The 288,358-nt window shown below is 48.8% G+C and overlaps 2 protein-coding genes and 1 pseudogene across 3 annotated transcripts in view; all 3 read left to right on the top strand.

The window, feature by feature from the left end:
- Positions 1-15,385: 15,385 nt before the first annotated feature.
- LOC127697967 (uncharacterized) lies at positions 15,386-15,503 on the top strand (annotated as a pseudogene).
- Positions 15,504-84,006: 68,503 nt separating this feature from the next.
- On the top strand, positions 84,007-252,756 carry Nfasc (neurofascin). Its single transcript, XM_052200479.1, has 31 exons — positions 84,007-84,098; positions 159,682-159,790; positions 181,878-182,058; positions 187,924-188,029; positions 189,928-190,124; positions 190,474-190,596; positions 192,570-192,740; positions 202,924-203,035; positions 203,454-203,638; positions 204,795-204,926; positions 211,477-211,620; positions 212,218-212,329; positions 212,635-212,801; positions 213,227-213,374; positions 214,589-214,713; positions 215,532-215,576; positions 217,217-217,318; positions 217,653-217,850; positions 219,281-219,351; positions 220,834-221,056; positions 222,840-222,955; positions 225,056-225,260; positions 226,389-226,511; positions 227,425-227,598; positions 229,734-229,748; positions 234,465-234,701; positions 238,334-238,450; positions 239,669-239,821; positions 246,532-246,663; positions 249,069-249,138; positions 252,178-252,756. The coding sequence occupies exons 3-31, from the start codon at positions 181,968-181,970 to the stop codon at positions 252,407-252,409; spliced, it is 4,026 nt and encodes a 1,341-aa protein (XP_052056439.1). The 5' UTR covers positions 84,007-84,098; positions 159,682-159,790; positions 181,878-181,967; the 3' UTR covers positions 252,410-252,756.
- Positions 252,757-278,968: 26,212 nt separating this feature from the next.
- The window catches only part of Cntn2 (contactin 2), a 31,304-nt gene continuing 21,914 nt past the window's right edge, over positions 278,969-288,358 (top strand). The window contains exons 1-2 of one of the 2 annotated variants that reach the window (XM_052200946.1): positions 278,969-279,155; positions 287,708-287,868. In XM_052200946.1, coding sequence (XP_052056906.1) covers positions 287,793-287,868 — 76 coding nt within the window. In that variant the 5' untranslated portion in view covers positions 278,969-279,155; positions 287,708-287,792. Of the gene's footprint in view, positions 279,156-287,605; positions 287,869-288,358 lie in introns of those variants that run through there. The other variant, XM_052200947.1, reaches the window with a different exon arrangement.

The following is a 288,358-nucleotide window of genomic DNA, read 5'->3' as shown; positions in this document are numbered from 1 at the left end:
TACAGATGAGCGTGGGGAACCTGATAGTTACTCTATTCTTGATGCCCAGGGCCTCATCAGTTGTCCCGCCATGGCTGTTTCTTTCTTACTAGCGAGACTGAAGGCCAGTAGTTGCAGAGTGCACAAGGCTGGGTGCCCCAGCAGTTCCAAGCTGGCACCGGAAGCCTAGAAGGTCCCTAGAGAGCCACTGGTCCTTAGTCCCATAGGAAATCTTAGAAACCCTGATTCTGCTCGCACTGGAGGAAGCAGCAGCAGCAGCAGCAGCAACAACAGCGAAGTGGGTTGACTACCGCAAGAGCTAAACCAAGCCTGCCACAGGCACCATCATCTTCCCTGGCCACGCCCCTTTTAAAACCAGAGCTGCTACCTGAAGGTGCCGCCCACAATCCCATGTCAGTCAAGGGACACCTCAGGCCATGCTCCCTATACAGGTGATTCTAATTTGGAGTGAGTTGACATTCAAATCAAACTTTTCAAATGCCCCCTTTCTTGGTTTTAGTCTGCCATTTTTGAACAAGTCTGCAAGTGGTGTTTTGTAAAAAGATAAAAGTAGTTTACTTTTTGAAACCTGACATATCTGAAGACGTACATAAAACCCACAAAACCCATCCATTTGAAGCATATAGGGCGGCAGGTTTTAGTTATTCTGAGTTATGCAAACAACACAGTTTAATTTTAGGACACGCTCAGCTCCTCCCATGCCCGTCCACATTGCCAGTCTTCCACTATTACCGTGGCTCTTCTAGCTCGCTGTAGCCATCCCAGGTGACCACTGACTTCCTGTGTCTGTGGATTCACTGACTGAACACTTAAATGCAGTGATAGAACACAAGGTCCTTTGCCGCTGATTTTTTTTTTCACTTTAGCATAATCTTCTCTGTTCCTGTTGGACTGTGTTCTGTTAGTCGTTCTTTTACATTGTTGCATACTATTCTGGTGCATGGCTATACTGGGTTTGGTTATGGACATCATTGATGGCTGCTACCATTTCTTGGCTATTTTGAATACCATTGTTATAAGTAAAGGTTTTAAGATGAATACAAGTTTTTGTTTCTCTTTTATAGATATATAGCAGTTGCTAGCTATCCTAGCCAGTTTTCTATTCCTTTGACAACATAACTGAGTTAATCAGCTTGTAAGAGGTGGATTTTGATTGACATCAGGTTGGAGCCTATAATCCACTGGCCCTGCTACTCTGGGCCTGTGGTAAGGCTGAACCATGGTAGAAGCATGGAGAAGGGAGCCTCATAACTCCCAACAGCTGGGAATTAAAAAACCAAAAAGACAGGGAAGGTCTGAGGCCTAATCACCCTTTTAAGAGCATACACCTAATGACCTAATTTCTTCCTATGAAGCCCCACTGTTGTAGTCAGGGTTTCTATTGCTGTGATGAAACACCAGACAAAAGCAAGTTGGGGAGGAACGATGTCTTATACTCCCACATTGTAGTTTATTATTGAAGGAAGTTAGGGCAGGAACTCAAACAGGACAGGGACCTGAAATCAGGAGCTGTTGCAGAGGCCATGGAGGGGTGCTGCTTACTGGCTTGCTTCCCATGCCCTGCTTTCTTATAGAACCCAGGAGCACCAGCCCAGGGATGGCCCCATGTAGTGAGCCACCCTTTGTTCATCTCTATTACAAGATGGCGCTGGCCACATGCAGCTCCCTGGTAGTAAATCACTGTAGTACATGCGCAGTGTGCTGTATTCCTTATCACACTTACATGCTAATGAAGTACTCACTTAGTTGACCTATGAGGAAACGGCTGGCTATCTCCCTTGGCAGACGGGGCTGAGTAGGCTATATAATGTCAGGCTGGGAGAGAGCCCGGGGCCGCCAAAAGAAGAAATAAGTTTAATTCAATGTTTCCCGAATAAACCTTAGAAGGAAGAAACTCCCTGGTGTTGCGTTCTCTTTGCTGGCGAGGGTGGACGTGACAGCCCCACCCTCAGTGAGCTGGGCCCTCCTCTATCAATCCCTAGTTAAGGAAGGCATTTTTCTCAACTGAGGTTTCCTTCTCTCACATGACTCTACCTTGTGTCAAGCCAACATAGAATTACCCAACACGTCCATCGTTCAGGTTCCACTGGTGTCCAGTTCCATCGAGGGATGGCTATCAAGCCTTCAACGGTATCCACAGTATTCCTACCTGTACCTATTAGCTCTTTCATCTGTTGAGATGAATGGATGGCTTTTGTCTCTCTCTAGTTCTGATAATATGCATTCTGGTAGTGATTGCACTGAATCTGTAGACCAGTCTGAGGAGTGTTGTGACCTAGACAGGGTGCAGTCTTCCACCCCATGAACATGTGATGCTACACCGACCCCCACTTACTTAGGCATTTACTGTCTATCAGAAGACCCAGGGAGTGAAGGTTTGGCCCTCAGGGTGTCATGATTGGAAAGTGTTGGAGCCTTTGGTAGAAGGAGTGTTGAGAGGGCTTCCGGTCTTTGGAGTGGTGCTTTCACAGTGGATTTTGGGAGCCTGGCCCATCAGTTGTTCTCCCTTTGCTTCAGGCCAGGGGTGATCTGCTCACTCTCCTTTACAGTTCTCACCTCTGCCATCCCGAGTTCACACCAGAGGCCCTGAGAGATGTCTCTAACTTATCTTGGACAACCATCTCCAGAACCGCGCACTATGTAAGCATTCTGTCTTTATAAGTTAATTATCTTGGGTGTCTCATTATAGTGACAGAAAGCCGGTTAACACAATGCTATATTAAATTGACTTTAATATGTTAAATGCAACTCACATTTCCAGGATAAAACTCATTTAGTTACAGCGTCTGAGTCTTTTTATATGTTGCTGAATTTAGTTTGCTAGTATTTTTGTTGAATATTTTTACATTTTTAATCAAGAGATGTTTGTCTGCAGCTTTTGTGTGTGTTGTCTTGGTCTGGTTTTAATGTCAGTGTAATATTGGCCTCACAGATAAGGTTGGAAGTGCCTATGGATAGTTTGACCATTTGGCAAAAAATTTTGCTTTAGATGGACACCAGAAAACCTTTTCTTTAAGGAAGATAAATGCTACTTTTAGAACCTCAAGTGGTTTCTGTTCATCTTCTTCATCTCTTCATCCTCCAGTTTAGAATTTTCAGGTATTCCTTTTCTCCTAGTCTCTTACCTGGCTCACGTCTTAGTCAGGGTTTCTATTCCTGTACAAAACATCCTGACCAAGAGGCAAGATGGGGAGGAAAGGGTTTATTCAGCTTACACTTCTGCATTGCTGTTCATTACCAAAGGAAGTCAGGATTGGAGGAGCAGGGCAGGAAGCAGGAGCTGATGCAGAGGCCATGGAGGGATGTTTCTTACTGACTTGCTTCCCCTGGCTTGCTCAGCTTGCTTTCTAATAGAACCCAGGACTATCAGCCTAGGGTTGGCACCACCCACAATGGGCCCTTCCCCCTTGATCACTAATTGAGAAAATGACTTACAGCCAGATCTCATGGAGGTATTTCCTCAAGAGAGGCTTCTTTCTCTGTGATAACTCAGGCTTATTATAACTCAAGTTGACACACAAAACCAGTAGAAGCCAGGTGGTGGTGGCGCATGCCTGTAATTCCAGCACTCTGGGAGGCAGAGGCAGGTGGATTTCTGAGTTCAAGGCCAGCCTGGTCTACAGAGTGAGTTCCAGGACAGCCAGGGCTATGCAGAGAAACCCTGTCTTGGAAAAACCAAATCCAAAAAACAAAACAAACAAAAACAAAACCAGTAGAAATCATTTTGTTTTCTTCATTCTCTCTCCCCCCCCTTTCCCTCTCTCACTCTTCCTCTCCCTCTCCCCACTCATATTGCTTTGTTTCTTCTTTGGAAACTCTCAGATTGTTCTATTTCTGGAAACTTCTTCAAGATGTGTCCTACTGTGTGTGTGTGTGTGTGTGTGTGTGTGTGTGTGTTCATTATACTAGGAAATCTGCTTAATATGGAAACACTCAGCATGGTGGTCTATAGTCTGGACTCTGGAGACCACCAACATGGCGGTCCATAGCTTGGCCTTTGAAGGCACTGTTTATTTTTAACTATTGCTTATGCACTAATAGCTCCTGCTTGCTGTTGTCTCCTTCCTGAACTTCTGTTACCATGAAGTAGCTCTCAGATTTTCTTAACTCTTCTCCATTTTCCCCATCTGTTGTATTTTTATTCTGATGCCTAAGATATTTCCTCAACTTTATTTTTCAACCTGTTTTTGAAATTTCTGTCACATACACATTTAACTGCAAGAATTTCTTATTTTTACTTTTTTTTTTTTTTTTAGACAGGGTCACACAGTATAGTCTTGGCTATCCCGGAACTCACTCTGTAAACCAGGCTGGCTCGAACTCATAGATATCCTCCTGTTCTGCCTCTGCCTCTTGACTAGGGTTGAAGGTGTGTGCCATAACATTCAGCTCTGTTTTATTTTCTGAATGTTTTTCTTTATAGAATTCTATTTTGCTTTCCATAATGTACTTTCCTATGTGTCTAAAGATGTCATGATTTTTCAAAGTCTTCTTGCACTCATTGTGCATTTCCTCATTGTATCTTCCCTCATAATAGTTTGAGTGTGAAATATCTCTAACAAGCTGTGTGTGAGCCGCCATATGGGTGCTGGGAAATGAACCCAGGCTGTTCTCTAGAAGAACAGCCACTGCTCTTAACTGCTGAGCCATCTCTCCAACCCTAGAAATGCTTTTTAATAAAGACTTTCAGCCACTCTTACTTTAGCCCCACCCCACAAACTTCTACTTCAGGGAAAAAGAACAAATTACAAACATTAGTACTGAAACATAAAATACTTTGAGAAAAGAGTATATATCAAAAAGACAATAAGACTACTGCAAAGAAAACTTCTACACACAGAGACTGAATAACTTTGATGAAATGAACCACGTCTTAGTGAGTGGTAGGGCACTAAGTTGAAATATATAACTTGAATATCTTTATAACCATTAAGAAAATCAAATTCACAATTGAAATCATCCCTGAAAAAGATATTTTCAAGCTGTATATCTGTGCTGGTTTTCCAGTTGTTCTATCTGTGGTTGGAAAGAGCATTAGACCCATAGCTATAATTATGGATTATTTGCTATGCTTGGCTCTATGAACTCTTGCTTGACGGAGTTTAGAGCTTTGTTATTTGGTGCATATAGGTTTAGAGTTGCTATGTCATCTTGATGGGCTGACTCTTTCTCATTAAGTAGCATTTTTTGGTATCCTTGGCATTTTTATCTGAGATTAATATAATCATGTATACTATCCTTTGGTTAGAAGTTGGCCTCCCATTAACGACTGTCCCCTGCTTCTGCTACCTAAGCGCTGAGTTTATAGATATGTACCTCCATGCCCAGTTTCAATCTTGGACTTTTTTTTTTTTTTTTTTTTTTGGTTTTTTTGAGACAGGGTTTCTCTGTGTAGCCCTGGCTGTCCTGGAACTCACTCTGTAGACCAGGCTGGCCTCGAAATCAGAAATCTGCCTGCCTCCGCTTCCCAAATGCTGGGATTAAAGGCATGTGCCACCACTGCCTGGCCAATTTTGGCCTTTTAATTAGTGCATTTAGACCATTTGTATTCGATACAATTAATTGCTTATATGTTGATGCTTAAATCTGCCATTTTATCTTTATTTTCTACTTGGGTTCTTTTTTTTCCCCTCAATTCTGTTTTCCTTTTAGATTTTTTTTTATGAATTCCTTGAACAGTTTTTTCTTTTTTCTTTTTTTAAGAATGCCATTCTGAATGTTCTTGAATGTATCCTTCTGTGTACCTTTCCGTGGGTTTCTGTTTGGCATTGTATTACAAGTGACTCATCACAGCCTCCTGGGAGCTATCATTTTATCAGTTTGGATGTAGTATACACAATCTTACTGTATTTATATGTACCTTTCCTATTTAAAATACAATTTTCTTAAATACTTCTCAATATAGTAACATATAAAGAATATATAAGATCATGACATAATTTTTCTTTCAACAGCCTAATTCAGAAAACTCCAGAGGAGAAAACTGTGTCTGCCCATACCTTTATTCCTTTTGTTGTTTTTCTTCCCTTCTTGATGGTCCACTAGCCTTTCTTCTATCACTTCCTTTCTGTAGCAAATTATCCTGGCAACTCTTCTCCCGTGTGAATGTGCACCGTGTGTATGTTAATGCCAGGCCCCTGTGGAGGTCACAAGACAAACCCACGCAAATTGGTTCTCTCCACCGCGTGGGTCTCAATGATCAAACTCAGCTGTCAGGTATCACGAACCTTCACCTACTGAGCCATCATGCCTGTCTTCTGCAGCCATTAAAAACTAAAGCAAACAACAAACAAATAAAAAAACCACAGCATTTTATTTGTGTTTATTTATTTTTACGTGCATGAGTTATGTACGTATTGCCTTACTGGTAATAGAACTCAGGTCTTTGACAAAAGTAACTTGTGTTTTTGATCACTGAGCATCTTTCTAGCCCCGTAGCCACTTTTATCTTGGTTTCCCTTTGACTGGGGATGGGTTAATCTCTCTTTCTCATTCTGGATGGCTGTTCCCACTAAGCAGAGGGTAGCGAGTTGACAGTGTTGGGGGTGGGGGATGAACTCAAGCCTCCACTGCCGCTGCAGCAGAGTAAGCTATCATCCAGTTGCTTTTCCCATGGGTGAAGTGTCATTTTCTCTGAACCTTTTCAAGACTGCTTTGCTTTCCCGAGGTTTAATTGTGGTGTATCTTGGCACGGGGTTTTCCTCCTCCGTCCTGTTGGAGCTTGCTCTGATTTATGGGTCTTGTTCAGTTTGGAGGCTTCTGGCCATCACTTTTCCAGCAGTTTTTCAGCTCTGCCGCTTTTCCTTTCCTCTTGGGAACTCCAGTGGTATAGATTTAGACCTTTTGCTGTAGGCCCACAAGCCTCTGAGGCTCTGCCATTCCCCGCTCCCCCATTTTAATCTTTCTCCACTATTTAGATGTGGTCATTCTGGTTGTTTATCTCAAAGTCACAGATTCTTTCTTTCTTTCTTTCTTTCTTTCTTTCTTTCTTTCTTTCTTTCTTTCTTTCTTTCTTTTTCTCTCTCTCTCCTTCCTTCTTTCCTTTTTTCTTTCTTTCTGTCTATTTCTTATATTCTACCTTCAGCCCATTCATCAAGCCTTTTAATTTGGGAGCTGTATTGTTATCAAACTTCCTCCTTTTTCTTTCCATCTATTTCTTCACTGGGGCTTTGATTCTTGGCTGGAGTCAGGTGAGCTTATAATCGCTTACTGAAAGGTTTTATCAATGGCAGCTTTAGAATCTGTGCTGGGTCATTAGCAACTGGAGCATCTCAATACCAGCACCCACCAATTTTCTCTCCTCTCCCCCCCACCCCCTCCCCACCAATTTGGTTTCCTATCATTCTGATTTTTTGTATGGCAAATGACTTATTTAGACCTGAGCCTTTTCATATTCTGATCGGAGGTTCCTTGTCTTATGTACTTTATAGGGCTTTCGATGACACAGTTTCCACAGGGCAGTGGGTGGGGTGGGGCACTGTCACTGACAGGATAAGGTAGAAGGCTGGCTTTCTGCTCAGCTTCCATTGACAGCCAGAGAGGGTTCCTGATCTCTGCTAGCTAGGGTGACGGTTGCCTCCCTTACCACACTGCGGAGGTTTAGTTACCACCATGGTATGAGTCCTGACTGCCTGCTAGGCCTCCTCTGACACCAGCCGGCAAAGGAGAGGAGTAGTGCTTTGTTACTTGGGGTTGGAGAAGGAGGTAGCCAGGCTTGGCGGAGGTCTCATTGATTGACACCAGCTGTGGGTAGCTCGTTACTAAGTCACTCTCTTCATTGCCTCTCTTGGACTTACTTCTAGTGAGTATTTTGGGATAACTTAGACCAGCCGAGCAGAGACCAGGAATCTGAGCCTGTTTGAATCGAAATTCGATCTCTGAGTGGGGGGTGGAACCTCTTTTTGGTTTATGATTGAAGAAGAGCAGATATTAAGTCTGTTTCCTGACTTGCTGGGCCACTCCTTTGCTGATCATTTGACTTGGGGAGGCTTTTCACGGAGTGCCGCTCTTTCTGGTGACCTCCCAGCTTCAGCACCTGTTGGTGGCTCTGGGTGGCTAGCCTCTTTGGCCTAACCCACATGAATATATCAAACAGAGCACAGGGGACCTTGCCACCGTGCCATCCCTGGGACCCACCGCTCCAAACCAGTATTCCTTCTGCTCCTGCCTTTCAGAGCCTTCTTGAGCTTGTGTGATACACAGGAAGGAAGGAGAGAAGTCTGTGAATTCCATTGTCCCAGAAGTTTCCAATGCATTCTCCCCCCTGTTCTTTTAAGTGTAGAAACACTCATTTACATGTGCCTCAAATCACAGGCTTTGGAGCAGGATGCCTAACGATTACTGTGGAACTTTTCTTCCTGTTAGAAACCAGCAGGCCCGGAACCGGCAAGCATCACCCACAGCTGTGTGCCCCAAATCTCCCAGCAGAGCAGGAGCAGAACTGGAACACACTGTTTGGCTCGTGTGCTTCTGCAGCTGGCGAGCTCTCTCAGGCTTCTAGCCTGAGGTGCCTAGGCTCAAATACTAGAAGAGTGGTCTCGCACCTCTTATGGATCCAGATGACAGGGCTGTCTAGTTAGAGAGCAGGAACTGTCCAGCAGGGTCACCAGAGGTCTGGCCTCTGTACCATCTGTCTGCTACGTTAGGATTGCAGGGTCCTCCAGCCTGCCCTAGAAGGTATTACAGGAAAGGGGTGAGGGCTGTACCCTTTCAAGCTTTGTCATGGAGGGAGAGGAGGAGAGATTCATGATGGCCTGGCCCTCTTCAAAGTGCAGCAGGCTCCGTGATTCCCTTGAAGCAGCAGCCCCTGTTGCCCAGTATGAGAGACCACCGGGCCAGCTCCATCGTTTTCTGGGAATATTGGCTCAGTGAGGAAGGCCAATGCAGTTTTAGTTTACGGGAATATGCCTGAGCCGTGGGGGGTCAAGGAGCTTCCTCTAGGGGAAGCAAGATGGGAACAGGCTAGTTAGAAGCAGCAGACAGTGGAAGACTAATGGGATTAATGCTTGGGATTCATTAGCAGAAGACTCTGGAACCTTTCCAGCCCTCCCCAGCAAATGGCCCAAACTGCCCCCTTAATAGCATTAAGTGAAATTACAAATCAGAGAGGCTGGCTGATCGATCTCCTTGGGGCTTCTCTGAGGCTCTGAGTGGGGGTGGGGTAGCCCTTTATGGGAGCAGCTCCAGCATCACCCAATCTACTGGGTCAGTTTTCTCTCCCCTGCTAGGGAGGAACAGCGCCCAAACAAGCATCTTTGGCTCATAGTCAAAGCTATCCCTCACCAGCTTCCCACTCCACAGCATTGATACCCACCGTCAGAAGGAAGCCAGCAAAGAGAACGTTCCGGAGAGTTCAGACGTTCCCAAGAGTTCAGACGTTCCCATGGCTGCAAGTCTGAGGTTGGAGAGATGTCCTGAGAAGAAAGACCATGTGGAATTTGCTGGGGGCAGGGGGAGTGCGCTTTATTTTCTCGGCCAGAGGATATCTCTAAGTATCTCACAGGCATGAAATACCACTTGCTGGGTACCACTGCCTCCTGTGGCTAGGTTCTGCTAAGTTCTTGGAACTTCCCAGGAGAGACCCTGCAGCCTCAGGCCATTTTTTCAGGTTCTCCACTGCTATGATAATCCATCTCTTGTCTCCCCAACACAAGATGCATGACCTTATCACCCACACCCTACCCTCCTTTATAGCAAGACACTCTGAGCACAAACAGGCCACAGTTTTCCAGAGAAACCAAACCAAAAAGGTGGACACAGACTAGGACATTTGCTATGGGAACCAGCTCATCTGAGAAGTCCTGTGATAGCCCTATAAGTCAGAGCTACTGAGGAAGCTGGCATTTGATTAGGTCTGAGACACAGGACCTCCGGGGTCTAGAGGGAGGAAGAGATGGACCACCTTCCCCCCAGTCTCAGAGAGAAAGGGGCTTTTCCATTCCACTCTGTCATTCTGTCAGGACCTTCAGTTGTTTAGCTGATGCCTGCCCATATCAGGAAGGTAGCTCTTTGTATAGTTTGCTGTTGCAAAGGCAAATCTCTTCCCCAAGCACCCAGTAGACATGCCCAGAAAAAGATGTTTTCCCAACTAGCTGGGCATCCTTTAACCTATTCAAGTGGACACATGAAATTATCCATCACAGGATGACAACCAAGCTAAGTCCAGAAGCGAGAGCAGAAACATGGGCAGTGGGCTTCTCTGCAGAGATTCAGCAGCTGAGGGGAGACCTCGGTGCCCTGCACCTCACTGTGCCCAGTCAGCTGAGTTGACAACAGCAAGGCAGGCCCAAAGCAACTCCTTCATGACAGTTACAAAGGACAGGCCTGACTGAGCACACTATATTCCTTTGGTTTCATGAGAATCCAATATCATCAAACCCCATAGGTACACCTGGAGGCCCACGGAAGCTGTCCGTGAAGAGTTCTGCATCCGATAGTAAGCACAGGTGTCTCCATCTGCCCAGGAGAATCTTATCTCTGCTTCATCAAAATGGGAAATCAATTCTGGTGATTACCCTATTTCCTCAGTTTTAATATCCCACTGATTATGAGATGCTCCCTTGATTCAATAGCCGCCTCTCCCACCCCCAAAAGTGAAACTTCACAATAAATATTCACATCTATTTTAAGACCCATGCCTATTTCAGAAATGTTAAGATGTGTGCCAGGAAGGGGAAGGATGCATATTATAATTAAGAGAAAATGGTAATTGAGAGATAGTCGAGCCGATTGCCTGATTGAATTCATCAGTAAATGCAGTCGGCATGCATCATTGGTCTGTGCCGAGGCAGAAAAGGCTTTTTAGTGAGGGAGTTGTGTGTGCTGGTGAGCATCCTGGCCAGTGGCTCAGATCCTAGAGTTTCTTCTGCCCATAGGGTAATGACTGGGGGCTACAGTCACACCTGGCATCTCATTCCAGATAATGACAGGCAGAAAAGTTACAGACACAGGTCCTCCTGTCACTGCCCAAGGGTTCAGACCTCCTATGGTGTCACCAGCATGAGAGCCTCCTATTTCTGAACTTCGTTTTGGGACACCCTTGCTTCATTGCCCTCTCTCCCAGACACTCTACAGAGAAGCCTGCAGCCAGAGGTCTGGTGCCATGTCTCCAGGTCTACGTCTCCAGGTCTAACTCCTTCAGACCCCAGCCTTTGCTGATGTGGTCTTCCTAACCTTGGATTCCTATCTGTTCTATCAATCTGTTGTTCTGAGGAGAAAGCAAGGTAGTTATTAGACAAGTACTAGATCATGTGAGGGGACAAGAGCTGGTGATGAGTCAACAGAATGTCAAGAATGCCTAAGGTATAAGGTAGGGGCTGGTGGGAACGTTTTGTAAAGAAAAAGAAAAACTTCAATTTTGATTCATGCTGGGAAAGAAGAAGACCATGAGCAAACACCAAGAGGGACGGAGCTTTTGTAGGTGACAGACAACTCTGATAAAAGTAGAGCCCCTCTCACCTCTCACCTTTCACCTCTCACCTTTCACTTCATACCTTACTACAGCCCATCTTCTCCACATTTCTAAATTTTCTATTTTTCTCTATCTTTCATGCAGTAGTTTTCTGCCTAGAAGTTAGGGGACAACCTCTGCCTATTGGTGTTTGGAAATGTATGGTGGTCACAATGACGAGACTCCAATGCCATTAAATGGACGGTGTACTGGCTAGTTTCGTGTGTCAACTTGACACAGGCTGGAGTTATCACAGAGAAAGGAGCTTCAGTTGGGGAAGTGCCTCCATGAGATCCAGTTGTGGGGCATTTTCTCAATTAGTGATCAAGTGGGGAGGGCCCCTTGTGGGTGGTTCCACCTTTGGGCTGGTGCTCTTGGGTTCTATAAGAGAGCAAGCTGAGCAAGCCAGGGGAAGCAAGCCAGTAAGGAACATCCCTCCATGGCCTCTGCATCAGCTCCTGCTTCCTGACCTGCTTGAGTTCCAGTCCTGACTTCCTTTAGTGATGAACTGCAACGTGGAAGTGTAAGTTGAATAAACCCTTTCCTCCCCAACTTGCTTTTTGGTCCTGATGTTTGTGCAGGAACAGAAACCCTGACTAAGACGGGGTCAAGGATGCCAGGAATAGCTGAAGCTTTGGGGATAGTTTTGCCCAAGAAAGAATGGCCTCTTCCAAATGCCAGTGCCAGGCAGAGAATAAGCCTGGCATGCCCTTTGCCTGCTGTTAGCATACCCCTGTCTTGGACTGTGGCAGGACCTGTCCCTGCCATGGGCATGCCTCTGTTCAGGGCTGCGACAGGACCTGTCCTGTGCTGCTGTCTGTGCTGCTGGGCTGCTTTCCTTGGCCGTCACCCCATCACACATTTGGAATTTTCCATTGCCAGTGGAACTTTCTTACCAAGCTAAGGGAGACAGATGGGAAATTGTCAAAGAAAGCACAAAGCATAAAAACAGAAGAGCAGCGACAGATTTCTGAGTCTCAGCTCGCTAAAACCTATTCATTCTATCACACAGACACCTTTTTTTTTTAAACTCATGATTTTCCTAATTGAAGTGATATAATAGACAGAGTCTCACTTGTCTTCCCACACCAAGAAGCACCTCAGGTTCATCCTGGCCCTGATGTTGGTCTGGCAGACTGCTAAGACGGGCCAAAGGTCACATGCCTCCCTTAGCATGTGACTTAGAAAGAGCATGAGCTCAAACCCCTTGGTACCCCAAGCTGGGGTGGCCTCTGGCCTCTCCTGGCCTTTGATCTTCCATGATGACTTCAAACAGTAGGTGTCTGAGCAAGGTATAGTCCTCTGTCTGTGGAAATGCTATCATTGCAAAAGGGAGGACTCACAGACTTGGGAATTCATGCAGAAAAAGTTAACTGTTTGCTCCAAGTCTAAAACAAAGGCTACTGAGTCTCTGCTTCTTCTACTTGGTGGCCCTTCCCTCATTGGTTTCTAGGCCACTATGGCTGTCTGCCTCTAGCATGCAGGAGAGGAGAGAGGGTACCTGATCATGGTCTCCATGGGATGGGCCTTGCATGCTACATCTCTGATTCTGTTGAAAGGCATGAGATTTCATGGTGTCCTCTAGCTGCCAGGGGCTGGGAAATGCATACTGACTTATGTGTGAGAACATGAAGAGCTGGCTCAGTCCTCAGCATATGTCCTTATCTACCCAAATCTGGATTTCTCCAAGTCCCACAGTCCTTTTCTTTTTCATTATTGGCAATCTAAAACAGTTTTCTGGTTAGCAATTAAGTGGCTGGTTTCTCATAATGTTAGACATAGAATTATCACTTGACCCAGCAGTTCTATCCCTAGGAGTATATCCAGGACTGAAAGTATAGACAAAGTAATACCTGGGCACACACAGGCACAAGTAGCCCAAAGGAGAGAACAACCAAAAGTCCACCAGTGGAATCAGTATGGACATACAACAGAGTATTACTTATCCGTAGATAGCAATGAAGTATTGGCACATACTAAAGCCTAGATGAACCTCAAAAGGACTGCGCTAAATGAAAGAAGCCAGACACAAAAGGATGCATGCTACATAGTCCGTCCACACAAAATATCCAGAGTAGAAAACCCATACAGAGAGAAGACTGGTAGTCTCCCAAGGCCAGGGAGAAGCTGTCTATTGGGTCCGGTGCGTGTGCGTACGTGTGCGTGTGCGTGTGCGTGTGCGTGTGTGTGTGTGTGTGTGTGTGTGCTTTCTTCTGGGAGGAACGAAAAGACAGCTATAAATACTGCCATGTATAGATACCACTGAACTGTCTGTCCACTTGAGAATGGTTGACTTTAATTGTGTGAATCGCATGACATTAAAACTTGGGGTTAATCATTCTTAAATGCCTGCATTTGTCTTTCGTGAAGACTTTCTTTGATCTATCCTCTTTGTTAACTGTTTTGGTCCGCACCACATGAAAGGGACCATTCTGGCCTAGTCTTTTAACAACACTGGGGAATTAACTGACCATTTCCTCCCCAGCCTCTGGACTCCCTCCTAGCGTTCAGTTTCTGCTAATAGAAAATGCATTTCTAAGTCATGGAGTTTCCGTCAGAGAGTTTGCTAACTGACCACTGATGGTAGTCATCCCTCATGCATGCTGTTCTTTGCACTCACTTCTGTAGCTTCTCATCTTCTTTGCCGCCATGCCTGCCCTCCTTCCCCGCCATCTTGGATGCCATGGAGGAGGCTAAGAGCTACAGCATCCCTGGTTCTGATAATTTCTGTGTCAAATAGTCCTTTTGATAATGAAAACAATTCTACAGAGAAGTCATATATATCCTACTCATGCTTCAAATTCAGCATCACCTGCACAATGTTTTGTGCTGCCTTTCAGGAAGGGTTTCTGTTTAGACTGCAAAGCCTCTGAGGGTAAGAACCGTGCCCTAATCACCTTTCCATTCTTAGCACTTAACCTGGTGCCTGGATTATATATAGTAGCTCTTCAATAAAAAATGGATTAAGTGGATAAAAGACCCACATGTAATAGGATACGATAAGAGAGTCTGTTTTCTCATACGAATAAACAATCCAATCGAAGCCATTGTCTTGTAGAGAGAGCAGCTTTTACTTAAAATCAATGGATGTTCATTCCTGCGGACCAGCACAAAAGAGTCGTTATTCAAGGTGGGCAGGGATTATACACAGGCAGGCTCAAGGAAGGAGACAAGCTGTTTTAGAAACAGTAATATAGAGCTTAGTAAATAGGGGAGGGGCAGTGAGTAGGCAAAAAAACATGCTCACCGTGGGGTGGGAGCCTGCTGCAGGCAAAGGGAGCCTCTAGGCAGGGTGCCCCTAAGGTGTGCATTTGAGGCACAGTGATGCTGTAGGTAGTAGTCTCAGGCAAGCCCATCAGAGGGAAAGAGAGGATCCCAGGACTGTGAGAAGAGCTACTGGAGTAACAGGGCATGCTGGGTGCTGCAGAATACCATATACAGCTGGACGGCAGGTGATGGCCTTAGACTCTAGCTTTGAAGGGATCAACTTTTTTTGTGGCTGACTTCCCTGCCAGGGAAGGAGTGAGAACCTAGGTGCTCCAGAACTCCCTAGAAACAAGGCTCTCATACTAGCTCATGTGATCAGGGTGGAGCTGTGGGATCCGAACTCCTGAGCTTGGTGGGGCTGGGACCAAGGCCAGAGTGAGCGTACCGGGAGCAAGGTGCTGGCACGGGTTAGCTTGGAAACCAGAATCTCAGCCAAACTGATGATCAGGCTGTACCCATAAATCCGCAGGATTTAATGTATACACATTTCAAAGATTTTCTTTCCTGGTAGCAATGTAGATTTATAGTTTGGTTGGCTAAGCTTATTAATTCTAATAATTGTCTTTAGAATACAAGTCTATGAAAGACTGAAAAGAGCTATGACCCCTAAGGTTCAAGAAGAAAGGAAGGGGCTGGGGGGGTGGCTCAGCCTTCAAGAGTGTGTGTTGCCCTGTCCCTAGAGGCACTGCAGGTGTCACATGTGCAGCAGTGGGTGGCAGAGATGAGAAAAGCTGTGTCCGAGCTCTGTGTTCTGACCTATAAACATCTGAATGATTAGTAGCCCAGGATGACCCCTTCCTGGTGCCACAATGCACAAGTAGGGCATAGCAGTTCTGAGACCACTCCTGGGATGACCTCAGACACTCAGAGACCCTGGGTGCAACTAAGAGGAGCAAGTGATGGAGAAAGAGAGAGAAGCAGAAGAATGTAGGCACAATGAAGAGAGGAAGAGCGGGAAACTCGACGGTAGTGAGGAACAGCCCAATGTGAGTAGCCAGTGATGCCACCTGGGACCATGGTGGAGTCCTGGCATGTGCTGCCAACTGAGGCCAGGTCTGGGTCCATGGCCCTGCAATAGCAGGGGTCTATTATCACTAATGTCAAGTAGACTCCCTAGTCTGGGCCGCTGCCCACCAGGAGACTTTTTGTTGTCTGAGGGCTGTGCAGAACTGGTCTCACCCTGCACCTGGGCATCACGGAAGAACTGGCCCTGGGGAGAGTGGGTCTGCATATTGCAGGAGTTGTGGGTAAGCCGGCACAGGGAATATATAAATATGGGAGAGCTGGCCCTACCACTCATCTCCCAAGTGGTGGCATGGATGAGGGAGAGGTACCCCACTTCTTCCTCGCCCTCACCACATGCAGCAGATGGGAGACTTAGCCTTGGGGTCCGGAGAGCAGGGGAGCTGTCCCTGTCCCGTCTTCAGCTGCAGCACTCAGGAGAGCAGGCTCTGCACCTCACCCAGGGAGCACAGTAGAGGTGACCCTGGTGGTGGGGCCAGCTGGCCTAAGAGTGTGAGCATGGGAGAGCCGGCCTTGCTGCTTGTCTGCTGTGTAGTGACATGGGCAAGGGAGAGATGCCCCCACCCCACCCCTTGCCACCCATAGCAGCTAGGAGACCTGGCCCCTAGGTCATCAGAGTGGGAGAACTGTGTCTACCCTTCACCTACTGCAACTCTTGGAAGCACAGGTCTGCACCTGACTTGGACAGCATAGTAGAACTGGCATTGGATGTGGAGGGTTGCGGGTGAGCCGGATCTGAGGGTGTGAGTGTGGGAGAATTGGCCCCGCCTTTTGTCTGTTGTGTGTTGGCACAGGTGAGGGAGAGATCCCCGCTCCTTCTTTTTGGAGAACTAACTCTGACTGGATCATGAGAGCAGGAGTGCTGGTCCTACCCCTCACCTGTGGGCCCTGTACCTTGTCTGGACAGCATTGTATTGCTGGCTCTGGACATGGAAATGGCAGGTGAGCTGGCCCTGACGGCATGAGCACAGGAGAGCCAGCCCTGCCCCTCATCTGCCAGGCTCTCCATGACACAGGGCAACAACAGGATATCTGAGAGGAGCCTCAGTGAGTCCCAGTACCCACCTGATGGGTCACAACCATCCATAATTCCAGTTCTGGGGGCTGCCTTCTAAGAACAACTGTAAGTATGGTGGATATAAATAATTCAGACAAATACTCATACATAAAATAGAATGAATAAATCTAATATTTTTCGAAAGGAAGGAAAGAAAGAGAGGAAGGGGAGACCTGTTTCATTGCAGTGCAAATGGCCAGATGTGTGAATGTGGGTATCCCCGAAAGCTTTTAGTCTGCTTTTGGCCCCCTTGTCCAGATGACACCTGCTCCTTCCCTGAGGACAACAGACTACTAAGCTCTGCTCCCTTGTACAGGGATATGGCCGCCCATGGCTTCCTGGTGTACCCATACAAGTTCTCGGCAACACACGCTCTTGTCCAGGTCCTGGAGAGGTTTGGTGAGTCTTACATAGTCCCTGCTTGCCTGGGGCTGCCAGCCCTTTTCCTAGCCTTTTACATGAGTTCTTGTCTTCTCAGCTATTTTATGAGTTGGCCCCTTCCCCCACCCCATACATTCTCTTTCCAGAGTACATCAGTCTAAGTGAGTCCTGACGTTTGCAATACTGGATGGGAACAGATATAGAAATTGATGTCTTGGGTGGTGGCAGGAAATATACCCTTAGAGACAGGAGCAGGTGATGGGGCCTGTCATCTGCCTGGCTAGAGATGAAGACAGTGCAGATTCACCTTCTAGCTGTCTGAGGGTGAAGGAGAAAGCACTTTGCACCGGTGAACATTATTGAAGACCACTGCAGGCAAAGCTCTGCAGCGCTTCATGCTCTGACCCCTGGGCCCAGAGCATCTGTGGATTGTCATGTCCAAGTCTATACCAAGTCCTCTGCTTTCCTGTCTTGAGGCTTTATGCAGAGTCAGGGACAATAGCTAGCCTCCTCAAGAGAAGAAGTTACCATTCTTGAGGGGAATTATAGCTGGGTGCTAAATGTTCCCACTCCTTTCCTTTTGAGATGACTTCCATCCCTCTCACACCAATGGGAGTGAGACCACCCTGTTGGCTGGTTTCCCTTTCCTATCTCATCCTCAACGGTTCATTATCTACTTGCTGGGCAAACCTGCAGATGAACTTACCGTCAGTAGAACAATTTTGAAGAGGAGCTCTAGGACTGGAGCCAGCAGATTGCTTTTGCCAGGAAACCTAAGGAGAGTGTGGCACTCAAATTCATAGATTTCAGTTCAAGCTATGGGGACAAAGGTATGAGGACTTTCTGGTTCCCAGTGGCTGGGCTTATACTGCCCAAATGGAAAACACAGTCTGATCCTAAGATGGTTGCGCACAAACTTATTTAAAAACCATAGATTCTTCCAATTATCTAATGTAGAGCATTGGTCAAGAATAAGTAGGGTCCCAATAGTTAGAGCACAGCTGTCTAAGAAGATTGGATGTTGAACTTACTTCCACGGAACCATTCTTGCAGGACACAGCAGCTCCTCTTTGAAGACACTGATTCGTTCTTGCTTGGAAATTCTAGGCAGCTACCATGCCAGAGAGGAATCAGTGCCCTTCTTTATCTCTAGATTGAAACAAAGAACTCGAGGCAAATCCCACAGGCAGAAGGGGGTAAGAGGGGCAAATTACGGAGCTAAAGTGGAGGAGAAATACCCACACACATCAAAAATATTGTGTTGTGGATTAAGGTGCCGACCAGAAACCTGGGGCATTCACGCCGGCACGCATTAAGGAAGAGCATGCAGAGAACAGATTACAGAAGTAATGTGAAGACACAGGAGGGACTCGCTGGACATTCTGCACCAGGTGTCCCGGGATAACCCAGTCACCTGCTGTGCTCCTGGTTCTTTTTGACTGAGACATGAACTCCACCTGGATTCCAACTGAACAGAGCTGATGAAGCCAGTCTCTGGGACACAGGGAAGGGATGTGTAGAATTTGGGAGGGAGGAATGGGTTTCTATAAGCCCTATCCATTTACTCTGTAAGGAATCTGAAGATTGTATCCCTCCTGTTGCCAGGAGGGTCACATTCTGTCAACCTGGTCTCATGGTTAGAGGTCAAAGCTTAGAATGGAAGATATGAGTATCATCTGCTCTGGAACCAGCCCATCTCCATGAGGAACATACTGAGGGAAACCTAGCAGCATCCCATCTGCCCCAGTACTGTAGATGGATGCCTGAGAGACATGGGTGAGCCCCAGGTGGTGCTGTGCATACAATAGGATGAGGGCTTTCCCATCTGCCTCCACTCCTGGGAGAAAGAGGAAGGGCCCTGCCAAGGAGTCATCAGAAAGACAGAAGCAGAGATGGCTGCAACATTTTGTCCTGGTTGATTGTCTGACATAGCCAGAACCAATCACATAGCCCTACGGTTTGCCACGGTACAAATTTAGATTAAAGCCATAACTTCTTCCAATTTCTAATGTGGAGCATCAGACATTGATCTGGTCTAAGACGTGAGCAAAGCTACAGAAACAGGGTGTGTGTTGGATGTAGAGTATAAAGCTTCCCAGTAGTTGAGTAAACAAAATAGAAAGACCTGCTCTGGGTTCTCTGTCTACAGGGTTGACTCCCACCTTAGGATTCCAGCATCTGGAGTCCCAATGGTGACTGCATTTCGTGGAAGATGTTGGGAGTAGGGTTTTAGGCAATCCAGAGCCAAATCTCGAGGCAGGATCCACCCAAGAGTTCACATGTAGAATAGCAGCTGCCCAGCATTTGGTGCCCGCCCCACTGGGGGCTCAGCCACCAGCCATAGAAGCAGTAACATTGGACAACTCTGTGCCCCGGTTTCTGCATCAGTTCACAGACATGGGGCCTCTCTGCGAGGGGAGAGCCAAGAAACATTATGAGAAGGCACTGTAGACCAGGGCTCCCTGGAAATCTGTGCAGGCTAACCAGAGCCTCTAGTTTTATTAGAACCTGGCCCATAGAACATCAGTTCTTAGGGACCCAGAACAACACTTTATCCACTGTCACTGTGCTTTTGTGGGCTAGGTGATAAATGGATTTTTACCTGTTTGATGTAGGCTGGTGGGGACACTAATCCCACGGCACGTTCCCCCAGTTCTAGAACAGATTTCTTTGACCACTGGAGAACACCCACTATGGCTCCTGATCCACAAAATAAGGGCCTATTCCACAGGCTGCCTCTTGAGAGCTGGGAGTGCCCCCAGGATTCATGAAGATACTCAGTGGAACCATTAGCATTTGCTTCAAGTGGTGCCCAGAACAAAGAAAGCTCTGTTGTAGCCTGGTCATCACAAGTTGCTTGGTCCTGTATAGACTCTGTGAAGACCAACATCTGTGGAAGATCCATATGGAGCCATGGGAAGGCATTAAACAGAGATGTTCAGTGAGGTTTCTGGGCCTGGGGAGCAAAGTCATCCTCTTTACCCTTTGGCTGTTTGTGTTAGAGCTAGCTCTTGGCTTTCTACTATACCTCAGAGACTGGCTGTTGGAAACCAGATCACATAGTGATCTTTCAACCTTTCACTCTGTCCCTGGTACGATCTCAGTGCTCCCAGCAGGGTATGCTCAGCACCTTTGTGATGTGGAGGTTCAGGACATTTGGAACCAGGCCAGCAGGTCTGAACGGCATGGGCTAGTAACACACGGCTTGTGCTTCCAACATACATGTTCCTGCCATGCTGCCACATTCCCATCAGCTCATACCTGTGACCTCATGCAGAATAGCTCCCTAGGAACTGTCAACTGCAGAGGCAAATGGAGGCCTGGTTGAGAGATGGCTCTCCATGAGAGGCTGATGCCATCAACAGTGGACTGCTGAGGCATGGGAAGCCATTTTCAGGCCAACCTAGAAGGATGTCAAGAAGTCACAAGATCCTGGGGATGCGTCCAGCACTGTGTAGTGACCATTCTTCCCAAGAGATAGTCTGAGGGGTCTTACTACAGTGACTCATAATGAGTTATCCAGAAGGCCAGGACTCAGATGCAACAAGATGAGAAAATTAGGAACCAGAAGGTTTAAGGGAAGGGGTCATGATGAACCCACACCCGCAAATCATGAAAATGTCCATTCTCTCCTGCCCGATGCTCTGACCTCTGAGGCTGAACCAACTGTGCCCCTTTCTGACAATCCCAAAGACTCCAAGCAATAGCTTGGAGGAGAGCCCACATGTCCTCCACACAACCTGTATACTCCCTGCATCTTAGCCACTTCCCTCCCTGCCAGTCCAGCTTGCCGCCAGAAGCATGCCCTCTGCTTCAGCCTTTTATAGCTCCGTGAATTCCCCCTCTGCCCAGCACTGTGTCCTGTGCATCTTCCAGGTCTCAGCTCAAAGGCTACAGATGGTCCCAGGTAGATGTAGGCTGCATTCAATCTTGGCTCAGTCACTTACTGGTACATTACTAATGTTCTTATGCTTCAATTTCATCATTTGTAAATGAAGCAGGGTTGGTGTGAGGATTAATTAACAGACAATTAATAATAATGATTGAGCTTATAAATAATATAACAAGTATTTAACAAATAAAGTGTTATAGAATCTATAAGCAGAGAGGCAGGCCGGGTCTAGCATGGTGCATGCGATTAGTTGTACACATGCAGACAGGTAGGGGAGAACTCTGTCTTCCCTTCTCAGCAGAGTGTGGCTTAGTAGCAGGCTCTCAGCAGGAGCTCATGGGATGAAAGAATGATGTCTTGGGTCAGCATCAGAGACCCAGCCTCGGTTTTATGTTTACTGAGAACCCTGGGCAAACAATACCTGATTTTTGACAGTTTCCTTGTCTGCAAAAAGGATAAATCAGTGTCGGTTGGTCCACATCAAACACCATTTTTTCTCTTTGTAGATCATGCACTTATATGACTCTACACTGGTTTTTCCATTCTACCTCTGACTAAGGGATGCAGGAACGGGACTGAGGAATATTTAGAAGCCACAAAGGGCTATGCGGTGTCAGTGTTGATCACAGCCACATATACATGATAAACTATTGCTGGTATGATTAAGAGTCAAATCATCCTATTTCTGTAGTATGTAGCAAACTCGAGAAACAAACTTAAAATTTAAATTTAGGTGATGAATGTAATCAGAGTTGGGCTTGAACTTGGGGCTCTTGCCATAGAAGCTATGAGCTTATGTGTCTGCAGATAGCTGTGATGAAGAAAGAGGCAGCAGCCTGTGTCTGCCAACTGAATCTATCTCCAGGTTTGAAAACCCACCAAAATTCACCAATCTCTGAGCTTGAAGCCCTCTGATCCTTGAGCTTAAAAACACACCAATTCCTGAACCTGAAAACACACCAATCCCTGAACCTGAAAACACACCAATTTCTGAGCTCGAAATCCTATCAGTCTGTGGACTTGTCTTGAAATCCCACCAACCCCCAGCCTGGAAATTTCCACCTGCAAAAAAACCATATAAACCTGCCTCTTGCACAATTCTCTGTTGTTTCTCAAAGGAGTAGAGGCTGCCACCCTCTTGTGTTTCTCCCAATAAATCTCTTGTATGAGGTTTGTTGTGTGGTGTGGCTTTTGTGGTGTCCTTGGCTTCCGACTGTCAGGATACCTTTCCCTCCAGAGCATTAGGGAAACTTCCCCCTGCAGAGCTATAACACTTCCATTGGAGAAGCCTTTCTCCTCAGAGCTGTAATACACCAGCCAGCTTGTATTTAGGGCCATGTGGCTCTTGGGACACCCTCAAGGATTTTTCCAGATTTTGGTGATTTTTCCAGCATCCGGTTCCACCTCTTTCAAGGTAATAGCATCTCCAAAATTCCCAAGTTGGCATTTGCTGGTGAATATCAAAACTCAAAGAGCCATGGGGTCCAATCTAGGCAAATGTCCTGTTCCTGGAATCTCTGTGACAGACCTGTCTGTAGTCTAAGGCCTCTCCCGGCCAGCATCTGTTCTCTTCTTTCACCAACTCAGAAGGGCACCCATGCTGTACACAATCCAAAGAGAAGGTGGTAGGCCCTGACTGACTACGGAATTCCCCACAACCGAGAGGTGTTTCCAGAAGCTTCTACCGAGCTTGGCTGGCTAGCCCAAGCCTCTGCTCACTTCCTTTGAGCTTCTTTTGTTCACTTTCCTGGATAAGAAAGATCATCCATCTCTCATGTGTAGCTGAGAGGAAGACATAGGACCCACAGCACTCCTTGGGGAAGACTCCGCAGTAATCACCATGGGGGAACACACCACGGACAAACCAGAGCAGGGCTGGCTGGGTGTGAATCAGGCCCGTGGGGAGCCCAAGACAACGCAGTGTATTTTGAGCAGTGAACTGTTGATTCTAAGAACTGGGCTGTGTGGCACAGGGAAGTCCTGGGCTCTCCTGAGTCTGCTCCTCCAGTACCATGGCCACCTTGTCTTAAAAACCTCCCTTGTAGGGAACCAACCATACATAAAGTACCTGTGACACAGTGCCCACAGCACAGAGTGTACTTTAAAGAGAGTACATGTTACTTTTGATAAAAAAGGACTTTGTTGCAGGGTTTGAAAACAAAGCAGAGGACTGTGGGCAGACAGGCGGGGGAGGGCAGGAGAGGGGAACAGTGCACCTCAATATATGAGGCATTGAACTGTTTGGTCCCGTTTCGTTACAAGATTGGCATCCCACCACTCAGTCACATTCAGGGAACACCTATTGCATAGTTATTGTGTGCCAGGCCAGGTTAAGTTTTCTGGTTGGCGAAGCTAAGTCAGCGCTTCTCTGCCCTGGAAGGTGGTCTGCAGCTTGGGAGGCAACTTTCAGAGCCTGTGACTGCCAGGCTGCTGAGTTGTGAAGCAGAGGAGGATACAGGGAGAGGGTATTCTGGGCAGAAGGGGAGGTTTGAACAAGCGCCTGGAGGCATGAAATCAATTTGGAAACTGTGTCGGATAGGCATTAGCTGCGCAGCTGACAGCAAATAACTCAAAATAGCAATGGCTAGAGCAAGCTAGGGCTTCCTCCCTCTCTCTCTTTCACACACACACACACACACACACACACACACACACACACACAAAGGAAGGGCAGGGCTGGGTACACAGACCAGATGTAGAAGCCCCTCAGTTACCAGGAGCTGGGCAGAGGAAACTTCACAGAGCGTGGGAGCTTGGATTTCAGGGTCCCTGCGGGACTTTAATTCCCTCAGACTATGGGACCTTGAGGACTCTCCCAGTCTCTTGTTCCCGTGCCTGTAAAGTGAGAATCAAAATATCTGTCTATGGGAGTTGCTGAGGAGTAAACAGTTTACTACAGGAAATGTGTTTGGAACAGAACCCGGTGAGAGCGTACCTCAGCACTTGGCCCACATCACAGAAGGCCCCCGGACTCATCCCAGTGCAGAGAAAGAAAAGAAGAGAGAACAGAAAATAATGGTGGCAAATATTTTAACATTTTGCTTTTTGCTCTACCACCTTCAATGTATGGCTTTTATTCTCAAGGGCCTTCGAGTTTCAGTGGCTGCTGAAGCTCCAGCCCTCCCATCCCAATTCCAGGCAGCAGAGATTTAAACATGCAAGAACGAAGGCTCCTCCCTCCAGCAGAATCCGGTTCCTTTAGGACTGGCCACATATCAATGCCTGAATTTGATCACCGGGCCTCTTGCTGCAATGAGGAGGCTCCTTTTAGTTGGATTCTCTTGGGAAGACAGAAGATGAGCTTTGATCAGAGCATGCTGCAGGGTTTAGGAGTAAATGAGCCTCGCAGATTTAAGCTAAGCTGCAGGAAATCAAACTCTGGACAGCATTAACTGGCCTCTCACATGCACAGGCTTGAAGCATCCTATTGACCTGCACTTTATCGTATTGACCTGGACTTTATTACTTTCAAAAAGGAAATGTGCTGCTTTTCCAGAGTTCTCCTCCCTCAGCCCTCAGCCCTACAGCATCTCAGAGGTCTGTACTAGAGGAGCAGGCCACGGAGTGTTAGCCTGGAATTCTACCTACCCCCTGACTGAACAACCCTTGCATTCTACCAGCCCTGCATTTACTCTGTTCGGGCAGGGGTGCTTGAGCACAGGGCTGGCTCTCTAATGAACACAGAGATTAATGCAAGCATGCCCCCCTGCTCAAGGGAGATACTAGGGCAACATGCAACTGGAGACCCTTCTGCAAACCAGGCCTGCAGGGTTCCCTCCCTGGCACGCTTGGGGCCCAGGCCACTCCTGTGATGGATGAGTCAGATGGTGGCTTCTGTCCCCGAGGTGTTCTGTGGAGCTTTGCCTCACCGATGGAAATCCTTTCTTCCTGAGGCAACATTCATGCCTTCAGAGCACCATGCTCAAAGGAGAAGCAGGCAAGGGGGAGAGGGAGGGGTGGTAGGGGGAGGCAAGAAGGTAAGGCCAGGGTGGGGGTGGGTGGGGGAACAGCAGGTGGGGATCTGGTTTTAGTTCCCCTCAAGAAGATAATTGTACCTGTTGCTGCAGATCTGTTTTCCCCATCTGAGAAGCCTACCCCCAAAAAGCAGAGATAAGGAAGATGGTTTGAGGACCAGGAGGCCTGTGAGAAGTGTTGTTGGGTGGCTCTGGCCCAGGGCCTTTCAGACAATGACAGGGCACACTCAGGTCTGGTCTGCAGCCACCACCAAGTTGGATGGAGGCCGTGCAGCTATTCACCCATGCTCTGGCAAGGAGGGATGCCGTTGGCAGCAAGCCTCAGTGCCAGGACGCACCTTGAATGGCTTCTGTCAGAGCAAGAGAGCCTGAGGGGAGGAGGGCCAGGCAGCTTCCGTGTCTGAGGACAGAGGCTCAGGAGTCACAAGCCGCCTTCTGCCACATTCTGCTCTTTGGGGTTGAGTCTCATTAAGCAGCAACCAGGCAAGGGAGGGTGCAGCCTCCACCTTCGGAAGAAAAGAGTGCTATAAAAATATTTGTAGAAATATTGAAAATCCTAAGACAGGATTTGGAAAGCCTGAGATGAGGAGACCAGAGGCTGAATCAGAAGGGCGAGTAATGAAACCCACCTCAAGCCTTTAGAGATTTGAAGGCAACACAGAAAGTTATATTGACTTAGCTCTGAAGATCCTGTGATCCAGATCCAGAGATTTCCAAATGCCAGGAAGATTTGATGTCGGCCTAAGAGCCCCCCACCTCCGAACTGTAAATCCTCATTGCTGTCAAGGGATGCAAACATATCACCACTAAGGGCACTGTTCTAGAAAGGGAAACTGAGGCCATGAGAGGCTGAGCAGGCTGACCTCAGGTGCCTGTCACAAACCCACTGAGACAGTTATACCTATTCCCATTTTACTGATGAGGAAACAGAAACATAGGTATTAAAAATTAGGCATATATATATGTATGTATATATATTAATCATGGCATATATATACATGTATATATCACATATAAGGATATATGTGCATATTATATATTACATATATGGGCATACATGTATATTGTATATATCACATGCATGGGATATATATCCATATCCATATATATTTATGCCATATAAATAAATATTCAGTCATAAAAGGCAGGACCATGATTTTAACTCAGTTGGTCTGACTCCAAAGATGGTGCTCTGACCCTTCCACTCTCCGACTCCCCACCTAGCAAGTTCTGAAAGTCACCATCCTTCTGCAGTAAGCTCTCTAGTCTGCTGGGTGGGGTGCTAGGGTCCTCCGAGATGCAGGAGCTAGGTTCTCCTGAGGCAGGAGGCCATGTGCCCAGGCTCTCCCAGGACTTTCTAATTTTTTCAGAATCTGAGAACCTGGTGCCAGGCTAGGCCCTGCTGTTTACTCGGAACTCCTGTGTCATCAGCCTCCACAGTCCGTGCCTGGGTACTGGGGACACACAGACCACGGCTAGACCTGCAGTTTTAACAGCAGCTATGGTCAAGGTCAATAGCAGTGCTGGCGTCTGTCTCCTCCTCATCCCTCTAACTGCATCATCTCTCATTGCTCTTACTGCATCGGTCTACTCTCCACTCTGAGCAGGAGGGCTCTGCCGCTGTGCTGGCGCCCTCTACTGGTAGGTGTGGTTCCCTTGGCTGCAAACCTAAGGGGGGGGAGGAGATGGCAGGTGGGAGGAGGGTGGTGTCAGCCCTGGGTGGAGACACCTCGCCCAGAGGCCAGCCTGTAATAGGTCACACCTGAAAATGTGGCAACAAGGTATTCTAGACATTAACACTGCCAGTTTCTTCATGAGATGAAAGCAGACCCCGTAAACTCTTGTCCTTAGCAGACTCTTTTTTTTTTTTCTTCCGAGACAGGGTTTCTCTGTGTAGCCCTGGCTGTCCTGGAACTCACTCTGTAGACCAGGATGGCCTCGAACTCAGAAATCCACCTGCCTCTGCCTCCCAAGTGCTGGGATTACAGGCGTGCGCCACCACGCCCGGCTCCTTAGCAGACTCTTAGTTATTTCTATCAACACGTTGCCCATCAATGTAATTTACTTAAACAAGCAACTTTATATCTAGGTGCAGTTGAGTTGAGCGTTACAGAATTATGAGATTAAGGACTTCCGTGGGGATTGTGGAAACCCGGAGGAACAGTGCTTCAGGTTGTTTGGTAAAACAGAAATCAATCATAGCAGTTGTCTTATGAGCATGATTTATGAAAGAAAAACGGAGGGAAGAAAAGTGAATCCAGACTTACAAGAAAGGTCGTAGTCTTATATCAAAAATTAGCAAACACCCATCTATAATTTTCAAGGCAATGTCTAAGGTGGGTAATTTTTTGTCTCAGTCCACACTTGGTCAAGGGTTCGTCTTACATTGGTGACAGCCTGACTTTTTGGAGCCCAGCAAGGCAAGAGATCCCAGTACAACCAGAGGCTAATTGGAAATCAATGCACCCAGGCCTAATGACAAGGCTAATCATTGCTTTGAAGGACCACTGGAGCCTGTCGGTGAGAATCAGGCCTGAGGTTTGCACAAGGAAGGGGGTGTTTTGCTCGGCAGACATGGACCTGATCAATACTTTCAGTATGGTGACCCATGACCTCCTTCCTGCTTGGTAACAAACGCTTCCAAACTCTAATAGACTTCACACCCGCGAGCTTACGCATGGCTGTCCCCAGTGAGACCATCTTCTGCATGGCTTGCTCTTGGCTCCTGATCTGCTGAAGCTGCTAAGAGAAGCTCTCCCTGCTGAGCCTGTAAATTTCCTCCCTCCCCCTCAGGTTGGCACCCGCTGTGTTTGTTTTCTGGGGAAAACCTTAACCACTGCGAGCAGAGAATGTAAAACAGTCCTTCTCTCTAGCCCCTTGCATTTGTTTCTCACCACCCCGCCCCCGCCCCGCCCCTGCCCCACCCCCGCCCCATCCCTTACTTTGCAAGTCCTCTCTCACCTTACAAAATGTCTTCATTTTTCTCTTTTTTCCCTGTCCCTTATGACAATCAAGAAAAGGCCCCAAGAGCAGACAGAGACCATGCCTATCTAGCCCTTGACACACGGCACAGTGAATGACTGAATCTTCCAGCACCTTCAGATTTGTTGGGCCAACTTGTCATTGTCTAGAGATTCTGGGAAGAGATAATAAGTAAGAATGGATTGTGTTGCTGCCTTCATCCTTCAGGTGCCACATGCAGCTCATTTTCCCAGTGGCATCGGGTTCTATCTCACATATTATCTACCTGGTTTTTTTAAAGATTTATTTATTATATGTAAGTACACTGTAGCTGTCTTTAGGTACACCAGGAGAGAGCATCAGATCTCATTATGGATGGTTGTGAGCCACCATGTGGTTGCTGAAATTTGAACTCAGGACCTTCGGAAGAGTAGTCAATGCTCTTAACTGCTGAGCCATCTCTCCAGCCCCCATCTACCTGCTAATGCATGCACGTTTCTCCCAGTTGTCCTCTGCATCTCTGCATCCCTAACATGGAGCAGCACACGCTTGACACACAGGCGGAGCTCCAGTAACCCATGAGGAGAAGTCACGTGCCTCTAAACCTGGCAGTTACTCTGGGATCTTCCCTTCCCTGCTCCTTCTGCGTCCCATCAGCCTATTCCTTAGAAAATGTCTATCTTCACCTCAGCAAACTTTCTTCTCCCCACGAAGTGTCAAACAGGAAACAGTATAGCCGTGTGGGACACGTGGTCTCCACTGTAGCACTCAAGACTCTACCATCCTGTATGAGGCAGCCACAGACACTCCATAGAGAGTAGACATGGCTCTGTTCCAATGACGCTTTATGTACAAAACAGGGCTGAGCAGGATCTGGGAGATGCTCTCAAAGCTGTTGTTACTGAAAGAAAGCACTGCAGAGAGAAGGAGCTGTCCTTGGTACCGCCATCCTCTTCTGGAAGCACACAGGTTGGGATGCCACAGTGGGCGAGTGCCTGTGTGCACATGTGGAGGGCAGCCTCCCTCCGTGAGTCAGCGTCTTCACCTCGCTTTCCCATTTGGGTTGATGTATCACAGACACAAAATCTGGCACCACAGCCTGACCATTTATTAAGACTAGTGACCCTTCCTAAGTTACCTAACCATTAGGCCTCCCTCCCCCATGGCTACAAAAGTGATCAATACGACTGCTTTTCAAAAATGATTCATTTATTTTTTATCTTATGTACATCGGTGTTTTGCCTGCTTGTATGTGTGTGTAAGGGTGTCAGAAATCCTGGAACGGAAGTTATAGACAGTTGTGAGCTGTCATGAGGGTGCTGAGAATTGAACCCAGAGGCTCTGAACCTCTCCAGCCCCACTACTACTACTTTGGATGAACCAGCCTGCCTCTATCTTAGACTTAACAGCCATCTTATAATAAAGACAAGCTAGGTTCACTCCTGTTTAAGATTAAACCTCTGTTTCTCAAAGACTAGTCTATGACCTGCCTGAAACCTTAACTACAAATGGTATTATGGTTCCTATTTCAGGACTGACAATCATGTCTTCATTTCAGAGGGTTGTAATGACCGTCTTCCTTTGTTTCAAAAGGTTGTTATGGCCACCTTGTTCTGACTGCCTGTTGTTATGAGTACCTTATGATTACCTTGCAGTCATGACTTTGTTGTTATGACTGCAAGTCAGGGGGTTGTTATGACTAACTTGTTATGCTTACATTCTTTCTGCTCCTGTAACCTGTAGCAACTTGTATTGTCAGGTTAATTAGGTTCCCCAAAGACCTGTCTTCAGTGTCCCACACATAAGACTGAAGGACCCTGCCTACGGTTGGTTTTGATTAGTAGATAATTGACTGCATGTCTGAGTCTAAGGCAACAAAGATGGACTATAGATTTTAGTAAGTAATGACTCGGGAATATTGGGGGGTGGACTAGCTACGTGGAGGTTAAGAAGTGGCCCAGCTATTGACCTGTTTAAGGCATATCGAAATATAAAGGCTAAGTGTGTATTTCATTTGGGAACCCAGAGCATTGGGGCAGGTAGGGAGGAGCTCAGCCAATGCCGGGATCAACTTGAGTAGCGCTAATTGGGCACTGCTACAGTAACCCTGTTTCCTTTGCCTACCAAATCACCTATGTGGAAACCCCCTACCTCTGAACTATAAAAGCCTTGTCTTCCTCATATCCAGTGTTGATCCCTTGAACCCCGCTTTTAGGGCGAGACAGCTTATCTATATACGCAAATACAAAACCTTGTTTTAATTAATTTGGCATGATGATTTAGGTTGGGGGTCTTTCTCTTCCCATCTTTGGAATTAACACTTTCTCATGGAACTCTCCTAGGGGGCAGTGGTGCTGAGATTGTCCTTATCTACTGACATGTTTCTCCATTTATAAACACGACTAAGTCTGCAGTGATGATCGTGGGTACCTGAAGCCAAGACTTGGAAGGTAGCCCCACCTCTTACTGCTTGTGTGACTTGGGGAAATGACTTGTTTGGTCTACGCTTCAGTTTGATTAACTTGCAAAATTTTTTCTGAGGATGATATGAATTATTATATTAATTGTACGAATTATTATACACACAGTGCTTCAAAGTGTGTCTACAGAAGTGTTCACCATCACCAGCACCCGGTTGAGGAACGTATCCCTGGATCCCTTAACCTTCATCGGCCCAGGAGTCCTTGAGTCACACTCCTTGTTTACCATGGAGCCCCAACATAAAGATTTCCTCTGCCCACGCTGGTAGCTCTGAGCCGCCACTGTCTATGCAGCAGGATTCCCAAGTTCTTATATTCTCTTATCCACACTCAAGAAACCTGCATTCCCTTTCCTGCCTGCTTGGAGCCAGGGGGCAAGCCATCTTCTTTCCTGTGCTCTCTTCCCTCACCCCTAGTCTGGGATATTTGTGTCCCTGCTATTTATTTAGTGCTCCCAATCAGGCCACTTTGTGATGTAGTGATTGACATCCTACCAGCTGAACAAGAATAGAATTGAGTCTCCAGCTCCGTCCATGACCTCATTCCTGACTGCCACTCCTGGCCCCTGCAGGTGGGGAGGAGGGAAGGAAAGGGAATTGGGGCCTTTGCCCTTCCTAAAATCATCTAGTGTCTGCTGAAGTCACTTGAGCCTCTTAGTATTGGGCATTCAGAAACCTGACTATTTCTGAGGCACATTCCACTCCTCCTGACTTAAGTCTCCTCCCAAGAGCCCCCACAGCTCAGGGCAGCTGCTTATCTTGCAGAAGTCAGGGGATTCTTTACTTCCTATGGTCTTCCAGATACTGACCTGAAGGGATAAATGCTGCCTGATTTAGGTAAGTGCTGGAGGGTGGTGGGGCCACTCTGCAGAAGCAGAATAAAAGGGCTATTAACACTGGGAGCTGCCTCTCATTCCAGATTCATTCATGTAAGGACACAGAAAAGTCTTCTTTTAGAAGCCCCCGGGTGCTCCAGTCAGACAAGGGTTAAACAACACCAAATCTCCCCGGACCAGGTTGGATTTTTCTTCCTGGGACCATTTTTTGCTTATTTGTCTCCAGGCCACCTCCAGGCAGCCTGGGAAGAGGCCCAGGCCGAAGCTGCTCCTGCGCATTTCGATGGAGGCTGCTGATGTTGACTTATCTCCTGGGCCCCCTGGATCTGCTCAGAGCTTTCAGCCTCCTCAGAGGTTGGCTCCATTCCTGCTCGCCTCAAGTAGCTCTGAACTTCTTTCAAAGAAGTTCCCCTGTCAGCTTTTCTCTGGGCTCCCTGCCTTGCTCTCTGGGCTCCTTCCTTTCAACAAATGAAATCTTCATCTTATTATCTGACTTCTGAGGGAATTGGCCCTTTCTTCCCTCTGAACAGCCATCAAACAAAACAGAACACGAAATAAGTGAGTCTCTTCCAACACCAAAGCAACTGTGCTTTGTGAAAGTGGGGCCCGGACTTGTGGCCGGCCAGGCATGCTGAGCAGACTGGAAAGAGCTGTGCCTCCCAGCCTCACCCCAATCCAAATCTGGGAGCTGGGATGGCTGAACAAGAAGAACAAAAAGGAAATGAATAAACCACAGCTAAGCCCAAGGTTAAGAGAGAAGTCCTTATGCTAGATTGACAGAAGAAATTCTATGCCAAGGTGACATCATGGCAGCAGCAAAATGGCTTGTGACGCTGGGATCCTCCCAGTTGGGGCTGAGTGCTGATCGCAGCTGTTGGGAAGTCTTGGTTGCAGACTCTGTGCAGTAGATCGAAGCTGTCACTGACAGGATCACGGGGACTGGTACATCCATGATGTGGAAAGTCAGCAAACTTCACGCTTGTGTATTGATAAGGAAAGACTAGTGTTTGCTCCTCAAGAGACCAGCACCTTCAGCCCATGGGCAGGCTTGGATTCTCCTGTGCACAGGCACAAGCATCCAATGTAAGTAATTAACATAAAAACCTGCCATCACTGCTAAAACCTGGAAGAGCTGGCAGATGCCTTTGGAGAACGGGCACTCCCAGACAAAGGTGCAAGACAATGCTATGGTGAACAAGTCACAATCAGTGAACTCACACCACCATGGCTTCTTCTGAGAGGCCCTACCAGCAGCTGACTGAGACAGAAGTGATATTTACACTCAGCCATTGGACTGAAGTCAGGGATCCCTATGGTTGAATTAGGAGAAAGATTAAAGAAACTGAAGGGGAAGGCAACCCCATAGGAAGACCACCAGTCTCAACTAACTCAGCTATGCCAAGCTCCCATCTGTAAGCATATCATAGCATCTGTAACAGTGTCAGGCCTTGGTGTTCCCCCACCCCATGAGATGGATCCCAAGTTGGGCTGGTTATTGGACCACCTTTTCCTTCAGTTTCTTCTTCATTTTTGTCCTGACAGTTCTCTTAGACAGGAGAAATTCTGCTCAGATAATTTGACTGTTGGTTAGTAGCCCAGTTCCTCCACTTGAGGCCCCGTCAATCTACTAGAGGTGGACTCTTCGAGTTCCCTCTCTCCAATGTTGGGTATTTTGGCTAAGGTTACCCCCATTGAGTCCTTAGAGTCTCTTACCTCCTGGGCTTCTGGCACTTTCTAGAGGGACCCCCATCTCCCAACCCCAATGCTGCTTATCTTCATTCATTCATTTATTCATTCATTCATTCTCTTGGCCCTGTAGGCTTCTCTCCTGTTCTCCTCCATACCTGATCCTGTTCCTCTTTCCCATCCCCCTCCCCCCTCCTAACCATATCCCTCCCTCTGCCTCCCGTGATTATTTCCTTCCCCCATCTAAGTGAGACTGAAGCATCCTCACTTGGGGGTCTTTCTGCTTGTTACACTTCTTACAGTCTGTGGGTGGTATCCAAGGTATTTTGTGCTTTTTGGCTAATATGTACTTATCAGTGAGTACATACCTTTTATGTCCTTTTGGGTCTGAGTTACCTCACTCAGGATGATATTTTCTAGTTCCATCCAATTGCCTGCAAAACTCATGATATCCTTGTTTTTAATAGCAGAGTAGTATTTCATTGTGCAATGAACCACATTTTCTGTATCCATTCTTCAGTTGAGGGACATCTGGGTTATTTCCAGCTTCTGGTTATTACAAATAAGGCTGCTATGAACATGGTGGAGCATGTGTCGTTGTGGCATGGTGGGGCATCTTTTGGGTATATGCCCAAGAGTGGTATAGCTGGGTTTTCAGGTAGAACTATTTCCAGTTTTCTGAGGAATGGCCAAACTGATTTCTACAGTGGTTGTACCAGTTTGCAATCCCACGAGCAATGGGGGAGTGTTCCTATTTCTCCACATCCTCACCAGCATGTGCTGTCACTTGAGTTTTTGCTCTTAGTCATTCTGATTGGTGTGAGGTGGAATCAAAGTGTCATTTTGATTTGCATTTCTCTGATGACTAAAGACTTTGAACATTTCTTTAAGTGCTTCTTGGCCATTTGAAATTCTGTTGTGAATTCTCTGTTTAGCTCTGTACTCCATTTTTAAATTGGGTTATTTGGTTTTTTGGAAGCTAACTTCTTGAGTTCTTTATACATTTTGAATATTATCCCTCTGTTGGATGTGGGGGTTAGTGAATATTTTTCCCAATCTGTAGGTTGCTGATTTGTCTTATCAAATGTGTCCTTTTCAGTTTCATGAGATCCAATTTATCAATTGTTGATCTCAGAGCCTGAGCCATTGGAGTTATGTTCATGAAATTTCTCCCTGTGCCAATGAGTTGGAGGCTCTTTCCCACTTTCTCTTGTATTAGATCCAAATTAAATATAGAGAAACTAGAAGCAATCTTACTAAAATCCAGGACAAAACAAGGCTGCCCACTCTCTCCCTATCTATTTAATAAAGTACTTGAAGTTCTAACTAGAGCAATTAGACAATAAAAGGAGATCAAGGGGATAAAAATTGGAAAGGAAGAAGTCAAAGTGTTACTGGGAAAGTATTACTAGTGTTATTAAGTGTTACTAGGAAAGTATACATAAGCAACCCAAAAATTCCACCAGAGAACTCCGACAGCTGATAAACAACTTCAGCAAAGTGACTGGATATAAAATTAACTCAAAATAAATAGCCTTCCCTTAAACAGGCTGAGAAAAAATTATGGAAACAACACTCTTCACAATAGCCATAAATAGTATAAAATATCTTGGTGTAACTCTTAGCAATCAAGTAAAAGATCTGTATGACAAGAACTTCAAATCCTTGAAAAGAGAAATTCAAGAAGACCCCAGAAGATAGAAAGATCTCCCATGGTCATGGATTGATAGGATTAACGTAGTGAAAAATGACCATCTTACCAAGAGCAACTTACAAATTCAATGCAATCTCCATCAAAATTCTAACACAATTCTTCACAGACATGGAAAGAGCAATATGCAACTTCATATGGAAAAAACAAAAACCAGGATAGCCAAAATAATTCTCAACAATAAAAGAACCCCCAGGGGAATCACCATCCCTGACCTCAAGCTGTACTACAAAGCAATAGTGACAAAACTCGCATAGTATTGGGACAGAGACAGACAGGTTGATCAATCAATAGAAGACCCAGAAGTAAACTCACACATCTATGGACACTTGATCTTTGACAAAGAAGCCAAAAACATACAGTGGAAAAAGAAAGCATCTTCAATAAATAGTGCTGGTCTTGTTGGTGGTCTGTATGTAGAAGAGTGGAAATAGATCCATATTTATCACCTTGAACAAAGCTCAAGTCCAAGTGGATCAAGGACCTCAAAGGTAAGTCAGATACACAAGGTTTCTTTAGGGATCCAGGCTATTCATTGCACTGGGTCTCAGATCTCATAGCAGGCTTTAGGACTTGTCGGATAGAATGAACCAACCTGCCTCGATTTCTTCTTCTATTTGACAGACGTCAGGTGGAGACAAATGGGACTCTCTGTTTATTTACATCTAACAAGATATGATGTGTACCTCATATTAATATTGTGAGACCCAAGGCAAAAATGTAAGAGAGCAAGACAGGCACAAATAACTGGCAAAAATTTGGATCCAAAAGGAAACTCTGTTGTTGGTCACCTGCAAAATGGTTAGAGAGAAGGCCAGACACAGCTTGTCCACGCGCATCTCTGCATCTCCGTGTGTGCATGTGTGCCTGCAGCACACAGGATCTTCCTATACTCATAGAAAGCCTTATTTTGTTCTCTCTCTGCAGACCCCCCATGCAGGGAGTCCCTAGAGGCAGCTTGGTGGTTGTCTGCATTCCTTCTGTTACTGAACAGCACAGAATGTCTTTCTTGGCATACGGTCTTGTTTACTTGCAGAGTAGCCATGGAATTCAAAAACAATGGGTAGAATCCTGCCCCCCCCCCACACACGTGTGTGGGAAATGAGTTACGTTCAGAAAACCCGTTTGATTTGTCTGATGTTGTGTTCCAGGACTTCAAACCCAACATGTCATCTCCCCGCTCCTGGCTCTTTGCATCTCTGCTCACTGTGATTTAAGGACTGGTTTGTCAGCTTAGAAAATAGTTCTTTTCCCTTTGAGGGAGAACCAAGAAGCAAAGGCATACTCATGGGACAAGTCCTGGCTTTGTGTTCATGCAGAGTGATAAGAGCCCTGCCTGGGTCTGTTAGAGCAATGGTTAGAGACGGGTGCTGTAGGAGGGTAACAGATCTTTCTCCTGTTTCTGGATGCTGGATCATGAAACAGGAACATTTAACTTTTAGGCAATCTCTAGAATTCTCTTCCTTCTTTCTGGAACTTTTCCATTACAATGGAACCCTTGAAACTCCTCTCTCTCTCTCTCTCTCTCTCTCTCTCTCTCTCTCCCCCACTTCTCTCTTTCTCTCTCTTGTCTCGCTTCATCAGAACGTATTTCCTTCTCATTGTGTAGACCTGAGAGAGTACCCAGACCAGAAGCCAAACCAGCAACAATTCAGAGGCTTCCTCTTCCTACCGGATACACCAGTGGGTAGTGGAGTCTCAGGTCTACACGCTTACTTGCTCCAAATGCTCGATAGGAATAACAAAGCCTTCTCTGATCGGAGACTCAAATGAGAACACAGTCAGGAAAGAGGCAAGAAAATGTAGCCAGCCATCCAGCCTGGCAGCACAGGTTAACAGCCATTATCATTGTAATAAATCCAGAGTTCCCAGAAGCCTTCTGCTAACCAGACTCCTTTGGGACTCCTTCTTCCAAAGGCGAATGGTTTTGAATCAAGCTGGTATGGGGAATTTATCTTTTGATAAAGTAACGTCTGTCCTGGGCAATGCATTCAAGTCCCAGCACCTTCCCTTGCTTTATGGGTGTTATCACCTTGAGATGTGGTCTTCCGGAAACAATCATCTCGGGACTCGTTAACATCTCTGCTCATCAGAAAAAGTGTCCGCCAGGCTCAGCAGGCTGTGCTTACAGTGGGAAAAGAGCAGAGTCAGACCTTTCAGACAGATATTTAACAAGAGTTTTCAGAATAAAGCATAGTTACTTAGAAAGCTCAATTTACCAGAACAATTCATTCGTGGGCCTCCTGGTTGGTTGTGCTGCACTGTTACCCACAAATGCTTTCCAGTTAAAGTTGGTTGGATTGAATTGGATTCCATGAACCTCCTCTTCTCACTCAATAATCTGGAGAAGGATGCCAGATGGAACCCAGCCAGGGCCCACCAGCTTGTGCTGCTGTGAGCCAGCTACAGAGTCCCCTCTATCATTGGCAAGGTCACAGTGCAGGAATTCTAGAGCCATATGCTACAGGACCTTAAAATAGCCAGTAGCCTAGGGTCATAAAAGCAGTCTGATTTCCTCTTGACACTTTGGATCAATCACCTTAGCCAGACATGCAAGTCCCTGATTGAACCTTATTGGTCAGTCTACTAGAGGAGACCCTAATAGCTTGTGAGGGATGTCAACTTCCAGCTTAATGGAACAATGATTGGGACTCTTCATTTCTCCTGTGGGAGTTTTAGGATCTCCAGACTTACCAAGAAGAAACTGTGCACCAAGAAAGATTCACAGAGGTATTACTAGCTGTGATGGTGACAGGTGTTACATCTACTTCTTGGCTTTCAGACCTTTATCGTTTGGTAATGAGAGACATAGAACTATCATTTGTCATAGATTTAAAGCATATTGGGACCTTATGAAATAGCATCTTAATTTCTCAGGGCATTGTCACCCAGTTAGGGTCATAATTAAGCCTCTACTGGCCATTCCAGTTGTCTCTTAGGCCAGTTGCCCCAGAGAGTAAGATTTAGGAGAGATCTGTGGACATGAACCTGTCACTGCACTGTATTTGTATTAAAATGAATTCCTTATCAAAGGCTAGAAACCTTTGGTGTAAGACACCATCATAACTGGATCCTGTGAGTCCCCAATGACCATGTTTGCAGAGGGGATCCACTCAGGCAAAGATGGTGTTTTCATACAGAATAGGTGAGTGTTCCCAATAAGACACTGTCCTGTCCATTGCAAGGTGGAGGGAATTCAAAGATAGGTGATTGTCTGGTTCCCAAAGTGACTGTGCCCTTTCTAGGGCTCAACGTTGTCCTCTGTTGTTGGTAAGCTGGACACCCGGCTACTGTGATTGGCAGAGAAGCCTTGGTGAGACCATTTCTACACTATGGCTACTGTATACATGGACCCATAGATCAAGCAGCTGGTAACTCGGGAAAGAAGCCAACCAAGAGCTACAAGGTGGGTCATCTTGCCTGCTTTCGTTTTGGAAGCTTCCTCTGAAGAGGCTGTTCTCCACATTTCACTGGACTAGCAATAGTCTTCACCCATCTCAAGAGTTTCATCTATATATTCTCCCTGAGACTCCAACCATCATATCAATCTATTACTCTCACCTTTCCATGTTGTTGACCATTCAAGCTAAGTAAGCCACTACCAACAACTCCAAATAATCTGTGTGTAAGCTTAGCTTCCTTCCCAAGGAAAACACTTCTTTGTCCAGGTTGCCCCCACTCCCCTCACTGGGAGGCTCTTGTCTGTCACTAACTTTCAGGACCATTTCTGAGTAAAGTTATAACACATTGGCTGGCACCAGAATAGACTATTCCAGAAACAAGGGCTACAAGTTTTTCCGTTTTCAGTTGACTGATCCCAGTTTGGGGGTGGGGAATTCCCATGAGGGCTGAGGAAGAACTGGTGAGACAGGGAAAATAGAGTCCTGGTCAACTTGTCTGAGCTCCCCCCACCCCCACCCCCACCCCAGAACAGCACAGGCCTGGTTTCATATAGAAAGTCTCAGTTAACTATGAGCTGCTGCTGCATAGGCCCACAACATTAGGATTCAATATATGAGATAACACCTCATATATTGATATGAGTTCATAAAGGACATTGTAGGTCACAGAACCATTTGGACAAAGGTTCAGGAACTTTAAGTACTGTTAGATCTGCCCGGTTGTTAGTCTGAAGTTGCAGAGGAACCTGTACTGTATCCTGGGCTTGGTCTGGGAATCTGACTTGCTTTGATACTCTCATGTGATCCCTTCTTGGGTTACTAAGCAAATGGGCCAGGATGGAATGCCCAGATGTTTCTTCCAAAATTAAAGAGGTCAACAGACGATCAGCCTTTTCCCTTGTGATACTAGTACCAAGTAGACTGCTTTAACACTGGAAGGGCGATTAGTACTCTAGGCCACTGTATCTGCTGGAATGCTGTAAGTACCAATGCCACATTCCTACATTTTATAGGATTCTTCTTCTCCCTCTTTTTTATGCCTTTATCATACAAAGGCTTCAAGGAATCTTATTCACCAGGTTTATCTGTTAAAACGTGATCAATATAAGTGACTATCACGAAGTCCTGTGAAATACCAAGTTTCCTTTGAGCTATATTATGATAGCAAGTAGAGGAGCTGATGTAACCCTGAAGCCTGTGAGGATATACTCCTGTCCCAGCCAGGCAAAAAGCAAAGTGCTTCTGATTGCTCTTACTAATTAAGATGGAGAGAGAATTGTTTTCACAGTTCATAGTTTATACTAGTTAAAACAACTAAGCCAATAGTACCAACTACCAAGATTTGAATGTCCCTGGTCATTCTCTTTGACTTGTAAGTCTGGTTTTGGATTTTTAAGATGTAGTTTCTCTGTGTAGCTCTAGCTGTCCTGGAACTCACTCTGTAGATCAGGCTGACCTTGAACTCAGAGATTCACCTGCCTCTGCCTCCTGAGTGCTGGGATTAAAGGCATGTGCCAGTACTGCCCCACTATTATATGGCTATGGCTTTTCTCCTGACCAAGTAGGTGTTAAACAGGATGTACTTGTCTTCATCTTCCAAGGTCTTGGTGGTGACTCTACTTGTGGTTTCCTCTTTGGGCAAGTGGGGAAATAAATAACACTAGATTTCTAGAGGTCTTCTCTTGGCCTTTCTTACCCTGAGAGTTTTTGTTCCATGACAAGGATGGAAATCTTCCATTTGCCACTTATGACTTGTGAAGTTCCACTTTCAAGAATTGGGGAAGCAGACACAAGCTTGGTCCATGGTCTTGTCTGACTATTTCGAGACAGCCCCAGCAGGATACCATGTGGCTCCAGATCTTTGTAAGCCCTCACTCTGGCTGGTGGATTATACAGTTTTAGTTTTTTCTTCCCACCCACAGAAATTAGCATCAGCTCAGTTAGGATTCAATATCCTCTGTAGGCCAGGATATCTTTTTTCTTTATGTCCAGTCACTCTAGCAAATGACCTTTAGCTATTTCAGTTAAAGACTTAGAAGGAATTGACAGAATAAGTGTCACATTCCAGCATCTTCCTAAAAGGAATCTGGCTTCTCAGTCAAAGGATTCCAAGTTTTCAAAATAGTTGGACTCAGAGAACCCCTGAGAAGAATTACCCACAGTACCTATAGTTTTCCCAATTATATAGTCTGTGCTACCTAACAGGTAGTTACTAGTCACACCTACTGAACACCTGAATTGTGGCTAGTCCCAACAAGATGTGTTTACACAATGAATTTAAAGACAGAACAATGTCAAATATCTCAGTGTTGTGTATTAACTTCAACGTAAAACACGTTGGATGTAATAAGTCAAACATATTGCTAAAGTTATCACCACTTGCTTCTTTTTACTTTTCTAAGATGGCTTCTAGAACATTTAAATTTATTAATGCGGTTCAATTTATATTTCTATTGGACAGCTGGTATATCTGAGCCAGCTAAGAGAATAATCTTATATGTAATAAAACAACCTGATATTCCATCCTTCTGACTTAAACCCACTGACTCTGACAGCCAGTCACCTTCACTGTGGGCTTCTGTTTTCACCATTAGTATTAGCAGCTCCAATTCAATGGCTCCATCTCTCACTGTCATCTCTGGTCCAGAGAGGACAGCCAAGTGTATTGGAGTTTGTCCTGATACCTTTTTTAACTGCTTTTGTGGGGGAGGGGAGTGTTGTCTGGGTCATACTGGAGGCATTAAGCAAGTTACATGTATTAGATAATTGCCCATCACACTAAGCTCCTACAAAATACTAAGGAAGCTGTGGTGCACTCAAACCCCATTAAGATATAGAGTGCTTGCTTTTACAACAAGGGTTTAATTATTCAACCAGGCAAACTATTACAGTCGCTCCTGCTGACTTAAATGATTCTATTACATCATGGATCCCAGGTGAATCCACCCATGTGGACAAATTGGATTCTATCCAACTATGTATTTTATCTGTCTTGGGTTAATCTTAGTTAAGATTTATTCTCATTCATGTGTCAATAAAATGAAAAGGTGCTACAATTCTTTTGGAAGAAGAGGCATCTTCTTCTGGGAAGGGCTTACCGGGTTTCATCTCAGCTGGAACTCAATGTGAATCTGAAGGTAGCTAAAATAAAAGATCCTGGGCCTAGAGGGCAATGTGAGGTCCCCATGGACTGCGTGGTGTGGATGCTCTCTCGCTCTCTCTGAATGAGTGTGTGTGTGTGTGTGTACATGCACACACACGCATGCGCACCCATTGTCACATGTGTGGATAGAGAAGACAACTTGTAGGAGTTAAGTTCTCTCCTTCACACCACGTAGGTTCCAGAGACTGAATTCAAGTCATCTGGCCTTGATCTCCCTCTGGTGAGAGATTCAGGGGAAGGAGGGACTAGGGCTCTGAGCAGCTCAGTTTCCTTTGTGTCTCTCCAAAGGGAGTCATTAATTCCCATCTTCACAATCCTCATCTTAACATTAGTGTAGACTTGATGAGATGCCTTTAACCTGCACTGTGCATCGTTACCTGCTGTAACTCTGGGGCTCTTGTAAAGCATCCATGGAAACCTTCTGGTTCTACACCCCTGTCTTGAGTTGGACATGGGGGCTGGAAGGCTCAAAGCCCATTCATCTCCCTTCTTCCAGTACAATTGAAGGAACCAGTCCACTCTGCAGCTGCAATTACTGATTCTGCATTTACCACGGTTGCTACAGCAACCAACTGACCTAGTCACTTAAAATCTAGACTTCCACTCCATATCAACAGTGGTAATAATTTGAGCATAATCTTAATGTTACTTTATGCCACACCAGTGTCCCAATTCCCGCAGCAATTACGCCATTTATGTTTTGCGATGTGAGTAAGAAGAGACTTGGTGGCAGAATACCATTTTGAAGGTTGTTTCTTAGGACATCACTCCTGTCACCAGCTATTGTATTAAAATGAGTCTTAGCAAGGAACAGCATCTACGCTGAGTGGAGTAGAGAAAGACATCTTAATGATGAGCTAGGGCAGAGATGTGAGCAGAATCGGTGGCAAGAAATAATGTCTCCAAGGGAGGAAGGGAGAGAAGGAATTACGGAGGAGGGGTGTGGTGTGTAATGAGAGCTGCAGCATGGGAGGGTCACAGTCATTGGCAGGGGTGTGACCAGGGTGAAGAAGGGGTGGGGAGGAAATCTCCAACTCCACTGTCAAACTCAGTGGAAGCTAAGACACAGGTCCAACGCATGAGTGAATATCCCAGGCCTCATGCAGGGTGAATCAGATCTGAGATGAGGTTCAGGAGGACAGCGGGGGAAAATGGACAGCACTCTGGGCAGTGTGCTTGCATGCACAACCTCCCGCAAGCCTTGCGACCCCGTATCAATGTGGTATGCACCACCAACATCTTCGTATGCCTAACGAGGACAGGCACAGAAAACAGCCCACTCAAGATCGTAGAGCCGGACATATCAGGTCTGCAGTTTGGCCGGGCAAGTTTGGAATGGATTTCACACAGAGATTTGTTTAGCTTCAGTATAGGGCTCAGTTGGAGGATAGACTGGGGATTGGGGAGGTGGGAGCAGGCAGGGGAAGTTGGAGCCAAAGTCTGGAAGACAAGAGAGCTGGTTCAAGAAACTCATTAGCTCTCTTTCTCCAAGTGTGGGCAAGGATCATGTCTGTCCCTGCTTGCTTAAGGCCTGGCAGAATTCAGAAACCAAGGACGCAGGAGCTTGGGATACAGCCAGCCTTGAAGGACTTGCCTAGTGATTCTGAGTGTTGGGGACACAGTCTTTTATGTGGCATTCATGCCATACTGAGCTCCTCCCCTGTTATAGTTTATTTTCTGTATATGGATGTTTTGACTTCACGTGCATGCCCTTGACTGTGGAGAGCATCAGACCCCCCTGGAACTGAAATTACACATGATTTTGAGTCCTTGTGTGTGTGTGCTGAGAACTGAACTTGTGTCCTCCGAAAGAGCAACAAGTGCTCTTAACCCCCAAGCCACTTCTCCAGGGCTCTTTGACTCCTCACAACCCTGACTTCTGGGGAGAGCTCCTCAGCGAATCAGCAAATTGCATTTTACTAGTGACCAAAGTCAGGCCAAAAGGAACCAACAAGCCAACCCCTCAAATGTCATCAGGGGACTAAGAACCTGAGAAGGATTTAGGGCACAGCTTTTATTGGCTAGAGTTCTTCAAATGAAGTGGAGAATGAAGCCAGTGTCCAAGAAAGGCCGAGTAAGAGATAACTGCAATCCCAGCCTGACTGTGCTTGAGCCTGATCCAGCCATAGCCAGCCCGTGCTGTCCACTGGACTTTGTGTTATATAAGCCATAGATTTGCTTTCTTTGACTCAAACAGATTTCTGTCTTCTCTAATCACAACATCAAAATGTGAGAAAGAGAGAGACTGGCTCACCTTTCTCTCAAAGCCTTTACCCAAAGATTCAAAAGTCCAGAGCAAAGCCCCAAGGGAAGCAAGCCAGATGCACGCGGGCAGAGGGCGAGGAACAGCGAAGATGTCCCTGACATCAGAGAAAAGATAAACTCTAGAATCAACACACGCCCACTCAGAGGTATATTTAGTAAACTTTTTCCTCACAGGGCTTGAAGAATCAAAATTGCTTTTTAAAAATAATAAAAAGGAAACAGCCACTGTGGTTTCTCTTGACACAAGCCCAATTTCTTGGTTGTCACAATACTTCCAAATAACATGTATAAGACTTTGCTGGGCTGTCTCTTTTGCCTTAAAACTCAAGGAAAAAAGAAGAGGGAGGAAAAACCCCACAAGAGCCTGCAGCTATTGCTGCATAGTAATGTGTAGCTGAGAGGCTGCCGCACCTCTCTGATGGCTGGCTTAGGGGATGCTGCGTTGCACCCGCATCTCTGGGCAGATGGGATGGGGTCTCAGGAAAGGAGCCTGTCTTCACTGGGACATTGTTTCGTGTACTCAGTCCCCCTGGAATCTGCCCCAGTCCCAGAAGCTACTGCTGGGTACTGCAGACATACTTTGCTCATAGTTGGTTAGGTTATAATGGAACTTACACAAGTACAACTATATGGTATGTACTCTTTCATGCTTGGTTTCTTTCTCCTGCACGTCTTTGAAGTTCACTGCATTACAACTGTTCTATTGCACACCATTGTACAGATAGCTACAATTTCTGCTGGTTAACATTTGGGTTGAATATGTCCCTTAAGATCAGACAAAAAGATAAGCACTTGAAATGAATAGAATACATTTTTATGTGGTCATGTTTTCATTTCATCTGTTGCCTTGTTAACTGAAACTTCAGGCTGCATGGTAAATATATGTGCACTTTATGGAAATTGCCAAATTGTTTTCCAAAGCGGCTGGACATTTTGTTCTTATGCCAATGAGAGTTCTAGTTGCTTCGTATCTCTACCATGGTGTCGCCATGATTTTTTTACTCTTTGCCATTTTGATGGAGGCTGAATATGTCTCTTTGTGATGGATAGATTTTGATGGATGTTGGGTATGTCTCACTGAGATGAGTGAATTTTGGTGGATGTTGAGTGTGTCTTAATGTAATGAATAGATTTTGGTGGTAGTAAGTGTGTCTCACTGAGATAGATGTTGGGTCTTGTCAGAGATGGATTTTGAGAGATGTTGGGTGTGTCTCGTTGTGATGAATGGATTTTGATAGGGGTTAAGTATGTTTCCCTGTGATGAATGGATTTTCATGAATGTTGAGTGTGTCTCATTGAGACAGATGGATTTTGATGGAAGTTGGGTGTGTCTCATTCTGATGGATAGATTTTGACGGCTGTTGAGTGAACCGTATTGTGATGGATAGATTTTCATGGATGTTGAGTGTATCTCATTGTGATGGATGGAGTTTGAGTGTGTCTCATTGTGATGGATGGATTCTGATGGAAGTTGGGTGTGTCTCATCATGATGCATGGATTTTGATGACTGTTGAGTGAGCCTCTTCATGACAGATGGATTTTGATGGCCGTTAAATGTATATTATTGTGATGGATGGATTTTGATGGCTGTTGAATGTCTCACTGTGGTTTTATTCTTTTTTTCCTCTACTAATGATGTGAGAATTTTTTCATGAGCTTCCTGGTTGTTTAAATCTTCTTTTGTTTTCTGGCTGATCAAATCTTTTGCCCATATTTTGTTTGTTTTATTATGAGCTGTAGAAGTGCTTATAAATGTATAGTTGGTAATGTACATTCATCTAAATATACAGTTACATGAAAATATAATACGCAAATATGCTCGGTATATATCATAAACTTGTTTTCATTGTCTTAACAACTTTTTCTTTTCTTTTCTTTTCTTTTTCCTTTATTGTTGTTGGGTTGTTTGAGACAGGGTCTTGCTATGTCATTCTAGCTGGCCTGGGACTTTCAGTGAGCCTCCTGCCTCTTTGTCCCTGATGTCAGTGTTTTGAGAACATACTTAATTTACTTTTGCTGTGGTGTAATTCACCTCTTTTTAAGCTTCTTAGATGTTAACATCTGCTGGCTCCTTCCTGTCATATGCTCCAATTCCTCTAGTAACCTCTAAAACTTAACCAAATAAAAACACAATGAAAATTCCTTTATTGAACTCCACAACCCTCTCTCGTCATGTCCCTCCTCCTTACACAGTTAAGCAGGAAAACCCCAAATTCTACATCTAAAACCTAATTTCTTCTTTTATCCACTCCTACCACCCTATTGTGATATCTCTGAGAGAGTAATGGACCCAGATGCAAAACCAGGTCCTGACATCTAGGCGTCCAAGACTTTCTGCATGGTCAGTTCAAAGAGGCAGAGCTGGGAGTGAGGTGGACAGAGATAGGGCTGCACGGCTGAATGGCAGCGACTGAGGAAGCTCATTGACCTCCTTCTCCTTGCAATCCAGAGTCTTCCTTCCCCCAAGTATCTTCTCATCATTGTCTAAATAATCATCATGCGGACAATGTTACCTTACAAATGTCTGCTAAAGTACTGGTTGCTGGTGAACACATGCTGATGATGGGGACTGCCTCTGCCCTCTGCCCTGAGATGTGACTTTCTCTAAAATCTTCAGCTTCTCTACCACTCCACTCTCTTCTTCAACCATCTGTAACTCTGCTTCCAGCGTACCCACCCTCTGTTGGCCTGCTTGGGTACCAGACACACAGGCAGAGTACATATACACATTAAGTAAGTAAGTAAGTAAGTAAGTAAGTAAGTAAATAAATAAATAAAAGTTTAAAAGACATTCATGGTCTGGCTTGTGAATTGGTAAGCCACCCATCAACACATTTGATGAACAAGGGTACAGCAGAGTAGCCCCAAGTCAGCTGAAGGGAGCTGGGCTACAGAAGGACAGCCTCACTCTGGGGAACGCCATGGAATATACAAGTCAAGTGAAGTGGGATTAGGAGTCACTTTATCTCAGGTGGAGGCAGCTGGGGGAGCTTGTAGGAAGCCTCAAGGACTGAAGAACAGCATGGCCTTCATGGTGCATAAATGCATAAATATCTGGCCACACCCCTCTTCTCTTTTAACAGAAAGGGGATCACAGCCAACCACATAGCTGACCTACATTTTCCAGCCTCCTTTGTGAAGTGAAATCATATGACTAAGTTATCATAGCTGGTCTTTGTTACTCTATAGGTTCTTCTGTTTCCCACCCTTTATCCCCCTCCCCCCTGGTGTCGCCCCCTATCACTAGATAGGAGAGAAAGAAGGATAGAGGGTGTGTTGGTTTGAATAGGAATGGCCCCCATAGTCTCACGTATGTGAATGCTTGGCTTATAGGGAGTGGCACTATTAGGAGGTATAGCCTAATTGGAGTAGGTGTGGCCTTGGAGGAAGTGTGCCACTGTGGAGGTGGGTTTTGAAGTCTCATAGCTGCATTGGTCATGTTATCTCTTCGCAGCAATGGGAACCTCAACAAAGACAAAGGGAGAGAGAGAGAGAGAGAGAGAGAGAGAGAGAGAGAGAGAGAGAGAGAGAGAGAGAGAAAGAGAGAGAGAGAGAGAGAGAGAGCCCTGAATCTAATTTCTTCTTAGGTGATTCTTTGAGCATGACTACTAACAAACCACCACCAACCCTCTCAATGACCAACAATCACTGACCTGCCTATGGGGCCCTAGCATTTTATGCTCTCTGAAAAGTTTCCAGAATTCCAAAAATCACATAATCACAGAAACTATTTGCAGATGGCAAAGCCATGCCTCTGCTAGAGCACAAGGCAAATCATAGTCAGCTGCTTTACCTCTGATAGTCTGAAGTGGCCCCATATCCCTACACCTGGAATTAAAATGAAAGAACATTCTTATAACATTTCTGTGTTTTTTAAAGAAACCGAAATTACAAAATTGTCTCTACAAGTTATCCCAATGGAACATGAGCAGAGGGGCTGTGTGGCCCTTCCAAGCCGAAGGCTTCTCAAGAACTGAGCATGCCTCCTCTGTGCTGTTTCCTTTTTGATAACTGGTTAGAGACAATAACAAGATCCCAGGGAAGGATGGAGGCAGGAAATGCAAGGACATTGGGTTCCTGAGTGAGCCACTCTGCAAACCCAAACACCTGCCCTCCACTGATACAGGAGCAGCAAATGAACAGATGTGCTGAACCGTGGAAAACAGGGTCATTTTTATTCTTGTAGCATAACCTACAGTATGCAAATGCATCCAGATTATGGTAGATTTGTAGGAAGTTTATAAATTATACATATGTGTAGAGCAAAGAAAATGGAGTAAAATATACCAAGCTGTTAATAATGGCGGTTATCTGTGGGTGGTAAAATTATGGGTGAATTTAATTTTCTTTGAACATGTCTGCCTTTTCCGGGTTTGCTACAACGAGCTTGTGTTATTTTATATTCATGACAAATATAAATTCTCTAAATTCAGGTAGTTACACAGAGATAATGACAGGTTAAGAAAGAGCCTTATCACTAGGTGGTATGTAGAAAGTCTACTCACGTCGCAGACTTAAGAACAGAGAAAAGGGAAACAAGAAGACAGTTTTTCAGGGCTCATGGAGAGATCGGGCTAAGAGACAGCTGTGAGATGCTGGCATCACACGCCTGACTGGATTCTTGCTCTCCAGCCTAACCTGGGGCTCACTCTGCCTCATGATGTGTCCCGCCAATTTCCTTTGTCAGCTCCTGTTATGGCTTGGCACTTGGGTCCCTCACAGGCTGTTTTGATAGCTTGACTCCTAGTCTGTGACATTCTCTCTCTTCCTCTCCATGCCCTTCCCCCATCTCTTGTCGATGTGTGTGACATAGTACACTCCTATGGAGGTCAGAGGACAATCTGTGGGGAGTCACTTCTCCTTTCACTACAGGTGCTCTGGGGAATCAAACTCAGGTTTGTGTTATTTTATATTCATGACAAATATAAATTCTCTAAATTCAGGTAGTTACACAGAGATAATGACAGGTTAAGAAAGAGCCTTATCACTAGGTGCTACGTAGAAAGTCTACTCACATCGCAGACTTAAGAACAGAGAAAAGGGAAACAAGAAGACAGTTTTTCAGGGCTCCTTTACCCACCAAGCCATCTCACTGACCCTACAGGGATCAGCTATTTCCTATTCCATGTAGTAACCCTGTGGTACACTTTTGAAAGTGTATATGTATACTGCTCCAGATTGATCCATCCCTGCAGGCAATGTCCCCCACTGCCCACCCTCATGATGGACTAGTGACATCTGAAACCCTAAGTCAGATGAACCCTTTCTTCCCTCCTTTAGGCATCTGCCAGGCATTTATTTGTCCGAGACTAGAACAGTGCCAACGCCGCTTCTTTTGACATTTGGCGGCATGTGAGGTCCTCAGAAAACTTGGGGATCAGAAGAAGTAAAAGGCAGTCAGCTGCACAAAGGGGGAACCTTTGAGAGATGCTGCACTTGCTGTCCCTCCACTCCCTTCCTGAAGCTTACTTCCTCTCGGACTTTCTTCCATGGGAACATAAATTCCTCTCTACCCCTCTGACTGTGGGGTGCCATCACTACACATTTCTGAGCTCCTCCTGGGCTCCTCCTCAGGTTTCTTCTCATACCACACTCTTCTGAAACAGTCTTCTCCTTACCCACAGCTCCCTGTCTGTCCTTCAGTTTGGCTTTATAGGCAGACGGACAACTGTTCATGGACCTCACAGCAGAAGTTAGTTATTTATTCCCTATTCTGCCTAGCAACCCTGCCCCACCTCCACTATCCAGTTCTAAGCCCAAGGCCTTTCTTCCACTCCTCCCTCCCCAGCAGATTGCCAAGTGTGAAGGCACCCTTTGGAGGTAGCCCATGTCTTTCATGTCCACTGCCAAGGCATTTATCTATACCACCCCACCCTACCTATGGAAACTCCCATGATAGAGCCTTTTCCAGACCCCAAGGCCCCCTATTCTCCACATAGCCCCAAGAATGAGAACCTCTTTTACTTTTTTTTTTTAAAAGATGAGATTATGAACTAGTTCATACACAGAGAATGGGCACTGGAAATGAACCCAATAAATATCTGCCTATCTACCACAAGTGCAGAGAATTCACATCTATTTTCTATAAGTAAATATGTCCAAACACAGATTTTAAAGAGTCACTTTCTACATTGGAAAGCCTCAGTGAGCCAAGTGTGGTGGCTCACACCTGTAATACCAGCACTTGGGAGATAGAGACAGGAGTTTTACTGTGGGTTTGAGGACAGTCTAGGCTGCACAGTGAGTTCCAGGCAAGCCTAGGCTATATGGCAAAATCCTATCTCAAAACCACCACAAAAAGGTGAATCATGGTATGCACTCACTAATAAGTGGTTATTAACCTAGAAAACTGGAATACCCAAAACATAATCCACACATCAAATGAGATACAAGAAGAAAGCAGGAGTGGTCCCTGGTTCTGGAAATACTCAGTGAAACAGTATTTGGCAAAACCAGAACGGGGAACTGGGAAGGGGTGGGAGGGAGGACAGGGGAAGAGAAGAGGGCTTACGGGACTTTCGGGGAGTGGGGGGGCGGCTAGAAAAGGGGAAATCATTTGAAATGTAAATAAATTATATCGAATAAAAAAAAAGAGATATAAAAAAAAAAAACCACCACAAAAAGAGAGGGGTGCCGCTTCAGTGGGGCTGGGAGTGCAGCCCAGTGGCTGGGGCTAGACCACACCCTTACCACTGCACAGGTTTTCAGAGTTTCAGTGGTTCTAAATCTGCTTATGGTGACTTCCGTGGGTGTGAGGCGTCTACAATCCACACACTTTGCTGGTTCTCTGGTTGTCAGAGTCCTGCTTTTCTCACAAGTGTGAACAAATATCCAACAATAAGCAACATAACAGGAAGACAGATTCACTTGGGCTCTGGGATTGAAGAGCTGTCACAAGAAGGAAGACACCGCCGCGGCAGCCATGAGAGACAACTGCTCATGCTGGGTCTCCCGGTCAGCATCAGAGAGCAAATGGGAAGTGGAGATGGACTACAAATGGGATCCACTTCATCTAGTGAGAAGCCAACTCCTAAAGCAGCGGTTCTCAAACTATGGGTAGCGACCCCTTGAGTGTCACATACCAGATATTTGCATTATGATTCATAACAGTAGCGGAGTTGCAGTTATGAAGTAGCAATGAAAATAACTTTATGGTCGAGGGTCACCCCAACATGAGGAACTGTATTAAAGGGTCTCAGCATTAGGAAGGATGAGGACCACTGTCCTAATGGTTCCACAACCTTCCCAAACAGTGAGTGCCACCAGCTGGAGACAGAGTGTTCTAACTTATGCCCACGGGGCATTTCACATTCAAACTGTAACACTCAAGTTTCGTTGTCAGTAAAACGGTGATGATGTCACTAGTTACTGCTGGAGTGATTAATTGATTTCTTCCTTAATAGCCCTTTAAAAAGTTTATTTTTTGCAACTTCATTCATACCTACTTTAATATATTCCTTCCCATTTTCCCTGTATTGACCCCTTCCCCTTCCTCTGAATCCCCTTTTCCCATGAAGTCCCTCCCTCCTATTTTCACATATCCCCGCATTTAATTAGGTTTATTTATGAGAACAAGGTTGTGGGGTTATTTACCTGAGCACCAGCAAGCCTCCGCGTTTAGACCACTGTGGACCGCCCCTCTGCCTGTGACCATTAGTGGTTCATCTAAGTCCTCTGGAGAGCTGGCTCTATGAGCCTCTCCTGCCTCCTTGAGAGAATGCGGGTAAGTTCAGCATTGCTATAGCTGCTGGGTGCAGCAGCCACTGGAGAAGGCTGGAGTTCTAACTTCTATCTTCATTTCCAGGGTAGGAGAGAAGGAAAGGAGAAAGGGGGGGAGGGTCCTGGATGGGGGGACTTATAAAGGAAAGGGAGATACAGGAAAAGAAAATAATAGTAGAATTTAAGGAAAGAGACCACACTAGATGGAAAGAAGAGATGGGGGAAGTGAAAGAATTTTTAGATTGAGGGAAAGAAAAATCAGAATACCCAAGATACAATTCACAGACCACATGAAGCTCAAGAAGAAAGACAAAGTGTGGATACTTTGGTCCTTTTTAGAAGGGGGATCAAAATACCCATGGGAGGAGATACAGACAAAGTGTGGAGCAGAGACTGAAGGAAAGGCTATTTGGAGACTGTTCCACCTGGGGATCCATCCCATATACAGTTACCAAACCCAGACACTATTGTGAATGCCAACAAGTGCTTGCTGACAGGAGCCTGATATAGCTATCTCCTGAGAGGCTCTGCCAATGCCTGATAAATACAGAGGCGGATGCTCTCAGCCAACCATTGAACTGAGCACAGGGTTCACAAAGGAGGAGCTATAGAAAGGACTGAAGGAGCTGAAGGGGTTTGCAGCCCCCATAGAGGAAACAATATGAACCAACCAGCACACCCAGAGCTCCCAGGGACTAAACCACCAACCAAAGAGTACGCATGGAGGGACCCATGGCTCCAGATGCATATGTAGCAGAGGATGGCCTTGTCGGACATCAGTGAGAGGACAGGCCCTTGGTCCTGTGAAAGATGGATGCCTCAGTGTAGGGAAATGCCAGGACAGGGAAGTGGGAGTGGGAGGGTTGGTGAGCAAGGGGAGGGGGGATGGGATGGGATTTTCAGAGGGGAAACGAGGAAAGGGGATAGCATTTGAAATGTAAATAAATAAAATAATAATATAAAGAAAAGTCATAAAATGAAATGGAGGTGACTTCTTTTCCTAGGACAAAAGGTGTGTTGGACAGAGTAATGGTAATTAGGTCAGGGTTTGAATCCCAGGCTGGGCTGCGTTGGCACAGGACCAGCTCCACCAGGGGCCAGTGTGGAGCTCTTGCTCCCTCTACCTGTAATTCACTCCCTCCAGGTGTGAAGGCAACACTGAATGAGCTGATGTCATATCCCTTGATAGAGTCTGCTACTTGTTATTTGAAGGGTAAGACAGGCATTGAGCTTTTTGGAGATTAATTTTTGATTTATTGTCTGTAACAATGATTTATTCCAAAATACCCCCAGGGCAAAGAAGGGGCTGTAAATATTTTAAATGCTGTTAGCTGGTGACAAGAAGTGTTGCTGGCTGGGGAGTAGGGCAGATGGGAATTTCAAATGCCTTCCCTAAATTACTTAAAGGAAGACTGTGATCACTTGCTAGCCTGTTTAAGATCAAGGCTGGTGGGGAGGGAGAGAGAAACATTAAATTGTCTTATTAACTCCCACGAAGTGTGTTTTCCTTGATGAATCCATGGGTTCTCCCCAGGATGGGGACAGGATTGGATTTCTCAGACCATTCTCAGACTCCTGGGAGGTCCACTGCAGCAGATGCAGACAGATGAGGAAAAAGAATCAGCCACCGGTGTCCTCTGACCCTAAGAGCCCAGGACCAAGGTCAAAGCAGGATGTGGGGAACCCTCTGGACTGAGAAACTGACCGAGTCTCCCACCTGATAAGTGGAACGATCATCCTGGTCAAGTTGAACGTGTGAGCAGCTCTGGCAGGCCTTGCCTTTCTCCGGGATTCCCTTGGGTTTTTTGTGCTTTTTTTTTTGTTGTTGTTGTTGTTGTTGTTGCTGTTGTTGTTGTTGTTGTTGTTTGTTTTTTGTTTTGTTTTGTTTTCTGGATTTTTGGTTTTTTCGAGACAGGGTTTCTCTGTATGGCCCTGGCTGTCCTGGAACTCACTCTGTAGTCCAGGCTGGCCTCGAACTCAGAAATCTGCCTGCCTCTGCTTCCCAAAGTGCTGGGATTACAGACGTGCACCACCACAGCCCGGCTTAAAGATGATTTATTTATTATATTTATATGAGTACACTGTAGCTGTCTTCAGTTACCCCAGAAGAGGGCGGCAGATCTCATTACGGATGGTTGTGAGCCACCTTGTGGTTGCTGGGATTGAACTCAGGACCTTTGGAAGAGCATTCAGTGCTCTTAACCGCTGAGCCAACTCTCCAGCCCAGATTACATTCTTAAAGCAGCCACAACAGTCTGTTCCATTATCTGGCCACTTCCTCTGAGGTTCATCTATCAAAGTACTGAAGTCCCCTTTGACTCACCTAATTAGCATGCCGTATTAAAATTAAACACACGGGCTTTCCCCTTGTGACTTTATAAACTCTCATTTTCCTCTGGGCCACATCTGTCTCCTCTCTATCCAGAGACAGTCCTTTGTCCGTCTTCCCCTGGAACGAACACCCCTCCTCCTCCTCTCCCTGTCCCTTCTCTCCCCTCTCCTTTGCTCCCTTCCCCTTCTCCCTCGTCCTCTATCTCCTGTCTTTGTCCTGTATCCCTGCCCTCTGTCCTTCTGGGGAAAATAAATCTTTGTGCTGAGAACTTGGCCTTAGAACTGGTCTTGGGGTCTTGGGGGTCCTGAGGTCCTTGAGGGATACTTTTCCTTTCCATCCTGGTGCCGTGAGGTAGTGGTAGTTACAGAATAGTAATGGCTGAAGACTGAGGCAGTAAGTCTTCAAGTCTTCACTTGACATAGTCCAAGTGTCTCTGTCCCCTGCACCAGCCCCTGTCTCATCTGGTTCCATGCTGAGAAGAGACAATATGCCAGTTTCTCTGGCCTTCTCTCTCCCTGGTTCTTGTGCCAGCCCTGGTTTTTGGGAAGAGATGATGATGCCTTCCTGCATGATGGGAGAGCCATGGAGAAGCATTGCACCCCAGCCCACTTGGGAAGCCAGACATGTAGTGCATTGTGGGTAATGATCTTGCGTCAGGTCCCTGGGTGCTCACGTAGCCTGTATCCCTCCTCTCAGGACTGGAACCCAGCCCAGGAGAGCCCAGCACTTAGTGGATGCTCCCGAAATTTAAGAATCAAGGTAAAGAGTATTTTAATAAAGTATTTTTAAAAATCAAAAAGTGGGAGTTGGAGAAACTGCGTGAAGTGATTGCTGTGAATGCATGAGGGCCTGAATCTGGGTCCCCAGCACCCACCACACTCCAGCGTGAGTACTGGAGAAACAGCTGTGCAGGTACGAGCAGCTCTTCCAGAAGGACCTGAATCCAGTGTCCAGTACTGATCAGACAGGTCACAGCCCCCTGTGACTCCAACTCCTGGGGCTCTGACACCCCCATTTGCCAAACACACACCCTGCAGCATCACACAAATGGCAGATGCTCACACAGATACACACACACATGCATATAAATAAAAATAAAATAAGTCTGAAGACAAATGCACAAACAAACAAAACCAAGACACCTGTAACCCCAGCACAATGGAGACGGAGGTAAAGGATCTCTGCCGCTCACTGGCAAGCCAGCTTACTGAGAAAGGCATCTCAGTGTCGATCTCTGGCTGTGTCACATGGCCTTGCACCGGTGAGCAGACCTGTGCACATGAACACACACACACACACACACACACACAGAGAGAGAGAGAGGAGTGTGTTCTCCCCTTGGATGTGAGTTTCTAAAATAATTCTAAGTATGGCCTAGGCATTGCAATCAGACCTCCCCAAGAAAGACTCAAGGTTAGACCCCAAATTAGTCACAGTAAGAGCATTAATTCCAGCTGCACACTGCCTGCATCATGTGCTGTGACCCAGGGGCAAGGCGCCATCAGGTTATCAGAGGCAGATAACAGTGCGGCCGAGTCCCGAGGGTTAGAGCTCCCTGTAGCACAGTTGCTGGCCCTATGTCACTTTCTGAGTTGGATACCAAGGAGCCTAGAGAGCTAAGTGTGTGGTTCCTCTTTAGCACACAGAGCGCTGAATGTCACGTGTTTAGCACACGGGCTTCCATTTAAAATTTTTACTCTCTTTTTCCCTTTGGTCCATTTCTCTTATTTTAATTTAGCTGCCTTAAATACATTTTAGTACAAGGTGGAGAATAAATATGTCCCCCACCATCCACATTACAGCTTCCCATTGTGAACCTTCCCTAACAGTTCCTGCACACCAACACCTGAGAACGGCTGTATTTTTGTGTGCTAATTACACCACCGGTTGGGTTTAAAGTTGAGGGTTCTAATGCGTACTCAAGAAGAAAAGGCACTGGGTATCAAAGGCAAGAGTGTGTTCCAGTGTCTGCCTTGGGGAAAGGTGATACATGGCTAGGTAGATGATTAGTCTGTAAATTAGTGGACACAGTTGTGGAAACGGAGAGGTCATCCCATCTGCCCAGGCAAGCTGGAAACCTAAGAGAAAGACTGCTGTATGGTCTGACAGCCGGAGAGTCAGTCAGAGAGCCAATGGTGTAGACTCCAGCATGGAGGCCTGGGAATCAGGAAGAGGGATGGTGAATGATGACCCTCCGTCCATCCCGCAGAATTGGCAGTTTATCAATAGCGGGGTTTGTGGAAACTGGGGAGTCTCCATGCGCGATGCTGGAACCTAACAAGGAGTGTGACACAGAAAGAAAGGCACAGTCAAACTCAGCCCTTCCATCAGGGACTTGTTCCCACCATGACTGACTCCTAAGATGATGCATTGAACCGATACTGGGGTCAGAACCCCATGACCTAATTGACTCTTAAAGACCTTGGTCCCAAGAGCCTCTCCTTTGACAGGTAGCTTCCCACGTGGATTTCGGAGGCTATGTCACAGGTCAGCGAGCGGGCAGGCATTGAATTCAACCTTCCTCCACATCTTTGTTGTCTTAAGGCCCTCCTCTATGGAATGACATTCTCCCACACCTACAGCCATCTGCTCTTCACCGTCTACCACCACAGTGCTAATCTCTACTGGAAATTTCCTCTACATAGAAATTACATTTAACTGTATTATCTAACCATGCTTTGGTCTAGCCAAGTTAACACAGAGTTACCCTCAGATTTGCCTTTGTCTTTCTAAAGACTTTCCAGATTCTCTTCTAAGTTTCCATATTTGAGTGTGCCATGTGTTTCCTGCACGGGGTCTCAGACCACACTCATATACTTGTTTCTTATTCAGGCGTCTGCTGAACACTTACTATGGACTTAGACGCTGTTCTGGGTGTTCTGGGTGTTTGAGCAACATTGGTAAATGAAGCAAGGGTCCCTGGCCACTGTCTTCTTTGTCATCTGGCTGGTGCTATAGCACCTGTGAGCCTCTTATTTCTGCCTGATTAGAATAACAGTGTGCAGGCTTCATTTCCATGCCTGTGGTGTTCGTGTGGGTATCTCAACATACCCAGTGGTGCCAGCTGGCTAACCAAGCATCCTCTTAGGCAAACATATGCACACAGATCTCGATGCACCAGCAGGCAGAGCCTGCCTGAGGCAAATGAGTGTCCCAATACTTCTTGCCACATCCCTTGCCCCCCAGACTCACAGCACATTTTGTGCTCGGATTACCCTTTTAGGCCGAACCTCACAGCCTGTGCTCTGAAGCTCCGAGCAATCTCTCCAGCCCTCTAGCGACCTCACTTAAGAAAGCTGGCAGACATGGAAGGATAAAAATGTAGCTGGGTTACCTGCAGCTATCTGCAGCCTGCAGCGACCCTGAGGGCAGTGAGCAAGCCAGCCCTTGATGATTCTACCTGGCCATAGCACTGTGTAAAGACCATCTTCTCACCTCACAATTGTTCAGTGAAGTATGAGTTTGAGGCCAGCTTTGGTTACACAGCAAGGCCTTATCAAGAGGGAGATGTGGGGTGAGGGGTAGAGCTAAGAATGCCAGGTGTAGGCGGGACGCTTAGAAGAACAATCCGTGAAGGCCTACCACATAATATGTGGCCCTTGCCCTAGGGCTTTGCCCGCGGACTCAGACCCCTCCAAATGAGCTCTGGTTCCCAGCCAGGGTGTCAGACCTTGTGAAGCTTCCTGCACACGCAGGTTGCCGTACCCCGGCACCATCTTCAAAGTGCTCAGGTATCCAGGCTGAGAAACGGGCCTGGAAGACAGGCCTTGAAACCTTGTCAATATCTGTGATGTGTGGAGCCCAGGGGACCAGGAGCTGGAGTTTGAATCCCAGCTCACTTGTCTGTGGCTCTGGATCCACAGAAGGGCAGATCGCTCCTGTGTGGGATGGGGGAACAGTTGCTACCGGCTCCCGTGGTGAAGGCTGACACTCGACTTTTACACAGCTACGGACAAGCTCCAGCCTTTCTTGGAGCTGGGCACACAGGCTGGAATCCTGGGCCTCTGTGTCAGATGACCGTAAACCACATGGCCATTTCTAGCTTCCGGAATCGCAGAACCCGGTTTTGGAGTGAGCTCAGGCAGCTACAAACTTCCTTTTCCCACCTACTCCACGGGTTCCAGTGCTGGCCACCCAGTTGCTGGACCAGCTAGAACTGGAGCTAACTGACCACACCCTGGAGTCTTCGTAGTACACAGGGTGCTGAAACCCTGCTTCTCCCTGCCTCAGAGCTGGCCTCTGTCCCTCAGCAGCCCCGCCCAGTGCTGGGGCACACACTCAACACATATCAGCAGGGCATAAATATTTATGACATGCAACTGATGCGGTGGCTTATAGGATTCCTGGAGCTTCAGGCAAGCGCTCTGCACAAGAAGCATTTTTATGTGAGGGGAGGGTCCTGGGCAGGAGAGCAGTGTATGCAAGCAGAGAGGGGGGCGCTTAGCCTCTTAGAGCGGTCTGGAAGCCTGCCCTTCACTGCGGCAGCTGAGTGTTTCCATTTGCGGGAGGCTTGGCTGGCAGCTGCCACCATGCACTCTGACAATCCATCAGCCTTTGAAGCGTGCTCTTCAGAAGCCCTGTCCCGATGCTACCACATGTACACCAACCAGAGAATGGAAAGAATTCCTTAGAATCCACTCACCCGCCTACCCATCTGGAAGCTGAGTCCTCAGGAGGTGGGTGGAGCAGAGGGCTCCTGTTCTCATTGCCACCAGCTTCTAGATGCCTCTCAGAGCCGAAACCAAGGATGGCTGCCTCTGCCCCCTACCAAAGCCCCCCCCCCCCAGGGTGATTCAACCACATTTCCAGCACCTAGCCCCCAAGGCAAGAAATGCAAATATCAAGCCAGTTGTGATAGTGGATATCTGTAATCCTAGCACCCAAGCCAGCTCTGGCTAAACTGAAGTTATATAGTAGGAACCTGTCTCATAAAACAAACAAACAAAAAAGGGACCACATATACCTCAGACTTCTAACAATAAACAAATATTCACGCGTATCTGAGTCAAACCCTACCCTTCTGGCCAGCCAGTATCCTTCCTGGGGTCATCTACTAACACCCTTTGACATGGCTTCTCATAGGTTCTGGGGGAGGAGGGAAGGGGAGGAGGGGTAAGCAAGGTCATGAGACAGGAGGCTTTCTGCAGAGCGGTCAGGCCTGGGCCTGCAGTGGAGAGTTCCTACCCTGTGGGCCTTTTCCTGGAGGCGTCAGCGGTGGCCAAACCTGACCTGGCCTTTGAGGACCATGCCCAGCCCAGGTTGGAGAGGAAAAATGCTCCTTTAGTGGAAGGAGGGCCTTTTAGCTGACCTCACATGCAGCAAGATTTAGCCACCTGTGAACTCCCACTTCTACCCCCCCCCCCAACTCCAGCTCCCAAGCCACTTCCAATCCCAGCACCTGTCTGACCCCGCACATCTGTTCCTCCAGAATCTAACCCCTTCCCACTTGCTTCTTTAGCTAAACCAGTCTCCTCTCCCCTAACCTTACACAGCTCCTCTGCTGGGGTGAGTGAGAAAGTGGTAGGGGTGTGGGTAGGGGTGAGGATGGGGGTGGAGATGGGGGTGGGGATGGGGGTGGGGGTGGAGATGGGGGTGGTGAGCGCAGAGCTAATCCTTCACTTCTCAGGGCCTCAAGGCCAGCATAAATCTCCCCTTCTTTCTCCTAACACCTGGCCAGCTCCTTGTCACTGTGCTAACAACATTGTATTGATCTACTCACGTGACCGTTTTTCCCCCAAAGACCATAAACTCCTTGAGAACAGAATCTATGCTCTGTTTGTGTTTTTGAACTCAACTACCCGCCAGTGTCCAATCCAGCACAGGCACTTCATAAGTACAGAGTGAAAGCCCCTCCACGCTTATAAATTCACAAAAGCAAGCTTCGGAAGCTCCAGTTGTTCATGCTGATCCCCAGCCAGGCCAGCGCTGACTGGAGAAAAGAGGCCTGCTTACAGCCTGCGGGGGTGGGGGTGGGGTGGGGTGGGGGGTGGGGGTGGGGAGGTTTCCAGAGGACTGCTGCGGCCCCAACTCCAAGCGCAAGATAGATACAAGGTCAGCTGCCTGCCACCTTTCCTGCTGGTGCGTCGTTTCCACAGGAGGAGAGGACCCCTGTTCATGTGACAGAACAAGTGAGCTACCCAGAACAAGTGTGGCATAAGGAGGCTGCCTAATGAAGATAATGCTGTCCCTCCCCCATGTTCATGGCATCCGTCAACAGAGAACGGAGACATTGCTCTGCCGGGCCCACCTTGCTTTAAGCACGAAGGTGAGAGTGTGGGTATGGGGGGGGGGAAGCCCAGCCCCCACCGTCTAGAGCCACCAGTGCAGCTGAAGCCGTGTGCCCTGCAGTGTTCTGCCAGGCAGCTCAGTCAGGGTGCAATTACAGACTGCACTGTGTGGTGTAGTCACTCCTGTGGGTGTCCTGGGGGTTGGGGCGAGAGGCTGGTGGCATTTTAGGTGACACACAGAACAATGAAGCAATGCTCAGGGTGGGTGTAGAAAAGCAACTGAGGCAAACAACAAGTTCCAGATCCCGCATGCTGCACAGCTAGCACAGGGTAGGGGAGATCAATTCCATGGGCTGAAGGGAAAGAGGCAGAGGCTGGAACGTGCTTTGAAGATAAGAAAACCCTCCATTGTTAGGACAAGGAGAATGGAAGCAACAGAATGCACCTCAAAATACTTCATTCTGGAAAAAAAACCTAATTTAACATTCGGGTTGTGGAGATGGCTCAGTGGATAGGGTGCTTGTCAGGCAATTGCGGAGAGCAGGGTTGACATTCTTAGAACCTCTGCAAAGCTAGGCAGACATGGTGGTATTCTGTACTCTTGGTACTCAGGGGATCCCTGTGTGGCTGTCTAGCTAGGCTAGGAGGAATCAGAGAGCTCCAGGTTCCATGAGAAACTGCCTCAAGAATCAAGGTACAGAGGACCACAGAAGGCCTTCAACATCAACACTGGCCCTCCATACACATGCACACAATGCACATGTGCACCCACACATAGGTGTGCCCTTAGACATGTAAACATGCATGCACATACACAATGCATGCATATGCATGCATTAATAATTTAATTGAAAGTTAACCCAGCCCGGTTTGACAAGCTAGCTTTAGAAAAGACCTTCGGCCCACAGTTCTGTTTTCAGCTCCCACTGGTAACTGTCTTCTCCAAGTCTCAAAGGCTTGGGCTGGAGACATGGCTCAGTGGTTAAGAGCACTCACTGCTCTTACAAAGATCCTGAGTTCAATTCCCATATGGCAGCTTGCAACCATCGGATGCCATCTTCTGGTGTGCAGATGTACATGCAGACAAAGGACTCACATAAGTAAGTAAATAAATAAATGTGAAGAGCTTTTGGGGCCACTTCTAGGAATTTGGCAAGAATTTGACATTGGGCAAGGACAAGAAAGTAGGCTCAAGATGAGCGCATCAGAGGAATGTATTGTATTCCTTGTATCTTGGTCATCCTGATAAACCCTAGATTCAGTGTCTTAGTCAGGGTTTCTATTCCTGCACAAACACCATGACCAAGAAGCAAGCTGAGAAGGAAATGGTTTATTCAGCTTGTGCTTCTACATTGCTGTTCATCACCAAAGGAAGTCAAGATGAACTCACACCGGGCAGAAACTTGGAGGCAGGAGCTGATGCAGAGGCCATGGAGGGATGTTCCTTACTGGCTTGCTTCCCCTGGCTTGCTCAGCCTGCTTTCTTATGGAATCCAAGAGCATCAGCCCAGGGATAGCACCACCCACAAGGGGCCCTCACCCTTGATCACTAATTGAGAAAATGCCCTACAGCTGGATCTCATGTAGGCACTTCCCCAACTGAAGCTCCTTTCTCTGTGATAACTCCAGCCTGTGTCAAGTTGACACACAGAACCAGCCAGTACATACAGTGACCACAGGACTTTGTTTCTTGCCTTGTACTACTTAGTATTACAAGGAATACAATACAAGTAGTATTCCTTGACTACTTTGTTTCTGAGCTACAACTGACCCTATTCTTTGCAAATACATAGAATGATATAAAAGCAGACTGGAAAAAATAAAGCTCCTTGAGCCTCAGCACTGGCTGGAGTTTTGTTATAATATTGTCTGTCTTTTCTTTCTTTAATCCTTACTCCCTCCCTCGAGACCCTGCTGACTGACCGAGCTGGCTTGGTCAAATAAATAAATAAGTAAATAATACGTAAATCTTAAAAAACAAAAAGCTTACATTTTCCACAAGTCGCAACATACTACATACATACAATGTTTTAGATTTTTTCAATTAAAATATACAAGTAATCATGGTTAATTTCAATTGTCAACTTGGTTGGATTAATAAATGCTTTAGGGTGCTGGGGAGGTGGGTCTGTGAATCAAGTGCTTGCTGCAGAAACATGAGCTCCACCAATCTCTCGCCCCAACTCCTGGGACACCCGCAGGAGTGACTGCACCACACAGTGCAGGGTGCAACTACAGACTGAGCTGCCTGGCAGAACACTGCAGGGCACACGGCTTCAGCTGCACTGGTGGCCCTAGGAGGTGGGGGCTGGGCTTCCCCTGTATCCACACACTTACCTTCGTGCTTAAAGCAAGATAGCCATGGCAGAGCAAAAACTCATGCAAATCTGGGTGTGGTGCAGGGTGCCCTGGGTCACAGTGCTCTTATGATGAGATTCGAGGCAGAGACAGAGAACCCTCAGACACCCCTGGGCCAGTTAGCCTGGCAGACCTAGCAGGGAAGCAACAGGTAGAAGGATCATGGACCAAATAAAGAAGAGAAAAAGATGCGTGGAAGATGACTCAACTGTTGAGAGCCTTTCTGCTCATTCAGAGAATCTGGTGGATCAGTGCCTAGTACCCACATCAGCTAGCTCACGGCCACCTGTAACTCCAGCTCCTAGGAGATCTGGTTTCCAAAGACAGCAAGCATACATGCCGTGCACATACATATATGCAGGCACTCACACAGTGAGTGATACGTAAAGTGAAAATTAAGGAAATATTTTATTTATTTATTTTTTTTTTTGCTTGCTTATTTTGAAAAGCAGCTCACTATGGTGCCACGGGTGCCTGGGCTGGAGTTTATTGTGTAAACTGGACCAGACTCAAACTCACAGAGATTCTCCTGCCTCTGCCTCCTGAGGGCTGGGATTAAAAGTGTGCTGATATCACCATACCTGCCTCATAAATAAATCTTTTTAAAAAATAATGTTTAAAGGAGAAAAGAAAAAGCCAACTGAACACTAGCTTTGCCTTTTCTCTGCATCCGATGTGAGCATCCCCACATGAGCCAGTCACCCCACACTCCTGATGCCCGCCTTCACTGCCACTCACGATGCATTCTGGCAAGGTCTCTGGTGGCATTCTCCCTATGCTCCGAGATCAAGAGGAAGGACGAGTTCAGAGGCGAGGGACTTTTGGAGGAGGAAGTTTTAGGATGGCATAATAGATAGGCTGTGCACGTTCCCAATTTACAGAGGGAAAGGCAGACAGCAGAGTAGAAAACAAATGTGTGGTTTGGCAGAGAAAAGCACATGAGCCCGGTTAAAGCTGCAGACCGAGGCTGGCCTGAATGTCAGGTCTAGAAAGTGACTAGTGTGACTGCTGCTCAAACGTTGTGATGTCATCGTCAGCGTGACCCGATTTGCCTGATTTGGAACCATCTAGGAGACATACCTTGAGGGTCTTTCCAGAGGAGTGTGACTGAGGAAGGAAGACCTCGAACTTTCCCATGCACACTTCAGCAAGAGTGCGAAAGTCAAGACCGAACAAAATACGAGAAAACAACGAATCCAGATGAGCCCTACCATGAAAGGGTGAGCCAGGGGAGGACTTCTCGTTGGTCCAAGCAAAGTATCTAATACAAGTTCCTATAAAGTGCTCTCTCTCTCTCTCCACCCTCCATTTTGTACTATTTGACCAATTTCTTTGTTATATATTAATTTAACCAGATCAATATTTCATGAACACTTAGGTTTTTTTAATTATTATAATTGGTGTTGAAATACTATTCTTGAACATCCATCCATGTACACATGCAAATCTACAGCAGCAGCCAGGCTCAGGTGCAGCAGGTGGTCTCAGTGATGCTCTATAGAAGTGTCTTTATATGAAAGAAAGGAGAAAGTTCCTGGTTCCTCCTCAACGGGATTAAACTTAACTGTTGCATCCTAATGACAGTGTGATCTCAGCACGGTACACATCTGTATTTAGGGTGAGTCCAGATTCTTTCCAGATGTTTAGAGGCCTTTGTTTTCCTTTCCTTTCTTATGGATTACGACCTTTGTCTGCTTCTATTAATTTGTTGGTATTTTCTTAATGATTGGCAGGAAATTTTTGTCTAAGTAACTTCTTTTTATACTATTGCATATATTTTCCAATCTGCCATTTGTGTTTTTATTTTATGCATTCATATATGTTTATCTGTGTGTGAATGTTTCTGAGTGTAGGGGCAGGTATGTGTGTGTGCACATGTGTACGTTCATGTGTACATATGTGTGCATATGTGCATGTGTGTACATGTGTGTGCATGTGTATGTGCATGTGTTCATATGTGTTCATGCATGTGTGCAAGCATGTGGTGTGTGCATGTGTATGTGCATGAGAGCATATGTGTGTGTATATGTGGGAGGTATGTGTGTGATTGTGCATGTGTGCATATGTGTATAGGTGTGTACACATGTGTATGTGCATGTGTGCATATGTGTACAGGTATGTGCACATGTGTATATGCATGTGTGCATATGTGTACATATGTGTACGTGTATGTGTACATGTGTGGTGTGTGCGTGGTTGTGTATGTGTGCATATGCGTGTGTGTGTGTGTGTGTGTGTGTGTGTGTGTGTGTGTGTGTGTAGAGGCCAGACAAGGGCATCAGGTGACCACATTTGTCATCCTCTGTCTATTCCTTTGAGGCAGGGAATCTCCCTGAACCTGGGGCTCATTTAGACTGGAGGCCAGCAATCCCAAGAGAATCTCCTATCTCCATCCCGCATAGACCTGGGATTTCAGGCGTACCCTTAGTGTGCAGCTTGTTGTATGTGGATGTGAACTTGGCTCCCCACGAGCGCCCACACATTGGGGCCATCTCTTCATCCCACCTTTACTTCTTCACTGGTAACTTTTGCTAGACAGCAGTCTGAGGCTTTTATGTGTATATGGTCTGAGCATATTAATCTTTCCTTTATGACTGTGGGTTTGCCCACACTTATGCAAGAGCGTATACTTCAAGAGTATAAAAATATACCTGCATGTTTTCCTTTGTATGGGTTCAATTTTATTTTCAATTACTTGGTTGGTTGATAACAAATTTTGTTTTTGGGAATGACTGTTTCTTTTCCTTAGCTCATATTTCATGTCTACCTGTTTCTAAAAGTCACCTCATTCTTTTTACTGTAGGGATAATAACCAGCTCCCTAAATATAGAGCATTTCTATACAGTTTGGCATTATAAATAATAATGTAAGAGGTGTCCATCTCAACGGCATCCAATGCAGTCTAATGCTTATGCAGTTAGTATTGTTTACATGCCACTGAGAGATCGGGTTAAAATTTCAGATTCCAGGGCTGGAGAGATGGCTCAGTGGTTAAGAGCACTGACTGCTTGTTCTTCCAGAGGTCCTGCTCCTCCAGAGGTCCTGAGTTCAATTCCCAGCAACCACATGGTGGCTCACAACCATCTGTAATGGGATCCAATGCCCTCTCCTGGTGTGTCTGAAGGCAGCTACAGTGTACTCACATATATGAGATAAGTAAATCTTAAAAGAAAATAAAAATCAGATTCCAGTTCAATACATTCAAGACCATGGGGTCTAGGATCTGTAACAGATTCCCATAGTCTTCGAAGCCCTGTGTGATTCTTCACCTCTCTATCATGTATCCAGGCACTTGGGGAGGAGGGAGCGTTCACAGAGCTGTCTAGGTCTGTGTTTGAAGGGCTTGAGTGGTGAGGATTTTCCATTAAGTTGAGTCTATTTCTAAGTCCTGGTTCTGCTGTTTGGGTGCAGGCCTCCTCGCTCCTGTGCCAATGCATTAGCATTTTGCTAGACAGTCTCCATGTTTTCCCTTTCTCCAGCTGTGCCACAGATGCCCGAGTCCTGGGAGGGCAAAGAGGAGCTTCTTCCTTTGGAAGAATCTCTAACCTAAGCTCCCCCTATGCTTGCCTGGCCAAGTAAGGTCATGAAGTGGTCTCAGCCAGGCCTCCAACTCCCATGTCTCTAAAGAAGACTCTCCTAGTCTAACAGGATGGGGGTGGCTGGTTGGATGGATGCAGAGAGGGAAGAATTGAGTAGAGGAATCAGACCCCAGTGGTGTGCTGGCAGATGCTTAGCCGGGTGGGCTCTCCTCTCCACGGCAGCAGCCGTGGTGGCCCTGATGTGTCTAGCCTCCCTCCACCACCAATTTCTAGCTGGCAGAGTCTCATCACAGCATGTGGTAACAGTTAGAGCAGTCCCAAGCAACAGAGAGAGTAAATGTAAAAATCCCCAGTGACAATAGATTGTAGCGTAATCATTAGAAAATTAGGAGTGCTAGTGCTTGCTGTATTTTTAATGTATTTAGTTGTACATTTTTAACGAAGGCTATATTTAGCAACACGTTTCTGAAATATAGCTATCTGCTCTCATGAGTCCGTTTGAGCCAGCTCCAGCTAGTCCTTTTGGGCCTTAGCTTTGAGAGTTGGAATCTATCTTCAAGGACAGACAAGCCTTGGAGGATCCTTATTGCCTGCCTTTGAGCCGCTCCCAGCGCTCAAAGCATCAGCTCCCAGCATCAGCGCTCTGCCACCCCCTATGGTCCACACCGGTGTCTGCAAGTACCAGGGAGCCTTACCTTCTGGGATAGATTTGTATACCCCAGTGCAGGTAGAGTAGTCCCCTTCCGCAGCCTTTTTGTGTAGTTCCTCATCTCTATTACGCACCCCATCACTTGGGGCGGGAGGAGGTAGCACTCACGCGACACCTCATTCTGACTTTGAAGGGCCCAATGAGGGTTTTCCTATTAAGTCAGTCTATTTCTAAGCCCCAGTTCTGTGCCCTGAGCACCGGCAGAGGAGGTCCGCTCTCTATCACCAGACAGCTACTCTCTCCAGGGCAATGGGTCCTCTGCGCTCAGCTGCTCCCGCCGGGAGGTGCAAGCGCCCGGCCTTACCTGGAGCTGTAGCGCCATCTAGTGCCTCTGCAGGGATATTGGCGCGTTCGCCGGCTCTTCAGCCCCCCCCCCCCCCCCCCCCCCCCCCCCCCCGGCACCCCAGGCAGAGCCTGCGTATGCTATGTAGATTTTGAGGTAGAAAGTCTCTCCAGACATCTATCTGCCAGGTTGGCTTCCTGGCACAGAGCGAGACCTTCCCGGAATGTACTTCTTACCACATCATTGTGGATCACAGCCGAGAGCCCCAGCCAGGGCAGCCCTGGGATTCCTCTCAGCCAGCAGCTATCAAGCCCAAGACCACCTGTGAGAAATAAATTTACAATAGACACAGCAGTCCAGGAAGGATATCCTGTGTAGAGAAGGTTCGAGAAACCATGTCTACCCTTGCTGTCTATAATGCACTTGGATCTTTCTGTTATTAGTCTTTTATTCCCATTAGGGCAAAAAGGAAAAAAAAGCCAGCCACAACTTCAGCAAAGAGAACAACTTATTCGCCGATTGGCTGTTGTTTGCAAAATACTAGCCTAGACTAACACATCAGTTTACCAAGAAACACGAAGAAATGTGCTTCCCTAGCGAATCAAAGGCAGCTCCATCAAGGTCCAGGTTTCTGCAGTCTAGCCCTGCATCCTTCTCCTGCAGTCGACGGCCTTTTCTGGGTTCTGATGGGTTCCCTTAGCATGGAAGCCCAGAGGCCCCACTGGCCTTGGTCTGGATGTGTGTGTGCGCGCAGGCATCCCAGAAACCCAGAGGTCAAGGCTCACCATCTTCTGTAAAGGAGCTTCAGTTTGTAGCATCAGGCAGGCTTCTAGTGGGGAGCACAAAGGCAGGCCAATAGGTGGTACCAGTATTCTTACTGCAAGTCACAGGACAAAAAGTAGCCTCTGGGATGTCCGTCCGTCCGTCTGTCTGTCTGTATTTTTATGTTTTAGATGGTGTCTCACCATTAGGTTGTCCTCAAATGGACATTTCACTTGTGGGACTGAATTATTTTCTTTTCAAAAAATAATTTATTTTTATGTTATGTACATTGGTGTTTTAACTGCATGCATATCTGTGTGAGGGTGTCAGATTCCCTGGAACAGGAGTTACATGTGTGCTGCCATATGGGTGCTGGGAATTGAACCTGGGTCCTAAGGAAGAACAGCCAGTGCTCATAACCACTGAGCCATCTCTCCAGCCTGACCTGAGACAGACATGTCTGTCTGTCTTTTTCCTTTTTCCTTCCTTCCTTCCTTCCTTCCTTCCTTCCTTCCTTCCTTCCTTCCTTCCTTCCTCCCTTCCTTCCTTTCTTCCTTCCTTCCTCCCTTCCTTCCTTCCTCCTTCCTTCCTTTCTTCCTTCCTTTCTTCCGTGTGTGTGTGTGTGTGTGTGTGTGTGTGAGAGGGGGGGGGTAGAATGTATGTGCAGGTATACACATCACAGCATTCGTGTAAAAATCAGAGGACCACTTCTGAGAGATTTTTCTTTCTGACATGGGCTCTGAGGTTGAAACAGATTGTCAGGTCTGTGCAGCCAGTACCCACTGAGCCATCTTGGTGGCTCTGGAACTCACTTCTAAAGTTTGAGTCTTTGCTGATCCCTCAAAACCCAATGATTCCTGGTGCAGTGTTACTGGGTGTGGAGGTTTGAATAGGTATGCCCCCCCCCCCTCCATGGGCTCCTGTGTTTGGAGGCTTAGCCCATAGGGAGTGACACTATTAGAAGGTGTGGCCTTATTGGAGTAGGTGTGGCCTTGTTGAAGGAAGTGTGTCACTGTGGAGGCAGGTTTTGAGGTCTTACGTGTGCTCAAGCTGTGCCCAGTGTGACACACAGTCTCCTCGCTGCTGCCTGTGGATCAAGGTATAGAACGCTCAGCTCCTTCCCAACACCATTTCTGCCCGGACAATTCTATGCTTCCCACCCTGATAACAGTGGACTAAACCTCTGAAAATGTGAGCCAGGCCAAATTCAACGTTATACTTTATAAAGTTGCCTTGGTTATGGTATATCAAGGAAACAAAACCCTAAAATAGTATGTGTTCACTAGGTGAACAGTAGTAGAAAGATACATCCACACGATTTTCCCAGAGGGTATGTTGGCATTTAAAAAAAATTAAAATTCTAAGTTGAATGTATCTGGGGCTGTAGCTCAGAGGGTGGAGAGGTTTTAGGGATCTGAATTCCATCTCCATCGCTGAATGAAGTGGGTGTGGTGGGGCACACCTCTAATCCCAGCACCTTGGGAGTTGGAGGCAGGGGTCAAAAGTTCAAGGTCATCTTTAGCTCTAGCAAGTTTGAAGTAGCCCTGGGATACTCACGACCCTATCTCAAAACATATAAAACAAAACAAAATAGCTTAAATGTTCAAGCCCACCAACCTAGACATTCTATTGGTAGGAATTTAACATAAGGTAGTAAATATTATACATTTAAAGGTAACCACCATAGCATCTTGCATTTCTAAAAATATTTTATTTTTAATGTACCTGGATGTTTTGCCTGCATGTATGTCTGTAGACCACACGTGTGCCTGATGCCCACAGAGGCCAGAGGTGTTGGAACTGGAGTTACTGACCATTGTGAACTCTATATATGGGTGCTGGGATTAAACTCAGGTCCTCCGGGAGGGCAGCTAATATGCTCTAACCCATTGAGCCATCTTACCAGCGCCCACATTTAGTATTTTTAGTGGGGAAAATATAAATAATATCAATATGGAGTTAGTTTTAACTTTCTGGTATTACTACCAAAAAATGTAATAGTATGGTGCCATGTTGTGTTCGAGTGTGAAGTGTGGAAATCTTACAGAAGAGCCGGTGATAACACCCTCTGTGAAGTGCCCACGTCCTAGTATTGGAGTGGATGTCATTTGCTTCCCTAAAGAAGGGGTCACCCAGAATCGCCCGGGAGCTCTATGCCGCACACTGCTCCCCAACCGCACAGCAAGAGCCTCTGCCGCGTGTGCTTCTCTGAGAATCATATGGGGGAGAAGGAAAAAAACTCTGGAAGTCCACGTTTATCTGTGCACAGGTGCACATGAGTTTTTAGTGGGATGCTCACCAGAGTAGCAGCTAGAGTAGCGTCTGGGTGGCGAGATTTTTCAGGTGTTTCAAAACAGTATTAATAAAATGTGGCTTGTGTAACATTGTCCTATGAAAGGGTGTCTCGTGTTAAGCTTCTGGCTGTTACAGACAAAGCTGGTGGCTTAGTTAGGGTTTTAATGCTGTGAAGAGACACCATGACCATGGCAGCTCTCATAAAGGAAAACACTTAATTGGGGCTGGATTACAGTTCAGAGGTTTAATCCATTATCCTCCCGGCAGGAAGCATGGTGGCACACAGGCAGACACGGTGCTGGAGAAGGAGCTGAGAGTCTACATCTGGATCCACTGGCAGCAAGGAGAATGAGAAACTGGGCCTGATTTGTGCTTCACACCTACTCCAACAAGGCCACACCCACTCCAACAAGGCCACACCCACTCCAACAAGGCCACACCCACTCCAACAAGGCCACACCTACTCCAACAAGGCCACACCCACTCCAACAAGGCCACCCCTCCAATAGTCCCACTCTAAGTCTATGGGGGGCATTTTCATACAAACTGCCACAGCTGCTATGAAAGCTTGTGGGCAGGTTTTTGTTTAAACGTAAGTTTACACTTTCTGACATAAATGCCCACGAGTGCAGTGGAGGCTTGTTTCCTGGCTTAGCAGAGAGTGGTCCTGGGAAATGCTCCACGATCATTTGAGAAAGAAAATGCTTCGTACATGTGTCTTATGTATGTATACCACTCTGTGTGTATAGTGTTGTTGCTGCTTACGTCTGCATCATTTTCTCTGGTCCTCTCCCTCCCCCTCCCCCTCCCCCTCCCCTCTCCCTCTCCCCCTCCCTCTCTTTCCTTCCCTCCCTCCCTCCCTCTCTCTCTCTCATACAGGGTATTGAAGTCTTAAACTGTTGCTGTCCAGCCTGACAATCTTTATCTTTGGAGCATCTAATCTACTTACACTTAATGTTTTATTGAGCTAATTGGGCTCCCACCTGCCGTATTACATTTCGTCCTCTGTGTGACTCATGTCTATCTCCTCCTCCACCTTTCCTTCCTTATAGTGTCCTTTGGGTTAAGTTCATCCATCTAACATAGCTTTCAGATGTACTAGGGATTCAATCCAAGGCCCGACACATGCAACACACACTCCACCACTGTGCTACATCCTAGTGTAAGAGTGTAGTTTCCTGGTGAGCTCTCTAACTTCTGAGCAGTTGTTTTAGTCTAGACCAGTGCTTCTCAACCTTCCTAATGCTGCAACACTTTGATAGAGTTCTTCATTTTATGGTGACCCCCACCACCATAATATTATCTCATTGCTACTTCATAACTGCAATTTTGCTACTGTTATGAATTGGAATGTAAATATCTGACAGGCAGAATATATGATACATGATCCCTAAGGGGGGGGTTGAGACCCACAGATTAAGAACCACTGGTATAGATCATTCTGTGTGCATCTTAATTCACTGGAGCCGCACCAGGCCTATACTGTGTACAGCTGTGCAGAGCTGTTTCTCCTCTCTAGTTGTCTCCTCCTTGCCTTTCCATGGGGTTTTGCTAGAGTGGGGACTTTTAAAAGGTCCAGGATTTCTGGACTGCCTCAGCTTTTTGACAAGAGAATCTGTACTTTTAAGAGCTCCCAGGTGATCTGATGACCAGCGGGTTGGAGAGCTCCCCTTTTTGAAGGCTGATGATTTGGGTGGTCAGGATGTGATGACAGCCGCACTCCCACAGCTGACAAGCTGACGCCATGTCTCTGCCTTGTGCCCACTCAGTTCTCTTCCCCACATGCTGTGCTGTGCACCCATATGTCTCCACGGTGACTTCTGTGTCAGCCACCTGCTTTGGGTTACTGTGTGCTCCTCAGAAAAGAAAAATGGTTTGGGAATGGAAGAGCCCTTCTGGATATTTGAGGGGAAGTTGTTCACAATGGCCAAGCAGTGTTCTATTGCTGTGAAGAGACACCATGACTGCATCAATTCTTTTTTTTTTAAGGCATGTAATTAGGGCTTGCCAGAAGTTTAGTCTATAATGGCAGGAAGCATGGTGGTGCATGTGCAGACATGGTGCAGGAGGAGCTGAGTGTTCTACATCTGGCTCTTAGGTAGAAGTGAGAGAAACCCCAAAGCCTGCCCCACAGTGATATACTTCCTCCAACAGGGCCACACCCACACCAAGGTCACACCTGTCGTCCCTCTCAAGTACCCCCTAATGACCAAACATTCAAATACATGAGCCTGTGGGGCCATTCTCATTCAAACCACCACACTGACTAGGACACCGATTGCCCTTGGGGAGAGGAATGCAGGACCCGAAGGGCATTAAGGCAGCGTGTGCTGAGGTTTAGCGTATGCCAGGAATTAGGGAGAGCATTAGAAGTAAATAAGTGAATGAGACACACATCGAGATGTAAGGAAATAATACATGGAAATATTCCATGTGCTGAGAAACTGGATACTTTGTGTAACTTGTAAGTGGTGGAGACGGAGCTGAGCTGAGCTGAGGAGTGAATGGGAGGGGACCTCAGCCTCCCTGCGAAGATGCACACATTTCACTGCAGACACATCTGACCCAAAGGATTGGTGCCCACATTTTCTTAAGTTTCTCTAGCCCTAGGAAGAAATGCAGAAGCCCGAGGCTCACAGCTTTGTTAGGAGCAGAGCCCTTAAAAAGCACCTGATTGGTCACAGAGATACAACAGTCTGCACTGAGATACAACACTCTCTGTACAGCATTTCTTTGTGGCTCACTGGAACCTCAGACCTTTGAACTTTTGCTCTTGCAGAGCATGGGATGAAACCTGGCTGGTGGACTCACCACAGCACTGTGACATAGCCTAGGATGCCATGACTGACTTTGACAGTGATGACCAAGAGGGATAAGGGAGCTCCTCTGCAGGTGCTGGGTAGGCAGAGAGAGGAACACTCACCACAGCTAAGGGCACTGTAGGAAGGGGGTGTCCAGGGGGCTTGCAGAGTCCAAACCAAGAGACAGTCGGCAAGGCTCAAACCCCTCAGTCCCAGAGACGGCAACAGCAAGTAGGGCGTTGATGTCGGAGACTCCCAGGGAAGAGCTAGCCTCTGGACAAGGCAGAGAAACCAGGTCCTGCCTGGGACTAAGGCAGGGTCCAACACTCAGAAATGGTGGGGGGACAGCCTGTTCCCTAACAAGGGTGCATAGGGAGACACACTATGCACCTAGGGCAGCCTCTGTCCTTCCTGAAGTCTACAGGTCCTGGAGACTAGACATGGACTGGATTTTAGAATAGATCTCTCAATAGCAGAGTCTAGACCTATGAAACAAAGGGCCACAAGGAAGCAAAACCCTGAATTTCTTCAGTCTAGAATATCCTGGTGACTGGACTGGCCCTTGTGAAGTATATAGATTAACTTCCCTAAAGACAGGATTAGGCCTTGACAACTCCCCAGGAGATGACCTCCAAATCATAGCAACATTCAGGTTGATAGGAATGTCCTTATTTATTTCAACGGTTTGGACCACACTGTGCATTCTGACATTCTAGCAGGGTGTTACACAGCAGATCCATGGATCAGATGATTTCAAATTGCCCTTTGGAGGGACTAGAGCCCAAGGTCAGTCAGCCATGCCTACATGTTTTGCCCCCAAGTAGGAAACCATGACATCAAGACTTGGGGGAGCCTCTCTGGCTGGCAGTGTTCTCTCTGGGGCTATATGTCATGACTCATGACTCAGGCGAAACACAGCCACATTGTCCTCACTGAGAGGACAGCTGGAGCACACATCTGTTTCTCCCAGGCATGATGCTACCAGTGTTAAGTACGTTTATAAGCAGCCCATGCAGACCGGTGTGCCTGGACTCCCAGTCTTGCTTGTCCCCAATCTTGGGTCAGCACAGCTGACGGAGTGTGTCATCCAACCGGAGTATCTCAGTTCCGTTTATGTGGTGGTTAGTTTTCATCATTAACTTGTCATAGCCTAGAGTGATCTGGGAAGGGAGTCTCAGCAAGAGATTGTCTACACTGAGTTGGACTATGGGGATATGGATTAGGAATTGCCTTAGCAAGGGTAATTGATGTTGGGAGACCCATCCCAGTGTGGGTGTGACATTCCCTAGGTAGAGGCTCCTGAACTGTAAAAGAATGGAGAAGTCACGCAAGCAAGCAAGCCAGCAAGCAAGCCAGCAAGCAAGTAAGCATGCATGCATTTGTTTCTGCCATTGACTGTGGATCTGAAGTGTGTAGGTGTTTTAAGTTCCTGCTGCATCCCTGCTATGTTGGACTGGAGCCTGGAACTATAAGCTGACATCAAAGCAAGCCCTTCCTTCCTCCCTGCTTTGCTTTTGTCCTTTCTCTCTCTCTCTCTCTCTCTCTCTCTCTCTCTCTCTCTCTCTCTCTCTCTCTCTTTCCCTCTCTCTCTCTCTCTCCCTCTCTCTCTCTCTCTCTCTTTCTTTCTTTCCTTCTTTCTTTTGTTTTTTGTTTTTGTTTTTGTTTTGTTGTTTTGTTTTGTTTTTGGTCACAGAAACAGAAATCAAATCGTGATAACCTGTGGCCATCCCCCAACCACAAAACCATTATTTACGGTTCTAAAAACAAACTTGGTTGTAATAGTTACTCATTAATAGTTACTTCATGGGACCCCAGATAAACAATTGCTCTAAACCCAGGCCACAGAGGCACAGCTCAGGGACTGTGAGGCTCTAGTAAACCCTATCTCAGCCCCAGGTATCAGTTTCCTCCCTACAAAATGGGAGCAGTAAACCACTCACTGCCTATTGGATAGCTTCTGAAGGGCTGATCAGGTGCCTCACAGCCCGGGCAGTGGTCTGCTGACTGCAGGCAAGGACCCCTAGAAGAGTGCAGCGCTGTCTGCCCTGAATAGCTTTGGGTGAGAGGAGCATGGGCCATTCCTGCAGCTCCACTTTCCTTAGAAGAGATTTCCTTTTATTGCTGGCAAACTAAAATAACCTCTGGAAACTTTCAAAGGCAGGATGTAGGGCAGGAGACAGCGAGCTCCCTGCCCTGGTTCCATTGGCCAGATCTCAGAGAAATGCTCCCTCCTGCATGTTCTCCCCCCAGCTCCTCTCTGTTCTCACCAAAGCAGGTTCACCAGGGCCATTGCTTATACTTTCGCTGTGACCTTTCTCTCGGGCCACTCCATCCTCAGGCCATTCCTTGGGTGACCCCTAAATGCCTTGTGCCATGGTAGAGGGTTTGTCTAGGCCCAGGTGTGGAGAGGCAGATCCCTCCTACATTTCCCAGGAAAAGGGACTTGGGAAGGTGCTGTTGGGTTCCCCAAGATCCACATCAGACTTCATCTCTCCGGTTTAAGATACCCTCACTCCTTCCATTTGCCTCCTATGTGGAGGGACAGAAAAGCCACTTACCAGCTACCCCCGGGGTCACTTCCCGCCACTGCTATGAAACCCAGGAAAAGAAACAATTTTTCAAATCCTCAAAGCACACAGTGTTCTCTCCCATGCACACATGCAGTCTGCACATGCTTGAGGACACACAATTGTGGTTGAAGACAAGACACTAGAACCCAGCCAAAGAGGTTTCAATCCTGCTTCTCAGCTTGCCAACTGGGAGAGCTCAGGCAAAGCTTTTCTCCCATCTTCTGTTCATGTGCTTTCATTATGGAACATTGTAGTGACTCCATGTTTCCCATGCATCCAGTTCTAGAACAAGAGACAGGCACACAGTAAGCTCTACCTTGTTAGCTGTTTGTTGTTGTTGTTGTTGTTATTATTGTTTCCCTGAGACAGGGTTTCTTTGTGTAGCCCTAGCTGTCCTGGAACTCACTCTGTAGACCAGGCTGGCCTTTCTTAACTCAGAGATCTGCCTTCCCCTGAAGTCCCTAGTGCTGGGTGGGACTAAAGCCCTGAACCACCATGCCCGGCTAGTTTTGGTTTTTTTTTTTATTTTAGTATACAAATATGTGATTACTCACAAATCAGATTATAAACATCCTTCCATGTCACTCCCGTCCCCAGTGAATATGATGACCCACAGACACATGTCATGTTTTCACAGCTCAGACAGTAGCACATTGGAAAGCCCAAAGGAAGAAGGCCTGGGTCTGCACACAACCCCAACCAGAAACCTGTTCCATCCTCTCCCATCACCCAAACCTCTGCTCGCAGCACAGCCCCCCCTCAAGCTCGCTCACCCCAGGCTTCCGTTGCTTTTTTTCTGTTGCTGCTAGACACAGGCAAACCAGCCTTGCAGCTGTCCTCTCCCTTCTGGAGAAGCAGGACGGCATGTCCTAGGAAGGGAAGCATGGGAGCTGGGTTGGAGAGGAAGCCGCCATGCAGACACAGGGCCACTGAGTCAGAAGGCTGCACAGGATGGTGACAAAGGAAGAGCCTGGGCAGGCACTGGGGACTCTGAGCTGTCACTGGCATCTGGAGGAGATGCTGGTGCTGGCATCCAGAGACTGTTCTAGAAAGGACAGCATCTGGGAGGTGACAACGGCAGCCACGATGTGGGTAGGTGTGAGTTGCCAACCATGTGTGATGTATCTGTTCCTCATTTTCCTAAGGCAAGCTCCTGCCTCGCTAAACTGGAAACGACAGTCACAGGGGCCGCACGTGTGAATGAGGGGCCGCTGGGCAAGTTTTGTGTGTGTGTGTGTGTGTGTGTATGTGTGGGAGCTAGCTCAAACCAGCGTACAGAGCCAGTCACTGAACACCAGGAGCTTTGAGAGGGCTCTAGAAACCGAGCCCTTAGTAGGAGTTAAAACACGGAACCTTACAATTGAACAAGTACAAATTAAAAAGTAGTAATGCTGGGGGAGGGGCAGGGGCAGTTCAGTGGCAGAGCCTTTGCCTAGCACGCACGAAGCTGCAAGTTAGAGTCCCAACACTTCAAAATAGCTACGCTCGCCATTTTCTAGTTACTTTACATTTTGCTCCTGGCTATAATCTCAAGGTTATTTCTGTTTCTGGAACCTGGCTGGTAGAAATGCAAAACATCAGTGTGACACAGATCTCCCCCATTGACATAGAGTGGCATTGTGGTAGGACTTTGAAACTGACCTCCGTGGCAAATTTTACACCACAGAAATGGGAAGGCAACGTAGAAAAAACAGGGCTTCTTTGCATCCAGAAAACCAGATATTAAATATTCACTACAGATAGCTTCTTATAACAAGCACATGCACACACACACACACACACACACACACACTCATACACACCTGCACACACACACACACATACAACCCAGGGGGGCGTGGGTGAGAAGTTCTTGGAGTTTTAAATCTGGTCATTGTCAGGCCCAGAGGAAACACTATCTGGGGCTCCATCCTCTCCTCAGAACCCTCCCCTTCGGCCGGGAGCTCCCACCTGCTCCTCGTACTTGATACTTCCATGAATGGCTCAGAAGCTTTGCGGATTCTCCTTAGCCTGTAGCTGTTCATCAATTCATTCAAAATGCTCTCCTGGCCGACAGGATGGGGCCAGCTTACTTTGGTCCGAGCTCCAATAAAAGCAACAGATGAACCTCAGTCCAAGCCTGGGTTGCTTAGCAGGCCAATAACTTTTCCCAGCTCTGGACTTCTGGGACTGATGAAGAGTGTGTTATTTACAAAGCCATGTTACTTGATAGAGAATTCTTTACTGCTAATTACATCTTGGAGGTCCCTTAAAGAGAAGCCTGAACAAACAGCTTGAAGTTGTGAAAAATCGACACATGCTTGAAGCACACACCAGCCCACCTGCAGGACGCAGCTGCTCTGGGGGTCCATGGAGAAGGAGAGGCCACCCACCTGCTCAGGCCACCGAGCTCAGCTTACACACCTGAAATTCAGTATTTCAAACATATGCCTTCTCCTGTCCCCCACCCTCAGGGGTTCTGTGCTGCTACATCAGCACTAACAATGTAACCACCCTGGCCCACAGTTGGCTTAGCTGCTGCCTCTGACTCCAGGACTTGCTCTCCAATCCCGGTAACCAGCAGGAATGGTGGGGGACAGGGTCATAGCAGAGCGGACTGGGGTCAGAGCTGGTTGGCCTGCAGGCTAGCACCATAAAGTGAAAGAAAGAGTTCCCTCCTCCCCTTCGCCCCTGCCCAGCATGTGGTGCCTGGAACAGGGCAGGAGGGACATTGACCATTGAGGGGAATCACAGCTACAGAAGAGGAAGTGGGACCCGAGACCAAGGTTTCGTCTGACAAGGTCGTCATCCTGGTGGTGTTGGCATGACACCTGTGGTGTGGTCACACACCGAATTTCTGTGGTTCCTGGAAGGCCATAGACAGCCTCACAAAGTTCACTTTCTGGAATATCATCAGCTGCTGTGTCTGACATGTCCCAGCTGCTCTGTGAATGCAGACACTCCATTTGCCTGTGTTTCTGTCCCAAGCAGGTCATTTCTGTCTGCAATGTTTATTTCTTGAGGAAATAATCCCAGCAAAGCAACACACATCTCCCGTGCAAGAGAAATGATCACAGTGATAAGAATTGAGAATAGTCAAATCTCTTTCTATCTACTTCCTTTGGTTTGTTTATCTAGTTCCTGATACCTAATCATCAACAGGAGAGACGGCTCAGAGGATAAGAGCACATACTGTACTGCTCTTGCAGGGGACCAAAGTTCAGTTGCCAGCAACTACGTTAGTGGTTCATAGCTGCCTCTACCTCCAGCCCCAGGGCATCTAACACTGTCTTCTGAATTCTGAGGGCATCATCACTCGTGTGTGTGTGTGTGTGTGTGTGTGTGTGTGTGTGTGTGTGTGTGACACACTGCCACACCTTTAAGAAAAACCCTTCATTCATTTGGAGGCCATGGTTAAATGATGTGGCTTTAGATATCTATCTTAGACTACAGGTGATGTAGTCTTTGACCAAGAACTATCTCATCACCAGACATAAGATCCGTCACCAGATCCTCTGTGAACAGCTGTGCAGGTTGGGCATTATAAACTCCAAGGGACGCTTGTCATAAAGTAGTCCAATGCTTTCTGTGGTGTTCTTCAGTCTGGGGTGTCCAGCATGATAACCAACAGTCATATATGGCTTCTGTGCACTTACAGTATGGCAGTTGTGGCTGTAGAACTAAGGGTATTTTGGTTTGTTTTGGTTTGCTTGTTTGTTTTAGTTAGTGTACATTTAAGCTGTGGTCACTCTTATGGTAGTAGCTTTGATCTCATTCACAGTTCCATTCATGACCCAGCCTGTTTGCTGAGCTCAGCCCTGTGGATACAGACAGGCTCCTGGAAACTCCTAACCAAGACACCCAGCATGCTAAATGCCAGGAAGAGGGTGCTGTGTTCCCTTTTTGCTGCAGCACAGAAGAGGGTGGGGCTAGCGGGGTAAGAGACTTTCTGCTAAGAGATGCTTGGGCTGTGTCTTAAAATAGGACGATGCCAGAAAGATGAGGTGGGCAAGAGATTCCAGAAGCTCTGCTGTTCTTTCACCACTTGCTTTTGACGCAATAGCTATCTTTGCGGTTGGCAGTGTGAAGTCCGCCAGTGTGGCCGAATGCCAGAGAGCTTCAGCAGGAGAACCCTCTCTCTGTCCTTTGAGCCAGAGACCTGCTCTAGAACCCAGGCTGGCCTCAGACACGCCATCTTCCTCCTTTAGCCGTCCTAGACTCAGCCGGAGGTTTACAGGGGAGCCCACGTGCCTGGAGAAGGAAAAAGCTCCTTCAATATGGGTTGATGCTGGGATTCTCAGCTAAGAAGAGATCGTGCTCAGCCTCTGACCAGAGTCAGATATGTGAGACAACCTGCCAAGATATCCACGCCCTGAAGCCTTCAGAAAGCCAGGCTTTAGGTACTTAGAGAGCGCACAGCCAGGCTTCTCACTGGAGGCTGCTGCTGATAGAGGTGCGCATGTCCTTGTGCAGAGAAACTCCCTCACATTCCGTGCCTTTATGCAGTTGTGAGGGCAGCCTCTCGCAGGGCCGCTATGCCCTCTCAGAGGTACAGGGCAGGTCCTCACAGGAACAGGGCCACAGGCCAGAGTCAGGGCAGGGAAGGCTGTTCCGAGTCTCCCTCTCATGTTCACTGCCTTCCCCTCTCTCCTCCCTTCCATTCCCCTTTCCTCCCACTTTGCCCACCTCCCTTACTGCCAGGCCCCAGCAGGAATGATAGTTCACCTACTCCACACGCTTGGAGAGGACTCTGCCTCTGGAAGGCTGAGGCATATGCTTGGCAAGTGACTCACAAGCCATGGAACACAGTTGCTCTTAGCAGTGGTAGTCTGGATATTCTAAAGCATATCTTGTTTTTTTTTGCTTTTTTTTTTAATTGTCCAAACAGAAAATAGGAAAGCAGGCAGTGCTTCTGACCTCTGACCTCCCTAGGATGAGGGCGGAGGAGTCAAAGCACCTCTGCAATATCTCAGTGAGAGAGGTGCCGAGGGTCTTATTAGGCCCTGCTTTCATGCTGCTGCTGCAGGTGTGAGGGAGGCTGGTGACAGGGCTGTAGTTGCCTGGCTAACTGGGAGAAATCTCAGAGCCCAATGCTGGTTTTACACCCATCTTCCCTGAGTTCCACACACAAGCTGAGTTGTGACGTTTTCCTCCTGGCTCAAGGTAGGAGATTCTGAGGAAGAGAGAAGAACAGAGGCTTGGAGATTCCAATCCAGGGGACGGGGAGGAATTCCACCATTGCCTTGAGATTCCCCATTGCTTTCCTGGGCCCTTCTCAGACCTGCACTTCTGTGCTCCCTCTGAACAAACTCGATTTGACTGGCTTCTCCGCACCCTCAGCAGTCACTGTGACAGCTCTGTGTGTCTGTTACTCTGTTCCTGTTCTTCCTTGTGATGCCACCTGGTCTGCTGTGGTCACCCCAGATGTGGGAATGAGGTTCTTGGTGGGCCTTGGGGACCCTGACTCCCCTCTTGCTTCCTTAGTGTGGGCTATATATTTAGGGGCCGCTCTATAAACCACACTCAGGTCGGCAGCTTGTGCAGGACTTACAGTGCTCACGAGAGCCAGTGGGTGGCTGTGGTCAAAGGACACAGAGAAGAAGACACACTCTGCCGTATCCAGAGAGCAGCAAGAGCTCCAGCCATCCTGTCTCCTTGGAGGTCGGGACAGCTCTGACTTGTCCCAGGACACTGTGTGGGGTGCAGGGGCCTCAGCAGCTGTGACGTCAGAGTTCTTGTGAGACTCTTTCACTCTGTTTGGTTGCCAGGGGCAGGGAGTGTGATGCCGCTGCGAGCCCACTGAAGGCAAAGCTGAACTCCTACCCACCAGGCTTCAATTACTAGCACACACCAGTCAGTATGGCTCACAGAGCCCGGGAGATGCCCATGGCCTATAAGGCAGGGAGGGCCCTCTGGTGGCCTAGAGGGCAGTACTCAGAAATCAAGAGCAAACAGGTCAATCCTCTGCCTCATCCTCCCCTGCAGCAACTCCCTAGATACATACGGGTCTCTTCCCTCATTACCGAGTGGGTAAAGCAATTGGTCACACCATAAGTGATAAAAGACTTGGTATATGAAGGCTTCAACAAAGGGTGGGACCCTCTGGGTCCCTGGTAACCCTGACCTAGTCTCCTAATATGGACCTGGCCACCATCTCCCCCTCCAGGCCCCATCCTTGTGCCAGTTTGCTTTTATTTTCTTCCAACAAGAGCAAACACTCTGCATGCTGTAACTGGGTGTTCCTTTGACAAGCTCAGCCTGTGGGCTCCCCTCCCTCTGCATGTGTTATCAGTGTTAAACACCTGTGTGGCCACACTCAGTGCCTCAGCATTCACACACCTCCGTAGCTTGTGCCCATGTTTTTGCAGCACGGGTTCTCTTTCTAAACATCTATTTGTATTATTTTAAATTATGTGTATATATGTGTGTGAGTGTGTGTATGTGTGTGTGGTGTGTGTATGTGTGTCTGTGTGTGGTATGACTATGTGTATGTGTGTATTTGTGTGTATATGAGTATATATGTGTGTATATATGTTTGAGTGTGTTTGTGTGCATACTTATGTGTATATGTGTATTTACGTGTGTGTTTGTGTGTATATAAGTATATATGTGTGTGTTTGATTGTGTGTTTGTGTGTATACTTGTGTGTATATGTGTATTTACGTGTGTGTTTATGTGTGTATGAGTATATATGTGTGTGTTTGACTGTGTGTTTGTGTGTATACTTGTGTATATCTGTGTATTTACGTGTGTTTGTCTGTATGTGAGTGTGTGTGTTGGCACTCACAAGTGCCCATAGATGCCAGAGGTGTCAGATATCTTAGGGCTGAAGTTGTAGGTGATTGTGAGACTCCTGGCAGAGGTGCTGGGAACTGAACTCTGGTCCTCTGGAAGAGCAGGAGGTGCTCTTAACTTCCGAGCCATCTCTCCAGCCACACTCTTAAGAATGGGACTGATGGCAGGGACACTTAGAGTCTCAGTGATCCTGCCAAATTGCTCTCCCAAAGGCCGTCCCAAGTTAATTCTCCATTAAGAATGGACAAATCTGCCTGTGTCCCCATTCCTCCTTGGAAGTCTGAGGAAGACGATTGCTTGTAGACAAGAGGGAGACACTGTTTTGGTTTCCTTGGGTACTGCATTCACCTGGTGCACAGCACATGCAGGTAAAACACCCATACACATGAAATAAAATAATCTTTACAAAAACAATAAAAAGTAAGCAATTGTTCATTTTTTCGGTCTGATACAGTGAGGATAACATTTGGAGCTCAGCAGGTGCGTCTAGAGTAGACACAATAGTCACTATGCATCATCAGAAGACAGCTGCCTCCTGCTGCTGTAAGGATCCATACAGTAAAATGCAGGGAACTGGCCTCTTAGGATAGGAGAAATTTTTATTCCACGGGCCAGCTTCCTCTGGATACTTTTAGTAAAGGGGGTTCAGGGAGCCCTGCCCTGCACACAGACCTCAGTGTTTGCAAGGGCCTTCCCCCAAGTTTTCTAAGAGTCTGTCAGGCGTCTGGGACCCACCAGGAGCCAGGAACAGTGTCCACAGTTCCCCCTTCTGAGTTTTCCAGACCTTGAGTCTCCTGCCCCTCTGGTTGGGTTGACTGGCTCCTTAGTGTCATCTGGTTCTGGTAGGGTGAAGTCTCATTCTTAGGACTAATACCAGGGTGATGCTGAAGCGGTGGATTTGAGTGACTTGAGTTGGATTTGAGTGGCTTTGTATATATATATATATATATATATATATATATATATATATATATATATATATATGTAAGAACCTTGAAAAAAATTGCCCAGGATTCTGACTCCTAGGGGCAATCTTGCTTCAAGGCTTTCAAAAGTGGCCTCCATCCCTACTTCCTGGTGTAGTCTTTGCCTCCATCTGCAGCTGTTGGGTTGGAAGCCCCTAGCTGAAGAGAGGGCATTTTGTCAGTGGGTGGATGAGCTTTTACTGAGCACAGGCTATGTGTGGGGCAGGAGGGTGATCTGTATCTTCTCCTTCCCTGAACCCTCAGACAGAGGTAGGGGGGAGGGGAAGTGTGAGGCGGGGCTGCCGAGACAGGTAGGTGGGTTCAGGTCTAAGTGGAGGTGCTACTTGGGTGTCATCACAGAAGGAGTCTCAGAATGGTGGTGTCTAGGGCGCTGTAGTTTTGGGCAGGGAGCCGAATGAGAAGCTTCTAAGGGCTCCTTCAAGGTGGTAGCTGGGCACAGGTCTCTGCCTGTGCACATTAGCTGAGGTCTACGAAGGGGAAGGGATCTCAGGGACGACGCAGCCCACTTTGCTCATACCTGTTCAGTCACTGAGGCAGGGCTAACATTTGGATGTGTGGTCTCCAAGTTCAAGGTTTTTCCACTCTAACTCAAGTCTGGGACAGTGCCCCGAGTCTTCTCCGGGCCGAACAATTCTTACAGTTTTAAAACAAGACCCGCCTGCAGGCCCCTCAAGTTTTTTCCCCTTGTCAGCCTCGGCTGGACAAACTCAGTGGAAGTTTTTGGAGGGTCGACCATAAGCATTACCGAGCTAGGCTCTCCAAAGCTGTGGGCAAATTTCTGCCCCTAAGAACTCAAAAAGGGGTTATTTGCAGGACAGACCGCACCAGTTCTGGCTCCAGGTCCTACGACACTGAGTGCCACTCTCCTGAAGAAGCATCCAAGATCAAGGGAGAAAACAGGGCTCCCAGCCTCTGGTTCTGCAACTTGATCCTTAGCGCATTGGGCGCACGGTGGCACCTGAGCATCCCTCGGTGCTGCTGGGTCCTGGTCCCAGCTCCGCGTACGCTGGGAGGGGTTCGGGGGCGCGCACGCAGGCCGCCGGGGACGCGCTGGCCGCCCGGGGGCGCGCACGGGCTAGTCTCTGCCCTAATGCGGCGGCTGGCAGCGAGAGGTGCTGCAGGGGACGCGAGGGAAGTGGCGGCGCCGGGAGCGGACATCTGGGACTGCACCCAGGGCTGGAGCCGGAGCTCCTGGAGGTAAGGTGAGCGCGGGCACCCGGTAGGATAGCAGAACCCGGTCGCGGAAGCCAAACCAGCAGCACCGCCTTCGATTCCGCTCTCCTCAGTCCATCTGCATCCCCCGACCTGTCCCATCCCCCTCCATCCACATCCCTGTGCCTTTTTCTCTCTATACTGCCACCTGCCCGGAACCCGCTGGATCCTGGCGGCGTCTCTCTCGCCAGCCCTCAGCCCTCTCCACCCCAATACCCTTTTAGACTCGGCTGGCAGCATCCCATATTCCATCCCTCTCCCGTGCTCTCTCTTTCCTCTCTGTCTCAGCCTCACCGTTTGAGACCGGCCAGCCCCTGTGTTTCCTCTCTGCACTCCTCACTTTTCAGTTCTCATTCCACCTATGTTTTCCTGCCTCACCCGCGGCCCCTCTGCTTGCCCTCCCTCACCCTGTTCTCTTTCTTGACCCTGCGGCTGGTCTCCGTTAGCGCCCTTCCAGTTTGTCCGTGGTCCCCATCTTCACACCCCGTCCCAACGCCTTCTCGGTGGCTTCCTTGTTTCCTCATCCCGCACACTCCCTCAGGAACAGCTCCCCTTCTCTCCTTGGTTCCTAGGCGGCCTGCTACCCATCACCTTCCCCCTCCTGCCCTTCGTGATGGTGTAGATCCGGGCTCAGACTCAGTCTACCTACCCATGCATCATCCTACTCTGCCACAGAGGCCTAGGGCTCTGCGGGCCAGGTGTTCACTGTTGTGGATTCAAACACCCCACCCCCCCAAAGCCCTTTGCTGTGTGTTTGAGCCTGTTCCTAGTTTTGGGAGAGAGATACTCCAGAGTTTGTAGGGCTCTGTGTGGCCCTCTCCTCTCCTGGAACTGTTCAGGTTTGTTTCCTAGATGGGATCGGGAAGGGCATGAGGCTGGAGGAAGAGGCAGGTCCAAGGGAATGGCCCTCCGGCTCCTGAGTCTTGTCCTGAGTCCTGGGCTGCAAAGGCCTGGCACAGAAACCTTGCTGGAAGGCCTGAGAGTTGGGGGTCTTAGCAAAGACTCCTCCTCAGCTTTCAAGCCAGTACTTGGGCATCAGGAGTGGTCATGAGTGTGGCCCACGAGAGGGCTAGGAGTGGTCAGAGTGCTGAATCACGGAGACTCTAGCCCCACAACAGCCCCCTCACTCCCTGAGCCAGGGTCTGCTTTTTCTTCCTCCCTTGGCTTACTGGCTGAGTTGTGTGTGCGTGCGCGTGCGCACATGTGTGTGTGCATGTGTGTGGTGTATGACTGTGTGTATGTGTGTTATGTATGAATGTGTGTTGTGTATGAGTGTGTTGTGTATGAATGTGTATTGTGTATGAGTGTGTGTTGTGTATGAGTGTGTGTTGTGTATGAACATGTATGTGTGTTTTGTGTTTGTGTTTGTGTATGTGTGTGTGTATGTGTGTGATTGGTTCTGGACAAAGATGCCTCCTCTAGCTCTAGAGGAGAGGGTGACAATATTCCTCTTCGTGCCTGTCTCTTTTCCTGAGAGGAGGGCCGTGGAGTGCCTCCTCTAACCTTGGAACTGAGGTGAGCCCTGCTGGGCCCAGATCCAATCTCCGGTAAGGCAAGGGCAGGCCATAGCCTTTGAGAACTGGGTGCGTAGGAGATGTGTGGTTTGAATAGGGCCAGAGACCAGCAGGTTCAGATCCCATAGAACTTAAGCCTAAGGAGAAGCTGCTCAGGGGAAAGGTGTAGAGCAAGGAAGACCCTGGGCACTAGGGCCTTACCAGATGAGGCTGTGGGCGGCCGGGGGAAGGGAGGCAGAGCTCAGTCCTCCCTTTGGCTGGATGCTGGATCAGTGGAACTGCACACAGGAGGCAAATGAGACAGAGGAGCGATCATCACCTTCCTGTCCAGTACAGTTTACCTTTTGTCTTGACTAAGCTGGTTCTTCAGAGAGACAATTTTTTACCCTTAGTCTTTGGATTAGGTTGAAGGTGTGTGTGTGTGTGTGTGTGTGTGTGTGTGTGTGTGTGAGAGAGAGAGAGAGAGAGAGAGAGAGAGAGAGAGAATATGATATTACTAAGAACAGAGATGAAACCCAAGAAATTATATATGCTTTTGTAAATAGGGACTGCCTTCCCAATCCCCTGTCTCAGAGACTCTTCTAAAATCCTAGGAGGTTAGGTACAAACTGCAGTCTGGCCCTGGCTGTTTCCCCAGAGGCTCTTGCTTTGGAATACTGAGGGGCTGGGTACAGCATCTTAGTGAAATGTGGGATGTGGTAATTCCGTGTGTCTATCCAGGGGACATGGTGTTGGGAGACTGGCTACACAGGCATTGTCACCCTTCTCTGTCCCCTCCCCGTCGCCTATGGGGGCAGGGCGGGAAGCTTCTTCTGGCATAAGGGCCGCTGGTCTGCCAGCTTTTCCTGGTATCAGAGAAGCATCACCTGCAGCTGTTGTCGGGAGCTGATTGGATCAAGGCTCTGACGTTGAAGTGCTTGATTGGGGCTCAGGTTAAATGGGGCCTCTGATAACAGCCTACATAGTTCCCAGTTTTTGTGCGACGAATCTCAGCCCTTGCTCCCTTGTTTGGCTTCACAAAAGCTACAGAGTTAAATCCAGGCACGCCAACGGCAGAGCCAGCTCCCCAGAGAGCAGGGGCAGGACCTGCCAATTGTGCTTCCCGGGCTGGCTCAGGTGGGACTGCATGCAGGAGTTGTTCCCTGCGGACTGAAGCAGGCTCTGCTTACAGCGGCTAGTCCTTTTATAGGCACAAGGAGGGGGTGGCTGAGATCTGAGTTTTGGGTTTGAGGTGGGGCAGATCTCAGGAGGATCCTGTTTTTGCAGTGACTCTCTGGGACAGGATTTCTCCAATCATCTGTCGCAACTCGCTCCTCACTTCTGGCACCACAATTCTCTCCCAGGCTGGTTTGCATGCCAGAGGTATGGAGATCTCTGAAGCCATCCAACAGCTGTGGCTGTGAGCATCTCCCTCTGTCTTTAGAAACAGAAATCCTTAGGGAGTCAGGAAGGAAGGGGCAGATTTGTCCTACTGTGCTTGGTTAGAGGGAGGCTGTGGAGGGTGAAGGAGAGTAGGTAGGATTGGGCTCATCTTTACTCCTGCCTTATTTGTTTATTAAGCCCTGCAATATGCCGCTACTGAAATCAGAGAGGGAAATCAAGGACAGAGCTGGGTCTTTTCAGAGCTCTAGTGTCATGGAAGAGGGAGACAGGTCATCAGACAAACCACACAGATACGTCTGAGCAAGGCTGGGCAGACAAAGATGCTGAACCACTCCATCCCAAATCCCGCTGGTAGCAGTCCTTCTTGCCCACAGCCATCTGGAATGGTAGCTCCGAGCTGATCTTGACACTGACTGCCTGGGAAAGGCTGGGGGCGGAGGTGAGGTTCAAGGTGCTGTCAGATCCCCAGCTTTAAGCAGCCAGAGCTTGGTTGCTCTGTGTGCAGCTGAACCCTGCAGTTGGATGGAGAACATAGGGGACTCTGGGACAAGGTGGAGACTACTTAGCTTTCCTAATCCCATCTCCTATGAATATTTATTCTAAGGGCAAAGTAAGGTCTGTAAGGGCTTGGAATGTCAAGACCACTCAGGGGCCAGACCTGGAGGTGCTTAGGGAGTCCCCAGTCTGTTGGAGGAACAATGAGTATCCCACACAGTGATGCTCAGAAGTAAGGCATGGAAACAGTGAGCGCTGATGCATGGGGAGGGTCTTAGGGGTATAAGGAGGCCAGAAGCAGGCAGGAGCCATCATATATGGAGAAGACTAACAGGGTTAACTCCTTAAAAGTTATGCAGTTGATCAGGTTATCTCCAGCCACCATAGATGCGTTGGTAAAAGAGCCAGAGCAGAGACACACATTCATCTATGTGGGTTGCCTCTCCTGTTCCCATACATCTGGTGCCCTGAGTTTTGAGCTGTGCCAGGACCTGTGCAAGACACTGTGTGATGCATCGGAGGGAAGTGAAATTATCCCCAAACGTCCCTTAAGAAATGCTGTAACAAAGGTCGAAGCGTCCCTGCTATTCTAGGTGCATGCCTGAGGGGTGACAGTAGACAGAGAACCTACAGTGATAGAAAAACTCTTTGGCTAGACAGTTTGCCTGCTTTGCCTAGAGGCGTTTGATGGCCAACCTTTGAGCGGTGGCCAGAGAACTCACTGACCAATGGCTGCCCTAAGAGCTTAAGTAGGCACTTTCTCAGTGTTGCTGATCCAGGGCATCTGTCAGATAGTCCAGCCAGTTTGAGAACTCTGGAGCCACTCCCTTGAGGCCAGCCAAGAAACGGAAGCAGCATAGTGGAGGACTCTTTGTAGTTGAATGCTTACTGTGTTTCAGGTGCCCTACTGTGTGCTTTATCTGAGCCCTCTCACTCGATCCTCATAGAAATGTGCAAAAGCAGGTATTTTTCGGGATTCAGTTTTATAGATAACAAGAGATTCCCCAGAGGTGGTTGCTGGTTGAAGATCATAGAATGGGTGAGTTTGCAGAGTTAGGATTTAGACCTAGTGTTTGACACTAAAGTCTATGCCTTTCTTTTACATATGAGACTGAGCTTCCAAGCTCTCCTAGAACAATAAAGAAACGGGAGGGGCACCAGAGTGGCTCAGTGCGTGTTGGGTACCCCCTGTTCCCTAAAAGACACAGAATGGGAGTGCACAAAAAACACCTTGTGAGCAGTACTGTGCACAGAACTTTGCTGCTCAGAAGTTAGACTGTCACGTCTCTCAGGGAAGTAGGAGCTGTCAGTCAGCTCAGGCTGAAGGGGCATCAGGGCATCTTAGGGAGGTGACATGGTACAATAGAAACTGCTCAGCCTTTGAAGTCACACAGGAGACCCATCAGAGGGAGAAGCAAATACTTGGCAGCTTCAGGGCCTCTGCCTCACCTTGCCTGCTCTCACCCTGCCCCATGGCTTTCTGACACATAGAAACGGGCAGGGAGGGGAGATATTTGGGCCTCTGGTCCCATTACTGACAGAACTTAGCTGTGTTTCTTTCTCTGTCAAATTGGAAGGTTTCTGTGAATCCTTGTCTCTGGGATTTATGTCATTGATTAATTTCTTGATGTCTTGACTCTCTCAAAAGAAAAGATCTGGAGTGCTGGGGGCACTGCGGGGTCATCCCCCTGCTCCTGCAGCTCCCTCCTCAGAGAAGCAGCTGTCTCTCTTCCTTCACCTGCTCCGGTCCCCCCCTCCCCCCAGCCCCACCCCTCCTCCCTGGCAGCCCCTCTCTCTCATCATTATTATGCTAATTGTGTTGTTATTTTTTTTTTCTGAGATGCAGAAAGAAAGCCCCAATCTGTTGTAATGAATTTAATTAGAGAGGGGCTTGAAGGACTTCAGAAGCTCTTACAGGATCACCATAAACAAAGTTAACGAGATAAAAGCCCCAGATTAGCTCTGGGGTTGGAAGGGAGGATTTCTCTGTTGGTCTAAGTCCTTGGCACCTGGAGTTGGAGGAAGTTCTGCACAGGGCTACTATGGTCCTCCTGACCCCACCCAGCACAAAACCCTTAGTTCTCTGCCTAGTTCTGCCCTTCAGTGATATTGTGGCCTTTCTCAGCAGCAGTGCCTGGCCTTTCTGAGACATTTGCTGTTTGGTCAGGGATACGCCATCTCCTACAGCAACAGTGAGGCTTTAAGACCCTGTCTGTGTCCTATGGGCTCAGATATAAGGGACATTTCCTGATTTCAGACAGTGAGTACTATACCAGTTAAGGACTGTGACTCAGGTCTTCATCATCTGGGAGGAAGTCCCTGTTATGGGTCTCAGGGTAGGAACCTGAAAATTCACTGACCAGAACTGTTAGGAGAAAAGCAAGTACCCCCAAATACAGGACTCTTTCTTCCTCTTCCCTGGTCATAGTGGGGTCTCTCTCTGAGCACTTTGCACGGCTATCTTGGGGGCAAACCTCTGGCAATGGCAAAATTCTGGCTTCGTGTGCTGAACAAACTTTGCTGAATGCAGATCAGGCCAGCTGGGAAGGACCGACCAGATGCTAAGTTTGGTCTTCAGATCTTGTGATTTTCTAGGATGGATGTGAATGGCTGGCAGTCCGATTCTGAGGACTTTCCCCAGTCAGGAGAATTCCCCATCTTTTACTTGATGCCTGCCAGTTGACTCCAGCAGCAATTAAAAAAAAAATATTTAATGGGAATTTCCAGTACTGAGTTCAGTGGGTTTTCGAGCTCATCTCATTTTTGTTACTTAAGTTCTATAAGGTTGTGGATGTGTTTGTGTGCGCACGTGTGTGCATGTACTGCTTATGTCGATGGAATTATTCCAGCTGGATTCTGCTTCTAGTTTAATCTTCATTTGCAGCGGAAATGCCATTAAAAATTCCTGGTAGCTTCTCTTTGTGCAAGTGGAAAACAATCACCCTGTATCTCACTCACTGTGTGTAGATAGAAAGGGTGGCCTCTTTGAGACTAGGCCGTAAATAAGAGGAGGTATTAGAACTCTCATTTTGACAGGGGCTAGACCATTGAGCCGAGGTCTGACGCTAGCTTCCCTCTCATTCTTGCAGTGCCTTGGCTTAGGAGACCAACCAGCTTTATTGGGGCAGCACCAAAATTTAGGCTTTGGGTTATTGTCCACAGTCTGTCTGGCTTCTGCACAGTCAGCAGTGAAGTCAGTACTGTGCTTCAGGCTGCCCGTTCACTTGGCTGAGGGGAGTCTGTGTTCCAGACATCGCTACCAGGCCACTGTTGAAGAACCCACTGTGTGAGGGTATCTTTCCGTGTTGGCGGTGACACGTTCTTTAGGAAAATGGCTCTGAGGATATAAGCAGTTTTCCTACCCTGGAATAAGAAAGGACAGAAACCAGATCTCTTTCCAGTTGTCACCACAGACTGAGTGGAACTGAAGCCTTTGAAACCCGAGTTGGGAATTTACTCAGTATTCTCTGGATAATCCAGCCCTGGTTGCCCTGCTTGTGGCATCTGACGTCTTCTTTGCAGCCCCGATTTCGTGCATGGCACTTGCACCAGCAGCTTGTTTTGAGAGAATGCTAGGCTCATGAGTGTTAGAAACGCCTCAGTCCAAGATCATTATTCTGCTGGTCAAGCAATGGAGGCTTAGAACTGTGTTGTGACTTCTGTGTGGCTGTACAGCTAGCTGCTGGCAAAGCTAGCTCTTCACATATGGGCTCACCTGGATCCTTAAAAGCTACATGTGAGCCTAGCACTTACACCTGGGGGTGTGTAATTAAGGCCCTAAAGCTCCAGGTAAATTAAGTTTGCTTTGGGATGTCAGAGAAGGGAGGAGATCGGTGCAGACTACAGCCCATTGGGGGAGGTTTTGAAGAGTGGTGTGGCTGGCATGGGTCCCTTGAGAGGCAGAGGTCTGGCAGTAGCTTTTCTAGGGAAAGAGGGGAAAGTCTTAATCCTGGGAGGACTCAGTTCTGTGGCTGTCATGATGAACTGGACCCCGGAGCAGTAGAATGTACAGCTGGGGCCACACGGGCATGAAAGTTCCCTTTTAGCTTGAGACCCTGTGGGGAATACTTTTTGAAGCTTCTTAACTGAACTGGCTCTTGCTTTCAAGAGAGTAAGGCTGTGGTGTGAGGACTGGGCAGGAAACACACACACAACACACACACACACACACACACACACACACACACACACACACACACACACACACACACACAGTGGTGTCTGGAGCAAACAGTGGAAAACAGTGGTTTTCCTCCCGCAAAGCTGTTGGGAGCAGTGCTGAAATTTTCTGGACTTTCCAGAGGAGCTTGTCGCTGTCCGCAGTGCTGACACGAGTTTCGTATTTTCTGCTCCTGTGTGAGGCCAGGTGGAAGTAAAGCCAGAGAAGGCTCAGAGCCGCCTAAAGCCTCCAGAAAGTGAGACTAACTAGAGCGAGGGGAGGGAGTGAGTCTTTTTGGTAGTCAGCTGGTCACAGCATCTAACCGCACAACCCTTGTGAGGAAGGCAGAAGGGTGGGTCCCTTGAAGAAAGCTGTGAGTGTGTAGGTGTGTGTGTGTTTATGTGTGTGCGTATGCACACATGCTTGTGCACGTGTGCTAAGGTCACCCAAATGGGAGCCTGCAAGGTTCACTTCAAAGTGTCTGTGTGAGAGACCCCTGGGAAAACCACCTTGCTCAATTTCTGCCCGAGCACCTGACGCCCCTCCTAAGATCATATGCAAATGCGTGCTGTAAGCAGAACTTTTTATTCCCACTTCCGCTAGAAGTGCCCTGTATCTGTACTACACAAAATAGTGGCTGTTGGTTCTGAATGGCTGCTAAGCGCATGAAAAATAGCTCATGTGACTAACGGTTTGAATAAAAAATTTTTTTAGCTGGGCAGTGGTGGTGCACGCCTTTAATCCCAGCACTTGGGAGGCAAGAGGCAGGCGGATTTCTGAGTTCGAGGACAGCCTGGTCTACAGAGTGAGTTCCAGGTCAGCCAGGGCTATACAGAGAGACCCTGTCTCGAAAAACCAAACAAAAATATTTTTTCTTTCAAGACAGGGTCTCATGTAGCCCAGCCAGCTTTGAACTTACGATCCTTTTCCTTATGTCTCTTAAACTCTGGATTTACAGGTGTGCTCAAGATTTAAATTTTGGAAATAGGCAAACTGGTTAAAGGCGCTTGCCTCCAAGTCTGAGGACCTGAGTTCAATCCCTGGGATCCACATGTCCTCTGACTGCCACACGGCCCAGGCATCTTCCCCAAAACGTGTAATTTAAAAATGTTGAAAGTTGACCTGAATTTTGAATCAGATCAGATTTGAGTAAACACATGTGGTAACAGCCATTGTTCTAGACATTACAGCTTTGTGTATAGTCAGAATCCTTGGTCAAGACCACCTATCCATGCTTTTTGGTCCCGTATACCAAAATCTCATTGGCACAGAGCAAAGCAGACATTTGGATGAAGATAAGTTTGGCGATACTGGAGAGGGCTTCATACTGAAGCCAACAGAAGTTTGTGTCTGCCTTGTCCTTCCGTCCCCAACATGTCTTGTTGTGCAGTGGGAGCAAGCTTACATCTGCTCAGAGGGACAGTACCTTAATTCTGACTAGATGTCCAAGGCCCAGTTCAAGATTTTTTCTGGAGCTTTGAATGGGCATGTGTGGCCGTGTGTACAGCCCTGGACGCCGGGCTCCAGGGAATGTGAGCACAGATGAGGGGCTGGAACCGATGATTCGAATTCTGAGACTCTTTATTTTCATCCTGTTCAGAGGCTGCAGTAGGCTTGGCCTGAGAGGTGGTGAGCGTGAATGGGAAAGTCACGTAAGGGGGATGCTAGCAAGTGCCAAGCAATAGGTAAGTCAGGGGATAAAGCAGAAACTTGCTTTGTGACGGCCTTCAGACTACCTGCCTTATCCGCAGGAAGATGTGCCTGATCTCCACGAGCCACTGGTCTTAGGCTTGCCTCGTGCTAGTGATTTCTCAAGCCAAGTGCACATCTTTTCAAAGGATACCTTATTGTTGTATATTTCGTCTACAGAACCCAGTGTGCTGTGAGCCATCCTTAATATATGCTGGAGAGCAGCTCTTTGTTAGCCTGGAACGAGGAATCCAAACCCTCGAAAGACTGTGCGTGTGAATACAAACGGTATTTACTAAGCCTCTGCCGGCTGTAAGTCTCCGTGCTCGGCACTGCGGGGCCGTGACAAAAGAGGAGCCGAGCACAGGGGGTCCCGGTCTCATGGGAATGCAAAGGCAGGCACGTGTGAGAAATGACACACTCACACACAGAGATAGAAACAAAGACAGAAATGCTAGCCTGGAGCTGCTGGGGGCTGGAGTGCAGGATGCAGGAGGGTGGATGATGTATGCGTCTCTGTCTGGCCATCTCAGAGGATTCCCTCCTTCACGAGCTTAGCTGGTACCAGCCGGCTCCATGCCTGAGTCCACAGTGCTGTCTTTGTGGCTGATCAGACAGCTTGGTCTCTCTTACTGGGGCGAAGCAAGGCGGTGCTATCCCGAGCTCCCCTCTTCCATGCAGAGAGCTTTTGAGGGAGCTTAGAGGGGACAGTGGGAAGGAGGACTGTGTGGAAGGGGGTGGGGGAGCTCCCTTTGCTTCTCATGCTAAAATGGTGACAGGATGGTGGATCCCTCTTAGCTTCAGAGGGCGTGTTGAAATTCGCAAAGTACACAGAGTTCCCAGATGCAGGTCCAGGTGCAGCGCTGGAGGAGACGGAGTTATAGTCCCTAAAGATCTCCCCAGGCCCCTTCTCTGGTTACTAAGGGGTGGGCTGCTTGGCCAGAAGGTAGGCTGAATGTCTCAGCTGCAACTGGGGAGGGGTTCTCTGTTGGCTGCTGGAGAGGGGTCTCCTCACTGATTCCCCACTGTGCTCCTCAGGCCTCCAGATAGGCATACTTGGAATCCTGTTAGAATACAGACTCAGAGACAGCAGATCTGGACTGGGCCTGAGGGTCTGTATGCCAATCAGTATCCTACCAAGATGTAAGAAAACATCTTCTGAGGGGGTGGGTGTGTCTTTAGAAGACATTGGCTCTGAGACCCACCCCACCTAGTCACTGCAGGTTCTGCAGTCTGGGCCAGCCATGCTCTGTCGTGTATGTAGGCCCCCCAGGATAGGGTAATATACAACTTTGCTGGTTGGTTTTCTTCTTCCTTTTGCATCTGCCTCGATCTTCCTTAACCCAGGGCACGGTGTCCTGCAGCATAGTGCTAGGGCTTGGACCACAGGAGTTCACAGTCAACCCGAGAGCCTGACTCAGCTGGTTACATGATACTTAAGCCCTGTCACTTAGTGCCACAGTCCACATGGACCAGTGGCTCTAGTGTTTGCTGCTGTGGCTACACTATCAGTCATGTGGAATCACAGAGTCTGGTTGTTTAGAGCAGGCTAATTCAGCTCTTTGAGACAGCAACTCACAGTGGTGTTCAGGGCCAGGAACTTAGTAAACCTCCTGTGGCGTTTACTAACTGTGAGCAGGGATGATTCCAGTGTAGAATGGCAGGAAAGCTACTGACTAGAGACCTGGCAGTCCAGGCTAACATGTAGGACAAACTATTTGATGCTCTCTGACTTTAATTCTCTCAGGTTAAGAGTGGAACGACTGGTGCCCACTTCAGAGACCCATTTAAATGTCACGTGTCATTTTACTGAGTGACAACCCTTGAATTAGACACTGTTTTCCCATTAGAAGGAGACATTACACACCTGTGTCAGAGTTGGGATGGATCTGGGTCTTTCCTATCTGAACATCCCTGTAGTCATAGCTCATCTCATGGGCCTACCCTGGTACCCCCTCGCCACATTATATTTCACAACAGTTGTCAACTCTGGACAACTGTCTCCTTCCTTGTCCAAGGGTCACTTGCAAGTGATGAGGTCTGGGGACCGCAGGAAGTCCAGCCTGCTGTTGAGAATGTGAGGGTCTGAGCATGGGCGTCATCTGAGGCTGATGGCATATGATCAAGCCAGTGTTCAGTCCTCAGCCCTTTTCAGTGTCTGAGACTGAGGCCGTGGTACCTTCTCAAAGGGTCGCCAGCTGCCCCAAGGACCCCTCTCTGCTTGACTGAACCACCAAACCTGTCTGGTGTGTTTTGTCTGCCTACTTTCACTTTTTTATTCGGGTAGTAAAAGAGAGTGGGGCAGACAAGAAGGGGAGACAGTCCCCAGGGCCTCCCTTGTCTGCCTTGCTTCCACGTGTGATGTCATCAGGCTGTTCCACCGTGTGTCACCAGTGCCTCACCCCGGATAGGAAGCAGCAGGTTGCCCACCTCCAGTATTGAGAGGAAGCCATAATGTCTGCTCTCCTGTGGCCTGCCCTCCTCGTTTCAGCTGCCACGCCGATGCCCAGGTCACAGAATACATCCTCGAAGAAGTTACCTTGGTTAAGCTGGTCAGTACCAGGCTCAGGAGGACCTGTTTGCACGGTCTGGTACAGGGAGGCACCGCCCAGTCCTGGTGCTGGTTCCTTCCTACCTTTCTAGGGACAGTTATCTAACAAGGACCTGATCAGGTTAGTGCCACATCCAGGCTAATTTAATCCCCCGACGTTCCTCAGTGACGGCCGATGAGCTGTATTTGTTCTCTGGCTATCTTCTAATTTGGCTGGCTCTTCTCTTGGGTATTCTGTGGCATTCTGTGCTGGGATATTGGTTCCTGTATCAGGATCTGGAGAATGACATCCGGGACTTCCGGAAGTTTTGGTTGTGAGTTGTTCCCTGTGGTTTTCAGCACAGAGGGTTATGCTTTTCGGGTAAAGCCTCAAGTCTGTGATGTCCCCAGAGTCTTTTGCTTCCTAGAGCTCTCTCTTTTCTGTCTCTGATTATATGTGGGCAGCAGAAGGAGGTCTCCTAGGGTACAAATGGATACCTGTTAACCTATGGCCTAGTCACCTATGAGTCATTCCATGCAAGACCACGAAGGCCAGTTTGTTGGAGGAGGTAAGGTTTAGGTGCTGACTTTTTCAGCTACTAATGTCCTGCAGTGTTCCTGTACCACCTACTCCAAGTATTGTAGGACACAGCATTGAGCCTACTGTATTCTGAGCTTGGGATGAGTTTGGCTGGTGACATCTGGGGCTGCTCCTTGTCATTTTCCATCTGGTTGTCCTTAAGTCTTAAGGCCATTGATGTGCCCTTGAGCTGCCCTGACATTTAGGGGTCCACACACGTGGAAGTGCCTACTGTCGGTCTGGAGGAGCTGGGGCTTCAGGAGATTTATCACACAGCGGTGAGTGCTGTGTTTGGGCCCTCCAGGAAAGGTCTGGAAGGCTGCTATGGGACTAGGTCAGGGCTGGGGCCAGGGCTGTCCTCATTCTGAATCTCGACTGGGATGATCATCTCTGAACAGGTCCTATGGTTCTTTTGTATTCCTGAAACTTTGGAAAACAAAGAGGGAGCTTTTAGATGACACCGGGAAAAGCTGAGGCCGGGGCTTCTAAACCTTAGGACGCTCGTCTCAACTGTTTGGCATCACCTGGGGTCTCCAGACGCTGGTATTTGGGGACAGACCAGAAGGTCAGTGACTCCTTGGTGATGAAAAGACACTCTGCTTGCTGGGACTGTGACTCTTTTATTATTAGTTTTATTATTGAAAGTTTTACTTAGATAATTAATCCCCATGCACTTGTAGGAAAGGAGCGCGTGAGATGAACACCTTCACGGTTCCCAATGTTCTCTTCCTGCAAACCCAGCGGACACACCCAGCCAGGATGTGGACACCGGCCCCGCCTCCCACACGCCAACCTGCCCATACTTCTAACTCCTTTCTCGGTGCATTTCTCAGCCTGACACGGTTCTCCATGGTTTCTCTGCTTCTCCCCTGATCTTCTCCCCCGGGTTTGTTTTTCCAAGCTCACAGTAGGGAAAGCTTGAGTGTCTGCAGTGTGGGAGCAGGGGCCTCGGCGTCAGATGGCCTGGTCCCCACCCAGGACTGTGTTACTAGTTGTGTGACCTTTGGAAAATGACCTCAGTCTCTTTCTTCCATCTGTAAACCTGCAAGTTGGTAGGATAAAGGTGCATAAGGGCCTCAAACTCTCCTGCACAGTGAAAGTTAGGTTTCCCCACTCTGCTTCCTGTCCGTAGCTTTAGGCCCCGCCTTACACGGGTACCAGGGTGGCATTGTCGGCAATCAAATCAACCTGGAGCCTGGGATAGGTGGTCAGTTGTATGTCAGGTACCATGAGAATTACAGAGGAGACAAAGAGGCAATTCTCACTTCAAAAAAAACCTTGTACCCTAGTCGAGGAAGCTCTCCCGGCTCTCACTTACAGTACAGATGGCTCCCTAGGCGAGATAATGAAATATAAATGCAAATGAGTGGTGCCCACCCAAGAACTCTCACAGCTTAGCAGCGATTGGGAACATTTTGATCTGTGGCAGTGTCTGGAAAGACTCTGATAGGCATTTGGAGTGGAACCTTAAAGGTGGTGCTCTGACTCCGCTCCCAATGAGACCACGAAAGTCAAGTCTTAATTTCCTCTCATGCTGGCCACACTCACGGGGTCCAAGGATGGAGAGGGAGACGGAATGGCTCTTCCAGTTTTAAACAGAGGTCAGTAGAGGATGAGGAAAATGACCCAAGAAAGACAGTTAACAAAACAGAAGTAGAAGTGAGGTGTGTTTCAGGACGTGGGTTTGGAGTCTACTTCCCACAGTAAGCCATTTCCTGTGACCTAAAGCTATCTTATTCCCAGGCCACGACAGCTTGGTACACCAAGCTGTGGTGTAATTGCTATCAAAGCCACAGCCCAGAGCACTGATCTTCTGCTCAGCATGAAGCATGTGAGGAGGCAAGCCCAGATCTTGCCAGTGGATGTCTGTCTGTCTGTCTAGTGTGAAGCAGGACCTGTGTTTCTAAGTGGGGGATGGAGAACAATCCAGTGACTAAGTCCCGGAACACCATGTGACCAGTACTGTACTCTCCCAGTGTTGGCAGGGTCCCAGGGCCTGGGCTCAGCAGCCACGGGATTTGGTAGCTAAGCCTAGGAAGAGCCCATTGTTTTCTTGCCTCGCTCCTGGCTGTGTGGCTCCTGGCTAGCTGGCTTGTTCATTGTTGCCTTTATGGAAGCTGCTGTGAGCCACAGCTGGGCAGCTGGCACTCCCTCAAGTTTTCCTATGGAATTTTCAGTGGTGTTTGTAAAAGGCTTCTCTCTCTGTCTCTGTCTCTGTCTCTCTGTCTGTCTGTCTGTCTGTCTGTCTCTCTCTTTGTGTGTGTGTTTGTGTGTGTGTGTGTGTGTGTAGAAGAGAGAGAAAGTCAGGCGTTAAACCTCCTGAAAAGATAAGTGTAGTCTTCAGCGGCGTGAGTTCTAGATTGAGAGAACTCACTGTAAACTGACCACGATTACTTAGTTGGATCACCAAGACTGGGGTCAGGGCCTTTATCTCTCCATCCCCGGATTTTGTCAAAGCAGCAGCAGCAGTAGCAATGGTGAGAGTGGAGATTGCCAGCCGCAGACATTCAGAGCCTCCCCTGTGCTAGGCAGTGAGCTATGTGCGAGGGTCCAGGCCGTCTCACCCCGCTCCACCTTTCATATGTGGTCCACAGCCCTGCCCGAGGGGCACATCACATACCTGCAGTGTGAGACTCGAGTGGCTTTCCCCTGGTGTCACTCAGCTAGGAAACGGCAACAGGGGCTTAAATTAAGATCTCCTCAGTCAGGGGCTGGAGAGATGGCTCAGCAGTTAAGAGCACTGACTGCTCTTCCAGAGGTCTTGGGTTCAAATCCCAGCAACCACATGGTGACTCACAACCATCCGTAATGAGATCTGATGCCCTCTTCTGGTGTGTCTGAACACAGCTACAGTCTACTCGTATACATAACAAATAAGTAAATTTTTAAAAAAAGATCTTCTTGATCAGAATGATTACGATATTTAGGCCCCTGAGAAGAACCTTCTTAGCCAAGAGGTCTACCCCACATTAGTTTCTTCCTGCTGAGTGTCAACAGAAGAAAGACCAGCCTTGCTGGAGGCTTGGGGACACTCTGAGATCAAGTCCCTCATTTTGCTTGGGGGAAGGGAGCACAAGGAAGGGACTTGCTGATACTGAGCAAAGCTGGGGCACCCCCAGCCTGCCCAGCTTACACACCAGTGTTCTTAGCCATGCTTTGCCGTGTTGCTTTGCTGTGTTTTACAGTGCCGGAACCCAGAGCCTGAGCATGCTCAGTTCACATTCTACCATACTCTTCAGCCCCCAAAACACTTGACTTCAGCATGCACTGTCATTACTGTGTCAGTGTGTCACAGCAGCAGCAAACTGCACTAGCCAGTACTGTGCAAAATATAAAGTCAGGTGTGACACGTGGAGATTAGAGTGTGGGACTGGCATCAGAGGTATCACTGGCCCCGGCAAATGCGTGCTTACATACGTCTGTGTTGACGTCATGTCTGTAGCTTGCCTTTGGGGTCTGCTTTTGCATTGAAGCTTACAGGGTGGGCATCCTAAGAGTGATGCTGCAGTCCACTCTCTGGTTGTTTCTGATGCTGATAATGGCTTCCTCAGGACCATTTCATTCTCCTACAAGATGTGCTAGCGTAAGAGCTCAGCACCTGGGAGAGCTGATGTGTCTTGTCACTGCTGATGCTGTTCATTGTCAAGGGCATCTCCCTCTCACTGTCCAGGCAGGGAAAGACGCCGTCAAAACTGTGCAAGAGATTCCTCAGCAGGCTGGGCTATGGCCCATAGCTTTAGCTTGCATCCAGGTCATCTGTGGGGTGTGTTGGGCACACATATGCCCACCCCGATCTCTAAGGGTTGGAGCCCAACACGAGACTGCATTCAGGTAGTGTTCCCAGGTGATACCACCTCTGCATGTCCAGAGTTAGGCCCAAGCTCAGGTCCCCTGACTCCCGGCTCTGTGCTCTGACCCTGTGATCCTATCTCTGGTCCTTTGCTCTTGGAAATGCCATCAGCAGAAGGTGCGGACCTCCTTCCCTGAAACTGAGACTGTCTCAATTCGGGGAATGTGGACGAGAACGGTCATGGCAGGATTCTGGGGCTGGGAGCTGGATCCTGCCCCTGATGAATTCTTTCCTGAGACTTGCTCACACATTCATTTATTTATCCAGGAAACCTTTACCAAGGGCTGTCTATGGGGAAAAGAGGTGTGCCTGCCCCTAGGCAGACAGGCAGTCCACTTTCCCTGCCTGACCTGGTGACACAGCCTCACTGGCCACCCCTGATGGGGAATGGGACCATTCTTTCCTTAAGGGACATCTTGAGAAGCAAGAACTTAGAGCCAGAAGACCCCATACTAATCCTGGCTGACTTACCAGGTGACTCCATCTCGATCACTGTCCTCTCTGGGCCTCAATTTCTTCTAGAAAGTTCAGTGAGTTACAAATGAAGCAGTAGTTAACAAGACTCCTTTCCTAGCTTGTGACGCTGGGACTGGGACATTCAAATTGACTGTGATGGGATTTGATTTTATTTCTGCTCTTAATCAATGAATACCTTAAAATTTGTTTGTTTTTGTTTTGCTTGCTTATTTATATGTGTGCAGCTGTTGTGTGTGTGTGTGTGTGTATGTATATGTCTGTGTACCATGTGTACTATGTGTATCATGTGCATCATGTGGTGCTGGGAATCAAAGCTGGTTCTAGAAGAGCATTTACTGCTCTTAGCCCCTGAGCCATCTCTTTCCTCATTCACCTGAGGAGACTCTGCACGCAGGGCGTAAGGGGTGTACAGAGCAGAGCCGTCCCTGGCACGTCCATCCCTGGGGGCATCTTGCCTGCTGCACCCTGCCGTGTGGAACTTCGTGGAGTTAAGGAGGAGCATGACACCAAAACTTTCACAAATGTGTTTGAACATGGTGGTTACCACACTGCACTCATTCAGCAGTAGTAATTACGTTAGCATCAGGCTGTTCCCAGTACTTTGAAAGGTGACAGTTACGTCCACAGTGGACTTTCATTTCTTGGAAGTAAATATCTTTATTAAAGATGTGCATGTTCATAACTCCAGTCAGTTTCAGAAATATGTCTGAAAATGCACACGGCTGCACATATGTGAATTTCCAGGTGTGGGTATGAGAGAAGCTTTAGATTATTTTCATCTATTAATATCTGATAAAAACCATTAGTATGAAGTTCAACCCCTGAGCCTGGTGTGATAAGACATCTAAAAATGTTTTGTTTTTTTAAATTTAGTTAACCTGAGGCATATTAAACAGCATTTGCTTTTACTAAATGGAAGAAAAGTTCAAATATGCTTTTATGGGTATAATTATTAATAAATACATTAAAATAATACTTCATGAAAATAAAAAACAAACTGATCTAAAACAATATATTTTAGATATGAAATAACCAAAGTTATCCAAATATTTACATTTTTAGATTTAGAAATGGCACATTAAGCTTGTAATGTCTGCTCTCAGGAAGGTGAAGCAGGAGAATTGTAAGTTTACGATTAGCCTGGGCTACCCAGTGAGACCCTGTTGGGCCTGGGCTACATAGTGAGACCCTATCTCAAAAACAAACAGGGCTGGCAAGATGGCTCCATGGTTAGGAGCGATTACTGCTCAGTCATGAAGATGGGTTTGATTCTTAGCACCCATGCAGAAATACTCACAAATGTTTGTGACTCTAGCACCAAAGGGCCCTCTCTGGCCTCCACGAGTACACATACACATGTGCACATATGCATACAGAGACACATGCACATATTAAATACGTTTTTAACAGACAAAACCCAAACAGATGCACAGTTTCCAAGGCGACTCAAAGGTGAAAAGGTGAGAAACATTGGAGAGAAATCTCTGGACCCTCCTGGCTCTGCCGTTCTGGGTTCTAAGGTCCTGGAAACCCTGGGGGTGTAATGGTTTGATCAGGGACAGGGACAAGGACAAGGACACACTGCTAGCTCTGAACTATTGTTGGGAATGAGACTGGACATGCTCTGTGGGAATTCATCTCTCAGAGAGCAACTTTCTCTCCAGGGTAACAGAGAACTTTCTAACTACTGGAACGCTGGATGTTTGAGCTGAGGGAACATTAGAGATCTTGAGATCTGATAGTGCTGACCCCAGACAGAAGGTGGAGAGAGAGCTGAAGTGGCTACTTCTTCATCTTGGGCAGGCTGAAGCTGGGGCTGTGGGCTTTGACCGTGGGGTGATGGCTGATCTGTTGGCTCCAATGTTGGAGCCGCCAGAGACTCAGAGTATAGCCCTCTCCCCCTGGCAACTAAAATTTCTTTAGTGAAATTTAGTCCTTAGACGGGTGAACGTGGGGCTTGGGCCTGGGTCTCCCAGGAATACTGGCGCGGCACCCTGGGGCTCTGACACTCTCCTGGGCATGCCTCCTCTCTCATGGCATAGAGGGACCAGCGAGTGTGAGGTCAGCCAGGCTGACAGTGAGGTCCAGGATAACTGGGGCTACACAGTTGGCTCTTGTCTCAAAACAAAACAAACAACAAACTAAAAGCAAACAGATTTTAGATACTTTTGGGGGTGGCAGTAGAGACCTCTGAATGAGTGGCAGGTAAGTCTGATGGTCAGGTCTGAGAATTTCCCATGGACTTGGTTTCAGGGCACACGTGGGTCTTTCCTAACCCCAGTGTCTTCGTTCCTGTGTGACTTTCTAGCCACCTGGCTTGAACTTTTTCATGGCCGCTGTAACGGCTGAGCAGCAGATGTTACCCGGGAAGCCCGCCCCGGATAATCTGTAGCTCACATTTGGTTTAGGAACAAATGACTCGGTACAATTTTTTAGATGTACCTAGATTATCCTTCCTAATTTCTCTGCGGTTAAGACTGAAAACAAATGCTTTTATGTAGCTGGGAATCCAGTCGAAAGTGGCCGGCTTAGAATACGCTTAGTCTCTGAGGGAAGCTGTCCTGGGCCTGCTATTTCCTGCAGATAATTGAGGATAGCTTTTAGTTTCCGTAATCACATTAGCTTGCGCTTTTATATATTAACCATCAATTTTGGCCATCCATCCCCCACCTGCCTTCTCTGAGGGAGAGAGGGAGGAAGGGAGGAAGAGACAAGGAGGGAGAGAAGGAGAGAGAGAGGCAAAGAGAGACAGACAGGGAGGAAGGAGAGAAAGAGAGAAAGACAGAGACGGAGACAGAGACAGGGAGGGAGGGAGGGAGAGAGAGAGAGAGAGAGAGAGAGAGAGAGAGAGAGAGAGACCCCCTCTAGACCTAGACCAGTCTCCGGCTTCCTGAGTATTTTGGGGTGTCTTCACGAAGCAGTGGAAGCTCAAGATTTCTGACCTTGAACAGGTTCGTTGTGCTCTGATCCTGTCTGTGGGAGACCTTTGCTGTGTGTGTGCTGAGCTCAGCTGTTCACACGGTTCTTGGTATCAGGTCAGGACTGTGCCAGACTTCCCTATGTTGTGACAAGTTGAGAGAAGTCTCTGGTGACCTTGGCTTCCTCACTTGGGGAAGGGAATCCCCATGGTGTGGGTGTGAATGAGTTTCTCTGCTGGGCTTCTCAGGATACTGCCTCTCCTTGGCTCCCACCCATTGGGCCAGCCCGGTATGGTGTTCTCCTGAGTCTCTTCTGGCAAATGAGAGCCTGTGGGGAGGAGAGGAGAGAGAAGACAGAGAGGACAGAGCCAGCTGTAGGTTTTCTGCATGGCTTTTCTCTTTTTCTTTTCCTGGGAAATTCTGGGTGAACTTTCTGACTTGTCTCACAAGCCTAGACTTGCCCATTAGCCTAACCAGGCTAACCTCAACCACCAAGCTAACCTCAGCTACCAGCCTAACCTTTGCAGCTGTCATTTGGCTGTCCTCTCTCACTCAGCTTCCTGATTGATCTTGAAGATTCAGTAGGATCAGAATTCCTGGACTAGTATCTCTCTGTCTCTCTCTGACTCTGTCTCTGTTACTCTGTCTCTGTCTGTCTGTCTGTCTGTCTGTCTGTCTGTCTGTCTCTCTCTCTCTCTCTCTCTCTCTCTCTCACACACACACACACACACACACACACACGTCCTCTCATTTGGCCTTGGGCTTATTGAGGGCATGTATTATAAGCAGGGCTGCATGTAGGTAGCCTTGCCTACCTCTGTTTGTGCCACGTGGGCTTCTTCGTTTGGGGCTGGCATTTAACCCAGCCAAAATGGGGAAGGGGCCAGCTCAACCCCTGGGAGCTTGGCTTGATAGAGCCTAGCTAGGCTACCTCCTCCAACCTCCTGACCCAGGAAATCCTCTAAGCTGTCCTAATTACCTGTGGCTTCCCAGCAGATGCTGCAGCAGAGGAGGGAGGGCACCCTTGCACACCCTGGGATTAACCCTCTGGTTGCTGCTTCCTTTCACTCCCATCCTTGTAGACACAAATCCTTCTCCCATCCTTCTGGGCTGTCTAGCCCTTCTCCAGGCATACGCCACAAGACAGGCAGGCAGCTCATCTTAGCACCAGTCCACTTGGACTGGAGTCTTTCTTGTTGTTCAGCATCAGGAGATGAGTCTTTAGCTAAGATCTTTTTCCAACCCTGCTCAGGCAGGAGCTACTCAGTCCCCTGGGAAGTCCTTGCTGAGTCTTCTCTGGGTCTCCAGGCAACTGATGTTCAGACCCACTACCTTCAAGGATGCTGAAGTACCAAGGATACCATGCAAGGCTCACTCACCAGTATGTGGAGTATCAGTGAGTGTGTACTTTCCCAATGTCATCTTATGTCTCCTAGTGTCTGACCGTGCCCAGTGTCCCTGCATGGAGACCTTCATCTCAGCCACCTAACAGTACTGCTAGGTGCTTTGACTGAGGGCCCTTAACCAGGATCCCGGGACTCAGGCTCAGTCACCTAAATAATCCATCCACATAACTCTAGCACAATGCTCTTTTCATTGTCCAGGCTATAGCATGGGTACAGCTGAGTCCATCAGGGGGGCTTTGACTTTCAGAATACTTTCAATTGGGGAAGTCCAACCTGCCTCCCTGCCTATATGAGGGAGGGCAAGGAGGTGTGCACGGAACCCCTTGATGCATAGGCAAAGGCAGAGGATGGCAACAATCTCTCCTTACACAGCACTTAACTTTAAAAGCTAATAGTTTGCCAAGGCTCAGTTCTCACACCACAAAACAACAATTTCATCCATGCCTAGGGGTGCAGGCCTGTAATCCCAGCTGCTGGGAGGCTGAGGAGGAGCATCTGAAGTTCAAGACCTGAATAAGCAGCATAAACTAAGGCTAGTCTTGAGACCCCCATCTCGGAAAGAAAAACCTGTGGCTATAGTGCAATGGTAAAAACTCGCCTCATGTGTATGAGGCCCTTGGTTCGATTCTCAGTACACTCCTCAAAAAAAGCTAACAAATTTGAAGTGAACAATTAACTGACTTAGATTTGCTGTCTTTTGAGGTCTCATCCTGTTGAAGTTTGGTCTTGCTGTCTATTATAATGCTAAGTGCAGCCCCTAAGACACTGGAGTCTGCATGTACACTCAAGTAACCCTGTCCCTAAGGTTTTTGTTTTTTGTCTTTTTTTTTCTTCTGGTTGGTAAATAAAGATGCCAATAGCCAATAGCTAGGCAGAAGAGGCATCGGTGGGGTTGAAGAGGGGAACCACAAGGAGAGGAAGAAGGTGGAGGAGGAAAGAGAGACCACCATAGGTTAGGTGCTCTATCAGAAAGACATGGCCCCGAGGGCTGGCCAATGTCTTAAGAGCAGCCCAGAAGAAACATAGGGAGGGAAGTACATTCTAACAACATAGAAGGTAGATCTCTGGCCAGCTCTCCTGCTGCTTAGGGCTTGTTGTAAATAATATAAGTAGTGCATCTTTTATCCAGGAACTGAATGATCAAAGGTGGGGTAGAAACTCCAGTTTGGGATTGAAACTTTCTACATCATCCCTTTCTAGTTTCAGAGGATATCTCCTCTGCAATGAGCACCATACCCACCCCTGTCCTCCTCAGTCCCTGGTGGCCATCTGAGTGCTTTCTCTGCATGGATTTAACAGGGATGGATATTTCCCATGAAAACACAGAGCACACAGTTTGCTGTGTCTATTCCCTCAGCTTTCACTAATACCCTGGATGTTCGTCCACGCTGCGGTGAGCTTCAGTAGTTCCCCGATGGCTGAGTTATTCTGTGTTGTATTTACACAGTTTCTCTCTCCATTCACCTGCTGGTGGACCTTCAGCTGCATAAAGGGTGCTGCTGAGCAGAGGCACAGTGCTTGTGTGAGAGGGCCAGGCCATGGTCCCTGCAATCCTGTAATCCACAGCAGCTGGATTACTTTATAGCTACAATGACACTGTGTGGGACTCTGACTTGTCTTGCAGGCTCATGCTTGCCTCTTGAGATAAGGTTCCCTCTTCCATCTCTGCCCACTGGACAGTAGGTACTCCATCTTCCTGAAAACAAGCCCGGATGCTGTTCCGTGTCTCACTCCTGCTCTGCCTTCAGCCTCCTGTCTTCCAAGGCTAGAGGGTGGGACCCCCAGAAACTACATGGTTCGAGATGTAGGACAGGTGCTAGCTCTTGTGCCGTCTGCCCCTGCCTACTTGCTGCCAGGGCTGTGGCTGGGTTCAGGGCTGGTTGTTCTGTCTTTCCTGTGGCCTCTGCCTTGCCCATGGCAGGAACACATGGCATCTCACTGTCCTCTGACCCCATGCGACTGTTTTCAGTCCTGCAGAGCTTCCGGGTGGCTTTCAGGGGTTCCTAATTAGGTGGCATACTGTTTTCTAGGGCTACCCAATACAAATACCATAGACCAGGTGGCTTTAATGACAGACATTCGTTTCCTCCCATTCGGAGCTAAAGTATGAGATGAGGATGTTCCCAGGGATATGCTCTGAGCTCTCCCTGTGGTTATAGGCGGCCACTTCCTCTGTGTCTTCACACTCTTTTCTCTCTGTGCCTGTCTACTCCCTGATGTCTTATCAGGCTATTATTGGACTAGAGCCCACCATAGTAACTGCATATTTCTTCACTTGCCCTGGGTTAACATTGCAGCAGGAGTCTGAAGACAATATATAACAGGTAGCTGGAAGAGCAAAGCTTTGTGATGACAAGGGACAGCCTGGGGACCGTAGAGGGGGCCTTGTGATTCTCTGGACTCTGGTTGGGTCCCAGAGTGACTCACTAAGGCAAATTCAGAGCAAGTGGAGTGGAAGGGAGAATAATGATGGTAGTGAAGAGGGCACCGGGGGCTTTGCAAAGGGGAGAGAACCACTATCCGATCAATAATGTATTCCCGGGTACCAGGCAGGAAGGTGTTGCCATGGTAACAGGCCTGCCTGACTCTTACCTCTCTGAGCATCCTCTCCTTACCCAGCTCCCCTCTCCCACTTCTCTCTCTCCTTGCTTTCTAGTTGACATTTTCCTACCCCCTCATTTTTCTTCTGTGTCTTCAGAGACTTCTTCTGAAGTAGAGACTGCCTGCCTGCACCTGGGCACACTCCGTCACATGTCATCTCACTGCAGGGACCTTTGGGTCCTCGATGGCTGTGGCCACTCTCTCCACCAGGTCCAGGACCTTCACTTCTGATTCTAAAACGTCAAAACTAAGGGGTCCCTCTCACGGGCTGACCCTTGCCTTGGCACAAGGACACTGGGTGGTTTTCATCCAACCTGTCTGGTGCCCCACCCCCAACTCAACAGCATGGATTTTAGCCACGCTCTGCACCCTGTAGCAGGTCCCCCTGGGCTCAGAGTGACACTCTGAGGGAAGCATCATCCCATCGCAGCCTGCAGCAGCCAGTCCTGGTCTCTATGGTAGGAAGATTCTAGAAGCATGCTGTTCACTGGAAAGTCTGTGTCCCATACTCTACCCTAGTAATTGCTGTGACAGGGACTTTATCTTGGAGTCCAGATTTCTGCATGGTTATGGAAGGAATGAACAGAAGGCCAGGGGCAGGCTCCTTCCCGAGCCTCTGTCTCAGTATTTCCCAGAGGCCCTCTTGGCTCCTACAGTTATACTAAATGAGATCATTGAAAATTTCAAGTTATTGTCTCACTTTAGAATTTGCTGCTCCCTTGATTCACTGGCTCTCATAACTAATACGAGACCTGGACCCATAATAATCATTTAGACCGTCACAGTGTTAGCCTTGTCATTGCTGTTAAGGGTCTTGCCTTTCTTTGCGTTGGTAAATCCTTTTGCATAAAGATTAGGGAGATGTACCTTTAGGCTAGAGGATGCCGTGGAGGCTGGCAGGCTGGTGGGTGGCCTCAGTGGCTGCATGATGGCGCATCTCTGATAAGGCCAGAGCTGGGATGCAGATACACACCAGGAACCTCTGCTGGGGCTCAGGACAGGAAGGGAAGCCAGCAGGAGGGTGAGGCTGGGGAGCTCTGGCGACCAGCTGCTGGTGGGAAGAATGGTATTACCGCCTCCAGCTCTCCCCTCACCCACTGCAGCCTGGGTACCACTGGGTAGGCTGACTGCCGTTTGTAATCTGACTGCCGTTTGTAATCTGACTGCCGTGGTGTGAGGCGGGTTCAGGGTGTGGGGATCCACAGCCGCTCTAAAGGCCCCCTCTCACTTTACTCAGAGTCTCCCTCTGCTCCTCCCCTGGGAATCTTTTCCACCCTGGCCCCATAATCCTCATCAAATTGTTCATGATAGGCCTGATATGTTGAGACTGTGAAGGGCCAGGGCGCTGGGTTGATGGTCGCTGGGTTGATGGTCGCTGGGCAGAGAGCTCTGTACTGTCCTGTCTGCTTCCTCACGCCTCAGGGTCTCAGCCCAGTCACCTGGGAGAGTTACTAATGGCTCCACAGCCACTGTTCTCCCATTCACAGACCTCTCCCTACTGGATCCAGCACAAGCCTTTCTCCTTTCTTTTTGTGGTAAAATGTTGGTATAAATAGTATTTGGGGGTTTCTACCCCACCTTTGATCATTGAGTTCCCAAATAAAAGACACAAAACCTTTACATGTATAATAAGCCTTCAAGCACTAGAGCTGAGCAGGTGTCACCCTCTGTGCAGTTTTGTCTGCTTTTTTGTCGATAACCCTGAGATATCGCTTGCGGTGTTCTGCCTAGGTCCCTCCTACTCCAACAGCTGGCCCTCACGGCCATGCTCTGAGGGTTCACCTACCCCATGATGACCTCCTTCCTCCTCATCTTCTCCTCCCTCGTGGTTCCTGTCTCAGATCCCCAAGCTTGGGAACTGAAGCCCCATCTGCCTCTCTTCTGCCCAGCTACAGGCTGTGGGCATATTTATTAACCAGTCAGGGATGACTTGAGGGGCAAGGGTTATACAACAAAAGCTGGTATACCCAAGCATCTGCTCCTCTTGGATCAACCAGATGTTGGGGTATAGAATTTAGCGTTTGAATACAAGCAGTATTAGACCAATCCACTACGGTAATATTAATATATGTGTGTATGTATATGTGTGTATACATATGTGTGTGAATACATGTACATATACATATATACTTTACATTTAAATATTTTTCCCCTAGTGCTGGAGTTGGAACCCAGGGCTTTCACATGCCAGCTTTCTTGTACCAAACTAAAGTGCACAGCTAATTGGCATCTAGGTCCAGGGATTTGGTTGCCCCCGGAGGAAACCCTCTGCCAATTAAGAAGTTATTTCCCTTTCTGGGTTCCCAGCCTCTGACAACCACTTGTTCTGTCTCTGGACATTTCACACAGCTGGAATCTCGTAACCTGCCTTGGGCTATCTGGTCTCTTCTGCTCGTCATGTGAGCAAGGCTTAAACTGTTGATCTGTCGAGCATTGGTACTTGATGCCTTGTCGGTAGACACATTTATCTAATCATCTGTTGGCAAGTTCTTTGGGTCCTTTGCACTTTCTGAGGTAAGAGGTCCTGCCGTGAACACTTCCATGTGTAAGTTTCTGTTTGAACACTGTTTTCAGTTCTCTGGGGGCACACACAGCCACGGTGGAATGGCCCGTCACGTGGTGACTTGGTGTTTAACTATTGGAGAACTGGCTGATCTGGGGTTACCTCATCACCTCTGCTTTTGGAGACCATCTGCTTCCTGTGCTGTCCTCGGGCTCATGACTCAGGTACACTTGAGAGAAGTTTCTGGTTCCCAGTACTGGCCAAGACCGAGTAGCGTGGTGATCACTGTGAGGGCGTGTCACAACAGCCGATGAATCCTTTCTCACCGTTGTGCTGTTGTTACCACTGCCCCAAGCTGCACCTTTGTTTCTTTAGGGAAGCTGATGCTCAGAATCCAACATCATCTTCCAGGACAGTAGCCCGAAGGCTCCTCTTTCTTTGCTTTTGACACCAAACTCTTCCCAGCTGCACTGCACCCTCCACATCTTTCCCAACCTTTGCTCCCTCTTTCAACCTAAGGAAGAAGAAGATGGCGGGTACTCTGATGGGATGCAATCACACCTCCGCGGGGGCCCTTTAAAAGGTGTGCGGCAGGCTTTGAAGCCAGTGCCATAGAGAGAGCTGCCAAACAATCGCTCTAAGCTTGAGCGGAGCATTGTGGGCTGTGTAGATAGGTTCCCAGGGGACCTCTTTGAAGACTGGCAACACTCATTTAAATGTATAAATTTCAATTCATTTGAAAGAAGATTCAGGCAGCTTTCTAGGCTTATAAAAAAAAGCTGCTGTGAATGGATATTGAATTATGTACGCCTTTAGGAAATTAAAGGAAGATGTACCTTTCAGGTGTTTTAAGGGGATGAAGCCTAAAATATAACTGGGCAGTTTGGTCGTTAGGGATGGACGCATTGAGGAACCCAGGCTTGGAACAGGTGACATCTTCATAAGGATGGAAGGATCCCTAGGGAGGCTGGCTGGGAAGGGACCAGACAGAGAACACTGCTGCACGTGTTGCTTTCCATGGGTGGTGGGGGGGTTGGGGTGCAATGTGAAGAGAAGCTAGCGTCCTTGGGGGGAGGCAGGTGAGACACAGGGGGTACCTTGGTGAGTTAAGTTTTGAATGTTTTAAATAAGATGTTTCCTACTATAACCTGGGCTGTCAGGGATGCCCTTTAAAAATGAAGTATTTTAATCAGCTTTAGAAGGTTCTGGAAAAGGAGCTTTGGGCACCGTACCAAGGCCAGGGATGTTTGGCTAGATGGGTAGAATGGGTCTCCTCCTTGTTCAAACCTCAAAGCTAGCAGAGAAGGAGAGAGGTCCAGGGACTAGCCCAGGGGGAGCATGATGGCTAAAGAGGCATTATCAGATTCTTAGGAAATTTCAGAGGTGGTGGAGACTGCTGACACTGTCCTCATTTGCAACCAAGACTGAAAGTATATGACAAGGTCAGAGGCGCTTCAGAGCCAAGTACAGGCACCTCGCCTCTCAGCACCACAGTCACTCCCAGGAATACTGCCCCGCCCCCAGGGAAGCACCTCCTCTGAAAAAAAACCCGCTTTCCCAGCCACTATTTCTTTGGGGTCATATATTTGGGGCTTGACGGCAAAGGGGGGCAGGGTGCTGCAGCTTATTTTTTTTTTAATTTTGAAATTGTAGATATATAGACATTTAAGTGATGAAACCCCATTTATCCTAACCCATCCCTTTCATTTCCTCTGTGCCACATCAAAGAACTCGTTTTCACGCTCAAGGGCACGAGAGCTGTGTTTTATTTCATCGTGAGAGTGTTCCAGCGCTAATTTCTGGGTCACTGATCCATTTCGACTTAATTTTTGTTTATAACTGAAACATATACTGAAGGGCTCAACTTTATTATTTATTTATTTATTTATTTATTTATTTATTTATTTATTTATTTGTGGTTTTTCGAGACAGGGTTTCTCTGCGTAGCCCTGGCTGTCCTGGAACTCACTCTGTAGACCAGGTTGGCCTCGAACTCAGAAATCCGCCTGCCTCTGCCTCCCAAGTGCTAGGATTAAAAACATGTGCCACCACTGCCGGGGCTATTTTTATTTTTCAATTTTCACATAACAGTGTGCCATTTGTTGAAGACACTCTTCCTCTCTCATCCAGTGGTAGCCTGGGGCTCTTATCACATACATTGTTCATAAACGTAAATATATACGTTGGTCTGTGGACTCTCCGTTCAGTTCCATAGTTCTGTCTCATTTAGCACACTGGTTTCATCACCGTGGCTGAGAGTGTGAAGTGTCATCTCTGACTTTGCTCTGTTTTAGGGTTGTCTTGGCTACTTGAACTTCCTGTGGGTTTTAGTTTTCATTAGTGCCCCTTTGTGGACACACGTACTGTTTTCTACTGGATGGAGGCAGAGCTTCCAGGCCTTGGGATATGGGCGTCTCGACTTGGTGCGCACTGCCACACTAGTTTCTGATCCGTGCCGCTCTCTTCTTCTAGCAGTTCCATGACAGACCTGCCCACTGGGCTGCATCTGCGCCAGTGCTTAGCAGGTCAGCCCTTCCAAGAGCCTCGGCTCCCAGAGTCCAACACTGCTGCTCCCTTTCATGGGCAGGATGAGTATCACGTCCCTTCTCCCAGCACCAGGCCCTAGAGAGTGCTTCCTGCCTCCCCTCTGTCAGTGCCTATGGGGTTTCTCCTCTCTGGACAGGAGATCTGGCTGTCATGGAGACTGACCAAGCCCATATTCACTGAGCTAAGGCTCTGTTCATTCAGGAGAGCTTTGGTCTTGGAGACTGTGTCTAATCAGGTAGCCATGTTCGTGTCAGGAGTGAGACATGCATTCTAGTGTGGATGGGACCGTGCGAGCCATGTCAAACCCTTGAGAGAGGCCAGTTCTTCGGTAGCCATGTTTCTTGAGAATGAAGAAGCTGCTTTCTCCTCATGCAGGACCTGAGTCCAGAGACATAAGAAGGCCCTTGGCAGCCAGTCCTGCAGTCATCAGGGCTGGTGGCTCTCTGACATCCATCTTGTCACTACCAGCTCTCCCAGCTTGAGACAGTGCTCACTCCTTCCCTCTCCAGCTTGCTGATGTCATAGGTCAGTAAATGTTCCCTGCACGCCTCTTTTGCAAGACATCAGATGAGGAGCCTGAGGAACTGCAAAGATGGGGTGGGCTTCCTGGTGGTACATTACCGTGGGATGCTGTTCTCATGGCAACGAGAATGGAGCCCGTGCTTAGGGAGGACTTTCGTGGCCTGCTTTGAGCACCAAGGGTGGGGCTGCTCACCTCCTGCTGAAGGCTGGGAAGACTTCGTGGAGGAGGGAGCATGGCACTAGAGCCTTCAGTCAGGGCTCAGTCAGGGCTTGCCAGGAAGAGATGAAGAGACTGAGGATCAGAAAAGGCCAACGTGGGCAGGTGGCCTTCCTTTGCATCTGGAGGACAGCAAGTGTATTAGATTACTGTGTGTTGACAGTGAGGCCACCTGATGTGCACTATGATCAAGTGGGTTGTGTTCTGAAGACCAGGTCACCCAGTGCTGCTCTGTCTTCAGCAGAAGAGCATTCTAGTAATAATAAGGGGACCATGAGCCTTTGATTCCTTTCTTCCCTAGCTTCTGCCTCTACAGACACCATGAACACACACATGCACACACACTATGCACACACAAACACCATGCACATATGGAGACAGAGCTATTATGCACAGATCAAGGTAGACGCTCATACCACAAGCACACATACAAGACCCAATTTTAAAACACAGGTTTATCTAGTGTATCTCACCACACACACACACACACACACATACACACACATATTCCACCATCCATAACAATGGCCCGTAAACCCAGTTGCATACACATGTACAGAGATGCCTGTGTACACCTGTACCCATGTATACTGAGTCATACTAAGACACATACTTACAACAAGACAGACAGGTATCTAGAACAGATATGCCCACGCACCAGGAGGGCACACTGAGATCACACTGTAATAAACACACTGGACCACACTTGCATATACTCACTGGAGCACACATGCATGCTCACAGAGACTGAAACCCTTCCCCAGAGACACACAAGCTCCCATAGACTCACAACTGCACACCGTCACACCTGCACACCTTCACGCCTGCACAACCACAGTCTGACCCAGAGAGCCACACCTGAGCAGAGACAGGGACAGGCCCATGAGGCCCTGACTTGGCCATGACTGCTCTTAGAGACTTGGATTAGTCAGACATTCACATGACCCTGACCAAATACTTTAGAGAAACAGCTTAAGAGAGAGAGGGATTGTTTGTTAGGCCCATGCTTCCAGACATTTCAGTCCAGCATGGAATGCAGATGTGGCCGAGCAGAACAGCTCACACCACAGCAGCCAGGAAGCAGAGACAATGGCTGAGGGAGCTTCCCCATCTCTCTTTGATTCCATCCAGGCGCATAGACTTTGGGAAGGTGCAGCTCTCGTTCGGAGCGGGTCTTCCGCTTAGCTGGTCCTCTCTGTAAACACCATCCATCACACACATTCCTAAAGCCGTGTGTTTCTTTAATCTCCTTTGCTCGATTCCTTTAACCTTTTCTCGGTCCTATCAAGTAGTCAGTCACGATAGCACATTTACCTCATTAACTTCAGTGCCTGACTTCTCCACAGCTGCTGCCAACCTGTGGACTCTGGGTTTCAGCCCTGAACACAGGGTTGGTTATAGCCCAACACCCTTCAGTGTGAGGCTTTTCTACAGCTCGGAGGGAGCTACCCAACCTCTGCTTAAGCTCTTCGGGAAGAATCTATCATGACTGCAAGTTCTAAAAACATTTGATTTCCAAACTGGACCAGAGTATGTACCCAGAGGTCAGCTGTTAGCTGACAGGCAAGGGTGGAAGGCTTTTGGCTTGCTCAGCCTACCCCTGTCCCCTCTGCCTAGCAGTCTTTGGCTACCAACACCAGCAATCCTTTAAGTCACGGCATTGCAGATCTGTCCCAACGTGAAAAAGCCAAAAGGTTGGACTTGATACGTGAGGTCACTTGGAGGGGAAGGGGCTATGGCCAGAAGGCGAGTGCCTGGGAGGGTGGAGGGCTGGACACACTCAACTCAGCGGCCTGGCCAGGGTGCCCTGAGTGCTCCTCCAGGCCTGCCAGCTGTCACTGCAGCCATTCTGAATTGGCACGCCTGCTGTCCTCTGGGAATGTGACCCACATTCAGGTGGGCTGGCAGCTCTCTTCTCTGCCCACATTCCTCTCCACTCCTGTTCTCCCCACCCCTGTTTCCATTCTGGGGAGTCAGCTTCCAGGGCTGGGAAAGGAGATGTACCTCCAGGAGGCTTGGAGAGATGGCTGGTGGGCTGCCTGGGGAAAAGGCAGGGAATGGCAAAATACGGTAGAAATATCGAGCTGAGTTCTTGCAGTGGGGAAGCAGAGAGACAGAGGCGCGGTAGCTGCCTTCTGGGTCTCCCCACTCCCCAGACACCAGGACGGTCACCTGAATGCCCACGCAGTGTCCTCGGAAGCAAATCTTCCCCTATCTGTTTCTCTTTAGCATGGGCTAACTCTGGGCTGAGCATCAACTCCTTCCCTCCCCTTATCTGGAAGAGGGGTTGCTTTTGCAGGGGACAGACTCAGCCCCTCCCCCCACTCCAGGACACCTGCTCTGTTTCAGCTCCAGCCCTAAGCCAACACCCCCACCCCACATACTCTTCTTCAACTCCCTGTTCCCCACAAATGTCACTCCTATGTTTGCTGTAGGCCGTGGCCCATCACCAGGCCTGGAGCGAAGCAGGGTTCTGGGTGGGTGTGGGTTTAGAAAAGGGCTCAAAAGCTGTTGAGTCTGTGATGCCTGGTGGGGTGGACAGACAGGCCACCTCAGATGAATATGTCCCAAGGGATGGCCATATACCAAGCTGAGGCCGCCATCTTCAGTGTGCTGTAACTGCCACACTCCTGTGGACAAATGTCGTTTATGTCTGTTCTGGAAACTTTAGAAAATACAAACATAAAGGAGAGAACACACATTTTCTATCATTTAACTCTCAGTGACAATCGTTCTATTTTCCACTTTATTAAGATATTATTTTGCAGTTGTCTTTCGTTGCTTGTGGTAATGAAAGTTTAATCTTTTACAATATTTGCCATACACCTCAGGCACTGTCATTTAGTGAATCTGTGTAATTTAACACGTTGATAAGGAAACGAAGGCCCAGAGTACCCTGCCCAGAGTAACACGGTCTGTAAAAAACAGAGCCAGATTTTGAACCCAGGCCCTTTGGTTTCAGAATTCATAATTTCTATTTTCTTTTAAACTGTGGATATACTGTGATCATTTGTCATTTTCCCCTAGTAATAGCTAATCTCTATTATAAAATTGCCTATATTATAAAATCTCTATAAAAAATGCCATTTTTCCCTTATGGAAATGTCCTTTCATGTATATGGGTTTGAAATTATGGGTCCAACTAATACTCAGAAAATAATCTCTGTGTGAACAGGTGTGGACTTTTTCTTGCCATTATTCCTTAAATAATGCAGAAGAAGAACAATGATTTACACATTGTTTAAATCATACCAGGAACTATATGTAGTGTGGGGAGAATTCAAAGCCTGTGCAGGTTCTGTGCAGTGTCCACAGGGCCTGGAACGCTGCTCCCACAGGTTCTGGTGGCGTCTGTATTCGCATGAGCTCTGACTGAAGCATTCTTGTTTCCTTGAGTTTTCATTTAACATCCACTTTCAGAAATGAACTTTATGGAACAGAGGGCATAAACATTTTTTTTTATTTTTAAGATTTATTTATTTCATTTATACGAGTACACTGCAGCTGTCTTCAGACACAGCAGAAGAGGGCATCGGATCCCATTACAGATGGTTGTGAGCCACCATGCAGTTGCTGGGAATTGAACTCAGGACCTCTGGAAGAGCAGTCAGTGCTCTTAACCGCTGAGCCATCTCCAGCACGGGGTGTAAACATTTTTTTTGTTTGTTTTTGTTTTTTTGGATTTGTTTTTTTTTGAGACAGGGTTTCTCTGTATAGCCCTGGCTATCCTGGAACTCACTCTGTAGACCAGGCTGGCCTCGAACTCAGAAATTCGCCTGCCTCTGCCTCCCAGAGTGCTGGGATTACAGGCGTGCGCCACCACTGCTCGGCTTGTGTAAACATTTTTAAGACCTTTAAATGTTCTAGACTTCCCGCTCTCCAGAGGAGGGTTTGGAGAAACCATGTCCCACCCCAGCTTGCCCAACAGAGGCAAAAACAGTGTGGCAGCCAGTCGGAACTTGGTTCTGAAGGGTCACTGTAGGGACTGGAGGTGTTTGGTCAGCAGAAGTGTTACAGAGTGTTGAATGGAAGAGACTTTTACACAGAAGTGGGCCAGTGGGCGGAGGCTGTGGAGAGCCTCGTCTGCCCCGGATAGAATAGGATTGGTGTTGGATAACCATGGCATGGGCTCACGTAGGACATGTGTATAGGACTGGTTCCAACACCGCCACACAGCACCCCCACCCTCACCCCCACCCGACATTACATCTTTGAGTTATAACGGGGGTCTGCTCCCCGCTGCCCCCACCTTAGGGAGCCTGGTCCAGGCTGGTACCTCTCCCCGTCTATCCCCTCAGCCTGAAGAGCACAGCCTGGCTTGTGTCACAGGCCACACAGTTCCTCCATTATGCATGGGGGGGGGGGTACACAGCGGTGAGTGAGTGAGCCAGGCTGAGGGAGGGGAGAGGCCGTTATTAATAAACAAGTTATTGTGTGGTGTTCCATTTACAGAACTCTCCGAGGACGTGGTGGGCTTGAGATAATAAAGCCCTGTTTATGTTACACGGGACTGGCGAGCGGCAAGTGGGAGCTGGCGGGGAGCAGGGGCACCAGGAATCATTTTGATTCCTCCTCGCTCGGGTGGGGCTGCTGTCTTCGCTCTATAGACCGCCAGCACTCAGGGGAGAGGATCTAGCTGGGAGTTTACTCAGGCTTTGCTCACCCGTACGGCCTAGGGCCTAAGAAAGGCCAGCTTTCTGCCTCAGCATGTTCCTGAGGAAGGCGCCGACCAGTGGAGACTCTGGACAGGCCAGGAGAGGCAGATGGTAAGCTCCCTTTGCTCTCCACCTCCTGCCCACCGCTCCCCCATTCGCTCTGACCTTCTGAGGCTCCCTGGAGGTGTGTGCCAGGACAGCCTAGCTCAGGGGTGGTTTGGTCCGTCAGGATTAGCAGCCAGGCTAGAAGGCAGAGAGCAGCAATGAGGGTCTTGTATTCTTAGCAGGCTAAAATTTTACAAGAAACGGGGCAAAGGACAAGTATCCAAAGCCCTGATGAGGGTGGGCAAGGTCGTTCTAGTCTGTGAATGAGGGATGTTTAGGAAAGAGAGACGCTGAGGGGCTCTTGGGGGACCGATTCGTGGGTGCACAGTAAGTCACAAGGACCGTGCTCACTCTGAGCTAGTTTTCTCCTGGGCAAGTATCTCTACTATTCTCCGCCCTTTGCCCTGGGCATCCGGATTCCAAGCTGCTTCTTCCTTCAGCAGAGGCTGTCTGGCTCAGTGTTGGGGCCTCTGGATGTCAGGGCAGAGATGCAGAGCTGCCTTTGGGAAGAGGTGGAATAGTCTTTGTCAATTGGCTTCTTGGGAAGAGAACATGGGCTGGTTCTGAGAGAGCTTAGTTCCTGTCAGCCCTGAATGAGAACAGGGAACCAGATCCTGGTCGGGTCTGGGTCACTTGGCTCTGCTGGACTCTGACGGCCCCCACCTGGCCCTTGTTGTTCAGGGGCTGCTCTTTCCTGGCACAGCTCTGAGGTAGAAAACCTCCTTCCAGGACGGCTCTGTGTAAGTGGAGGTATGCCAGTGGGAGGGAGGGAGAAGACGGAAGACAGTCTTCTGCCCTCAGGTTCCTTGAGGCAAAAGTTTGGATACAGTGACTTTAAAGTTGTTTAGATTGAGTCAGTGATTTTTTTTAAAGCCCAGAAAGACCACATTAGGTCCAGAAGGAACAGATCCCCAGTTCTGAAGGAGTACTGCGTTGCTTGCTGAACCTTGAGGGCACAGTCTTTTAAAGGCAGTCCAGTCCTCCCCCAAGGGCAGGGTCTGGAAATGGGAATGTCTAGGACGCTCCCTTACCATAGAGCACAAAAAAGAGCACAATACATTTTTACCCAGCCTCTTTGGGGGCCCGAGGAGGAGACATGGAACACAATCACAGAACCCCCACAGTCCAATGCAGCACTTCCCCCCCAGCCCCCAGTTCTTGGGAGCACTCCCCAACCCCCACCCCGTTCCTGGGGAGCATGCTGTTTCTGTGGTGTGCATCCCAGGCCACCTGCTTTTCTGCCTACAGAGGGTGTGGCCTGTCTTATCAAGAAACCGTAGGCTGCCTGGAGGACACCTGGCTCGGAGAAATGGCCTCTGACATGCCTTTGAGGGGCAAGAGTGGGGACTATTGGCTCTGTCCCATGCTTGTCAGTTGTTAAGAGTAGTTACTGGAAAGATTAGGAAGCAAAGAAGGTCTTCGCTAGAGGCCAAAGTAGGCCAAGCTGTTGGTCACAGTTCTTTCTCTGAGGTCAAGGCTCATGGTACATTGGAAGGAACTAGAAAGTTGGCTTCGCCCCATGTTGGTAACACAGTCATGACTTTAGCTTCTGTTCACTGAGGTCTTACCCCGTGACAGGCTGTTCCCTGAGCCCTGGATGCCTAACAGAGCCAAGTGACTCAGACACAGCCCTCAACAATTTTTACTGTCCTTGTGTTTCATAAAAAGAGAGAAGAAACCGGAGGTATGTTTGGTGGTGGTGTGGTAGGGTGTGGGGGAAGGGGAGCCTCTGCAGGCCCTTGCCGAGGCATGCTTTCCCGCTGAGGGACCAGCTACATGGATGAGGTATAGTATAGAATAGAGTTTATTCAGGGTGTGGGGAGGGGAGTTGAGGGAATAGAGACAGAGAAAGGCAGAGAGAGAGAAAGACACACACACACACACACACACACACACACACACAGAGAGAGAGAGAGAGAGAGAGAGAGAGAGAAGGCCAGCCATGAGCACATGGAGAGAGAGAAGAGGGGGAGGGGGAGAAGAGTAAGGGAGCAAGGGCAGGAGAGCAAGAGAGAGAGGAAGGGCAAGCAGCCCCTTTTATAGTGAGCCGGGCACACCTAGCTGTTGCCAGGTAACTGCAGGGCAGAGCCTAGACTAAATGCCAACAGTCCTGACCTTAGAATCAAAGAAACTGAGGCAAGAGAAGTTAGCATGCCGTCCAGTGTCACAACCAGTAGCAGGGTCCAAGGACATGTTCTAGAAGCTCTTATCCTGACTTCTGAGGAGTTGATGACAGAGAGGATTATTCTGGTAAAGAATACAATCTGACGCAAAGAGATACCTCCTGCCATCACGAGGCAGAGTGAGTGTTCGTTCCTCCTTAGAGAGCTTGGGGGTCCTGCTTCTTAAGCAGGGTGCTCTGCCGGCTGGACCCAGGGTTGATGGCCACCCAGCACTTCTCCTTCTGAGGACTGTGGCAGTTGTCTTCTGTACTTTAGACCTGCAGCTGCTTGCCTATATGAGATGCTAGACTGTGGATCTGTAAACTCTTAGAACCGTGCTGTGATGATGGTTCTAGGCAGAGGCCAGGGCTGCTTGACAATTCCCGGAGGAAGAAACGTCCCCAAGGAGCTGGGCTTGATGGAGATTTCTTTACACCCTTCAGTAGGGTGAGTTGATTATCTAGAAAGAAGCTCGAGGCTTCTGTTCCACTCCGTTCTCAAGATTCCTAGCGTGAAGTCAGGCTGTGCTTTACCTCTGTAAGGAGAACCCAGAATCTTACGCTTGTGCTGGAGGCGGCTGCCAAGGCCTGAGAAGTAAGGGGAAGGCCTTCAGTGGCACTAGTGAGGCGTCTGTCTGAGTGGGTCTGAAGCACCTCCTTCTTCTCTGCCATACAGTCTGTGGTAAGGCAGCTGCTCTGAGGAGAATGTCTTCCTCCTGAGGAGCTGTGAGGGGACGGACAGCCAGCACCCCAGGCGTCATGAAGCATCATGGTGGGGGGGCGTGCTTCCTGTTTAGTTCTGCCTCCTGTCTCTTCCCCTGTCAGGTGTGATATTCGTAGTACCTGCCTCTCAGTGATTGATAAACTGATGCTTGAAACCAGAAAGGAGCAGAGGAGGAGGAAGGAGGAGACCCCTGTCCATGTGCACGTGGTTTCCCTCAGCCCCAAGCCACTTTGTACTAGAGTACAGGCCGCGTGCAGATGTGCGTTTGCGTACCCACAAGTGCCCAGCTAAGTCTGACTCAGTTTCCGAGCCCCGCCCCCTCCACCCTGCTTCCGGCTGCATTCTGTAGTTACAGGAGCCAGCGCTGGGCCACATGCGCCCTGCTAGCTACTTCTGCCCAGCCTGTCTTTGGTCTTGTTTGGGGGTGGGGGTGGTTCTCTGGAGGTGAGCTCTCTTGCCTTTCGTGCCAGTTTCTTACTTCCTGTGTCTTCCTCACAGCTCAGCAGTATCCCCACTGCCTGGGGACCTGGCTTCATTCCACGCCCTCTTAGTGCTTCCGCAGGCTCCCTGGGGCCCCGCCTCCAGTTCTTGCATCTCCAGCAGTCATTCTGGATCCTCCACCCACCTCTCCACCGCCGGGCTCCTGTCCTGATTAGACCTGCCCCGCCTCCTGCCCTTCTCAGCCTCTTCCCTCCCTTTCTCCCACAGCCTCCCTGCTGGTTTGAACCTCACCTCTGTGTGTACTTCCCAGAGACACAAGCATGGTTTGCATTCCTCAAAGGAGCTTCTCTCTCTCTCTCTCAACTTTAAACTTTTTTGAGGACCCACATCTGCATGTTGACGTGAACTCGACCGACCTGGTATATTTCCAGTGTGAGTGTGGTATCCCTCACTCTGGTAAAGGAAACTTCCATTGCTATATTCTTTTGACCTGTATTCTCAAGGAGTCCCTTCAGTAGCCTGGTGAGGTAGAGACTGCAAGCCTTATTTTATAGATGGGGAGTCAGGCAGAGTAAGTGACTTGCTGACCAGGGACTGGGTGGCAGAGTGAGGACTTACACACGGGTCTTTGTATTTACCTTAGAGCCACTGTACCTCTAGAAGGTGCGTGGTTGCAGAGGATTGATAGCAGCACACAGAGCTTCTCTTATACAAGAGCTACTTTTCTGAGTGAGCAAACTCAAGCCTTTTGGCATGATCCTTCCTCCGGACTCCCATACTCTCCCCGCCCCACACCCAGAATAGCCTGAAGGGGAAGGGTTGGAGGGAAGGGTATAGCTTTCTGGGCTCCCTAGAAGTCTTCAGGTTAGACCAGGATGAGGAAACCAGAGATGGCTGGGGGAGGAGAAAGAACAGAGAAGGGAATCTGGAAGTGGCTAAGCAACACAGTATTGGCAGTTCTGTTTCTCATTATTTATTTATGAAATTATTTTATTTATTTACATTCCAAATGTTGCCCCCTTGCCAGTCCCCCCTGGCAAGTTCCAGAGTTCTTCACCCCATCCTCCCTCCCCTTTGCTTCTGAGAGGGTGCTGCCCCACCCACCCACCTCAGGTGTTTCTTAAAATCAGGCTGGGAGGGAGCATTCAGCAAAATGCTTGCAGATTATCCAAGAGGCTAAAGGGCCAGAGACTTGTGCAATCCCGAGTGGCTGTCAGCTTTGGCCTCCAGCAGGTCCTGAGTGCTAACTTACCTCTCTACACAGCCTTCAGCTCCCCCTATGGTGGCTTCTGTGGAGAAGCCATCATCGGTGACTGCTCAGGGGCTCGACTAAGCACAGACCAGTTGCAAATTTTGTTCTTGGTAGTTGGCGCCATGCTTGTGGTGTTGGAGCCTTACAGATGCTAAATGTTAATTCTTCCTCTGAGCTGTACCCCTCTCTTGACTTGGAATCAACTGTAGTTGGGTATAATATACACTCAGGAAAATGCGTATCTCTTAAGGTTAGTTTTGACAAATATATGTAACACACACATATATACACAACAATGTGGTGTGTGTGTGTGTGTGTGTGTGTGTGTGTGTGTATTTCAGGTGCCCTCTATCCCATGGATAATGGAGTATCTAGTTCCATCATCCCATGAGCAGTTGCCCTCCTTCCCACAGCCCCTGGCCCTAGGTAACCTCTGATGGCTGTGTGCCACTGAAGATTTGGCTTTTGTATAAATGGATTCAGTGTCCAATATATAAGTTGGTTTCTTTGTGTTACTTCTTCTCCCCTTTAGGGAGAGACTTTACCCTTCAGGTAAAGTCAGAAAGGCATCTGTACATAATTCCAGGATCCGTGTGTGGAGCAAGGTCAGTTTGTTGAGTAATTAGACAGAGATTCGAAGAAAATGTCAGTGCACACCCAGGGACATGGGTGTGGGCTTCTCCAGAGAGGGCTCTTGGGTTTTTTTCATGGTGTGTGTGTGTGGGTGTGTGGGTGGGGGTGTGTGATTCCATGGCCTCCTAAGTCACATTAATACTTAAAGGATATAACTTACAAGTTTTAAATATCAAAGTTTAGTATTAAAGTAGAGTTTTAAAAGTAAGTGAAAATGTATGTGAACTGCTATATCCATTTTTCTTTAGTGAATTCCTTTCGCCAATGACATTCATTATAAGGTGGTTTTTATGATGTGCATTGCTTAGGTGTAAGAGTGAGAGAGAAGTGTAAACTCAAGACCACAGACACTCACTAGACATAGTTTGTTATTATCAATATTCTTGAGATATGTCTCACACAGTCTAAGTAGTCCTAGCCTTATCGGTTATGTTGAAATTCTGGCTGCTCAGCCAGATCCAGCAGTAAGGTGGTCCTTCTTCTTCCTGAATCTTTTTATTTTCCCTGCCTCTGTATGCTGGCTCACTCCCAAGTCAAAAAGCATTCTCATTAGATATTAACTCTCCATTTTCCTTCCTTCTGTCCCCTGATAACCACCATGTCTCCTTTTGCCTCTGTGAGTTTAACTACATCAGGAACTCAGATAAATGCAGTCATTCAATATTTGCCTTTTGGTGTTTGGCTTATCTTGTTATAGAAATAATATTCCTTTCCAGTGAGAAATTACTCTGTACACTTACAGATTCATAAAGGAAAAGGCTCTTTAATAGCACGTGTCCAGCTCTGGTTAATGCTCAAGTGGGAGCTGGCCTTAAAAAGAAGATTTCAATAACTCATATACAACTTAGACTTATGCATTTTACATATTCCTTTATCCTTAAATCTGTTAGGTCGAAACTCGAAGCTAGGCTTTGAACAGTTTAAACAGATCAGGAGACTCCAAGTCTGGCCATTTGGCTAGATGGGAGATTTATACAGCAAAGATATTGTCAGGATTATTTTTTAAGTACACAAGTATTGTTCTTTTTGAATAACTTTTACCCAAGGTTATCATACCCATCTGACAAAATTATGTTTTCCTTAAGAAGAGAATTAGGAGCCTGTCTTAGTTAGGGTTTTACTGCTGTGAACAGACACCATGACCAAGGCAACTCTTACAAAGAAAACATTTAATTGGGGCTTGGTTACAGGTTCAGAGGTTCAGTCTATTATCAAGGCAGGAAGTATGTCAATGTACAGGCAGACATGGTACAGGAGGAGCTGAGAGTTCTATATCTTGTTCTGAAGGCAGACAGGAGAAGACTGGCTCCTGTGTGGTCAGGAGGAAGGTCTCATCGCCCACCCCCACAGTGACACACTTCCTCCAACAAGGCCACACCTCTTAATAATGCCACTCCCTGGGCCAAGCATTTTCAAACCACCACAGGGGTTTTATGACAGGCCAAGACTTGGCAGTAGCTGTACCCTTGTGCTGCTCCCTTAAGCTTCCTATTGTTCCTATATGTTCTTTGGGAATGGACCTAATGGCTGGTCAGTTCTGATGAGCAAATATTTACAAACTAGCATCACTTAATTTTGTTTTTCTCTAACAGGCTTAATTAGCATACCACATATGTCTGGGGTGTTTGGAGGCCCTCTCCCTTAGCTGAATCCTACTTGATGTGATTTAATGTCTCCTAAGCAATCCTATTAGTAAATCCTTTATAATGCCAGTTCTGTTACATTGTGTTTGTGCCACTTCCCACGGTATTCATCATGTTTCAGCAAGTGTCAGAATTTTCTTCCTTACAACTGCTAACATTAGACTGTGTCTACGTGTTCTTTCTGCTCTGACAACCCCCCCTCCCCCAGGAAAGCAACTCAAGGAAAGATGTCTTAGCTCCCATTTTCAGAGGTGTCAGTTCATCACAGCAGGCAAGGTATGGTAGGGCAGAGCCATCAAGAACACCATAGTAGCCAGGAAACCAGGGTGTGATAGGGAGAAGAACAGGTGCTAGTACAATCTTCAGAGGCACACTCCAATTATGTGCTTTCTCCAGTTCCCTAAATAATGCTACCATCTGAGGACAAAACACCTTCCATGTGTGCCTTTTGGGGGACATTTAATATCAGAGCACAACTATGTTCATATCACTTTTGGTCTTCCATCTATTAGTAGACAGAAGTCTGAGTTGCTTCTTCTGCCTTCTTGTGAACATTGGTGTACATGTATCTGTTCAGACCATTGCAACCTCCAATGGTCAGCATCCTCCTGGCAACTCGTGTTTGGCCTGTGGATACTCAAGGGACTTAAGTGCTGTGCATTCATGGCCCCTGGCCTGCTCCATGCCTCTAGTCAGTGCCTCCAGCAAGTAGATGATTGGCTGTAGGTATCTCAGCCTTGATGGATAATGGTCACACAGGTTTTTAGACAGTGGAGTTTTGTGACAACAAAGCTTTCTCCAAAAGCTCCCTTCTCAGGATGTCTTGGCCACCAGCTGACTTGTGGTTGTGTGGTTCCAGTGAGCCTTTTCATGCAAGAATGCAACAGAGTATCCTTATTTCATCATGAAAATAAATGAATGTCATCAAGCTTCCACTGCGACCATTCAAGGTGTCATCAAGGTGCCACAAATGCCATCTTTCACATGGCGGTTCTGTGAGGTAGGGTGAGGATCTGCGGAGAGTCTCAGCTCCAGCTCACACAGGCTGACACTCTTCCTGAGCAAACCTAAGTAACTTCTGGGGCTTCCAAGGCAAGTGAGCCAGGAAATTTCCTGGACTCCTTCTTTCTAATAGAAGCCTAGGCCTGGAGTTCCCTCTAAAAGAGAAATGTGTGGGGCTGCCTTGCCCTAGTTCTTGCAAAGTATAGAATTATAATTAAGAGTTTCTTTTGTTTTACAACATATAAAAAGTAGGTTGTGAATGAAGCCTCATGTGCCCACCGCCTAGTGCCAGCAGTGATCTCTGCCTGGCCCACCGACTTTCATCTCTCAGATTCTCCTCTTTGATCTGGGGTCCCAATTCATGGGGTAGCAGTTGGCGTTTTCTGGACAAGGACAGGAAAATGGACAAATCTGGGCATCCTGGAGCAAAATCCTCCCCAGCTGGCAGTGTTAATTGCCTGAGGCCAGAGTCACTGCATCTGTCCTCTGGTTCTTGACCACTGTCCAGGAGGCTAGGGAGGAGCGCGTCTGAGAGGACAGCAAGCCCTGCTGGGGAGGCTTGTAGAGAGATTTCCTTCTTTAGAGCATCGTCTTCCCATAGACAGATTTTATAGGAGAATCTTTTGAGTGGAACGAGGTCAAGTGACGACGACCTTCACCATAAGGGACCACAGTGGAGACGCTGGCGTTAGGGCAAAAGATGGTTGACCAGCGGGAAGCAACCATGTACCTTTTTGCTATAGGCAGTTAAATTCTATTTGTTTGTTTGTGAGATAGGACCTTGCTGTGTAACCCAGGCTGGTCTCAGATATGAAATCTTCTGCTTCCTGATTACAGATGTACCCCACCACACCTATCTGTACTAATTTTTATTAAAGTATCTGCAACGTGACAAGTACTGACTACAAGACGAGAATACAAGTTGGTATCCGTTCTCTGAAAATGTGTGGTCCACAGAAGGAACAATGCTTTTTGTGTAACACAGAATTTTATGGACATCTTTGCATTTATATTCACCCCACCCCAATCTTACAGGAGGAGGCTGAGTCGGGGTGCTCCAGGTACCTTTCAGAGAGAGCTGGGATAATGGCTTCATGTTACACTTACATGGTACAGGGCAGAGATACAGGGAAGGGGAGAGAGGGAAAGGAGAACAGAGGTGGCAGCCACTTCAAAGAAGCAGGAATGGGGTTGTGTAAGACCGCACCAGATGTGAATTCTTGCAGCATTGGGGCACAGACAAATGACACATATTTCTTGACAAGATAAAGGACCACTGGGCTTATTTTTACTTAGAAAACAGGGCAGTTCTTTTGGGACAGAAAAGGAATGGCAATCAAAACCTAAAATGGGAGGAAAGGGAACCCAACTGGATTTACTGGTTTTCTCTGTGTCTTAGTTAGGGTTTCTATTGCTGTGAAGAGACACCGTAACCATGGTAACTCTTATAAGGACAACATTTAATTGGGTATGGCTTACAGTTCAGAAGTATAGTGAGTTAGCATCATGGCAGGAAGCTTGCAGGCAGACGTGGTGCTGGAGAAGGAGCTGCGAGTTCTACATCTGGATCTGCAGGCAGCAGAAGTGACAATGACACACTGTCCTGGCTTGAGCACCTGAAACCTCAGAGTCCGCCCCCAGTGACACACCTCCTCCAACAAAGCCACACCTCCTAATAGGCCACTCCCTATGGTAGCCTATAGGGGCCATTTTTATTCAAACCACCATACTATGTTTGATATCAAAGAAGATTTTGCTTTTGTCCAGCATGAACAATAGGGATAGAGCAAGTGTGAGGGGTAAAGCAGAGGCAGTTTCTGTTCTGGCCTCACCTTGTGATCAGCTGGCGTGGGGCTGTGGTGGGTTGGGAAACGGGGGGGGGGGGGGGGGGGAACATGCCCAGTTTTTGCTTGAGACCTATTTTGTAAGTTTCTATGCATTTCCTAGGGACCAAAGACAGACCCAACTGCTCTGGCAATAACAGAAGTAAATGATCAAAACAAACCCTGTGGGCCTTCTTCTGAGTCCTCTTAGACAGCTATTTTCCTGTTCACATTTAAGCCTAAGCTTTTGAGGAGAAGAATACAGGGATAAACCTAGGTTGCTGCTGCAAGGCCTGGGGTGGGGCTGGACTGGAACCATAGCAATAGAGCAGTGTAGCCGAGCCCCAGGAATAGCTGGCATCTCCGAGCAGCAGAAGAATACGGTTTTTCTGGTTTTGCTTTTGTTTCTGTAGTATTTTCATTGGATTTGTCTTATTTTAATATTTTATTTACTTTTGAAAACAGAGGTTTGAGCTGTCTCGGTATGAGATGGGATGAACGTTCCTCTGGCTCTGTGGATCCTTTCCAGATCCTTCCAGCCGTGTTATTTGGGGTTCTGACGTTTTCCTAGTTGCCCTCCCATACCCAGAGTCTCCAAGCGTTGTACAAGCAATAGGCTCACTTCCAAAGAGAACTTAGGAGAGGTCTTGTGTTCGAATCAGCACATCTACCATGCCTATGTGCTCCTGGCTACTGAGAGAGGAAACAGATGGGGGAGTGGGGGGATGGGAGAGAAAAAGATGGAGACCAAAACCTAAAATGTTTGGAAAGAAGGGAATCCAATTGGATTTACTGGTTTTCTCCGTGTCTTCAGGTTTCTGTTACTGAAACATCAGAAACCCAAGCCACGGGTTTTCCCCAACTGGACAGAGAAATTATGTCTCCTCCCTGAAACAGTGACTTCTCACTGATTAAGCTAACTCAAGAGCAGCAAGCCCTTTTGCCCTCCCTCCTGGGGCTGTAGCTCACAAATGCTGGTTGCTATGGATACAGGCAACTGAGGCTCTCCTGGGGCTCTGGCTGCATGGTGGTGCAAGCAGGGCAAGCTGTTTATGGCGGGGATTACAGGCCTGGTGTTGGGGCTTTCCCAAGATGGTACCTCTTCACAGAGGCAGGGGATTAGCTTTGTCTGCACACCAGCTCAGCCCCCAGGACCCATGAGGGTGTGTACCTGAGTTCAGCCACACTGTGCAGAGCCATTGGACGGAGGACAGAGGGCACAGCCCAGGTAGGGAGGCCACTCTGCTTTTCTGGTTCTGGAGGCTGACAGAGCTAAATGAGACAGTCGCTCCCTGGAGTGTGTCCCTGGACAGGTGGTGACACAAGCTAGCTTTCTGTGAGTGGGACCCTGTCCTGGAAGCCGAGAAGAAGATATCAAAAGGTAGAGGAGGTGCAGATCATGTCATCTGGGAGCTTCCTGTCCCGTGGGATAACCAGGGGCACTGGAATACAGCACACGGGAGATTAGGCAGCCATCAGTGGAGAGACAGACGGCTTCTTTGTAGGTGACAAAGATTCTTCTCTTGATGGCTATTACAGCTTGTGTCTATAATTCTGGCACAGCAGGGGGCAGAGCAGAAGGATCAAGAACACAAGACCATCCTAGGCCACAGAACAGGGTTAGATCCCATCACAACTTCCCTCCCCAGCCCTCGAAAAATTTTTTGTTTGACCAGACCTTAGTCAGTTTCCTGGGCTTAGCTATGTACTTCTTGCAAACATCCAGTTTTAGCGTGGATTCTGCTGAGTCACTTGGCAAGAACCTTCCGTTTCAGAATCTGACCACTCTGACTTAGTATCCAACCAGGGTCCTCAACCTCCACATGTGTTAAGTGATGTCTGATCTCCCTGGTCTGTGTGGCAGGAATCTTGTTAGGCCAGCTTAGTTTAACCTTTCTCTTTGTTTCCCTGCGCAGCCCCACCCACCCTCTGCCTATCTCTATTGGGAATCAGGTCCAGCCTCTCCCCTGCTGTTGCAGTGGTCTCCTCCTCGCACTTCAGTGGTCTTGAGTAAGCCTAATCTTCTTTGATTTAACAAGTGCTGTGGAATCATTCTTCCCTCTGTTCCTGACCCCAGGGACCTCCCTTCGTGCCTATGGGGATGACCAGACCCATCCCCATGGCCGTTTGACGTGGACCACCCCACTCATCTTCCCCCATCTGCCACATTCTGCACAGCACACCAGTCTTTGGGTTGATCCCGGCCCCAGAGTTTTTCTCTGCTACTTTGCCTAGAGCTATTTTCCCACTGCCTCTCAGCTTATGCCTTCTCTTTAGTCAGGTGACTGTTTGGTTATCATTCCTGACCACTCCATATAAAGCCAGAACCTCCTTCTTCCCCTATTCCACTTCTCTCTCACCTTTATATTTATGTTACTGGTGTTATGTATGTATCTGATGTTTTATTGCCTATCCCATCCATTCAAAAGGTGAGTTCCCTGAGTTCTGAAATAATGTTTTGCGAGTTCTGAGATAATGTCTTGCTTACTCTTGAACCTCATTACCCAGGGCCTTGCTTGGTACACGTGAGCTACCCGATAAATAATGAATGAGTGACAAACTGTAGCTCGGGGCATGTCATTGAATGCCAGGAGAATGTTTGCAATATGTTTTCCTATTGTCTTCCCTATAATAAAGGCAACACTTCTCATTTGCAGTCCTAATCTGCAATTGGAAGACTTTTTTTTTCATGAAAGTAGGTTTAGGTTTAAGATAGTGTCTCTCACGTTGCCCTGGCGCTGGGGAAGGGGATCCCCTATGTGCTCACAGGAGCTCATGAAAGCCTTGTTCCTTCAGTGGGTGTCAGTCCACGTTGGAAACCGGCACATGTAAGGGCTTCACATAGGATGCACACTGGAGATGGTTAGCAGAGACTTTTCTGGAAAACAGACCTTGAGCAAATTTTAGTATAAGACGGAAAAATGTACAGTTTATGTGAATGTTGAGAAGCCACATGGACTGAGCGCTTGTGGGCACCGGGGAGTAGATCTGTGTAGACCAGATGGAGTCTGAGCTTAGACAGGCCAAGGTAAAGAGGCGGAGGGTCCCTGCATTTGAATGACAGGGCCTGGGACTGCACTAGAGCAGTGACCCATGAACTCTGTTTTCTGACCCCTTCCTGCTCACTTGTGTCTCTTTGAAGTTATGTTAGCATGATGGTGCCCCTGGGGAGCACCGATCCTCCTCCCACAGCCTGTACAGCTGGGGTGTGGGGCATCTGTGTATACGAGAGTCAGCTGGCAGGTGGAGGATGACCCAGCCCTCAGGAGGACGAGCCTCAGCTCGGCAGCTTGCCGTCCTTTGTTTAGTGAGGAACCTGTCAGGCCAGAGGTCAGCGTTTTCCCTGGAAGACATCAGAGCTTGACATGGCTGGCACGGGTAGGGGGTAAGGTCAGGTTTCTAGGGAGCTGACTGGGATAAGGTCCTATGTCCATTAATCCTCCATTGTGTTAAGTCTGTCCAGTGTCGGCAGCGAAGGTCTGGTATTGCAGCTTCTGCACCCTGGTTACAGGGCTGTAGATGTGTGCAGCTAAGAGGCCTATCCGAGGCCAAATGGGCCCTCATTCTAAGGATGAAACATCAGAAGTCCAGCTACTGGAAGAGCTGTGAACTGGACCTGGTGTCCTGACGTCTAGCTCCTTAAGGGGCCAGGAGGGCTGGGCAGTAGTGAGGAAGGACAACAGTAGCCCAGCATCTCAGACTCCTGTACTGCTTCCCTGGAAGTAGTAAGCTTGGTTTGGGTAGCAGAGTGGCATCTGTTCTTCTAAAGAGTGGTATTGATGTGGCTCCCTCATCATGTCACCTCCAGGTGCTTTCAAGGGTGGTAGATGGCAAGGGACCCCAATCAGCACTGTGTCCTAAGAACACTGAGGTCAGAGGGTAGCAGCCGTGTGTAGAATAGTCTGGGATGAATATACAGCTGGCCTTTGGATGAAGAAGGCCTGTGTGCTCAAGGCTCTACTTGCTTTACCTAACATCCATTCTTCAGACCCAGTGAGATAGTTGGTGCTTCTTAAAATCACATGTACACTTGTAAATTTTTGGTCTTGGTTGCTTGCTTGTTTGTTTGTTTTTAGGGAGTCTTTCTATGTGGTCCAGACTGGCTTAAAACTAACTCACAGTCTTCTTGCTTCCTCCTTCTAAATTTTGAGGTGACAGGCATACATTACCTTGCTAGCTATGCCTGCATATTGAATCCTATCCTATCTCCTCTCCCTCTGAGGATTTGGCAGGGAGGCAAGCAAGATGGCGCTGGGGGTGGAGAATAACTTCAAGAAGAAGCTAGGTACTGTTCTAGCCCTTGACTGTGGGAGCCAGGTAGGAAATGTTCAGGGTTTGCACCTCAGACGGGCTCTTCAACCTTTTGGAACCATGGTTTGAAAGGAGCGTTGGTCAGTTAGCTGAGATGTCACACTGAGTAGAGGAGTCATCTCTGTGCCCAGCACACAGTAGGTGTACACGACAGTATGGGCTTTGTCCTCTTTGTCAGCACCATGGTTAAATGTTGATGTCGTGTCTACCACTATGGAGAGTCAGATTCTAGTCCCTGACTGCCCAGGGTCTTTCTGTTCCATAGGAAAGGAGGACAGTGCTCAATTTACAGTGGTGAGCTGGTGTTGGAGTCACCTGTAAGGATGCTAGGGGAGGTGACTTTAAAGGCCTATAGAACAGTGATGGTAGGTAGGATTATAAAAAATGGCCTTATATGGTGCCAAATGAAGATCTTAGATACCATTGGGAAACAAGCAGGAAGCCCTCGAGCCAAGCAGAAGCTCTGGAACCTTCTCTCTCTCCTCTCTCCGTGAGCACCATCCACTGAGCGCCTCCTTCCCAAAGCCCAGAAAATCAGTATGGCTTGGTGGATAAAGAACCCTCCACCCTCTGTGCTCACTGGATTATGTGGGATGTTAGAAATATTTTTCAACCCACCAAAAGAGAAAGAATTGACCAAAGCTGTTGCCAAAATATTTAGTAAATTCAAAAGAGCCTTGTTTACAAAGAAAGTGGCTAGGCTGTAAGCTTGTCTTCTGATTTGACATCACAGCCTGGTGGGCATGGCCTTTGTCTGGTATGGTCCCCCTTCCCAGGTCCATAGGCAATTGGCCTGGGCAAGATTGTTTTTTTGTTTTTTAACTTTTTATTGTGTAGTCATGAGCTTTTATTATTATCTGACCTCTTTGTTCCCAGAATAGCAACTCTGAGACTTAATTATTTATGAATAAATGCCGAGGCCTTAAGCCTTGGCTTATTCTCTAATTTACATAGCCCATTACTCTAGTCTGTGTCTGCCACATGGCTAGCTAACGCTCCTCAGTTTCTTGTGCTGCTCTCCTCTGAGCCCAGGGCAAAACTCCCACTCTTGACTCTTTCTTAGAAGCCTATGCCGAATGTCCCACCTTCTGTTTCCTGCCTCAGCTAATAGGCCATTAGATTTTTATTGACAGGTAACGCTTCCACACAATACAGGAGATTCTCTCTACATTATTGCTTCTTTGTGAGTTTCCTATCATGCACCCTGCTCATCTCCCAGTCATCTCCTGCTCCCCTCATATCCACCCTTCACCCTTGCAACCTGTCCTCCACCAAAATAAAATACAAACAAACGACAACAACCAAATAAAGCATAGAAAACATCATGGAGCTGTGGTGTGTCACAGTGTGTCCCACAGTATACCCCTCTGTCCACACAACTTCACTTGCAAATGTTCATTGCAGTGAGTCATTGGTCTGGCTTGGGGTCTCTGGCTTCTGTGACACTGTCAACGTTGGATCCTCATCGGGACTCTTTAAGGCCAGCCAGCTGCTCTGGGCAGGATTTTCAAGGAAGTAAATTTCTCATTCCTCTTGTATGGTTAGACTAAGATGAACTCCTAAACCACCCTTGCCCTTGTGTCTTCTGTAAGATGGCCATTACCTTTAACTCTTCAGGAAGTGTCCTCGAGGGGGAATTTGAGCCACTAATCAAGTCAGTCTAGGATTAAGCTCACTGAAGAGACTTTTAGTTCCAATCAAATGAGGCTAAGTTTGCTCAGCTTCAAAACTGACTCAGAAATAGGTTGTAAGTAAAATTTCATAATGTTTTGAGCAATGGTCACAGGGTTAGAGCAGCAGGTGGCAGGCCAGTAACTTCAAAGGACAGCAATCATTTGGGCATATTAATTATGGTTTTTAGGTTATTTACTACTTTATATTTAAAGCTGATTTTTTAAAAAGGAAACCATTATCTTTATTCTTATTAATCTGGTAATGTGTTTGCTTAGTGTGTCTGTATTCTTTATTTTCTTAAAGTTTGTTTACCCGGCTCATTAGTTATAATATCTTATAAAATATCTTATCTCTATGGTCTGAAAACAGAGTACAGCTTATGGAGCCCAGATTGCTGTGCCCACACCCACACCAAGCTTCTGACTCAAAGTCTACACTGAGGTGTGCTGACTTGCATTTTAATGATCTCTCAGGTGCTGTTCCAAGATCTTGCTTTAGATCTCTGGGCCTGTCTAGAAGAGTCTTAGGTCATCTAATTCAGCCCCCTGAACAACCCCAGAAACTGAGACCAAGGGGAAGAATGACTGACTCTCTTGGTATCACATAAGTGGTTAGCTCAGCAGTAGAGCTGGGAACCCAGACAGTCCCTATGCTGAATCTCTTTCCTTCCTTCTTTCCTTCTTTCCTTCCTTCCTTCTTCCCTCCCTCCCTCCCTTCCTCCCTTTGTCCTTCCTTCCTTCCTTCCTTCCTTCCTTCCTTCCTTCCTTCCTTCCTTCCTTCCTTCCTTCTTCCCTCCCTCCCTCCCCTCCCTTTGTCCTTCCTTCCTTCCTTCCTTCCTTCCTTCCTTCCTTCCTTCCTTCCTTCCTTCCTTCCTTCCTTCCTTCTTTCTTTCTTTCTTTCTTTCTTTCTTTCTTTCTTTCTTTCTTTCTTTTTTTCTTTCTTTCTTTTTGGTTTTTCAAGACAGGGTTCTCTGTGTGGCCCTGGCTGTCCTGGAACTCACTCTGTAGACCAGGCTGACTTTGAACTCCACCTGCCTCTGCCTCCCAAGTGCTGGGATTAAAGGCATGCACCACCACTGCCCGGCCCTATGCTGATTCTAGGCCCTTGTGGGGCTTTTCCTTGGCTGGGGACTAGTTTACATGATGAGGGGTTGTTCCAATTTTGTGGGATGTTTTTGGTTTCAGACACCCTGGCCTCTTATTATCTGCTATTCTACAGCAATGCCAGGATCTTTACTTCATCAGGGCAAAGCCTGTGTTGATTTTCTAAAATTATGATGTCATATACATAAACATTTCCCAAACTTTGAGGCATGTGGCTGTGATGGGAAGTACATTCAATGTCTTTACAGCACCATCATCATCCATGAGTTCTGTTTATTTGGGTTTTTTTTTTGTTTTTGTTTTTGTTTTTAAGTGGTATCTTGCTATGTAGCCCATGATGACTGGAAACCTCCAATCCTCATGCTCTAGGCTCCAGAGGCTTCTCATCTTTCCAAACTGAAACTCTACCTACCATACCCTAATCTCCTGACCCCTCCCCCTTCACCCTTGGCAGTTCTGTTCCTTGTTTGATGAATGTGAGCACTCTAGGAAGCTCGTGGAAATGGAGCTTACGGTCCTTTCCCTCAGTGGTTTAATAGTAGTCTTGGCCGTTTATCCCTGTTGAGGCAAGCATCAGCACGTCACTCTTATAAATGTCTAGCATACTCCTTGGCATGAATGTGTTGCCTTGCCTTTACCCATCAATGCTCAGTGGACATCTGGGCTGTTTCCATTTTTTGAGCCTCATGGAAAATATTTCTATGGGGCTGAGGAGACGGCTCAGGCTGGTGAAGCAACTGGCTACATGAGTGTGGGATTAGAACTTAGATCCTCAAAACCTGTATAAATGCTGGTGGCTGCGGTGGTCAGCCCTTGGAAGCTGGAGGTAGGGATCCCCAGAGCAAGATGCCTAGCCAGATTAGTCCTATGAGCAAGCTCTGGGTTCAGTTAAGAGACCCTGCCTGATGCAGGGTGTGGTGGAACATGCCTTTAATACTGGCACTTGGGGAGGGGGGCAAAGGCTTGTAGATCTCTGTGACTTCCAGGCCAGTCTGGTCTCCCGCCAGGGATATACATGAGACCCTGACACATAAATGAACAAACAAACAAGAAAAAAGACCTTGCCTTAAGCAATGACATAGAAAGAAATCAGAGGGGACCTGCACATACCCCAAGCACACCCTTCTGTGAACAAGGCTGCATTGTGCCTCTCAGGGTCCTGCTTTCAATTCTTTAGGGTACAAAGATGGAAAAGGGCTTGCAGGATCATGGGAGTAAATCAGTGCTTAGATTTTGGAACAACCTAATTTGCTTTGGATTCTGGGAGTTTGAGGCTGGAAATAGGGATCTGCAATTAACAAATGAGTGGGTATGCAGCCTGAACAGACCCTGGCTCCTCCCCATCTGCTGCTGCTGTTAAGTGGTAATCGACCGCCCTGAGGCCTTGCAATAAAGTGACCTTGTTATTCACAGTTCACAACCCGGGTTTGCAAATGGCCTTAGGTTTTTGTTTTTTGTTTTTTTTTTTGTTTTTGTTTTTGGTTTTTTTTTTTTTTTTTTTTTTTTTGTTGTTTTTTCTGTTCTGTGCTTGGCTCGCTTCCTGCGATCAGTCTGGGTTCACATTTGTCTCTTCTGTGCCTTTGGGCGCTTATCTGTTGTATTTCTGTCCATTCTCTCCAACCAGTGCCTCAAACTGTCCTCACTGCAGAGTAAAACAGTGACAAGAGAGGAATTCAGTTTAAAAGCTTTGATTTGTGACTTTAAAGTCGGAAAGCCAAAAAAGAAGCCGGGACAGGGAGTGGAGAGATAGATAGCTCAGTGGTTACGAGCACTGACTGCTTTTCCAGAGGACTCAGGTTCAATTCCCAGTACCCACATGACAGGTCACAACTGTCTATAACGCCAGTCCAGGATCTAACACCATCTTTGGCCTCTGCAGGTGCCTCACAAACATGGTGCACAGGCATGCCTGCAGGCAAAATGTAAACATAGTGTCTATATTTTTAAAGCAGGGAACAGAGACAGGTCAGTTATTTCAATGTTACTATCCTCATAATGTTGGAGCACAGGGACTTTCTTATTACCGGGACTCAGGCTGACTGCGATGTTTTGGGCTGGCCTTCCTTCTGTGATAGAAAGACTAGAACGCATTGGGAAGCAACCCCCAAAAGACCTATTGTTTCCTCCTCATCGTTTCCAGATCAAGACAGACAGACATCTCCGTCAGTGTGCACAAGCCTTGTTTCTTTTCCTCAGGTTAAACTGGAGGCTCCAGGCAATTTCCGGATCCCTGGAATAATCAGGGAAGGCAAATGTACCCGGCGGTAATTGGTGATATTTATCTGGCGGCTGGGAGCTGTCATTGGGTCTTCAGACTACAAATTTGTAGAATCCATTAAGATCGGTGCGTGCTGCTAATTGTAACCAGACTCCACCTTATCTCAAAGCTGAGCTTGAAAGGGCAATTCCCCCACTGACAGCTGCCTTTCCTATCCGAGGATTCTCTGTGTGAAAGGGAGGGAGGCAAGTCTAACAACCTCAGGTGAGAAAAGAAAAGGTGTGGGTTCCCCAGGTCTGCTTAGGAGAAGGCAGAGCACATGCATAAACTGCCTGGCTTTCCTGGAGGACCCACAGGAAGAGTTAGTTATGCGTCACTTGAGATCCCTGGGAAGGCAGGAGGTGAGGTGTCTGTCTCCTTGGTAGCATTACTTCTTCCTCCATCCATGAGTTTAGAAACCGCTGCAGAGATGGGTGGGTGCTGGGAGCAGCCTGGGCTCTGAGCTATGTGAGCCCCCATGGTATGTCGTCCTCCGTGACTGCCATGTGACTAAGCAAATCCTCTTGGAAAAACAAGACACGCTTTAGGGTATCCAGGCACCCTAAAATATCATCCCATTTGATAGGATAAGAAAGCAAGCAGTGATTGCCACCCCCCAAGCCTCCATAAGGGTTTCTGGTATGAAGAAATACCAAAAGAGGCGGATAAGGGAGAAGTGTTTCAAGTTTAAATCAAGAAATAGGACAACCGATTCTTGTGTCCTTAGAAAGCAGAGGGCACTGTCCTCGGGGAAGTACAATGGGAGTGACAGTGGCATGTTTCCCCAGATGCTCGGCCTGGAGTCCTAGTGACGGACCAGGCCTTCTGGGCAAAGCTGGCAGGGCAGGTGGAGAAAGCATGACTGCATTGGAGACCCAGAGATTTGTATCTCCACTAAAGCACCTACGAGTGAGGTGCCCAACATCCCAGATGATGCAGAATGCAAAGATCGCTTTGGTGTTCCGAGTCACCTGGCATCCTATCTGGATCCCCTGGAAAGTAGAGCCTGCGGATCAGGCCTCTGCTGCATCTTGCTTAGGAAGTACAGTCCAAGAGAGCATAGTGAGAGAAAAAGGAGAGTCAGAGAGGGCAGGGTACACTGTTGATCTAACTCCTCTACCTACCAAGTCCAGCCAGTGACACACAAGTCTGTTGTGGTTTTAGAGCTGTAGAAATGGTGGTTCCTGTCGGGCGGTGGTGGCACACGCCTTTAATCCCAGCACTCTGGGAGGCAGAGGCAGGCGGATTTCTGAGTTTAAGGCCAGCCTGATCTACAGAGTGAGTTCCAGTACAGCCAGGGCTACACAGAGAAACCCTGTCTCAAAAAAACCAAAACCAACCAACCAAACAAACAAACAAACAAAACAAAACAAAAAAAGAGAAAGAAAGAAAAGAAAAGAAAAGGCGGTTGCTCACCTCAAAACAGTCTATGGAGAAGAGCCTTTCCCACTGGCCAGAGTCCTACCACCGGGCATCAGCTCTCCTGATCTTGGCTGCATAAGCCTGTGCTTCTTGTTGTCTTACCTTAATTGTCAGAACAAAACTCTGGGACTGGAAACAAGATGCGCAGATGTAAGCGTTAAGTCTAGGCAGTGTTGGGACGAGCTTATGGAAGCAGGAGGCTCCTTCAGAGCTGCGCACTAAGGCTGCACATAGGGCTGGGGATGTAGGCCACCCCTGGAGCCAGATGTTTCCAGGAGGAGCTCAAGCAGCATTTGACCCCAGACCTGCAGGACTGGGAATGGACTCTTCCATTGGCTACCATCAAACTTCTGGCCCGATTCAGTCTTCCAGGAAACCTGGGGCCATTTACTATCTCTACCCAGGCCTCCATGGCACCTTGTGTTGTGGTTCAGAAATACAGTGTCTCCCAGAGAGACCCCCGTGTTAAAATCTGGATCCTCAGCTGTTGGCACTGTAGAAGTAAATGGGTCAATGAAGGACACTAGTCTGTTTTATCAACAGGTTAATCTATACCTGGATCCACAGGTATTAGGAATTAGATCCTACTTGGAGAAAGTAGGTTATAGAGACATGTTACTAAAGAGTATATCTTGTGTCCAGATCCCTCTTTTCTCTTAAAGCTGCTGTAGCAGCTGCCACGTGCTATCATGATGTTTAACATCACCACCAGCCTTTAGCCAGTGGATGGAAACCTCAGAAATTGTCTATTTAGTCCAAAATAAATCTTTCTTCCTTTAAGTTGTTTATGTTTTATACTTTTTGCTGTTGAAGCATAGGAAGGCTAATGATGTATCCTGCATCCAACTGTTTCAGAGATGATTCTATGGGCATCTGTGTTCTCACTGGCAACTGGCAGGCCTTGTATGCCCTGGGCATTTCCCCTGCTGTGTGTGTGAGTACTCGAACGAGCCCTATAGAAAGCAACTTATACAGTTATAAACACGCAGGCTTAATATTTATAAGATGGGAGCAATTTGTAAACAATTAGTTCTCATATATGGACTGTCTGTTTGAAGGCTGTTTTGCTGTGTTAATATCACCCTTCTCGACCTACCTTAGATAGTTAACCCATCCGTTACTCAACTCTTAGCACTTCCACTTTAGCAGATATAAACACTGCCTGCTACTGACCTTTAGTGTAGGCTGTACATCAAACCTAAATTTTATGACTTAGCATGGTCATATTATTTATTCACAAAGTACAGAGCAACAACAAACCTAGGCTTAGCTTGGAAGACTCTTTGATGGTCATGGTAGGAATCACTAGTATACATACCTGTGGTCATCTTGTGTCCCAAATACTGCAGGATAACCAGTCACCACACCTGGCATGCACTGTTGTTAGCTGGTTGGTCTGGGACTGTGATGTCCAACATAGCAGTCACTGGCACATTTGAAGTGTGCCTGTCCCCTAATTAGGAGATGCTGTCAGTGTAAAACCCCCATCACATTTTGAAGATTTACTATGTCTGGTAGAAATTATCTCAAAAGTTCTTATGTGTTGACTACATGTTTAAAGATAAAACTTTGGATTACATTAAATAAATTAATTTCAACTTCTTTTCTTTTACTTTAGAAAGAGAATTAGAAAATACGAATTTGCTCTGTGGTCCATATGCTGTCGTATTTCTACTGGACAGTAACTAAGCTGGGACAAAGTGCGCCCCACCTTGCCTTTAATTCAGATGTTCAACATCCTAAGAATGTCTGCAGACATGGCTACAGCAAAGGATAACTATCTCGTAGAAGCAAAAAAAGGAGGAGGGATATTTTTAGAGAGTAAGAAAATGATGATCAGGATTTGTCATGATGTAGCTTGAACTAAAGCACCAATGGAAAGCAAGACTATTAGGAGCAGAGTATACTGACACTTAGGAGCCCACGTGGACCGCAGTTGGATGTGTGTGGTTAAGAGACAGGAGTCTGGCTGTCAGTACTAGTGGCTGAACTTGCTGCCTTGGGACAGACATAGGAAGAATGTGTTTGGTAGAGAAAAAAAAAATGAGTCCAGTTTAAAATATATAGTTTTGTAAGGTTCCCCAGGAGAGATCAAAGCACAGACATAATATAAAAAAGCTGCAAGTGTTGATCTAACTGTGGGAGAAGAAAGGGTAAGAAAAATCAGCGTGGGTAGGCAGTGGTTGAAATCATGGGTGGAGTTAAGAGCTTTCAGGGAGATGCAGAGTCCGAGAACGTTGCTGAGAGTCACAGGAAGCAGCCGTACTTGAATTGCATACAGCAGCATAACATTGGAAGAAGAGCAGGACATGAGCTAGCAACAGGGCCTGGTGCCCAATCCATAGCTGCTAAAGGAGAGGACGGAAAGGAGAGGACGGAAAGGAGAGGACGAAGAGGCTCGGTAGCCAGCCATCCGTTTACTGTGTTAGCTGCTTCTCTTGCTGTGTCAAAATGCCTGACAAAGCTGCTTTCAGAGGGAAGGCTTTGTTTTGGCTCACTGTTGAAGGGTACAGAGTGAGGGAAGTCAGGACTGCAGGAGCCAGAGACACCTGGTTACATTGTATCCTCCTCCCAGCAGAGAGTGAAAGTTTGCATAAGAGCTCATTTTCACTTTTTACTCAGCCCAGGATTCTAGTCATAGACTTGCCCTACCACATTTGACACTTCAGTTGACCTAATCTAAATAATTTCTCACAGACATTCTGAGAGGAGTTTCCATAGTGATTCTAAATCCTTTCAAGTTGACAATCAAGATTAGCTATCACAGCTGTACTGGATACATAGTGTTTAAGCCACAACTTCTCTCCTCCTTTCCTACAGGCTCATAGCAGTCTCATATGCAAATTCATCCAACAAAACTTCAAAAGCCCTCCTTAGTCCTTAATAATCCAAAACTGCTTCAAAGTCCAAAGACTTTTAACTCAGGGCAATCTCTTACTGTCGCCTATAAAAATCTAAGACAAATTACATAATTCCATTGTACAATAATACAAAATGAGCATTGTTCAATTAAGAATGAAAGAGTGCAGGCATACTAAGGAATGACTGGATGAAAGCAAGAGTGAAACTCAGCAGGGAAAATATTGAATCCCGCAGCTTCATATTCAGCACCAAGGGCTTGTGATGAAGTCATCTGGGATCCAAATGACTTGGGTAACCGTACTTCTTTCAGCTCTGCTTCTTTTAGAACCCATGGTCTCTACCCTGGGCCAGCTCCACTTTGTGGTTGAAGGTTTATTTGGCAAATGATCCACGGTCCTGGCATCTCCAGCATTCTGGGTTCCACGGCTTCATGCTGTGGCCTTGTAGGACCTCTCTTCAAGGACTTTGGCCCTGCCACACATTCCCCGGCCTTAGTTACCTTCTGGAATTGTGATGCAAAACTCAATGACTTCCTCTATCTTCCTCAGTCTTTATGCCTGCAAAAGCACCATGTATGGTGCTACCAAGTTCTGCTGCCAGCTTGGGATAGAGCCTGCCCCACCTTGGACCAAAGTTGTGTTGACCCTGAGCAAACACTTTCCTAGGATGCTGATTATGAGTAGGGAATCTAGCTTAGTTTTGTTTCCTGCTGTTGTTATAAAATACGTAAGTAACTTAAAGAGGAAAGAATTTATTTGGCTCATAATTCCAGGTTATAGTCCTCAGTGGGAGACGTCAAGGCGGCAGGAACCTGAAGCAGCAAATCACAGTGCTTCCATAGCCAGGGGCAGAGAGCAGCGAATGAACGCAGGCGTTCTAGTGCTCAGCTCACTTTTCCTACTTCAGTGAAATCCAGAATTCCCTACCCAGGGAATGGTGCTACCCACAGTGACAGGTCTCTTCACCTCAAATAACGTAATCAAGATTATTCTCTTCGGACATGCCCCAGGCCATCCTAATCTAGACAATCTATACAATCTTCTATGAGACCCAGGAGATTCTAGAGTGCATCAATTTGACAATTAAAACTAGCCATCGCAGAACCCCTTCAGTGGCATCCTAACTGTACCCTATCCTTATAATGAATCTGCATCTTCACAGATCCTTTGATTCATGGGACCTTGATCTCAGGACACCTTTCTCGCGTTCATCAAGGCAATGAAGTCATAATGGCATAAGTTTCACTGGGCAAGATGTACTGGGCAACTTGCATCCACTATCAGCAAACAGAATGATGGATACATTCACATTCTCATTTTATTCAGCCTGGCCCAAAGAATGCTACTACATATATGTGGGGTGGGTCTAACTAATGTTATCTAGGTAACCCCTCCAAGACATTTCAGAGATTTGCTTCCATAGTGATTCTAAGTCACATTGAGCTGAGAGTAAAGACACAGCTGTCTATCATTTTATTCTCCAAAGAGCCTTGTACATAGAAAGTGTGCAATTAATAGTCATTGGGTTAGATAGAGTAAGTCACATTGTGTTGTAGTGTTCTGAGTTACAGCTTCCTGCGCTGCCTTTGCAGGGTTAGGCTTTCCCTGGCTCTGCCGAGCTCCTTCTACTTACTTTGCTGTGTAAATTAAATATTTTAGAGTCTTAGGAAAAGCTGGTGAGGTTATTACAGCAGTTCTCACTTGCCTGCTTTACATGGGACTTAACAGACTGCCCAAGCAGCACGTGTTTAACAAGAGACCATTAATTACCTTTTGGTCCCAGGGGATCTGCTTTCCAGTTTGGAGTAAGTCTTAGGTTTTAAAGGAACCAGCCATTGTTTTTGCCCTTCTGCTTTGATATCTTTAGCTCCCACATTAATAACCTCATAGTAACAAAATGGCTGCCTTATTCCAAGCATACACCCTAAAACACTTAAGCTCCTGATAGAAGCCAAGGGCCAGGCTTCTGCTGCGTGCTCTAGGAGACCAAGAGTTTGTCAGTTGACTTCTTCATGACTCTTTGGCCAGCTTAGCCAGGCATCCGTCCCTAAGCCACCAAGCAGCAGAAGGAAACTGAGTCACCATTTGCTTGGCTTGGCCAAACCATTTACTTGGTTTTTGGAGTCAGGGGAGGAGAAGGGAGCCCTGTTTTCTGTTTGGTTTTGACGTTAGTCCTTTGAATTCAGAATGGAAACTTTTAGTGGCTAGCACGTGACTGTGTATGCACACTGAAAAGATAGCAGCCAACATACAGGCTTCCCCCCTCCCCTTGATGTAAGGTCTCACTGCGTTTCTCTGGCTGACTTCAGACTCCTGGGTAAGCACTGTCTGTGTGTCCGCTGTCTGTGTGTCCCATCTTCTGTGTAGCTGGGAATGCAGGCAGGTGCCATGCCACACAGCTTTCAGATTTCAAACTATGGAGTAGACATGGCTACCACCTCTTCTTGGTCATTTTTCTTCCTACATTTTTTTACTTGCTTGAGCTACTGAGGCAATTCTCCAGGTTCTGTTCAGTTCTGAACTGGTATTAATGCTGATTCTTTTGTGGATGCTAGAAATGGAACCCATGTCACCTTGTCTGGCAGACAAGTCCTCTACCACTGAGCTGTCCTGAGCCCAGGGGAGCATCCCCTCCCTATCTAAAACCCACCTTAGACGATCCTGTGTCTCACGGTCATCTGCATTCAGTTTATGGTAGAAGCCGTTCCTTGCCTCTGTCCTTGTAGACTCTCCTGCTCTTAACCTTTAAAATATGCCACCTTCAGTACGGTGGCACACACCTTTAATCCCAGCACTCGAGAGGCAGAGGCAGGTGAATCCCTGAATTGGAGGCCAGCCTGGTCTTCAGAGCACGTTCCAGGATAGGCGGGGCTTTATAGACAAACCCTATCTTGAAAAACAAAACAAAACAAAAACAAGCAAACAAAGCACAATGCCACCTTCTGTTCTTCTGTCTGTAAGCAACGCAGCCTCAGCACCCACCGGCCAGTTTGGTAGCACCCCAAGCTTATTTGTCTGCTTTCTCCTGCATTCTTCACATCTTCCATCTCATTCCCTCACTGCCATCTCATGTCCTGTTGCTCTTGCCTCTCAAGAGCTCTCAATAGTCATCATTTCTGCTGTCTGTTTCCTTCTCAAACGCCATCCGTGTTTCAGGGAGGGCCAGCAGGTCACGTGTCCTAGCATCGGGTCTTCTGCCTGCTTGCCATTAGGATGACCACTGAGCTAAAAACAATATCGGCTTGAGAGGGGACTCGGGTGAGAGAAGGGAGTGTGGAGGGAGCTTTAGCTTCGTTGGCATCGCCCAGGCCTTTCACTGTAGGAAAGTCCCACATGTTGTTCACACAATTGATAAAAGAGAGAGCTCCAGCCTGGCATTCAAAACCTCCCCACGCTCTCGCCAGCTCTCCCACCTCTCGGCCATGCAAATGCTCTTCTTCGCTCAAATCGATGTCCCTCTTGCCTTAGATCAGCTGAGCTATTTATTTCTCTCCCTCCTGGCCTCCCCCAATTCCTGCTTCTTCTTCAAGCATTTGGGACCTAAGCTGCCCAGCATACCCAATGGCCCGAATTGCCTGGAAACCTCGCCCAGTCTCTACCCCCTCTGGATGAGAATAGAGCGGTCCCTTTGTTTGTCGGTCATCCGGGATCTGGCATTGGACATGGCTGGCCCTTTGTATCATTCACCTCTGCTCTTTGGGAGCTACTTAGAGGGTACACATTCATTCTTGCTGCCTTTGTTCATTCAGTGATGACACTCAGTGTGGCCAGACTGAATGGAAAGACGGCAACAAAGGTATCAGCCTTCAAAAACAGCCCTTTAAAATTTGGTCTCTAAACTGGTGTGACACAGGACTGTAATCTCAGCTACCCAGTAGACTGAAGCGGGGGATCACAAGTTCAAAGCCTGCCCGGGCTAAGAGAGTTTAAGGCAAATCTGGTGACTTAGTGAGAAGCTGTCTCAAAATTAAAAATGCTAAAGGGGTTGAAGGTGCAGCTCAGTGGTAGAGTGCTTACCCAGAGTGCTTCATCTCCATAAAAGTATAGATGTGTCTTGCCTATTAGCCAGAACAGATGAACGAGTCATGTGGCCTTTACATGGAATACATGTATAGTGTATGATGATGAACCTGGAGCATGGATGTTCCCAACCTGCTTTGTATGAGTGGCTCTTCCAAGCCCACAGTCAGCTTGCAGGATCCTGACTCTCACTCAGATGCTCTCTCTAGGTTTTTGCCTTCTTCTCAGTCTCCTGGAGGTTGAGGATGAAGGGAATGAGTTAGATGTCCCGGAAGACCTCCAAAGAACTGGCTTCCTTGAGATGATTCTGTTCAGAAGCCCTACACTGCACACCCAACTCACCCACTAGCTCTCTTGGGAGAGGCAGCATGGGTAGGTCAAAGGGAACAGAAAAGAGGAGGGGACATGAGGCTGGAGCAATAGAAACACTGAAAGCAGAGAACTAAGTCTCACTACCCAAAGCTGCTGCAGAATGGGGGGGGGGCAGTGGGGGTTCAGCCCCCGCCCTCGGTGCATCGACTGCCTGTTTGCTTAATAATCGTGTTCTGAGCAGCATTTGAACTGGCATTTAGACGAGTCTAGAATGTGAATTCTCGCAGGGGAGGCAGCCAGAACAATCCTGCTTTGTTCCAGTTCTTTGAGGACTAGGGAAACAATTTTTAAAACAATAACCCTCCTTCCTGGATCTGTTGCTTGTTTGTTTGCTCTGGGGAATGCTTGGTAAGTCTCAGGACTCTGAGACTCATATTTAAATTCTGTGTTCTTGCCCCCTGGTAAAGGCCAGGTTTGGCCTGTAGGAAGAGACCGTGATGTGTTAACTGTGCTATGCTGTGTATGTTGCCTGCTCCTAAAGGACCATGGGCCAGAGTCTCTTAGAGGTTTGTTCTTTAGTCATCCACTCAACAAAAACGTTTCCAAGAACTTAGTTATAGGTCCAAGACATTCTAAGATTGATTCGGAGTAGAAAGTGGAAGATGTGGCCCTTGCTTTCAGAGCTGTTATTATGATTGAACATATTATGATTGATTCTCTTTGTCTCCAACCAGACACTAGGCTGCCTGTATTTACTATTGCTCCATTGAGTCATCAGACCTTTTTGGAAAGTTTCTTAGGCAGGCAGCAAAGGCTGAGCAGAGCAAAGGGCTGGCTACCCAAGGCCTGAGACAGTCAGGAAATACAAATAATATTAATGGGGCAGTTGTGGGTGTCTGAAGAGCCTTTCTGCTTCCAGGGGTTCTCTTCCTAGGAATCTCCTGGAACCTGTTGGAAATAGATAAGATAGGACCATGGCCTAACTTGCCAAGGATTATTGCCTGCTTATTTTGACAAGGTTACAGGAGTTACCTTGTCTTTGCTGACCTCTGGGGATCGCTGCTGGGAAGACTGGTATAGGTGAGGAGATGAAAGGAAGGACTCCCACAAAGTGCCTTCCTGGTTGCTCTGTAAGTGGAGGCCTGTAGGGATGATGCCAGGTGAAGGGAGGAGACACAAGTAGGTTGTGCCCTGGTTGGGACCACAGAGGCCAGCGTGGTCACAGCTGAGGCAAGGCCAGCTGGAAAAGGCTGTGTAAGACAAAGAATTTAAAGACCCTCCCTAATTTATACACCAGGAAACCAAAACACAAATATGTTGAATACTTTATCCAAAGTCACATAGCTGGTCGTTCACAGATGAATGGATATAAGCAGGAATTCATACCTTGATCTGTAAACAAAGCCCACTTTCAGAATCACCACACTAAGGCAATAAACAAGATATAAACATGATATTATTTTTTAATAAATTTTTATGTGCATGGGTATTTTACCTATGTATATGTCTATGTACCACATGCTTGCCCGGTGTCCTAAGAGGCCAGAAGAGGGTGTGGAATCCCCTGAATTTAGAGTTACAGAGAGTTGTGAGCTGCCACGTGAGTGCTGAGAATGGGCCCCAGGACCCTGAAAAGGGCAGCCAGTGCTTTAAGCAATGGACTCTCTCTCCAGCTCCACTGATTCATTTTTCTGTGTGTGCATCTTTATTGCTTAGCATTTGAAGAATTTTATAATAAGATAGCTTAAATAACACAAGATGGTTAAGATTGGAATAAAATAATAAGCCCCACAAACTAAGAAGAATCATAAGTTCTGTTTGTGGTATTAAAGAATAGTGCTTGCCACTCACAAGTACAAACTTCTTCCCAAGAAGAACCGCTTGTTGCTCTGTAAGCAGCCTAAGCCGACCCACTGTGAGGAGGACAAAGCACTTTGTGGCTTATTGGGACCTTTGCTTCTGTGTTGTTACTTGGGCCCGTCCTTCTGTCCTTCCTTTCTGTCTGTCTTGCCACAGCACCCATGGCAGGGATGCAGAGAAGGAGGGGGGACCCAGTGCAGCCTCACCCCTCTGCATCTCAATGCAATCATGTGAGCACCTGCTCAGACTCAGCCCGGGGCACCTTTTTGCATCCCAGTCTGGTACACTTACCAGGTCCCTCATGGTCAAACTGGCCATTGTGGTCTCTGCAGAGAGGGATGAAAGCACACGTGTCCTCGGTGGGACGGGAAGCTAAGAGATCAGACACGATATAGCTTAGGCGATTCTGAAGTTGCCCTTGATCATGGGAACTTCCAGTCTAATGGCAGAGGCCTTGCCCTGACCTTCAGACAACTCTAAGAGGGATTCAGGAAGAACAGTGTCCATGTCCATGATGTCTAGACTGCTCCAGGAGACTTCCAGACCAATGGAAGAAACAGAAAACAGAAATATAGGCAAAATGGGAACAAAGTTGGGGGGTCAAAGTTCCCAAAGTATGAAGACAATAAAATCAGAGAATGGATGGCTGGTGGGAAGATTCTGGAACACGAGCTGTGCCTCGCACTTCTTCCCACCAAGGCAGTCAGCGCATTGCATGCTGAGGAAGCCAGCAGAGACACTGGTGGCCCAGGTTGCATTGCGCTTAGTGATGAGGGGTTCTCTACCCAGGACTTAGTTTAGATTCCAACCCAACCAGAGCCAAGGGGCCTGCCTGAGACTAAGGTGGGTAGCTGGCAACACTAGGCCATCTTTCTTCTCGTCCATCTTACAGCCAAGGCTGGCAGTGGCAGTCTATGATGCAGCTGCCTGTTCCCACCTGTGGAGAACAGCTGGGCCCTCCAGAGCTCTGTCTAGCATGTGGTATATTTGTTGGCTTTGGCAAAATGTCATCCTTCTGGCTCTCCACCCTTCCTCCTCAACAGCTCTCCTTGAAGCCGAGGCTGCAGCTGTTGGGACAAGGAGGAGACCCTGAAGTCTCAGAGGGATGTTGGTTCAATCAGGCTCTTGCTTTTTCCCCATAAGTGACTCGTGTCACCTTGGGCAAGTCCCCCATTTCCCAGTCAGCATTAAAGTAAGAAGGATGGCAGAGAATGAAGGTCACATGACCTGAAGCTGGGGCATACTGGCTCCACCCTGTGTGATCTTGGGTAAGGCAATTCTGTTTTCCTCAGAGAAAAAGTTTTAAAACTCATCTGAGTTTCAGTATTATTGATGACACGGGAGCGATGCTTTATTAGATCGAGCTACTGTGAAAATGGTGAAATGCTTCAGAACGTTGGATCATTTAGTAGCTGATGCTACTGTTTGAAGAGGGGACAGATAGCCATCTTCGTCCTCAAGTGGTGTTATGCTGATACTAATGAAAATAAAAGGGTGAGGGGATTGGGCATAAAAAAGTACTTACTAAATATGAGATTCATACTAGCCAAAACAAATTGTCTGAACTTGGGCTGTAGGGACAGCGAACTTATGTGCTTGGGCTGAGGGAGCTAGAAAAATAAATAGGGCAGTGTGAGGGCTCATGGGGTAAAGACTTTGCCACTGAACCTGGTGGACTGAGGGTACTTTCTAGGACCCACATGGTGGAAGACAGAACTGACTCCTGAAAGTTGTTAAACACACACACACACAGAGGCAGGCAGGCAGGCAGACAGACAGACAGGTAAACTCAAGCAGTAAGGTTTGGAGAATTCAGAACCCAGCAGGAAAACAAGAGCTTAGCCTGGTACCCATCCCATGTGGTATTTAAAGCCATTGGAACTCAAAAAGCCTGAGTAGGGGAAGCCTTGTCTTTACTGATGGAGTGCGCTCATGCACTATTTACAACCGATGGGTTTGGACCACCGTATTAGTTACCTCATTCATTGAAAGGACACAGTGCCTGGTAAAAGCAGCTTAGGTGGATTTGGTTTGTCTTGCTTAGTGATACAGTCCATCATGGTGTGGAAGGTGTGGTAAGGGCGCAGAGCCTCCATGACCAGGAGTCAGGGAGGTGAATGCTGGGGCTCATGGGACTTCCTCTGTTTTATGAAGTCTGGACCCCAGTCTGTGACATCTACATTCAGGGTGAGTCTTCCTTCCTCAGTTGAGACTTTCTAGAAACACCCAGATATGCCCAGAGGTGTGGTCTCCTGGGTGATTCTAAGTCAAATTGAATCAAGTCGATAGTGAAGATCAATCATCACAACCACTTTCTAGTGTTAGCACTGTTGTAAATCTCAGAGATACCGACATGAACAGAACAGATAAAACCCCCTGTCTTTTTCAAGGATCTTATATTTTCATAGGAAAAGACACGGCAAATAAAAACACATAAAAGACCGACGTGTTAGTTGAGAGCTAAGGAATTAGTTATAAAATAAAGCAGGTGGGGGTTCTGGATTCGTGGGTGAAGGGTTGCAGGAGAGGAGGGTGGAGGAGAGCCGACAGCTCGGATTTGTTGTCATGTAAGGGCAGAGAGGTGGAGAGGAGACACGGGACTTTCAGGGTATCGCAGCACAGACTGTGTTGGCAGGGGACTAGAGAAGGAGAGTTTTAGATTTGCTGGCTCCAAGATACCCGTTAGAAACACCACCAAAGGTGTCGCATGGACAGGTGGCTGTGTGGGTCTGAAGATCAGGAGACCCGAGTTAGATTTAAAAGTCGAGATCTTCAACATAAGGATGGTGGGACTCAGGCTGTGAATGTATCGAGGACACCAGAGCAGGGTGTGTGTGGCAGAGAGGAGGTCAAGCTCTGCAGCCCAGATATTCAGCCTCAGGAAATCAAGAGGATGGGAGAGCCTGGTATAGGGGATAGAGAAAATAAAAGACTTAAAGGCAGTCCTTAGAGTCACACAGGAAGGGTATCAAAGATCACCCATGCTAGATTAAGAAAGATGGTGGCAGCTGGACCTAGGCCTCCCCGCACATACATGTAGAAGATGTGGGTTCTGAACAACTGGAGCAGGGGGCTATCCTAAAAGCTGTTGCCTGTCCATGGGATGTGTTCTTCTAGCTGGGCTGCCTTGTTTGACCTCAGTGGGAGAGGATGTGTATAGCCCGGCAGACTTGGTATCCCAAGGTAGAGGGATACCCAAGGGGGTTCCCCAACCACTCAGAAGAGAAGGGAAGGCAGGAGAGAGGAAAGATTGTGGAAGGAAGGGGGGCAATGAGCAGAATGCAAAGTGAGTAAGTTAAAAAAAAAGACTGGGGGGCTGGCCTTTGATCATCTCACCAAGCACACTGAGGTCACTGGTATTTGCCCCCTGGGGCTGAAATTTAACAGTATTAGGCGGAGGCACTAACACAAGGTGCACACATCACAATAACTCCATTTCATAAGCAGGTGGGGGAAACAGTTAGTTGTGCTGGGGGGTGTATCTTTTCCGTCTCTGTGTGCGCCCTCTGCTGCATCCTGTTGCATGTACCTCAAGGTACTTTTCTGCCAAGTTGGGTTTGTTGAGTTACCATTTATATAGAATGGTATTCATCTTCGTTGGGTCCACATTCCCAGGGATTTTGCCAAGTCGACATCATTTGGAAAGCACCACTACTATTAAGATACAGAACATGCTCATCATTTCAAAAGGATCCTCATGCTCCTCTACTTGTTAATCTTCCTAATCTGTTCCTTTGTCAGTCACTCATCATTTTTACTTCTGTGTCTGTACACTGAGTCTCTTATTGGATCGGTTGACTTCTGCTTCTTGTTCTTCTTCTTCCACATTGTTTTAGCTATTCGAGGTATTTTCTTTGTTCAGTGTAAGTTTTAGGATTATTTTGTCTATTGCCACCACAAATCATGTAGAGATTTTTTTTTTTTTTACTAAGAATTGCATAAAACCAATTGTGTCGGTTTGGGATTAATTTGTTTCTTTGCTGTGTTGAGTGAAATCCACGAATATGGTATTTCTATTTTCAGTTTTGCATATATTCTCTGAATATTCATGTACGTCTTATATATATATTGTTGTTGCTGTTATTGTTTATGACAAGGTCCTACTCTGTTGTTCATGCTGTCCTAGGGCTCACTAGGTAGCCCAAGCTAGCCTCACATCTGTGGTAACCTTCCTGCTTAAGTGTCTCAGGTTCTTACAGGCATGAGCCACGGTGCTCAGCTTGAGAATTTACAGGTTCTGTTTATTTTACACCTGAGGATGTTTGAGGGGTTGTAAATGATACTGTATGTTAAACTTTTATTTCCTTATGATGATGGCTTTCATGTGGAAATCCAATTAATTTTTTATGACTATCCTACATGACACAGTCTTGATGGATTCATTTATTAGTTCTAAAAATGTTTTAATAGATACCTTGGGACTGTCTGGGTAGATCATTATATAGTTTTATCATTATATATATATATATATATATATATATATATATATATATATATATATACACACATATACATATGTATATACTGTCCTAGCACTCACTATGTAGCCCAGGCTGGCCTCTTGTTTTGTCTGATATATATATATATCATATATATATCATGATCATTATATAAAATTAGAAATAGTCTCTTTAAGCCGGGCGTGGTGGCGCACGCCTGTAATCCCAGCACTTGGGAGGCAGAGGTAGGTGGATTTCTGAGTTCAAGGCCAGCCTGGTCTACAGAGTGAGTTCCTGGACAGCCAGGGCTATACAGCAAAATCCTGCCTCGAAAAACGAAAGAAAGAAAGAAAGAAAGAAAGAAAGAAAGAAAGAAAGAAAGAAAGAAAGAAAGAAAGAAAGAAAGAAAGAAAGAAAGAAAGAAGGAAGGAAGGAAGGAAGGAAGGAAGGAAGGAAGGAAGGAAGGAAGGAAGGAAGGAAAGAAAGAGAGAAAGAGAAGGAAAGAGAGAAAAGGAAAGAGAGAGAAGGAAAGAAACAAAGAAACAAAGAAGAAAAAACCAAGAATAAATAGAAAAATTCTAAAGGAGGATAAAACTAAAGTCAGCTTAGATGGAGTGCTGTCAGCATGAAGATACAAACCAACAGAATGTGAGGAAAGGCCCTACGCACATAGTGGGATTTCGCATTACAATAAAGATTTGTTTTTACTGTCTGATGATTTCTTACCTGTATGTAATGCTGGCCATTTTCACACCCCCATTACCCTCTCTCACGCCCTCCAACTCCCACTCAGTCCTGTCTGCTTTCTGGCAGGCCCTCCTACTCTGTTTATTTTGTGACCGCTGAGTTTAATTAAGATTGCTTCCATGAGCATGTGAACGGCCAGGATCGATATCACCAAAGAACACGAGCCCCCTCCTCCAGCAGCCATTAGCTCCCAGTAACTCCTCAGCTAGAGACGAGGCCTCAGGAGCCCGTCTGCCATCCATGATGGAATGATGACAGGCCCTATGCTGTGAGTGTGATGTGTTGACAACCGCAGCTTCTGTGGGTCTTCTGGGCAGCATCCGTATTAGGTCCGGAAGACCCCGTTTCATGACGTTTTCTCCATTCTCTGGCTCTTTACGTATGTTCTGTCCCCCTTTCTTCAGTGTTCCTTGAGGCCTGGGTGCAGGGTGATGCACGTTCCATTAAGCATTGAAGTGTGATTTATCCTCAGCACTTTGGCCAGTTGGGAGTCTCTGCATCAACCCGCACCCACTGCAACAGAGTTTTTTTGACCAGTGCCAAGAGCAGCACTGATTCATGAATCTAAACACTGATATTTAGAAGGCAGGTAAACAACATGACTGTATTAGCAAACAACAAAATTCAGCTCCCTGCCTCACCCCAGGGACCTATGGCCTCCCTGGCTATGAACTTTTGACTAAGTTTACTGTACCAGGCATGGAATTCCTTTCTATGGAGTAGGCCTCAACTCCACTCATAAGTAGTTGGTAAATCCTGCAATAGTCATGCACCTATCTGTACCATGAGCACGTCCTGACTGGCAGGTTAGTAGTGCAACTTGCAAGGCTCATAGCTGGAAAATATTCTTGATGGCTTTTCTCCCTAAGCAGCTTACACAGCTGCTTCTAGAACTAATAGGGGACAAGTACTGATTTCTCTATGTCCTGCAATTGCTGTATGATGTCTTCAGGCAGAGGGTCTTACCACGTCCTTGTGGGTAACCAAGAACGATGGAAATAGCCCGTGTTGTTTGGAGGCCTCTGGACCCCTTGACAAACGACTCATAGGAAGGGGTCTTACAGCTGCCACTGGGTTTCCATTTACTAACCTGTGGCTACATTATCCACCTCTGCAGGGTGCCTCCACCAATTTCCTCTTAAAAAGAATTATAGTTTTTCATTGGGTTTACAATGGCAGATTTCCAAATGGCTTTTCCCCTGTGTCCTTAATTTTAGTTCACCTTTCTGGCATCTTCTTTTCCCCCCATCCCTGCTGAATTCTTCTCATTCAGTATTCTGCCCCTCTGCTTTGTAAACATATGTGCACTACAATCTTCTCTCACTTAAGATTTCAAAGACAGTATTCTGTTTATCTATTGCTTTCTTTTTACCTGTGTGTGGATGTGTGAGATACATGTATGACTCCGTGTGTGTGTGTGTGTGTGTGTGTGTGTGTGTGTGTGTGCATGTATGTGCATGTGTTCATGCACGTGCGTGCGTGAGTGCATGCGTCTGTGTGTGTGTGTGTGATTATGGGTAGGCACACACACGAGGTCAGAGCACAGCCTCAGGTTGATCCTCACCTCACACCTTGTTTGAGACAGGGTCTCTCTTTCACTGCTGTATACACTAGGCTAGCTGGCCCATGACGTCAACAATTCTTCTGTCTTTTCCTCCTATTGATCTTGAAGAGTGCCCCAACTTTACATAGGTTTCAGGGATCTGAACTCAGACTTGAGTTCATATGTGAACTCTTGCACATATGGAAGAGAAGAACCTGTGGGATCTGGTTCTCTCCTTCCATTATGTAGACTCTGGATACCACACTCAGGTCATCAGGCTTGGTGGCAAGCACCTTTCCCTGCAGAGCCATTTCAGCAAGGGAAGGCACAGCAAGCACCTCCCACACATAAACCACACATAAACCAGCAAGGGAAGGCACAGCAAGCACCTCCACTCACTGAGCTGCCATCACCAACCCAAAGTCAATATTTAAACCAAAAGGTAAAAGATGAACTCTTTAATAACCAGACTTGATAACATTAGATTTCTTTTTCTCCTCACATGAGTTCGAAGGAAGTTTCAGGTGGATAAAAGATTAATCACAGAAAATGACAGGATCAAAATGCTAGTGAAAACACTGTTTAAAGCTAGCTTTTGGAAAAAGAAGACCCAGGTATGACACCAAATGGCAACAAAATAAAAGATCCATTGAGCTAGGAAGACATTTCCACACCAAAACATGGCAGATATAGTGATCTGCGTTTCCCCTACAGAGAGGGAATTTTCACAGTGAGATTCCTTTAAACCTATAAGAACAAACAGAACAGGAATAGTTCAGTGGAAATGGAGATGTGCAACCTATCTCATAATGGGAAGAAAACCATAAAAGAGATACCAAGTTCTGTGTGCCAAAAGGACAAAAGCTTACAATGCAGCCTGCTAGAATCAGGAACCCTGCCCGGAAGTTGCGGTGGGAGGCTGTTCCCCGTGCTTCAAGGAGACGAAGTCAGCCAAACTCTCTACTATTCAAAAGCTGGCATTTATAAATTGATTCCAAAGAACAGCTGAGACAGCTCAGTGGGTAGAGCTGCAAAGACTTAATTGAGTTTGATCCCAAGGTCTATGGTAGACGTGTCCTCTGACCTCCCCCCAATGACCACAGCACATATGTGCACATACTCACACATACCATGCACACACAGGGATGCAATAATAAATAGTAAAAACATCGCTTTAGTGAACTGATCCTAAATATGGCCTTGCAAAGGCAAGAAGTCGCATTTACCCAAAGACAAGCGTCAAAGCCATTTCCCATGTCAAATGAGTATAAGCCACCCAACTGTCCCTCAAGAAAGGACAGGGTAAGCTCGCTATACATTCATGCCTTGTACCACTAGAGTTCTGTTGTTGTGGCAGCTTTATGTGAACTAATACAGGATAATATCCAGTATATTTATTAACTGGTGTAGGGGAGCAAGGTAGGGAAACCATGAAAATATTTATATTATCTTCTAAAAACTATTATTTTGATTTTGTGTGTATGTGTATATATGTGTATCAGGTGCCTGAGCATGCCAGAAGAAGGTGCTAAGTCACCTGGAACTAGAGCTAAGGGCAGTGTGGGTGCTGGGAACCGAACCCAGGTCCTCTGCAATGCTCTTAAATGCTGAGCCGTATCCCCAGCCCCAATATTCAGTTTTTGAGACAAAATCTCATTGTGTAGCCAGCCCAAGGCAGGCCTCAAACTCACCATGTAGCTCAGGCTGGCCTTAAATTGTGGGTTCCTTCCTCCACCTCTTGAATGCTGGGATTGAAAGTGTACTGTAGCTGGGTGTGGTGTTCCCGTCTCTGTGTGTGCGTGGACTCACCCTGGTGACAGAGGTTGGGCAGGCACAGCTGAGTGAATTAGACTTAGGATGGAGGTAGGCTTGGAGGGACATTTACTAGTAGAAACTATTCTTACAATGTATTCCTTTGAATAAGAATGTGAATTTGTGAATAGCTACTCAAATAGTGAGTGCGGTAAAATCTTAAACTGTCTCTGAAAGGGAAAGAAAGAGATGCAGTGATCTTGGTTTCCTGAGCATGGACTGTGTATCCAGAGAGAGGACCAGCAAAAGTAAAAAGCCATGAAAATTAGGGGTTTGTCCATCCAGGAAGCGTGCTTTTATGACACCATGGAATTCCCAGGGGGGGTGGGGAGACTCTTTTGTGCCAGAGGGGCAAAACTATTCTGTGACAGAGGGAAAGGCAGTCAGGGCATAACAAACACTTGCTGAAGAGCGATGAGGAACCCCTGCAGACATTAAGAGGAGGGGGGAAGCCTGATTTGGAGCTGGCTCAACCTAGCATGCCTTCCTTCATTATCATATGACAGACCTGGTCTTCTTCCTGCTTCTGGGAGCATCTGCCCTACCTTCTGCACCCTCTCCTATGCCACAACCAGGCTAAACTTATCCCCAACTAGCTTGCAAATAAATAAGATTTAGACTATGGCTATTTTGTTTGGCATGACAATTACTGTGTACGTGTACGTGTGGATCACCCCTAATCTACTTTTCCAACTGCTGGCCTGGCTACCTCCCCATCATGTTGCCCAAATAATTGGCCTTGTGCTCAAAGTACATCCCCTCTCATGGCCATTCCTCCTTTCTCCTCCTCAACCTTCCTCTCTTCTCCACCCTTAACTAGGCAACTCAAAACCCACCCACCTCTAACCCCTCCCATCATTGGCTGTAGCATTTTTATTTAAGCAATAATTTTAAATTAAGGAACAAGGTTTGCACCTGGACCTAGACCTTCTTGAATGGAATTTAGCATTACGATGCATAGCAAATCTCAACCCTTCCCTGGCCCAGGCTGCCTGTGGAGCGGTGTGGACTAACTGCTCCAAGCCACTGGGGCCTTCCAGAATCTGAGGCGATGCTAGAACACACAGCAAACTCATCTTGCTCCCATCCTTTGAGGACTCACAGCTGCTCCTCTTGCTGTCCACACACTATCAGGTGTCTGTGTGGTCCCTGCACCCTGGGGATCAGGTGTCCTTCCTGGGAGCCTCCTGTCCCTGGGTCAGATGGTGAGCCTGTTCCCTGAGCTCAGACTCACTTCTTGTGTAGCCCCAAAGCCCCACGCATGATAAAAGTGCTGGTGGTGGGTGTAATCTTATTCCTCTCTAATGAGCATCTTGTCTGTCTGTCGTCTATCTGTCTGTCTGTCTGTCTTCAAATCACAGCTCTTGCTTGATCTCATGACTTTTCCATAAGGAAGAGTTGATCTCTAGTTTTGAACCAGCAGCAAAATATCTGTAGGAAGGTTTCTTTTCCCAAGTACTTTCCTATGCTCCATCTCTGGCCTTCACAGGCAGGGAAAGGTCAAACCCAGGTATACAGTCGTCCTCTCTAAAGAGGCAACTGTGGGACGCTGGCCTTTGGGATATAAACAAATGTGTCTGAATCCTTAACCAGTGGATTCTTTTGTTTTGTGTTTCTGGTTTCGCTGGTTTTATTGATACGTGGTTTGACTGTGCTGTCCAGGCTGGCCTGTAATTCTCTCTCTTTCTGAGAACTGGCATTACAGGCATGCACCACAATGCCTGACTTTAGTCAATGTTTTACACCATTTTGTCAGGCGTAGAGAGGATGGGGCATCCATAATGCAATGGATGGAAACCTGTTGGGATTTCTTGGGAGAAAAGGAGAGGTTCTTCACTTCCTAAAGACACATCTACCTGATACAATGCGGTCAGACTGCCTTGTTTGAATCACTCTATGTGTGGTGCTTTATTTTCATTTTTAGGGACATTAAATGTTTTGTTATGTTTTATAATTACATCACATATTTGCATATTCCAAAGCCACATGGAGAAGTGTATTAAAACCTGTCCCCATCCGCCCTCCACCTTCTCAGCCCCATTTCCTTCATGACCCTCCAACGTGTAGTTTGTCCTTTGTCCCTTAAGCATATGTAAAATTACAACCATATACATACTGACTTATGTGTTCCTTCCCCCTTCTGAAATAAACGGTAACATACTAAACATACTTTTTTTTTCTGTCACCTTTCTCTCCTTGACACTGGAAGTCACAACAGACATGTAAGGGTAAACTCTTGCTAAATCCAAGAGCATCTGCATCCTTAGGACTCTGGGCAGCCGTAGCTCATTCCTCTTACTACTCCAGTGTTACAGTTCCTGCAGTTACTATAATACCAGGCAGGTCTTTAGATGAGGTGGATTAGCCATACTAAGAAAGGTTAGGTGTTTGCTCGATGGGACAAGGGTCTGAGGTGCATCTTTTACATAGCAAAGCAGACCTGGCCGTCAGGTTCTCCTAGAATCCCTCTGTCCCTACCTGGCACATCCTGCCCCAACCCTGAACTTTCCAGCCCAGGAACTGACTGCCCTTCCCCCAGAGGCTCTTCCCTATATAATCCAGACAATCTCTTCTCTCTCTCTCTCTCTCTCTCTCTCTCTCTCTCTCTCTCTCTCTCTCTCTCTCTCTCTCTCTGTCTCTCTCTCTGTCCAAGAGCAACTGCTTCTCCTTCTAAGTTTACAGTTGAGTCTGACTATCTCAGGACTCGAACCTCTCGGATGCCAATCAGTGGCCCAGAGGCCTCCCTGCTTCACGCTACCATATCTTCTCCCATTTTACAAACGGAAAAACAAACTAATAATACACAAAGACTCACTCATGTTTGACAGTCATATCTCATGCTAGAACTTAAAACCCAAGGCTCCTGACCTCTAATAAAGTTAGAATTCTTCTCAATGTGCTATGGATATTTGTGATGAAATTGTTTTTTTTCTGTAGATAGTGGGGGGTGGGGAGGATTGGGGGGCATGGGATGGGAGAAGGGGAGTAATCACAGTGGCTTTTCTAAGGAGGTTAGAAATTAATGAGACATTTATGGGTAAATTCTCCCTTGAGTGTGGGAGATACTCTTCCATCTATAACTTAACTCCTTTAGGGTAGGAGAGAATCAGCAAATTGATTGTGGTGTCGGAACACTAAGATGCAGCTCCTGGGTGAGCGGGCTAGTCGCCAGTGCACTTAAGCACCTTGCATACACTCTGCCCATTTCGTGTAAAGTAAACGAAGATGACTTTACGTTCTGCAAAACTACAAATGTAGATGGACAGAGATGGAGATGTCATTTTCTGAGTGAACTAACAAGTTCAAAACCACAGAGTCTTCCCACACACAGACCTGGAGTAACCCTGGTGTTCTTTCCTGTGTTTGCGTTGAGACAGTTTGACTGACTTATGTGCGATTTGGGAGCCTGGAGTTTTCCTGCCCTCTGTCGACAGGAGCAGAGCCTCCGCTGGTGTTGTGAAAAGCAGGCCGAATGAGGCAGAGAAGGTATGCGTGGGCCCGGGGTGGAGGTGGATGGGGAGTAGGGTGGAGGTGGAAGCTGTTGTCCCCTCTCCCAGGCTTTTTATCTGGCCCCAGGAATTTTCAAGGACTTGACTTCTTCCTTCTCCCCACACATGAAGCCAGAGCCAGCTGCAGAGCCACAGCCCTGATGAGGCCTGTCCTCCGAGGAGGCTCTGCCGGGGCCACTCTGGCTCCTTCTGCGCTAGGAGGGGCATTCAAGTCAGCTGGCATTAGTGTCCATCATTGTCTCTCCTGTCCACCTTAATTGAAGAATTGAAAAGCAGCTTTGTTAATGATCCTAATCCCTTTGCCTGGCCTCCACACCCTGGGAACTTCCTGAGCGACAGCCCTGGCATATGGGGGGCAGTCTGAGAGCCTCTCCTCTCTGTGGGGCTCAGGGTCTCGGCAGATGGATAGCTATCCAGGGTGCAAAGAGCAGGGAGGCTCATGGCACTGAGGCCACACCCTGTATCCAGGGTGGGTGTTGTCTGTTCCGGCAGCACCTGCCTTCCCCAGAAAGAGTGGAGGCCAACACTGAACTGAGGGCTTTGTCTTTCTAAGAGAAGCTTATGGAAGATGACAAGCTACCACTGGGAGGCTGTGGGAGACAGTGGCCCAGCCACCTGGGCTGAGGAAGGTCCTTTTCTTTTTGAGTCTGGTTGTCTCTGACACACTGGCTCTAGCAGTCTCAAAGTCTCTGTCTTCCCGGAAGCTGAGGAGGCAAAGGGAGAGATGAACGAGAGATTGTGAAGGTGTCATGGCATGGGGATCCAAGTAGCCTCCTTGTGCCCCCTTGGGCCCCTGGGGAGATTCAGCTGACTCTGAGGGCTTTTTCAACCTACCGTTGTTACCTCCTTTTTCCTTTCTTTTGTTTTACTATACATGGAAGATAGATAGTAAAAGTGATGTGTTAGCCTCTTTCACTGGGTGTATAACACTGTAAGGGAACAGTTCTCCAACATTCAGCAGAGTCAGTTAGTCTGGCTGTGGTGCTTTGAATATGCTTGACCCAGGGCCAAGACACTACTAGGAGGTGTGGCCTTTTTTGGAGTACCTGTGGCCTTGTAGGAAGAAGTAAGTCACTGTGGGTGGGCTTTGAGACCCTCCTCCTAGCTGCCTGGAAGAGAGTCCCCTCTGGTTGCCTTTGGATCAAGATGTAGAGGACTCTCAGCTCATTTTCCTGCACCATGTCTGCCTGGACTCTGTCATCTTCCTGCCCTGATGATAATGGGTTGAACCTCTGAAACTGTAGGCCAGCTTCAATCAAATGTTGTTCCTTATAAAGGTTGCCTTGGTCATGGTGTCTCTTCACTGCAATGGAAATACGAACTAAGACAGAAGTTGATACCAGGGACTAGGGCATTGCTGTGAATTGCTTAAGGGTGTCTTTCTTTGGAGGAATGGGGATTTTGGGACTTTGGATTTGGAAAGCAATGGAATACTTTTAGTGGGACTTAATGGGCAATCCTAATAGGACTGTGGAAGACATCAGTGCTGAGGGTAGTTTGAACTGTACGGTCCTGGCTCTAGATGTTTCAGAGGAGAAGAAGTTTAGTATGTGGTCTAGAGACTCTTGTGATGCTTTGGTGAAGTATGTGGCTGTTCTTCCCGCCCTGGTCTGAAGAGTTTACCTGAGACTAAGGTAAAGAGATCATTGCATTGACAAAGGAAATAGACTTTGTCCTATGGTTTACTCTCATGAAGATCATTTTAATCAAGTGTAGCAAGCTTAGAAAGGAAAAATACAAAATGTGTGGTTCAAGAAATAAAGAGGCACCAGGAAGTGCAATGGAGTTAAATCCTGTGTTCAAGGAGATGGGCAGATTAAGGGAGTGGTGACCTCTGAGGAAGATCCCACCCAGTTAGGCTTATTGTTTATACATTTGCAATTGAACAAGGGATAGTTATAGCATGTTAGGCATTATTACCTGTTATTGCTTTCATTTGGGCTTTTAACTGAAATAAACTGCAATCCAGAAATGGAGAATACACCTGCAATCCAGATCTTAAGGCTAGAAGCCACAGGCTTTTGATTCAGATTTTGACTTGAGATGACACACATTTTTGATCTGGATCTTGAAGCACAGTGGCCATGAAAAGCTTAGGTCCAGGCATGATGGTACATGACTTTTAATACCAGGAGACAGAAGCAGATCTCTAGAGTTCAGAGCTAACTTGGAACACAGCAAGTTCTAGATAAAGAAAAGCTTAGGTCTAGACATGGTAGTACACACCTTTAATCACAGAACTCAGGAGACAGAAGCATGCAGATCTCTGAGTTCAAGGTCAGCCTGGTTTACAGAGCAAGTTCCAAGACTTCCAAGCTCAGGCAGTGAAGGAGTTGGAAAAAAGATAGCTGGTGATAATGTAATAGAAGAATATGGGGCGGGGGAGGAGGGCACATGTTCCAGATCTAGCAAGCAGTAGAACTTGGCAGCTTCAGCCATGTGGCTCTGGCTTTAGAGTCAAGAATAGAAAGGGTTACTGGGACGATTGGTGCTGATTAGATGAAGCTAAGAAATTAGTGGTGATTAAGAAGAGACCAGCATCACTGAGATGAAATCTTTTGGGAAGTGTTTTGTAAGAGCACAAAGAAGCTATGTTCCAGGGATAGCCAAGGTTGTACCTCATGCTACAGCTAACTTGGTAATGTGTAAGAATCACTCAGGTAGTGCTGGTTTTGAAGGCATAAAGGGGTCATGGAGAGCAGCTGAGGCTTAGCACTGTGAGAGGCTATGGAAGGCCATTGGTGAAGGTTCAGCCTAGGTTGCAGTTGACAGCCCAGGACTGAAGGGACCGTGTAAAGAAGCCGAGGCTTGGCCCCATGAAGAGAGCCTATGGGAGGCTATGGGTGAAGCCTAGTTGCAGCTGAAGATCCCAACATATTGGAGATGCCAGTGCCATGGGAAGACCACCAAGAACAGCAGCAGCAGTGGAGTGGAGTCAGCCAGAGCCTAGATTGCTACAGAGGGCAGAACTGGAGAAGTGACGCCAGCCCTTTTGAGAAGCTCAGTAGATTGTGTGTGGGTCCCAGATATTGGAACAAGAAGGTGTAAAATTAAAATTGCCTTGGAGACCCCAAGATGTGAGATGCCAGAACCATGGGATATCTTCTGAGGAAACCTGATAACAAGGAATGGAAGTTGTTGCAGTCAACAAAGATGAAGGGATCTGAAGAGTGCTTTGATATCAGACATGGAGGTACAGAGTTTGGAGTTTTCCCAGATGGTTTCCCATCTTGCCTTGGTCCAGTATTTCCTCCCTATGACATTTGGAATGGTAATGTGTATCCTGTGATGTTGGAAGTGTGTGATCAGTGTTTTGATTTTGATTTGATAGGGGATTACAGTTAAGAGATTGCATGAATTTCAGAGGAGACTTTGAACTTTGGACTTTCAATATTGTTGAGAATGTATAAACTATAGGGACTTTTGAGGTTGGACTAAATGTATTTTTCATTATGCTATGGCTAGGTAGGGCCCTGATAGACTCATGTGTTTGAACAAGCCTATGGGGGCCAGGGAGTTGAATGTGGTGGTTTGAATATACTTGGCCCAGGGAGTGGCACTGTTAGGAGGTGTGGCCTTGTTGGAGGAAGCATGTCACTGTGGGAATGGGCTTTGAGACTCTCCTCCTAGCTGCCTGAAAGAGAGCCTCCTCCTGGATGCCTTTGGATCAAGATGTAGAACTCTCAGCTTCTCCGGCACCATGTCTGTCTGCATGCTGCCATGCTTCCTGCCATGATGATAAATCTCTGAACCTGTAAGCCAGCCCCAGTGAAATGTTCGTATAAGAGTTGCCCGGTTGTGGTGTGTCACAGCAGTGGAAACCCCAGCTAAGACACCAGCTTTCAGCCTCCACAGCCCTCTTTGGGCACTTTGGTCATTACCATCCAGTCTCTAACCTACTCTCCTGGAGCTCACAGTATGCGATGCTGTCCAGGCACAGTTCTGGAAGTCCACAGCAAGGTGCCTGATCAGAACATGCTCAGTGTGGCTGTGTCTCAGATGTGTCAGCCTCGGCAGCAGTCCTCAGCACTGGCTCAGTTTCCACTCTCATCCCAATCACTGAGCCACTGAGGGCTGGGTTTCCTGCTGTGAAGAACCTGAAGGAATGCAGAGACTCCCTGCAAATGGACATGTGACTATTTTGAGAAGAGAGCATCCCTGGGTTCTTGGCCTGTGCCAGTGATCGTCCTTATCATACATAGTGTGTATTTGGGTGTTTCCACATGTGGGGCCCTATGTTCTACACACACACACACACACACACACACACACACACACACACACACAGACGTAGCTCCCGTGTTCTTCTCTCCCAGCCCTTCAAGATTTCAAGACCCCCTTGTGCTTACCTTTCCCTGATGACAGAATCCAAGCCATAAAGGTTAAGACCTTGACAACGCCTCACCAGAGATGGTGCCGTGCCTACATCTGGGTCCCCACAGCCGGACTCCAGGTTCTATGTGGCTTACTTTAGGTTTGGGGCTGAGGGTGTCTCCAGTGTGATTTGTTCAGGTTTCACAAGAACACTGCATGATGATTCTGAGCAAGTGTCCTCCTGGGTCCCAGATGTGATTCAGGACTTGGTGGCTCCAGCTGGGTAGCCTTCTCAGGAAGGAGCCCTGCCCTTCAGGTCACCTCTGTCCCTTCTCCCTTTGTTCTCAGCCCACTGCCATCTGGAGCTGCCCTAGTCATCTGCTCCTGAGCCCCTCCCTTTCCCTTCTCCTCCCACCCCAGCAGGAGGAACCTTCCTAAATCCAGTGCCTCAACTCCTTGTCAGCTGGGGTCCCTCAGAGCAGACACCTGTCCTCTGACTCATGCAGGGAAACCACCCAGCTTCCCCAGGCCTTCAATTTCACAAATGGATCCATTTGGTTAATTGCACTCCTACCCCCAAGCCCCTCTGCCTGTCAGCTAGAGACAGCCTCCTCCTCACCACAGGCCTTACAGAATCAGTGTGTGCTCAGGACCCGCAGCTGTGGATATGTGAGACCAGGGCACTTGATTGGAGGCCGTTTGACTGATTCCAGGCTATTTACATTTAGCCACCTTTGCCCATGGGTGCTGAGACAGGCAGGGGTAGGTGTGGGGCGTGGGTGGCAGCAAAGACAGCCGGTGCCTCGGAGCTCCTGATGCCCACCTCCTCTCAGCAATTTACAGTTGTTTTTTAGCTCCTTTCATAGTGTAGTCCAGGCTGGCTTTGACCTCACAGTCTTCTCTCCTCTCACTCTTAATTGCTGAGCGATCATCTCGCCTTGGCCCTTTCTGCTAACCCAAGCCCATCTCTCTGGAGACACTGTATCCCACCCTGAGTTCCGGCTTTTAATAAGACAACCAGGGGTTGTGCAAAGTTCTTTTTCTCCACCACCGGAGCTCCCAGTGTCTGGCGGCACACACAACCACCACCGTTTCTCACAACCAGACTCCTCGCCAAATGTCAGTACTTAAAACTGGAGGAAAATCTCCCCGTGTGTGGCCTCTCCCTTTTTGCAGCCCCCTCCCCACCTCCTGTTTCCACGTTCTTCCTGTCTGTGGGAGCTGCCTGCTGGGGTGGCAGTTGGATGTAGACTGCTGTCTGCCTGGGATGTAAATGCAGAAGGCAGTGAAGGAGGGGCTGGGGAGGGAGGAGGATGGGCGGTGGTAGCTCTCTCCTGCTGGCTTCATCCTTTTCTTCTGTGCCCCACTTATCACAGCAGACAGTAATTTTTTAAAATGCCATGGGGTGCCCTGTCTTTGGAATATCTGCAGCAAACCCACTATTGGCTCCCTAAGGAAGTCCTGTCAGAACTGCTCTCCCGATGGCCAAAGGGCTGGGTCCTGGTGGAGGAGCTGGTGGGAAGGGGAGTTCAGCTGCTTTTGAGGAGGGTGTGTCAGTACAGGAATGATGCATGCATAGGGACTGTGGCTGGTCTGGGATGTCGGGGACCTCCTGTTCTCACTGGGTGGAGGAAGATAACATCTATGCAGATAACCCTGTGTTGGTTCTGAGAGTGCCGGTGGCTCCTTGGGCATCAGGCAAGTGTGTCATGGTCTGCACAGGCATCGGCCCAGTTAGAGATTCATGAATAGATGTAAAGGCCCAGATGGTCCAAAACCAGGTAGCAAAGCAGTTGTGATTTAGTGGGAAGGAGAAAAGTCTGGAGGTTCTTAAAGGGCAGATGTTTTAGAGTTAAAGGCTTGGGTTAGAAGCTTGTAGGTTAACAAGACAATTGTCCCAGCAACCCTGCTGTAAATGAACCTGTATGCCCTTCTCCTGCAGGCAGGAAGATTCTGGCTCAGAGAGCGAGGACAACAGCTTGGGTGGGTTTGCGACTCTAAGGCAAGGCCCTTCATATGCCAGGGAGATCACAGATCTCTCTCTCTCTCTCTCTCTCTCTCTCTCTCTGTGTGTGTGTGTGTGTGTGTGTGTGTGTGAGAGAGAGAGAGAGAGAGAGAGAGAGAGAGAGAGATTTATTTAACTTGTATTTTATATGCATTGATGTGAGGGTGTCAGATCCCCTGGAACTGGAGATACACTTGTGAGCTGCCATGTAGGTGCTGGGAACTGAACCTGAGTCCTCTAGAGGAGCAGCCTGTGCTCTTGACCACTGAGCTGTCTCTCAGCCCCTCCCCGACCCCCATCACTTCTTAACATTAAATCTCCAGAGTGGGATCTGGCGTATTTCCCCTGCCTCAGCTGTCCTGGAACTCACTTGACCAGGCTGGCCTTGAAAACTAGCAGGAATCCTCCTGCCTCTGCCTCCTGGGTGCTGGGATTAAAGGACACGGGCCACCACCACCTAGTCATTTGTGAATTTAGTCATTCATTTTCTTTTATGAAATAACACAATTTTTTTCTAACAAAGCTAAGTTCTGTTTTGTTGTTGATGCTTTTAATAACTGCATTAATGAGATGTAATTCACGTATAATACAGTTTGAGGATGGTTCCCATATATATTTTTTGCTAGGCCTAGAGCGGACACTTACCAGCTACTGTAATTGTATCACCATTCGCACTACCTCCCCCACAAAAGTCCATCCCATTGGCGTCTGGACTCTGTCCTGCTCTCCCCCCAGCCCTAGGGCAGGCATTAGCCTACTTTCCACATCCTCGGAGCCACTCTGGAGGTGTCCTCCACGTGGAACCATGCAATAGGTGGTCTTCCTGTCTGGTCTCTTAGCGAGATGTTATGGAGGGTTATCCACACTGCAGGGCATAAGCAGGCTCGCCAGGGAGTGGCTGAGGAACCGCCCATTTCGAGGGTAGAGCATGTCTTGTGTGCACCATCACTTGATGGATGACTGACTGCATCCTGTGGGAACTCTGCACTTCTTTCTCGGAGCCCCCACGTCTCCTGATATTAATCCCAAGGGTCCCCTTCTGGCATGCCGCCTCCTGTCTCCGCCTTCCCTCCCATCTGGGTCCCCTTACTCAGTCCAACACTTGAGCCTGCTCACCCTTGGAGTCTGCCACACAGGATTATGATCACCGTCTCCCCCGGCCTTGCAACTCACTCCCTTTAACGGTGGCATGCTGGGGAGACAGCTGGAACGCTGCCTGATATCCGGGTCCCTGTTGCTGCCCCGCCCCCTGTGAAGAAAGACCAGAAGAGTGTCCAGTGCTGAGAAAGCTTTCTGTGGGATGGTAGACACCAGGGCAGGGAACCCAGGGAGAGAGAAGCCAGCCTGGGTGCTGTCGAGTCAGGGCTCCTGCTCTTTCCAGTTTGCAGCACTCCCCTGGAGCTGGGAGTCGTCGCTTCCTCTCGTTCCTTCCTGTGCGGCTCTGGCTGCAGCCTGTGCAATGCTAACCTTTCCAGTGGTTGTTGCTCTCTGAAAGCAGACGCCAAGAGTGCCCCTCACCCGCCACTTCCTCCTTCAGAGATCTGTCTCTCTGCCCCTCTCCTTGCTTGCTCTTCTCTCTCCCAGCGATAAGTCTCCTGTAATCCTAGGTTGTGGGTTGAGTGTGAAATGTTACACCAAGGACTTGTGCAGCACTCCAGCTGGTGATACTAGTCTATAAGGGTGTGGAACCTTGAGGATATAGGATCTAGGTGGCTAACATAGGCCACTAGGATGAATCCTGACTGTTATTACCATATGTGTTTTCTAGCTCCATCCCTAAAAGGACAAAAGAGGAAATCATATATATATATATATATATATATATATATACACACACCACACACACACACACACATACGTATATATGCACACACACATATGTGATATGTGTGTATGTATATATACATACACACATATATATTTTAGATAGTTATATATACATCTGCATATATAAGTATATATACATATGTATACATATATACATAATATGTATTGTTTTATATATACACATGTATACATCTATGTATATGCACATATAGGTGTGCATGTACATGTGTATATATGTGTATGTATGTGTACATACTATATATGTAATATATATACACACACACACACACACACACACACACGCATGCACACACACATATATAATGTATATATACAGTAAGGAACTCTTTTTTTTAAAGATCTATTTATTTATTTATTTTATGTAAGTGCACTGTAGCTGTCTTTAGAGACACCAGAAGAGGGCTTCAGATCTCCTTACGGATGGTTGTGAGTCACCATGTGATTGCTGGGACTTGAACTCGGTACCTTCGGAAGAGCAATCAGTGCTCTTAACCGCTGAGCCATCTCCAGCCCCACAGCAAGGAACTCTTGACAGCTGGCCGATCATAGCGTCTATGAGGCCTAGTGACTGCTGATTGGGTTGTGGGGCTAAGGAATGTATCCCTTGGCTACCTGTATCCCTTGGGCTTCCTTGAAATACCAGGCAGGGATGTGCTGGGCTCCAGCTGGCCTTGAGTCAGAACAACCGCATGAGGCAGCCTTCCACTTCCTGTGTGGATCAGGATAGAAATGTAAAGACGTCCCTCTTGCTGCTGTTGTGATGGGAGGAAGTGGAGAAAAATTGGTCTAAAGAGCCATGAAGATCAGAAAGTCCAAAGCAGACCCAGAAGGTGTAGTCACAGTATAGGACACACGTTCTATGTATGTCCCTTCAGGGAGGTGCAGGCCACCCCGACTCCAGAGAACCTGCTGCCTTCTGCAGGACTCTGGTCCTGCTGGTGGCCTGTGAGTAACACAGTGCCCTGGGGTGCTTTCCCACCGCAGGAAGTATGGTGTGACACTGGATGTTCCTAGGTCCTCCTAGTTGTCATCTAGAGGAAAAGGTCATGTCTCCTTTCCTTCCACCCTCTCTTTCCCCAGCTTAATAGCCGGTGATTCATCTGAAGATATCAGGTTTCAGCCTATAGATACCTTCTGGTCAGTGTGCAGCAAATGCTGTTTTTCAGCCAAATGGCTAATGCAAACCCAGCATTCTCTCTTGCCCCTCCCCAGAGAGAATGAATGAAGATTGCCTGGCACCTTCCCCTAGTCCAGAGGCCTCGGTGGCCTCAGCTAAGGCAACCTGCTTATATCTTTAGTGGGAAGGAACCCTGCTTTCCTCCCCATCCCCCTCCTGACAATGGCACGGAGCCAAGCACAAAGCACACCACGAGGCACCAGGGCAGCTAGAGCACACCCAAGAAGGCAGTCAGGGTGTCAGCCTTCTACCGGGTTTCCTTGGCTGTGTGAAAGTCCTAAATGACTGGTGGCCCACACACAGACCAGGAAGCTAGTAGTGTCTGTCCCCAGTGGGCAGGAGGAAGGCAGTGCAGTGCTCAAGCATCAAGCAAAAGAATGCTCACCCCCCTGCCCCCAACAAGAGGCGTCCCCGGTATGGTGCAATTCCTGAGTCTTCCAGTAGGAGGTGATCATGTGAACAGCTTGGCTTTCACAGAAGATGCAGAGCTGTGGGGACACTTTCAGATTCAGTGACATAGTGCCAGATGCTGCCACAGAAGGAAAGCCAGGCGCTCCTCCACACGGCTTCCTTGTCTGATAGCTTGTCTGCCTTTCTCCTCCTTGCTGGTGTCTTGTCTCCTTGGCACGTGGTGGTGGCTGTTCAGCTGGTATTGAGTTCCCGAGAACCCACATATTGGCCTTAGATGTCCGTGGGCTGGACAGAGATTCTTGTGCTTGGATGGTTGTCTGTCATTCCGTTCTTTGGCATGAGAGAGACGGCGTGGGAGTGGGTGTCACTGGGCCACTGGATCAACTGAGTGGGACCTTGGATGTCCCAGGCCAGCCACTGTGCTTCAGAACATTTCCAGAATCAGCATTTCTGATGCCTTGGGATGAACAGTGGGAGGCTGGAAAGGCACCTGCACAGCTGGATGCCGAGAGCCCTTAAGGATGGCACTGGGGGTGGCCCTGCCTGAGGTCAAGCAGAAAGAAAGCTGAGAGGAAATGGGGGAGCATTCTGGGAAATAAAGGCCTCTGGGGAGTATGCCGAGCAGTAAGAGGCTCTGCTTCCGAGGATGCCGAGTTAAGCGCACCCAGCAATGGCCACTGCCTTGCCGCCTGCTTCTGCATAACCACTAACAACAGATTCATCAGGCCTGTTATTAATTGAGGATCTATTAGGCAGATTTATTGATGAGCCAAAACTCCCGGTAGTGGAAAGTGTCTGATACAATGGCTGCTCATGAGGTTTTAGCACGCCATCTCACTGCAGAGGGAGACAAGATGCAGGCTCAGCACTGATCTGAGTAGGTACAGGACACTGACCCAGGACTCCTCCCACAAGGCAATGGCTACAAGGTGAGCATGGGATGTGCGGGGAGCAAGGGGAATTGTCCTGACATGGAGGAGTCAGCGAGGACCTCAGACACTGGAGCAAATCAGCACACTAAATAAGGGGAGAGGATTTGGGACTCAGGAAGGACAGGCTAGAGTCTGGGCTAGACAGGAGACCCAAGCTGTTGACTGTAAGTGAGAATATAGGCTCACCCCTTTCATCTTTCCCAGCAGACACAGCATGCAGGGCGCTCTGCCCTTCGAGGCGGGGGACTGGGGTTTGTTTTTATGTATAAACCAGTGGTTTTCAACCTTCCTAGTGCTGCAACCCATTAATATAGCTCCTCGTGTTGCGGTGACCCCAAACCATACGGTTATTCACGTTACTACTTCATACCTGTAATTTTGCTACTGTTATGAATCCAGCTGTAAATATCTGTCACACGACCCCTGTGAAGGGGTCACTCGACCCCAGGGTTTCAGCCCACAGGTTGAGAACCGCTGATGTAAACCATTTGTGAATGCCATGAGCTCCTATTAGTAGTGAATTATTTGCATCCTCTATTCCAGCGAGGGACAGCTTGCCTTTCCATGTAGGACTGTAGTCACACGAGATGAATCTGAGCCCTGGCGGATCTCCCACCCCATGCTCAGATGTGCCTCTGATCCCGTGATCCCAGGTCGTTTGGAGGCAGCTCTCCGGGATCAGCCTTGCCTCCTGTCTTTTTAATGGGAGTGGCTGGGGTTTGCGTTGGCTTCAGGGGCTTTTATTATCTCTCTGCTCCCCCACAATTTCCCGTGGCAGTGATGTGTGAATGTGTTCCTTAGTTGGTTCTTGTAGTACTATTCTAGTCACTGGGTTAGCTTTATTCCAAGAGCTAATTGCTGGCGTGTAGTCTCCGCTCTGCTCTGTTGGTGTGTCCCTAGGTATTAATTCACGCGCACAGCCTAGGAGAGCTACAAGTTATTCATGGCTCAGAGGCATTTCAAATGGAACTTACCCCATGCCAAGCCCAGCCTCCCTGAGCCCTGACCATGAGCCCACTCGCTCGCTCCTCCTTCTGTGTTCCCAGGGCCAGCAACAGATAGTCACCTTTCCAACCTGGAACTCTCCATGCCTTCCCCTGTCCACCCCCAGTCAGCCGTGAGAGCCTGCCAGTTGTGACCCAGGACTTCTCAAATCTCAGGAAGGCCTTGGAGATGGGATGGGTATCTTCCAGTGTGGCACCTCCCACCCTTCCCAGGTCACCTGTGAAGCTGGCAGAGGTGGAGGCAAAGGGAGAAGTCTCCAGGGAGTGTTCCTCCTGGGCTGCACCCAGAGCAGGGAGATGCCTTTGAGCAGAGCAGCCTGTCACTTAGCCCCACCCAGCCATGTCCCAGGGAGGTCATAGGTCACCCTGCACTAAGTTGCCTGATGTGCAGAGAAAATAGACATACCTTGCTTTCCTCAGAGCCTGCGAACTCACCAGGAGTTAGTCAGTGGCATGTGGCCTTGGCAGCTGTAGAAGTGCACTGGGGCTTGCCTCATGGCTAGCGGCAGGCACGTGAGCCTTGCTCTCACAGGCTCTTCACAATGGAGGCTGGAGATGCAGGTTAATCTTCAAGATTAAAGGACGGAAGTGGGAGAAAGGACAAGGACAGAGACCTTCCATTAGCGTTCAAGTGAGAACTGAGCCAGAAAGCGAACTGCAGCCCCTGGGCAGCTCCAGCCGGTTCCAGTGGGAGCGTTGCTGGAACACAGGCTTGTGCACACCGTGGCTGCTTTCGGACTCTTGTGGTAAAGGCAATAGCTTGGCAGTCACTGTTCATCTCACAGAGCTCAGTCACTTTCTTCTCCGGGCCTTTTCATAGCGGTCTACGTCCTTAGTGTGACACTGCTAAGCTCTTGCGGGCTCAGAGGATGGACAGTCAAGTGTGGTCATAAATTGGTGTGGGTGTCACTGGGCTGGGAGTAGTGGGGTCTGAGGAGAGAAAGAGAGGCCCCTCATGTCTGAGCTACTCTCAAAATTTGGATTTACACTCACAGATTAGCAGGGCAATGCGGAAAGTCGGGAGGGATTGATTAACCCATGTGCCCTATAATATAAATACAGGGAGCCGGCTGATGACCTGGCCGGCTCCAAGGCAATGCCGCTCATTCAGAGGAATGAGTCTCCAGCCTCCCTTTATTCTCTCTTAGACAGCGGAGGTGTTGTGTCTCAGAAGCCACTTGGAGACCCTCACTCCCCCCTAAGGCCTGAAGCCTACACCCCCACAAACCCCTGTAGGATCTCTCTCAAGAGAAAGGGACCTGGCCTACCCCAGCTGTCTCAATGAAAGTCCCCAAGGTCCAGCAGGTGTCCGTTGGTTCCTAAGTAGTTGTGTCAGGCTCAGACAGTGTTGGCTGTCTTAAGTTTGGAGCCCCACCCTGGAAGTGGGGTGGAGTGAGGTCACGCTTAGAAAGGGCGAGGGGGAGCTCTCCCAGGATGGGAGCAGCACTGTGAATGACGGGAAAGCCTGGCTGCTGAGTGAGCACCTTGTAAGCACCTGCTGGGCCCTGTGTGCTTGGGCATCCTGCTGGTTGAGGGAGATGCCACCTCGTGCCACAGTGAACTCAGGGTACAGCTAGGGAGATGGGTAGCTTGCTAACACCAAGAACTAGCACTTGTTAGGATATCCCAGATACTTTGAGAGCATGTAAAATGTGGACTTCCTTCCTCCAGACTCAATGAGAAGGAGTGGCATGGGAAACCCAAGGAAGGCTTCCTGGTGGAGGTGTTGCCCAGGGACCTAAGTCTGGGTGATGAGAGTCAGGTGAGAAGAAACACAGGTTCAGACAATCTTACAAGACAGATTTGTATAAGGAGAGTGTGGAACTAGCTGGGCGTGGTGGCGCACACCTGTAATCCCAGCACTTGGGAGGCAGAGGCAGGCGGATTTCTGAGTTCAAGGCCAACCTGGTCTACAGAGTGAGTTTCAGGACAGCCAGGACTATACAGAGAAACCCTGTCATAAAACCAAAGAGAGAAAGAGAGAAAGAGAGAGAGAGAGGAACTAACAGTGACCACCCAGAACGTGGGTGAGCAGCAGAACCTATTGAGCCCAAGATGCCCCAAAAAGGGAACCAGCCTCCATTGCAGGTCCCAGGTCCCAGGGCAGGGTAGGAGTGGGTGGGCATCATCAGGGAAAGAGCAAACTCTGAGCGTGTGGAAATTCTGGAGGACCTCCTGACAGCAGGGCATCTTAGCTGACAGGGGAACACACACAGCTCTACTTGGTCTTGAGATGGAAGCCGAGGTCTGAAAGGGGAAACTGGGGTCACTGGCTGTGTTGATCACTTTTCCATCCCTGTGACAAATACGGAGAAAGCTGACTTGAAGGAAGGGAGGAAGGAAGGAAGGAAGGAAGGAAGGAAGGAAGGAAGGAAGGAAGGAAGGAAGGAAGGTGCCTTTGGAGTCACTCTTTCAGAGAGTGATGCTTTCTGTAGTCACATGCTCTTGAGGAGCAGACCAGCATGGCCAAAGCTGTTGGTCTCTTAGTAAACTAGGCTTTGGGGACAAGATCCAGGCATTATGTGCCCATTGCAGTTCGCCCTGTGGAGTAGCTATGGGATCAGAGGATGCCCAGAAGATGTCTTCCTAGGCCTGCCTTGGAACAGGTTCCTGAAGCCCTTGGAGAGAATTCTCCACTCCTCTGCTGTGAGACATGGTGTCAAGGGGTTTGAGAAAGCGTCAGTTTCGTCCTCACCCTGAACACGGTGCAAGGTTCACCTTGCCCTTCTGGGAAGCGGGCTGCACCAGGTTCGGATAATATGAGGGTAGAAACTAAAGACTGGTCTCATGCAGAGGCTGCAGATCCAAAGAGGCACTGTGCTTCCGTCTGACCCTGCCACACTGTGGGGAAAGGGGCCTTTAACACCACATCATTCCTGCTGAAAATCTGGAATGCCTGTGATACAGTTTAAGCTCTGGCCATCAGCGGCCTCTGTGGGTAAGCCTTTGTCTCCCTGACAATACCACATCCCCCGTCCACGGGCACTCTTTCAATAGCCACACCGGCTTCTTTCGGGCCCTTGCATGAACAGATCCACTGGCTGCCACAGGGCCTTGGCACAAGCAGTTCTCCCTACCTAGGAAACTTGTTCTGTCCCATCTTTACAAGATTGGCCCTTCTTGCCTCTCAGGCCTTAGTCAGATGTCACCGAAGGCCTTCCTTAACCCATGCTCTCCCAAAAAACAAGTCATATTGGGACTTCTATTTTAATAAACTTAAATCTTAAAGAATGCTTTTAGGTTTGTGGCGGAACTGAGCTAGCACAGAGGACTCCCACACTGACCCCTGACCCCACTGCAGAGCCTTCCTATAATGCCGTCCTTTGCTGGATCCCACTGACAACCCCTGAGCCACACACCACTGTCACCAGAGCCCCCCAGTACAGATCCTCCTGATACAAATCACATTTGGCATTGTGTATTTCTTGGGTCTGAAAAACTTGCACTGTCCATAAGTAGGTGTGCCACAGAGTCGCACCTCCCCGCTCCTGCACCCTCTGATCTTACTAACTACTCTGCACCTTGCTTTTTCAGAATGCCAAGCAGTTGGGTCATTCTCTTTGTGATGTCTGTTTAAGCAGCTTCTCCTTCTCTTCATGGCTTCAGAATTCACTTCTGTTCCTCGTTAAACGATGCTCCGTCACCCTTATGTATATCACAGTCAAATGATGCATTTGCCTACAGGAGGGCACCATATACCTCTGCACCTTCTCAATAAGCTTCTATAGTGTGTGTGTGTGTGTGTGTGTGTGTGTGTGTGTGTCTTCATCCTTGCTCTTAAGCCTCCTGAATACTTCATTTTGGTCACTTCCAATTCATTTTCCATCATCCCTTGGAAAGGTGGGGTTCGTGCGAGTGGGTCAGCCTTGTTTCCTAGCTCAGTGCCTACACAGTGCGGCTGCAGCGTGAGTGACTGCAGTCTGCTGTCTGCTGCCTGAAAGTCTGTGGCAGCTACCGCTCAGGGGACCAGAGCCACCAGCTGAGCCATATCTCCGGGCTGCCTGTCTTTGTCAATTCAGACATATTGTGACCACTGTCACAGCCTGCCTGAGACTGGGCTGAGGGGGGCTCCTGAAGACGACAGCTTGAAGAAGGGAGCTGCGGGCACCTATTCCATCTGCCAGGGACAGCTTGTAGAATCAACACCGGGGGCTTCAATCTGCGGGGGTGGGGTAGGGGTGGGGGTTGGAGGGACAACCGGGGCCCAGAAAAACAAAAGGGAGAAATAGAAAAGCAGGCTGTGACAGTGAGTGGGTGATTCTCGTAACTGCTCACCCGTCCTGCATAGCCCCACAGGCTACCAGAGCATGCTCTCCCTTCCTTCTTGGGAGGGGAAATCCTGATCCGAAGCAGCAGCAAGCATGTGTGACGCGTTTGCTGTGTGCCCAGCACGTGCCGCGTGATTCCTGAAGGAAGTGCTTCTGCGGTAGAGGCTGGGATTATCTCCACGCTTCAGAAGAGAAGGGCAAAGGAAGCTCTGAGGCTGGGGACCTCCACCTTGTGAGTGGGATGACATTAAAGCAGGCAGTCTGAGGGTGTGGCTTGTGCCCTCGAACTGAGCCAAGAACTGTCGTGCCAGCATCTCCCCTGGCGGGATATCATGACCAAATTCACAAGTGTCCATCTGAGACATTTTGAATCTGAGTCTCTCGGGGGGCTCACAGAGGTCCAGGCAGGTCACTCAAGAGTTTAAGTTCAGAAGTCTGCATGTTCAAATGGTACGCAGCCATTCTGCTAGGGCTGGGTTTGTTTTTCATGGATGATGTATGGGGCTGTGGTTGTGGGTGGCTTCTCCCTGCAACTTAGGAAAGCACCTCTTCTCTGAAGCTTCCTGTTACTTAGTCCTAGTTTTACCTCTATGAGTTAAATGCTAACATTTCGTCTCTTCTTCCATCACTGAGATACCGGTGGCCGGTCTCCACCTGCCCTCACTCCTTCGCTTTCCTTGTAGGGAAAGAAGCTTCCCCCATCCCACCAAGGGGCTCTTACCAGAGCCACAGCCCCATCATGTCCCGTATGCACTAACCCCTTGTGATGCTTAATTTCTCGCCAACTGGACATAATCTAGAATAGCTTAGGAAGCGTCTAAATGATGGATCGTATCTGTGGGGGATTATCCTGATTACTTATGTAGGTGGGAAGACCCGCCCACTGTGGGTGGTACCATCCCTGGGCAGGGATCTTGAATTGCATTTGACTATGGATGTGACTAGTTCCTTTATGGTCCTGCTGCCTTGAATTTCCCTGGTAAAGGACTATAAAATGTAGAACTGTGGGCTTCAATAAACCCTTTATTCCCTAGGGAATAAACCCTTCCCTTTTGCCAGGGTGTTTATCACAGCAACACACACCCCTTATGTTATCAGAAAGGCCTGGAAAAGGACTAGGCCATGCAGTGATGGCCATGCCCCTGTGGTCGAACTTCAAGCAGGCAGTCTTTAGGGATGTAGACATCATTGCTGTAGGTCAGGAGCTCTGCCCCTCCGCACCATGCCCTTTTCGCCCTGGTTCTCAGACTGGGAAACTGTAGGCCTGGCTGATGTGAGGACCTTGGCAGGCCTCTCTGCCCTGTCTGTGCATGGGGTCTTCCATGCTCAGTGCCAGAGCTCTAGGCCCCGCCTCCACTCAAATGGAAATCCCCTCACAGTGTGTGGGGAGGGTTGCACACCATGTACCTGTCTTCTGCACTGGGAGGGCTCCGTGTCTACACTCCCAGTCATCTGTCTTCTGCCCCCTCTTCATCTCTGTGACGATGCTCCAGAGACCAATATTATACCTTTCTCCTCTTGGAGTGAAATTTATCTAAATCATTTTAAGTTCACATTTTAGTTACATTCACAGTGTGTGCATGAACTTCCACTTGTCTAGTTTCAAACCATCCTCATCTTCTCAGAGGAAACCCATTCCACTAGCTGTCACTCCCTGGGCCTCCCCCAGGGTCTGGCTGGCACCAATGGTGTTCTGTCTCTGCTATTTATATGAGATCTAAACATGGGACCGTTTGTATGTGACAGTATGGGTTCTTTCACTGATTGTGCTTGGGAATGGTTCTACATTCTGGCATCCGTCGGTATTTCATTCTTTTCCGTGGCTGGATGGTGGCATGCTATGCATAAACCTCTTCTCCATCTGCCCACAGATGGATGTCTGAGCTATCTCCACTGTTCAGCCACTGTAAGTGGCATAAGCTGTGCCCATGTACTTGTTTGGGAACCTGATTTAAATTCTTGGGGCATATACTTTAGAGTGAGATTAAAGGGTCACGGACAGTTCTCTGATTTAGTTTTGCAAAAACTGCCAGACTATTCACTGCCTTTTACAATAGCATCTTCCCTTTGAGACTTTTCTCTGTAACAAAGACAAGGAAACTGGGTAGAAAAATCCTGGTCTAGGCAGCAGGACGCCTTGCGCCAACCTTGCGCTGGGTGATCGTAAGCAAGTCACCTGCTCTTCTCGGCTCTTTATTCCTCCTCTGAAAAGTGAGGAGATTGGTTAAAATCAAATAGCTCCTATAACATTAAGTAACCTTTGCGCTTTCTGCTCAAGAATGAAGGAGGAGGGATTTATCAGGCAGCGGGATGCAGTTGATGTCTTGATGTCCTTTATCCACTGTGCTGTTAAACTGTGAATTTCAAACATCCCCAACAGCTGGCCTTTTCCCTGCCAGTGTGTTTCTAGTTAATGAACAGCTTCTGGCTTCCTGGCTCCATCAGGATTCCCAGAATGAATACCCTTCCCTTTCCCATCATCATTTCTGCTATTTGGCAGGTCCTGAACCAAACACGGCGGTCAGGGAGCCCAAACTGAGCCCCTACCATGCCTTCCCTGTTCCTTCCCTGGTGTAAGCTCTCTCCACGCTCAGCCTTGAGCTAGAGAGTTGGGCTGATCTCTGTAGCTGAAGCACCTCAAGTAGAAACTTAAGGGTTCTCTGGAAAGTTGGTTAGATGGTGTTTTGCTGGGGCAAACTCATGAAGGAACATTTAGCTGAAGCAGACACAGGAGAAAGAATGTTCTGCTAAAGCAAGCACATGAAAGGGCATGTGATAAAGGATTCTTTGCTAACGACACACCCACCTTATGTATTGGCCCACCTTACACTGTGTAGCTGAGCTCCATTTGTCGGGACGCCATAGAGACAAATGTACCAAAAACCATCTGGTGGTGCGCTACACTTTTCTTACCACTTCTGCAGGCCTGATTGGCAGAGTAATGTCAGCTGAGACAGACGAATGTGCAGAGGCAGGACCTGTGGAGGACACGGGATGTTCACAGGGTATAAATAGGACTCAATAGGATAGTGCAGGAGGCTGAACTAGGCTTGCTTACAGAGAGCTGGCTATGTAATGCTTGTGGGTCTCGCATCTTCACTGAGACGCACAGCTGAGAACTTCTGATGTTCCTCCTGGTCCCTCCTGCTGACTTGTGCCGAGGCTGAGGCCTGGCTGTCTGTGCTAGGTACTGCCACTGCTGCTGATTCCTGTTTGCTCTCCTGACTCTACCAGACTGAGTTGTTGGTATATTCGTGAAGTGTTTGCAAGTGGATTGAGCTGCTGTTGCTAACCTTTGAACTGAACTGCCGATTTCCAGATGACACAGACAGGAGTTGTTTCAAAGAACCTTTCTAAAGTGGTTCACTCCCCCACCCCTACCCCACATTCTTTCTTTCCCACTACCTCTGATGGGTGGTAGGCTAAAGGGAGGTTAAAGCCTTTAAGAAGGCTTTTCATTAAAATTATTTAATTAAAAATAGGTTTTGAAAAAAATTAAAGCATCAGTGGTCTCTCTGGAGGGCAGTATAAAGGCCATCTTGGTGACTTGACCCATGTTTTACCTCCTAGCCAAAGGGCTCTCTTGTCTTCTTCCCATTTGGCTTCCTGGCAGTGTCTGACCTATAGGGAAGAAGATTTTTCCCATGTTAGTTACTCACCAACTTGCGTTTTCTTATGCCACCTGGTGGATTTCTAGAGAAACAGATTAACACACACACACATACACACACACACACATACACACACACACACACATACCTCCCAGACTCCGGGATCTTCACAGAAGAGGGAATGGAAAGATTGTAAGAGCCAGAAGTGGTAGATAATATGATGGTAACTGTTTTCTGGACACAGCAGAGCACTTGCAAACATGAATACACAGTGACTGTGATTAACATGCACCAGACCTGTGCACACCAGACCTGTGCACACCAGATTTGGGCACCCCAGACCTGTGCACACCAGGCCTGTGCACCTCAGACCTGTGCACACCAGACCTGCGCATACCAGACCTGTGCAAGCTCCAGCCAGACAAAATCCCAGCATGGAGTGGGAGAAGGTGAGCACAAACTCCACCACTTATGAGGAGCTGTTGGCATTTAATGGCTGCTGGAAGAGAGAGAGTCAGTTTTCTCAAACGATGTGACCCTTAGTAGGGAGAGAGCCCCACTCCCAGGAGTAGCTGGGCAACACACACTGGACTGGATGGGACTGAAATAAAGATGAAAACTTTGGGTAGGTAAGGAGGAGAAGGGAGAGGAGGTGGGGGGGGGGAGAGGAGAGATATGGGGGAGGTGGGGAGGGGATGAATGTATTCAAATTATATTTTATGAAAATCTCGAAGAATTAATAAAATAATTTTGAAAACAATTCCATCTCTTATTTCATTTATTTTGCTCACTCATTCATTTCTTACCCATCCCCATATCTGACACACATTCTGAGGGGGTATTATATCTTTGGTACTGTGATAAATTCCTGAGGCTGGATAATAGACAAACTTTCCCACTTGTGGAGCTCTCATGTGACTTTTAGGATACCATCAAGGGAGTGGAAGTGGGAATGTAGAACAGCGAAGAAACACTTGGCAAATCCTAATGGAAGAGGCCGAGATCACAGGCTGTCCTGCACAGATGTCAGTCTTTCCTGGGTCAGTGGTCACGACATCCTGCGCCGAGGTCCTGGAGGAGCAGCATGCCAGGGGAGGCTGAGAAAGATCAGATAGGCATGTGGTTAGAAGCTTCAAGCCAGTAAAGGAGATTAGTTAGAACTTGGAGACAATAGTGAGAGTTGTTTGTATTTGTATTTTAGAAATGACGTCAGGGATGGGGGAGAGCAGAGATAGGGGCAGCTTAGGAAGCTGTTACAGCCACTCTAGCCTGGAACACTGGTGGTCAAAACCAAGGAGGTGTGCATGGGAAGGGAGGTAGGTAGATAGACACGCACAGATGCACACACAGAGATGCACGCACACACACAGAGAGGGGGTGGGAAATGGGGTTAGTGTTGCTTGCTGACATGAATGTGAGCATTTTGACATGAGGACGTGGTGATTAGAGATGGTTCCTGCTTCAGGACTCCATGTCGATGACTTCTTCTCCAAGGAGCTCTTGCCCGGGCGGGCCCTGTTCTCCACCTCCTTAGGATGTATGGATGTGTGTACGTGTGTGCGCAGTTGACTTTGGGTTTCAGGTGCCAGCCAGATAATGCAGGGGTAGAATTGTGTGTTCAGCTGATACAGATGTTTGCTAAGGGAAGCTGGGAGGGGGTCTGGAGATGTAACCTACTCCCTTGCTCTTTGGCTTAGCCCTGTATTGCTCGCTGGCAGGCTGGGACTTCAGACAGTATCAGAGTGCTGACTTCTCCTTGGACAGTCCTACCCTAACCCTAACCCTAACCCTAACCCTAACCCTAACCCTAACCCTAACCCTAACGCTAATCCTAACGTCCTAACGCTAACCCTAACCCCTTAACCCTAACCCTAACCACCTAACCCTAACACTAATCCTAACGCTAACCCTAACCCCTTAACCCTAACCCTAACCCTAATCCTAACCCTAACCCTTCTTCATGGGATCAAAGAACATCACTGAGGCCTTATTTCCGAGTCGTTACCCAAACACATTCTGCTCCAGGCACGCTCAGCAGAGGGCCCAAGAGAGGCTTTGAGCTTGGTACATCTTTCCCAGGCCTCTAGGCCAGTATGCCTTTTCGTGACTGCTCTACACAGGGCTGTTTTTCTAACACAGTGGGTCTTCATTCCTCGTGGACGAGCAGCAATGTCCAGAGCTGGTTTTGATTGGCAGCAGGGCCACCTGAGCCCTACTGGCATTGGATGGGTGGAGACCAGAGCTGCCTCTAACACTACCTTACACAGGGCAGTCATTGGATGGGTGGAGACCAGAGATGCCTCCAACACTACCTTACACAGGGCAGTTCCCATGCCAGAGACTGTTGGGTTCCAAGGTTAGACACTCCGGTCTAGAGGCTCCCCTGTTCTGTGGTCAAGAGGCCTCTTGAGTCTTCTGAGACCCTGGGGGTGAGCAGAGCAGAACATAAGTTTAAGAGAAACTAACTTCTGTTTTTTTTTTTTTCTTTCTCCAGCTGAACACTGTCTGGAAAGCCCACATAGAGCGGCACAAGGCATCAAGAGCCCCTGGGCCGGGCAGCGGGGAGCAGGGCCTGGTGCTGAGGATGGCCAGGCAGCAGGCGCCACCCTGGATCCATGTAGCCCTCATCCTCTTCCTCCTCAGCCTCGGAGGGGCCATTGAGATTCCGATGGATCGTGAGTTCTGTGCCCTCTCGTCCTGTTTTACTCCTGATATTAGAGGGATGGGTGTTGGGGAAAGAGGTCAGGGAGGTGAGGGGAGAGAGAGCAACGGCAGATTCCAGGCTTCGGAGCTGCGCTTTCCTCTGAAGACTTGATGTAGTGAGAACCTCTTCTTGGGACTGTAGTTAAGCCGGTTGGTGACTGTGTTGCCCGGAACCTGCTGAGCGGAACAAGGCTAACCCAGTGTGTGATTCCGAGAGCCACACCCACTACTACTCCCTCTACTCACACCCACACAGCCTTGGCCTTGATGTACCCTTTCTAAAGGCAGCTTCCAGGACCATGTGGCGGGCTGTCCTAATCAGTCTCTCTAACTCAATACACCAGAGCTGATGCCCAGTTGTGGTTGGGTAATAAGGAAGATGGCGAACAGCCTAGTAGAGGATTAGGAAGGGCATTCTCTTTGTAAAAAGATACAGCCAAATGAGACACTAAACCATCTTATGTTAACCATAGAAGAGCCGGACACGGGTTCTTTCTGTTACAGCATTCCCTGGGTACTATCAAAACAGGGGTAGGGAAGATTCATTTCTGCTCCGGTGCTCCAGCAGGCCTGTCTGAGCCTGGCATGCTGAGCCAACGTCCGGGTCTCTATCTATTGACTCTACTGCTATATTCACTGACGGCTGTTGATCAGCATCTGTTCCTTGGCCCTGTTTATAAGCTTGTGCCCCTTTGCCACAGTTTTGACACTAGCTGTAGATGTCTTTCTTAGCATCCTCATGCTAAGGTATAGGTCCAGCCCCTCTGCCTCAAGGAATTCATGGAGCCCATGTGATCCTAAGACAGACTTGGGCACTCTCCAGTTAACAGATGACTGAAGGAGGTGGGAGGTGAAGGTGGCCTCCAAGAAGGCCCCACGGGGCTCTAAAGCCAGACCCCTTCCACCACAGTAACAGTTATCTAAGAAGAATCTATTCTTCGGGAAGACAGAGACCAGTAATAACTATGAACTGATCCCAGAAGCAGGCTGGGCAAGAAGACTGCTGCCCGAGCGTGTACACACGGAAGGAGGAGGAGAGAGCTGTGAGACAGGCGTTCCCATGGTGACCGTCTGTGGTTGGCTCAAGGAGAGTTCTCATTAACAGACAGGCAGACGATCTAATAAGCATCGTGATAAGGGTGTGTCCCTGGAGAGGAGGGTACAGAGGAAATTGGGTTATTGAGAACACGATGAAAGCTCATTTCTCTTCTGCTGATTCTCACTCACCTGCCGTTAGATGCCCAGAGCTGGTGGGGGAGGGGTGCCTGCAGAGCCAACACAGAAACAGATGGTATGGACGTCTGTATTGAAAATATGGAGATTTCCAAGCTCTACTAGAGATGGAGATGCAACAGGAACCCACGTACTGCCTGAGGCAGAAGGCTGAGGGCCCTGACTTCCTTGCCACCCTCCCCTCACGCCAGTTTCCTGGTGGAGGTCAAGGAAGACCCATCGTTTTACATTGTACACACAGACCAGGCCCTTCCTTGCTTAGGGTCACACCTCTCACGGTGATGAAGTCAGAATGGAGCCTGCGTCCTTTGACTGTGCTATGGCACGCTGATCCTGCTTCTCTTTAGTCTTTGGACCTCAGTGGAACTGCAGTTGCCCAAGGCCAGACAGGGGACTCCGAGCTCTGCTGAGCTCACCACACACGCTTCTCACAGTGAATCCCATGTGGGCGCCATCCTTAGCTGGCCAAGGTTAGGAAGCAGGAAAGAGGCAGAGCCAGCACCTGGCAGTAGCTCCTCCCTGGGAGGAATCTGTCTCCACGTGGCTGTAGTTGGTCTGGGCTGTCAGGATGGACACCCCATAAAGCACTGCGCCTCCCTACTTGCCGCAGCCGATCTCAATGACTCTTCTGCAGAACTGAACTCAGAATGACACAGCAAGGGCAAGGACTTCCATGGCAGGTTTCTCTTCAGGCTTAGCCACAGCCCTTTCCACGTTCTCTGAGCTTACCTCCCATGAGGGATTGGGACAAGTCAGGTGTTCCTAGGGTACCCCCTTTGTTGATTGGGTGGGGCTGAGGGGACTGGGCAGGAGACTGGCCTGCCAGGTGTCTCCATCATTTGCCCCTTCAGGGCATTCTCTGCACCTCTGGAGCAGGGACACCGCTTCCACTCCGGAGCTTGGCACAGAAGCTTTCTGGAGCAGCACCCTGGGAGGCTGCACAATCCCTTATTGAAGTGCCCAGCCTCTGGCTCCAACTGCCTTGCCAGCAAAGTCACACGCCACCTCCCTTCCACTAGCCTGGAGGGGAACAGCGTGACCTTTGAAAAAAGCAGTAATGGGTCAGCTTGTCAGCCAACATGCGTTTCCTGCCAAAAAAGCGAGTTTCCTGGGAGCTTCCTGATACTTTCCCTCTGCCTTCCACTCAAGGGGATCTGGCATTTCCTCCTAGGAGCCCACAGAAGAGGGCAGCAGACAGGAGAGACCCTCCACCCCACCTCATGCAAACAGCGCTATGGAATGTAACACACCCAACCCTCCTCTTCCATCCTCTCAGGATGGAGCCCAGAAATCAACTACCAGAGCCCAGGAAGAAAAGGGCATGGAGGCAGAGCCCGGAGTCGGGGCAGGCACGGACTCACCCCAACAGAAATGGATGAGACTCTCTTCTTGGAAACCAAAGGAATAAATTCACTCTCTCCCTGACATCGCCAGACAGCAAGCTCGGTGAAAGGAAAGAGCAGCACGCAGTGGGGTGACAGAGAGAAGCACTGTTGTCCTTGTCCTCAGACAGGCTGTCACCGGCACCACCACAACTTGTCTTCCGGCTTGATTCTGTCCCAGCAATAAATCTCTTGGGAGCACAGTGGTGACTGAGATATCATTGTCCCATTAGGCAAGCAGACGCTGAGGAGGCCCTTAGTTGTCAGGTAGGCAGCAGGAGCTGGGGACAGCAATCAGCCAGTTCTTATCTGACTCGGGAATCTCCACTCAAAGAAGTACCTGCCTTCTCTCTTATCCACACCGTCAGGGACCACAGCATCACGAGGCCTGCACCCAGCTAACTCATTTCTAAGGATGGATTTCAAAATTTCTGCAGCAACCTCTGGGGAAACTAGTACCCATCTGTGTGTGAAGTCAGCGTGTCCACAGGACTAGAGCCATGTATCCCCCCCTCCTTGAATTCAACATGCTCTGGAAGGGAACCAGAGCCTGGGAATCATGTACATGAGGACCAGAGCATCACTGCATCCTGAAATGAAGCCAGAGCCCAGCTGGTAGTTAAAAGGAATGTATTTAAGTGCCAGTCCTGCCTGTCTGGAGACTGGCCCCCTCTCTCCCTCGTCCCCTCCTGTGCCAGCTGCACCGGCTTTGGTCTTTTTTAGAATTTCTGTTTTTGGCAGGAAAACCACATGCAGGTGAAAGGGCCAAAACAGGGAGCACTGCACGGCCTGTGTTCAGAGTAGGAGCACTGCAAAGCCTGTGTTCAGAGTGGGAGCACTGCAAAGCCTTTGTTCAGAGTGGGAGTACTGCAAAGCCTGTGTTCAGAGTGGGAGCACTGCACGGCCTGTGTTCAGAGTGGGAGCACTGCAGAGCCTATGTTCAGAGTGGGAGCATCGAAGAGCCAATGTTTAGAGTGGGAGCACCACAGAGCCTATGTTCAGAGCCTTGTTGACTTTCCTTTAGGGTTTTTCATTCCTTTGTTTCCAGTCCAGGCAGACCTGGACAGGTGAAAAGCAGAATGTCCCTTCGTTACTCTGAGAGCCACACCCCGTAGCCCATGAAACCGTTTTAAAAGCCATGCCATGAAGCCTTTCCTTTGCTGGCAGCCTGCAGTGGCCTGCTCATTCCTGTCATAATTCCCCCTTATTCATGTCCTTTTCTCTGCCCCTGTGACTCTCTTGGGCCTAGGTGAGCCCTGGCTCCCTGCAGGCTGCCCTTTCTGAGCCTGCACCTCCTCCTCCGAGTCTCTTCACTCGGGTGGGAAGGCATCAAGATCACCTGAGGCATGCCGCCTCCTGCTCTCCCCTACAGCACTCACTCTGAAAAGGGCAGCCCGAGGTCCCCATGCACCAGCATGACATGAGGGTGGCATGGTGTTCCCTCCCGAAGAGTCTTAGAAACATGTTTCTATCTTTTCTCCACATCTATTTGATCCAAGGCTTGCTTCCCACATCTAAAAACTTGCTACTAACAACATGGTCTGTAGGTCCGTAGGTCTCAGCACCACCAAGGCATTTGTCACCTATGTAGGACTTAGAGTGGATGCAGCCCCGTTGTTAGAGCACTTGCCTGATGTTGTTAAGGCCCTGGGTTCCATCCCCAGCACGGACAGAAACGAGATAGAATCCAGGCGCTACAGCAGACCTCCTGAGGCAGAGCCTGCATCTTCTCTAGCCGAGGGTGATTGATTCATCCGCTTGTTAGAGCGTAAGAAGCAAGAACACACCCGTACAGGGCTCATGAGATCAGACGGGGCTGGCGAGGACGTGGACAGCCTCCCTCTTTGTCCTGCTTGTGAGAGACACAAGAAGGAGCGGTGGACTTGGCCATATGCCAGGATTCTGTCATTCAGGACCAGGAGTTTTGTAAAATGGGCTTTTGTGCAAGAGAGAAGCAGTGTGGTGAGGGAGTGAGGTGTGGGGCCCTCAGAGCTTCTAGAGTTTGGGCCTTTGTCCCATAGAAGTAGCTCAAGTCCCTGCACCTCCATGCTGACCCTATGCACCAAGTCCCCCCCATGCCTCAACAGTGCGAAGTGCCAGGAAGCATCTGAAGAGTCTCTTTCAGGCAATGTTTTCATTTGGGGACATTTTGACTTGCCTGGTAACATCTCCCTTTGGTTACTGGTCCTGCCCCACTGTGTGGCTACAATACCTTTCCCCGCAAAGTATTTGTCTGCTGTGTCTGTTCTTCCGCTTTGCCTGGCTCTTCTGCCAGACTCTGCATCTGGGAGAAACCCCCATGCCCAGTGCTGTCCCCATGATGCTAGGGCGAGAGGACACCCGACAGACAGCTGATCAACTGTGTGCAATAACCCTGTTCTCCTTCTCTCCCCCTCCCAATGCTAACCCACTGGAACTAACAGCAAGCATTCAGAATGAGCGTAAGTGCCTGGTGTGCCTCTGTGCCCTTGAGCCTCTGGGAGGTGGGCGGTCGGGAAAAGGCCAGGGGAGAAGGCTGGACTGGAAACCAGTGGCCTCTTCACTGCCTGCTGGTGCCGATGCAGTCTAGAGCCCTACACTGAGTCCTTTACCAGTGGAAGAGAGCTTCCTCAGAAGGGGGCGGGAGGGCAGGTAGGTGGTCAGAAGAAGGACATGGTTGGCAGCTGAGATGCTCCTTAGCTACTGCAGCTACTTCATCTATGGGTGGCTGGCACTGCACCCTGGGCAGAACACCAGCCTGCTGGTACACAGGGAGGCCCCCCGGGAAACTCTGAGGGACTGAAGCCTCTTTTGGCTCTTGCCTCCGACAGTCTGGTCGTCTGCTGAGACTCGTGGCTCAGAACCCTCGCAGCCCTAAGTTCTACAGGCCTAGCTGGGTTTGTTCCTGTATCCATTCAGCACACAGTTAGCAGGAACCGTTGTGCCCTGGGCAGTGTGCTGGGCACTGGGATGTGAGCTTGGGTAAAAGAAAGCCTGGTTTTCGCTTGCTTAGAGGGATGCCGGATCTTCGTAAGGGGGTTCCTATGCTCAGACTCTGTCGTCCATCCCTGTCCTAGAACCCTGTTTAAGAAATCGCATGTTTAGAATAGGATACTTCTCATGCTTGCCGGCTTGCCCGCTTGCTCAGGTTGCTCCGGACGCTCTTGATTTTAGCCACTCCCTAAGCCAAGGTCAGGGCAGGTCTCCACGGTTCTGACCCTTGCCACATGTGTCCCGTTGCAGTGACCCAACCCCCAACTATCACCAAGCAGTCTGTGAAGGACCACATCGTGGATCCCCGCGATAACATTCTGATTGAATGTGAAGCTAAAGGCAACCCCGCCCCCAGGTGAGTGGAGGGGGAGGGGGCCTGAAAAGCCACACACACACACACACACACACACACACACACACACACACACATATGCACAAACATAAGTCTATGTACAACAGCTCTTTATTAAAATATTTGGTTCATTTATCCAAAGAATATGCATTGACACCCTCCAGGTCCCATACAGGAGGGCTCGCTTTTGATTAGCGGGTGTGAAGTGGCCACCTGGCTCAAACCAGCTGGGCAGAGGCTGCTATCACTGTGTGGTCAATGAGAAAGCTGCGTCCAAGCTCTGAGCCTCTCTTTCCTCTTCAGGAGGGGAAACAAACAAACCAGACCTGCCCTTATATTTGTGGGGGGTTTATCACTGTTTTCAAATTGGGAAGTTTATCTCATAAGGAAACTGGGCTCGAAGGTGTCGAACGGCTTGTTTCTGTTGCAGTGAATCCTGAAATCTCAGTGTGTATCCCAGGCTGGCCTGAAACTCATCATTCTCCTGCCTCAGTCTCCCCCTCCTAAGCAGTAGGGTTTCAGGTGTGTGTCACTAGACCCAGCCAGATGTTATTTTTCTGACTGTTCTGTGTGACCATCATCCACTCCATGTTCAGGTTATGGGAAGTCCCTATTCCTAGCTAACTCAAGGTTTTCATTCTGAGCTTGTCTTTGCTTGTTTCAACGAAGTCAGGAGAAGCCTGTCCTATCCAGACCGGTCTGATCTGCTACATGGTCTTATTTACTCGGCCCTCTTCCTCTGGGGCAGAGCCAGTGTCTTCCCAAGAAGAGGGGGAGATTTTAAATGCCTGCACCTCCAGTCACCAGCTTGATTGAACTAGGGGTAGAACAGGGTTTAGACTCTCACTCCCTCCCTACCAAGGCCAGCTCTGGTTCTGCCAAATGATACATTGTAGCAAAGTGGGGATGTTAAACAATATGTAACATTCTCAGAGGAGAGTGTGTCTCAGACCATGCAGTGGAGGAGGCTTGCTCTGGCCCTGGGTTCCGGTGATGCAGTCGAGCCAAGAATGATGAGAACAAGATTGGTCTTTTCCACCTGGATCCTCTGAGGAGGACAAGGATTCTGAGTATCCACCACCGTTCCTGCCTCTTGTTGTGTTTCTATCACATCAGCCCAGGGAGCCAAGAATGTATGCTGCTGGCTTTCAGTGTCAATCTGAGGGACACAATGATGATGATGATGATGATGATGATGCTGTCTCTTCCTCCCTCCTCCTCTTCCTCTTCCTCTTTCCCTCCTTCCCTTCCTCCCTTCTTTCCCTCCCCCTCCTCCTCTCTTCTCAAATGAAGGGTAGAACTTAGATCCCTGCATATACCAGGCAAGAGCACCCTCCCTTCAGCCTGTAGGAGCATTTTAGACTCTTTACAGCTCTGTTTCCTTAGCCTGCCTGTTCTTCAAAGCTACCCTTCGATGGGTCCCATGCCGCTATTCCAGGGTTATCATGAAGCTCTTGTCAAACAAGGAACAAGGCAGCCTGTGCCACTGATGTTGGCTTCAGAGAAAATTATGCTATTAAGGCTTGGCAGAGCAGACGAGGCAACCTTGCGTCCCTTAGGAAGAGAGTAGGAATGTCACAAGGGAAAGAAAGTTGCTAACGCTGGGTTTGACTGGTTTGTTTAAGAAACAACCCCTGAGTTCTGTGCTCACAGAACAGAACTGACCAGAGAAACTGGATGCCTACTGCCTGTAGCCAGCCTTAGCTAGCGATAACACTCCTAGTGTGTGCAGCCCCAGTAGACGTGACCTGGGCCTTTGCATTCTCCCAGGGTGATCAGGTGGCTCTGCCCAGCCAGGGCTGGGTCTGTTAACATGTAGGTAGAGTAGAAATCGAGTGGGGACTAGGAACCGACCCATTCCAGTCCTTACTTACAGTTGGCCTGGCCCCTGTCATCCACAGTTTTCACTGGACTCGCAACAGCAGATTCTTCAACATTGCCAAGGACCCTCGGGTGTCCATGAGGAGGAGGTCTGGGACCTTGGTGATCGACTTCCGCAGTGGCGGGCGGCCTGAGGAGTATGAAGGGGAGTACCAGTGCTTCGCCCGGAACAAATTCGGCACTGCGCTTAGCAACCGCATCCGCCTGCAGGTGTCCAGTGAGTGCCAGGGGCAGGGCTGCTGCTGGCTCCCCGGTGGGTGGGAGGCCCTGCCCGCCGCGGGTCTTGCCCACCTCCAAAAGAATCCTAGAAAGAAAACTTCCAGGCTGGTCAGTACAACCTTGAGAGATGATCTGAACCCTGGAGGAGGGGAGGGGACAGGGCAGCTGAAGATGAGCATCCACTGTCACAGAAAGTTTCTCCCTCCTGTCACGTGCCACTCCGTATGTCCTCTCTCTCTCTCTCTCTCTCTCTCTCTCTCCTCCCTCCACTCTCCCCTTTCCCCTTCTCTTGAGTCTGCCTGGCTCTTGCTGTCAGCTGCACCTCACCCTCTTCTGTTTCTCTCTAGAATCACCCCTGTGGCCCAAGGAAAACCTAGACCCCGTTGTGGTCCAAGAGGGCGCCCCTTTGACACTGCAGTGCAACCCCCCACCTGGCCTCCCGTCCCCCGTCATCTTCTGGATGAGCAGCTGTAAGTGTGGAAGTCTGGCCTCTCTGAGCACCCAGCTCTAGAGGATGCAGGGGGTGGGGGGTGATGGTTAATATTAATTGTGAACTTGTCAGGCTCTAGAATCAACGTGGAGATGAATCCCTGTCTATAAGGGATTTCTAGGTCGGTCAATCCAAGCGAGGAAACCCACCCTAAATAGCGATCCGAGCAGCAGCCTGTATCTCTGTTCCCTGACTGTGGATGCTGTGTGACCAGCTACCTCATATGTCTGCCACTGTGGTGGACTTCCTCTGGATTTTTAAGCAAAAACTAAATAAACAGACCACAAAACACCATTCCTTAAGTTGCCTTGGTTCAGAGATGCCGCAGCAGGATGGGAGCTGGCGGCAGGGCTCACTCTGAGTCTGGGGACGGGCTTGTGAGAGGCAGATGTGAAGCGACCACGTGGCTCAGACAGCTGTGTAGAGGTTGACATTACTGCGTGGTCAGGAGCAGGGGGCGTCAGAGCTCTGAGAAGATGGCTCTGTGCACCACCATCGCCCCTCTCTTCCTCCTCACACATGTGGGGGAGGGTGGCTGGCCGTCAGCTGGCCAGTTCCTCCCTTACCTGTTAGGTCACATTTATCTCTGAGTTAGGTCCATGACACCCCTGGAGTAGGTCTCACAGACCTCCTCTTCTGTCCGCCCTCACTAAGGGCTCCCCAGCCCACAATCTCATCCACAGTCTCCCTAGGCCTTAGGACCGGAATCAGGTAGCCTCGTTGCATGGTTTTACTGGCTCCTCTCGCTTCAGGACAAGCCTAGACTCCTATCCTGGGACAGTCACCTTTGTGACCTGCTCTTGGCTTCTCCAGCCCTTCCTCCTCAACCTTCAGCTCCAGGAAGGCTTCTGGTCCTTCCTGCCTTCAGACACACTCCCCTAGCTCCCCTAGCTCCTCAGGACCTTGGAGGTCTGTAGTTGTGCCTGACACAGACATGCAGACTTCAGGGTTCTTCTCAGGACCCCCTAGCGGACAAGGTCCCCTCTGCAGTCCTGCCCTTCCCCCAAGAACACGCTCCTCTCCACACCACATTACAATGACAACCTATTGCCCTTCTCTCCTACTGGACTGAGGGTTTGTCTTTCTTTTCCCAATCCCTGAAACACGTGACCTGGCACATAGTAGGCACTCAACAGGTCTCTAAGGAACGATTTGAAGAGTGGAGCACCTGCTGTGGGACAGCTGGCATCGCTGACACGAAAAAGAAGCTGTGAGGATAGGAAGTAGATCGGCCTGGAGTGTAGGTCGGCAGACCCGAGAGCTCAGAGAGCTCCTCCTTTGTTAGCACCAGGTCCTGAGACACAGCCACGGTGACATCCTCAGCCACATTGTGTGAGGCCACTCACCCTCTGGTCTGCAGTTCACTGTCTCTGAAACTGGAAGGCCTCCTAAAATCGACAGTGTGGATCATCAGCTGCCATACCTCTGACCATTACAATTAAAACTTGCATTTCTTTTCCTTAAGGGTAAACAAAATAAAAGTCCGCATTATAATTGATGACGGGCTCAATTTTTATTAAATGCAGCAAGACCGAGTTCAGATGGCCTTGGCGCACTAGTGAAAACCCTTGTGTGCTCTGGCATCCGCTGGGTGCTGAGGGATAAAGATGAAAGTGTGTCGCTTGTTGCCTGCACAATGCTCCCCATGGATTGTGTGCACTTGGTCCCTGACTCAAGGCCTCGAGGTCAGTCAGGCTGTGGCATGAGCGGGAATCGGAAGGCTGCAGCCACAGTACCTGGGCAAGTCGGGCATGTCCATCTGAGTCTGAATGCACCCCTGCATGCATGCAGTCCCCCACTTCCCTATAAGGAGGGGGCACACCCCTGCTGCAGCATCAGGAGGAGCTGACTAAAGGTAGGAAGTGCCAGATCCCACCTGGTCTCCTGAACCGTGGTGATGATTATCACCAAGTCCGCCTGCTAACCTCCTGTCACTCCTCTGCCTTCCCACAGCCATGGAGCCCATCACCCAGGACAAGCGTGTCTCCCAGGGTCATAACGGGGACCTGTACTTCTCCAACGTCATGCTGCAGGACATGCAGACCGACTACAGCTGCAACGCGCGCTTCCACTTCACCCACACCATTCAGCAGAAGAACCCCTTCACCCTCAAGGTCCTCACCAGTAAGTGGAGGCCCTGCTCGGGGCTGGGGCCACAGGGCACAGTCCCTAAGAGCACACGTAATGCCTACCTGAGGCTGGCCCAGAATCCTCTCTGGCTCACGGTGCCCGAGCCACTGCCGCTGCCACTGCCTTTGGCAGCATCAGAGGACGCAGGAACCTTGTGTCGACTGTAGTCCTAGGCTACGCCAGTGTTTGTGCCTTGGTAGGAATCACAGTCGCATACTGAGGTCCAGCCCTATCTTACCTCCACAGGCTTGGGCTCTCTGGGGCCCTCAGCACACACTCAAAAGTTGCTGGAGTTAGAGATGACTTTAGGTGACCGTCACGTCAGGAATCCCTATTGCTCGTGACTTTCACTTCTGGTCATTGGCTGCCTGTCTTTCCAGGAGAAAGCCAGTACACAAGGTAGCAGGATCAGTGGACACGCTGAATGAATTGCGTTTGGTTCTGTAATGTGTATTTGCTGAGCCACCTGGAGGTGCTGTGTCTATAAACTGCAGATTTACCTTTCACATTGTGGGGCTTAGTTTTATCCCCTTATTATTTCTATTTTTTTTAAATGTATTTATTTATTATATGTAAGTACACACACCAGAAGAAGGCATCAGATCCTATTACGGATGGTTGCGAGCCACCATGTGGTTGCTGGGATTTGAATTCAGAACCTCTGGAAGAGCAGCCAGTGCTCTTAACCACTGAGCCATCTCACCACCACCACCACCCTTATTATTTCTGACTAATACAAAAATAGTTTGAATTCCCTGACCCACTCCAGTGCTGGTGGCTCTCTACAGGCACATAAGGACAAGCCAGGCAGGAGCTTCGGCTACGCAGTCCTTAGCTTGTTCAGGATATTGCCTGGGTTCATTTATACCATGGACGTGTAACATGGCTTGGAGAGGACCTCCTGAAGAGTCTCTAATCTGTCTGACTCACGCTGTGAATGTCACTGTGGGTATTGTGCTGTGGATGGCGAGGATTGTAAGGATGCCAGGCGACAGGTACCACGGGTCAAAACGAGGCTGAGCCTCAGCTTCTCAAAGCCTGCGTCCAGGAGTTCATGCAGCCCTGGGGAGCCCCTTGGGGAAAAGCCTAGATGTCTTGTTCAGCACTGGGAGGCCTCTTTAGTCTGTGTCAGTGATGGGCATGAGCACAATGGCGTCCACACAGCCATATCCCTTCCCTCAGGGATGTGATGCCCGCCCGTAAGGACCATCAACCTCTGGTTTGCTTCTCATGGTTTCTACCTCTTTCGTCATTGTCTTCTTCCTCCTCCTCCTCTTCCTCCTCTTCCTCCTCTTCTTTCTTCTGTTCTCTCTCTCTCTCTCTTCCTTGTTTTCTTGCCATTCTTTCCCTCTGATCACCTGCCTCCTTGTCTGTGATCTGTCTTTACCAGTGGGTGTTGGCTGCCAAGGTGAGACAGGCAGCCCAGGGGATTCCTCAAAGCCCATCAAGGAGCCCTGCCGGATGCTGCAAAGTCCCTGGCTCTCTAACTCCTGGACCCATCCCCAGGAGACCCCTGGGAAAGGAAGTTGATTTGCCTGCGGCGCCTCCTCCGTGTACTTCAGGTGACTCTCTGCCAGCTGGCTGAGTGAAGGAGGACAGTGTGGTCAGCCCAGGACTTCTGAGTGGCCTCTGCCAGGACAGGGCTGGCAGTGAGGAGGAGCCAGCAGGAAGAACAGTGCTGTGGAGAGAAGGACGGTCCTGCCCAGCCTTCGTGTCCCCCTAGAAAGGCTGATGCTGGAAGGCTGCCGTAGCGGCAGGACATGAGCCAGGTGCCATGCAGTTCTGGGCAGAGCCTGGGAGCATATTCCGGTTAAACGACACTTAGCTATGGAACTTTCTGGAAGCATTCTTTTCTCTAGAGGAAGTCAGTAAGGGATACTTGTCTCTGCTTCACTTCAAGTCGCCTGTGCTGTTGGAAACGCTCCTCCAAATGACAGAACCCTTCTTGGTAACCTGAACAGAATGCTAGCAGCTTCCTGGAGTCCTCCCAAGAGCAGCTCTGACTGGAAACAAGTTCTGGGCATCTGAGCCAGCCTAGAATTGGGCACAGTTTCTTAAAATAGCACAGTTGGGCTCTGTTGACTTTCCTGTCTGGAAAGGGCACAGGCTTTCTTTACCTCCTTCAGAACCAGGTCTGGGTGGGAAGCCAAGCTATCTGCCTGGAGTTTGCCTTTGGGAACAAAACCAGTCTTATTACACTATTTTTATGAATTGCATCAAAGGAAGAGGAGAAAGATTTACACATATATTAACATGTACATGTATATATCAAAATGCTATACAACCTAAACATTATTTTTAATTTGTTTTATAATGAAGTAAAAGCAAACCAGGTTGAGTCAGACTGACAAAGACAGACGTGACTTTGTCCATACTGTGACAGGCCTAAGGGCTCTTACTGCTACAGTAGGAGGTATCCTGGTTAGAGAGGAGGTTATCTGCCGAGGCAGACATTGGAGTGTACGCTACACTTCCTTTGTGTTCAAATGGTATTCCTCAAGAACAGAGTCTCCCTAAATCTCTTACACAAGCTCCACAGCTGTAGCAAACTTGGCACCTTGCTCCTCTCCCGGAAGAGAGAGAGGCTGTGTTATACCTGAGAGCATGGGAGTGAAAGAGGAGGAACCCCCTTTTAGCTGAGCACACCACTGGGCTCCCCCAGAGGAAAAAGAGAACCTTCTCTCCCAAGCCCTGCCTCAGCCCCACTACCTGGTACCACCAGCCCCTTCATTCCACTGCGAACCAGTTCCCACCTTCCAGCCCACATCCATCCAAACTGACTTCCAAAGCAGCCAGGTCTTTCTCAACCAGCCACATTATCAGCAATGGTTCTGATCGTGAATCGCTGGCTGTAAAGCAGCCTGGGGGTGCAATTCAATGCCAGGCCCAGAAAAGAACTCCCTTGCCCTTTTACAATGGCTCGAGATGGGATTTGATCTGTCTTCAAATATGCAAATGTTCTAACACAGCCCCTGGCCTCCCCTAGGAACTTGGACTGTGTCCTGGCTTCTCAGGCTGTCTGCTTGACTTCCAGTCAGTCAGCTGCACACTCCCTCCCCTTGTGGGTACTGTCAGAACCTGAATCCTCGAACGGGGCAGCTAGAGAGTGAAAAAGCCACTTAGGGGCAGAGGTACATTTATGTGTCCTGTTCTAAAATGTCTTCGTCGAAGACTGAAGGACCAAAGCCTCTCTTTAGTCACTTACATTGGAGTGGCAGCCACTGATATTACTTTTTAGAGAAAGTTCCTGCCACTGGGTTTTCCAGAGAGCTCCGGGTCTCAGGCAGAGGACTCATTCTCTTATTTTGCCATCCTTACCCAAACTCTTCTTCAGAAACCTCCACCAGGGTCTCCCAGCAGAGGTCTATCAGGCTTTCCAGTGATGGCCACCTGATCGCGTGCATGGATGTATGAGTGTGTGTGCGCGCGCACACACAGGCATGCACGCACACATACCTATCCCCTGCAGTCTAGCTGCTGCCAGGCAGGTTTCTCTGTCCCCCGCAGGTCTCACTAACACTCCTTTTTCTCTAGCTGGTCTCACGCGGAGTCCTGGGGGGTGTGGGGGGAGAAGCTGGTTCAGAGCCAGCTACAAGATGCTACAAGACACTAATTCTTACCTCATTTGTTCAAAGTATAGATGGACCAGCCAAGCAGAGTTCAAGCCTAATAATCTTTACTTTCAAAATAATCTCGTTTTATTACTGCTTTCTTTTGCAGGATTTAACCACTTTGTTTTCTTTGAACTCCTTTGCGTTGATCGTTCGCTGCCAAGTGCATCCCTTTTCCAGCTGTGTCGTTTTCTTTTGCAAACCCCACTGGCGCTCTCCTCAGTTGTGATGTGGCTTTGCATTTCCGTTCTCTCCCTCCTCGTGTTCGCGCCCATCCCTGCTCCGTGCCTCCCTGTTTGCTCACCCTCTTTTGTTTATTGCAGACAACCCCTATAATGACTCGTCCTTAAGAAACCACCCTGACATATATAGTGGTGAGTCCGGGGAGTAACTTCTCCTGTCCTAATCCACTTTGGCTAACTTGACTGATACCATGATATTAACTCCTGCTGGGTGGCAGAGTGGACAGCTGGCCAGGCCAGGTGCCAAAGGGAACATCTCAGGACACTGCCCACCTGGAGCACGGTGGTCAGTGGGAGTCTGAGGTGGGCTCCCATCGAAAGGGTTTCCTCCACTGTGCAAGCCTCCGGTTGCTGAATTCTCAGAAGGTGGCTTCGAGCAAGGGAGCTCTCTCCATGAAGGACTCAGCGGAGACTTAGGAGTCAGTGACAGATGGCTGGAAAGCGGACGTTTGCATCACTGTGTCCAAAATATCTGAGGAGCAACTCGAGAGACGAGAGATTTGCGTCCAATTACAGTTCCAGAGCGCTTTGGTCCTTCGTGGTGGGACACAGGCACACAGTCACTATTGGCGGGAGTTTATGATGCTGTTCCCATCACAACAGACTAAGAAGCAGAAAGCAAGGCAGGAACTGAGGGCCAGATGTCCTTCAAAGACCCACCTCTAGTTATCCACCTTTACCAGCTAGACCACACCTCCTGAACATCCCACCCACCACTACATCAGCTCCATGAGCTGAGGACCAGCCCTGAGCCAGGGCAGGGGCACATTTCAGATTTAACAGTCACAGAGGCTATTTGAGAATAGTTGAGAGCCCACCATCAGGAGGTAGCATAAATAGCACAGCCAGCTTTTGTTGAGTTGACTCTTCAGTGTCTGGGTATGAATCGCCTGCTTTATAGCCTCCGCCCTCCTTTTTCCTGAGAGTACTTTGTCATAGCCAGCACACAGATCTCTTTGAAAGCTGGAGAGACAGCTCCACAGTTGAGAGCACTGACTGCGCTTACAGAGGACCCAGGTTTAATTTCTAGCACCCATATGGTGACTTAGACCCATTTGTAACCCACTTTCGTGGGATCCAACACCCTCCACTGGTCTCTGCAGGAGTCAGACATGCACACAGTGCACAGATGTCCATGCTGGAAAAATATACATAAGCATAAAATAAAAGTAAATATATCTTTTAAAAAACAGAGGTTTCTCTAGAAAATGATATTAAGAATCCAGGTCCAAGTTCTCTCTCTGGGTGAGTATACATGAAGCTGTCCCTGACACCCATGTCCCTGACATGCGTGCCTTTTCTCCCTTCTGGCAATGCATACAAGTCCAGCGCCCACCAGCCACATCTGCAAGTCATGCAACGATCACATTGAGTTATAGTTCTAGCAAGCCACAGCTGTCTGCTAGGTCTGATCAACGGGGAACTGGCCATTTGCACACCTGAGTCTCCGCTCACTGTGGCTTAAGGATGCCTCGCGTGCCTTGAATAATCATTAGGCTCGGCATTTACTAGACTTGACAAAGCAGCTGGTCCCATTATCAATTATGTGTCTGAGCTGAGTTCAGGTCCCCAAGGGGATCTTTGGGAACTCAGATAGGTAGGGATGTCTTTACTGAGGGTTCAAATACAAGCAACGAGCAGAGTCTGGCGTGGAGGATGGGCTGAGGAATGAGAGCTGGGGAAACAGAGGTTCCAACTTGGCACCAAAAGGCAAGAACCACGCTGAGACTTACTGACCAAGGAAGCAGGCCACCTTTGTTGGATTCTGGGGATTGTTTGTTTTCGAGGTAATGGAGCCAACCACCACTGTGTCAAAGGCGCTGCTGTGGAATGTGCTTTTTTTCTAAATCGAACCCCAAATGTCTATTGTTGGGAGTACTCTGAAACCCAGAACATATCAGAGCCCTTAGAGGTCACCTGGCTCAAGTTCTTCACTTTGTGGAAGGCAGGGGAATGTAAGGTTGTTCATCCACGGAAGACGGCTGAGTGATTTCAGCCTTATAACCCAGCTTTTCTCCAGAGGTCAGCATTTTTTTAGAAGAGATTTGAGAGGCACTCAGACTGTGAAAACAACAGAGCTCATGTGGAGACTGAGCCCTGGTCCTCGGTCCCCACCAGGACGGGGCTGGCCCAGCCTGAAGCTGCTGGTGAGGATGTAAAGCTAAGAGAAGGCACAAATTTAACAAAGGACAACCAAGCTGATGGTTTTAGAAAGAAAGAAAGAAAAAACCAAGAAAGTAAGGAACTTCTTCCTGAGTACTCAGAGCTCCTATCTAAGGGACCTTGTCCATGACAAATATCCAGTATGTACCTCTCTTTGGATCAAAAGATAACATGTCTCTTTTCTAGAAGCAGGGACACCCTGTCCTAATGATCTGCACAGAGAGTTGACATCCTCTGGACATGGACCAGAAGCCACCTCCCCTCTCTCTGATTGGCAGAGAAAGGCATTGGGGTTTCACTTTGTCCAGAAAGCAGGTGTTTTATAGTGTGTACCTGGAGCCACACTGCCTCCAGTCAAATCCAGTCTCCAGGACATACCGCCAGGCAATGCCAGGCAAGCCATTTAATGCTTTAGAACAAACTCTCATCTGCCAAATGGGTGGAGTACTAGCCTCAAAGATGTCTGTAAGGGTTAAAGAGGGTCCCGACTCATAGCTGCTAAGCTGCAGTACACATTAATGGTGTTAATATAGAACCCATTGCTGGATTTAAAGGGGGGAGTTTTGCGTGGACTGGATTGTATGTAGGCCATCTGTTTCTAAATTAAGGGAGATGCGGAGACTTTGAAGACAAGCCCGCCCGGGTGAGAAAGACAGGCACTCGTACAGGAGGAGAGCTGCTGCACAGGGAGAGACATTAGCGTACACTAGAGAAATCAGAGCTGCCAGTTTTCGAGTGCTGCTAAGAACTGAGTAAAGAAAGAGGCTGCAACTTTTGCATGCAAGATTCAGATTAATTTTACAGAAGTTTCCTAACAGCAAAACACACCAAATGTTTCTAGACCAAGAGACCACACACACACACACACACACACACACACACACACACATCTTTTGCTCAGCCATTCCTGGGACCAGAAAGAGGGATGGGGTGCCAGGAGGCCTGCTTCACGTGTCTCTAGTTCCCAGTTCTGAGAACTGAAGGCAGCAGAGAGAAGTGGATATAGGGCCCAGATGCCACAGAAAGTTCCGTTTGGCAAAGGTCCCCAGATGCATCTGAGGTCTTTAACTGTCTTCTTCTGGCGTGTTCTACTGAGTGAAGGGAACAACTAAGTCTGTCAGCACATTTTCGGTAGAAGTCAGCCAGAAACTGTTTCTCATTTGACCCTTTAAAGCCAATTTGATTAAAGTGGGGTCATGACCTGATGTCCCCTGACTGACCATCTGGCTCTAGGGATCCATGAGTTCTTTCTGTGCCACAGCTTCCAAGAGCCACCCTCAGGCAGCTTTTGTTGAATTTATGAGCTTGCCATCTAAATCTTGAATTTTTTTTTTATTTTTTTTTTGGTATCAGCGTAGACCCAGCCTGAACTGGAATTGGGCAGAGCATCCCTGTCTCCAGAGTGAAAAGAGCTGTCCTAGCTAAAGAGACATCTTTCACCACAAAGAGCCTCACTCAAAAGTAACCTTCCTCTTGGTAGTTACTGATTCCTGTGTCTCCTTCAAGGAAAGAAACCAGGCGCCCTCCCTTGGGAACAGGGGCTCCCAAAGTCACCAACCAGATCCTCTTCCTTACGTTTTTTGTGATTCCCTCCTGCACAGCTGACATTTTTCAAAACCTCCCTTCAGCTCCAGCCTCCTTGTTCCTCTATAAAGCCCCTAGTCACCATGGTCCTCCTGCGAGATTCCTGAGTCCCTGAGAATCCAGTGGAGATGCTCTGGACCTGATCACCCCCTCCCCAGCTTTTTGGCTCTGAGCTCATCAGTTGCCGCCAAGGAAAGCTGGGATCTTAGGTGCTGAGAAGAGTAAAATAGACCAGAGCAGTTCACAGAGGTCAAAACGCCCTTCCCCTTCACCTCTCGGCCTTTGGACTTTGGGTTTCTTTGATTGGCGTTATTAAAAACATTCTGAAACTGCCTGTCAGAAATGGGGACAAAGTAACATCTGTAGCTTCAGGCTGAGAGGCACCCAGGACAACACAGCTCAGAATCCAAAACAGCAAACTTGTGAGCTTGGGGCAAGTCTGTTAACTTCACAGAAATTCCGTTTCCTTTGCTAAAAACACAGAAATGGTAACATTTATTGTGAGAATTAAACACGCTGACCCTGCAGACCAACCAGTCACAGCACTTGGCCCTTATTAAATACTTACTGGGCGGTGATGGCTCCTCTGACTTGCAGGTTAATCTTTCATTTCCTTTGAACAGGGCTTGCTTTTTAGTTGCTACTTCCTCCCTAAGATACTTCTGCGGGTTGGTACCCCACACCCTGTACTGTGTGGTTCTGCCATATGTAGCTTCTCTCCGTTCACACGCCTGTGTGTCATGATGGCCGGAGCAGGACTCAGAGCTAATCATCTTCCTGATCCCCATCCTTGCTGCTTCTGTGATGTGCTGCATGCTAGGGGAGGGGCTCAATGCTGCATGCTGCGGAGTGAATTGAGTGTCCAGAGGGTCACAGACTGGCTCCTGTAGATGTTTCTTGTGTGGAATGGGTGTGGACAGACTCACCCACTTGATATGAACCTTCTGCCCTGGAATCTCTCTGTCCTTTCGGTGCCCATGACGGTGGGTGTTTGTTTGTTTGTTTGTTTGTTTGTTTTTGTGACTGTGTGATGGGAAGAAGCTGCTGCTTCTTGCCTACTGAGAGTGGATGCTGCTAGGTCTGCAGGTATAGACAGTAACCTACTAACCACTTAATGGATTAACCCTGCAGTGTGTGTGTGTGTGTGTGTGTGTGTGTGTGTGTGTGTGTGTGTGTGTGCTGCTGTGATAGATGAGACCCTGTGGAAGTAAACTCTCGCCTCCTTTCTTGTTTCCTCTTCCCCTTTAACTTGTCAGCTCCACAAATATTTCCTGAACACGTGCCACATGCCATCTCTTCTGTTGTGCCAGTCGCCCAAATACCTCTGTATGTGTTTTAACATTTCTTCCCTTGACAAAAAGATAAAAGATAAATCAATTCTGTGAGATGTTTCCCAATGGCTAATGAAGAGAAGCGGGCATCCTCAGGACGGGAGTCTCCCTGATTCATCCAGATACCTGCAGAGGAAGCCAGCTTCCGAAGGAAGCACAAGTTACTGAGTCTGGATACCCACCAGCTAGTCCCACCCCACCAGCAGCAGTTAAGCCCGGATGGATGCCCTTGTTCCCACTCCAGGCATCCCAAGGACTCCTAGCTCCTACCTAGCAGCTCTGCCTCCTGCTCTTTCCCACTTGTCTGGCTGAGCCCACGACCCATAGTGGCTCAGGCTTATATTTGTCTTTTGGCCTTCCTGTGTCTGAGGCAATTGTTTCCTCCAGTTTCCTGTTTGACTGGGATTTCTGGTTGAACATTTATTTATTTTTACCCATTTTCATGGAGTTGGGCAAAGAGTATAGGAAACAAGTGAGACTTGGGTCCACTCTCCATGGATGCACCTTCCGTGCACGGATGCACGGATGGATGGATGGTCCCTTCCTTCGGGGTCGGTGTGAGGACCACCCAGCCTCTCACACCTGTGTGGAAGATTTCTGCCCATCTGATGGCTGCTCTAGCCTAGCTGACCTGTGGATCGCCTTCCCCGATCCGGCTGCCATTCACCCCACCTACACCCACCGCATCTCTCATGCAGTCAAGTGTGAGGAGGCAGAGTGGCCTTGAGCCCAGACAGCTTTCCAATCATCTCTCCTCGTTCATCTCTGTGTCTTTGCTAAGCCGTTAATAATTCTCTGTTTATCTGGGGCCTTGCTGCTTCACGCCAGCTCCTTATCATGGACCCAAAGAGCAGGTTGCTTGTCCTTGTCCCCAACCTATGGCTTCTTTTTCTTCCATGGAGGGAAGGATAGACCCTGATGCTGAGATGACGTGACCTGGAGCCCCTCTATCCCATCTCAGATACCAGAGATGGGCCTCTCAATGCCCCACAGCCCCTCCCTGTCCCAGAGGAAGGGCAGGGCTTCTGGGCTCCTCTCAGCAGAACCTGGAACTGGTTACATACATATGCTGGTGAAGCAGAGGACCCCTAAGCTCCCAAACACATCTTTTAAAGACACTCAGATCCTGGGGGTGGCTTGGGCTGGAAGGACCCAGCCATGGGGTCTGATGACACTTCTTTCTAACCCAGTAATGTTGGCACACCTGGGCTGGAGGCTCACAGGAGTTTGTTCTGTCCTGTTTCAGCCCGAGGAGTTGCAGAAAGAACGCCTAGCTTCATGTATCCCCAAGGCACTTCAAGCAGTCAGATGGTACTACGCGGCATGGACCTGCTGCTGGAGTGCATTGCCTCTGGGGTGTACGTACAGTCTGAACCATCTTCTAGCCCTGCTCATGAAGGATGGGTGGGCATCAGTCCACATGTTTTGGAGGCAGACCAGTTACGGGGAAAGGGAAAGGCAGCCGGCCCAAGAGCAGAACACTGTATGTCTCTCATCCACATCCCGCTATGGCTGTCTTTGCTTTGGGAAAGGAGAAAAAGGCAATGGCTTGGCATGCTGCAGATGCTGCAGAATCTCATGCTACCTTAGCTCTACCTTGCTGTGGATACCCTGTGGCCAGACAGTGTCCTCTAAATAGGAAAGCCCAGGTTTTAGAGGGTATACATACACCTCCCTCCTGGGCCCAAGTCCACTTTTAGGATGTCTGGATGTCAGGCTCTGTAGAAGACACTTTCAGTAACGGGTCCTTTGTTTTCTGATCGACCCCTGCACTAGCCCAACACCAGACATTGCATGGTACAAGAAAGGTGGGGACCTCCCATCTGACAAGGCCAAGTTCGAGAACTTTAACAAGGCTCTGCGCATCACCAATGTCTCCGAAGAGGACTCCGGGGAATATTTCTGCCTGGCCTCCAACAAGATGGGCAGCATCCGGCACACGATCTCGGTGAGAGTAAAGGGTACGTTGTGTGTATTTCTCATTATGATTATGTTGCCAGCCCTGAACGCAAATGTCATGACACCCTTCCCGCTGTGGCTGGGGGGCAGAGGGAGCGGGGAATTTCCAGGGTCCTGGCTAATGGTAACGCCGGGCTGCCATGGGGGTATCTATCACTCCTGGGCGTGCAACTACATGCATTCATGGGCGTGGATACTGGGGGAAGGAAGTTTACCTTGGTGTTTGCCCAGCTCTGGGCTCTCTCTTCAAGTGAGATTCATCACAGAGCCTTTTCTTTCATTTTGCATTCCCATCTGTGGTGTGTCGTCTCAGCCTGTGCTGTCTGTGTTGTATGCATGGCACTGTGCCTCTTCCTCAGGATGGGAATCATCATGGACCAAATCATTTTTAAGCCATTTTGCTCTCCTCAAAGCAGATACAGCTCACCTGAGCTGTCTCCACACTGTAGCTCCTGTCCTTGTGGGTCCCTGTTATATGATGGGCTGTGTGGGTGATTGCTCACATGTAGATGGGGAGGTTGAGGGCTTAGGGGCTGAGGACAACCCTCTTGGCATACACTTGGCTGATCACATGACCTTGTCCTCAGCACTATACACACACACACACACACACACACACACACACACTAATGCATTCTCATTCTTTTTGGTGAGTAACACAATTTTGGAGCCTTTAATCTATAAGTTTCTTTTCTCAGGAATGTTTCTCAGGAACATTCTCAGAATGTTCACAAAAAATTGTCCAAATAATGGGAAGGCGTGAACAGCCAAGAATTACTCTAAGCAGAGTTCAATGTGCCTGAAAGAAAAAAGTTTAAGACTTTCCAGTCCCTATAACAACAGAATCCCAACGGGTGTGACCAAGCACGTCACCAACGCCCCTGATCTCTCAGAGCCTCGGCCACTCTGTTCCCCGACAGCTTGGCTGCAGTAGGTCCGAGTGGTCGCCAGCATCCCTACATTTTAAATGCCTTTTGCAGCATTCTAACAAGCAGCTCTGTGGGTTCAGATGACCGGCCACCTGCGGGCTGAACTGGGCTGTCGTCCTGAGGGTGAATGAATGATCGGGCTGGGACTTAGTGCTCGCCCTCACACGGAGCCCACCTGGCTTCTCGAGCCTGGCCTGTGCCATCTACCTCTGCCTGCCTCGCCTTTCAGCTGCTCCATACTGGCTGGACGAACCCAAGAACCTGATCCTGGCTCCCGGTGAAGATGGGAGGCTGGTGTGCCGAGCCAATGGGAACCCGAAGCCGACCGTGCAGTGGATGGTGAACGGAGAGCCTTTGCAATGTGAGTCCAGCTGCTGTCCCACTCCGCCCTTCCCCTCCCCCCTCAGAGGCTTTGTTGGCGAGCCAGATGTTGCCAACGTGAAGGAGATGGATGGCTCGTTGGCATTGCTTCCGGCAACCTTCCCCTGCAGGCATCTCAGAAGTAGAGAGCCTTCCTTAGGGTTCTGACAGAACCAGAGGCTAAGTAGCCTAGAGCCTGCAGTCATGTTCCCGTGTTTAGAGATCTGTGATTCTTTGTGGTCTTCTTAACCTTTGCTTTCTGCCCGGTAACTCTAAGAACCCAGTTTAGAAACTAAACACTGAAGCCTCAACACAGGTTTGGACTCTGAGTGGTAGGTGAGGCTTAGAAGGTTATTAAGTCTATTGTCATTAACCACTGATGGATCTAAGTCTTACTCTCTAACAAAGGCCACTTCAAAGGCAGAGTTATGTGACTGCATGGAAGACCGTGGCAAGGAAAAACAAAACCTAAGTATTTGGGGGAAACCAGTCCTGTCCAGATGGATTGAGTAGGGGTCCCGAGATCCCTTTGAGCTGATGAAGTTGGTCTGGTTCTCACCTTGTGTTCTGTCCAGTTGTTTTACTTTTTACATGTCTAGTCATTCACTTCTTGAAGGAGTTGGGGAGATGTAAGCAGGGATATCAGCTTGTGAGGTGGGAACTCAGAGGCCGCAGAAGGAAGCTTCCTCAGTGTGCTGCGGCTTAGGGGAAAAGGCAGGAAAAGAGGAGTGAGTGAGACACAGCCAGGAGAGCACCTGATGCTCGCAAGAAGAAAATGGTGACCAAGTGTGCACAGCAGCCTCAGCCCAGGTGACCAAGTGTGCACAGTACCTCAGCCCAGGTGACCAAGTGTGCACAGCACCTCAGCCCAGGTGACCAAGTGTGCACAGTGGCTCAGCCCAGGTGACCAAGTGTGCACAGCAGCCTCAGCCCAGGTGACCAAGTGTGCACAGTGGCTCAGCCCAGGTCACCAAGTGTGCACAGTGCCTCAGCACAGGTAACCAAGTGTGCAGAGCACACTTCTATACCTTCCTAGTGCTGCAAACATTTAATACAGTTCTCTCATGTTATATGATCTTCCCCCCAACCATATAATTATTTTCTTGCTACTTCATAACTGTGATTTTGCTACTGTTGTGAAATCATAAAGTAAATATCTGATATGCAGAATATCTGATATGCAGCCCCTTTAGATCCACAGGTTGAGAAACACTAGTGTATAGGAAGGTAAGGTAGTATCACCCTCAGGGGAATAATTGTGGCGTTTTAAAAGTCTCGAGCCTGAGGTCAGTGGGCGGATCGACGTCTGCAAACGCCCATCGGTTCCATCTAACCTCTTGACAAGCACAGTCATGTCCACGGCAGGCAGGCTGACGCTGCAGGGCGTGGAGAAAACATGGCAGGGGCACCTGTATCAGGGAGCCGTGCCTCTGTCCCCCACCCAGTGTCCCTGGGAGACACTTCCGGCTAGAACATTTTCCACCCCAGGGTACACGAACTGTGGAGCCCAGAGGAGTGAAAGAACCCAGCCCACAGACCACAAAGCTAAGAATGGTTCACAGTGGCCCATGGTGTGCAGAGAAGGGAACCTCTGAGGGAAGAGAGCTCTGGCAGGCACACTTCTGCTCCCGAAGCAAGCTCAATACCAACACAAACCTCTGAAGAAACCAGGGTTCCCAGCAGATCCAGACCCACTAAATGTGGTGGGTCTTGGCCTTCAAAACCCCAGGAAGAAATTGCTCTAACTTCTTTGCCTCCTCCCCCACCCCCCCAAATTTCAGTTGTTGTTTTTTTTTTTTCCTGCACTTTTAGGAGACTTTTTACTTCAGCTTATTTTTAAAAACTTTTTTGCTTGATATTGTATTCTTCTCACATTTATCTACTTGTGCTCAGGCATTTTCCATTGTTAATATTTCCTTTTTTAGCATCTTGTGCTTCTCCTTTTTCTTTTTTACTATACATTTACATTTACTATCCTTTATCTTAGTTTTCAAATAAAGGCTGTGTGTGTATGTCTGGGTGTCTGTCTGTGTGTCTGTCTGTGTGTGTCTGTCTGTGTGCTGTGTGTGTGTGTCCAGGTTCATATATGCCAGAGGACAACTTTAAGAGTTATTCATCAGGAGCTGTTATCTTGTTTTTAGAGACAAGGTCTCTGACTAGCCTAGAATTTGCCAAGTAGGCTGGACTGGCTGGCCAGGGAACTCCGGTGTCTTTGCCTCCCTGGTGCTGGGATTAGAAATGTGTATCACTACATCTGGCTTTTTTTATGTGGACTCTGAGATCAAAGCCAGGCCCTGTGATTATGCAGCAAGCAATTTGTTGACCGAGCAATATCCCCATCCGGAAACAGTACATTGTGTTCTGTTTCATTCCCTTTCTTACGTTTATCTCGCCTTCTCTACTGACTGCTCCCCTGGAGATCCTGTATCTGTGTGCTGCGTTCTTTCCTCTCCATCCTCATGTGCTAAGCACACCTCTTCGTTGTCTTTCCTTCTATCTGACCTTGATTCCATGTATTTTCCCCCTCTTTTTCTCATCCATTGACTATTTTTGTATATACTCTAAATAATTTTCAACTTCATAGCACATACTACATTATTTTACCATTTTCTGTTCTACAGCCATTCATGATGCACCCATGGGCTTTAACCAATATTAAGTGTATTTCTATGCCAAGTATGGCTTGGTGTGGTTGCTGTCCTGGCAATTTGTTGTGTCCTCTCTGGATGGTGCTGGGAATTAACCCCTTAAAAGCTCAATAAGACACACAAATGAACTTGGAAGAACTATCCAGGTCAATGGATGTGTACATTATGACTCAGACACACCAGAAACATGAACAGACATGTCAGCTCATCTCCCACAGAGGGAACCTGATTCCTCAGAAGAACTCAAAGAGGTGAAATTAGCAAATTACATTCCCAAGATTCACTAAATAAGTATTTAAAAAGGAGGTAAATTCATAGGAAAGATAAGGACATTTTAGGACAAATACAAATTGAAGCAATTCTTGACTATCAACCCACTCTGCAGAAATGCTAAAGAAATGCTAAACACAAAGAGAAATATAGTCTAAGTCAAGAGAACCCAGTAGAGAATATAATTTTCTTGTATAGAATAGATGAATAAGAAAAACTAAGAAAGATTCCATCCTGTCCAGCATAGTCAATTAACAAGCCCCTGATACGAAAGACAAAGGATGCCACTACATACTTAGTAAAGGAAACACTCCATCAAGAACAGAAAATAACTGTAAATATATATGCATTGATTGCTAGAGCTTCCCATTTCATAGAGCAAGCATTCTATGTATGTGTATAAAAGGACAATACAATAGTAGTGGGTGACCATAATATCCCATCTCATCAATAGTAGGCCATCTAGACTTAGAGTCAGTAAAGAAACGTCAGTGTTAATCCACACCCAAGATCAAATGGATGACTTGTTAGCATTTACAGGAAAATCCACTCAATGGCTGCAAAATAGACATTTGTCTCTGTAATCCATGAAGCTTCCACTAAAATAGATCACATCTTAGTGGAATGCCATAAACAAGTTTCAATAATACAAAAGAACTGGAACCACTGCTTGTATCTATTCGGGGTACAGAAAATTATGCCTGGAACCCAATAAGGAAAAACCCACAGAAGCTCACAAATGCCCTCTTGAATGAGCAGTGGGCCACTGAAGAAATCTGTGAGGAAAACTTGAAAGATTCTGAGAATCAAATGAAAAAATAAAACCTCAACTGGTCAGAACCTTTGGAATCCAAAAAGGCGGTTCTCAGAGGAACATTCATAGCTTCAAGCTTGTATACAGAAAGACCTCATATAAATAACTCAAGGATGAACCTCAAGGCCTCAGGGAAACAAGAACAATACAAACCCCAAAGAGGTAGATAGAAAGAAATAGCAAAAGTCAGAGAAGAAATTAATGAAATGGAGCGGAAAGGAACAGTACTGAGTCTCAGTAAAACCAATAGTGTCGTTGTTGGAAAAATAAATGAGATTGACAAATTCTTACCAATGAACCAGAAGAAAGAGAGGATACCAAAATGAATAAAGCCAGACATAAAGGGGAGGCATCACAACAGATTTCAATGAAATCGAGAGAATATTTAGGACATAGTTTAAGAAAACATAAAATTTGAAAAGCCTAGAAGAAATAGGTAAGATCTAGATGCCTGTCACCTACCAAAATTAAATCAAGAGAGTATGAGCAACTTAATCCCAGATCCCAAAGAAGTAATAAAGTGGGGATCTGGACAAGGCAGGACTCACTGCTGAATTCTACCAGAACTGTAAGGAAATGCTAACACCAGCACTTCTCAAACTGCTCCTGAAGTAAAAAAAAAAAGGAATGCTAACAGACTCATTCTATGAAGTCTGCCTTGCTCTAATGTCAAGCTTGGCAAGGACATGCACACAAACTGTAAAGCTGGACATGATGGACGGCTCAAGAGGCTGAAAGGAGACTGGGGGGTGGAAATGAGGGGAGCAGTGTGGGGGGATGGGAGTTAGTGGGGGGGAGAGTTTGACCAAAGTGCATTGGTATATATGTATGAGAATATCACCCCATAACTTTAGTATGCTAAACAGAAAAATCATTTTAAAAATAGCCAAGGAAAGGAACAGGTGGAGAAGCAGAGGAGACAGGCAAAGCAGGGAGGCAGCTCGCTGGGTACCAGGTTTGCATCCTCACAAACACAGCAGGGGAGAAACCAAGCTCTGAGTTGCAGGAGGCCACAGAGACCATAAGGAGGGGAGCTGTAGACGTCGTTGGACTGCAGTGGTCTTGCACTTGCTAAAACTGAATCTGTGTCTGTCCCCAGGGAGTCTCATTGCCCCATCATGAGCAAAGGTGTAGCCCCAGCCTGTGGGCCACTCTCCTCTGTCTTTATAGACTTCGGGGGAAGCAGGCAGTGGTGGTCCACTTCAGAGCTTTGTCCTGTAGATACGTCCTGGAGCTGATAGCTGAGTCTCAGCTCTGGGGTGATCTATCAGTCTCTGCAGGAAGTGCCTAAGAGAAGTGACTGGCAGGGAAACTGGGTTCATGAAATTAGCCAGGCAAGGATGTGTTTGCGTTGGTGGCGCCACTTCCCGGGGGTGGCTTTTGCTGAGTAGGTCCCAGGGTAGGTGATAAGGACACAGACTCTGCCTTCATTGACTGTCTGCTGAGTCCCCAGATTCTCATCTGTTGGGTGGCGCCGTAGGGCCAGACTCCTGTTCCCTTGTAGGTCTGAGAAATCCCAGTGAGTCTCAGCCTCAGCAAGCCAAAGTGCTTGCTTCCAGGCGCAGACATTTCCAGCTGTTACAAGTGAAAAAAGTGACTTTTCTTTACATTTCTGTAAAACTTTTGTTTTATAGCTCCTTGTCATTCCCTCCCTTTCATTCTTCCTCCTCATGGGGAAGACTGGAATGGTGTTCCCTCAGGACAGATGTATTACTGGATTTGTCCCAAGTCCCAGAGTGACATCCGGACAGGACCTACAGCTTCCCAAACCCAGCAACTCCGGAGAACTGTTAACCAGAATGGCCTCTCTCTATGTAGGCTACTTGTCTTAGGAAGACCTTTTTGCAAGCATGAAGACTCAGCCAGCCTGAAGCTCTTGCCAGTGGGCAGCTTTTTTGTATGAAAGAGGTTCTGCCCAAAGGATAGGAAGATGGTGGGTTTGGGCCATTTGGATGTTACTACTATTCTTGCCAACGCACATTGGATTAAGATCATAATGGACAAATGTCAGACACGGTGACTCATGCCCACCATCCTAATGATTAGTGGCTAAAGCAGGAGGATTGCTGTGAGTGTAAGTCTAGTCTGGGCTACATAAAGAGTTCAAGGCCAACAAGAACTCTCAGAAAACGAATCGATTGACTAAATAAATTGAGTGAAAACACTAACAGTTAGTAACAGTTAGCTTGCGTTAGTCCCTTACACCTGTATGAAAAGTCTCAGGATGTCATCACAAAATCCATGAGGCAGTGGGTTGTCTCACTAAGCAGGAACTGAAGCAGTGCTGACAACACAGACTGGAGATGTGGTTAGATTCCTGTTTACAAAGTCTGTTTCCATAGCTTTTGTTTTGTTTTTTTTTGTTTTTTTTTTTTTTGGTTTTATGGATTTGGTTTTTTTTTTTTTTTCAAGACAGGGTTTCTCTGTGTTGCCCTGGCTGTCCTGGAACTCACTCTGTAGACCAGGCTGGCCTCGAACTCAGAAATCCACCTGCCTCTGCCTCCCAGAGTGCTGGGATTACAGGCGAGCGCCACTACCGCCCGGCTCCATAGCTTTTATTTTCAACCACATCTGCCCAGCAAAGGGCTTGCAGAAAGCAAAGATTCAGGTTCCCACCAGATGATGGACGTGGAAACAAATTCCCACAGGGTCCAGGTCACACAGTTCGGCAGTGCTGAGTCTAGAAGCTGGGTCTTCTTGGGTTCACATTCCACAGAACCCTTAGCATACTTGGGACCCTGTCAAGAGAGAGAGAGCTCCCTGCATGCCCTTCACTCTGCCCCTTTCCATTTCTTATGAGAAGCCTCTCTTACCTGTAGCGGCACCACCCAATCCCAACCGTGAGGTGGCCGGAGACACTATCATCTTCCGGGATACTCAGATCAGCAGCAGGGCAGTGTACCAATGTAACACATCCAACGAACATGGCTACCTGCTGGCCAATGCCTTCGTCAGCGTGTTAGGTGAGTCTCTGCCCACTGGCAGTGGGGTCGCCCTGGGGTCTAGTGATGTCGTGAGGTACATGTTCTCTGCAGCCTAGGCGTGTTGGGCAGGCTTGGGGAGGTGTGGCTCATGAATGGAGGGGCTTGCCTGGGCTCATCCTATCAGAGACACTGCATAGGAAGTGCTTCTGAGCATGGCTGCTGGGCTCCTTGGGCAAGGAGAGGGCAGTGAGAACTGGTCGATACAGCGCGTCTCAGAGCTGTGGAGGACCGGCTCCAGAAGCTGTGGAATCCTTTGCAAAAGCTAGTCTGGATGTGGGACGAATGGGAGGCGGATGGATTCCCTCCTGACCTAAACAGTGAGGACGACATCCTTTGACATTGTAATGTGGCTGTGGTCTATAAATGTGATGGGCGGCATTTGTAATGGCCCTGGGACAGCTGAATCCCAGGGACTGTAGGTTAGAATCGGTTTCCCTTAGACGAGGCTTGTAAAAGGAAGGGACAGATGAGGGTATCTAGGTGTCTGGAAGGCTGTTGTACAGGCAGGAGCAAGGGAAGGAGGGGAAGGGTTGTGCTTCACACTCCTATTGGAGAATTGACCCTCTGGGGTTTCAGATGTACCCCCTCGGATGCTGTCTCCCCGGAACCAGCTCATCAGGGTGATCCTGTACAACCGGACACGGCTGGACTGTCCGTTCTTTGGATCTCCCATTCCAACACTCCGATGGTAAGTCCCAGGAGACCAGGTCTCCCCAGCAGGGGTAGTCCGTCTTTTTGCTTCCCTTCCGCCTTGCAGGCAGTATTCGGCAAAACCTGGGATCCTTAGACAGTCAAAGCTGGCCATCTGGGTGAAGCCCACGCTGTTCAGAGGGGCTGAGTCTTTCCACTCATGGTTATAGGCAGAGCCTGCAAGACTCAGGACCCTGTGTGTCCACCCCGAGCTCCCCAGTCCCCCGCCATGGGCTCTGCTGCTTCCTGGCTCCCTTGGACCAGTCCTTTCTCAGTATGCTGTGTTTGCTGCTCTGTTGTGAGGTTTAAGAACGGGCAAGGAAGCAACCTGGATGGTGGTAACTACCACGTCTACGAGAACGGCAGTCTAGAAATCAAGATGATTCGCAAAGAGGACCAAGGCATCTATACCTGTGTGGCCACCAACATCCTGGGCAAAGCTGAAAATCAAGTCCGCCTGGAGGTCAAGGGTAAGCAGGGGAGTTCGCTAGTGGGAGGTCAAGTGGGGCGATAAAGCCACGTTCACGGGTCTCCATAGTTCCTAGTGCTTTTGGAAATGCCCCTCCCTGCCTGAGGTCTGATCCTGGTGGACATCAGCATGTCCTCTCCGTGACTCCAGCTGACCCAAGTGTGGGAACACTGAGGCAGGCAGCCTGTCAACCTGATCCAGACGCTCACCTGCCTCCCCAAACCAGCACTCACTCACACCATGGATTTCTGAGCCTGAGAACTACTCAGGGGATTGTGATTACCCTACCCACAGGCGCTCCCCCCTGACCTTACAGCTGCACACTACGCCTGACGTCTCGAGCTCAGGCATGGAACACCGCCTGGCCACGGAGGGGCTGGTGGGCAGAGAAGGGGTCAGTGGTCAGCTTTCCGGTTGTCTTCACAGACCCCACCAGGATCTACCGGATGCCCGAGGACCAGGTGGCCAAGAGGGGCACCACGGTGCAGCTGGAGTGCCGCGTGAAGCACGACCCCTCCTTGAAGCTCACAGTCTCCTGGTTGAAGGACGACGAGCCGCTCTATATTGGAAACAGGTTCCTGCTCTGCATCTCCATTCCTAACGCGCACCTAAGGAGAAGTTCGCCCTTGCTTTCAGTGCCACGCATGTCACTAGGGAGCTACTAGGAGTGATGATGGCCTTGGTGACCTTTCCTCAGGGACAATCCCTGGAACCTTTTTTGCTCTCTCCTTTACCCCTTCTCTCCTATCTTCTGTCTTCCTCATCTCTTCTCCTCTTCTCACTTTTTTTTCTTTTTTTAAAGATCTAGTAACTGATTATGTAGTGTTCTGCCTGCATATATGCCTGACTGCCGGGAGAGGGCGCTAGATCTCATTACAGATGGATGTGAACCACAGTGTGGTTGCTGGGAATTGAACTCAGGACCTCTGGAAGAGCAGTCAGTGCTCTTAACCTCTGAGCCTTCTCTCCAGCTCCTCCTCTCACTTTCCTTCCTCCCCTTTCCATCCCCTCTTTTTCTCAAATTCCTTCAGCTCTGCTTGTAGTTCCCCCGCTCACCAGTAGAGGGCAGGTCTGGCCTCGTTGTCCTTATCCAGTGAGATTCCTGATGCTTCTCAGCTCTAAATCTCCTGGATGCTTTGGCAGTGCCCCCAGCTGCACCTCCCACACCACAGTTCTGATTTTATTGGTGTAAGGACTCGGGTGCTGATGGTATTTAATGGTCCCCTGTATATTTTGTAACATGTAGTCAGGATTGAGAACTGCTGATCCCATCTTCCGTTCCCAGGGCATTTTGCTGTCTCTAAGCTAGGCTGTAAGACCCCAGCCATTCCCAGTCTCACCCAGCTTTATGCGGGGCTTCACCCTGCCTGTGTGCAGGGCATCCAGCTCCCACTGATAATGAAAGCCGGGCAGCTGTCCTGTATTGCTCTGGGATGCCCCTCCCTTTGGTGGGAACATATGTAGGAGCTCAGAGAGTTGAAACAGTCCACAGGACAAAACACGTTGACCGGAAATGGAACGACACCAGCCTGCCTTGGGTTGTCAGTGTAATGGTACCTGAATTTGGACGTGTGTACAGCACAAGAAAGGTTCAGAGCCAGGTCCGGTGTGGATGCGGAGGACTCCCACATCCAGTCAGTGTTGAGATGGTCCTCACACTCCACCGGGAGCCGTGCTCTCTCCCACCTGGCCCAGCCTCCTCCTCACTCTCCCCTTGTGGGACAAAAGCATCAGCTATGCCTGACGTGTGAGCCACCCTCCTGCCAACCTCAGCCTGGCGTCTTGCAGGATGAAGAAGGAAGACGACTCCCTGACCATCTTTGGAGTGGCAGAGCGGGATCAAGGCAGCTACACATGTATGGCTAGCACCGAACTGGACCAGGACCTGGCAAAGGCCCAGCTCACTGTTCTAGGTAATATCTGTCCCCGACATCAACACTAACAGCCCTTCTCCCTGCTTCTCAGCAGCCACAGCGGCTGTGAGCGCTGGGTAACGCAGAGTCAGCAGGGCAATGCATAGTCAGCAGTGGTTAGGCGCAATGGCCTCTCTGGGTCTCTGGGTTAGGAGCTGCCACTCTCAAACAAGCTGAGGAGGGCAGGGCGGAGTTCTTCTCCTGGTGAGGTCCTTGACCTCCCAAGCCCGGATGAAAGGTGTGGAAACAGCAAAAGTGGAGTGACTTGTGCCTCGTCTGCTCTTTTAAGTTGACTTGAAGCAATGCTAGACCAAGATGATGATGATGATGATGATGATGATGATGTGTGTGTGTGTGTGTGTGTGTGTAGGTATAGTAGGGGGGGTGCACACTTCCATCACCTACTCCAGTTTCCTTCCCCTCCCATGCTGCTCCCAAGTGTTGGTGGCATTTCACACTGCCACACGCTGACTAAGATGATGCCACCCCTTCCTGTCCATGCTGGCCTGCAGAGAGCAAGCCGTTCCGTAACCCTTCCGGTGGAGCAGGCCCTCCGCTGCCATCGCTGTCCTATTCCCTCTCTGGACCCCAGCAGTGGAGTCCAAAATTGCTGGCCACGATGAGCCCAGATATGTTAACAGTACTAGGACAGGAAGAAGCCAGAAACTCCACTCCAGGCCATGGAGAAAGACAAGGGGTCAGCTGGGAGGTGGACTGCCCAGGGATAGCTGTACAGCCTCAGTCATCCATCCGCGTCCATCTAGAGCCCTTTAACCCTGATAACCTGTTAACCTGGATAACCCATCTTACCGTTGCAGCTGATCAGGCCACTCCAACTAACCGTTTGACTGCCCTGCCCAAAGGTAATTGGTACTAATCAAGGGCTCTGGTGCCCAGGGGTGGAATCCTGAGGAGGAATGTGCTGGTGGACAACACTTTCGTGTACCCTGCATGTGACCTCTGACCCTCAGACACCCACCGTCACCTGCTTTCCTGGCCCATGTCAATACTCCCTCTGCAGGTCTGGACCACCATTTTTCTCTCTCCACCACACTTAGCTCTCCCTTAAGGTGCCTGCTGTTGACCCCTAACTGCACCTCATGCGCCTAGTGGCCGGTCAGGAAAGCTTCCTCAGACATCTCTATAGGCTCATCAATTTTATTTTATTTTATTTTATTTTATTTTATTTTATTTTATTTGGATTTGGTTTTTTTCGAGGCAGGGTTTCTCTGTATAGCCCTGGCTGTCCTGGAACTCACTCTGTAGACCAGGCTGGCCTCGAACTCAGAAATCCGCCTGCCTCTGCCTCCCAGAGTGCTGGGATTACAGGTGTGCACCCCAACTACCCGGCATAGGCTCATCAATTTATAGACTGCCACACACCTACTGCTATGCATTTATGTGCCCCGCCCCCCCACATTCATGCACACACGCATGCACACACACATGCACCTACACACGCAGCACTGTGAACTTAAGTGACTCACTGACTAGAAGAGTAGATTTCAACCTTCCTAATGCAACAACCCTTTAATACAGTCCTCATGTTGTGGTGACCCCCCAAACCATAAATTATTTTTGTTCATTCTGTACAGACTACATAAGTATGTGCTGCTTCATAACTGTAATTTTGCAACCTTTATGAGTCCTAATGTAAATATCTGTTTTTTCCGGTGGCCTAGGCTACCACTGTGAAAGGGTTACTCGGCCCCCCACAAAGGAGCTGTGACCCACGGGTTAGGAACCACTGTTCTAGGTCCTCCTAGTAACCAGCCAAAATACGGAAATAGCCGGTTCAGGGAGGTAAAATGTGGGAGAAAGTTGTCTGTCTCCATCCTGTGGCTGCACAACTTTCTTCTAAAACCAGGATGATGCTGACACTCACTAGAACACCATGTCCAACCCTCGCCCCTGAAATCTGCTTCCTTTACCCTGTGTGGAAGCCTGTGGCCCCTCTGCTCTGCACCCTCACCTAGTCCAGACTGAGTCTCCCACTGGGCCTGGCCTGTCTCAGGCCCTGCTCACTTTCCTGGTCTGTCAGCCCCGCTGCTCAGCAGTGCAGTGCTCTCCTGGGACGCTCCTGAGAGTCCCGGCATCCCGAAAGACAGGCAACTGTCATGAGGAGTCTCACACACACACACACACACACACACACACACACACACACGCACACACACAGTCCCCACTCCTCCCCACCAGCCTCCCTCAGGGAAGCAGCAGGTTTCCCCAAATGTGTGTGTTCTAAACGGTCCAGAGAAACAGGATGATTAGCCCCATTCCCTCTGTCCTACCTGATTCTCCTCATTCCTTCCTTCCACATATCTTCTTGGATCTCCCTTGTCTCCTGGAGGGAAGCGGGTGGTCCCTGAACTGGCTCCCCAGGGTGGGTTGGGGTTTGATGATGTGAACCCTCGGGGACTTGTCCAGGACTAGTACTACCCCAAGGAGAGGGACTGAATCTCCCTCAGGAGCTCCGAGTGACATCTTTTTCCTCTCATGCCAGGGCGGCCAGACCGACCCAGGGACCTAGAGCTCACTGACCTGGCTGAGAGGAGTGTGAGGCTGACCTGGATCCCAGGGGATGACAACAACAGCCCTATCACAGGTCAGCCCGGGCCTGTGCTCACCCCGGGGATGACAACAGCCCCATCCCAGGTCATCCTGGACCCTGTGCTCACCCTGGGGATGACAACAGTCCCATCACGGGTCATCCAACGCCCTGTGCTCCAAAACCAGAGAGTCTTGGACGAGGGCCCCCTAGTGTCCACTCCCACCTCTGCCTCATTACACAGGCATGGAGGCCTTGGTTGCCTCCTAAGTCTTGGGAAGTCCCTGTATCCTGGGGGAAATGACGAAGCCAGAGAGCAGCCGTGAAGAATGTGCTCTTGAAGCCGGACTCTGTGGCTCCCAGAGCAGCTCTGTCCTCCTTGTTCATTCAGACTACGTCGTTCAGTTTGAAGAGGACCAGTTCCAACCAGGGGTCTGGCATGACCACTCCAAGTTCCCAGGCAGTGTCAACTCAGCCGTCCTCCATCTGTCCCCATATGTCAACTACCAATTCCGAGTCATCGCTGTCAACGAGGTCGGGAGCAGCCACCCCAGCCTTCCGTCCGAGCGGTATCGCACCAGCGGGGCACGTGAGTGCTTGAGCCCTGGGTTCCCTGAGTTCCCACTGACTCAGCCCAGCTCCCAGCCATGGGGACCTGGCAGCTTACTTGCCTTTCTAAGGCCTAGCGTCTTCACCTCTGAAACAGAATGATGACAACACAGACATCTCGGGGCTGTGGAGAGGACCCCCTTTAAAAAGACGGGGAGATAGCTTAGCGGGAAGAGGCGTACGCTGCCAAGTCTCATGACCTGAGTTTGATCCCTGGTCCCCAGTGGATGGAAGGAGATGACTGAATCCCTAAAGTTGTCCTCAGGCCTTAGCATGCACTATGGCATATGTGAAGCTACACATGCATACACTAAATAAAAAAATAAACAAATAAATAGCTGTAATGTAGAAGAAAGTATGTCTTGGGGTCCAGAAAGATAGTTCAGTTAATAATACACTTTCTGTGAAGCTTGAGGACCTGAATTCAATCCCCAGGATCTATGTAAATACGGGCCTGGTGACACCTCTCTGTCATCCTAACAATGGAGGAGAAGGAAGCGTCTCTGGGGCTTACTGGTCAGCCACTGTCCCTGAATCAGTGAGTTCTGGGTAGAGTGAGAGACCTGTATCAAAAAAGACAGTGGAGAGTGATTGACAAAGACACCCAGTATTGACCCCTGACCCCCACACAAGTGCACACACAGATGCACATGAAAGGAAAGAATAGAAAACACATGTCAGGCACTTACTGTGGTACCCATCACACAATAAGCACGCAGTAAATCTTTTTTTAAAAAAAGATTTATTTATGTATATGACACTGTAGCTGTCTTCAGACACACCAGAAGAGGGCATCAGATCTCATTACAGATGGTTGTGAGCCACCATGTGGTTGCTGGGATTTAAACTCAGGACCTCTGGAAGAGCAGTCAGTGCTCTTAACCACTGAGCCATCTCTCCAGCCCCAACACAGAGTAAATCTTAACTGTCCTTTTTATTATTGTTAATGATTCTTAATCTGCTTGCAGCAGAGACATCCTTAAGAATACATATAATCTGGTATGTTATATCATATTTCTCTGAGTAACACACCAAGATAATGGCCAAGTTTATGCGATCACACCAGCTCATGGAGGTAGAAATGCTTAGCCCAAAACATTAAACATTAGGATAAGCCAGCATGTCACAAAGCCATACTCAGTGATGATCTGTGAAGGGAACAGCATACAGAGTTACCGCAATGGCCACCTGCAATGTGGAAAACTTTGTGATAAGCGCTAACTCGTCACAGGATTACACTGAAAAGAAATTAGCTGTTTTGGGCATGCAAGTCTTAACCAGGAAGACATGGCACACATGGCAGAAAAAGAGTTAGGAGCTGAGAAGAGCCAGAGCCCAGAAGGGGCCCAGTTAGGTGGGGGGCGTGGTCAGGCTCAGGTTGGGTTTCAGCTTTATCTGTTTGGATTCCAGCCCCTGAATCCAATCCCAGTGATGTGAAGGGTGAAGGGACAAGAAAGAACAATATGGAGATCACGTGGACGGTGAGTGAGCGCACCTCCCCACACCAGCCCCCAGAGGGCACCCAGGAGCCCCCATTCCTCACTCCCCTGGTGCCATGGTGTGCCTCAGTCTAACTCAGTGGCTTTCAACCTTCCTAATGCTGTGACCTTTTAACACAGTTCCTCACTATTTAATCCAGTGACTCTCCCAACCATAAAATGATTTCTGTTACTACTCCATAGCTGTAATTTTACTACTGTTATGAATCAAACGTGATTATCTAATATACAGGATGCCTGATATGTGACCTCTGTGAAAGGTGTTTGACACCTCCCCACCCCCAGGGGATTGCGACCCACAGGTTGAGAAACGCTGGTCTAACTCGTGGGGGCCACTGTCCTCTGAGAACCAAGCTAGTCAGAATTGAGCATTCAGAAATCAAACAGAACAAGTGTCTAGGAGCAGGGGTTTAGAACAGAGATGAGAGCAGAGGTCACTAAATGTCACAGGCCACCAATCTAGCAAAATTCATTGAGAAAGCCAACAAATTCGAACAGTTTGATTTTGAAGGCAGGATCTGGGCTTTAGGAGAAAAAGGCATGCAGATTGTCAACACCAGGCTTGACGGTGCGCTGGCTCTGTGCAGTGGGTTGTTGGAGGCTCTGGAACCATTACAAAGTCCAGCTCCTTTCTACAGCATGGGCAAGGGTGACCCGGAAGGTCATCTTCCCTCTTCAGCCAAGCCCCCTTAATACCCCTACCAAACTAAAACTGGGATATATGTTTTCAAACTGACTGTTCCTAAACCACTCCCAGGATTAAAATTGGAAAATACATCCACTCAAGTGGCACGGAGCCGCTGCCGTGAGGAACGACCCCAGAGATGTGTCACTCACTCCTCAGAGTCACCGTTAGCCCTGTCACTCTGAGGCCCGTGCCTCCAGCATCCTTGGCCAGCAGCTTTGGGCTGAACCTGAATTCTGGACGGCTCGTCTGTGGCTCTGTGTGGCGAGCATTGGGAACTTGGTTCCTGAACCAGATCGTTAGGACTAATGGGTTTCGGTCGTCCTTAACAAGCACTGATGTATGGCAAAGGATATATGGATTTGGCAGAACTATACTCAGTTCTGGACTTTCGGTCTGTAAAAGAGCCGTTTGGTTAGGGCAGACTCTTTCTGACTCCAGAGATCATGATTGTCAGTCTTTGACTCCCCACTCCTTCTGTCTTAGGAGGAAGTTTGCCCAAAGTAAAGCCTTTTGCTCCCGATGCACCTGCAGTGTGGGTGGTGCTTTGCAGTCAAGTGATCTGCTGAGGCTTTTGTCATTGGAAATCTGGGTGCCGCAGAGTTCGCATGATTTTAGGCTCCTCGGGGAGTCAGCAGAGGCGGGGCGCCATCCCCTGCACTGCAAAGGAGCTGGCAAGGCAAGCCTGGGGAGGGTGGCGCAGATTAAGAGGGCAAGCCGTGGGTGGCTTTACCAACACCCCGTCCGCCCTGTCTGCCTGTCCGTCTCTCCTCACCCAGCCTATGAATGCTACCTCTGCCTTTGGCCCCAACCTGCGCTACATTGTCAAGTGGCGGCGGAGAGAGACCCGAGAGACTTGGAACAATGTCACAGTGTGGGGTTCTCGCTACGTGGTGGGGCAGACGCCTGTCTACGTACCCTACGAGATCCGAGTCCAGGCTGAAAATGACTTTGGGAAGGGCCCCGAGCCTGACACCGTCATCGGGTACTCGGGAGAAGATTGTGAGTATTGACCCACCTCCCTCCCCAGACAGGACCCTCACTGCCAGGCTATATGTGGCACTCTCACGGGATGAGAAACTCAGGATGTATTATGGGAGGGCAACCAGTCCCCAAGAGATAGGGTTTCCCTACCGTGACCTGGGCTGTGAAGCACCTGGTAACGTTCAGGAGGAGAATTGTCTTTTGGATACATCCCCTTAGCCCAATACATAGTCCAGTCCAGTGCTGAAACTTTACAACTGCAAAAAAAAAAAAAAAAAAAAAAAAAAAAAAAACAGAGTCTAGAGACAACCCTTTCAAGGATTCTACAACAGAAAATGTCATGCTTGAAAAAAAGAATTCAGGTCCCCAGGTCCCCAGATCCCGAAAGGTTGCTTTACCGCCAAGCGTGCTTGCTGGCACCAAGAAAGGCTTTAGACCTACCATTTGAAAGAGCTATTTAGATGCTCCAAGGAATCAGGGCAAAGGCTAGGCACCCAAGGCAGGGCACAGAAGTGAAGTCTACAGAGCACTAACTAGAGTCTTCCTGGCCCACCCTCTGCCAAGTATCCCAACACTGTTCCTGGCCCTCGGAACTGAACTCGAAATGGGATGTTCTTAGGAAGTCAGCCCTGGGCACATCAACACTCTAGACCTGTATGTGAAGGCGTGTGCCCGGCCTCCGTGTCTCGTGTTTCAGCATCAAACCCACAACTTGTGGGCAAAGAAGAGCTTTGGCAGAGTCAACCGGACTCAACAGCTGGGTCTGGGTCTGAGTCTGGGTCTGACTCTAGAAGAGATTCGGGGATTGGTGGGGAGCAGAAAGAAGGGCCGAGAGCAGATCTCACTAGGAGTGCACACGGAAGGCGGGACTGGGCTCCAGGGGAGGTCAGTGGTCCATGATGGTGAGGAGGGAAGCTGTGAGGATCAAGTCCCAGAAGCAATGATGGATTGGGCCCACTGGAAATGAGCAGAGGGGCCCCCAGCCAGTCCCACCTCTACACGGATGACACTTTTCGACAGGAGTCTAGGGGGGCTGCCAGGCAGTGAGTGTGACTGCAGACTTCCTGGATGACCCCATGGTTTCTGCCCTGTCCTTCCACTCTGGGCCCTGTGCACCCACCCCTGCAGCCGCTTCGCTTTGGTTGCAGAGCCAGGGTCACAGTGGGAGCCATGTTCCTTTTCTGATCAAAATTGGGCCATTTTCTTTTTACAGATAGTGTTTCTATTGGTACACTCAGAATTGGTTATTGATCATTTTTTTGAAGAGTATTCAAGGAGAGCCCTAAGGTCTCTGAGCCTCCTGAGGGCTAACAAGAACTTGTGATTTCCCTTTGAGCCTCAAAGGGGCAGGGGACACATGAGTCACCACTGCTTGTGAGTATTGTCTCAAGCTGTGGCTCTGGGTAGGGGATCTGACAGAGGAAGGAGGGCAGCACTGCCAGCCTGCAGCCCAGCAGAGCTAGGGGAAGCAATGTGCACTCCCCTTTACTTCCACCCTGGCACTGCCTGTTGGCACCTCCTATTGACCAAACTCCTCAAGGAAAGTTGGCACCTTGAGGAAATGGTACTCAGCTAACAAGGTCCAGAAAGAGCAGTGGGAACAGGTAGAGAGTGGAAAGGGAGTTAGATGACCCCTGCACTTGGGGGCCACAAATCATTGCTCTGGTCACCTGGATTGTCACCCTTTGTCCTAAGACTTCACTGCTGCCTGGAGTACCCAGAATATAGTAGAGTAGGGGACCCTAGAGTCCAAGAGCCAACCTTGCCTGTTTAACCAGCTCTCTGTCCCCATACATTACAGATCCCAGGGCTGCGCCCACTGAAGTTAAAATCCGAGTCCTGAACAGCACAGCCATCAGCCTTCAGTGGAACCGAGTCTACTCTGACACGGTCCAGGGCCAGCTCAGGGAGTACCGAGTGAGAAGGCCAGCCCCCAGCCCCACCTAACCGCCTTCTTGCTAACCAGGGGAAGGGGTAGCAGCCACGGTGTGTAGGGGATCTAAAGGGAACCTTAGGAGTACTCGTGGAATCTAAAGTTGATTCAAGATGATTTACCCAGCGGGGAACATATACATGCATACATATATTTATGTATATTACGTATCACTTATCAACAGGGATCTGTTCTGAGAAATGCATCACTAGCTAGTTTTGTCATTGTGCCAGCATCACGGCGCATAGTAAGACGAACCTAGCTGGTATAAGCCAGTTCCTCAGCAGGGCAGCTTACTGCCGTCAACACACACAGCAAGCGTAAGGTGTGCAAGGCTGTGGCCAGTGCAATGTTGAAAACTGTTTTACAGTAAGCTGCATTTTCCAAATAGGATAAAAAATGCAGGGCCCAGGTATAGCTCAGAGGACTTGCCTAACATTCGTGAACCTGGGTTCCATCCCCAACACTCCAAAAGCAAAATAGCAACATAGATGGTATTATAAACATGTACCCCAGTAATCTAAGGATGATGAGCACCAAGCAGTACAATTGCATTGCTGTTTGTGACTGGCGGCCCAGTAGACCTTTGTACACAGCACCAACATGACCATACATGTAACACTCTGTAAAGTGACGTCATGATAGCTACAATCATCACTCGATGGAAGAATCATATGGGATTGGACTCTTACTAACAGGAACACCATACAGCTCACGCCTATAGGAACACACATGGTGTACTGAAAGGCCAAGCTTGGCTAGAACTCCCTAGGAGGGGGCTGGGTTTCAGCAGGGACTGCAGAGCACACATGTCTGATATTCATATGTGAACAGACATGCATATCTTCATGTGTATAACCGTAGCACCCCTGAGCTGCTCCCTTTTCCTCAGAGGCTCCTGCTGAGCTGTCTGCTTCCCCGGCCTGGTTGCAGAAAGCCACACTAACAGGCAAAACCACTAAAGGGATATAAGCTGCCTCCCTGTCACCTCAGCCAACTCTGCTACCTGACTCCAAAGACCCTGGCCTCTTGTGCTTTAAGCCCAGGAACAGCTTGTGCCAAGTCACATGTGCTCAGAGGGCTGGACTGAGGTTGTAGGGAGAAGTGACCCAGGCCTTTTCCTCAGGAGAGTAGCTGCATTTCAGCTGGCTGGGCAGTGTGGGTGACAGAGCATGGGTTCCCCCTGAGTCTGTGACTTCAGAGGTCATGAGTTGGCTGATGGACAGCTGGGGACACCCAGATGGGGGTCTGTCCCTTCTTGGAACTTGGCAGTGAACTAAAGAAAGGAAGGCCAGGTGCCCCTGACCTAGCTCCTCCCCAACAGTTAACTTTTAACCCTTAACCTGCTGACCTGGAGATTTGTTCTTACTGAAGTACTCATCAGTCTCCATAAGACTGGATTTCCTCACCACTTTGCTGGCGACACTGCTGTGACATGTTGTCCCATGGCTTCCTACCACTGCTAACAAGACCTTCGCCATACCCTTCACCTCTGCCACCTCCAAGGCCACCCTTCCCATCCAAGCTCGGCTACCTACACCCCTGTACCCTACTGACTTGGGCGTGTGTCTGCCATCTGAAAGATCGTCAATGGTATGTGAAGAAATCGCTTGGCTTCCAAGAATTAATTCAACCATTGTTCATATACGTCGACCGTTTGGGACAACCTGCTCCTTGTGTGCCCACCCTCTGTCTCCCTAAACTGTACTAATCCAACTGAAAGCAAAATGGTCTTGAGCACCAGCACAAAACTTTCTGTGCCAGGATCCCTGGTTCACATTTATGGTTGTGGCGTGGACTCTCCCTGTACGACATGTTACCCGGCTGGGATATAGTCTCCAAAGATGTGGTGGCGTGGCTCCAAAGATTGGTGAAAATTTTAACCTTGTTTCATGTTCAGTGTTATTCTATTCATGGTCGGGACCCTAAGGCTGTCCTGCTGTCCTATCCTGAATGGGGAGGATGAGGTCATCTGAAACTGAGAACAGCCTGTACCAAGCAAAGACAGGACCGGTCACTACCACCACTAACCACTAACCTGGCCTTGCTGCCTAGCCGCTGACCAGCCTGCCTCTGTCTCAAAGGCTTACTACTGGAGGGAAAGCAGTTTGCTGAAGAACCTGTGGGTGTCTCAGAAGAGACAGCAGGCCAGCTTCCCTGGTGACCGTCCCCGGGGCGTGGTGGCTCGCCTGTTCCCCTACAGTAACTACAAGCTGGAGATGGTTGTGGTCAATGGGAGAGGTGACGGACCTCGAAGTGAAACCAAGGAGTTCACCACCCCGGAAGGAGGTAGGTCTGACCCGCAGCTCTTCAACATGGGTTTGGACAAGGGTAGTGCCACCGGTGAGTTTGGAGCGGCATGGTTTGACATGGACAGCCAGGGGGACCTCGGCAAATGGATAGCCAACACCGACGTGACCCACCCTCACAGAGACTTGTTTATCAAGAGATCTGTGCAGCGTGCCCATGGCATTCCAGACAGAAGCTATGAGACTGGCTGTGGCACATCCTCTGAGGAGAAGGCGTATGTGCATCTGACCATTTTGATGTCCTGCTTACCAGCACCTAAGACGCTGCAAGCCTCCTCCACAGCATCAAGAAACAGTCCTGGGAAGTTGGCCTGTGTGTATAGAGTACTGCCAAGTGTCACCCCAACCTCCTGAGGGTTTGTGGTTTGATATAACCCTGGGCTCCAGATGTCTACAAAGTTCTGTTACCACCTTGGTTCCCTATCAGTTTTTATCCACTTGGCATGAGTTATGCCTTCTGTTTCTCCTCCCTCCCTCCTTAACTGTTTCCTATTTTTCTTCTCTTCCTCCTCTCACATCTCCCTTGTTCATCCCTCTTGTCTTCTTCTATCCCCGTCTCTCCCTCCTTCCTCAGTTTGGTTCCTATCACCAGTCTTCTCCCCATCGCCCAACCCCACCCCTTTCCAGGTGCTCTGCCCTGCGTCTCTATCTCCTCCCCGATAGAGCTCGGATCCCCAGCTGAGAAGCTGGGGCCTGCTGCTGCAGCCAGTGATGAGAGCCCTTGGCCGGGGGACTGGGAACTGTACCCTTGCCACAAGACAGTTGTATGATTGGTTCCCTGCCTGGGAGTGGCTCTGTGGTTTGGAGGTATATTTGCAGGATTGATGCCCCCTAATTTGTCCCAATGCCAGGGTAGCTGCTAAAAGCAAACTCACTTGACTTCCCCCCCCCCCCAGTTCAACAGCAGTCGCTGAGCCCTTTGGCTTTATACCAGGTGAAAGTGCATGCCAGGCAGGCAGCAGGCTCTGCCCCCGAGGAGCTAGGGCCGGGTTCAGCAGTAGTCCAGCACAGGGATACCTACGGTCACGCCTTCATGCCTGTACTTTGTTTTCTGTGTTCTCCTCATCCTTCCTGCCCTCACCTCCTGACTCCCTCCTCCTTCCCCAAGTACCCAGTGCCCCCAGGCGTTTCAGAGTCCGACAGCCCAACCTGGAGACCATCAACCTGGAGTGGGACCACCCAGAGCACCCCAACGGAATCCTGATTGGATACACTCTCAGATACGTGCCCTGTATGTTCTGTGTTTCTGCTCTCTCTCAATCAGATGCAACCACAAACCGTTTCTCACTAGTTTCTTGAGGAGTGGAGATCGGAAGCTTATGGGTGCAGAGGGCATTGCGTAGGAATGAGAGCTCTAAGGGAGAGCCCCCCATAAGTCAGGGAGCAGGCAGGACCCAGGCCCGGCTCTTCTTACACAGCCCCACCTGCAGGAGGCAGCAAAGGGAATTCTAACTAGGGGGACAGTCCCAGCCCTCCCGGAGCTTATAGTCTCCAACACCTACAAGTCTAAACAGGAGAGTTCCTCTCTCACCCCATCAGCCTTCTATCTGATGGGCAAATGGTGTGTGCACAGGCATCTGAGGATGCTCAGGAGTCTCCAGACAGGAACAGGGATGTCATCACACTCCAAAAATGTCAAGACATCTAGTGTAGACAGTGCTGCCCCTCTCTGGGAAGCTCAAAGGGCCAGTGACCTGTTATTTAGCAGTGTGTCTTCCATGCTGTTCGGAATTGATCTCTGGACCTGACCCTTCCTCTCCTGTATCGAAGAAAGTGATCTTTTACAAAAGAGGCCGTTGCAATCAAGGCCCTGGGGAGTTTCCCTGGTTCTATTTGGACAGAAGAAAAGAATTCCAAAGATTTGACCTTGACAGAAGGCTTGGGAAAGTGTAAACTGACCTTTTAGAATTGACCACGTGATTTCAGGAAGCTAGAGGCACTGGGCTCAGTGACAAATGGAAGGAAGCCCTCAGTACTTATAATGGGAGGTCCCAATGGGAGTGTGTGTGTGGGTGCCCAGCACCCTGCCTTTAAACCAAAGCTTGAATATTTCTAGGCAGGGGCCCCGTTCCCCTTCCAGAAATTCCAGACTCTGTCTTATAACCGGGCAGGGACTAAGCCCCGCCCCCCGCCTCTCTCCCCAGTTAATGGAACCAAACTGGGAAAGCAGATGGTGGAAAACTTCTCTCCCAACCAGACCAAGTTCTCGGTGCAGAGAGCAGACCCCGTGTCGCGTTACCGCTTCTCCCTCAGTGCCAGGACGCAAGTGGGCTCTGGAGAAGCAGCCACGGAGGAGTCCCCAGCACCTCCAAATGAAGGTAGGTTTATGGTGGCAGTCCTTAGAGTAAAAGGCCATAGCTAATCTAGACACCAAAGGAAACACACCAGAAACTGTATTTGGCCTTCCAGGGAGGAAGGGAAGTGAGGCCTGCAGGAGATAGCCTGTCTTGGGTGATAAGAAATATCAGTACTGCATCAGGAAAACTCATCATTCTTAGATGTACAGGCAGACTGGCCCTCCATTTTGTCTTGACTTGATCAACTACTTATCCACTGTCCATCCTCGCAGGGGAATAAGAAAGGACATGTGAGGTGAGAGGCAATCAAGGGGACATGAGAAATAGCAATCCGGATGAACCCCAAAGAGTCAAACTGCTCCTCTACTGAGGGAGGCAAGAATATTACTGAGAATTCTCCCTAAGGACTCTGGGAACATCCTGTCTTTGGCCAAGGACATATAGAGCTAAGGAGATAGGGTAAAGTGCTTGTCTGGATCAAGAGTAGAGCAGGACATATGTTCTCCATTTGCAACATGAGTAAGATGAGGTATCTGGTTGCAGAGATGTGGGAGCTGGGAGCAACTTTTTGCAGAGCCAGTTTCACAAAGAACAAGTAAACTCAGTCAAGGCCAGTCCCTACCACTAAGAATCCCAAGCCAGAGCTGCGCCTGACCTGAGTGTACACTAGAAGGCGCTCTCGGCTCATTTGAATGCATTGCTCGGTTCATTGTAACCTCCCCAAAAATTGGACTGCAAAAGCCTCAACACTGGGAGCGCCTTATAAATGGTGAGCACCCATTACCTCTCCAGAGATACAATAGTCTCTGCAACAGCCTTTTCGGGGGACCCACCCACACGTACCAAGGCTGACACTATACCCGAAGCAAGGGACATAAAGATAATAGGAAGTTCACAATGTCTAGAGGCATCCTCAAGAATGTCTCCTTGTCTTTCTGCCTGAATGAAGGTGCTGCCAAGGGCAGGAAGTTTAGGGAGATTCAATATGTAAGGGGATACCAAAAAAGCGATGTGAGCAAGTATCCCTGGGACTGTCCCATGATCGTGGCTAGTGCCTGACTCCCATGTGGTCCTGTGGTCTGATCCGGACCCAGATGGGCTCTTGTGACCATTCTTATTTATCCTCTGTCCTGGGAGAGCACTGTGCTTCGTAGGGGGACTGTCAGGTCCTGCCACCTCAGCTCAGTATTCTTGTATAGCTATGGCAGCCGTTGGGAAAGGACTCTCGGTCCTGTGTCCCTCTCTGGTCTCCTAGATAAGGAGTAGTCAGACAAACTCCCGACCCTGGTGTTCTCTTCCAACCCCTGAACGTTGAGGGAATTGATTAGGGCTGGTGGGATCTGTTACCAGAGACTGTCAGATTATGGTACAGTCTCTCTGTACTTCTAGACATGGCCAAAAAGCCTCTCATCCCGGCTCAGGACAGCAGACAAAGCCCCTTTGTCCAACCCCAGTGACCATGATGGGAAATTCCTGCAACTCCAGAAGACAAGAGAACGTTTTGGATTTGTGGAAATTTTCAGAGATTTGTTCTAGAGCTCTCAATCATATTTGCATTCCTTATTTCATGAAGTACAATTAATGGGGGAAACTGAGGCAGCAGAAAACCAGGTCAGGTGCTTTCAGAGCTCCAGGGCCTTCAGCGTCATCATACTTTGAAGGAATGACCTGGGAACAGCCCCTCACTCACTACTACCTAGCATCATGCAGGTGCTCTTTTTGCCTAGAATTGCCTGCTCCTGTCCAACCTGCATCTTCATCCTCATTTCCTGGCACCACAGAGGGCCACTTAACCCAGCCAGGGCAGGACGAATCCTTGGGGAAAAAAAGTTGGAATGTTACACTTTGCCTGCACTGTGCCTGCAGGCACCTCTTATATAGCAAGCCCTCGAATATGGGTAGAAACGTAATGTGTTAGAAAGGTCTCCAAGGCCCAGATGGGACAACAGGAACCCGCCTGGCTCCAGTGGTGTTGAGCATGACTCCCTGAACACTACTTAGCATCCTCAGAGTCGCATCTAGCGCCTGCCCATACCCCTGGCGTCGGGCTTGAGCCAGGCCCTCTGCTCTCTTCTGTGGTCTCACCTATGCTGTTTTCTCTTCCCTCTCATCCTCTCTCCCTCTCTCTCTGGCCATCTTGGGTGCTGTGTCTGAAGCTACTCCGACTGCAGGTATTGTACCATCCTAGAGGTAACGGGCATGGCACGGGGCAGTGCAGATGGAGCCCATGCTGGCCAGAGTCCAGCGAGAGAAAGTGACGCAGGCTAAAAAGCATGCTCCAGCCTCACCCTTTCAGTGGGGAAGCCAAACCTGAGAGGAAGGTGTTTAGAGAGCTTGACTAGAGAACGAGAACGTGCTCTCTCGTCTCACATAATGCTTGTCCCTATGACGGAGGCTGGCTCGGAAGGGCTCTCACATGTAGAACCCTCTGAAGCCGAGAGAAAACCTATTGTGGCCACCCGAGCCTTGCTGGACCTGACATCTCTGATCATAGAGATGGCTCTAGAAGGTGTGCTATAGAGGGAACAGCAGGCTCCTAGCTCTGGTGATGCCATGGTCTCCTGAAAGGGTGAGCACACCGTGCATGTTGGCCTTTGCATGCTGCATGGGGAGACCCAGCGCCATTCCACCAGCTAGTGTATGTTCCAGTCAGTGAGAATAAGCAAGCGTGTCTGTGAGTGAGACCAGGGCTCCAGGGCTTGGAGCCCTACTGTGTGTCAGGGATTGATGGCCTTGACTCCGGGAACGCAGTTCCTCAGTATTCAGTATGGAGATAGCCCTTCTCCTTTGGGGTCAGGAGCTGGGCAGGTGGGTCTGTGTTAAAGCCAACCTGCTAACAACTTTCCCTTTCAGTGCTCATGTTGGTGGTTTGACAGCCATCAAAGCTCTACCAAGGGCTGCTCTCAAGTCAGGGGAGCTAGCGCTGCCTGGGTTCCTAGTCCTCTGAGCTTGAATTTTCTCACGAGTTAGGAGCTGAGGGCAGAACGCCCTGGGCATTACAGCATAAAGAAACAAACTTTGTGAAGACACACCTTCAGGTGAGGGAATCAGGAGCCAGGCAGGAATCCGAGCTTGCTCTGTATTTCCTAGCTCACTTGGTTTGCTCCCTACTGACGCCAGTTTATTTCCACCCTCTGCTTCCTACGCTGACTCTGCTTCTGTTGCATATCCCTCTATGGTTTCATGTTTTGCCAGCTAGATCCACCAGTAATAAGAAGCCACCATGCTTCCCTACCTCAGCCTTCTTCCTCCTACCCAGTAACCAGGCCAGCCAGCTGGGCCAGTGCTACACCCACAAGCCCTCTTCCAGGATGTGAGACACAGGCGTTGTCCAAGGCCTGGGGATCACAGAGCAAACCATTCTTGCCATGCTAGAGGGAGGGTCGCCCTATCTTCCCGGCTCATGTGTGAGTCTCTTCCACAGTGGAGATAAGAGGTACTTGGGGCAAGTCCACTCAACGCTCATTCTCTGGCCAAGCATCTTCCTGTCTTCTCTCCTCATTGGGCCCTCCAGACCCCATGTAGAGGATTCAGCAGTGAGAAGTCTGCCTCATTCAGAGGGCAGTCTGTGCAGCCCTCCTGTGAGCTGCAGTTGCAAGGAGAAGTGTCACTCCAACTCCCCCTCCACGTCCTCCTTCCAATTTTAAAAGATCTAAACTCGGCACGCCGTGCAGAATGGGCCCAGGGTCTCTGCTGTCAATCAAGCGTGTTTCCCAGGCACCAACTTCCACATGACACACAGGGAAGGGCAGATTGTACTTTTTGGTAACTGAGACAGACATGCCAGTTATATCAGATGTTGTCAGCTTTGCATGCACAACACCTTCTGGGGGAGTAGAGCGTGAGTCTATTCAAGGGGAGCTGTGTCCAGCCCTCCACCCTCTTTGTTCTCATCCTCACGAAGCCTCGTCACTTCCCCCAAGTTGATCAGTTCCTCTATCGCCCAACGAAGATAATCCCTCCCGTCCACCTGTATCTTCAGTCTGCTAGGATTGCTTCCCATCTGTCTAACAGTCTGCGACTTGGCTGGGGTAGTTTTCATGCCATGTGGACAATCTTGGAGCAAACACTCCATCTTGGAATGCCTGGAAGCTGTTCCTGTCTTTGACTCAGCTCAGAGCTGCAAATGTCGGGTGGGTAGCTGATGGAAGCTCAGCTCCGTGGCAGGTTTAGGACAACGAGAAAATGAGCAAGATGTGTCACCTCCCCATCGCTACACGGTGCTCCCCCCAAACGCTCAAGTCCTTAGCTGTGTGTGTCGCTTCCGTGGGGCCTGAGACAGTCTACAGCGTTGGCCTTCCCTATATTGGCAGACTCCCAGCTTCCAGATCCAGGCTTTCCTAAACGACCTCATGGCTCTCCCTAGGTTGTGATCACCAAGCAGTACCAGCCAGGGCTTTGTCCAGAATCACAGTTCCTGCTGTGGCTAGACACGACTTTTAGCCTAGAAATATGTCTGCCTACCCCGTGACCCCCCTCTGTTAACGCCAACCCCTCTTCAGGGCTCACCAGTCTTCCATCCTCTCCCCAACTCAGTCCCAGGTTAGAATGTTCTCACAGGCATGAGCAGTGCATAGTCCCCTTGTGAAAAGCTCATGCCCTTCCTGCCTACCCACCCCAGGCTTTGGATGGTTCTCTCCAGCTATGGTGCCTTTGCACTTGGCTTGCCCTCCCTGTATCCTGTGACCCTCCAACCTGGGTATAACAGACACAGCAATGAGTGTGTCAAGAGCATGCTGATTCACTGGCTGTGGCCTCGGGGGGTCTACTCTTTAGGGAACTCCATTGGGGACACCCCTGGGGGCTTCCAGTAGCTCCTGCCCTCTCTCTCCATTTCCACTTCTCACCTATACCCTGAAGCTCGCTCAGAGCCCAAGGGGAAGAACCCAGGAGCTGTGACCACAGAGAATGCCTTCCTTTATATGTGATCAGAGTGGCTGTCAGAGGAGATGTGAGTGTGTGTCCCTGTATGTTAAAGAATCAGTGTTCATAGGAGAACATTGAGGAAAATGGACTTGGACTCATGGGCCCTGGAAAATGTACAGCTCCTGTATCTGAAGGAAAGGAAACCCAGGTTCCTGGGCTATATGACAGGGTGAGGCAGTGACTCAAGTATTTTCTCATGACACCGTTTAAATAGTCATAGAAAAGAGGACCTTGTGAACCCATCATCTTCCAGAAAGTGCTAGAAAATGCATTATTCATAAAGAATTAAGCGAGAACTGTCTTGTGCAGAGTCTCTTCCTGTATCTCACTGTGGTTACGGTCATGGTGGATACAGACCCAGCCCTGAGATAGCTGATCTGCGCCTCATAGTCTCTCTGCTTTTCTGCTTGTGAATTCATGCTTCCACAGGCGTGTTGGTGGGTAGGATAAGCCAGTCCCGTCGCGATGAGTGCTAAGAGCACTGAGCGGACTCTCTGGCCTAGGGCTACCCTGGGTTTGAACAAGATGACCGGGAGGCTTCTCTCCTGCTCCCTGCCCCGCCCTGCCAGGTCCTCCTGGTACCTTCTTGATGCCTGAAAGTTGACTGAAGTTTGGGGAATACACTGTTATTGACTTTGGACTTCCCTTGGATTCTCTGAGACATAATGGATGGTCATCTAATCCATTTGGATTTTGGATACTTTGGGCTCAGTGATAGCTCTGCTTTTGCACATAGGGATGCTTCAGAGGCCCATGGAAGTAAAATAAACCACGTTCTGGTTGAAACATCTTAGGCTCAGGAGCCTGATTCTCCCAGGGAAAGCTCTCTGGCTTCCATCCCTGGCCTGGCCCTCTTCTGTGGGGATGGGAGATGCAGAGGGTATTATTTCTCAGGGTCTCGGAAGATTTGAGGCAGAATAGCATGTCACAATTTCTCAGAAGTTAAGGTTACGGTTCTTGTCTAAGTCTCTGCCTACTGCCAACACCAGAAGGTAGACAGTGGTCAGGTCATTAGCGGTGATGTGGCAGGAGAGACCACTCTGCTCTCTCTTGTTTGCCTGGTCATCCTTGCACTCTTAGTCCCAACAAATGCTGCCCCTCAGTAGCGTCCCGTTTGTTCGTTCAATAGAAGAACACTATGAAGAGGTGGCTGCATTGTGGACTAGGCCCAGGGGCCAACTAACTTGAAGAGTCCGCTTTAGATGGAAGCGGAGCGTGAGCCTGGCTGAGCATTGATGGAAGTTTCCGCAGAGAGGGAGCCTGGCACTCAGCTCCTTTGTCCTACAATTTGCATGCCTTTCTGCGGCTGGTAGGCTAAGGTTGCTAATCACAGACTACACTGTCATCCATTCTAGGTTCAAATATGAACAGGAAGGACTTGGGGTCTGTGGACCCTAAATATCCCAGACAGAAAGGCAAGAAGTTTAGGTTGGGGATGGGGGGGGAGCCATCAGTAAGCAAAGAAGGACAAGATTGGGGAGGGGGACAGAAAGCACAGAGAGATGGGGGGGAGGGGCCTTTGGAATGAAGAAGTGGGAGTGGCTGGCTGCTCTGAGTCCGTGGAAGCCTCCTCCCACCAGCTCCAGGGCTGGACCCACCTGGTATTTCTGAGATTCTGTAGGCGGTATGTGACCCACAGTTTGTGCCATCCCTGGGGTTCAGATGGTTCAGTGCGTGTGTCCTTTGACCACTATCCTGGTCCCTGGTTGAATGCATGCTGGGTGCTTCAAGCTACACAGACCATGAGAAGAAAATGAACCACACACCAGCTTCATTTTCTTCCTCTCCCATGGCTGTATGTTGGTTGCTTGGGTCCTGTGACCAGTGCGGATGCTTGGGGAGGCTTCTGACTTCAGAGCCCATCTTGCCACTGGGCTGCCTGTCTTGCACGTGGGGGCCGGATGTGCTAGCTGTGTGCTGCCAGACCAACCAGACTCGGTTGTTTCACACTTCCATCTTAGCTCCTCCCACATTGCCCCCGACTACCGTGGGTACCACAGACCTTGTGAGCAGTACTGATGCTACTGCCCTTGCTGCCACCAGTGAAGCCACAACAGTTCCCATCATTCCAACCGTCGTACCTACCACCGTCGCCACCACCATTGCCACAACTACTACAACCACTGCCGCCGCCACCACCACCACCACTACGGAGAGTCCTCCCACTACCACCACTGGGACTAAGATTCACGAAACCGGTATTGTGCACTGCCCATGTTCCTGGCCCCTCTGAGCCCACCTCCCAGCTTCCCCAGACAAACCCAGACTTCCCTGGCTGAGCGACGGGCTCCGGAGTGGCGATGACCAGACCAGCCCCGCCATGCTCTCTACCTTGCCCAGAGCACACATGGGTGGTCATTCACTACCCAGCACTCCGTAATGCTAATCAGATCTTCCACAGGGGACCAGGCTTCTCAGAGAGAATCCCAAGCGTATGCCGAGTAGTCAGCCAGGGACGGGTACTCAGGAAGTGAAGGTTCTAATGGCTGTGCGCCTGGCCCAGAGAACTGCTGGCTTCACCATGTCTGTCCACCTCTAGGGACAGAGGCCAGGAGGAGGATCAGGGAGAGGCTGCTATGCTATGCGGCTCTGGCTCTGAAACCCCTGTCCCACCCTTGCACCTCTGTCCCCAAGGACTCCTTGCAGGTATTGCTTTCTAAAAGTTAGAGCGTGCAGGAAATGGTGTTCCCGGGTCATGCCATGATGCCTAACTGTGCTTCACTGTTTTTCTATCACTCCTAAAACATGTACCTGGAGGGAAACTGCAAGAGTTGTAGGGATGGCCATCAGGGCCCCTGTGCTCCACAAGCCTGCTCTTTGAGCATCAAAAGATCCTTGGAGAATCCGACCATTTCTGTATCCTAAGCATATACCTTGTATTATCACAGAGTAGAGGATCTCTAACTTCCTGAGGCCAGGGGGCCAGCTATAAAAATAACACGAAGCAGCCAGAAAGACTTCAGGAAGTACCAGAACCCTCCCATTCCTGCAGAATCGTTAGATCCCGACCCCCAGTCTCCACAGCTTTTGCTTCCTGGGCAAGTCCCTCCCGCTGCCCAGTCTCACTGCCTCCCACCCACCTGCCTAGTAGCCTCTGACTGAGGTGGAGGCTGGACAGCCCTGTCTGTATTTGCTCAATTATGTGGTGTCAAGTGAGCTGTAAGCAGAGGCAGGTGAGTCACAGCTGAGCCCTTCAACCCTTGGAAAGGCTAGAGGTGCCATACTGGAATGTAAACATGGAGGTTCGGGGGGGGGGGGGGGTGATTCAACCCAGGTGAGGCCTTCTACTCAATCAGGTGCTACCATCTGTCACTGTCCTCTAGGGCGTAGTGAGGGATTTTCACTAGAGGGAGTCTTTTTGAATCCTTAAAGGGCTTCAATTCACAGTAGCGAGCCAAGCATCCTAACCTAGAAATGTCATTCTTACAGCGGGCAGGACTGACCCCCATGACTCACAGCCCAGGCGTAGACCTTGTCTGGAGCTGCAGAGGGCCTGGCCTCAGCCGCAGTCTTGTGACAGCTTGGGGACCACCGGGAAGTATCTCAGCTTCCAGGGAATCTTTTAAATGAAATTTCATCTTCATCTTGTCTTCTACCATAACATAAAAGGTTTCATAACTTTTCCTTTCGCAGGGCACCCATTGTGTCATCTTAGATGTGGGTGCTGTCCCCTAGCTCTTCTGTGCTAGGAACCATGCTAATCACGGCCTCCTTTTGACTTCACCTTGGGCCCCTCAGAGTTCACCTTGTGGGCTCCTCTCTTTTGAACACCCCAATTCTTACGCAGTCATCGTCCTGACCCTTCTGTATGGTCTCTGCCTCAAAATCACCGTGGTCTCCCATTGCTCTGGTTTTTTTCTTTTCTCTGTGTATATAATATGTGTGTGCGTGTTAGCATGTGTGAACACAGGTACATACATGACGATCAGAGAAAAGCCCTAACTATTGGTGCCAGCTTTCCATCTTATTTGAGACGGTCTCTTGTGGTTTGCTGCTGTACACACTGGGCCCGCAAACTTCACATTCATCTTTCAGCCTCCGGCCTCCTGGTCTGCAGTTACACACCCTTGTGTTTCTGTACTCAGCTTCTGTTTGGGCTTTGGGGATCCTACCTTAGTTTGACAGACTTGCTCGGCAAGCATTTCCGTCACTGCCTTCACTCCGGCCTCTGCTCAGCCTTTCCTAAGAGCACCCCAAACCTCATTGCCTTTGAAGGCATCAGATTTGACTCAGTATTAATTACCTTGAGAGGTCAAACCCTTTAGTGTAGAGATGTCAATGCTATGATTGTACAGGGTCCCGGGCTGAGGAGCAGGAAAGACCCCCAAAGTGGAGCTAATCAATTCCATTACTGCTACAAGAGCCTTGAGCTTCCAGGAAGAGGGAATCGGGAGAGAAGCCAGCGTGATCAAAATGGAACGTGGGGCAGAAAAGAAGCCTGTCTTCCCCCACTCCCGGGCAGCAGACCTTCTGCCGCCATTAGTGGAGCCTTTCTCGGGAGCCCTCACTTGACACACACTGTGTTCACCTGGGGCAACCTGACGGGATTGCAGTGGGGAAAAAACACTTCTTTGAAGTGAAAATCAGAAAATCTTTTATCACTTCCCCAGCCCCGCAGACTCCCATCACATCACATCTCGTGGCAGATAGATAATGAATAAATGCACCGTCAATACACTCTTTTCATTTATGTTTGACAACTGAGTCGGTGACAGTGCCCCGTTGCATTCTAATTAAATATACAGGAGCCACGCTTGTAAAGCCTTTGAACTACAAGCATCCAGGCTAGTCCTCTACTGCTAAGTCTTTGCTGGGAAATGTAGTAATCAGACTTCTGGGACGCCTGCATCGGGCGGCTGCCGCCCTTCTCCTGTATGTGGGGCTATGGTTTCAGACAGCTCTGTGGCTTTGATAAAGTAGTTCCCAGCCCCCAGGTGCTTGATAATTATTGTCCTCTTTGTTACGAGGAGATCGAGCCTCGGTGGCTCAGTGGCTAGGAAGCCAACAAGCAGGGTTCTAGTGTAGAGAACACCAAGGCGTGGATACCAAGGAAAGCTCATCATCTTTTGGTCGCATCTGGCTTGTGACAGGGATGTCAACTCTGACTCTACTAGGGACCCTGAAGTCGTAGGCCACACAGTACAGGCCATCAGGTACTCATTGATCAGAGGGCCTCAGGTCCAAGTCACCTGCCTGGAGTGGCATTCTCTAGCTTCAGGAAGCCAGGAGAGTTTGCCTGCATTTAGTGCCATCCTTACTGCCAGTCATTCTTCCATGATTTTTGGCGGTGCTAGGTGTGGAACCCACGTGCCCCGCAAGTACACTGCCACCGAGCCACACGCCGAGGAACATCGGTTTGATTTTTCAAAAGCAACTCCTCTTCTTCCTGTTGGAGATGCACAGCCTGCTCTCCGTGTCTGCTGGCGTCCTGACCACGGGGCCTGTTCCATTGCCTCTTCCCTTGCACTCTTTCAATCTATGGCAAGGAATCCAAAAACGGGAATAAAGTGGCATGACCGGAAGCCTACTCTTGTTCCTATCTTACTCCCATCTTGTGAGGTGTGAGAGATAACTTCCTGACCCCCTTCAAGTGCAGACAGGTCCCCTGGCTGCTCCTGTTCAGCCCTGGGTAGCTAACTACCTTCGGCTTGGCTATCAAGACTGCAGCCTGTAGCTCTGTTGGGCCGAGTGCACAGCCTTTCCCGACTCCTTCCTTTCCCAGCAGGCTCTGGGCATGAGTGAGAGTGTGCATGTATATGGATGTACCTCTCTGAGTCTCCCGTGCCACCTCTGTCCTCACCACTAACTCCTCTTCTAACCCGTCCGCCAGCCCCCGACGAGCAGTCCATTTGGAACGTCACGGTGCTCCCCAACAGTAAATGGGCCAACATCACCTGGAAGCACAATTTCAGGCCTGGAACTGACTTTGTGGTTGAGTACATCGACAGTAAGCATTGCTATGTGGGGTGGGGGTGGCGGCAGCGGCGCAGCGCTGGTGGGTAGCGGTAGATGCCCATTAAGGAGATCCTGTTGAACTCCCTCGGGCTTAGAAGCTTTTTTAGCCTAGCTTCATTTTAGCCTCATGAAATCGATCCCTACCAGAGATAGCGGAGGTGGAAGGAACAGCCTTGAGCAGAAGGGGACCTCTGAAGCCGTTAGCGGAAGCCTAGAGTTGCATGCATTGTGGAGGACCCGTGGACTGTGACCTGTGTCCACTCTTACCCAGAATAAGGATGCCGAGTCTCCTAAAGTGAACCTGGTCTCATTTCTGTATTGATCTGACTGAGACCCAGGGTGTTCTGATGGCTCTGCTGTGGCCCGGCCACAGAACTGAGCTGCAGACACACTCAGTGCCCAGACTAGTGGAAAGCAGCAGTCTCAGACCAGACAGCCAGTGGTTCACTGTGACCCATGCGCTCTATCAGAGCTTGGGATCAAAAGCTGGATGGACTGCAGATCGTGTTCCAAACATCTGCCCTCTCCAAGACAGGGCCCCTGGTCCTGCAGCGTGAAGCCCTCACCTCTCTCACATGGGCAAGAGCAATGAAGCCAGTACACCAGCCGGAAAAGGCAGCTGGGTTATTCCTTTCCCCACAGACTCTTAGGAGATGAAAGCCTGGCGCTAGGTTTTGTGGTCAGAGGAGGGCTTTAGAGCCTCAGGAGTCCCTATTTAGGTCTGGGTGTTCTCAGCTTCCTGAAACCACCATCCCCTCCCACAGCCCAGAGATGTAGATACTTTGTCTGATATGCCAGATTGCAATGTGGCAAAGAGTTGGAGAAGAACCCAAGAGTGGAGCGAAAGCCACCTCTATGTGAGATACTAACCATGTGGCATACTAACCAGCATGCTGGCCCTCCCAGAAAAACTCTCAGTCAGGAAGTGACTCACGTCCAGGCCTGCTCATACGCTTCAAGGCCGTGGCAGCCCATCTTGATACGCATAGTGCTAAGACCGCGCATGGTGAGGAAGGAAGACTTCAGGGGGAGACGTCATGTGAGAGTTAGAGCTGTCTGCTGAAGCTGCCTGTTCTGTGTGGCGGACTGGACCTCGGGTGCCTTAGCCCTGTTTCCCCGCCTCTCTGCCTCGATAGATAAACAGGGACCTAAACGCTCTCTCCAGCTCCTGGTGCCTGGTTGTAAGCTGACCTAGGTTTCTGTTCCCCAGGCAACCATACGAAAAAAACTGTCCCTGTTAAGGCCCAGGCCCAGCCTGTACAGCTGACAGACCTCTTTCCCGGGATGACGTACACATTGCGGGTATATTCCCGGGACAACGAGGGCATCAGCAGTACCGTCATCACCTTTATGACCAGTACAGGTGAGAGGGGAATCTGGCCTTGCCATCCCCTGCGAGCATGGGTATCTATCTCATCCTCATTCCCAGCTTCCTGCTTGTCTCTTCTTGGAAACAGGTCTCATCTCCACCCCATCCCTTGCCTTGCATGGCGGGCGCGGCTCTGACCTGCAGGAAGTCAGAAGCAGTCAGGTGTGCATGCCCAGTGGAGAGCAAGCCAGGATCTGAGCCAGGGGGATCAGAGGAAACAAAAGACTGAATAATGAGGATGCTTTGTCCCCTCCACCATGTGTATAACAAAAGGGCTCAGTGCATGCACAGACTTGGTCAGTGGGGTGGGGGTGGGGACTGCTGGAGATTTGTGCGCTGCACCCCACTGTTTGGGAGTTTGCTTTCTCCATATAGAATGAGGGGAAGAGGCCAACCCAGGGTCTTGATTCAGAAATCTGGCTAATTAAACCTGGGATCAGTGTGTATATTGTTGCCATGGCAACATCAGCATTTTTTTTTTTTTTGGTTCTTATTTCATTTCACTCTCGGTTTGCTCTGCCTAGTAGTAAATGGTTTGGGCTGTTGGTATTTGTTTTTCAGTCAAGCTAGGGGCAGGACGACAGTCTGGCGCTATAGGAGCTTCAGCCTGGTTAGAGAAGTAGCTTCATTATATCAAATGGCTATGCTGCCCAGGGCCCGGGAGAGACCAGGTTTAGAATTTTCTCTGCTGGTGGGGGTAGCTGGGAATCTGCAAACCACAGAGCCCCTTGCTTGTCTGTGAGTGTTTGGGTTTAGGTGCATCTTTCAAATCAGACAGACACAGCCAAGTGGCCTGTAGTCTAAGCCCCAGGGCTAAGGGGAGGTGGGGGAAAGAGATTAAGAGAGAAAAGGATCAGCAGTCCCTCTAGGGGATGGTCTCGTCAGATGCGGGTTATTAGACGCGCAGGATAGGGGAACCCCACAATGGCTTATCTGAATTTCTAAATGTTGACTTGAATATTCATTACTGTGGCCTCGCCAAGCCACATGAGGCTGATGCCGGTAGCTTACATCTAGGGAGTCACTGTCCATCTGCATCTCTGACTCACCCTAGCTCTCTAGCCTGGTCCCTCCTGATGTGTCTTCCTAGTGTGCCTCTACCAGTCCCGCACATTTCCAGGCCAGAAAGTTTGAATGTGCAGCTCCTTGTTTAAAATGAGCCAGGTCCACCCAGGCAGGAGGTCTGAGTGAGCGACCACGCCAACGTGTTCCGTGAGAAGCCATGCATCTGGACAGCTGACCAGGCAGAACAGGTATCTGGACTCTGACTGGTTGGGGATCCCAAGCTTTTGGATATATTTGATTTATTTCTTCACAAGCTTGAATCTAGCTCATGGACAAGAAACAAAGATGACACCCAAGGGTAGAGCGCCGTTCTAGAGCTCTGTGGGAAGCCAGTACTGCCTATTTTCAGACCTGGAGAGAAAGTCAGAGAGAAAGGGGCCAGACCCCGTCTTTGGAATTGGCCTAATTGGTTTCAACAATAAAGCATGCAGTATGAGGAGGGGGACAGTGATAATGGCTACTGTCACTTGGTTCTGAATGTTGTCTTCGACGCCTATTTTTCTATCTCTGTGCTGGATCTGGAAGGGCCCAGTCTGCTTGCCAGCCTTAAGAGTCACAGAAGCTTATAGCATTAACAAGTCTCCCCAGACCCCTTCTCGGACAAGCCGGAACATCCGGGTTCAGTAATGTCTCTGAGTTCAGGTTATTTGCTTCCTCTTAGGCAGCTGGAAACTCCTGTGTATAGTCCACATGGGAAGGGGGGGAAGAAATATTTTCACTCTCTGAAGCCTGTGCATGCCTTTTACGTGTCAAAAGCTATTTCCTGTAGGTGGACTCTGGAGGCGAGCCCACACAAGCGCCCAATCTCCGGGTTCCATCGAAGTAAAGCTTTTGTGAACATATCTGGGTGCTGACCACAGGTCCTTTAGGCAACCACAGGCCATCACTTTACTCCAAAGATGACATGCTCAGTGATTCAGGAAGGAAGGAGAAGGGACTTCTGGGAATTCGAGCAAGCTTTCTAACCCTCACCAGAAAGATCCCACTGGGAACTTAATCACCCCCTTATTAAAGCTTCTGAAGCTAGAAACCTGACAGGCTACAAATATGTGACCCTAGATCCTAGCAGGCCTGCGCATGCTTCACGGCTGGGATGAGGGGCTGGCAGAAGCAGAATCAAGCAGCAGGCTTCCCAGAGCTCAGACGGACTGCAGGATGAGACAGGGTGTGTATGGAGAAGGGTGACGTGCTACTTGAGGGAGGGCAGCCATGCTGTACTGAAGGAAGTTCACCACTGTTGCATTATTTGTTCATCCATTTCTAGAACGACCTTCAATAATGTTGTCTATGGCCAAACCACATTCCTCCAGCCAGGCGTGGGAACTGGATGAACTGTCTGGTTAGCAAACAAGCTTCATATAATTTTTTAATGGGCCAGAGGGTGTGGTTAGATGAACTTTTCCGGGAAGATGTAAAGTTAACATCTGCCCCAAATTGGAATTGGCGCCAAAGCCCCTAGAATAACTCATTCATGTTTAAGTTTGAATAAAATGAGGTTGTCAGCAATCCTTCTCAGGATGGTAGACAACTTTGGCCACATGCATTTTACCCGAGCTGCCAGCTGCCTCTATGACCAGGCCTTACACTTGATACCATTCTGGAGTCTGCGGCAGGACTGATGCAAATGTGGTCTGGGTACTGCCAAGAATTAAGGTGGTAGAGGTAACTACAGGCTCAGACGACATAATGCATAGACAAAACCAGACTGAGGAGGCTATTTTTCTGAGTACTCTATCCTGGTCTCAAAACACAGTGCCTGGCCATAGGAAGGCTAGCTTATTGGCGTTGGGACCTGTACTGGCAAGAGGCGTTGGGACCTGTACGTGCCAGGACCAAGCTACATCCCACTTAAACTCCGGAGGGGGCAAAGGAGAGGAAAAACCTCCGACACATAAGGAAGAGACAGTGTGGCAGTCTAGTATGTAGCATTGTCATGTGGAAGCTTGCTACAAGACAGCTACTCTGGCTGGGATGGGGAGGACTTCTCTTGCTTCAGATATGACTTAGACAGCTGGAAGGAGAATGCTTCTAGACCAGAGAAAGAGGCTTTGGGACCTTGTCAGGACCAAGACAGAATAAGAGCATCTGCTATCATTTCCAGTTGCAGTCAGGGAGTATAAATGGTGTCTTTGCCGTCTTTGAGGCTTTAGACCCTCAGCACCAGTTTAGCAGATCAATTGAGTGTGGCATCGGTGGTCAAGTATAATTACTCTGGAGCCTTGTGAAAACGACTTCCTCTCAGCCTAAGCTGAGATCATTCTATCATTCTCTTGTTTTCTGTTCTTGAGAAACTCACTCACTCTGTAGGAAGGTGGGTTCAGTTGATCTCACTTGGTTTTGTGTCTGAAGTTCGCAACAATCTTTATTTCTTACTATTTTTCCCCCATATCAAGTCTGAAGCAACATTTCAACCTCACCTGGTACTGTCAGGAGCGGAACGCTGCTTTTGCTTTCTAAACTGCCCCTGTAACCACTTTCCCCAGGGGTCACGACCTTTCTGAAGCAAAAGGGCATGTCTTGGAGCTGGCTGCCAGACACAAGGAAGATGGGGGTGCAAACGGGTCGTTGCAGAGATGCAAACCAACCTCTCTGCAAAATGTGGGTACCACTGTCCAAACACAAGTGATGTAATCCCCTCACCTACTGCCTAGGCGTGGTACGCAGACAGGAGCACCCCTGTGGCCACTGGCTGGTAGGGAAGAACAAGAGTGGGGTCCCAGGTTATCGTTCATACATTAGGATGAGGTCGATGTATTCATCTGTAAGTAGTCACTGGTCACTTGTTATAGGATTAGCATTGTGCTGAGTACTAGGTCAAAGACACCCTGTTCTCAAGACTGCAACAGCACAGTTGGAAACCAGGATACAGAACAATTAAACGTTAATTTGTGTGGAATAGAATGAGGGCTTAGGCCAGAGAAGGTGTAAGTTGGAGCGATCAGAGGCTCTGGAGGGATGGAAGACTGTAAAAAATAGTTTGGAAGGAAGGATGACAATCTGGAGTTTTAGGTAGGGTGGGAATGAGGCATGAGGAAGACCATACAGGCGTAAATTCCACATGGCAGGAAATTAGAGAGGTGTTATCTAAAGAGCATATGGGAGTGGTAACAGTAACCTCACTGCACCTGTGGGTACCAAAATGCACGGGTTCTGCACATCAAGTGTCATAGCTGTGTAGGAGGGGTTGACAACAGCCCTTAGATGTAGAGCATGCTTGGATATTCAAGCCAAGGGGTCAGGGAAGAGTGATGGGCTCACAGCTGTGGAGTTAGTTGGCTGTGGGTGCAGAGATGATTAAAAGGATTGCCAACCAGAAGTCAAGACTTGCCTGAGGTCAGAGTCAGTGGGGGTTGGGGGGTAGGTGTGGGGGAGGGTAGCTCACTCTCAATGGGATCGGAGACATGAGCAACGAGAGTCAGCACCCTGTGATCAAGGAGCAGACATGGCGCGACCTGGAGCCCATGAGAGATGACAAGTCCACCTGAGCAGCACAAGGTGTCTCAGGTCTGACAGGTTCCTTCAGGTTTGTGTCTCAAGACACAGAAAGAAGGGAGCAAAGAGGAGGAAATGGAACCTGCTGGGAGTTCATAGGTCTTTCATGGGAAGAAAATGCTTGTAGAGCAGAGCAAGAGGCGTTGGGACCTGTACGTGCCAGGACCAAGCTACATCCCACTTAAACTCCGGAGGGGGCAAAGGAGAGGAAAGACCTCCGACACATAAGGAAGAGACAGCTGCAGAGGCTGTGTGTGTTTGAGATCTCCAGGTCCAGGGATGGGGTGCACAGTCTGGAGGGTAAGAGAGGAGAGGCAGGACTGCTGGACCCTGGGCAGCAAAGTTCACCAAAATGATGCAGAGAGACATGATGGGAAGAGTCTGTGCCTTCCTCTAGCTCTGGGACAAGAGCTAAGCAGTGACATCATTGCTGAGAGAACCACTGCACCTCTTTCAGTAGAGAGCAGCTGGCACAAAGGTCCAGGGGCAGGAATGCAAGTCAGTGGCTGAGAGGTCGGAGTACGGAGTGCGATGCGCTGCTAGAGGTGATACGGCCAACTCTGTCAGAGCCCGACTGGATGAGAAATGTAGGGTTTTCTCTCATAGTGATTAGGAGTTTTAAAGGGTTGAAACAAGGAAGTATTTTAATACCTCATGGGGACTGGGGTGAGGAACCCCGGACAGAAACAGGAATGGAAACCGACCAGCTCGGCTTTTTCTCCACAGCATACACGGTTCAGGGTGTTAACAGGCACATACATTTCTTGTGGACTTGGCTACTTTGCAGCTGGGGCGCCCCTGAGGGCCTTCTTATCACTCTGTACTATTCATTGAGAGAGCCTTCCTGGTGCGATGTCCTCAGCTTGGCCCTGAGAAGACTTATGAAACCATTTCTGCATCCTGTACGGGCAAAGTGTAAAATGGACCAAGGAGGAAGAACACAGGGTGTCACAGGTCCAGCGTGCTTCCTAAGAGGCATCCCGGTGCTGTGACTCAGTCTGTGGGCTGCCGAATTTCTGCTGTCACCTAACCTTCCCAGGGCTCCTCTGGGCTTCCCTGGATATGTCCCATTCTGTGGATCCTTCCCTTCTCGAATACCTCAGTCCCCATGAAAGGCAGTGTTTCGGGCAGTGTCCCCTTTTCCCTCTAGTCCACAGAATGAAGGGTGAGAAGGGACGTGGCACACTCCCATTAACCCAAGACCCAGCCCCTGGACAACATGGACACCATCAAAGGATTCTTGGGCTCCTGTTTGAGACCCATGTGTATTCCCTTCAGGGATCTATGAGATGACCCCCAGGCATGGACAGAAGAGAAAGCAAGTTGGCTTGTCACAGCCCACCAAGAGCATCTCTGTGAGGTGACCTGAAAGCGCAGGGCCAGAGCATCACCACCTGCCTGACCTGGGCTCCGAGGCTTGAATTGGTGTCATTGAAAGCGCAGTCCAGCTGGGCGGTGGTGGCGCACGCCTTTAATCCCAGCACTTGGGAGGCAGAGGCAGGCAGATTTCTGAGTTCGAGGCCAGCCTGGGACACACAGAGAAACCCTGTCTTGAAAAACCAAAAAAAAAGGAAAAGAAAGAGAGAGAGAGAGAGAGAGAGAGAGAGAGAGAGAGAGAGAAAGCAAGCAAGCAAGCACAGTCCAGCTGGGGAGACTTGAAAAAGGCACAGGGCCACCTGAACCTCCATCTGGCCCAGGACCCACTGCCAAGGCCTGATGGACAAAGAGGCTGTGGTGTCCTCCAGCACGGCTAGGCAGTGTGGCCGTGCTCAGCTCAGTGACAGGTACCATGCAGGCCCATTCTCCAGAACCGTGCTGCCACGGCCTCGCTCAGTCCCACCAGGCCGTGGCCAGTGCGGGCGGTCTATGAGAATGCCGTGCCTCCTCTTTAGTAATCGTCTCCATCCTACAGGGCTGCTCGGTCTTCTGCTTCTCCGCTCCTCACACCCCCTTTTCTTTGCCTCCTTTCTCATCTTTTGGCCCTTGGCTTCTTTACCGTTTTCTTTTGTCCTCCGAGCAGAGTAGCTTGGGCCAGAGGGCTGCTAGGTGGTAGCAGTAGTTCTAGCGCAAAGCTACACAAGAGCCGTGCACCTCCCTCCCCTCCCCCCAGCAATGGCTTACCATTTGCTTCCCACCCTCCCTGCCAGCTTACACCAATAACCAGGCAGACATCGCCACCCAGGGCTGGTTCATCGGGCTCATGTGTGCCATTGCCCTACTGGTGCTGATCCTTCTCATCGTCTGCTTCATCAAGAGGAGTCGCGGTGGCAAGTACCCAGGTGAGATGTGGGGCAGGCGGGCAGGCCCTCCAGGGAATCACCAGCCCACCCCCACCCCCCTCCCGGCCCCCACCAGATCCAGACTCTGACCTCTGCTCTTTTAGGCTTAGAACTTCAGGCCTGTGGCATACCTGGTCTTTCCCTGGAAGCTGTCAGCAAGCAATTGTGTTAATTATATTTGCCCAAGAAGGATGGATGGTACAGTCCAGACAGCGCCAGGGAGTCATGGAAGGAACTCTGGTTCCTACTGAGAAAGCCGGCCTTCCCTTGACTTAGCTCCTATCTGCTCTGCTCGGCAGAGGGGCTTCCTTCGGCCTGAGAGTCTTTAAGACTTTGTGTCAGGGCGGTAGGGGAGTGCGGCGGCCATGTGCAACGTGGAGAGCAGGGGGCTAGACAGAAGCAGTGTAAATAAGGGAGACTCTGAGTGGTGGCCGCACCCTGCTGAGGCTTGCCTTGGTGCCCATTACCACAGACTCAGCAGCTCTGGGTAAGGCAGGCAGTCTCTAATAGCACCCCAACCCCTCCTTAAAGTCCTACAGAAACATGTCTCCCCTGTACCTCAAGAGTCTTCAGAGTCAAGGACAAGGACCTCTCCCATTGCTGTGTCAGGAAAACAGTGATTTTTTTTTTTCCCAAATGGGTGAAGAGAGCCACTTGGCTGTGACAGGGTGGGTGAGATGACAGGGGACAGGATAACCGGAGAGTAGCCATGCTGTTAACTGAAGAATGAAGCTGCCCCGCCCTGGAGCCCCACCCAGCACAGGACAGATTCCTGGGAGGTTCTTCCTCCTGGGTGGGGAAGGGCAAACTCAGCAGGAAGGGAGTGGTGGGGGGGAGAGCCATTTTATTTTTTTTATTTTTACACACCAGAAGAGGACATCAAATCCCATTACAGGTGGTTGTGAGCCACCAAGTGGCTGCTGGGAATTGAACTCAGGACCTTCTGAAGAGCAGTCAGTGTTCTTAACTTCTGAGCCATCTCTCCAGCCCCTATTTTATTCTTTTCCCTTGACCATTACCCATAGACCCTTGGTCCTGATGCTATACCTCTGCCCAGTAAGGGGCTGCGAATTTAATTCCGTTGGTGAGCAGAGAGTTCTTTCACTCTGTTTCACTATATTTATGTTTTTTCTTCTGCGAGAGAGAAAGCCACAGTTGGGTAGAGGCCCAGACATGGGGGTTCTTACGGAGTCAGGGGGACTTGAACCACTGAGGGACCCAGCAGATAAACTTAGATCCTGACATTACCCTCCCAGAAAATGCCCCAGCCTAGAAAGTTCTCCCAAGCCCACCCCCTTCCCTCGTGCTTTGGGGAAGTAGCTCATACAGTCAGAAAACAGACGGGCAGCCCAGGTGCCAGGCTTCAGGTTCTACGGCCTGTCGTCACTTCGCAAATGGGTTGATTATCCCATTCCTGCACCAAAAAGTCCTGTATTTAAGTCTCTGTACTGGATGCTCAACACGGGGAAAGATGTCTGTCTTCAACATTACAGCTAGCTCTGAAGGACCAACCACAGCAGAGCAGGATGGGCCTTGGTTATGTCATCATCCCAGAGGATGATATAGGTCGAGGGAGGATGCCAACAAGAGAGGACCACAGGGGAGCACCTCTATCCCAGGGACCTAGGAAGCAGCCTCCCTCCCAAGTGCTCTGCTCAGAGCTTTGGAGAAACACAGTCCCCCATCCTGAAGGAGAAAGCTAGCTAGCTAGCTTCTGTCACCAGTGAGGAAATATATAAAGATAATTATAATTCAGGGCAAACGTGAGAAAGGGCTGAACAAGGGAGTATCTGCCTTTGGCAGAGGAGATGATGATTTCTCTAGTGTATATTGGGACAACTTCAAGAAGAAATGGCAGGGAGCTGAGAGTTCTGTCAGCTGGGGTGTAAAGACCCTGTGGGGTGTGAAGGAGGCAGAATCAGCTTAGCAATGGATTGAGCCTCAGGGCATTAATAGTGCTTTGTTAAAAAGAAGTTTGTCATTGACAGTCGCTGAGCCCAAGCTGGTGTCTGTAGTGTGTGTGGGTGTTGTATGTGGGTGCATGCACTTATACACAAAGGCCAAAAAAGGGGACTGACTGACCTATGCTAGCATTTCTCTGCCTTATTCCTTTGAGACAGGGTCTCTCACTGAGCCTGGAGCTAGGCTAGTCACACACACACACACACACACACACACACACACCACCGCTCCAGAGTTATAGGCACACAAAACAATGTCTAGATTTTTACATGGGTGCAATGGACTCCAACTCAGATTCCTGCTTGTATAGCAAGCGCTCCTAACCACTGAACCATCTCTCCAACCCCCAAGCCTGTCTTTGGGATGTGTGTTTGGAAACACCGTAGTGAACAGAGGCATTCCTTTTAATCACCCTGCCTGCCTGCCTTTCTCTTACCAACCAGTGCGAGAAAAGAAGGATGTCCCCTTGGGCCCTGAAGACCCCAAAGAAGAAGATGGCTCATTTGACTACAGGTGGGTGATCTCCTTCCTCTCCTCCCCTGGTTACCGGCCTTGCTCCCTCACAGCAGTCGCAGAACATCCTGCCCACTGGACTGTTGCTTTCACCTCTGTGGCAGCCATTTGGCTGAGTGTATGTTCCCGGAGAGGTGGAGGCTCATGATCCCGCTACTGAACAGGACTTCCTATTGGAATCTTTCCACTTAGAAAAAAAAAAAGATTTATTTATTTATTATATGTAAGTACACTGTGGCTGTCTTCAGACACAACAGAAGGGGGCATCAGATCTCATTCCGGATGGTTGTGAGCCACCAGGTGGTTGCTGGGATTTGAACACTCAGGACCTTCAGAAGAACAGTCAGAGTGCTCTTAACCACTGAGCCATCTCTCCAGCCCTATCCTTCCAATTTTTTAATCAAAATGAGCCCTGGGCCCCTTTTCTGTGAAGTGAGCTTGACCACCAGGCCTCCTCCAAGCCAGCATCTCACTCCTAACCCCCACGATAATGGATGACCCCAGAAGGCTCACCACCCTGTTGAGCTCGTGGCAGAGCTGGTGTTTCTGTCCTCTGCCCGTGTTCCCTCTGAGATCTGATGCGAACTTTCAGTCATGATTTTTCCAAATTTCCAAATTCTGGTCCATCAGAATGGCCAGTATATTCCAGGCTCAGGGATGAGTCAGAGAATCTCATCCAAGACCATCTTAGAGAGGAGAAAATATATCACAACCCTCCTTCCCCACCACAACCCTGGTCACTCTGGGCACAGGTCACCCGATCATCCTCTGACCTCTCTTCTTTCTGAACCTTTACCACCACCTGCTCCTCGGGAGCCTGGCACACACCACCAGGCCAGTGGGCAGAGAGCTTCTGCCTGCCCAGAAGCCATCTGGCAGCTTATGGCTGCAGCTGTCCGTCCAGCCTGACATCCTTGTGAGAGGCTCCTCCTCCTTCCCTGGCTGTCCTGGGATCACCTGGCAGAGTCCAGCCTCCCAGTGGGCTGAGAGCTTCCTCTGGCCCTCAGTTAAAAGGCCCTGGGCTTTTTTTTTCTCTCTGCCCTTGGTGCAGCCAGGTGGAGTGAGGTGAGGACAGGATGAGATGTTTCTGTCTGTACCTCACTTTCCTCCAAGCCACCTTTGGCTCTGTGGACTCTGGTCCTGTGGCCTGCACTGAATGATTCCAGGAGTCCTACTAGGGAAAGGCTAAAATCAGGAAGTCAGAAGAACTACTTTCTAAGGAAATATGCCTGGGGACAAGGAATGGAGCCTCCTACTCTGTTTTGGCCTTCTTGTTGGGTACCTTTCTCATGAATCTCTGCCTCTTCCCCATGTCTGTCCTCCTGGACCCTGCAGGTCTCTGGAGGGCCAGACAGCCAGACAGTTGGTGAAAGCAGGTACTTTTTTATTCCAGTCTCTTGAGGAAAGTCCCATTCTTCTAGGCCAGAAGTTCTCAACCTGTAGACTGCAACCCTTTGCACAAGGCTAGACTATGACAGTAGGTTACAGTCACTCAGTATATAGCAGGTATGGGCCAGCAGCTTTGCAACCTGGCTATAACCTATTCATCAAGAGGAGCTGGAGCACCAGTGGCCTGTGACTGCAGGACAAGTCTCTGCTCTTGACAAGAAACGAGCATCCCAAGGACACAGCAATGCTAATGCTTTGGGCCTAGCAAGGAAAAGGGGTGCATGCTCACCCCACATGCCACTGCAGGGCATGAACACCACTGTAGGTAGTCTAAGGGGATTTCTATACAGGATCCAAGGACTTCAGCTAAATGCAGCCATAGGCAGAGACAGCTCTACAGAGTCAGAGAACTCAGTGCGTGGGGGCTCTCGAGAGGAAAGGGACCTTGGTCTAGAAGAATGGGCCTTGCCTAAAGAGATTTGAATGAAAGAGCGCCTGGTCTAGCCAACTGCCTGGCGGTCTGTCTCCCATCTGTTTATGTTCATTTCCATCTCCAGCTCTAAGGCCCCTTCTGGTAGCCCAAGGCTGCTGTTCGAACACACTGTAAAAATGGCACTTTAGTCAGGAAGGACTGATGGGCTAGGACTGTAGAGGCTGTGGTATCCATTCAGGCTACCTAAAGCCACTGTGGTTCCTTCTGCAGGCCTCTAGACCTCCACTGCTGGCCCACAGCTGCTTCCTACCTGGGAGCCTGTGTCGCCCGTAAGCAGCATCACCTGGTCTCTCTGGCAAGCAATTTTTCCAGCCAGGAGGAAGTTGCGCCAGCTTGGTGCTAGCCGAGTATACTAGAGACCATAGCTGATGTACAGTTGGGTGTCTGTTCTTGCAGACCAATGCCACTGTATCTCCCAAGATCCCCAACTCTTGTTCCAGGAGGACTTTAAGGACAGGGCCTAGAAGGGACTGGTAGGATCCTCCAAGCCTTGCTAGTGTCTTCTCAAATGATCAGGCCTCACATGCTTCTCTGCGTGTTCCTACCCTCTCCCCCTCCCCCCACCTCTTTTACTTGCTGGGTCCAGAGTATTAGCATTGCTCTGCCCAGGCAAATGATGCTGAGATGGAAGTGGAAAGGCAGAGTCGGTTTCCTTAGGGTGCTTACTTCTTGCCAAGAGCTGGGACTCGAGCCCTATCACAGGTCACAGGAGCTCCACCTTCTAATCCTCTGAGACAGACTGGTTGTAGTCAGATCACAAAGCCAAGGGTGAGACTCGCTGGAACCAGAACCTCTGAATTCTTGCCGCGTGTCTCACAAGCTGTGATTCTGCTTCTCAGAAGATGGCCAACTGCTTGCTCCTGCCACAGACAGTTGGCCTGTCTCAGGGAAAGGACCTCAGACAAGGCTTTTAGAAGTGCAGCCTCTAGTCCCTGACCTCCCTCAGCATGCCATTTACCCTGGGGAAGATGCTTATCCTCTCTGTGCCTCAGTTCCCCTTTTGTAGAGCCTGCTGGGCAGGGGAGAGTAAACACTGGGTAGTAGTCTCCAAGTCTCCTGCACCGTGTGCTTGGTAGGAAGCCAGTGGCCCTATCCCACCCCACCTGGTGTGGGCTGTGCTGGCCAGATTGGGCCTGACTCTGTCTTTCTCTGGCCAGTGATGAGGACAACAAGCCCCTTCAGGGCAGCCAGACATCTCTGGATGGCACCATCAAGCAACAGGAAAGTGACGACAGCCTGGTGGACTATGGCGAGGGAGGCGAGGGCCAGTTCAACGAAGACGGCTCCTTCATCGGCCAGTACACTGTCAAAAAGGACAAGGAGGAAACAGAAGGCAATGAGAGCTCAGAGGCCACGTCGCCAGTCAACGCCATCTATTCCCTGGCCTGACAGAACATCCCAGGCACAGTGCTACTTTGCAAGTAGGAGGGGAGAGGGGAGATGAAGCAACTGCAGACCTACCACAAAGCCACAACACCTTCAGGGACAAGGGTACAACATGGGGGTCTGCCAAGCTGTGAGGACCAGTGACCACCCAGCTACCCACAACCCCCTCCTAGCGATGCCCCATTACCCTTGGGTGCCATTAGATGGGAAAATTAGAGCTACACCCATTGGAAGGAGTCCTAGTCCGTTGCCCTGTCTCATGGCCATCCTGAGCGTCCCACCACAATGGCTGCCCTTGATCTCCGCTCACGCTTGTTCATTTCTATTTATTGCTTACAATATTTTCATTCTCTCCCTTTTTTTTTTTTTTTACATCTTCTCCTTCCAAGCCATTGTCTCCATTTTCTTTTACTTTTGAAAAAGAAAAAAAAAAGTCCCTGGAAAAAGAATAAGTGGGCTCTCCCCAAGGAAATGAAAAGATGGGAAAAAAAAAGAATTGATCTGTAACACAACATGCAGAAAAGCTGTAGTATTCAAGCTGCCACCAGGCCAGTGTGTTTCCGAAGGATGCCTTTCGCCATATGCCTCCCCCACCCCCACTCCCCACCCATCTGCCTCGGCCACGTCCATGCTGAGCTGGGCTTGGCTCTTTTCTGGAAAATGACAGTGTTTTTGGCAGGAAGAGGGTGAGCAGGACTTTCCACACCCAGCTTCGGTTGGGAGGGGGGCTTACCTCTTGTTCCTGGTTCTTACTCCACCGCCCCTGCCACCAGAGAGTCTGTGGATGAACTGCTCAGAAGACGAGGAAGGAATAGAGACCCATGAGGACTGTGGCTACCGGACCGGAAGCACCGGAAGCGGAAGCAAGACAGGGTGTGGTCCCTGGCTGAAGCAAGTCGGGGTGTGGTCCCTGGGTAACCGAGCAAACCTCCGGAGAAGAGAAAGGGCTGGGTTTGAACCTCTTTTGTCTCTGGCAGTGAAACCCAGGGTGGAGGAGAGGGCCACACCTGCTCACCTGGTCAGGGTCTATGCTGCTACCCTCCCAGAGCGGGAGCCCTGTGATTCAGGAGCGTGGCTGGTGTATCTGGGGGTAACCGTGCTGCTCCTCCTCCCGCCCTCTCCTTGCTCAACTGTGTCTGACATTGACTTGTGTTTGACGTGGTATATGAATGGGGATCCGCTGGCCCCAGACTGAGCCTATCTGTCCTTTCATTAGGGTATGCATAGCATACATATCGGGGGACCGTGAGGTGCACCGTACTAACAGTGCTGTCATGCCGCTCCCTGCCTGGAAGGACACAAAGCTCTTCGTATGCCTTATACAGCTCGGATCTAACCCTGCGGTTCCCAGATCCCTAGCCCTATTCTGCAAGTCTTGATGCCTCCAGTGATGTGTGTCTCGGGACCAGGGCAGTCTATGCAAGTGTCCCCTCAGAAGCAGCCACTCCACACATGCCCTTACCCCTCTCCACCCTAATGGAGACACTTGCAGGCCTGCAGTTCTCAGCCTGAAGGTGCTGCCTTCATTCCCCCCACCTAACCCACTTTTGAAACCAAAGGTACCTTGCCTCAGCGACACAAAGAGATGGGAGATCTTGAGCCAGAGTGTCGCCCTGTAGCTGGGTCTGCAGCCTGAGGCGGTTGTGGGAGGGCCTGTTGACCACTGCAAATGGATCGCCTGCCGTTGGCATGGCCTCGAGCTTGATGTACTAGTTAGGGGCCTGAGCAGGACCGGGGCTGTGCATTCCAGAGACTTTCCAAGAGCATCATTTGCCATATGTTTAAGCCGCAGAGGTATTAACAGTGCTTGTGTCACTTGATAAGCATTTGGGTGGACGTCAAGCGCATAGGCACACACTCTCCGCAGGTAAGGAACCATATCCCAGAGGTGAGCCGATATGTTTGAACCTGAGAGAGCATCATGGTCCTTTGGACCGACCCATGGCCAGCACGGCTGCCTGAAGGCCTTAGGGACGGCTCCCATGGTGAAAGGGGACAGGGTAAACAGGAAGGCTAGGGGTGGGGGTGTCTTCAGGGTCTCCTTCCCTGTGCTAGTCTAGCACTTCTGGGACACAGCTGGGCATTGCTGTTCACCATTCCTGAAGGGAGGGGTAGGGAAATAGAGCTGAAGTAAAGGGTCGTCCTTTCCAGAAAACACCTTGGACTTGGGCAAAGTGGTCGCTTTCTCAGGTGTCACTTACACAGCACCATCCAGGTAGTAAACCCAGGGCACCAACATTAGGCGTTTAGAGGAAGGGACTTGGCTGTCATTGTAGCCATCCCCCTGCCACAGACAGCCTGGAGAGGGCTGCTTTGGTCTTAAGGGTATGGGAAAGAGTTGACTCCCTAGGCTGCTGTCTTTGTGCCTCATTCCAGGGTTGTGACATACTCAGTCGTGTCCTCTGCATAGGAAGGAAAGTCCATCAGTCCCTCCCCAAGACTGCTGTGTTGTGGGTGCTGAGAGCTGTCCCAGCCACCATCGGTCACGGCTCTCCTGGCGGGAACAGATTGGGGACCGGAGAACCAGAGAAATGGCAAATGCCCAGAGAGAGCAGGCTCAGCGGTGTGAGGTTTCAAGGAGGCAGCTTTTTCCAGGAAGGGGAGAGGCCACTTTTCACAAAGCCTGCCAGAGTCCACCCCCTGACTCCGCCAGAGAACAGTATTGCCACCCCTGCACCTGGATCTTAGGCAGCCTCCCCAAAGTGATACCTAGGCCTGCTCGTGTTTCATCTGTCGGGTGGGAGCAGGGGTAGGGTGGGTCCTTGGGAAGTGATTCTGAGTGATTCTGAGTCAAATGCCCTTTGAGCATCTAATCTGGGCCAGAGCTTAAGCCATGAACACCATGTGAAAGTGTGAGGTCAGACATGGTCCCTACGCACGCAGGGCTGATGGTCAGGAAACGAGTAGGTGAGTTACTGGCGTACTGTGTCCATTCTGTTGGAAGCATTGCCTCCTTGTTTGCCTATACTGCTGATTGCTTCAAGTCAGAAGGGAGAGGCTTCCAAGGGAGAACTGGCCTCATTGGACCAGCAAATCTGGGCGGGATGTGACGGTCAAGATGAGTGGATTTGCCAGCCAGCACTGTGCTTCTTTAGGGTGTCGGTCTCCCACATTTAACCCACGCTTTGAATACTCCTATTTGGAGGAGGATAGAGGTACCGGTCAGGATCAGCTGTCCCGCATCCTGCCTAGGATATGCTAAACGGGACACATCAGTCTCTGCTGTGTGTAGATGGCTGAGTTAACACTAGAGGGAAAGCCAGGCTGGCTCCTGCCCTTGCCTAGTTCCTCCTTCCCAGAGGTCAATGTAGGAGGGCACACCCTCCCCAACACGGTCTGGAATAATTCCTGGGGCAGGAGTCAGACAGTGACTCGGCTCACCTCACAAGGGGGATAAGAGAGCATGGTCCTGGTTTCCCTGAACACGGTCAGCATGGAGAAGGGAGTGGGAACGTCCGTAGGTATCTGTGGGTACATCCTCCACCCACCATACACCTGTGCATTCACCGTGGCGCAAGCAGACCCAATGGCAGAGCAGTGCTCCCTGTAGGGAACACCCTAGATCATGACATCATTACATAGCATTAGCATCCGTATGTTGGTTCACATGAGATGAGCTGCTACAGCCTGGGGGAGGGGGACCTCGGAGAGGGAGAAGCTGTCCAGATTGGGCCTTATTTTTGGCTCCTGTGCACAGAAGGTAGAGAAGAAATCGGAAGGAGAGATAAACAGGCCTCTGAGTCTCCTGGCCACTCCTGGGAGCTCCCAGCTAAGCTCTGCTGTCCTAGAGCCTTTTAGTGGGGAAGCAAGGTTTCCTTGCTGTTTATGCAGCTGTTTCATTGTTGCTCTGAAGAAATGATGCTTCTTGGTCCCTCCCATGGTCTAGGGCTGAGGCCCAGACTCACTTCTCAGTGGAAGGAGAGCAGGTTGCTAGAATGTCGGCCCAAAGCCCGTTCCTCATCTGTGTCACTTCGGAGTGGAGTGTCCTCCAACCAAGGCCAGCAGCCTCTGCCCAACAGAAGCCCGTGGCCAGGATTAGGTCCCACCAGCGGGGCCACAGTGCTTTCTAGTAAAGCAAAAGTCCTCATGTGAATTTCACATGGCGGCCTAGGAATCCCGTGTAGGCAGTCCCCACTCCAAAATGAAAAATCTCGAGCCAGTGACAGAGGATGTGGAGTGCAGGGGGCGTCGATGCCCTGGGAAGTACTGGTAGCTTGGGCAGAGCATCCTTCCACCTTGGTAGCTAACTGCATGAAACCAGACCCGTGGCTGTCCCCACTCAGCACAGCCTCAGCCCAGAAAGTGTCCTTGCTCCGCCTCCTCCTCTCAGAAGGGGACTCTCAGAGATGCATTCAGGAGAGGACAGAGAAGGGCACGTGCCCAGGGAAGCTGCAAGACCCCCAAGCTAGCTCCAGCCACAGCGGAAACCAATGTTCCTCTTATCAGCACGTTAGTATTAAAAGGCCTGGGAAGAGATGGAGATGAGACAGACACAGGGCATCTAGCTCAGGACAGAATCGGATTCCTCATGTGAAGGAACCTCAGAGCTGATCTGTTCAAGATGACTCATTGTACAGACAGGGAAATGACAGCATGGGTGGGGGAGGGGGCCAAAAATCTAGCCAGGGAGGGTACATTTAGGACTTGAACTTGGGCCTTCTGGGCCTTCTGACTCCGCGTCCAGTCTTCTTTCTTCTCACCACAGCTGCCTCAGCAGGTGTTGCCTGAGATCTGTCCTGCTTGTCACCCTGCCACCTCTCTCTCCCATTACACTATATTCCCAGAACCTCCCAGCGAACAAAGAGGCTTTTCCTGAGTCCGAGATCAGCCAGTCTACGATAGCCTATGGTTAACTCAGCCAGCCAGTCCCAGGCAGCCCGAGGCTGAAAGGTAGACGGATGAGCCCATAGGTGTTTGTTACTGTGAAACTTGGCCTGGGCCCCAGGATGGTGTCTCTGGATTCATCCCACACCTGGCCGTCAGCATAATGTATTCCTGAGAAGGGAGGGAAAGGAGGGGCGCCTCTGTCCAGCCGCCAAGGCTGCAGGTATTGAGGGGTAGCAGGGCCCAGGCGAGCCTTCCGCCCTGGGATCTGCTGAGCTGGAATTTAGCAGATGTAAAGACTTCTATGAAGCAATAAACACAAAGGTCTGGAAGAAGATATCCAGAGTTTTGTGCAATCCTGTTTCTTTTTCAAAGCTGTAGCAGATCAGATGACCCTGACCTGCTTGTTCTTCTATCAAATGTGATGTCCTCAGTCAGTGTTTGCCCTCTGCCCAGCTTCCCAGCTCTTTGCCAACTTCTTCTGAGCTGAGTAATCAGTCGCCTGTGACAAGCCCACTCTCTGTCCTGGTCACCTCAACCATGGTGGATCCTGGAGGACCTCGTACCCCTCCCCTGCCCTCCCCCACATGCGCATCTCCCCCTTGCTGTTCCTTGTGTCTCCATGCGGCCCGCATTCCCAAGCACATGAGTTGGTCTAACCCTTTTTCCATTGGTTACCTTTAACTCTCCATGACAGGCTCACTTTAATCCTCATATCGTGTCCTTCCCTTCTTGTGAGTTATTTGTCACTAACCGACATTGTCAGCGACAGACGTGTATTTGAGGGTGTGTGCACGGCCTTCAGCAGGGTCTTCTGGGCCATGGAGGACTGTCTAATACATGGACTTTAATAAACTGGCTGCATGAGCAACGAAAAGGCCAAATTATTCTGATTTTTTTTGAATCACTGTAAAAAAAAAAAACTGATTTCTTTTGTATAGAGAACACTAAACGTATAATAAAAGTTGTTCAAAATGGACCTTGGCCATGATTTGTTTCTTTTCTTTGACTGGTAGGCAAGAGGGATATCAAAAGATTAATGACAGAAGTGACTGTAAAGGTTAGGTAATGTGACCCATGTGAATATTCCCAGCACTCAGGAGGGTGCTCTTTAGTGAGTTCAGGGTCAGCCTGGGCTGCACAAAAGCCTCCTTCAGCCAACCAAAAGGAAGAGGAATTGAAGGATTCCCCATGGGCATCAGGCAGAGTTCTCTGTTGGAGAATCCCGCCATTGAGCCCCCATCTAAAAGTTGCTCTTTATTTGGAAAACTCATTTGCACATCTTCATGTTCTAACACAAAGTGGCTGGGATAGAGATGGTCAAGGAGACACCTTCTAGTTCAGTGCAGGTGTGTGTACACACCATGTAAAGAGCAGCATGCCAGCCAGGCTGGGGTGAGGAAGGACTTGGCGATGGCAACTGTCTCCTACCACTGTTCTTCCTCCACTGCCACACCCCCTCCTCGTCCTCAACCTGGTGCAAGGCAGGAGCTTCTGCTCTGGGAAATGAGAACCGGCAGTGCATAGGTAGGAACACAAAACAAAGGCAAAAAGATCACCGGAAACTCTCTTGAGCAAAGAATCAGCAAGTGACCCCTAACCCTGTGGTTTACTCTCCTCCTGAGAGGCCTCACAGTGGACCCCTGACGAGCACTCACTGTCTCACAAGACCTTTAGTTCCAGGCGTGTCTCCGCTTGAACTGTTAGGTAACTCACTGACACGTCACACCTTTTCTCTGAACCTTCTTGCCACTCCCAAATTTTATTATATATATATATATATATATACAGAACAAATTATGGCCCAAAGCTCTGTTCATGACCGTCTTCCCCACCCACCCCCACCTCTGGCTTTGTACATTGGATTCTAGGCCACTCTAAATGCTTTTCTCATTATACCTTGTAGACCATTCCTCCCAGACTACTTGAAGGCAGATGTAGCCATTATAGGTTACCTGTCTATACACATGTCTATATCCATAGATCTATATACATGTATATATACATATGCATATACATATATACATACCTATGTATTATACAGGGTGTCACTATGCCGGTCTGCAACTCTTGGACTCAAGCAATTCTATCTCAGATTCCAGAATAGCTGGGACTACCTAACATACGAATTCATCCAGTTTCACATATCATCAGCTACGAGTTCAGGTGACACCATCTTGAGGAGTTTTTCCCAACAGCTCTGTGTTCAGGGGTTCAGATCCCCTCACTGTACCTCCCTCGCATTTATTTTATGCACCATGGGATTGAACATGTGATCTTGTCTCTTTCTTCCTTCCTTTCTTTCTTTCTTTCTTTCTTTCTTTCTTTCTTTCTTTCTTTTTTCTTTCATTTATTTGAATACACTGTAGCTGAATTCAGACACACCAGACGAGGACATAAGATCCCATTACAGATGGTTGTGAGCCACCATGTGGTTGCTGGGAATTGAACTCAGGACCTCTGGAAGAGCGGTCAGTGCTCTTAATTGCTGAGCCATCTCTCCAGCCCTCTATTTCTTTGCCTACACTGTCAAATTTGTCAAAACAGACAAATGTCCTGAGTATAACACACATTTTCTCCAACTCTGCTTCCAGAGACCAATGCCTGGCACTGAACTAAATGATTGAGTTGATTGATTGATTGATTGATTGAGACTGCCATTCCTTTGAAAGACATAGCTGGGTAAATTCAAGTATTTGTTTTCTTCTCTGTTGGTACTGGATAGGTGAATATTGAATGAGCGACGTTTCAGGCCGGACCTCAGAGTGATGGGATCCATTGGCCAGTGTGCAGAACCCTCCAAGGAGACAGAAACAGAGAGACAAGAGAGCATCTTATCTGAAGCAAAGCAACCTCCATTCAGTGGAGGCCAGACAAAGCTCCTACTTCTCTTAAGAACCCTGGGGACCCCTGAATATGTCATCCTTCATCCCAGTCTCCTGAAGGCTGTGCCTCCCAGCCCATTAGAAATGCTAATCTCCAGCTTGGAGTTAGTTTAACAGACCCAGTAGGGAGGAGACAAGCCATCTTCGGATGTTTATTAAGAGCAAAGCCTGTGCGAGCTAGTTCCCAGCTGCCCCCAATACTGCAATCAGGGAATTCATTCAATCCCCAGTATATTACATGCAAAAATGCAGGCACAGCCACTGCAGGCCCCCCTCCCCCACACTTACAACTTAACGCATCAGGGCCCATTTGTTTGATGTCAGTTCCTGCTGGAATAAGGACTAGGCAGTGGGCCTCATAGCAATTTGGAGCCACAGCTGCGGCCCAACGGCCCAGCCCCAACCCTCACATCCATCCCCAGCCCCAACCCTCACATCCATCCCCACACCATAATTTGCTACTGATTTGTCTACACCCCAGCACAGAGAAGCATGGCATGACTGATCCAGACTTAGTACACATGGGCCTTGATCTCTGGCTTCAGCTTATTGGGAATTCTCCACAATGAACCCAAGAAGGTATCCGGCCTGCAGAGAGCCAGAAACAGCCACAACATGGGGGTGATTTCACTCTCAGACAAAGATTCCCAGTATGGATTTCAAAGCACCTAGAGTCAACTGGGAGCTGACAAATGGCAATCCGGGGACAAGGGAGACTGGTGATGGAGTCCTGTTTAATAGAGGGAGATTGGAGACTTCTAGGCAGTCTGGGGGAGTCATTGGTGTAAGTGAGACAGTCAGGAAAGATCAGAGCAATGCTGTCTGCCTACTTTTGGTTCCCAGCCCAGGTAGACCAGACTCTCTTGGGAAGTGGGCGATAGTAAAACTTCCCAGGTCTAGTGTATCGGAAGCTCTGGTGCTTGTTATCCCAGTATAGGTTATACTGGCTGCTGCTTGAGGGAGAGGAAAGAGGGAGAAGACGTTACCTCTGGTGCCCTCCATGCAGAGAGTCACCCTACTTCAGCCCTGAATGAGTAGAAATTTTTAGCAAAAATCGGTGAGTTCTACATGCGGATAGAGAGGCAGATTGAGAAAGGGGTGTCTGAATTGGGGCCCTCAAGAGTGGCCAAAAATGTGGGCGGGGCTTTGACTTTCTCAAGCCTTGCAACTTGCGGAGAATTGAGCCATTTATAATACTGATGGCGTAAAGGCAAGAGGGCACCAGATGGCCTTTGGGGGACAGTACAGTCACAGTAAGAGAACGGAATGCTGACAGCTACCACGGTGGTGACGTGGGCTTTATGTGAACCCTCCCTGTTCTTTTGTTTCCTTGCAAGGCTGGGAATCGAAATCCAGGCCCTCCACAAGCTAGGCAAACACTCTGATGCTACATTGTATCACCAACCCTGAAAGTTCCGTCCCTTTTAACCTTCCCACCGCCAGCTGAGGCAGGCAGCTGTATCCTATTACACGTGAGAAAACTGACTCCAAAAAGCAAGATATTGCACCCAAGGTAAAGGACAATACTGGAACTAGGAGCCAGGCCAGCCCACTTACGTACCCTGCTTCCACGGCTACACTCGGGGTGTGAATGAACATCTCAGCCGCGAAGCCGTAAGGCTCAAGGGCGCTGTGCCAGGGGCAGCAGCCTCTGCAAACCTCTCAATCTGTTACAGCAGCAACCCACCATTCACCCTGCAGTGACAGGCGTGCCTACGAGAAGTCCTGGGCTGTAACCAACACAGTAAGGTCCTGTCTTTCTCTAAGCCTATCATGAGCTGGAGTATGAGCTGAGATCCTGCAGATAGATCAGGCTCTAGCTGTGTGGCCTCAGACAAGTTATTTAACCTCTCTTTGGCTGAATCTTCTTATGCACAAAACAGGGGACAGCCACTGTAACTATAGCATGGGCTGGCTGATGTGCAGATCAGTTTGGTTAAGACAGGTCTCCAAGAACAATGTGTAATTTCACTTTTCTTCTCTCCTGCCTACTAAATGTCTTTCCCAGTCCTAACTAACTCTGCCTCCAGAAGCCCTCTCCACTCTCTTTAGCAATCCCATCGTTCACAACCCCAGCACCACCTATCCTGGGAGCTTTCTCCTCTCTGACTCCCCACTGCCCTTGACTCTCAACACAGGCTCCATAGCACTACAGCAACCCATCTCTCCCTTGCCTAGCTAGGCTGTACCCCCTGGAGAACAGAGCCCGTGCCCTGTGCCTCCTGTACCTGTGGGGTTCCCAGCCCACTACTCACCAGCTACATCCAATGATCCATCTCCTCATGTTGACTGATCTTGGAGATGGGGGGTGGAGGGGTGGGGGGGGTGGGGAGTGGGTGGTGGGGGGTGGGGGGGATGGAGGGGTTGGGGGGTCCCTGATGCAACCAAGTGCCATTGGTGTTGAGGCTGTCAGTATAAAACTGCATGAACTGCCTTTGTGATTTAGTCCTTGTGGTTTGGGAAAATGGAGTGTGAGCAATGGTTTGGGTGACACCTGCCTTTCTAAAATTTAGCCATGCCAGTGGGGTGGGAGCTGCGATGACATTGTGAGCTGGGGGCTTGTCCTGTAGCCCTGTTAATTAACTTTCCTGAAGTCCCCATGAATCTTGTCTCTCTCGTCCAGGCCTAGGAAACCACACTCATTTATCTAAAAGCACCGTTCATCTTTCACCCCTCCTGCCCACTGCTTCCAGCACTAGCCTGGCTGTGTACGTAGAACCCACAAGGCCAAAGGGAAAATGGCTAGATGTGCAGACGGCCTGGGCTTGTCCCAGGCGCCTGACCACAGGACCCAGCTGGCATTCTTGCCACAAAGTTTTACAACATTGCCTTTGATGGAATTAGAGGGAGCTGCTCCCGTGAGACATTTTACACTTGAACTTGGAGCCTAACTCTACCTGGGAGCAGCTTACAGAGTGTGGGCATGAGAGTGAGGGTTCCTCCCATCTAACACCTTTCCTTGGGGAAAGAGACTGGCAAAGACCATTGTCAAGTCAATCAGCCATGCTTGCAGAGTAACTCATGATCAGCCTGAGCTACCTAGCAAAGGGCAACTTTAAACAACCGGAAGAGTTGGAAGCTAACGACTGCCAAGCGACCTGGTCAGAGCATAACATTCATGAGCAACAAAACCAAAGTCCTTCTGAGCCACAGCCTCAGATTCTTACCCTGGTTACCCATAGGGCCATGCGTGTCCAGCCAGGTAGTCAAAGCTAACTGTATTAACCCAGCACAGGGCCTCAGAGCAACGTACTGTGGGCAGCTCTTTTCCCTTCTCCTCTCCCCAGACCCAATCCTTTCCACTTCCTGCTCTACAGCCCCTTTCTAGAGCCATCAGAGACTCTCGAGGGCCCATCAGTGGCTTTTAACTGAGCCCCCAGCTTTCATCCTATTAGTGAGCCGGGAGTAATTATGACTTCATTAGCCAAATAGGTTCTTGGTTCAGAGACTCTCTCCACAAAACCAACACACACACATCGGGCTTCCTCGCTTCGAAGGCTGTCCCCCAAGACCTCCTGCTAACAATGCAGGCTGCCTGGGGGAATCTGGCAGGAAAGGGGGAAAGTGGCCAGGATGCTGGCCAATGAGGAAGAGGCCCCCTGCCCTCCTCCGCGGCAGCGCATCTGTCAGCTACCCCTGGAGAGGCTTGACAGAGAGAAATGGCACTCAGCAAATGAGGGCCGTGATCTCTTGCATCTGTCTGCTGCTCCTTGCCCTCTGGCCTGGTTCACCTTCCCAGCCATGGACATAAGCAATAGCCAGTTCTTTTCCCAGATGGGCAGGCAGTCTGCCTGGCTAGGGGCTCTCCCAATCCCCAGCAACATTAAGAGTGGCAAGCATCCCTGGCTTTCTTGCCCCGGTCAACCACCCTATACTCCAACTGCTGCAGTTCTTGGGGCAAGAAATCAACTGGGGCCAAACAGCAAGGACAAAATTGTGCCAGACCACTGGGCTGGAGGACCAGCCCACTGCAGGATCAGACTGGTCCCTGACACCTGGGAAAAACTCGACAGCTCTGATGGCACGTATCTTTCTCACCTCAGTGTTAGGAAGTGCTATCTTTGGATCTAAGTTCATTCTAAATTGCATTAGAACTATCCGCACTAGAAATTGCTTATCAGCTTTCTCTCTTCCTATACCTTTAATACTTTTAAGCTCACAGAGCCCAACCTTTCTGCCTCTCAGCGGCATCCAGCCAATCCAATCTGCCCCACCCCTCTAGATCCTGCAGCAGGCGAGCTGCTATTCTCGCAGGTCATGCTGGTGTCCTGGATGAAGCGGCTCTGGCTGCCCTCTTCCCCCATCCCCCCAAAGTGCAGTTTCCCTGCACACCCTCAGACTCATGCTCTTTTGTCTACAGATCTGGCTGCTGCTTCTGGGGGCTTAGCAATAACAGCTGGTGAATTCTCATTCCTGCTGAGGACCCCTCTGCCTGGGTCCTCTGCCGGCAAGATGCCATCTGCCGGGGCTGAGTCCAAAAGCAGAAAGATAGATGAGATGACCTCCAGACAGCCCTGTCACTTTTGAGACTCCAAGTTATTGGCAGCCTTGGCCCTGGCTCTAGCTCTAACCTGACCTTGTTCTGGCCCCAAGCCCGATGACTCAGCCACCTCTGCCCTCCCTTCCCCCAACCCCATCCATAAGTAGCCCAGAGGCTGGGTAGAAGAAGCCCTATTCCTTGCCTGAAAGGGAAGGGAGTCCCTAGAGGCCATCCCAGCTGTGCACCCCGTGCCCCCTGCTTGTGTTCCCTCAAAGCAACCATCCTTTTGTTAATTCTGCAATTTCCCAAAGTGCCAGGAGCCTCTCATCTGACAGCCGCAGCATCTGTTCCTCACACTTCCCAGAAGGCTGGTGGGATCCGTGCCAGCCTCCTCCCCACCCACCGCTCCCCCAGCCTCACACATCCTTGCATCTGAATCTGAATTCAGGCCCCTGCTCACCTTGTCCTAGTAGCTTGTCTCTCACAACGTCCATGTCTGTGCCTGGAGTCCTTCATAATCATCTTTCTTCACAGGGTCAAGCTTACCTTGCCAAGCCAGTGGGAACCTACCTGTGCTGGGTCCTATGGAACTGAGGAAACATGTTTTCTCCCCCAACCCCAGTTGAGGTTCACCCTGGGTCCTAGCAGGCATTGGAGCCACAGGGTCCCAGGAAGGGGACTTCTCCCACACAGCCCTTCCCAGTTCTCCTCCATGCTCACCAGATATAAAGTTCTGGGATAGTGGAAGTTAAGGCTGGGCCTCAGCCCAGGTAACTTACAGGGGTCTGGTTCTCTCTGCTGATGTGGCTCAGGACATCTCAGTCCAGCATTGGGGAGATTTGGGCTCAGGGAATTGGGTATGAAGGACTATCCTTGGAGTAGAAGGATCCTTAGTAACATCCTAACTTTCACTGTGCAGATGCCAATACCCCCTACACACACACACACACACACACACACACACACTATCATGACAACCCCAAATGTCTCTAGACGTTGCCAAATGTTCACTGGTTGACAACCTCTAAGCTAAAGTAAAAGAGACCCAGTTCCTAAGTGTCAGTGACTGAATGACAGAGGAATGTCTTGACTCAACGGTTGACAGGCATTTTCTCTAAAGGACCAGGTAATGAATATTTCTCCTTCACAGCCATGCAACCTCCATTGTAACTACTTATCGACTAGAGTGGCAGGAAACATGGGTGTGTGGCTGTGAGCCAGTCCACCTCATCTCTGCACACAAGATGTCAACTGAATATTATTCTCATTGTCATGAAGTACTCTGATTTTTTTTTACACCATTTAAAAATCGCAATGCATTCTTAGCACAATGGTTTTTAAGACCTCATAGATCTCTGCCAGTCCTTCCTGGGAGTGTCAAAAAGCCTAAGAGAGAGACTGAAGTTGCTGAGGAGGTCTGGTTCTCTGGGGTGGGAGTAGAAGATCACTTGCTCTAATTCCCTTTGACCCAGGTACTGTTTCTAGTGTGATAACCGCACCCATCTTGCCAGGAATAACACACTCCTAGTGCCCACTGCAAAGTGAGTTCCTTGTTTAAAACTTACTCTTAATTTTATCAGTAGTAGAGCGTCAAGCTAGATTCAGCCACCTCCCCTGTTAGCCCCCAGAGTGTGCAGTCTCTGAGCAACTCCACAGGGTGAACCCCTGAAACCCACCCTGACTCCAGCCTTCCTCCCAGGATGGCTCCACGGTCTTTTGACAGAGAGGGACTGGGTCCAGCTGTCTCTGTGACCCTGGAGGATAGTCCTTCATGGTCCTTTAGGCCACATTGCCACCTACTACACCAGACTGAGATGGTGAATGGGGTATTGAGCTGAACTCCCCTTGCCAAGCTATGAAGACTACATCGTCTGCCTTCATAAATAGCATGCCTTAGCCAGTTCTACCATCTACATCTCTGTCCTCAGCGCCTCTCTGGACTTGGTCTGGCACTACCTACACCTGCTCAGAGGACTCTGTACAATATAATCTGAACAGTGAACCAGTACTAGTGTAGGAAAAGAAGTAGCCCTTGGCTCAACCATGATGCCGTCTACCACCATCCTGATCCGCTAAAGAGAAAGGGATGTCAAATATGCACATAGCATCAGATACTGAGCCAAGAGAACAATGGTATAAGATGCAGTGGTGAACATATCCACTACAATAGAGTGGGAGCCTGTGATGTGACAAGGGCAGAACCAGAGGGGTTGATGTGGGTCTAACTGATGAGAGTGGGGGAAGTTTATTCAGTGAACATAAAGGAGATTACTATTCCAAGCTTGAAGCAGTACAAAGACAACGCAATAGAAGAGCCCAGCTTTTTCCAGAAAGGGTCAGTGGGTCAACATGGCTGAAGTGAACTGAAGAGCGTGGACTAAAGAATCATGTCGTCGCTGGGCGATGGCGGTGCAAATCCCAGCACTTGGGAGGCAGAGGCAGACAAATCTCTGAGTTCAAGGCCAGCCTGTCTACAGAGTGAGTTCCAGGACAGCCTAGACTACACAGAGGAACCCTGTGTTGAAAAAAAAAAATCAAAAAGAAAAAAAGAAGGAAGAAGAAAGGAAGGAAGGAAGGAAGGAAGGAAGGGAGGGAGGGAGGGAGGGAGGGAGGGAGGAAGGAAGGAAGGAAGGAAGGAAGGAAGGAAGGAAGGAAGGAAGGAAGAAGTTATAATGTCACAATCTGAATATTGGGGAAGGAGCTTGAGCTCTAACCTAAAGGAGGAGTCAAAGCAGGAAGTTCTCTCACCTGATTCACATTAGATCTTAGACTTCCAGTATTTAAAACGGTGGAAAAGTAAAGAGCTGCACTTAAGATATCCACACTAGGGTGTGTTCTTACAGCAACCTAAGATGCTCTAGACAGGGAGCTGGCAAGGGCTTTGTTTCAATCAGGGTCTCCAGAAAAACAGAACCAGTGCAGAGGGTGACTCCTGGCCTTCCAGTGAGCTATGTCCCAATAAACCCATTCAGATTGAAAGTGTATGTCAAAATGTGTTTAGGGGTTTGGACTGTGGCTCAGTGGCTAAGAGCACTGACTATGCAGACATGAGGGCTTCAGTTGGGACCTTCTGCACCCACATAAAAGCTGGGCATGTCCATGTACACCTGTGACCCCAGCACTGGAGCAAGAGAAGGACAGAATCTCCAGGAGAGAAAAAAAAATCAAAATCAAAATTTGAAGTATGTTTTCTATTGAATGCACCTCATTTTTATACCATTTAAAAAATGAAACAAAGAACCAAAAAAACTCAATCAAGGACTATGAGTGTACATACTCCAAATGTATTTTATATATTAGCTATATATTGAGGAATTGGCTTCCATAGCTATGGAGCCTGGCTACTCTACATTCTAAGAATGGAAAAGCCAGAAATCTGGAAAGTCTCAGGCAGGAACAGATGCTACAAAAAACCCCCCAGGATTGGTGGCATACACATGTAATCCCAGAATTTGGGAGGTGGAGGCATGAGATTAAGAGTTTAAGGGCAGGGTCAGCCACCTGAGGCCTTATGTACAGATATAGAATAGTCTTGTCTTAATGCCTAGTAAATCATTAGGTAAAGCTCCACCCCCTTGCCAAGGGTTGAGTCCTTACTTAAGTCAACTGATTGCAGACATTGGCCACATCTACTATTTACCTCATGGAACCAAGACTTGTAGGTTTTGGATTAAACAAGCCCAAGTCTATAAAAATGATAGTTATAACTTAGGGTTTGGGTTCTCTGGGGTCCTCCAACAGCCCACAGCCAGCCAGCTTCAGGGAGGTGGGGGTGGCCAAGGCAGTGGATGTGGCCAAGGCGGTGGAAGTGGCCAAGGCGGTGGGTGTGGCCAAGGGTGGGTGTGGCCAAAGCAGAGCTGCAGGCTGGGAGCCACCTGTCCTTGAGTCCTGGTGAAAGAGCACTGGCCAGAGCTCCAGCCTCCCTTCTAGGTCAGTGTGTCTCTGCTGCCATTTGAAGAGGGATGCATGGTAGTAAAGTGACCTGATCGGGCCATGCCAGGTACTGATGCTCACTCCAGCTATGAAAGGGAACCCTGAAGTAAGATTGAGGGTGACCCCACAGAGCAGAGTCCAGATGGAAACCAACAATCAGACAGTGTGGTTTTCATGTCCTCTATCTGGGTTAAGCTCTCTCCACACATGTTGCATCCTTGTTAATTCTCAATGTGATTTTAGGAGACCAGATCAACCTTACTCTTGCCGTGTGTTTCTTTTCCTTTTCTTTTTCCGTTTCTTCTTGCCCTTTCTCTTTAGTCTTCTCCTCTCCCAAAGAATACACTGTGGCCTGGTTTACCAGATCTCTGTGCCTCAGCCTCCATCTTTACTGGTCTCTCCCTAGTCTTTCTCTAACCAGCACCCCTTATCATTGCCCCCACTTTCTTCCATCCATTTCCTCTTCTATTCACACCTTCTTTCATCCCATTGAAAATCATTAATCTTGCTATTCTTTTCTTTCCACTCATACCCATAACAACTAAAGCATCACCACACACAATGCATCTCTGTCCCTTTACTCCCTAACCAGTTAGTGCTTAGAGGGTCATCTCATTTTTTATAGTTGATTTTTACCCCATTTTCATGACAGGTCTACTCCTGGACAGTGGCTCTTGATCCAGACAGTGTACTGCTCACTGGAGGAAGTTAGAATGGAGAACATCAGTACAAAAGAGAAAATGAACACTTCTGTCCCACTACAATCTCCTCCATCACTGAAAGAAGAAAAATTTAAAATGACCTAAAATTTAAAAAGAAAATCAGCCAGTGATCTAACTCCTGATGGGCATGTCTCAACACAAGAACAGAAGGAATATTAAAGAATCAAGGGGACACGTCTCCTCCAATAGCAATGGCCCCAGTGGGAGGGACTTAGATGAAATTCCAAAGAATTCAAAAGAATGATAAGTATGCTCGAAGAAATGAAATAGAACATGAATAAACTCCCCAAAGAGCACCAACAGCTGAATGGAACGAGGAAGCAAAAGCAGGCCATGAAAATGGAATTCAGTAACAAGATAGAAATGGAGGGGAGACTGACAAGATGCTAGAAATCTCAGTAATTCAAATACAAAGCACAAAGGGGGTCTGACAGGATGACTCAAGGGATAGGCCCTTGTCTCCAGACTTGACAACATATGGTGAAAGGACAGAGCTGACCCTGCGAGTTGCCCTCTGACCTCCACACATTCGCCATAGTATGCACCCCATAACACAAAATAAATAATGCAATATGTATTTAAAGCATGGGGGAAAGCCTCACCATGAGAGTAGTTCAGGGGGAAGGCAGACTACCAGGGCCTGGAGACAAGGCAGAGGAATCGGTACATTCAATAGAGGCAATAACATTTGTTATTATTAACATTTTTTAAAGCTATAGACAGAAAAAAAAATGAAGATCTTTGGAATGTCAGTAAAGACCAAATCTATGAATTATGGGCATGAAGAAGGAGAAGAATTCCACGTTAACAGCACAGGAAATACTTGTAATATAATCATCACAGAAAAAATTCTCAAACCTAAGGAAAGAGAGGTCCACCTAGGTAAAGACATATGCTGTCCACCAAATAAGCAGGGCCAGAACAGAAACTCCCTACATCTTATTACAATCAAAGCACAACGCGTACAAAACAGACTAAAAAGAGTGTCTTGAGATGAGCAAGAGAGAAACACCAAGACACACAGAGGACAGGCCCATCAGAGCAACAGCTGATTTTGCAACAAAACTTTAAAAGCCAGAAAAGTACAGCTTGATGTGCTTCAAGTTCCAAAAGACCACAGCTGCAAGCCGAGACTAAGATGATAACCAGCGAAACCATCTGTCATAATCTAAGGAGAAGGAAAACCGTGTGATGATGAAAGCAGACTGGAGAAGCCAGTGAGCACTAAGATAGCTCTGTGGGGAACACCGGGAGCGATTCTCCAGACTAAGAGAATGAGAAACACACCAGACGGGTTCCAGGGAGTGAGGAGAGCTGAGCAGTACGTGAAGAAGAATTGGGCAAACACCTAGCAATACAAATACAAAATCAACCAAGTGACAGGAATTAATGCACACCTTTCTGTAATAACTCTGAATATTAATGGTCTCGTTTTCCTAATTAAAGGCACAGAAAATAGAAAAAAAAACAAAAGATAAGGTTCATCTGTTTGTTCCCTCTAAAAAAAGAATAAAAACAGGATAGTTCAAACAAGTGAAAGTAGAAAACATGCAGGTGTGCCTATTCTAATAGCTGACAAAGCGGATTTCCAATCAAGACTACTTAGAAGATATAAAGAAGGCCATTCCATGCCGACTAGGGGACAGTCCATCAAGAGAACTGCCCCAGTCACTCAGGATAAAGTCCAACCATCCACAAATGGTATGTCACATTTAAAAGCTTCTGTACAGCAAAGAAAATAGTTAATCACGTGAAGATACAGCCTACAGAGTAGAGTCTTAGCCAGCTATACATCTGGCACAGGATTAATATACAGACTTTACAAAGAACTAACTAACTAATAAAGAAACAAAGAAACAATCCAATTAACCAATGGGATAACAAAATGATACATAGTACCCAAGAGAAAACATGCAATGGCTGATAAATAGTCTTTAGATGGTCGACACCCTCAGCTATCAGAATGATAGATATTAAGACTACATTGAGATTCCATCTCAGCCCAGTTAAGTACGAAGGACAGGAAGTGCTGGAGAGGGTGGAAAGGAAGCAGAAAGCTAGTTCACCATTGGTGGAGCATAAATTAGCGCACCCACTGTGGCAATCAATGTGGAGGAGATGGTTCTGCAGTTAAGGAGCACTGGCTGCTCTTCCAGAGGTTCGGGAGTTCAGTTCCCAGCAACCACATAGTGGCTCACAGCCATCTGTAAAGGGATCCGATGCCCTCTTCTCATCTGTTCTGGTGTGTTTGAAGACAGCGACAGTATACTCACATACATAAAATAAATCTTTTTAAAAAAAAGTGAAACTAGACCTTCCATATGACCCAGCTTCTAGGCATATACCTAATGGATTCTGTATCCTACCACAGAGACACTTGCAAAGCCAAGTGTATTGAAGCTATATTCACAAAAGCCAGGAAATGGAAACAGGTTAAATGTCTACCAATGAAATGAATCTGATGAATAAAAAAAAATCTTAAAATGTGGAACATATACACAATCCAATTTTATTCAGCTGTAAAGAAAAGTCAAATGTACAGGAAAATAGATGAAACTGGAAAACAGTGAGTGAAGGCACCCAATACCCCCCCCCCAAAAAAAGAACATCATGTTTTCTCTCATGTTGGATCCTAGCTTCTGACTTTCTATATGAGCGATTGCGGGGGAACAAATAGGTATGAAGCACAGAAAACTAGAAAGGGGCCAGGAGAGGAGAAAAGATGCTTCAAAGGAAGGAGAGAGGTAGGACAGATGTAATATAATTGTGGGAGGTGTGGCAAGCTTTATGCAGTGAGGGACAAATGGAGGGAGAGGGAAGGATGAAGGAGAAGAGGGCCAATCCAAACTAATGATGCATGAACAAGTCATAATGACACTGATAAGCTAATCAAAAATAATTTTGTATGTATATATGTATGGTATGCATGTGTACACTCATGTTCATATGCATATTAGCCCGTGACTGTGGGACTGTAGGTTCACATGTGTATGTATGTGGGTGGAGGCTCAAAGTTCATGTTGGGCATCTTCCTCAGCTGTTCTTCACTTTAAAAGAACTCTTGAATTAAATTAAATTCATTCACTTATTTATTTGTATGTGCGCCTGTGTGTATCTGTATGTGGGCACAACTTAATGGGGTTGATTCTACCCATCATGCAGGTCCCACGGATCAAACTCAGGTCCTGTGGCTTGGTAGCAAGTACCTTTATCCCTGGGTCCATCTTCCTGATCCCATCTCTCCACTCTGCTGTTGTTGAATCAGGGTCTGTCGTTGACTATGGAGTTGACCTATTCCAGCCTGTCCAAGTAGGTGGCTTTCCTCAGAGCGCCTCGGCTTCTATCTCCCAAGTTCTTCCATTAGAGGTGCCACTCTTCTTGCCCAACATTTATGAGGATTCTGGGGATCCAAACTCTAGTCCTCATGAGCCATCTGAACCATCTCCACAGCCCCCCCCCAAATAAAAGTAATAAAAGCAAAACAAAGAGTTTGAACAGATTTACCCTGTATGGGTGGATAACGCTGATCAAAAGTCATAGGTTATTAAATGAAAATCTGAGTGCAGTGGTGGGCTACCTCTCTACAAGTAGTTGGTCAAGAAATCCCCTTGGGCCCCTAAAACAATGCAGCCAATTGTCACAGCCCTTGTTTGCTCATCAGAACTTGATAGTAAGACCTGATTGTTGAAGACTCCATCAGCATTGCTTGCAGTATAGGAAGACATCAAGCTGGACCTGGGCTGGCAGCTTCTTCCCTGTTGGCTAGTCCTTACAGTACCAGGAAGTGCTGACGGAGAATTGCTATTGATAGTCTTAGTTTGCTGCAGACCCTGCAGGCAACAATCCCAACCGGCAAAGAGCAACGATCCCACTAGCGTTCCAGTGGCAAGTCTGTTATGTGGGTTAACAATCACTTTCTGGTTAGATTTGATGCTGTCCTGGTGTGATTCTCCTGTGGAGCACATCTGGAGAGGACATAGGTCCTAGTGTGGAAGCTATTGCTGTTGTTTTCCACGGTGTGCCCATAAAATTGCCAAAGTCAAAGTTCTAAGACTAAATGGTGAATGCCCAAGCATACTGGAACGTCTCCATCACCATCTTCAAGGCTCAGAGAAGATCCTGGAAGAAGGGGCAGAGAGAATGTAAGAATTGAACGAGTGGGGGGGAAGTGCCGTGGAACCGTAGCTTCTGCATATGACATGGCTGCTACACTCTTGAACTCACAGCGTCTGTGATTACCTCATCTGCACAAGTTAGGGCCCATCAACATCCTTTCATGGAAGGGAAATGCGCTCATAGGACCCCTCTCCCCCTTAAAGAATGTAAGCCGGGGTTAATGACAGAAGGGATGGGAGGGCATTTCTTCATTATTGTATCGATGATAAGAAGCCCATATTCTGTAAACAAACTCTCACCATATGCCTGTAAACAACACTGATGAAACACATTGAGTCACCACTAAAAAAAAAAAAAGAAAGAAAGAAATAGAAAGACATTAAAGTAGAAGGAAGACTAGTCGAGGGGAGGGAGGAGATTATTGCCTGGAATGGGAGGAGGATAGGAGAAGATAACAAAGAGCCGATCAAAATCCATTATGCACATGTCATAATGAAACCATTACTATGTAGAACTGATAGAGATAATGAAAGCATTTTTACAAAGAACATTCAAAGGCTACCTGCCTACTTCAGCATCATTGCTACCCTTAAACCTGTTCCCTCATCCCCTCCCCGACCCCGGAAGGTATGCTTTTTGCCAGAACCGAAAGGTGCCTGTACCAGGGCTGTCCTCCTCAGATCTGGACGCGGGGCAGAACTCGGGCAGGGTACACCAGCACCAATCCCAGCCCCGCTGCTCTGCAACCCTGACCTGGTCATTGCCTTTGCTGGCTCCAGCCATCCTTACTTCCTCCCCACTGCCTTGTCACTGTCCTGCTCCCTCCCCACTGCCTTGTTGCTGCCCTCCACCCTCCCACTGCCCGTGATAGCCAAATAGTTTCAAAAAAAAAAAAAAAGGAAGAAGAAAAAAGAAAGAACTCAGGGTTCTTTGAGCGATGTGGAGAGACCACATAAATGCAGGCATTATTAGCGTCGTTACCATTAAATATTAATAATGGCATTAGCATTGTCTATTATAATCCTTAAAAAGAAGCTTCAGGAGCCCAGGGTTGAAATGGCAAAGAGAATAATTAGGCCCCTCCGGGCCATGGACCCTCCAGGCTCTTAAGTGAAATTAGGAAGGCAAACGCAAGGATAGAGTGTGGAGAGTTCCTATTCAGATCAACCTCATTCCTCCTGGCACTACCTCAATCCTCCCCCCTGCACAGGCCTCACGTCCAGGCTCCTGCCACCCCCATGCCCCGTGCCCCATGCCAGGAAAGCATCCCTGACATTCTGTCTAGAACCTGTGCGGTCCAATCCAGGAGGTGCATCTCTCTGTCCCACTGAAGCCTTTATCTACTTCTGCCCACTCCATCCCTACCTTCCTGCCATTCCCCCAGTCAGCTGTGCTTACTGGATCTCTGCCATGTACCAGGCACCGTGCTATGTAGAAGGATGGGGGCTGGGTGAGATGACCTTTCCATCCAGAAACTGCACGATTAAGAAAATAGCAAATGGAAACTTTGGATAGCAGCTGAAAGTCCACCGAGTCCTTTTAGAAATTTACTAGAAGCTAGGCGGTGGTGGTGTACAGCCTTTAATCCCAGGACTCAAGTGGTAGAGGCAGGTGGATCTCTGTGAGTTTGAGGCCAACCTGGTCTTCAGAGCTAGTTCCAGGACAGCCAAAACTATATAGTGAGACCCTGTCTTCAAAAAAAATAAAAACAAAGAAAGAAACAATGAATCAAAGAAAGAGAAGAGAGAGGAGAGGAGAAGAGAGGAGAGGAGAGGAGTACTGATTAACCGCATAAAAGAACTACCATCTTAAACAAAAGTAAAATCATTCCCATTTTACTGAATAGATTATAGGGATGGAAGCCAGAAGTGTACCTCCGTTGAGGGTGCATCTGCCTACTCTGCACAAAGCCCTGGGTTCCATCCCCAGCACCAAATAGAGTCAGATGTGGTGGTGGACAACTGTAATTCCAGCACTAGGAAGGTAAAGACAGGAGAATCCCAATTCCAAGGTCATTGTAGAAGACAATACAGTTCAAGGCTAGGTGGGATTGCCTTGGCTTTTGTTTTTAATTTGTTTATTTGCTTTTAAAGAAAAAATGGGCTCTTAGAGCGATCAAGTCTCATTCAGTGCCTTGCCTGCAGCGATCCAGGCAGGAGTGCTGAGCTGGGATGGTCTGTTCTCTCTCTGGTCGTAGAACCGTTGCAGCCAGAGGGAGAAAGTAGGAAGTGACCTCGTTGTGGGCCCTTGTGCTACAGTTGGGCATGCTCCATTGCTAAAAGGCCAAAGGAAAGCCTATCAAGTTAGCTCCTTCCTCTGCACCTCTATGCAGATGTCAGCTCTGAGTGTGATTGCTGACCTCTCTTTTCAGATAGGGGTGAGGGTCACTTGTCTGTGGCCACACAGATGCTCAGAAGCAGGGTGGAGAGCCAGGCTTGTCTGTCTTCAGTGCCTTGCTGCCACGTTGATATGTCTGTGGATGGACAGTCACATTCTACAACAGACAGTGTCTACAAAGATTAGAAGTACTTTGGAGGGCTGGAGAGATGGCTCAGTGCTTAAGAGCACCGACTGCTCTTCCGAAGATCCTGAGTTCAAATCCCAGCAACCACATCGTGGCTCACAACCATCCACAGCAAGATCTGACTCCCTCTTCTGGAGTGTCTGAAGACAGATACAGTGTACTTATATCTAATAAATAAATACATCTTTAAAAAAAAAAAAGAAGTACTTTGGAGACAAATCATTCACTGGCTCTTGGTGTCCTGCCATTCTAGACGGCCATGTATGACCTCCTGGGAGCTCCAGAAAAGCGTGTAGCATCTAAAACCAGAGGCAGCTATGCTGTTGGCTTAGAGAAGCCAAGAGGAGATAGATGGGCTGATGGAGGTCCTCTGGACTCTGGTGCCATTGGTCGAGCAGGGCTAACACAGAGGACAGATGGCCTTGGGAGGGTTGGATGGTCCTCAGGATGCCTCCTGAGCCTCCTCCCCAGGGAACAACAAATGCGTACAGTCCGAACAGTGGCTCATTTGATTAGCCACTTGGCTATCTTCAGCCGGCCCTTTCGCATCCCGTTTGGGAGTCCGTGGAGACACAGCTTGGAGATTGGGTGCTCTGGATGGCTCAGAACTTTATTGATTCTCCATGTTAAAAAAGGTTTCCCCTGATGGTCAACCATTCTGGGATTTCCAGGCTCTGACAGGTACCCCACTTTATCCTGACCTCTTTTTTGCATCCCTTTTACCCTCAAAAGCAGAAAACTGGCATCTTCAGCAAAGAGTTAAGCCGGGAGCTAGAGGTCAGCCACTCTGCCTCTTTAGCTGCATATGGCCAGCATCGCAGGTGAAACGAGGAGGAGGAGGAGGAAGAGGAGGAGGAAGGGGAGGGAGGGAGAGAGGAGGGAGAGAAGGAAGGGGAAGAGAAGGGAGAGGAGGAAGAAAGGGAGGAGGAGGGGAGGAAGGGGAAGAACAGAGAGGGTAACACACACCCCTTCTAGATGAGTATACTCTTAGCACAGCCCCTGGCCTTCTGGAGACAGACAACACTTCTGCTGTTATCAAACTTCATAGGATCCATGACAAAGCCCTGCCTGGGTCCTCACATGCCTACCTCAGGCACTCCGCCAGAGGGAGAGCATGCCAGAGGCTGGCACTTGAAGATCCCCACTGCCCACCCCTGCAACTCATCTGGTCCAGGCTCAACCGATCACTCTGTACAAGTGAGAGGGCAAGTTTGGGACTTGTCTTTCTAAACTGAGATCCTGGCTCAGTAAACGCTCATTTCTATTATGCTGGTCAGGATTCACTTGTGGTAGGGCAGGCTGGCTAGAAGGGAGATCTAAGAGAGCCTTTGAGAACAAAAATGCTGACACTAATAACAACCCCACCTCCACCCCCGGAGACCTGATCCCCACCACAAGGGCAGCAGTTGTCCTAAAATAGAGTCAACAAAGACAGTCGTCCCATCCAAAACAGTTCTGCCAACAGTTCCAGACCCACGGTTCATCAGCCCACAGCAGCAGACACATCACCGTTTGGCAAGGACCTGCCCCTACCGTCTTCTGCCGGATATGCCTCGCGGAATCTCTCAGTGGACGGAGCATGGCTCACTTGGGAGATGTTAGCTGTGTAGTGTACCTCGGGACCTTGAGAACAGCATACTTGCCACAGACAGACAGACAGACAGGACCATGATATAGGAGATAGGCCACCCTGGAGGAGGTGGATGTGCCCATCTTGTTACGAATTTAATTCAAAATTACCTGAGAAACATCTTAGTAGAGTTTAGGCATCTCTACAGCAGAACAAAGACGTTGTGCTTCGGAGGTGTGTCCGCCCTTGGGAGGGGCACAGAGAGGCGTAAGTCTCTGTCGAGCATTAGGATCTCTAGTCCTCTCCAGGCACACAGCCACTGGCCAGTCAGCAAGACAGCAGCCGTGTTCATATTTGACAGGTATAGCATCTAAAACTCAGAGGCTGGCCAGCCTTGCCAGCTGTTGCAGCATCTGGGCCACTAGCCAGTTTGGCCCCGGACAGCAGGCAACCCGTGCGGGGTGAGATGACAGTGACAGCCCTGTCAGGGCTGACTGGTGCTGCAGATGGCTGGTCCTTCTGCCTGCAGGCTTCAGTCTTCCTGAGCATGTCGCCACATGACAGGAGCAGGGCAGGAGGGGTACACTACTACCCAGGGTGAACCCCTGGAATCTCAGAGCTAGCAGAGACCTTGGCCATCGTGAATCCTTGTACGTTACCGGTGTGGCTCATAGGAGGCAGGGGACTTAGCTAAATACACACTTCCTCAGAAGAGCAGAGCACATAGCGGACCCTTCGGGAGTTCAGACTTCAGGCCCATGAGCGGTTCTTGAAGTCACACCTCTTGCTGCCTGAAAATGGTCTGGCTCTAGGAGTACCTGTGTACAAAAGTGTCCAAGCTCAATTGCATAGTTAATATATTTTACACATCATGGTGTATTTTGTGGTCTCGTTTTCATAAATTAATTCTTGTAACCCACAAAATGCAAGAGAAAATATAAACCTAGAGGTGGACACTCAAATTTGTTAAGAATGGGTTAAGAATCTGAGACTTTTGCTATTTTTGATTTCTTTTACAGTTTGGCCATTTTGATGGCAGCAACAACAAAATCCCATGTTACTTCTGGCAAATACAAGGAAAAGGAATGTGATGGGTGAGGGGGCAGGGGTAATGGAGGCTGACCCCTCCTTCACAGTTGCCCCGCAGAGAAAAATTGGAGGCTTGCGGTGGATCCCATTTTCTAGCAAGGGACTGGGGAAGGAGAGAAGCGAGATGCCTGGTGCTCATGTGTCTCCAGGATTTCAGAAGCAAGAGACACTTTTTTTGTGCCTCCTCAGCGCACCCTCTGCAGCTTTGGGCTGGGCACGGAGCTGGCCAGCTTGATGGAAGCCGGCAGCACTCTGGCTCACTCCCTGGTCCTTAAATGACAGCAAATGAGGTAAAGCCAGGAGGGTGGGGACGGCGGGGTGGGAGGGGGCAGAGGAAGCCATCTCCGGCCGAACGTTGGCTGAGGAGCCTGAGGAGCCGAGCCAGCCAGTGAGCAGAGCCTGCGAGAGGGAGGAGCGCATCCTGATGCAGAGATGCTGCAGTGGCTCGGGGCGCGCACACACATACGCACCCTCGCCCGCTGCCGCCACGCCAGGACAGCCAGTGGCTAAGGCCGGCGGGGCCAAGCAACCCTGAGGCTGGCGGCAGGGTCTGCTCACCAGGCGGCTGCAGCACTGCCCCCAGCCAACACCCTTTCCGCACTCTAGGTAGGTGCCGATCATTTTTTTTGTCTGTTCCAGTGTAAGAGGTTCACCCTGGGTGCTGTTTCAGGAGGGGCTCCCAGCTCAGCCCTTATGTCTTCTTTGAAACTTGGGAGGGGACAGGGACAGGCAGCAGGCTGGGTCCCGACTGACCTCTCATACCAGCCCCACAGTAGTGACCCCCTCAGGCTCTTCCCCATCCTGTCTAGGTAGGTGGCATTCTGCAAGGCCTGACTTATCGGTCCAGGAACCTAGCCCCGGGGAGGTCCAGAAATCTGAACAGGCAGTGGCTACTACCTGCCAAAGGGCAGGGGCTCCAGGGTCCTGCCCTGGACCCCAGGCGGCGCCCAGCAGCTCTGTAGGGCACAGGATCTAGCCTGTCCCTGGAAGTCCCTACATGGACCTGAACCTGAGTTTCCAAACGCTGAGTTCCTGGGGGAGGGGGGCTGCTTTTGCCGGGTGACCTCCTTGTGAAGTCTTGGTTCTGCTGGACTAGGAAGGCTATTGAAGGAGAGGCGAGAGCAGAACACAAGTTTGAGCAAAGGCTGTCCAGGAGCTGGAGCTTGGGAGAGAAACTGAGGCAAGTCACATCCCCAAGGGCGAGGCTGGAACGTAGCCTGCAGTTCCTCTTCCCCTCCTCCCTCCCCAACCTTGTCTTCTCCTCACATCCCTCCCCCTCAGACTCCCTGGTGGGAGGGAAGGATTTGCTCAAAGTTTGGCTTTCCAGGGGATTCTAGAGAGAGGGGGTAACCCCTGTGCCTAGCCCCATAGCTTATGTAATGAGAGTACAGGAGGAAGCAGCAGCAGCCGGGAGTATCTGCCACCACCTCCGAGACTGGCTGCAGCACTGGGGGCAAGGGGCTAAGATGGAGCCGTGCCTATAGACTAGTGTCTTGGGCTGCGCAGGCAGCCTGGACTCTGATGCTCTGTTCCCCACCCCATCCCCACCCCTGGGAGGTAGGGGGAATTGAGCTTTCAGCGTAAAGCTGCCAAAGTTGTTAGTACGTTTGTAACTAGTGTGACCAGCACAGAGTGATTGTACATGCAATGACCCCGGTCCTGGACAAGGGTGGGTTTGAATACCAATCCCTTCTGCCAAGGAGGCAGGAGAAGGAACTGTCCACATATCCTGGTCCTGAGCTCATCTGGGTAGCAATTCCGGGCACTCCCCCAAACCTCTACTGGGATGCCCATCAGCCACTTAGCTTCTGAGATGATCTACCACCTGTCCTAGGTCCTGCTCTAAGAGACCAGATACTTGACTAAATGACGCGGGCAGCAAAGAGCAGACCACCTGTGGGAGGGGCAAGTGTGGCAGAGACTCCAGGGGCGGGGCTGGGAAATGGTCTGCTGGTTAAAACAGGTGTCATGTTTCAGGGCTGCCTCAGGGTCTGGAGCGTTCAGCTCCTCCCAGGGGCCCCAGCGGCTAACTCCAGGCTCAGGCAGAGCCACTCAGTGCTTCTCACACAAGGTCAAAGTCCTTCCTACTGTCCCATGGGGGTCTCAGCTAATTGAGAGGCAGTCAGGGGTGAGACAAACAGATAGGAGGGGCTTCTGAACTGATGGCATCAAAGACATTCAAGGTCCTGCTTGCCTTCTTCAGAAGTCACTGCCCTTGTCCAGAGGAAGAAGTGAGGGGTTTGGGGAAAGAGGCATTATTGCCTGGGGAGGAAGGGCCACCAAAGAGATTGGTGTCTTCCCTTCCCCAGTCTCCACCAGGCCAAGCCATCCTTTGCACCTGCTAAACCAGAGTATGTACTCTTCAGGTTCCGGTCCTCGGGTCACCCTCAGACTGTTTCTAGTGGCCCTTCGCGGGGCACCTCTACTTCCTGCCGCTGCTAGAGTGGAGGCACGGCACGTGCATTAGCTCTGAGTCCCCATGATCCACTAGACAGCTGTGTGTAGTGCCCTGGACGGACTCCAGGTCAGTCCTAAGAAGTGTGTAAACTGCAGGATGCACCTGAACCAGCTTCTGTGCTAATACTATGAGCCACACATTTGTGAGGGCTTGGGAGGTACAAGGTCTCTCTGGCAGGAAGTTTCTCAAGACAGACGGTGGTGAGAAAGCGTATTTCAAAGCCAATCTCTAAGCATGGATATGGGTGGAGAGACTCAGAGTGGAACCAGAGCAGCAGGGAAGGAAGTGGTTTATCAGCATGAAGGGGAGGAGCAGAGCAAGCACTGGAGAATAAGGGACTTACATTAGACAATGGATGATAGTTCTGCGCAGGATGTTGGGCTGCAGAACTGGGGTCAGTGTTGGGTCTAAGACTTGAGACAGTCATGCCAGAGGCAGAAGTTAGGCTGGGTGCCGGTACATGTCTTCCAGCCTCAGGCCGCCCTCTTTCGAATGGTAAATGACATCCTTTTCATCTTCCCACATGCTAGCATTCCTAGTTCTTCCAGAGGGACCACTGCCACTCATCTAGACCAAAATTCCAGGACTGTTGCTAACTTGGAACATTCGCAGGGGTGATTTCACCTTTCTGGATGAGTCCTTTTTCTGGTTGAATGAGTCCTTGCTACAAAAGGAGTCCATGTTTCTTTGTCTACTAGACAAGGTGCAACCCAAAGCAAAGATTCACAATGTCCTCACCTTAAACCTGAACATCATCCATTCCAGGACATACTGGAATATACCTCAGTGTCCATCTCAACCACATGGTCCCCTGCTGACCCATAGAAGTCAACCCCCTGCCCTGCTTATAGGCACCCATCCTGATTCAAAACCATAGTCTCCCCCAGAGGGACCCTGTATCATCTGAATGGCTTTCAATCCTGGGACTTTGAAGTCTCCACCTGCACAGGTTTTTGCAGCCTGCAGAGAAGCCTCTGGGAGCTGGGGTTATAGGCTAGGAATAAGGAGTCTCTTCTCAGTAGAAGGAACAGGCATGCAGAGATCGTCCTGCTGATGTGTGAGATCCTCTCCTTCCTAGTTTGGTCCTTTGGAAACCAGTTGAAGCAATTGCTCACGCTCCTCCTGTAGAGGTGCTTGTCTCTCGGATGTGAGGTTCTGGGTTAAATTCCCACCACAGAAAAGAAAGTGGGGTAAGAGATCCATCTTCCAAGGCTCTTGATCTCATCCCAAATTACACACAGAGAAGGACTGGTGGGATGGAGGGACTGCTGATGTGGGGTGACTACACCCCGGTCTCAAGCTTCTTTCCAGGAAGACCTATGTCCCCCCTATGTCCCCTCACAGTCTGGCCTTTTAACTCTGAAGAGTCTCTCTCTTCACTGTAGACTCCAGGCTGCAGACTGAGAGCTAGACTCCCCAGCTCAGTGTTGACTGGTTCAGACAGACTCCTGAGCCTCACAGTATCCCTGTGAGACTTAACAGCACTGATGCCTCAGGGCAGAGACACAAAGAGAAAAGCCTGCTGAGGAAATGGCCTGAGGACTGCCAGCCTCTCTCACCTGGAGCTGTAGGTCCCTATTCCCCCCCCCACATCCCCCCCAACACCTCTTAACCCTTTCCTCTGTCCAGTGGTGCCTGGCCTGGCACACTGGGCACCCAGCATCTTCCACACCTCTCGTTAGAGCCCCATCCCCAAGCAGGCTGTGGTAACTGAGACCCTCCTGGACTTTGATGGTCCTGTCAGATAGTGAACCGAATCCTATGCAGAGAATGGGTATTGAGTTCAGTCTCTCTCTGCCCCGGCAGGAGTTGTGTGCATGAGAGAAAAATTGTTGAGAGCCATGGGCACACCCAGGCCATAGTCCCTAAATGTGTGGCGTTGGGTACAAGTCTGCCAGGGGTTTATCTTCCTGCCAGAGACTGGAGCTTGGCTCTGTGGAGTGTGAGGAAAAGGTCTAAGTGGCAGGTGTCTTTGCCGTTAGCACAAAACAATGTCAGAGCGCGCCCGACTCACAAAAGTGTGGTGTGTATAGATATCCTGGGGGTGGGGTGCAGTGTGGGGGAGCGTGGTTATAAGATCCAATCTTTCCCAAGCATTGGCAGTGGCCCAGGTATGGTTCTGACCTCACAAGAGTCCCTTGAGGTGACCCTCTTTGTCCCCATTTAAAGAAGACTAAGGTACAAGAGATTAGTACTGAAGGCAGTAACTCAGAGAACAACAAGGAGGGAGCCTAGGCCTCATTGGCTCAATAACCTGCCCTATAAAACTCCAGACCTGCTGCATGGCCGAGGCTGAGGTGAGCATACAAGAGGCTCCTGCAATAGTCTAAAGGCTGACCGTAGATCTCTCCCTGTCTTAGCCCATGCTCCAAGCTCCCTTCCCACCACACTGTCCGTAATACTACCACACCCTTTAACTCTGATCCGAGTGACTGATAAAGGGAAGAACTGGGGCTGGAGATCCCAGGAAGCAGCAAATGCCTGCTGGACTGGATACATTTTTTAAAACTGGCTCCACACAGAGATCCTCGGCTAAGTAACCCTGTCTGTGATGTGCTGGAGTCTACCTCATAGTCTGATGTTCCCAAGCTGCCTTTCCTCTCACCCTTAGTTACTTCAGCCAGCACACCGCCAATGGCCTATTCTCCCATGTGCTAGTACCTCACAGAACCAGCCCCTTGGTGGTGACAGCCTGTGCCCGGCTGTGATAGCCCGTGCCTATGCCCCTGTACCAGGGCAGCTGGCCTGGGCAAGACTTGGCTGGCTCAGAGATGACTGGGCCAGTCTGGGCCTGGCATAACTCCACTCCGGCCTCACTCCCCATCCAAGGCCTTCTAGAACATGTCATGGAGCAGATGGTGAGGGAAGGTGACTGATCTCTGAACTTGAAAGCACATCTTGTGGCTGCTCTCAGCCATCCAGAGAGTGCCACAGGAGAGGGTCTCTGTTACTGCCCCCTCCTGGGCCCAGCACAATGCCTGGCCCATGGTCACTGAACATGGTGATGGGGTTGGATGTGGTAGCATATTCCTGTGATCTCAGTGATCCCAGTGTTTGAGTGTCCTGTATAGGAGGATTGTGGGTTGAAGGCATAAACACCTACACACACATACACATTCACATACTCACGCATTTACACATACACACATAATCATACATATATTCACACACACATACACACATGCACTCATATATACACATGTACTCACGCATACATATACACACACTCACACAGACACACATATACTCACACATGCATGCACTCTTACACACATGCACTCATACATACATACTACTCTCACACATATATACTCACATACATGCACTCACACACACATGCACTCATACATACACACACATACACTCATACATACACACATACTCATACACACATATACTCACACACACACACTCAGACACACAGATACACATACACACACACACACACACTCACAAACACACATGCACTCCTACATATACACATACACACATATACTCACACACAGACACACATATACTCACACACAAATGCACTTATACACATACACACACTCACACACACAGACACATACGCTCACAAATGCACACACTCATGAATGCAAGGCATGTAGCTCTGGCTGCCTCACCTTCATGGAAGCAGAAAGCTCCAACCTTTACTCCAGACTTATATGTGGGCTTTTGCTAGTTTTCCCCGAACAATGGGGCTCAACATGTCTGATGACACTGATTGATGTACAATTCATCCCAGGAGAAACCTCCTATCTTCCTGATCCCACACACATCTCCTCCAAAGCCTCCTCCAAGGTCTTGGTCCCTAGAGGTACCCAGGGCGTTTATGTCAGGCTGGTGGATGACAAAAATCCTAGATTAAAGTTTAATGCATGCAGTGGGATTGGGTTATCCCTAATCTACAGACCTCACCAGAAAGACAACACAAAACCTTGACCACCTCCACATGGCGGAGGTGACCACTGTGACTTCATCCCTGCCTTGCTCTGCTGTGCTGAGGATACGTGCCCACTGCCCGAGCTCCTCTCCGCCCAGCCATTGTGCTGGAACTGGAGCTCCAGCCCTGGCTGGCTGGCAAAGGGCGTGAACAAATGATGAGCCGCTCGCTTCTCCATGCCCAGATATGAGCTCACAATTCCCCAGTCTCAGGGCCGATGTCCAAGTTCCTCATCCAGGGAGCCTCCTGGGAAGCCAAGAGCAGGAAGTGGAAACCAGAGGAGACAAGGCAGGAGAAGCGGCATCTAGAGCCGTCCTGTCCCCCCTCCCTCTCCACAGTAGACTGATACAGGTCCAGAGGGCCTTAAGGTGCCACAGAAGCCTTGATAGCCAGTACAGGTGTAACCACAGAACCACTCACATAATCCCCATTCTGCTGATGGGGAAACTGAGGCTCCATCAGGAAGGATAACTTGTCTAAGCCCACGGAACTATAAAGAGACGAGATCAGGGGGCCAGAGAAAACTCAGTGATTAAGAGTGTGCACTGTTCTTTCAAGGGTCTGAGCTAGGTTCCCAGTGTTGAGCTCCAGGGGAGTCTGACATCGTTTTTTCTTCTAGCATGTGTGAGCCCTTGCATTCACATGCACATACCCACACAAGTACACATAATTAAAAATAAAATGGGTCTTTATGAAAACAAAGATGCAGGCAGTATTACCAACTCTTGCCTGCCTATCAGTTTTGTGATCCCCGGGTGGGTGGGCTCCAAACTGAGCCAGCGCCTCCCTGTGCTATGGGCAGTGCCCCACTGGAGACCTTGGTGTGCTTGGGGGGGGCATATGTACCATTTGCTGTGCTGCCCACAAAGTGCCAAAGGCCTTCCTTCCTTCCAGCCAGGTCAGGTTATATAGTGAGCTCCATTGTGAGTACACGTGTACACTCATGTGTGTCTGGGTGTCCAGTGGTTCCTGGAGACATGTGGCCACAACAGTTTTCAATGAGTTAAATGGGACTCAAAAGCGACATATATTATGTGCTAGACACTTTGCTGAGTATGGTGCTCTAAAGACGGACAGACTACAGCCCGTCCTCTTAGGGGACTGATACTCTTCCTTTGGAGACAAACAGTTCTACAGGCAGGAGCTGTTAATGATCAAGGGCTGAATTCTATATTCAGGCTGGGATATCTTGAGCGCTTCCAGGAAGGTGAGGTGTGAACAGTGCTCGACAGTATGAGGACACCTGACTTAGAGAGAAATGATTTGGGGTGTGGGGGAGGGGTACTGTGGATGATGGGGGGATCTAGAGATGCCAAATGTCTCCGCCCTAGTATAGAATAAGAGAAGCAAGAACTGAGGTGGGCAATTGGGGGTTGACAACCAGACACGCCTCCTAACAAGAAGCAGAGACTATGAGACCGGGGTCACATGGGGAAGGAGTCTCTGGACTTTTATTCTTGATTCTGCAGGGCACCCCTGCCACACACCCCTGGCAGGCTCCGGGCACTCTCCCCCTTGCTTTTTGGTTGCTGGAAGCAGGAAAGGTGGTAGGAACTCAGGTGGCAGAGGGCCGGAGAGCTTTTCCTAAGAGTGGAGTGGGAGGGAGGTGAGACACATCCCGAGCCCACATTGGTCTACTCAGTCTTCCTTCTCAGCCCACGGGGCAGGAGTCCTGACTCTGCTGTCTCAGGAAGCCCAAGAGGGCCAGAGCTGAAGGACCTGAAAGAGCAGTTTTTCAGAGGACCCGGATGTAGATAGCAGGGTTGCATAGCTAGTTAGTGGGGACAAACCTGCCTCTCCCTGGGCCTTCTGCAGCCTTGAAAACAGCAGGGTAGACGGGGTGGGCTGTGTGACTCTACTGCCAGGTGCTCTGATCCTGTGGCAGCTCTGAGAGGGAGGAACGGGCTGTGGTGACCAGGCTCACCCCAACACCTACAAGGTGGCTTCTGAGAGTTCTTGTGTCAGGAATTCTTCCTGGGGAGAAACAGTCCCTGCCCTTGCCTCTCTGAACGAGCCTTCCCGGCTGCTGTCCTGCTGCCTGTGACCTACCCAGACTGACTTTGCTATCCCAGTGTAAGACAGAGGCTTCTCTGAGAGTTGCCTTAAGCCGCCAGAGCACTAACCTATGTATGTGGTAGGAGTGTGGCTGACAGGACCAAGGTCGTGACTCCATTCAAACCACCTAGGTGCCTTACCTAGGCACCACGGGCCTGAGCACAGCCAAGTCATGAGCCTTCCCTTAGTTTGAGAAAATCAGTCCTGGTTCAGAGACTGTGCAGCTCCAGGGGGACTTAGTGGCCCCCACCTGGGTAGCTATGGGAAGAAGAGCAGGAAGAGAGTTGTCCCGATCCCCAGGTACCAGAGGGAGATGCCCTTAGTTCCCCCTCACTCAGGCAAAGGCCCCTGCTCTCTCGGGGTTCCTCCAGACTCAGGGGGATCACCAGTGCAGCAAGCAAGCGGGCAGGTGGGTTCTTGCCTGCCAATTAGTTCCACTTTCACTTCCTGATCAGCACCTGCTGGCTGGAGGGAGGGGCACCAGGCAGAGCCAGACTCCCAGGGGGAGCTGGGAGCCACTCAGCCCTGGAAGAGCTCCACGGTAATATAGCAATATAGCATAATAGCCGAGCCCTTCCTCTGGGGCCTGAGGAAGAAGATGAGTGCTTTTGCTCTGCCGGCAGGAAAGCAAGTTCCTAACCAGATGTTCCCTGCAGCTGGGAGGCACGGACTCTCAGCGCCCTCATCCTGTCTCCTCAGGTGCGGCTCAGTCTCCGGTTGACTCTCCTGGAGCCGGCCTGTGGCTCCTCTCTTCTGGACTCTGCCTCTGCTTGAAATAGCCACCATGGGGACACCGGCCAGGGAAAAGCCAAGCTTGCCGCTGCTAGTGCTGGTCACAGTGTCCCTGGTCTCCTCTCCAGGTAAGAGCAGCTGATTATAGGGTTAAATCATCACTACCACTTAGGTAGCAATTCTTCTGCCTTGCTGAGGCCATTTCCTTGCTAAATTCTTCCCATACATGGCTCTTACTTTACCTTTGAAGTTGGGAGGAAAGGAAATGAATCTTTACTATGTTGAAAATGAAGAAAAACGTGATCCAGAGAGGCTGAGTGGTTTACCCTGTGTCGCACAGCACAGCTAGATCTCCATGCTATCCACTGGAGACACGACCTCTAGAACTTCACTGCATAATGTGGCAGGCATTGCCAAGTGTGACCCCTGAGCTAAGATGTGATTCACATGAAAGTGATGCCTTCAGCTGTACTCACCACATGTCAAGGGCTCTATGGGGCACCTCCATCAGATCCAGACATTTTTTTTCCCTAAAGAACGCTCCAAGGATCCTGGACCCAAGGGAACAGCAGCTACCCCATAGATGCCGAGGGGCTTCCTTGAGGGAACCGGGATGGG

This window comes from Apodemus sylvaticus, chromosome 12 (genome assembly GCF_947179515.1).
Source record: "Apodemus sylvaticus chromosome 12, mApoSyl1.1, whole genome shotgun sequence".
NCBI classification, from domain to species: Eukaryota; Metazoa; Chordata; class Mammalia; order Rodentia; family Muridae; genus Apodemus; species Apodemus sylvaticus.
The sequence above is the reverse complement of the archived record's forward strand: the minus strand, read 5'-3'. Positions and strand labels throughout refer to the sequence as shown.

Bases quoted from the DNA above. Each gene is read 5' to 3' on its own strand.
- Nfasc (XM_052200479.1), top strand. From the start codon at position 181,968: ATGGCCAGGCAGCAGGCGCCACCCTGGATCCATGTAGCCCTCATCCTC. The intron at 221,057-222,839 runs GTGAGTATTGAC...CATACATTACAG, and splicing joins CGGGTACTCGGGAGAAGATT to ATCCCAGGGCTGCGCCCACT. The intron at 225,261-226,388 runs GTAGGTCTGACC...TCCTTCCCCAAG, and splicing joins GTTCACCACCCCGGAAGGAG to TACCCAGTGCCCCCAGGCGT.